The sequence below is a fragment of the Lethenteron reissneri genome, chromosome 45 (genome assembly GCF_015708825.2).
Source record: "Lethenteron reissneri isolate LAM-NWPU_2019-01 chromosome 45, ASM1570882v1, whole genome shotgun sequence".
Taxonomy (NCBI): Eukaryota; Metazoa; Chordata; class Hyperoartia; order Petromyzontiformes; family Petromyzontidae; genus Lethenteron; species Lethenteron reissneri.
In genome coordinates, this window is record NC_083823.1 from 8,054,133 (window position 1) to 8,313,978 (window position 259,846).

At 53.2% G+C, this 259,846-nt stretch overlaps 7 protein-coding genes and 1 long non-coding RNA gene across 23 annotated transcripts in view; all 8 read right to left on the reverse strand.

Annotated features, from left to right (window-relative positions):
- Positions 1-2,710: 2,710 nt before the first annotated feature.
- Positions 2,711-45,241, reverse strand: ARHGEF7 (Rho guanine nucleotide exchange factor 7). Of its 12 annotated transcripts, none has more exons than XM_061570502.1 (20): positions 44,536-45,241; positions 27,495-27,610; positions 23,513-23,714; positions 22,303-22,382; positions 22,105-22,199; positions 21,822-21,917; positions 21,526-21,648; positions 21,061-21,199; positions 18,823-18,882; positions 17,789-17,935; positions 14,459-14,545; positions 14,032-14,110; positions 13,430-13,566; positions 12,438-12,683; positions 11,531-11,618; positions 10,365-10,457; positions 8,805-8,918; positions 7,294-7,393; positions 6,825-6,879; positions 2,711-6,307 (listed from the first exon to the last, which is right to left on the reverse strand). In XM_061570502.1, the coding sequence occupies exons 1-20, from the start codon at positions 44,678-44,680 to the stop codon at positions 6,185-6,187; spliced, it is 2,325 nt and encodes a 774-aa protein (XP_061426486.1). In that variant the 5' UTR covers positions 44,681-45,241; the 3' UTR covers positions 2,711-6,184. The 12 variants fall into 12 exon arrangements, 10 of the variants coding, with proteins under 10 accessions (XP_061426486.1, XP_061426487.1, XP_061426485.1 ...); XM_061570503.1 differs by having other exon boundaries at positions 27,576-27,613; XM_061570501.1 differs by having other exon boundaries at positions 27,495-27,613.
- Positions 45,242-52,376: 7,135 nt separating this feature from the next.
- Positions 52,377-60,893, reverse strand: LOC133353995 (RNA-binding motif protein, X chromosome-like). 2 transcript variants are annotated; one of them, XM_061570557.1, is made up of 9 exons: positions 60,683-60,893; positions 57,544-57,667; positions 57,111-57,217; positions 56,484-56,586; positions 55,911-56,036; positions 55,583-55,691; positions 54,854-54,976; positions 54,456-54,556; positions 52,377-53,388 (listed from the first exon to the last, which is right to left on the reverse strand). In XM_061570557.1, exons 2-9 carry the CDS (start codon positions 57,647-57,649, stop codon positions 52,886-52,888), a joined length of 1,278 nt encoding a protein of 425 aa, XP_061426541.1. In that variant the 5' UTR covers positions 57,650-57,667; positions 60,683-60,893; the 3' UTR covers positions 52,377-52,885. The 2 variants fall into 2 exon arrangements, with proteins under 2 accessions (XP_061426541.1, XP_061426540.1); XM_061570556.1 differs by having other exon boundaries at positions 54,803-54,976.
- Positions 60,894-66,850: 5,957 nt separating this feature from the next.
- Positions 66,851-110,913, reverse strand: LOC133353880 (E3 SUMO-protein ligase RanBP2-like). Its single transcript, XM_061570368.1, is given in 43 exon segments — positions 66,851-69,059; positions 69,399-69,757; positions 69,885-70,041; positions 70,665-70,781; positions 71,511-71,695; positions 72,375-72,470; positions 72,583-72,687; positions 72,820-72,891; positions 73,966-74,218; positions 74,220-74,246; positions 74,476-74,531; positions 74,650-74,754; positions 74,873-75,073; positions 75,917-75,994; positions 76,498-76,582; positions 77,179-77,291; positions 78,253-78,318; positions 78,457-78,657; positions 83,201-83,846; positions 83,848-84,007; positions 84,477-84,685; positions 85,245-87,956; positions 87,958-88,105; positions 88,107-89,770; positions 90,189-90,274; positions 91,004-91,157; positions 92,004-92,087; positions 92,190-92,387; positions 93,090-93,254; positions 94,325-94,462; positions 94,623-94,784; positions 95,166-95,289; positions 96,882-97,057; positions 97,705-97,889; positions 98,537-98,749; positions 99,082-99,169; positions 99,577-99,760; positions 100,964-101,091; positions 101,355-101,579; positions 102,066-102,221; positions 102,604-102,715; positions 105,082-105,149; positions 110,733-110,913. Coding segments are annotated over 43 exon segments (10,851 nt in total). The 5' UTR covers positions 110,805-110,913; the 3' UTR covers positions 66,851-68,741.
- Positions 110,914-112,923: 2,010 nt separating this feature from the next.
- On the reverse strand, positions 112,924-122,488 carry PCID2 (PCI domain containing 2). The gene is given in 15 exon segments (XM_061570336.1): positions 112,924-113,517; positions 113,747-113,870; positions 113,976-114,101; positions 114,977-115,050; positions 116,013-116,113; positions 116,763-116,847; positions 116,849-116,905; positions 117,335-117,410; positions 117,540-117,643; positions 119,184-119,238; positions 119,771-119,810; positions 120,568-120,635; positions 121,047-121,120; positions 121,500-121,589; positions 122,376-122,488. Coding segments are annotated over 15 exon segments (1,200 nt in total). The 5' UTR covers positions 122,412-122,488; the 3' UTR covers positions 112,924-113,427.
- A 14,264-nt stretch (positions 122,489-136,752) lies between these two features.
- Positions 136,753-141,141, reverse strand: LOC133353919 (uncharacterized). The gene is made up of 3 exons (XR_009756493.1): positions 140,863-141,141; positions 139,917-140,042; positions 136,753-137,882 (listed from the first exon to the last, which is right to left on the reverse strand). It is a non-coding gene; the product is annotated as an uncharacterized LOC133353919 (long non-coding RNA).
- Positions 141,142-144,139: 2,998 nt separating this feature from the next.
- LOC133353923 (C-X-C motif chemokine 9-like) lies at positions 144,140-150,345 on the reverse strand. The gene is made up of 5 exons (XM_061570431.1): positions 150,225-150,345; positions 149,038-149,137; positions 147,758-147,881; positions 146,408-146,491; positions 144,140-145,487 (listed from the first exon to the last, which is right to left on the reverse strand). The coding sequence occupies exons 2-5, from the start codon at positions 149,096-149,098 to the stop codon at positions 145,373-145,375; spliced, it is 384 nt and encodes a 127-aa protein (XP_061426415.1). The 5' UTR covers positions 149,099-149,137; positions 150,225-150,345; the 3' UTR covers positions 144,140-145,372.
- Positions 150,346-152,760: 2,415 nt separating this feature from the next.
- Positions 152,761-162,487, reverse strand: ZNHIT1 (zinc finger HIT-type containing 1). The gene is made up of 5 exons (XM_061570359.1): positions 162,332-162,487; positions 157,487-157,660; positions 155,239-155,321; positions 154,892-155,061; positions 152,761-154,143 (listed from the first exon to the last, which is right to left on the reverse strand). The coding sequence occupies exons 1-5, from the start codon at positions 162,354-162,356 to the stop codon at positions 154,122-154,124; spliced, it is 474 nt and encodes a 157-aa protein (XP_061426343.1). The 5' UTR covers positions 162,357-162,487; the 3' UTR covers positions 152,761-154,121.
- A 40,755-nt stretch (positions 162,488-203,242) lies between these two features.
- LOC133353782 (neuroligin-4, X-linked-like) overlaps positions 203,243-259,846 on the reverse strand; it is a 198,707-nt gene continuing 142,103 nt past the window's right edge. For 2 of the 4 annotated variants that reach the window (XM_061570181.1, XM_061570179.1), the window contains 3 exons: positions 239,091-239,276; positions 217,229-218,018; positions 203,243-208,177 (listed from right to left, as the gene is read on the reverse strand). In XM_061570181.1, the coding sequence (XP_061426165.1) occupies positions 207,277-208,177; positions 217,229-218,018; positions 239,091-239,276 (1,877 nt within the window). In that variant the 3' untranslated portion in view covers positions 203,243-207,276. Of the gene's footprint in view, positions 208,178-217,228; positions 218,019-239,063; positions 239,277-259,846 lie in introns of all 4 variants that reach the window. The other 2 variants (XM_061570180.1, XM_061570178.1) reach the window with 1 other exon arrangement.

The following is a 259,846-nucleotide window of genomic DNA, read 5'->3' on the forward strand; positions in this document are numbered from 1 at the left end:
ACTCACACCCTAACCCTAGCCCCCATCCCCCTCACTCACCCCTAGCCCCCACCCCCCTCACTCACCCCTAACCCTAGCCCCCATCCCCTCACTCACCCCTAGCCCCCACCCCCCTCACTCACCCCTAGCCCTAGCCCCACCCCCCTCACTCACCCCGAGCCCCCACCCCCTCACTCACCCCTAACCCCCACCCCCCTCACTCACCCCTAACCCTAGCCCCCACCCCCCTCGCTCACCCTAGCCCCCACCCCCCTCACTCACCCCCGAGCCCCCACCCCACTCACTCACCCCTAACCCTAGCCCCCACCCCCTCACTCACCCCTAGCCCCCACCCCCTCACTCACCCCTAACCCTAGCCCCCATCCCCCTCACTCACCCCCTAGCCCCCACCCCCCTCACTCACCCCTAACCCTAGCCCCCCTCACTCACCCCTACCCTAGCCCCCATCCCCCTCACTCACCCCTAGCCCCCACCCCCTCACTCCCTAACCCTAGCCCCCACCCTCCTCACCCCTAGCCCCCATCCCCCTCACTCACCCTTAGCCCCCACCCCCCTCACTCACCCCTAACCCCCCCACCCCCCTCACTCACCCCTAACCCTAGCCCCCATCCCCCTCACTCACCCCTAGCCCCCACCCCTCTCACTCACCCCTAGCCCTAGCCCCCACCCCCCTCACTCACCCCTAGCCCCCACCCCCCTCACTCACCCCTAACCCTAGCCCCCATCCCCCTCACTCACCCCTAGCCCCCCACCCCCCTCACTCACCCCTAACCCTAGCCCCCACCCCTCACTCACCCCTACCCTAGCCCCCACCCTTCTCACTCACCCCTAACCCTGGCCCCCACCCCCTCACTCACCCCTAACCCTAGCCCCCACCCTCTCACTCACCCCCTAACCCTAGCCCCCACCCCCCCTCACTCACCCATAACCCTAGCCCCCACCCCCCTCGCTCACCCCTAGCCCCCACCCCCCTCACTCACCCCGAGCCCCCACCCCACTCACTCACCCCTAACCCTAGCCCCCATCCCCTCACTCACCCCTAGCCCCCACCCCCCTCACTCACCCCTAACCCTAGCCCCCATCCCCGTCACTCACCCCTAGCCCCCACCCCCCTCACTCACCCCTAGCCCTAGCCCCCACCCCCTCCTCACCCGAGCCCCCACCCCCCTCACTCACCCCTAACCCCCACCCCCCTCACTCACCCCTAACCCTAGCCCCCACCCCCCTCGCTCACCCCTAGCCCCCACCCCCCTCACTCACCCCGAGCCCCCACCCCACTCACTCACCCCTAACCCTAGCCCCCATCCCCCCTCACTCACCCCTAGCCCCCACCCCCTCACTCACCCCTAACCCTAGCCCCCATCCCCCTCACTCACCCCTAGCCCCCACCCCCCTCACTCACCCCTAACCCTAGCCCCCCTCACTCACCCCTAACCCTAGCCCCCATCCCCCTCACTCACCCCTAGCCCCACCCCCCTCACTCACCCCTAACCCTAGCCCCCACCCCTCACTCACCCCTAGCCCCCATCCCCCTCACTCACCCTTAGCCCCCACCCCCCTCACTCACCCCTAACCCCCACCCCCCTCACTCACCCCTAACCCTAGCCCCCATCCCCCTCACTCACCCCTAGCCCCCACCCCTCTCACTCACCCCTAGCCCTAGCCCCCACCCCCCCTCACTCACCCCTAGCCCCCACCCCCCTCACTCACCCCTAACCCTAGCCCCCATCCCCTCACTCACCCCTAGCCCCCACCCCCCTCACTCACCCCTAACCCTAGCCCCCACCCCTCACTCACCCCTAACCCTAGCCCCCACCCTTCTCACTCACCCCTAACCCTGGCCCCCACCCCCTCACTCACCCCTAACCCTAGCCCCCACCCTCTCACTCACCCCTAACCCTAGCCCCCACCCCCCTCACTCACCCATAACCCTAGCCCCCACCCCCCTCGCTCACCCCTAGCCCCCACCCCCCTCACTCACCCCTAACCCTAGCCCCCACCCCCCTCACTCACCCCTAGCCCCCACCCCCTCACTCACCCCTAGCCCCCACCCCCCTCACTCACCCCTAACCCTAGCCCCCATCCCCCTCACTCACCCCTAGCCCCCACCCCCCTCACTCACCCCTAACCCTAGCCCCCACCCCTCACTCACCCCTAACCCTAGCCCCCACCCTTCCTCACCTTCCACCCCTCACTCCCCTACCCTGGCCCCCACCCCCTCACTCACCCCTAACCCTAGCCCCCACCCCCCTCACTCACCCCTAGCCCCTACCCCCTCACTCACCCCTAGCCCCCACCCCCCTCACTCACCCCTAGCCCCCCACCCCCTCACTCACCCTTAGCCCCCACCCCCCTCACTCACCCCTAACCCCCACCCCCTCACTCACCCCTAGCCCCCACCCCCCTCACTCACCCCTAGCCCCCACCCCCCTCACTCACCCCTAGCCCCCACCCCCTCACTCACCCCTAGCCCCCACCCCCCTCACTCACCCCTAACCCAGCCATCATTCCTCTCATCGACACTCCGCTGACCACGATCTTTGTCGTTTTCCCCCCTCGCCCCCTCGCCCCTCGCTCGCAGTTTGTGTTCGTCCCGCGCGCCTGGCGCTCCTCATTCCACTTCGTTCCCCGCGTCCAAAGCAAAAAGACGGGGATCAAGGCAGTGCCGCCCGAATCCCATGAAGAAAAAAAACAACGGGAATCCGACGACTCACCTCGTTCGACTTTAATTTATAGCATTGAGATTAAGCATCGGCAGTAGGGAGATACATTAAAACATTGATACTGATAAAATTCATTACAAACTTGGACATGTACATAAAAAACACGAGATGCTCAGCGGATGCGGGGCCTATTTACAACGCGACGGGTTCCCTCGCTGTTAAAGTGACGATTCCGAACGGTCTCCGCACGGCGTACATGTTTAACTGCATTTCAGACTTTGTTCAAACTCTGACCTTGCTTCATAAAACATACAAAAATACACCAACGGGTGCCTTTATACATGCAAGCAAAGCGTTAAAAACACAAGACCCAGAGGAATATACAAATTCTGGAAGGGCGACTTGTCGTGACAGCTTCTGAGTCGCGATGACAATGACGAGGTGAATCAACAAGCGGACACCATCAAATCTGTAAACGATGAGACAATCCCATCACGGGAGAGTAACGACGGTGCGGGTCCCCAGGTGTCCCCCATCAGTGCATCACTGCTGCTCTCAGCTGGTCACATTTACTCGAATTTATTTCGATGGTGGCCTAACGGGCCGTCCATAAATGACATCACGCGATTTTGGACGATTTTTGACCCCCCCCCCCCCCTTCGTCACAAAAAGTCAGACCCCCCCCTCAAATATGACGTCACAAAGCTCTGCCCCCCCCCCCCCCCCCCAAAATATATAAAACATGCTTCAAATCGCTTCAAACTATTGTCATTGTAGTGCGTATTTAATGTGGCGCTGCACTCTGATGTTGTAGGAGAAAACATTTATTAAAAAGTCTATTTAATTAAGTAGAACGTGTTGTCTATATTTATTTAAAGTTGCGCATTTTGATGTGACGCCACAGTTCTTAACCCCCCCCTCCCTCGTCACACATCGTCACAAATGTCTCACCCCCCCCCCCCCCGTGCATGACGTTATTTATGTACGGCCCCTAAGACAAGAGTACCACAGCGCAGTTCTTCAAGAACTGATGTTTCTTTTAGCGTAATGCACAAAGTCTGTGCATTTTCATCACTTTCGCGCGATTGTTTTAAAACCACAGCTTCGGCCCTCATCACCGCAAAGCACCCATGTCACCCCACCACAACCTGGGGGCCTCAGTGGCACGGCAAAGTGGTTGGGGCAGTGGCCCAGTCGCATTAAACACACAACTGGAAGTTCCCACTTCTCATGTAAAGCAGCACAATGAGGGTGGAGGGGGGGGCTTACCCAGGGTGTTTGATGCAACCAGCCCCAGCGCCTCTCAACATCCCTGCAAGGACATCTCTAATCCCACACCAGAATGTCTCCAAAAAAGCAAAGCAAGGCAACCGAATTGCCTGGAAGGTGCTACTCGGAACGAATTTTGTGAATCAAGCCAGGTGAATGCTCCACTGGCTGACGTGTTGGTCACCTTGCATCGTGAAAGTCATGATGAATCAGGGGCGATTTTAAAGCGATTATTGCCGGGGAAACGTTACCGGCAATGATTGCCATACCATTGTAGAAAAATAAGTTGCCGGAATCTGATTGCCGTTACAACTTAGAATCAGATTCGGGGTCACACGACTATCCAAGGTTGCGTACTCTTTGCACAAACCATTGCTTCATCACAGTTCTATGCCAAGGCAAAACCAACACAAATGTCTGACTGCCTAAAGAAAAACACCAGCACCAATGTCCAGGCAGCTCGTACTAGGCTCACACGAGTATTCAGTGGAGTGTGCCACCAGGAAAGTGATCAAATGGCAAGCAGCCCTGCAGCATCCAGCATGATACCAGAGTGCAAGTTGATGGAAAGATTTCCCTGGCGCAGATTATTTTAATCACTGTGCCTGCACTTTCATTCTTCATTCCCAGGGGATATTTATCCCCTCTCCATCCCCCCCAAATAAAAGAATGTCCAATGCCATAGTGCAGCCTGGGTAGTACTTGAAAGATAGACTGCTTGGGAATATTTAGGTGTCGTAGAGTTGCCGTTGGCCGCGAGATGGCCTGGAGATGAAAAGATGGAAGTACAGCAATGGATTCTTGATATCTGTGCAGAGCTTTGAGTGTCAACCCCTCCCCCCTGTGTGCGGTGATTTTTTTCTCTGGGCTCCAGTTTCCTCCCACAAGAAGCAAAACTCTCATTACCAACAGGCAGCCACGAGTGTGAAGGCTGCGTATTAGCATGTGCTTGTGCGTGGCGACAGACCGATTGTGGGAGCTGCCTCCACAACCATCATAGAGTTCAGAACACGTCATGTAGCAAGCCACCTTCACAACAGTGGCAAGAAAGCCACAAGAACGCACACTAGGCCACAAAGTTCAGCTCGAAATTGATCTTCCAGCACCAAATGCCGATGTAACGCGAATTTAGCATTGTGGAGTTTGCAAGACAAAGCAAAAGTGATGTAATCTCTGTAAAACGCAGAAACATTGTGCTGGAAGTGATAGGTTTCTCCTGCAGTGACTTGTTGTGGTGACGACCTCAGTGGGACACAAGTGAATTTGCCACAGCAGCAGAATCCGATGTGATGCTGACAAAGAAGACGGCCTTAAAAACCCCCATGTCAGACAGCACCACACTTCAAACGTCAAACTCCTGTGACCGAATACAAACAAATGAATCATCTCAATTGAAATTGACGTTATCCATGCTCTTGCTTCTCACACACAACCACCGCCCCGTCCAAAGGTATCCTGTAAAACGACATCTTAAAACACTCCTCCTCTTGATAAAATGTCAGTCTGGTACAATTATCCGAGACACACACCACACGGTACTCTCCGAGTGGCTTGAGGCCCTTTGGATATATTTCCTGAACACTAATTGGCAATCTTTACGATTCCTTAACGATACTTGCATCGCAAAGCACACTCGTACTTCTGGCTCTGTGCACAACCCATCGGCCATAACTTACACCAACATAATAAGTACAAAAATGCAGTAACATTATGTAATCGGAGGTAACAACACTGGTGAAATGATCGTCAATTCCTGACACCAAAGACAACAAATTAAATGTAACACTTGCTAATAAAAAAAGTGAAAGGCTTCTGCAGTTTTCTCAGGCTGCACCGTGGTGTAGCGTGCAGTGCTGTTGGGCGTCCATGGGGGGAGCTCCTCTCATGCAAGACACCCCATCATGAACACTCGCCAAATGAAACGACCCATGCAGTGGCTTATCCACGCGGGGGGGGGGGGGGCAGGGGTGGCGGTGGTGGGGGAGTGCCTGGGGTAAACGAGGGGGGGGCCTGTCTTCACCTGCGATCGCGGCTAACGCCTCCCTGGCGGAGGGTAGCTCGACTTCGGGTGGTCTGGCACCACGGAGCCCGACGCCACAACACCACCCATGGCTTACGTCCCCTCGCGCGTCTCCAGGACGAGCGGCGAGGCGCTCCCCGGGAACACGCCGCCGCTTTCCGTAAACATGACCGTGGTGGAGTTGGCGCACACAAGTGCATATGTACAAGTCTCTGGTCCCAGGTCTACTCCGCTAAAGGTTCGTTTCGTCCCACGACGCGTCATTCGGGACCTTGAGGCACCGCTTGAGGATCTTTTCCAACTCCTTCCGGGACTTGGCCTCTTCTTCCAGGCCATGTCTCAACCGCCGAGTCTCCTGGGAGAGGGGCAGCAGCCAGAGGAAAATCCGTGTGGATTAAATGCACATCTCAATAACCACGGTGAATGTGGCCAAAATAGACAATGGGGTTAAGCCCGAGTTGAGATCAAGTTTGGAGCCAGATTAACCGGTTAAAGTTTGGGATTTGTATTATGATTTTAACTATGATTGTTTACCCAAGAAAGCCGCACTGAGTCTCATTGACTTTTTACCGATTTTCTTTTCAAGAGTGGCTGCTGATTGCTATTTATATTCCCAATTGGAATTTGTGGGCATATTTCTTCATTTAGCAAATTTGGACCATGAAGTCAGCACACAACAGCCTACTATTTCGAATGACATCACAGTATCTTTAATGTAGATCACAAAGAAGCAGGCGGCGCACATTTTTATGGTTGATACACCGACGGTATGAATCAGGGCAGCTGCTGGATTTGAACTGTGAAAGTCTGCAACGAGTGGTGAAGGCGAAAAAGCGCTGGGTCGCGTCACCGTGTGGTGCACGAAGTGGTACCTGTCTCAGCTCTTGTATTTGGTCCTTCAGGGCATACACAGTGTCGACCAGGCTCCTGCAGGTGACAGGGAACACACGTGATTAAAAGCAGGCTCCTCTCTAAGAGGCGATGGACTTCAGGTGAGGCCCCACACATGTTGTGTCAGGGGCTGTGACTGGAAGGTAACATGTGGTTGGGGGTTGACTCAGCTGATCGTCCCTCAAGAGTCAATTAAATGATTACCGCATTGTAGGAAGATCAACAGTGGATATCCTATGGGAAGACTCACGCCAGAGGAATGTGGAATTTTCGCCATTAAGATAAGGCCTATAAACAGGACATGAGCAGGAAATCCCATTGTCTTGACAGGAAAGGAGTTGATAATTTGAATATTTCCGAGTCTCGGGATCCCACTGAGAGCGTGAGGACCAACTGTTTCTGCCTCTGCTTCTCTTCGCCCTCAGTGTTTGGTGGAGCAGCGCCACTCACTTCTCCTCCGTGACCGTCTGCCCATTGCTCTTCCTCTCCTCGACAATCATCTTCTCTTCTTCAGGGAGCAGCACTTGGGGGGCCACGTCCTTGTTACAAACTGAGGGCAGCAAGAAGACACTCGCTCAAAGCACTGGGCAGTCACCAAGGCGTCTGGACTTGCCAGCAGAGCTGACCACAGCCAGATAGCAACAACCACTCAAGGACAGAAACTGTATAAGTTACATTAACGTTCATCAAAGCATCGATTAAAAGTCAAAGCATAGCTTAAAGCATAAGTTTCCAGGAGAATTGCTCTTTTAATTTTCAGTTATCCTTAAATTGGCATATGAGCCCCGGGTGTATGGAACATGCGAATGTGCGATCACGTATGTGTGTATTTAACATCACACAAAGGTCTGCATGCATGGAGAAAGGCTCTCAGCCTTATACAGACCACCATCTCAAAAGAACTGACCTGTGGCCATGTTGTTTATACCACAAATTTCAAGAGTTGAGGAATATATGGCCATCCCAATGGAGGCAGCTGTGAGAAGAATAGAGAACTGTAGACTGACCATTGGAACCTCATTTGCCAGTAAAAAATATGATAATTGTTTTTTTTACCCTTCTATCATATTTTTTACTGGCAAATGAGGTTCCAATGGTGTAAATGCATTGTCTTTGAGTTGTGCGCCTTTTGGCGTCATCTGGTCCAACCCATGTGAGACTAGGCTCTAAGGAAAGCTGTCTCGGGTGTGGACCAATCAACTTCAAGGACAGTGCACATTATCAGAGTTATGTTTTTTGTTTGCATTATGACTGCAGGTATTGTGGTCTATGCAAACATGACTCCTTGGAAGAAAAAAGGTGTCAGTTTTGTTGCCAGATAGAAGGGTAAAAAAACAATTATCAACTGTAGACTGGTTTCATCCTCAATAAGACTCAGAAGGACAGTCAGCACTGTTCACAGAAGTGACAAAATGGCCACACACTCGGTTCTTTCTAGCAGGTGGTCTCAGATAAGGCTGAGCGTTTTTGGACATGAAAGCACATCTCTTGTGTGTTATTAAATCTCTTTGTTGCCAGCCTGCATTGATGTGTCTGTTGTGATGGGTTTTCTCATCATTTACATATGTGAACGGGTGTGTGCACGTGGGTGTGTGCACGTGTGTGTGTGCACGTGTGTGTGTGCACGTGTGTGTGTGCACGTGTGTGTGTGCACGTGTGTGTGTCCACGTGTGTGTCCACGTGTGTGTGTGTACGTGTGTGTGCACGTGTGTGTGTGCGTGCATGTGTGTGTGCACGTGTGTGTGTGTGTGCGTGTGTGTGTGCACGTGTGTGTGTGTGTGCACGTGTGTGTGTGTGTGTGCACGTGTGTGTGTGTGCACGTGTGTGTGTGTGCACGTGTGGGTGTGTGCACGTGTGTGTGCACGTGTGTGTGTGCACGTGTGTGTGTGTGCACGTGTGTGTGTGCACGTGTGTGTGTGTGCACGTGTGTGTGTGTGCATGAAGCTAAGCAGAGGCAATACGGAGGTCAGCAGAGTCCCAGCGAGACAGGCTGGCGTGCCTGGCCATCCCCTCTGGCCCTGCCAGCTCACAGTCAGACAGAACGTGGTTGTGCATCAGGTCAGTCGCCTGCCAGGCTGCCGGGAGGAGCCGCGGTTACCCGGGACGGGAGGTCCGCGGCAGCGAGTCAAGAAACACATGGGGAAGGGAGTGCGAGGGGTTCATACGTTGAGAGACACGTGGAATGCAAGACAAGCAAACACAGGAAGGTCAAGAGTGGGAGCGAGAGGGGATTGACAGGAGACAAAGGGGTCGGTGGGATGTCACGCGGGGCGGTGACGGGGACGTGAAGGAGGCTGATTGAAAAACACAAAATTAATACAACGTGATGCACCACACGTGCAATGTTCATGCGAAACGAGACAGATTAAGACAGAGCGGCCACGAAAAAATGCGCGACAGGGAAGGGCAGGTGTGGCTAAACGTATTGGGGTTCGTGCTCAAAGTAAAATGAAACAAAATGCAGGGAAGACAAAAAAAAAGATCAAGAAAATGACCACAGACAGGACAGAGACAAAAGAGACACGTTAGTCCACAGGCACCCGCTGAGCCTCCTTCACTGACGCACCGACCTCTAAGCTGTCAAGACAAACGCCGAGCCCCAGAACATCGACCCCAGTCCTCAGGTAACCGACGCGCGGCCATCACGTACACCAAGCCACATTGTACGTATGTATGCTGAACTTCTTTCGCACCGTACGTAGCCAACCATGCTAATCGGAGGTGTGAACATGGAAACTCTGACTCATCTTTGTTCTACAGCATGGGACACAGCCGAGCAAAAAAGACAATTACATAAATCCCACATCATTTTGAATGTACCGATTAACGACATGACTGAGAATCTGGGAGATCATAGCTGATATGCGAAGCTGAAAGGAGAGGTCCCTGAGGTCGGTACGTTGGCAAACACCATGGGGGAGTTTAACAACCACACTCATTTAAGAATCTCAAAGTGGCACGACAGATTCAAAAGCAGACTGAATGGCCCAATGAGAGATCTTGATGCGTGAACAGGAGCCGTGCTGTGTATGAGCCTTGTGTGTGCGATATGAGCAATGCCCTGTGTGTCATGTGTGCTGTGTGTGGGCTATGTGTGTTCGCTGTGTGTGTTCGCTGTGTGCGTGCACTGTGTGTGTGAACTGTGTGTGTGAACTGTGTGTGTGAACTGTGTGCGTGCGCTGTGTGTGGGCTATGTGTGTTCGCTGTGTGTGTGAGCTGTGTGTGTGTGCGCTGTGTGTGTTTGCTGGGTGTGTGAACTGTGTGCGTGCACTGTGTGCGTGCGCTGTGTGCGGGTGCTGTGTGCGGGTGCTGTGTGCGTGCGCTGTGTGTGGGCTGTGTGTGTGCGCTGTGTGTACGCTGTGTGTGTTCGCTGTGTGTGGGCTATGTGTGTTCGCTGTGTGTGTGAACTGTGTGTGTGAGCTGTGTGTGTGCACTGTGTGCATGCGCTGTGTGCGAGCTATGTGTGTGCGCTGTGTGTGAGCTATGTGTGTGCGCTGTGCATGTTGTGGCTTGGGACCCACTGGAGTTGAGTGTCTGCCGGGTCTTGCCGCTGGTACAGTACGCCTCGATCACCTTCAGAATCTGCGTATCTTCCTCAAGTGCAGCTGCGGAACCTGCACACAGAACACACAGCATTACCACTTGAGCAGTGGATTTATAAAGATCAAGCACAAGATGTTGCCACTGGCCAAAGCCACTGATGCCACCGCACCTCATTGCCAAGGCTTTCTACCACTCTGTCAGATCCCGTAGCTGCTGCACAGTCGACACGCGACCTCCAAGATCTACCGTCACAGTATCCCACCGACTGCTTCTTGGGCTTCCCCTCGATCTCCGGACTTGTGGAGACCCCTCCAATCCTGCACAGCAACAGGTGCCACCCAGCGCAGCAGTTTCTTTCTCCTCGTCAAAGCTACAACACTTACCAGCCACCTTCTTCTCTTCCAGACTTCTGCATTACCAGAATCCGTCTCGGACACAGCAGCTCAAAACGCCAACAGCCTCTCTCTTCAAGCTGCCTAGGGTCCAAGCTCTCTCTGGTCTGCACAGTTATCCAACAAACACTCCCACCTCAAATTCCCTTCGTTTACACCACAGATTCATCTCTCTTATCTTGCAAAATGGTCTCCGTGGCCCATCAACACATGCCCTGCAAAAGCAATGTGCCTTCTGACGAAATTTTCACAAAGCCCCGCATTGCGGATGTTACTACAGTAAAGCAGTAACATTTGTGAATGTAGTCTGTCTTGCTTTGTAGACAGATCTGCATCAATTCACCTCCCTGGTAATTTCAAGAATTGTTGATATTTCACGTCTCGATTCGATACAATATACTTATTTCTCCAATATTGTACGGAATGTAGCGACAGCCAATGGGTGGAGGGGTCATGTGAATCCGTTTTTAACGTATCTCAAAAACCGCAGTTGAGTAATTTACATGTAAATATTTTAGCATCAGGGTATTTGGCCAATACCAGTTACATTGTGCGTTTCTTTAGCTATGGGAGGAAACCTGAGAACATGGACGGCACCCATGCAGAAGAGGGGGAGAACATACCTTGCCGGGAATCTAACGCAGGCCCTTAGGGTTAGGGTAGAGTAAGACTGAACTTGGGAGCGAGAGCAAGGGTGGAGCGAGGGTAGGAGCGAGGGTGGAGTGAGAGTGGAGCGTGTGGGACTTGCGTACTCTTCCTCACAAAGTCCTCGTCTGACGGTTTCCGTGTCTTGCGAGATGGCAGCAGCTTCTTCATGGTTTTCGGGCTCCTGCTCAGCTCCTGCAGGTGTTTGACAAAGGTACAGGATTGTATGACGGCATTGTTTTGCACGGTGTGTGTGTGTGCTTTGAGTTGTGCGCCTTTTGGCGTCATCTGGTCTAACACCATGTGAGACTAGGCTCTAAGGAAAGCTGTCTCGGGTGTGGACCAATCAATTTCAAGGACAGTGCATACATTATCAGAGTTATGTTTTTTGTTTGCATTCCGACTGCAGGTATTGTGGTCAATGCAAACATGACTCCTTGTAAAAAAGGTGTCAGTTTTGTTGCCAGATAAAAGGGTAAAAAAACAATTTTTACATCTTACAATTTAAACTTACGGAACATCTAATGCAAACTGCGTCTCCAGATGCAGTATACATTACTTAAATAACAGATATTTTTTCATAATGTCAGCAAGTTTGTTTTAAAATAAACAATTCTAGGGAAACGTTTACCATAGATTTTTCTCACAATCTGACCCTGTTGAGGTTCCGATTTGTTAGAATATAATTGATTGATTTACACTATTTACCCAGGAAAGCCTCACTGAGTCTCTTGACTCTTTTCCTGGAGGGTCCTGCCAAGTTTTCACAGTCGGGGGCGATGTCACTGCTGTGTGTGATCCCAATTGATTAATTTCCAAGACAATTTTCAGCACTGGGATGTTTGACCAATACCAGTTACCTTCATGTGGAAGGAAATTGGTGAACCCGGAGGAAGCCCACGCAGATCAAGGGAAGGACATACAAACTCCACATAGAAAAACGACCAAGTCAGGAATCGAACTCGGACACTTTTTTTGCCGCGAAGCGCGTGTGCTACCGCCGTGCCGCCCCACCTCCTTGTAAATGAGCGCGGCGGACGGGCGGAGCGGCGGTGCCGGGCGAAGGCAGCTCAGGCTCCAGGGCTTGGCCGTCTTGGGCGGCTCCAGGAGCCCCCAGGTCTGCAGGTGGACGTGGTGTGCGCCGTGACTCCCGTGGCTGCCCGCAAGTGGTAGCGTGCGGTAGCCCGGGTTCACCGGCAGCGGCTTGGAAGCCCCGTCAGCGTGCTTCCCTGTCGCGCTGGCTAAGACGGGCGCCGGGAGCTGAAAGGACACATTAGCTTTCGACAGATTCTTATATATTTTTTTGTCTCTCCATATAAACCATTATAATTCAGTGCCAATAGTGCAACCGGCATCATGTCACACACACTCTTGTACGAGGCCGTTTGTCACACGACAGTAAAAAGCAATGAACCACCTTTAAGTGGTCTCTTCAAGTGCCGAGTGTCTGCTGCTGCTGTGGTACTGTGTCCAGTACAACGCTTTGAGATCCTTGATGAAAAGCGCTATATACGTGGAATTATTAGAGTGACTTTTTGGATGATGTAGCTACCGAGAGTAACGTTTGTCGCATGATAGTAAAAACTATTTTTTAAACCTCAGAGCTGGAATTTTGCCACATTTAAGTGCAGAACCAAATTTTTTCGTGTCTTTTTGTTGTGAAACCGTGAGCAAACGGCTCAGCAGTAGCGCCTTTGCCGCCATGCAACAACCATAAAATAATGGTGCCGTTTTGCTTCACAGCGGTCATTAAAGATACTGTGATGCCATTCAAAGAAGGGTATGTTATCGTGCCTGCATCACGGTGCAAGGTTGCCATATTTAAAAATTACTTGCAAACTACTTCAGTTCAGTAAAAAACAGATATTCGACCGTCGCACGCTACTGCGAAAACCAAGTCTGACTCAACAAGTGGCATAATATGAAACATATTAATAATACTAATAGCTTTGTCTTAGACAGACAGGGTGGGTTTCCCCCAGGCATGTGTGGCCATGGTACCGCACCGAGTGCGACTGTGTGGACTTGAGGATGCTGGCGCCGCCATGCGGAGTGGTGCGGCTCTGCCGGTGGAGGTGCTCGAGCCAGGCCTGCACCTCTTGTGGGCCCTGGCACCAGACCAGCATGCGGTCCATCGTGTTCCCTGTGGGCGGCGTGCACGGCAGCGACTCGCACACAACCGCGTCGGCAGCGCACGTGCGACTGTGCATGATGAACCGCTTGCGTTATTTCAAGCGTGATATTTTGATTTAACAGCGCAGAGGTGTGTGTGTGCGTACAGCACTGCATGTACAAAAGCCCTCAACTTTATCCAGGCCACGTGTTAAAAGGACCTGAATGTGTGGCCATATTTATCATCGAGTTGGGAAGACACATCTGCCGCAGTAGTGCGTGGCAAACGCTTGAGGGAAGAATACTGAACACGCAGCCCAACCCGGAAAACCACACATGAATAATAAGCAACTGCGAAAACGTATATATCTTAAAACGCATGAGAATTGGTGTTAATTCATTAATCAATGCATCGTTCCGTGCCTAACAGTTCCCGTATGGGAGACGATGCTCGTATGATTCTCTCTATGTTATTGACAGGTGTCGAGCAGTTTACCGTTAATTTCAAATGCGTTGCGGTAGACATCCCCGTCCTCCATCTTGGTGAAGGACATGCCACTGAGCGGGAACTTTCCCTGCAAACCAAGAGCGCGGAATCTGACTCACGACACGTGGCAACGATAACCCTCACCCGCGTGGGTGAAGAGCATCAGACCTCAAGACTTTAGGTGGTGGTATTGACAAGGCCAGGCGGCGGAAAGGATGAGGGAAGGAGCAGGACGGATCAAAGGTTACACGAAGGAGAATAGAAAACATGGAAATCATGGGGGAAGCAGAGGGGAGGTGAGAAGTAGAGGGTAGAGGCAGAGGAGGAAGGAGGAGGAATTGGGAGGGGAGGTGACATGGAGAAGGGGTGCAGGTAGGGAATAAGGGAGGAGGGGTATGAGGGAGAGGAGGGGGGGGGAGCGGGACGTGGAGGTTACCTGGAAGATGAAGCCGCTCATGCGTGGACTCGCCGACAGCAGCACCAGCACACTCGGGAAGAGCAGCAGGAAGCGCTCCGTCCGGTCCTGCTCAGCAGCATCCCAGCGCACAATTAGCGTCAACATTTTCTGGCGTTTATCTCCAGGGTGTTGAGTGACACTTAAATAGCAAACACGTGATGATGCGTGTACTCACATTACATCGTTTACATGTGCAGTGCGTGTTTATACAATGGACGTCGCACTCGGGCAAACACACAAACAAGTACACGGAGTGAAATGGTGCACACCGCGGGTTCTTACTGAGTGTGCTCGAGCTGTAGCGGCTGCAGATGTAGTGCGCAGTGAGGCTACACTAGAGAGTTCAACAAAGTGAGACTTCCAGCGCGTGTGGGTGGGTGGGTGGAAGATCGTTCCAAGTGAAGCGGCTGTCTGAGCGAGAGTGTGCCTGTTCAAAGTTTTACTGAAGGGGCAGTCACATTTTGATGGTTTTGGGACAGAAGAGCAGAGTTACTGTTGGAGTATTGCATCATTTAGAATGTGCAGGCCAGGTATCACTGGGATGAACATATTGCAAACAGAGATAGCAGTGAGACATTTTGTGGTTCATAACTCTCTCTGTTTTTTAGATAAAACTAGCGGTAAGTACCCGGCGTTGCTCGGGCAAAAAAGGAAGATACACACATGGACTTACACACAGACATTGACCCACACACATAGAAACACATCAACTTAGACGCACACACACATATATATGGTTAAATCCAGGAAACGATCGTTAGCAGGCCAACCTAAATGTTTCTAACCGGTGAAGATGTTCCATTAGGGGGGTGCACGTTTCGCAAGCGTAGAGAAGGGAGGGAATTACCGTGCTCGAGAAGACCTGGAGCTTCATGGAGCGAAAGACCAGGTAGCTTCCACACAGCGTAACACAGCCGATGAAAAGATAATGGCGCTCGACTGATTTGGAGTGAGACCTCTGCTGTTAAACCGGAGCCGGTCATGAGCACATTGGCCAGGTATGGGAATCTCGGCAATCTCTCCACAACTACCGCATCACCAATTGTGAGTTGTGGGGGTGGATTGTTCGATGGTACAAAATACCCAGGCAGGTGCTTAGTTTTGGTGGGGCTGATAGTAAGGCTCCACCTCTTAGTGGCAAGCTCCAGGTTCAACCGCAGTGAGCAGCAATCACCAGAGCATCGGCATACATAACATGGTTGAGCAATAGGGAGGCATCCCTTGACCACACCCGGGCATCGATCAGCCTCCCATTGTATCTGTACCATATGGTAATTCCTCGGGAACAGCCATTGAAGGCTTCACGAACTACGTGGTCAAAAGATGTTAAATAATGTGGAGCCAGAGGACATCCCTGTTACACCCTAAGGTGTAGAGGGAATGGCTCTGACTGACGGCCATGTAGTTTTACGCGGGGCCGCTCACCATCATGAAGGTCCTTAAGGATCATGAGCAAAGTTTGAGGGACTCCGAAAGCATGAAGAACAACCCAGAGGCCAGGCCTACTGATGGTATCATAGGCCTTGAGCAGGTCAATAAAGCGCATACATTCACTCACTCACATGCACACATGAAGCTACAGACACGCAAAGAAATGGACTTACACTGACTGACATGGAGCCATGCACACAAAGCGACTATCACAGACAGCCATGGACTGACACACACAGACATCGACTCACACACACAAACACATGGACTTACACACACATACATAGACTGACACACATTGCCCTACACACACATAGACATATGGACTGTGACACACAGACATCTACTTTAGATACACACACATGGATTAACAAACACACATCGACACACATAGACACACAAACGCACATTGACTTACACACTCAGATGGAGCCATGCACACACATCGACTCACACACACGCATTGACGTACACACATCGAGTGAAACACAGACGTATGAACTAACACACACATGTGGACTAACACACACACAGCGACAGATACGCACACAAATGGACTGACACACACACACAAACACTTGTACGTACACACACACGGGGCGTTGTCCATTTGAAAAAGACAGACACACACATGGACCCACACACATAGAAACCCATCGACTTACACGCACACAAACACATGGACTCACACACACAGACATCGACTTTAGGCACACGCATCTAGTTTCTGCACACGAACATTATAACAGTAATAGAGTATTAGGCAACTTATGAGTTGAATAATAGTAAACAATGAAGCAGAGTTGTTATGTGCACACAAACATTATCATTGTAATGTTTGTAAACGTATTTGTTTAATAATAGTAAACAATAAACCTGAGTTTTTAGCGAAAGATTGAATAAAAGTGTACTTTACATTGGCGTGGTGACGCCTCGTCCTGTGCAGAGCCCGCGGCCTCGCCTAGATTGGCAAGCCGGAGGTGAGACATTGCCAGGCTGCGAGCTGGGCCGCTACCCCCGCCCCCCGCCACCATCCCCCCGCCGTCGCCATAATAATACTATGTAACCACTTTAATAATATAAAATTTATATCTAAGGACTTTATATGAGTAACTGCACGCATTGGGGGGGGGGGGGGGGGGGAAGAGGACATCACACTGTGAAGATAAATCGGCAGCGTGATGTGTATATCTATTCCATGTTAAACACGTAAAATAAAATGTCTCCCGTGAGCTGGAGCGAACGCGCATGACTTGGCAGGGTCCGCCCCCCCCCCCCACGCAATTGGCGTCACTTGGTACGGTCGATGTCGCGCAATAAGTAAATAATGAATAATAGAAACGGCACAAATGTGTTAATTAAACTACTTGAAAGTTTACGGACGGGAAAACGGAATAGCCTAAACCCACCACGGGGCTTAGGGCGTGCCGCCTGGAAAATTATTTCAGTCTTAAACCCCACCGAGAGCCAAATCCCCCGCAAGCGCGAGCGTGCGGAGACTTTTATATATAAGATAAGCATGTATAGTTGTAAACGGCACACATGCTGCACACGGTTAGCCTAAACACCGTGTAAGCAGCTCGATGACCATCATTGTGGCTTTGTGTATGCATCATCGCAATCATCAGCTGTGATTAGTCCATTTCTGGAAGAAAGGCCTCTCATCCCGCCGCCACCTCTTGCGATTTTACCATGATTTCACAATTCACCGAGCACATGTGCGCGAGACAATTTCACGCAAAGCAAATTTCTTGATTTCGTGCGATGCTCAGCGTTTATCGCTTCAATTGTGGCCCCCTCCGCTCCACACCCTGCTGCCGAAACACGGGTCACTCTCGCGAGTGCACAACTTCCTGCCATGACGGCGGCAATGCCCACCTCGCTGCCAGTCGCCTGCACCACGGCCTGGCTCATGTACACGATGCTGCCCAGCGCCTTCATGTCCTCGCCCTCCCAGCCGCGGATCGGCTCCGTCATCATCTGTAGCTCCAGCTCCTTGCGTTTCCTCATCTCGCGGCACTGCGTCTGCGAGCAGCACAGCAGACGAGGTCGTCACGGTGGTCTGGGTCACCTGCAGCGCGTGTGTGTCATGGGACCTAAGTGAACTCAAGATTTAATGAGCCATCGTGAGAGATCGCATCACCAAGTAGTGATCGTTCGTAATTGATTTTTGGGGGTTGGACGCGTAAGGATGTGCCCAAATCTGTATCATGACTTCCTAGATATTCCTGATCATGCGTGACACTGACTTAAGCGAAATGGCACGTATATATATGCTAAGTTTGGTTGTGAGAATTGTTCTACAACTTACCGGTGAGCTGAAACATTAGTAATTGGCACGTTTAACGCTTGTACACCATACAACAATTCATTTGTTTGGCTGCAATGAGTTGTGGAGGGGTTCTAATTACATAGATATGGCAAGATCATTATGTGGCCTAACCTAAAATGCAACTACGAATTATAATACTATCTATGGGACCTTTTAATAACTGCTTAATCATAGTTGCATTGTCTTTGTACTGTTCCACCTTTTGATATTCTCTGGTCTACCACTGGTGAGACATGGCCATAAAAAAGGCTGTCTCTGGATTAGGCCAATCAGTTTCAAGGACAATGCATATATTATCAGAGCATGTTTGTTTGCATGTTTTGCCACAATTATGTGTGGTTAATGCTGACTTGATGTCTTGAAAACGGTATCTATTTGGTGTTTGAGCATCTTAACACCTCCTACTTTATTGCCAGAAAGGGTAAAAGCTAGAATTATAACACTGGCTGCGAAAACCTACGAGTTGAGTAGTGTTGACGTGACCCATTGAGACGCTGCGAGTGACCCATGCGACCGATGAGCGAATGTCACAGTTGCTCTGGGGCCGAGTTTCCGCTTAGCGTGGGGGTCGGCTTCTCACCGCCAGGGTCTTGAATGCCGTCATGCCCCCGTGGATGTCGTTTCTGTCCGGGTGAATGTCCTGTAAACAGAGCCGCCACATTAGCGACGAGCTACCTTGGTGCCTGCTCGCGTCATGTACATTAACAACGACGGTCACGTTTGGTGCGCCGTGCAAAACACCACAAGCAGTCCCGGACCAAAAGAGCATTGTGCCCCTCTTGTCTTCAGGCTACCATCAAAATACATGTCCTGAAGAACTGCTTGCTGCCTGTCAATGAGTCACAGTTTTTTTTGCATAATTCACAAAGGCTTAGTACTGTTTGCACGTTTGTGCGGGGTGTTTGAAACATGCGGTTATTATTTTGTTAGGATGGGATTTCTTCGTCATTTACAGACTTGATCACGCCCTTGTCGGCTGAGAGGATGACTATGTCATCTCTCTATTTTTAGTTGAGACAGCTCAAAGCACTCATCCTTACTGATGTTGATAATAGGTGTCTTAGCGTTTATGAGGATTGCAGCGATTTCCGATCTTGCCACATCTGCAGGAATGTGTCCCAAACCCTTAAGGGCTATGTCAATCTGGGCAATGATATCATCAACTGGGATGTGTTTAGGGGTGACTGCGAAATTCAACCCTTTAGCTGATTGATAACAATCTTGTCACCATCTAACTTTTTAACATGTGGATCTGGCTTCTTCTTGGACAGGAGTATGAACTTGACAGAAAAAAATGTCTATATCTGATTGGGAACATGTAGATAACATGACTGCCTCGTCAGCCGCCTCAATATCAGCTAAATGCACAGAAAACCTGATTGCCAAGTTCACGAATTATTCCTTGGTTCATTCGGTTTGTTTGTTTTCTCATTCATTTGTACCTGATGATGGTTGCTTGTGTTGCAATAGAAACGTCGTATTGTATTATTATTTTATTTTATTTATTTCTACGTGACTTTACCGAAAGAACCAGAGAATAAGTATTGGATGTTTAAATCGAAAAGAGACCAGATGGCTCAATGGGACACTGTCTACAGGAAAGCCACCCATACGGATGCCTACCTAAAACCTGACTCCCACAAAATCCATCCCAGAATAATTCCCTCATCAAAACTCTACACCACAGAGCTCTATGTATTTGTGACCATCACCACCTAGCCAGTGAACTGGAACACGTACACCAAGCCCTCCAGATGAATGGATATTCAGACTACACAATCCGTAAAGCTACCATCACCCCAACCGTTGGGAAAGAACCATCTGAGGAACCAATCAAAACCATCTCACCTTGCCATACATAGCAGGGGTCACCAAAAATATATCTACGATCATGTGCAAACACAACATCCAGGTTCGATTCAACACAGTACATAAAATTTGTGATCTGATCCCATCTGTAAAAGATGTGATCCCTGACATGCAATACCCCGGCGTCTACAAACTAAGCTGTGTCTGCGGCAGTAGTTACGTTGGGGAAACAAAGCGACATGTCTCGGACTGTGTTCGTGAACACAACGCAGATCTGAAACACGGTAGGACCAATATCTCTGCCGTGGCTGATCATTGTTTTAACGCTGTGGGCTCACACGAAATTGATTTTTCCAAGAGGAAGGTACTCTGCAAGCCCACTGGCTATCAGCAAAGATTCGTTCATGAAGCCATCCAGATATATAAACACAGACACAATTTCAACCGAGAAGATGGGTACAAATTGAGCAATCATTGGAAGGACGTTATTAACCAGGTTAAGTAATAACTGGCTGTGATGTTTAGTAGTTATTTTCGACTCTCTGGTGTTACATTAACAGGTTAAATGCCTTTACATTAACAGGTTAAATGTCTCACTAACACAGCCACCGTTGCTCGTTTTCCTTGATGTGGCGGTGGCTCTACGATCTTACATTGACATGCTAATCTCTCACAATGCAAGGGCCACCCCCGCAGCTTCGTCGTGGTGGACGTTGCCCAGCCCTCTCCGATCTTACATTTACAAGCAAATTTCATCACTATCCCCGCCCACTTCGCTTATGACCCTTGGGCTACACCCATCTCAAACCTTATAACATCCTGCCTCAGCAGCTCTCTTGCTATTTTTTCACACGATGACGATTGCTTGCGTTGCGATCGAAACGTCGTGATATTTTTTATAATGTTTTCTATCTACGTGGCTTTACCGAAAGACCCAAAGAATAAACACTTAATCTAAAATCGTTGATATTCACTGGCCATATAAAATCATCATCATCATCATCACCACCTCCATGTGCCTTTCCAACTCCTTCAGCAGGGTCGGGTACTTGTCGAGACGCATGAAGGGCTTGCTCAAGCTGGTGGTGAGCATGAGCAGGCCAGGGCTACTCACACCTTTGCTCTCCATGAACTCTCCCAGCATCTCACTGTCACATACGGACACGGACATGCACCGCAGCAGTCAGTGTGGGCCATCAGGAACGTGAGTGTTCAATATGGGTGTTCAATATGGGTTAGGGATAGGGGCTGAGTTAGGGATGGGGGATGGATTACGGATAGGGCCTAAGGTTACGGCTGGAATAGTGATAGAGGTTGGGATAGTGATAGGGACTGGAATAGGGATAAGAGCTGAGTTAGTGATAGAGGCTGGGATAGTGATAGGAGCTGGATATGGATAGGAGCTGAGTTAGGGACAGGGGGCTGGGATAGGGACAGGATTCTGTGATAGGGACTGGGTTGATGGCAGGTCCACCTGTGCTCCTGGAGGGTGCGCACGGCCCAGGGGTGGTTGCAGCAGTACGCCAGGTAGAGGCCATGCATCTGATTCATTAGGGACATGAAGCAGCCGCCCACTGTCTGCTGGGACTCTGGCAACCTGTGGAGATACATACACGAGGAGATACACACACAGATCTACACCCACTAAGGTACACCAAACGGAATTCATTTGGCAACATCAGACGCAACTTAATGGCTCCTCCAAACTCGACTCACAAAGCTACAAACCAAGCCCACTGCTTTTAAATGCCACATGTAAGAAAGACTCACTTTGTACAGTCCTCAAGGGCCTGCACCAGGCCCTGCTGGAAGGCGCACACGTCCTCCAGGTTTCCCATCAGCGTGGACACATCCGTGGCAGAGAGCCTGCACCCGGCACGCGAGGGCCGCTCGATCAGGTTAAAGGTCCTCACGTGGCCTAAACGGACTGTTAGGCAAGGCACTGTGAGTGAGCACCTATGAAGGATGGCACAGAGCACGTCTGCATCTGTCACCCTCCCACGCTCACACGCTCTCGCACGCAGGGCACGCTCAGCAACAAGGTGCGAGTTACTTGTCGGAGTTGTGCAGCGGCCTCAAGAAGTTGCCGAGGAGGTGCTGCAGCTCTCGGCAGTACTCGCGCTCCGTCTCCACGATATTCTGCAGCACCTGTGGAATGGGGGCACGCGCTCCACTCAACTGTTGTTGTATCTCTGCGGACCTTCAGCCCTGGCTGCTGGATTAAAGTGTCCAGGAGGGACGAGAGACATACCACATTGTAGTAGCCCTTGTTGGAGATCGGGCTGTCCACGCTCTTGCCAGTACTTTTCGATTTGGGCGACGTAGGTCTTTCTGAAAGTCAAGTTTTCGAGGAAATGTTTTAGCCATGTCGGTCTCCTTTAATGAGCTCGGAGATTATATAAATCCACTGAGATACACGAAATTCCGCTGCCTCTTTTGCAAGGGTGACCTTGGTTACACCTACCAACCGTACATGCGCTCATACTGGATCAATGCCGCTGAAGTTATGCACTCCCAGGAAGTTGTGGGGCGAATGGGTCTTTGAAAGGATATTTTCATTTATTATATGTAGAGACAGACACATGAAAGAGTCGCATTGTGCGCTCTTTTGTAACAAAGAGACAAAATGTAACAATATTTTAATAAAAAGGAAAAGTAACAAGGTAAATTACACCTGCAAATTATAGTCTTTTTTAAGTATGCCAGAGATATAATGTGATTTCTGAAAAGAAAGGCGACTCCATCAGATAAGGAGAGGGAATTGGGAAGATTGCAGGAAATGTCAAAGTATAAACGATTTAGCTTAAGGCAGCCAGAAAACATTAAATCAAACGTGGTGTTTTGCTTTCAAATTTTATCATTTTTTACTTTTCTACTAAACGTGACAAATATATGAATCAGGTAAATGAGCTCTTGTGTCTATTACTAAATGCAACCAGACAAACATCCAACGCAGAGTCCTGCTGAAAACGTCTTGAGACTCAGTGAGGACTTCCTGGTTAAATTACTTAATTTTGTGTAAAAAAATGTGAGTTTGTAATGCACGAGAACAAGGCAGCACCATTTGTGGCCAAGGATCTCAGACATCCTTAGGCTTATTCCTCTGATCAAACTCACGCGAGTATATCAATCTCCCAGCAGTGCAGAATCCAAGTTATTTCCGATTCAAATGAGCACTGAGGTGGTGTTCTATCTCTCGTTAATAGTACTGAGCCAGTGGTTAAATTTAACATTTCTATGGTGGGGGGGAATTGCATCTATAGAACAACCACTGTTTATCTGTCCCAGAAGGATGATGACGATAGGCCGAGTCAACCCCCCAACCAGGATTTGAACTCGACCGCGAGCTGCCCACTCTACGGCCGAGCCACCGGGCAGACGGTGCGTGCGAAATCAGCGCCACCACTCAGGGCACACGAGGACTCGGCCCCCGCACGCAACGTGCGGACGGCGCCGCTCACCGTTGCCCTTGAGCTCACGCACGTAGTTGCTGGGGAACCAGCCGGTGCGGCCGGCGAGCGTGCCCTCCCACCAGCCCCCGTCCTCGGGACGCGTCACCGTGATGATGTCGCCCTTGCTGAACGACAGTTCATCCTCGTTGTTGCGTTGGAAGTCGAAGCGCGCACGCACCACCGCCGTGTGCCCGCCGCTCTCCGTCATGTCCTGTCGGGGCCCGGCCCGGCAGTGCCGCGGAGTTACAATCAAACGCGGCAGCGCGGCAATCACCGCAGCAGCAATAACCGGGCTGCGCACACTCACAAGGGGTGGTGGCATGGCCGAGTGGTAGCGTGTTCGCCGCTCGTTGCAGAGGTTTGCGGTTCAAAGCTGGAAGGCCGCTCCGATTGATGCTCAAAGGCAAAGTGATTCGCTCGCTCAAATGAGCACGTATTCATCAGCTCAGGATGGATGAGCCTTCTGGGGTGCAGCCCCAAAAAATCTGGAACACCACCCGGCCTGCCACCGTACATTTGAAATGCACAGAGTCTCTCAATTCAGTGGTCTGTGCAAGACGTACCTGTTCAGACTCGCCTTCTCATAAAATAAAAAAATTAAGAAGGGGAAAAAACAATACTGTTTCGACATCATGGGACCACCTTTGCCAGTACCAAAATATGATAATAGGTTTCCCCCTTTTTTCTGGCAACAAAACAGCTGTGTTAAGATGTTAAAACACCAAACTGAAACCTTTTACAAGGAACCATGTCTGCATTAATCACAATACTTGTGGTCAGAATGCAAACAAAAAGGCATCTCTCTGGTCTAACACCGTTTTGAGACTAGACTCAAAAGAAAGCTGTCCCTGGTGTGGACCAATCAGTTTCAAAGACAATGCATATATTATCAGAGTACGTTTTTTGTTTGCATCCTGACCACAAGTATTGTGGTTAATGCAGACATGATTCCTTGTAAACGGTTTCAGTTTAGTGTTTTAACATCTTAACACCTGTTTTGTTGCCAGAAAAAAGGGGAAAACCTATTCTCAATACTGCTTCTTTACTTATTATGTATTCGCTACTTATTTTTATCATGCTATTCGTAATGTTGCACTGATGCACTACTTTATTGAGGGCGATGTTGGCACGCAAAATTAAGATTGACTGATCTCCTTGGTTCAGCCCTGAGCCAGTCATGGATATTCCTCATTCCTATGGCAGGGACAAGTCTATCCATAGGCAAACCACTGTTGACTTCCTCAAAAAGTATTTTATTCTTATTTTATCCACCCCCGGGAGGGATGATGAGCTGAGTCAACCCGTGACCAGTGTTTGAACTCACAACCTTCTGATTGATAATTGTTTTTTTACCCTTCTATCTGGCAACAAAACTGACACCTTTTTTACAAGGAGTCATGTTTGCATAGACCACAATACCTGCAGTCATAATGCCAACAAAAAACATAACTCTGATAATGTATGCACTGTCCTTGAAGTTGATTGGTCCACACCCGAGACAGCTTTCCTTAGAGCCTAGTCTCACATGGGTTGGACCAGATGACGCCAAAAGGCGCACAACTCAAAGACAATGCACCATCAGAGTATGAGAGCTCGGGGTAAAGCATTTACACCATTGGAACCTCATTTGCCAGTAAAAAATATGATAATTGGTTTTTTACCCTTCTATCTGGCAACAAAACTGACACCTTTTTTTCTGATTGCGAGCTGCTCAACTTTAGCACGGAGCCACCGGGCCGGCTAATCTTGTGGGTGTATTACTTGCAAACTGCTACGCACCATCCGCTTCACAGTGGACGTTCAGGATTCCACGATGTCGTTTGAAGAGTAGTAGGCCACTGTGCGTCGGTGTCACGGTTCAAACTTGAAAATTACTAGCAAATGACTTAAGTGGAAAACGCATGGAAATTGACACCCCCCCAAACCTTGAAAAACTTAGCAGTACCCTCATTCAGTCTCAAAACTCAAGTGAGGCTTTGCTAGATAAACAAGCGTAGAAATAATAATGATGAAAATAAGTCTACTCCCCTCCACGCACTCCCCCCCCCAAAGCAATCTCCTCCATGCATTATCTAATCCAGCAAGCAAGGATTTATATCGAAGCCCATCATCAACCTTTGCTGTTGCTTCTAGATGATGAATAAAACCCAAATGTTGAACGTTATTGTACGTTATCGAAATATCTTGGGGTCTGCAGCGTCAGTGATGTACGAGCATCATACATTCAAAAACTCACCACCAGTGGGGGTGGTAGGGCGGTTCAGAATGAAGAGGGATAGAGCTGGCACTGGCTGAGATCAAATCCGAGCAGCCGGCCATGAGAAAGCTGGATACTCAAGTGCGGAGAGTTAAGAGTCTCAGCCCGGCCACAATATGAGTAATGGTGGTTAACAAGAAGTAGCGTGATTGTGTTGCAGGTCACACCTGCAGAGTGATGGTGGTGTTGTGGTTCCCACTGAGAGAGTGGTGGTGTTGTGGTTGTCACTGAGAGAGTGGTGGTGTTGTGGTTGTCACTGAGAGAATGGTGGTGTTGTGGTTGTCACTGAGAGAGTGGTAGTGTTGTGGTTAAATTTCGATTTAAAGCTTTCGTGACTGCAGGGATTCATCTTCTTGGTTCTTTCGGTAAAGTCACGTAGAAGGGAAGTAATAAAATAATAAAAATAAAACATAATAAAACAATTCTCACGACGTTTCGGCCACAACGCAAGCAGCCGTCCTCAGGCGAAGAAGCTTGGTGGTTCTTCATTCTTCGCCTGAGGACGGCTGCTTGCGTTGTGGCCGAAACGTCGTGAGAATTGTTTTATTATGTTTTATTTTTATTATTTTATTACTTCCCTTCTACGTGACTTTACCGAAAGAACCAAGAAGAGTGTTGTGGTTGTCACTGAGAGAGTGGTAGTGCTGTGGTTGTCACTGAGTGGTGGTGCTGTGGTTGTTACTGAGAGAGTGGTGGTGTTGTGGTTGTCACTGAGAGAGTGGTGGTGCTGTGGTTGACACTGAGTGGTGGTGTTGTGGTTGTCACTGAGAGAGTGGTGGTGTTGTGGTTGTCACTGAGAGAGTGGTGGTGCTGTGGTTGACACCGAGTGGTGGTGTTGTGGTTGTCACTGAGAGAGTGGTGGTGTTGTGGTTGACACTGAGAGAGTGGTGGTGTTGTGGTTCCCACTGAGAGAGTGGTGGTGTTGTGGTTGTCACTGAGTGGTGGTGCTGTGGTTGACACTGAGTGGTGGTGCTGTGGTTGACACTGAGTGGTGGTGCTGTGGTTGTCACTGAGAGTGGTGGTGTTGTGGTTGACACTGAGTGGTGGTGCTGTGGTTGTCACTGAGAGTGGTGGTGCTGTGGTTGACACTGAGTGGTGGTGTTGTCGTTGTCACTGAGAGAGTGGTGGTGTTGTGGTTCCCACTGAGAGAGTGGTGGTGCTGTGGTTGTAACTGAGAGAGTGGTGGTGCTGTGGTTGACACTGAGAGAGTGGTGGTGCTGTGGTTGATACTGAGAGAGTGGTGGTGCTGTGGTTCCCACTGAGAGAGTGGTGGTGTTGTGGTTGTAACTGAGAGAGTGGTGGTGCTGTGGTTGACACTGAGAGAGTGGTGGTGCTGTGGTTGACACTGAGAGAGTGGTGGTGTTGTGGTTGTCACTGAGAGAGTGGTGGTGCTGTGGTTGACACTGAGTGGTGGTGCTGTGGTTGTCACTGAGAGTGGTGGTGTTGTGGTTGACACTGAGTGAGTGGTGGTGCTGTGGTTGACACTGAGTGAGTGGTGGTGTTGTGGTTCCCACTGAGAGAGTGGTGGTGCTGTGGTTGACACTGAGTGGTGGTGCTGTGGTTGACACTGAAGGGTGGTGCTGTGGTTGACACTGAGTGAGTGGTGGTGTTGTGGTTGACACTGAGTGAGTGGTGGTGCTGTGGTTGACACTGAGTGGTGGTGCTGTGGTTGACACTGAGTGGTGGTGCTGTGGTTGGCACTGAGAGAGTGGCGGTGCTGTGGTTGACACTGACCAAATGTTGGTGGTGAGACAAGGGTGCGGTGGTGGCGGGCGTCTGGGTTGTGGCAGCTGCTGCGTCTCGGCGTGCGCTCACCCTTCGCACGGCCCAGCTCGCCCTCGCCGCTGCTCCTGCTGGAGGACAGAGCATGGCAACGATCACAGCCCCGCACTTCCCACAGACGTCGGCATCGCGAGGAAACGACTAGGCGGCACGGCGCACAAGGGAGAGTCCACTCCGCAGCGGACGCTCCACTGCGCAGGCGGCGCTCGGCTTGTAGCTTCTCCCGAGGAAAGAAAATATTCAGGTGCCACACTTCCCTTTATGATGCAAAACTGTCGATCTAAAAATGGAACATTGCTGAATGAGGAAGTTGTCGGCAAAGCCAAGGGGCGCTGGCACGCAGTGCGCACTCAGGCTTTGCCAGGTGTGGCCACACGGGCACGCCTGGCTTCGCTCACCAAACGAGCAGCTCACATCACTCGCAAGTACACAGACTCACCATTCTGGGAATAGTTGTCATCATTCTTAACTATTGTGCTTATTTACGGCGTGCTAAGTCTCATGATTCTTTTTCGCGAGGGTCCTGCCAAGTGATGACGATTGCCATTCCCAATCGAGTAATTTGCATGCAAGTTTTCAAATTTCAGCAGGTTGTGCCGTGACTCCGGGATCTTTAATATCCGTGAAGCAGTTGGCCGGGGGGGGGGGGAGTGCTTTACAGTAAATACCACCACTACTAACCTGGACGGCCTGCCATGCGAACCGCGAAGCTCTGCAGCAAGCGGCAAACGCGCGCCCGCTCAGCCATGTCACCCCCCAATACAAGTGAATATGAATCTTGAAAGTGAAATGTGTAAATGACACTCAGCAGCCAAACAACTGTTTACATGGCACGCCGAGACACAACGAGAGTGATTCTGTGGCTTTCCTGTGCACGAGAAAAGAAAGTGGCAAAAGAAGATAGATACCTCCCTGCTACCCCAGACTGGATCTCAGCTACACTGGGATGAGACACGAGGTGAAGGTCTGGGTGGGAGCCACACGGGGTGACACGGTGAGGGCAGCAACGTCAACGCAGCTCTCAGCTCCCACTTCTCGCAATCGCAGAGGCGAAGCCGCTCGCAAGTAACGTGGTTGGCACCGGGCACTGACCCCAAGCGTCCTGAATGCCTGTCCACTCTAATCGTAGCCCGGAACGACAACCCCAGCATCCACACTACAACTGGCCCTATACCCACAAGCACCAACACAACTGAACCCCAACCACGTGTCTCTGTACCCACACACCAACACAACCGGGACCAAACCACGAGTCCCTACCCACACACACACCAACACAACCGGGACCAAACCACGAGTCCCTACACCCACACACACCAACACAACCGAACCCCAACCACGAGTCCCTACACCCACACACACCAACACAACCGAAACCCAACCACGTCCCTACCCACACACCAACACAACCGAGACCCAACCACGAGTCCCTACACCCACACACACCAACACAACCGAGACCTAACCACGAGTCCCTACACCCACACACACCAACACAACCGAGACCCAACCACGAGTCCCTATACCCACACACACTAACACAACCGAGACCCAACCACGTCCCTACTCACATACACACACCAACACAACCGAGACCCAACCACGAGTCCCTACACCCACACACACCAACACAACCGAGACCCAACCACGGGTCCCTACCCACACACACACCAACACAACCGAACCCCAACCACGAGTCCCTACACCCACACACACCAACACAACCGAACCCCAACCACGAGTCCCTACACCCACACACACCAACACAACCGAGACCCAACCACGTCCCTACCCACACACACACACCAACACAACCAAACCCAAAGCACGTGTCCCTACATCCACACACCATAACTCGAGTAGAACAGCACCCATAGCACCCACAATACCTACCTCAAATAACAAATTCCCCCGGCTAGAGAAGGTGGAAAGAAATTTCCAGGTTGCGTCACATTTTTACTTCCTTAATAACGTTGGTTTAAAATCGTGTTCGTCATGAACTAAATTTTCACACTTGCAAACCACCAATGACAACAAAATGGTTCCAGGTGTGGACACGCTCTGGAGCTGTTTAAAACGAGAACGGCTTTAAAAAATGAACTCTACCGTGGGGTTTTCTGGCCGGACACTGGCGCTGTCACGATGACACCCGAAGTAAACGCGGCGACAAGACACGGGGGAACGAGGCGGCGACCTCTTGGGCCAGCGTCCTCCCAAACGATCGGCACCACCGCGTCCCTCCGGCCGTCGCCACCGACTGGTACCTGGGCTGGGTTCCGAGCCCACAGCCAAGAGAGACGCGCGGGGAGAAGGGGGCCATACCAAGTGACTTGTGCGACTTTAGTTTAGCGCTCCTCGTCTGCCGCCCGTCATCCATGCTTGCGAGGGTGTGGAGCGAGTGAGTGAGCGAGCGAGCGAGCACGGGCGTGGTGGGGATGTAACCCGCTCGACCGGCTCTAGCACGAACTCAGGATAGTTATGCCCCATTAGGTGTAATGGAGCTTGGCTCCCTGCCAGGCAGACCTGGGCTTGAGCCAGATCCATAGGGTTAGGTGAGCGCCCGCGACGCGCGTGCACGCTCAGCGAGGGGGCCCTCACGCCATTCATTAAGCCCGGGTGTGACGCAACTGCCACTTGCAGCATCATCACAGGACCACGACCGAGCGTCAGAGAGGACGAGGGCCAGGCTGCCTCGGCACCTGCATGCACATCGTCGGTACCGGAGCGTGACGCACGGCGAAATCCCTGCACGAGGGGAAGCCACACTGAGGCCACAGCAGCACCGGCTTACCGAGGCAATAACATGAGTGAAATAGGCATCGCCCCCACCTGCTCCACGACTCGAACGGGCGAGGACGACGAGCGGGGATTGACACTGTTACACGACGCACCTCAAACTGCACGTGGCCAATTAAACAAGGGCTGGACGCACGCCGCGACCCCCTGACACGCAGCACCAATTAAGCCCTGGAAGCGTACCCAGAGAACCATGGCGATTTCACATTCAATCTTGGCTCGCAAATATTACATTTCAGGAGTTAACGCGGATCGAATCCTTGGCACTGCACCCATCGAACGCTGCACACGAAACGCATTCTGCTGCACGAATTACACACGTTGCATTCTTCCGTGATGAACATTACACAAATTACCATCGTCTCACAAGAGCACAGTGTGCTTGCCCGAGCTCACCACCCGACCTGCACAAAACAGGCACTGTGAAGCCGATGGACGAGTGCCAAGTCCGCTGGCCGATCCGGAGATGCAGGCAACAGGGGCGGCGGGAGCTGCAGCGCTCACGCTGCCCGGGCAGGCGACAGGCGGCCGGGAATGCGGACAAAGCTGCTGCTGCTATGCAGGAAGCGCCGTGTGCAGAGCGAGCAAGCGGCGGGCAGAGCGTTCCCGAGACGCGGCATAGAAATAAACGCGACAGCGAGCGAGCACTGTGTACGGAAAACAATGATTACGCATTCCGGTCACGGCACGGGGTGTGTGTGTGTGCGCGCGCGCGCTGTCGATACAGCCTCGGATAACCCACTTCTTCTCGGGTGCTCCTGCACCGCTCGTGGTGACGTGTAGGGGATGCCGGGTTTTCGCACGCGAGCGCTATTCTCTCTGGAAGCCTGCGCAGTATCTGCCGCTAAATAAATGCCGGACCAAACCAATGCACGAATTGGCAACTTGAATTGAAACGGCGTCCAGCATTCACGACCACAGTCCAGGTGGATGCATGCAGCAGACCCTGCATCACATTTAAATGAACCCAGGAGACGATGCCTGTGAGGTCCGGTGCCACGGAAGAGAATTAGCATGCTCCGCTCACCGCGGTGGGGGCAGCCAAACGGAAGCGCGTGACATTTCAACACAAGAGCCGCTCACCCAGCCTCCCTGCTTGCTCGCTCACAACCCAGCACTCCTCTGTCCACGTCTCTGTGCCTGTGGGGCAGCAAGTCAGGCTCAACGCACTCAGGCCTGCTCTGTGTCCACGCGTGTACAACCGAGGTGGCACCTGAACCGCTTAATGTCGGCACACATATTACCGCCACCTAAGGGGGCACTGCATTGTTAGCGATGACCAATGATATCACCGAGTCGCCTGACCGCCTAGGAGGGTTGATCGGAGTCGACATCATACGCCCCAGCGGAGAAGGCAGCCTCCTCCAGGCGATAAGTCAGCGAGAGACGAATACTGCCGTAATTGTCACCTTCCTTCCATGCGGACGCTGCTGCACAACGTGATAGTCCGTAATAAATAGAGCGCCTGTGATGGATCACATTAATATCGCACTCGCTAAGACACATTGTGCAAATGTGATAATGTGTGAAATCGTAGGCAGGGGATTTCATCCTTTCAAATTATGGTAAATACTGTATAACCCTGCTTAGACAAAGAGTAATGCTCTTTCAAACATGTTCATGACTTGTACAGTCACCTCAGTCCAGAACATAAAAAATGTCCATTCAGACCCTGCCTCAACCCCCAATTCTAAACCTAGACTCAAGTCTAACACAAGAGAAAGCGGCCAAAACAATCCGAAATATACGACTCCAAGAAAGAGCCAGCTAACACACCGTGGACTGCTGTGATTGACATAACGATCACCAGGGTGTGATTCTATTAAATTATAAAATGACAGCGGGAGGGTGGCGGCGCAGTCATAGCACTTTCGCCTCACAAACAAGAAGGCCCTCGGTTCGATTCCCGACTCGGGCGCCTTTCTGCACGACATTTTTATGCCTCCCCCCTGTTCTGCATGGGGTTTCCGTCCGGGTTCGCTTAATTTCCAACCGCAGCGGAAAAAAACATGCAATAGATTTTAATAATGCTTAAAAATTACACTGCAGATTACTCATTGGCATTACACACACTGCAACAATGCTCCCAACTTGGAAGGACCCTCCTGAAGAAGTCTTGAGATCCAGCGAGGCTTTCCTGGGTAAACAAGTGCGATAATAAGGCTGATGGTAAAACAGCTGCACAAGACTGGCCTAAGGGCTTTCCATCACCACATCTGCCCACATTGCCCGTCACCCCCCGGCACCTACTGTGACTGTGCTAATACCGCGCTGCATAGCAAAGCTTTTAGATGTAACAATCCACTGTTGTATACGACCACCTCCTGGACCACCTGGTATTCCCAGGGAGTCTATCTACGAATTAACCAGGCTCATTATTCCTTGGCTTCTGAGATCTCATGAGTTTAGGGGCATGCAAGTGTGTGTCTTGACTGCAGATGTGAAAACACCCTCGGCCGTGGAAAGTCCCAATGCAAAAGCATGCCACTACCACCATCAGTCTGTGTCGCCGCACACATGGCCATAGCGGCCTGATCTCAGTGGTACTATACTGTGGAGGCTGGTGGCTGTTCGGCAGCTGGCCTGTTGCTAATCAGGAGAAGCGTGCCTTTGCTGGGAAGCAACTACCACCTGCAAGAGTGTCCGTGTGTCCGTGTGTGTGAAACGGCGACTGCTCAAAAATGGTTAGCGACCCGAGTTCGATTCCCGGCCACGGCCAACATCAGTTAAGGATATCTGAACCGGTTTTGAGCCTCCGCTGAGACATCGAAGCCGTAAACGAGTACCTGGTTGCATATATAAACATCACTGGTGAGAAAACGGCAACCGCAAGCAGAGCGCGTTGGGAAATTCAGTGTGCGCCTCTGGCATTTGGTGAAGCAACAGCAACCCCATTCATCGAATCTAAAATACAATCAGTAGTCACACAGTGATGATGTCATGTCAGGGACGTGCTTCGCTCCGAAGCCTTGGCAGCCGAATGTAGCAGCGCGCACGAGCCAAGCACACGAGTCTGTATGTACGATGAACTTCTTTCGCACCGTACATAGCCAACCGGGCAAATCGGAGGTGTGATTCGTGTGTGCACGGAGGCATCGCTGTGAGTATACTGCCTGGGTGCACACGCGCGTGTGTGTGTACGCGAGGAGGGAGTGCGCTGCTCACCATCTCACCTCTGGCAGTTACCACTGCTTCCAGTTACCATCTGCGTTACCAAGAACATACACGTTGTTATTATCACCATGTGAGAAACCACAGCTGTCTTCCTTTGCAAGGGATTACTTATACATTTTAAGCCTAAACACACTGTGAAATACTGCACATCCCCATAAAGCATCCGAACGTCATGGATTTGCACTGACCGCAAGAACCCCGCACCTCCGATTATCACGGTTGGCTACGTACGGTGTGAAAGAAGTCCAACATACATACAGTACATACATCCCCCACTCATCACGGTTGGAAAACTAAAAAATGTAAAGAGGAAAAGTTATTTACAGTGAATGGCATCATGAACAGGTAGGTACACAGAACAAGTATTTTCGTGCTCTGGTCCTCGTCAATACCTAACGATCCCCTCTCATCTCTCGCTACTCCCCTCCACGCATTCTGCTACCTCTCATCTGACTCTACTCCCCTCCACACACCCTCCTACCTAAACAACAGCCGCCATTCGCGAAGTGGCGGTGATGTCACCATTGCGCTGATGCCAGGCTTGATGCACTTTGAGACCACATGAATTGTAGAAAACCTTCTGACAGGAGGTGACAGGTCAGACCTAGTAGTTACAGGTTAACTGGCTGAGATGACTGGCATATGCACCACCTGTTCTCCCCACTGTGTCAACTTGCTGTGTTTTATCCGCCCGATACCCTGTGCATTGTTGTGTCAATCCTCCGCTCTCCGCTATTGATGGAGGGCGAGTGTTGGAGGGCGAGTGTCTCCAACTGGCCAGCAGAGTCCTTCACGAGCATCCTTCCAATCTGACACTGCTGTTAACAGTATTTGGCAAGTTAAATAACATGCTCCTGTTCCACATAAACACATTTCCTCTATAGCCCATACCCCGTCTGCTTGGGAATTCGGTGGCTGGGTATTTGAGCTACATGACCTGGCCAACGCAGCCTCACTTGCTGGAGGAGCTCACTGAGGGGACTATGTCTATTTCTTTCGAGGATCTGTGAGCTTCTCACACAATCCAGCCTGATTACTCGAGGGACAGACAGTAGGCAGCCAGCATCTGTATCAGCTTTCTGTTGAATATGGCACATTAGAAATCTTAGACTGATTAATTGAATGTTTCAAACTGGCTCAGATGTTCCTATAAATGGGTCCACGTTTCACAAGCGTGGAGAAGGGACGACACACCTGGCCGAGAAGATGCAGAGCTTTGTATGGAGTGAAAGGCCAGGTAGCTTCCCCACAGCGTTGCACAGCTAATGAAAGCATAATGCTGCTCAACTGATTCGCAATGAAACCTCCGATGGTAAACCGGCTGGTCATATGCACACTGCCCAACTATGGAAAATTCTCCACTCTCTCCACAACTGCCCCATAACTCATGGGGAGTTTAAGGGGGTATAATATTTGATGACATAAAATACCCAGGCAATTGTCTTTGTTTTGGTGGGGCTGCTGATAAAGCTTCATCTCTTAGTAGCATGCTCCAGGTTCAGCACTAGACTCTTCAGAGTGAACACGTCAGCAGTATACATAACATGGTTGACCAAAAGCAAGCAATCCCTTCACTGCACCCGAGCATAAATTGGCCTCCCATTGTATCTGTACCAGACGAATATTCCTCGGATACAGCCAAAGACAGTTATTCAAACTATGTAAAAAATAATTAAGTGTAGGGACCAAATGACATCTCTGTTGCACTTATCCAAGGTGAACAGGAAATGACTCCAGGCCATTGCAGCTTTGTCAAGGCCTAGCTACCAGCATGAGGGTCATTCATGATTGTGAGCAGAGGGTCAGGGATCATTAAAGCATGAATAATAACCCAGGCTAGGCGTATTAATGGCATTATGGGCATTGACCAGTTGAATGAAGCAGATAAATAGGCACAGTTGATAATTCCTTACATCTCTGATGTAGCAGATTGAGAGAATATGGCATATGCGCAAAACTGCCCCGGTCTGTAGACAAGTTGGGGATTCGCAAGCCTCTCCTCAGTGTGCCGCCTAGCACGGTGATGTTGAATAATCCGTTCCAGGACCTTTCTTGGCACACATTTAGGAGGGAGATGCTCCGGTAGTTGTTACAATCAGTGGAGCCCCCCTTCCTAAATAGGGGACCCTCTCCCCTTTCATCTCACTATACTCCCCTGCAAGTACTCTCCACTCCAGACACCCATGATTTTATTTTGAAGCCTTTAATCTTTGGCCAGTGGCAGGTCGCTCATTCTTCTTCCCCCAGCAGTCCGTGCAATTGACTCTCTGCCCATGTCCAGGCTCAAGACCTTCCTAGTTCAGAATCACAATCAATGTATTTATTCTGCAGGAGGAATCCGATGAGCTAGAAAGCTCTTTTCCACCCATGTCAGAACATTACAACAAGCAAAACACAAACACGATAGGCGTGCAAAGTATAGGAAAGGTCAACAAATAACTTAAAAATATACAAATACTGTAAAACTAAACAATTTTTTATCTTACCAGGTAAAGCCCACTTAGTCATCCACTTCTCTCTTAGAAGTCTCCTCCGCCTATGGCTGGGCTGCCTTCCCCTCAATAATAAATACACCCGCTGTATATGCGCAGTGCCTTGAGATGGGGCCTCGCTTTCATTCATCCGCCATCTAAATCCAATAATACTGCATCCCATCAGATACCCACGTCCCTCTTCTTCCCACGGCTGGCAATGCCAGTCATATAACCGTACAATGGGGCAGGGAGGGCAGGGGAAGGGCAGGGGGGGCATGTCGGTGCAGGCATTGCCTTCAGGTGCCCGCAAAGGAAGGTTGGCAGAGCATTCTCGGAATTGCACGTAACCCAACGCACGCACCCTCCCAGCCCTCTCCCCTCACTCTTCTCCACGCACTATCCCAGCCTCTCCACTCACACCCTCCCAGCCTCTCCCCTCACTCCCCTCCACGCACCCTCCCAGCCCTCTCCCCTCACTCCCCTCCACGCACCCTCCCAGCCCTCTCCCCTCACTCCCCTCCACGCACCCTCCCAGCCCTCTCCCCTCACTCTACTCCACACACTCTCCCAGCCCTCTCCCTACACTCCCCTCCCAGCCCACTCCTCTCACTCCCCTCCACGCACCCTCCCAGCCCTCTCCCCTCACTCCCCTCCACGCACCCTCCCAGCCCTCTCCCCTCACTCCCCTCCACGCACTCTCCCAGCCCTCTCCCCTCACTCCCCTCCACGCACCCTCCCAGCCCTCTCCCCTCACTCCCCTCCACGCACCCTCCCAGCCCTCTCCTCTCACTCCCCTCCACGCACTCTCCCAGCCCTCTCCTCTCACTCCCCTCCACGCACTCTCCCAGCCCTCTCCTCTCACTCCCCTCCACGCACTCTCCCAGCCCTCTCCTCTCACTCCCCTCCACGCACCCTCCCAGCCCTCTCCCCTCACTCCCCTCCACGCACCCTCCCAGCCCTCTCCCCTCACTCCCCTCCACGCACCCTCCCAGCCCTCTCCCCTCACTCCCCTCCACGCACCCTCCCAGCCCTCTCCCCTCACTCCCCTCCACGCACCCTCCCAGCCCTCTCCCCTCACTCCACTCCACGCACCCTCCCAGCCCTCTCCCCTCACTCCCCTCCACGCACTCTCCCAGCCCTCTCCCCTCATTCCCCTCCACGCACCCTCCCAGCCCTCTCCCCTCACTCTACTCCACGCACTCTCCCAGCCCTCTCCTCTCACTCTCCTCCACGCACTCTCCCAGCCCTCTCCCCTCACTCCCCTCCACGCACTCTCCCAGCCCTCTCCCCTCACTCTACTCCACGCACTCTCCCAGCCCTCTCCCCTCACTCCCCTCCACGCACCCTCCCAGCCCTCTCCCCTCACTCCCCTCCACGCACTCTCCCAGCCCTCTCCTCTCACTCTACTCCACGCACTCTCCCAGCCCTCTCCCCTCACTCCCCTCCACGCACTCTCTCAGCCCTCTCCTCTCACTCCCCTCCACGCACTCTCCCCTCATTCCCCTCAAAGCACCCTCCCAGCCCACTCCCCTCACTCCCCTCCACGCACTCTCCCAGCCCTCTCCTCTCACTCCCCTCCACGCACTCTCTCAGCCCTCTCCTCTCACTCCCCTCCACGCACTCTCCCCTCACTCTCCTCCAAGCACCCTCCCAGCCCACTCCCCTCACTCTACTCCACGCACTCTCCCAGCCCACTCCCCTCACTCTACTCCACGCACTCTCCCAGCCCTCTCCTCTCACTCCCCTCCACGCACTCTCCCCTCACTCCCCTCCACGCACCCTCCCAGCCCTCTCCACTCACTCCCTTCAACGCACTCTCCCAGCCCACTCCCCTCACTCTACTCCACGCACTCTCCCAGCCCTCTCCACTCACTCCCCTCCACGCACCCTCCCAGCCCTCTCCACTCACTTTACTCCACGCACCCTCCCAGCCCTCTCCACTCACTCCCCTCCACGCACTCTCCCAGCCCACTCCCCTCACTCTACTCCACGCACTCTCCCAGCCCTCTCCTCTCACTCCCCTCCACGCACCCTCCCAGCCCTCTCCACTCACTTTACTCCACGCACCCTCCCAGCCCTCTCCCCTCACTCTACTCCACGCACCCTCCCAGCCCTCTCCCCTCACTCTACTCCACGCACTCTCCCAGCCCACTCCCCTCACTCCCCTCCACGCACCCTCCCAGCCCTCTCCCCTCACTCTACTCCACGCACTCTCCCAGCCCACTCCCCTCACTCCCCTCCACGCACCCTCCCAGCCCTCTCCCCTCACTCTACTCCACGCACTCTCCCAGCCCTCTCCCCTCACTACACTCCACGCACCCTCCCAGCCCTCTCCCCTCACTCCACTCCACGCACCCTCCCAGCCCTCTCCCCTCACTCCACTCCACGCACTCTCCCCTCACTCCCCTCCACGCACCCTCCCAGCCCTCTCCCCTCACTCCCCTCCACGCACTCTCCCAGCCCTCTCCCCTCACTCCACTCCACGCACTCTCCCCTCACTCTCCCTCACCCTCCACGCACCTCCCCCCCTCCTCTCACTCTACTCCACGCACTCCCAGCCCTCTCCCCTCACTCCCCTCCACGCACTCTCCCAGCCCTCTCCCCTCACTCCCCTCCACGCACCCTCCCAGCCCTCTCCCTCACTCCCTCCACGCACTCTCCCCCCCCCTCCCCTCACTCCCCTCCACGCACTCTCCCACCCTCTCCTCTCCTCCCCTCCACGCACTCCTCCGCCCACTCCCCTCACTCCCCTCCACGCACTCTCCCAGCCCTCTCCTCTCACTCCCCTTTACGCACTCTCCCAGCCCTCTCCTCTCCTCCCCTCCCAGCCCTCTCTCCCTCACTCCCCTCCCCGCACCCTCCACGCACCCTCCCAGCCCTCTCCCCTCACTCTACTCCACGCACCCTCCCACCCTCTCCCCTCACTCTACTCCACGCACTCTCCCCCCACTCCCCTCACTCCCCTCCACGCACCCTCCCAGCCCTCTCCCCTCACTCTACTCCACGCACTCTCCCAGCCCTCTCCCCTCACTACACTCCACGCACCCTCCCAGCCCTCTCCCCTCACTCCACTCCACGCACCCTCCCAGCCCTCTCCCCTCACTCCCCTCCACGCACTCTCCCAGCCCTCTCCCCTCACTCCACTCCACGCCCTCTCCCCTCACTCCCCTCCACGCACCCTCCCAGCCCTCTCCCCTCACTCTACTCCACGCACTCCCAGCCCTCTCCCCTCACTCCCCTCCACGCACTCTCCCAGCCCTCTCCCCTCACTCCCCTCCACGCACCCTCCCAGCCCTCTCCCCTCACTCCCCTCCACACACCCTCCCAGCCCTCTCCCCTCACTCCCCTCCACGCACCCTCCCAGCCCTCTCCCCTCACTCCCCTCCACGCACCCTCCCAGCCCTCTCCCCTCACTCCCCTCCACACACCCTCCCAGCCCCTCTCCCTCACTCCCCTCCACGCACCCTCCCAGCCCTCTCCCCTCACGCCCCTCCACGCACCTCCCAGCCTCTCCCCTCACTCCCCTCCACGCACCTCCCAGCCCTCTCCCCTCACCTCACTCCCCTCCACGCACCCTCCCAGCCCTCTCCCCCTCACTCCCCTCCACGCACTCTCCCAGCCCTCTCCCCTCACTCCCCTCCACGCACCCTCCCAGCCCTCTCCCCTCACTCCCCTCCACGCACCCTCCCAGCCCTCTCCCCTCACATCCCCTCCACGCACCCTCCCAGCCCTCTCCCCTCACTCCCCTCCACGCACCCTCCCAGCCCTCTCCCCTCACTCTACTCCACGCACCCTCCCAGGCCCTCTCCCCTCACTCTACTCCACGCACCCTCCCAGCCCTCTCCCCTCACTCCCCTCCACGCACCCTCCCAGCCCTCTCCCCTCACTCCCCTCCACGCACCCTCCCAGCACTCTCCCCTCACTCCCCTCCACGCATTCTCCCAGCCCTCTCCCCTCACTCCCCTCCACGCACCCTCCCAGCCCTCTCCCCTCACTCCCCTCCACGCACTCTCCCAGCCCTCTCCCCTCACCTCACTCCCCTCCACGCACCCTCCCAGCCCTCTCCCCTCACTCTACTCCACGCACTCTCCCAGCCCTCTCCCTCACCTCACTCCCCTCCACGCACTCTCCACCCGTTCCCCCGATCACCCTTCGCTCAGTGGGAGGTCGCACGTTCTCCTCTGCTCCCTTCCCCAAGCCATCCGTGCTGTCGGCTCCCCTTCATCCTGTTCAAGCCCAGGATCAAGACCCGCCACGTTCCCGTCTGCCTGCGATCGCATCTACAGCAAAGTCTATAGAACCAACACGGGAGCGGTGCCGCCGATACACGCGGGATTTTCAGTTTCAGTTTCATGTATTAGGTAGAGAGCCCTGTGAGCCATTCGGCTCTTGAATCGCGTGCAACCGCAACAAACAAAAAACAAAAACATGAACAATAAAACATCTTGAAGTGACTAAAAAAACTATTAAATCACGACGTTTCGGAGGCAACACAAGCTCCAGTCTTCTGTGTTGCCTCCGAAACGTCGTGATTTAATTTGTTTTCTTTTAACCTACAAGACTTTACCGAACAAACCACGAAAGCTTCAAATCTAGAAAGACTAAAAACCCCCCAACGCTGTGCGTGGAGTGAATCTACTACCGACGCCCGCCTCTGTGCCGCATGAAGCAGCGACTTCCACACGGGACACAGACGAGAGTGAAGAGGGTGGTGATGGTGGTGGTGATGATGATGATGGTGGTGGTGACGGTGGTGATGGTGGTGACGGTGGTGATGATGGTGATGATGGTGGTGATGATGGTGATGGTGATGATGATGGTGGTGATGATGATGGTGGTGGTGATGATGGTGGTGGTGGTGATGATGATGGTGATGATGATGGTGGTGATGATGATGATGATGGTGGTGATGATGATGGTGATGATGATGGTGGTGGTGGTGATGGTGGTGATGATGATGGTGGTGATGATGATGATGGTGGTGATGATGATGATGATGGTGGTGTGGTGATGAGGTGGTGGTGATGTGGTGATGATGGTGGTGATGATGGTGGTGATGGTGATGATGGTGATGGTGATGATGATGATGGTGGTGGTGATGATGATGATGGTTGTGATGGTGATGAGTGGTGGTGATGGTGGTGATGATGATGATGGTGTTATGGTATGTGGTGGTGATGATGGTGTGATGATGGGTGGTGATGATGATGGTGATGATGGGTGATGATGAGGATGGTGGTGTGATGATGATGATGATGTGGTGATGGTGATGATGGTGGTGATGGTGGTGATGATGGTGGTGGGATGATGGTGAGATGGTGATGATGATGATGAGGTGTGATGATGGTGGTGATGATGAGGTGTATGTGGTGATGATGTGGTGGTGTGTGGTGATGATGGTGGTGGGTGATGATGGGGGAATGATGATGAGATGATGGTGTGGTGATGATGTGGTGATGATGATTATGATGGTGTGATGATGAGGGATGATGATGGTGATGATGATGGTGATGATGATGGTGATGATGATGGTGATGATGATGGTGATGATGATGGTGATGTGATGGTGATGATGGTGATGATGGTGATGATGATGGTGGTGGTGATGGTGATGATGGTGATGATGGTGATGATGATGATGATGGTGGTGATGATGATGGTGGTGATGATGATGGTGATGATGATGGTGATGATGATGGTGATGATGATGATGGTGGTGATGATGATGGTGGTGATGATGATGGTGATGATGATGGTGATGATGATGATGGTGGTGATGATGATGGTGGTGATGATGATGGTGATGATGATGGTGATGATGATGATGGTGATGATGATGGTGATGATGATGATGATGGTGGTGATGATGATGGTGGTGATGATGATGGTGATGATGATGGTGATGATGATGGTGATGATGGTGGTGGTGGTGGTAATCTTGCTCGGGTCGTGATGGCGATGACAGCACGATGGTGAGAGAAGAGAGAGGGGGGGGAGGGTTGTTGTTGTTGTTGGGAATGAAGTCGCTCACCCGGACCCGGCGAGAGGCGATTCCGTGGCCCGGTTTTGTTATTTCTATTGTCTCCCCTCTCCACCTCGTCCCCTCTCCACCTCGTCTCCCCCTGTTGTCTCCCCTCTACACCTCGTCTCGTCTCCACCTGCCACCTCTTCTACACTCGCCACCGTTCCTCTTGTCACCTTCTCCCCTCCTCCTCCTCCTCACTTCTCCCCCTCCTCAATGCCCGACCTCGTTGTCACCTCTTCTTTCCCCTGCCCACCTCTCTACACGTCACCTCTTCGCTGTTCTCTCCCATCGTTTCGTCTCCTCGTCACCGCGTATCTCCTCCCCTTCCTCTTCTCTCTCCTGTTCCCTCCCCTCGTCTCTTCCCACCAACCCTCGTCTCTTCCTATCGAATGTCCTCACCTCATCTCTCTGCTCGTCACCTCGTAACTGCTCCCCTCGTCTCTCCTCACCCACCTCACCCACCTCCCCTCTCCTCACCCACCCACCTCGTCTCTCCTCTCCTCACCCACCTCCCCTCGTCTCTCCTCACCCACCTCCCCTCACCTCGTCTCTCCTCACCTCCCCTCGTCTCCCCTCACCCACCTCTCCTCACCCACCTCCCCTCGTCTCCCCTCACCCACCTCCCCTCACCCACCTCCCCTCGTCTCCCCTCACCCACCTCCCCTCACCCACCTCCCCTCGTCTCCCCTCACCCACCTCCCCTCGTCTCCCCTCACCCACCTCCCCTCACCCACCTCCCCTCACCTCACCTCCCCTCGTCTCCCCTCCCCTCACCTCCCCTCGTCTCTCCTCACCCACCTCCCCTCGTCTCTCCTCACCCACCTCCCCTCACCCACCTCCCCTCGTCTCCCCTCACCCACCTCCCCTCGTCTCCCCTCACCCACCTCCCCTCACCTCGTCTCCCCTCACCCACCTCCCCTCACCCACCTCCCCTCGTCTCCCCTCCCCTCACCTCCCCTCGTCTCTCCTCACCCACCTCCCCTCACCCACCTCCCCTCGTCTCCCCTCCCCTCACCCACCTCCCCTCACCCACCTCCCCTCGTCTCCCCTCACCTCACCCACCTCCCCTCACCTCACCTCCCCTCACCCACCTCCCCTCACCTCCCCTCGTCTCCCCTCACCCACCTCCCCTCGTCTCCCCTCACCCACCTCCCCTCACCCACCTCCCCTCACCCACCTCCCCTCGTCTCCCCTCCCCTCACCCACCTCCCCTCGTCTCCCCTCCCCTCACCCACCTCCCCTCGTCTCCCCTCCCCTCACCCACCTCCCCTCGTCTCCCCTCCCCTCACCCACCTCCCCTCGTCTCCCCTCACCCACCTCCCCTCGTCTCCCCTCACCCACCTCCCCTCACCCACCTCCCCTCACCCACCTCCCCTCACCCACCTCCCCTCGTCTCCCCTCACCCACCTCCCCTCACCCACCTCCCCTCACCTCCCCTCGTCTCCCCTCACCCACCTCCCCTCACCCACCTCCCCTCACCCACCTCGCCTCACCCTCCTGGCCTCACCCACCTCCCCTCACCCACCTCCCCTCACCCACCTCCCCTCACCTCCCCTCGTCTCCCCTCACCCACCTCCCCTCGTCTCCCCTCACCCACCTCCCCTCACCCACCTCCCCTCGTCTCCCCTCACCCACCTCCCCTCGTCTCCCCTCACCCACCTCCCCTCACCCACCTCCCCTCACCCACCTCCCCTCACCTCCCCTCGTCCCTCCCCTCACCCACCTCCCCTCACCCACCTCCCCTCACCTCACCTCGTCTCCCCTCACCCACCTCACCTCGTCTTTCCTCACCCACCTCCCCTCACCTCACCTCCCCTCGTCTCTCCTCATCCACCTCCCCTCACCCACCTCACCTCGTCTCTCATCCACCTCCCCTCACCCACCTCCCCTCGTCTCCCCTCACCCACCTCCCCCACCCACCTCACCTCGTCTCCCCTCACCCACCTCCCCTCGTCTCCCCTCACCCACCTCCCCTCACCCACCCCCTCACCCACCTCCCCTCGTCTCCCCTCACCCACCTCCCCTCACCCACCTCCCCTCACCCACCTCCCCTCGTCTCCCCTCACCCACCTCCCCTCACCCACCTCCCCTCACCCACCTCCCCTCGTCTCTCCTCACCCACCTCCCCTCACCCACCTCACCTCGTCTCTCCTCACCCACCTCCCCTCGTCTCTCCTCACCCACCTCCCCTCACCCACCTCACCTCGTCTCTCCTCACCCACCTCCCCTCACCCACCTCCCCTCGTCTCTCCTCATCCACCTCCCCTCACCCACCTCACCTCGTCTCTCCTCACCCACCTCCCCTCACCCACCTCACCTCGTCTCTCATCCACCTCCCCTCACCCACCTCCCCTCGTCTCCCCTCACCCACCTCCCCTCACCCACCTCACCTCGTCTCCCCTCACCCACCTCCCCTCGTCTCCCCTCACCCACCTCCCCTCACCCACCTCCCCTCGTCTCCCCTCACCCACCTCCCCTCACCTCACCTCGTCTCCCCTCACCCACCTCCCCTCACCCACCTCACCTCGTCTCTCTCTCTTCCCCGGCAGTCGCCGTTGTTCGCGAGCTCTGGACGCCAGTCTGATTCCGTTTCGCTGTCGACAGATTCGCGCCTCCTGGCGCCTCCTGGCGCCCACGCGCGCTCGGCTCCGATTTCGCGTCCTCCACATTCACATTCCAGCGCCATGTGATGGCCGCTTATCCTGTCGCCTAGCAACCAGTCACCCATCACCTAGCAACCAGTCACCCATCACCTAGCAACCAATCACGTAGTAACCAGTCACCCATCACCTAGCAACCAGCCACCCATCACATAGCAACCAGCAACCCATCACATAGTAACCAGCCACCCATCACATAGCAACCAGCAACCTATCACGTAGCAACCAGCAACCCATCACATAGCAACCAGCAACCCATCACCTAGCAACCAACAACCCATCACTTAGCAACCAGTTACTCATCACCTAGCAACCAGTCACCCATCACCTAGCAACCAGTTACCCATCACATAGTAACTAGTCACCCATCACCTAGCAACCCATCACGTAGTAATCAGCAACCCATCACCTAGCAACGAGTTACCCATCACCTAGCAACCAGTTACTCATCACCTAGCAACCAGTCACCCATCACTTAGCAACCAGTCACCCATCACGTAGTAACCAGTCACCCATCACATAGCAACCAGTTACCACACCTTGCAACTGTTACCCTAGCAACCCGTCACACTTATCACATGGTAACCATTGCCCCATCACCCAGCCACTCATCATGCAATAAATCACACAGCAAATAGCGACTGCATCACACAGTAGCCAATTATCAGGCACCTAACACCTCAATAGTGGTCACCAAGCAAGTTACCCCATCACCAAGCAGCCATTCACACCGTCAGGTCAGGTCATGCGCCGCAAGAAGAGTCGATTCTAAAGCAATCTCCAGCGTGAGTGCAGATCGGATCTATAGCAGAGGTCGCAGCCGGGTACTCGATACCCGTACCCGGCTGGGTACGGGTACCCATATGCGACCTTGGTGCGGCCGGGTACGGGTAGACCATGAGTCACTGGTGAGTAACCGTTTGTCACTCATTTCCCAACGTCTCTTCTCACAATTCAAGTTCCTAGAATCAACCCACCCGTGCCTGCAACATGGCTTTATCCCAGAGGTCGCAATCAGGTACCCAATACCCGTACCCAGCCGGGTACGGGTAGGGTACGGCCGGGTACGGGTACCCATTTGCGACCCTGATGCGGCCGAGTACGGTTAAGGAATCAAAAGCCGTTTGCTACCTCTGATCTATAGGGCTGCAGTTAGTGCTGATCAGGTCTATAGGGATCCAGCGTTAGTGTGGATCTGGTCTATAGGGCTTGAGTTTGGCTCTCCACTGCATCCCTGGGTAGCACCTCTCTTCCAGAGACAAGCTGAAATTACAACCCCCTCGGCAATCCGTGGCTGTGACGAAGATTTCCCACACACGACAGCAGGTGACCCCGTGTCCGTTGAGCATGCCCAAACGTCTCGCAAGTTCAATTGTACAAGGACAACAACGACAACATTTGATATTTACAACCGTTTATTTGCACAAAGACATGTTCTCAATCAATGTGGATTCATGGAGGACACGGGTATAACGTTTAACTTTTCGAGCAAAGTCGCTAGTTGACTCTCTGCGAGGAGCACAGTTGTGAAGGAGTCTGCCACTCCGCCCTGTTCATGCGTCCTTCCGGAAAAGGAAAATTCCACCAGTTGATCCCGGGGCTGTGGTCCTTCAACTCTCCAAACATCCTGCAGCAGAAAACACAACCACTCACATGACCAATGAATGACATGTTCATTCTTACCAGACACTAGGCATGGGGCAATTAACTTCTCCCTGGTGAGTGCATGCATTAAAAGATTTGGCAACTCAATTTTATTCAAATGCTCATTCACAGTATTTACATCAAAATAAATAAATGTTTACATGCACAGTATACTACGGTATCTTGGGTTTAAGAATGTATTTAAATTGATGAACTGATGCAATGCTACATCCCTCCAACACGTGACACATTTATAAAATCTAGATTCTACAGTGCTACACATTTGATGCGTATGATTTAGTTTGTTCTGCCCCCGCACCTCCGATTAGCACGGTTGGATACGTACGGTGCTAAAGACATTAAACATACATATGTAGTGTTGCATATGCAACATTAACCAGGCAAAAATGGCAAAAGGTTGAGCTTCAAACTCTATGCACTGCAGTTTGACACCAAATTACCTGCGTAGAGGCCAACCCTGCTTGTCAGCATCCATTGTGTTGCCCAAATTACATTTAATTCAAAGGAATCATTTTCGGCATTTCAACCTGCAAAAGAACATCCAATTAACACTCCACGGCACGTCAAAGACAAGCAAGGCAAACCAATTACTATAGTGTGCCACTCCAAATCTGGCCAATGTTGTCCGTTTGACCAAGTTACTTGTTGACATCGTTTGAGGTTACGGTTAACTTATCTACAGCCACGGGCAATCCACTGCTTGATGTTTCCATTTACAAACAAAATCTGCCGTTTCATATAGACAAACCACGATTTTGTTATTACGAAACGCCCACATGTTACGATCACCTTCATGTCAATTCCCTCGATATGGTTTACAATTGAGCACAAACTCCAGATGCGATACCGATGTTTTTTCGACGTCGCGCCGTTTACGCTGGGGCTCCTCAAGAGCGCTTTGCAATCATGCTACATCTCAGCACATTTGAAAGGGGCACCTCCCCCCATGGGCAAGCAGGTTCCTGTCCAGCACAAAAGTGACTGAAGACACCTGGCCTGCAATTGGGCATGAGTTTTCAAGTCGGGTAGCAATGCTTGACAACGTATAATCCAAATTGAGCAATAGATTCTAGATTTGAAGCTTTCGTGACTGCAACGGAATCATACTCTTAGGTTTTTTCGGTAAAGTCACGTAGGTAAAAAATAAATGATAAAAATAATAATAGAAATAAAATAATAAATGTATTATTAGAAATAAGAAATAAAATGTATCATTTTATTTCTATTATTAGTCCTATTTTTATTTATTTTAAATAATAAAAGGAATAAAAGAATACATTTATTATTTTATTTCAATTTTATTTTTACTTGAGCAATAGAGTTTGGACCCAGTTTCCCCCATGTAGTCTTATGCGCTGTTGTTGAGAAATGCTGTCCACCATTATGAACTAAAACAAAAAACGCTGGAATTTATCAAACATTTCCTTAAAGACATTCATAATGAATGTATTAACCAGTTAACCCATTTAAAAAAAACCGCAAGCAACCCCACACGACTATAAACACGATCAAACATTTGTATTCCACTATATAAAGTGAATGCTAAAATCTAGATTCAATTTCACGCTTGACGCTCCTCACACACACGGAACAAAATGCATGTGTGTTCATTTTAAAATCTATTTCAGCCCAGTCTTCGATAAGCTCTTGTATTCCTTACTTGGATATGTTGAAAGTTCAGTTATCTTTTGAATGCACGTTTCATTTTATCCATAACATACTGTCCTCTAAAATTGTCTTCTTAATTCAAATCCTTTTGATACATCTTTACATTGTACCTCATTTTAGAACGTTAATTTGCACTTCCATTGTTCACATTTGTTCTGACGTTTGAATTTCTGTTATGCCGTCCCTCGTCTTTACCCAGGTCTCCATTGCAAACAAGACGTTTCATCTCTTCATCATTGTATTATCGCCTTCGTTGCAGCCATGTCACCTGTCACCTAAAAAAATTGTAATCTGAACAACCAATACTTGAAGAAACTGTCCATCAACTTTAAGGCAACCCACAATTTGTGGCTTAGGATAGCAAACCTACACCCAGCGAGACCGATAGCCTCTCGAGCAACAAAACGCTACCAGCAAATTACGCCACGTGCCACAACGTGGTAGTAGTTAGTACTGGTTCAGTTGATTCGTTTGACTTCCCTACTGTGGCACTGTATGAAGCCTGCTCCACAGCTCCCTTCTGTGCTTCAGCTTAACTTATCCCAGTTGAGTTAGCGATACTTAAGGTAGCAGTAATGTATTTCTCCTGTATAAGGTTATCGTAGATGCAGGTGACACCGACATTCAGGAATGGAACACTCAGAACTAGTCTTCTGATTTTCTGTGGTCAGGGGCACAATCTATTAAATCTGGTCAACTTTCTTCAGAATATTATTCAACATCAGTCATTCAGACAAACACAAGATTGAATCACAGACCACGAGTAGTTTCTTTGGAAGAATTCTAACTTGTATCACATTCTGTTCCACATCTTCATATGCAACACACTAATCTGTACCACAGCATCACTACTTGCAAGCGACATATATTAGGCACTCAACCTATGAAATTCCACCCATCTATTGCTTAGTCGTTCTTTGCAACAGACACGCAGACACTTACTTTAGAGGGCTCAAGCCACGTCCGCGCAACCTTTGTTCGTTCTTGTCGTGTCAGTCGAGTCCAGCGTTTGCAGCTTTTCAAAGCGCCGGTTAGGTTGACTTGTGCGGCCAGGTAAGACGCGGGGGGCTACGCTCAACATGGGCCTCTTCTGCTCTGAAAATCAATGCCACTTTCCCGACTTCACCACATCGACGCTGGCGCCACATTGAAGACGGTCCACTATTAGCATACCTCAAGATGGTCGAGGTTTCACTCCGGACGACAGCATAGGTATTGTGAGCGTTGAGTCGATCAGCCGTGTTGTTTGTAGCCGAGATGCCGATGTACACACGGCAGTAGATCTAAGCGTTGTTTGTATTGTCAACATTGATGGTTGTTCTCACAAGGTGTTTGGCAGCTCAACATCTTCTCGTGACAAGGTGTAAAAAAATATATTTTAGTTGCAGCCATTCTCATTCTTTGAGGGACTCTTTATCCTATCGTCTGCAGCTTATGTAAGAATACAGTGGTCAACAATATCGGGTGTTAAAATGAGAAGCAAGCAGAGCTGCAAGTAGTGCTGTTGCTACCAATGTTCTGCTTAATGGAAAATTAACAATCAAGTCAATTGTTAAATATGCAATAGAAATGTGTGATGCATCATATAATTGAAATTACTTTTATTTCATCCTGGAGACATCCCATGAAGATTACTTATTGAGAGCCGGCAATGAGGGCCGCCAATTTCAACTGTGCCTCACAGCAGTGCGCCACAACAAGTGTGCCCAAGTCCCAGGTGTCATGTCAATTAAAGAGATTGAGAAGCACTGTGGGTTTACAGCACTCCCACTGAGATACATCCCCGCACAAATGGCATAGGGTGAAGAGTTTTTTTTTTAATTCTGCATGAGAAGTTGATCCCAGAAGAATCTAATCCCGATTTCGTCAACAATTCAGTTTTGGGAAATTATTTAATTTTTGGGATTAAATAGAGTAGACTCCAACCCAAGACCATTCCAAACCTGGGAATAAAAAGTGTGTCCTCTTCCCTTTTGGAACTTGGAAGACCGTCAAGATTCCACAACTGATGCAGCGCTGGCGTAGAAATCCGTGTGCGCGAGAGGGGGACAACTAGTGCCGAGTGAGAGAAGGGCATTATGGACATTTGGAGCTCATCTCAAAATGAAATGCTCACGACAAAAGGCCAAGCAGCCAGCCTTCCCATACTACAACCTGTAGTTCAAGGAGAATGTATTGATGTGAATTGGTATGACAATAGTCGTTGTGTGAATTATTTATTGGTTAGGCTTTTTTAAGTTGTGTGAATTGCTATTATTCGTTGGTTAGTTTTCAATGCAGTTGTATGATTTGTGATTATTTATTGATTTTAATATTTTTAGTTTTAGACTGGATTAATTAGAAAGGTGCTAGCAGCAAGAGCTTGGCTGTATCGATAATACAGCACAGGGACCTTATTCATGTGCAGCCCTCATCAGGATCGATTCGACTTTTTGGACCAATCATACACCTGCCGGAGCCAATTGCCATCACGATGACAGAGGGTGCCGTTTCCCGGCACATTCGTCAATTAGACAGGCCTACAAGCCATCAGCGATATCGTTGGTACGTAGCACATTGGCACGTGCGCATTGCAGCACGCATCAGGTGCCTATGGGCAACTATGCGAGTAGACTGACAAGAGACAACCATTTCCTTGGAACCCTTGCGCACACACACGTGCGATATTTTGCTCTTACTCGACATGACTTAAGTGCACTCTTGATTTGCATTCATATTGCAGCCAGGTGGCTCTGATGAAGAGTGGGTGGCTCCCAATGTGAAGGCTTGCGAGTTCCTGGTTGCAGATTGACTTTGCCCTTAATCTCTCCAGGGTCAAATCAGTATTACTTTATTGGGAAGACAAGAGTGGTTGTCCGCTAAGGATAGAATGCCCCGTCATAGGAACGTGGAATTTCCACCACTAGTTCTGCAGGGCTGTCAACAGGTGAGCAACATCTCAATTCTCATTTAACGGGAACTCACCGCCGCTTCACTGCAGAGCACATTTTGTGTTCCATTTCATATTATTCAACACAAGGATCTCTAAGTTTGCAGTGAAGCCAGGCAGCGCTTTCAGATGCTGACCGCTTGTCTTAAAGGTGTCCAACTTGCAGCCTGCTGCACCAAGCACCACACTAGTAAATCTTCGTGCGGCGATATCTTTGGAAAATGTGGAAAAGGCTCAACATTCAGTTGTGTTTTTTTCATGAATTCCATTCGTATAAATCACAAGGTGCGCAATTAGAGCCTCCTTCCAGGTTGTCGTTTCCCCATTTCAAAGGATGTTCAGAATTCCAACTCGGTGGTTTTGATTCGCTCAAGAATGTGTTTGTAATGAGCGTTTTCACACTTCATTTCTTTTTTTTGAATATTGAGAACTGTATTAATAATCAAATGCCGTTAAATAAAATGTTTGCGAGAATGTGACATTCATCCAAATACCTAGTTTTGATTAAGATTTTAATTTGGGAATCTTGTCTTGAAAATTACAATTGAGAAATTAACTTGAACATGCTTAGTGGTGTCAGTGTACGGCTGTGATGAGCAGGACTTGCCTACATGCCATTCAAGAAAAATGTAAGTGTATAAAAAACCGTTAAGGTGTGCAGGTTTTCTCTTGCCAGCAATTGCTTATGTCAACGACGTGCTTTATAAGGGAGGCGTTTTGTGAACGGTTGTTGTCAGGAGCTTCGAGTTGCGAGGATCACGGTCCCCTTTCCCATCGAGCCCCCTGTTCACGCGACGCTTCATGTCACGTTATCTTCACCGTGCGCGAGGAGCCCCGACTACATCGTTATTGAAATTCCTTTCATTCAGATGCCCAAAAAATACAAGCTGCCCTGCAGAGATTTCACACGTTTGATTTTCCGCAACACAAATTAGACTCTTCAGCATCTTTGTAATGATCGACTATCCTGTTACACATCAATCAATCAATCACGGGTTCTTCTGTTATCATCAGATTCAGGTAATTGAGATGTCGAGGCAGTCTATTTTCGGGTTTCAGCGTTTAGTTTGCACACCTCATTTTTGGAGTTACAATCACTCCAGGGAACTGCTTAGAAGACTGAACTCCCTTCACAGTGAACCAATGCAAACCCTGCAAGACTGTCCGGCATTGAATCGGCTGTTACAACCTTGGCGTGTTGGTGCCGCTGCTTCAGGAATCATGTTGGCCGTTCGGTGGAGCTGTCAATTTCACGTTGTGTATTTCATGCTAACTTTGCAGGTGGTCCAGCTCCGTTGTGGGGCGCTTATATCCCGGTACCATGGTACAGACTGCAGCATCCGACTGGGCCCATTTCAAGGATTTTTCAGCACAATTTCAGATTGTTGGGTTGTGAAAGGGACTTGGCGCTTCCAGACTGTCATGATTCACTTTTCACGATAATCACAGCTTAGCTTTATGCATATTTATTGAGCTTTAAAAAGAAACCAACAAAATACAAATTCTCAATGAAGCAGTTTCGAACAACGATCGTCACAAATGTCTAGATTGGGAGTGTGCCTGCTCCAATCTTAAAAAAATAACAAAATAACAAAGTCTGTCATTAGCAATATGAATAAAAGATGTCCATTTGACATCTCCCAAAGTCAACTCTATCTTATTAATATGCCAAATGTTTCACAGGAGGAAACGCTGCAAAATAGGATTTTTTTCCTTTTTTTCAAAAACAGTAAGTACACAAATTTAAAAGGGACAAACCAAACGGAGGAGAATGCAGTCTAAACATCGAGGGGGCTCTGCAAACTCTGAAAAGTGTAGGATCAGTAGGGACGGCACAAATAGCGGATGGTTGCCAAAACGTTCAGACGTTGGTGTTCACACGAGTGCCGCCAGCGGGTGGGATACTAACACGACACCTGACAGCGAGCGCCAACTCCTCGCTAAAATCGTAATCAGTATCGGTTGCGGCCCTCCCCACGGTGTTCGGAGACGCGAGGGGGCCCTCGGCTGGAGCCGGAATAAATGTCACGGGGGGGCGCGCCCGCGTACACGTCGCGCGGCGGGGGGCCGCGGGCCGATCCACCGTACGCGTCGCGGGGCGCTCCACGGTACGCGGATGAGGCGCCGTAAGAATCTCTGGGTGGCGGGACGCCGCCACCGCCGCCAAACGAATCGCGTGGGGGGCCGCGGGAAGAGCTTCCGTACGAGTCGCGGGGGGCATAGCTTCTTTCCATGGGGGGGGGCGGGGGAGGGGGCGGGGGTCCTCGCTCGGCGCGCCCCATCCTATCTCCGCTACGACCCAGGCCGTATCCGTCGCTGGTGGCGCGCCCTCCCGGGTATTCGCGGGTGCTCCCGGGCGCATAGGGGTCACGCGAACTAGGGCCGTAATCGTCGTATCGGCCGCCCCCTCCACTGCCGCCCCCGTAAGAGGGAGGCGGGCCTCCCCGCGAGCTTCCTGTGGGGTCAACCGTCAGGTCACAGCAATGATTCACTTGCACTGCACGGGCGCTTGCTCTCGCGCCGCTCACCGAAACATTAAAGCATCACTTCAGAATTCAGCTTGACATCAGCACAGATCCCAGGCGGTCATCACTCTTCCAATTTGTTGTTTGCTGGAAATTGTAAGGTATACAAGGAGATACTTGGGATAAAGTGAATCGGGTTGGCTTCATTGACATTTTTTTCAGAGGTCATCTCATTATAGCCGAGCATGGCTCTTTCATTCATTAGGTGGTTTCCAAATTCCATTTCCATTGTGCGTATTTTTCTTTGCTGCAGCATTTTCAATTTTTTTTCTCCACAATTAAAACTGTGTTTATCGCACACAGCTCATAGATTACTCTTAATTGCCAGAATCATCCACTTATGTTCTCTTGACTAAAAGCAGAGGGTTGCTCCCCACATCTCCATCTTCGCAAGTTTCATCGGCATTTTTGGTCACAACACGTTAAGAAAACTTCAACACAGGTACGTTCATTCAGAGGTATTTTTGGTTTGTTGCATTTTTTCACTACAACCCCAATGTCTGTAAAGTGTTGGAATGTTTTTTTACAGACTCAATATTCACTTTATATACTAGGACAGCCATTGCATGTAAACCAGCATGTTCACACCTGGCAATTAGCTTGGACGTTCGTGGCACTATTTTCTTTGAGTGATATGATGAACCCGTCGGCACTTTGCACGTTGAACATTTGTTTCAATTGTTGATACGTGGGCTTGTGAGACTGCCTGGTCGGTCAAATCAGTGGTTTTGGATGGCTGCCTTTAAGCTCACAAGGCCCGAAAGTCTTTCCATTGTTGTTTAATTCACCCAGATGAATTGCAGGGTTTTGCTGGGGTAATTTCATTTTCAAGTTTTTACTTGTCAGCTTCAAATTAATTTGCAAGGCCCAACCCACAGTTTCGAGGTATCGAATATTTCACATTGTCTTCAATTATCTTCACAAGAGTTTCAGGTTTCGTTCAACAGTTCGACACGTCAGCATAAACGCAACCCGGCCGTCGCTGCACAAGGCTTACCGTAACCCGCATAGCCGTCGCGGTAGGAGCCAGCGCCTGGCCGCTCGCCAGGATATTCGCGCATGTGGTCTCGGCCACCGCTGCCGTAGATGTCTCGCTCCCTGGGATGGCTAGAGCACACAATGTCACCACACCACGGCATAACGGTACAAGTGAGTGTGGACTAGTCTTTCATAGAACAATTCAGCAAGTGCATTGCTACACTGTGGCCCACACAGCATCTTGTACTGTACACAATGATGCCGGTGAGTAGTTTGTGTTGTGCAATGGCACCGATCAGCGATGCGAGCGGTGATATGCACTTCACAGCAGTCGCAATAAGGCGGCTCCTTAATTCTCAATTTAACCTGGATGCAGGCCCTGGCGAGCGGGAAGTGCGGAGGGAGCCGGGGTCGTACCCGTACGCGCGCGAGCTGGGCCCGTGGTAGTCGTCGCGGCCTGGGGGCGGACGGTACTCCTTGGGCGGGGGCGGGGGGTAGTCGCGCCCATCACGCGAGCCCCCGTAGTCTCGGCGCGCGTAGCTGCGCACACACATGGACCCCGCTTAGACACGGGTGGAAGCAGCGGCAACTGCCAACGAGTGATCTCTACTTTGCTTTCGTGTTGTGAATGGCCGATTTTAGCGCACACATCATAATGAATAAAGATTACAATAAAATTCCAGTCCTGAGTGCATCTATGCAGAAGATGGCGACTTATAATGGCCGCCACCAACTGACAAAATTTTAACGATCCGGATGGTTCTAATGTTCGTGCGTGCCAAACGGTTCAATCATTATGAAAAGTTTACTGGATTGCATTATTTATTGTGTAACTTTAGGATTCATAAACGATTCCTGTAATCGATTCACGACCCTACTTCAATTCACAAACGTGATGTCAAGGGTCGTTGGATCACTTCCAAACCCATTGGACTCGAAGGTAACCAGGAGATGGCAGTAAAGCATGTGGGCTTGTGAAGCTGTCGATGATGAACATTGAGTTATCCTCTGGCCTGCAGCTTTCTTCAGGGTATTCCTCCAACATGCACAATATGCCATTAAAAAGCGGTCAGCAAGATCTTCGGTTTTTATTTTCACAAGGAAAGATTCCTCCCCTGCAAGTGTGGTGTGGACGCGTGCACCCACCTGTCTTTGCTGCTGTAGTATTCATCCCTGGGCACGTAGTCATCTCGCCGCGGCATCATCTCTCTGCGCGGAGGCCCACCGTAGCCATCCATGTCGCGTGGGCCTGGCCCTGAAACGAGTCGTGGCCCCGTCTGATTACGTATGTACGCAAAACTTATTTCGTGCCGGACGTAGCCAAGCGCGCTAATTGGGAGGTGCGAATTAAACTGCCCCCATTCGTCACCAGCCATAGCACATCGTCACACGGTGCCAACATCTCTTTACTTCCATTACAAATCGCCACCGCCGTGCTCACACACGCGCACGGACGAAGGCAGCAGGGTGTTACCTCTGAAGCCTCCGCGGCCGCCACCACGGGGAGGTCCACCAGCCATGGTCATCGGCCGTTTGGCAGGAGGCCCGTCCCCCCGATCCAGGGGTCCACGCTTCATGGGGGGCCCTCTGGAGGAGCCACCTGCACGAGGCAAGCGCAATTGCGTTAGGGGCGGTGGGCACCGTGAAAGTTGATTTTAAATATATTTTGTTTAATTAGGTCACAACTCGAGAAACCGGGATAGTCTCATTTGCAAGAGTGACCTGGGTCACTGAAATAACAAAAGCAATAACATGAATCAAAATGCAGAAATTAAGCGGACAAAAATCCAATAATAAATAACTGCATTACAGAAGAAATCAAAAACAGTACACAAACATGAGTGAACATGAAATGAAAATCCTGTAATTAAAGTTGGTTCGGAGAAATAACTTTTTTTTAACCATTCTTGTTCACATTAGATTCAGTTGCAGAAACATGGAAATGGATTTGGAGCGATTCCTGTACTTGAGTGCGACAGAAAGTACTGCTTAGTGCACGGTTAGTGGTCGGAACACCACGAACTGGGCATGGGCAGGACACTCGTACCTCTGGGGGGCCCGCGGGAGAAGCCGTAGCGTCCTCCGCCTGGGAAGCTCTCAAACGATGGCTTGGTGGCCTGGTCCACCCGCATCGCACGCCCTTCCAGCACCTGCAGCCACACCCATACCACCTTTACTGCATCAACAACCTCAGGGAACCAAGCTTAAGAGATTCGAGATATTTGGTTAAAAGCACAACTCAAAAAGCTGACAGAGGGGCAAGCCACTGCTCACACATTTGGCATCGTTTTTTCTCTCCAAATTGGACTAAATGTGCGCGAGTGCTGCCCGCAAGTACCGAGCATAATGTTGATACGGTTGTTTAGAGTCCGACTGAGGCAAATTGGTTCAGTGGTTAGAGAATGGCCTGCAATAAGCAGGTTGTAAATACAAATTATGGTTGTAAGTTGACTCAACCCATCATCTGGGAAGGATTGATAAAATAAATACCGCTTTGTGGGAAGTCAATAGTGGTTTTCAAATGGAGGGATCTCTGCCGTAGGAATTTTCCACCACTGCCTCAAAGATGCAAACAGGAGACTAGCACCCCCTCAATGCTCATCAAAGCAGGAACTTGCTTAACTCGTTTAACTGAAGCGAGGGGTGATGATATCGTTCCCTTGTGTTCCCCTACCTTTCCATTGGCGTCTCTCTCAGCTTCCTTGGCATCTTCCGGGTTGGCGAAGGTGACGAATGCAAACCCCCGAGACAAATTCGTCTCGCGGTCCTTCATCAGCAGAACTGAGCGAAAGACAACGGGAGCAGAGATACCAAGGTTCACCCTCGGTTGTGTATACACCCTGAATGTGTTGTCACAAAAGTGAAGTTTGCTGCAACAAAGTTATTTTGTAAGTGAATCAACTTTTTATACAGATTAATTGTTTAATATAACAGTAAATGTAAAAATAATTGATAAGGGTCCATTAGGGATGGGTCTTTGCATGATCACCCAGGCGAGTCTTCAAAATTATATTCCAGTGGAGAATGTAGGCACCACAAGCAAAAGTTTAATTCAATATAATTATGAAACGACTTAAAAGTGTTATTCGTGCTGGGTGTAATACTACCGTCTGCAACTCTTCCATATTTGGAGAAGGTCGCTTCCAAAGCCTTCTCGGTGGTGTCAATGTTCAGGCCTCCAACAAAGAGTTTTCCTGGATCTGCCTCCCCCATTCCTGGTTTTTAGAAGGCCTACAGATGAGCAGCACACAGCAGGGACGCAGGGAAGTGTTACTCAAGTGTGCGTTCACAACACTGAACAAAAGTACTTTGCTCAAATATTTCACCTGGCTAATATCTTGTTGCGGCGCATCTAATTTTCAGGGGTGTCCAGGGTGTTGATTGACACATACTAAACACGTAACCATATAACCACTTGACAGGATAACGATAAGAGTGGTAACCACCACGCGTAACTACATAACCATTCAACGGGATAATGACTTAGGGTGGTGACCACAATGGTTCGCTACGTAACCACTCAACGGGATAACGATATACTTGGACCATGTCAGCTAAATCCCTGGCTGGTCCACGATGCCGTGCGTGAAGCCCAAAGACAGAAGACTTAGCCGGCGGATTCCATTCCAAGAAACGAACAGCCAAGATCGCTCTTGGGACTCGGCCGGCGTGGCCAGGCTCCACCCTTGGCCACGCACCCTTCCAGATCCTTCTCAGAGACTCTGGGCCCACATCACGTGTCCCTCTCACCTCCTCTTTGGCCCTTATTGCTACCTCATCCGGTCACGTGCCTTCTCGGGTTCACCCAGACTACCATGTCCTCACCCGACCTCTCTCTCGCTTGTACCCAAACTATGCCCCCGAGAGGCCCTTCCATTCCGTACTCATCCCGGTGCTTGAGACTCCACACCTCCAGCACCGCCTTTCTCTCGGTACTGGCACTATACCAGAGACACTAATACACGCCACTACAAATGTAATGCATACACAGTAAGGTATTTATACAATGAACATGACTCCAAGTTGCACAAATGCATATGGTGCACATTGCCAGTACATACCGAACGAATTCAAGCTGTAGCAGTTATAGATGTAGTGCGCGTGAGAGATTTAAATACGTTAGACTGGGGGCACATTTGAGTCTCTGGAAGATGATTCCACCCGTGTCTCAGCGAGTGTGCCTGTTCAGATTTATACTATACGGAGACTTAAATTGTTATTATTTGGGGAATGGACACATTTATTTAACAAAGGCTTTCGAGACCAATATCATCCATAGTTTTTTTCGGTTAGATCACATAAATATAAATGTGTTGTTAAAACCACCACCAAACGACACAGCCAATTAGTAAAGTAGTAAGGTTTGTCATGTAAATAGACCATGCCAATTCGTTACTAGTACAGCACACTGGTGGTGTTCGAGAGCAAATCCACAACATTTACCATCTGAGTACTCGGAATGTAAATGTTGTAGATTTGCTCTCTTATGGACAAATTTATTGTTGGCTTAAAATGTTAGTCATCGAGTTAAGCAAGAGCGGTTAATCCCATATCTTGCGCTAAAGGGTCCCTGTTCTCGGGGTCAAGGATAACCCAAGACTTCTCCCCAGGAGCGTCAAGGTCTTGTAACACGCAGCTCTCTGCGGCCAGGTTCACATTCAGCATGGAGCCCAGCACGGTCAATCTGAAATTCATCAGATCACCGGGCTCATAACTACATTAACGACTCCAATGAAGATTACGAGACGATTTGTAATCATAACGACATTCATGACCTACAGGACCTGGTGGCTCGGCAGTAGAGTGAATAGTAGCTCGCAATCGGAAGGTTGCGAGTTGAAATCCGGGTTGGGGGTAAACTCATCCCATCATCCCACCGGGGTCAATAATATAAGTTCCACTTTGTAGGCAAGAAATGACGGACTTGCCCCCTTCATAGGAAATTATCACTACTACCACTGTTTCAGGGCTGTAAATAGAAAATTATCCATCAATTCTCATTGGAGAAGAAAATAATTGACTTTTTGACGAAAAATACAATAATTATAGCGCTAATAATGACCCAAATTCAGTGTTCAAGGTGATAACTCAAGACACCAGGATACAGTCCACGTTAGTCCAATGTACACTCTTGCGTGACCAGGCTTACCATAGCATATCCCGTAACGAAAGTTCGAACTTTTAAAAATAGTTTGCAGAAAAAACAGTTACAAAACCTAAGATTAAAGAAACCTTTGACCACGATAATGGCCCTTACCCTAACGATAACGCAAGAATGACCCCATGTTTCACAAAGTCGGCAATTCGGGAAGCACATGCCACCATCCCCATCCCTGCGCTCGCTAACGAGGTAATGAGGAACTAGGCGGTAATGTGTTAACGAGACGCGTGAGGTGGTCACTAAGTTGACAAGGGATAACTAGTTGTATAAGGTTAACGAGGACGTAACGAGATTGAGTAACGACGTAACAATGGTGAGGTAAAGGGGCAACGCCATTAAGGAGCGACGTTGTAGGCTTGTAGCGAGTAACGCGACGGGAGCGAAAATTTAACGAGGTAACGTGATGAGCGAGGTAACGAGATTAATGAGCGATGAGGCAACGAGGTAACGTGATTATTGAGCGAGGTAACGAGATGACTGAGCGAGGCAACGTGATGAGCGAGGTACCGTGATGACTGAGCGAGGTGGTAACGAAGTAACGAGGTGACTGAGCGAGGTGGTAACGTAATTACTGAGCAAGGTAACGTGATGAGTGAGGTAACGAGTGACGGGTTAACTGAGCGAGGTAACGAGATGACGGAGCGAGGTGGTAACGAAGTAACGTGATGATTGAGCGAGGAGGTAACGAAGTAACGAGACGACTGAGCGAGGTGGTAACGAAGTAACGAGATATCTGAGCGAGGAGGTAACGAAGTAACGAGACGACTAAGCGAGGAGGTAACGAAGTAACATGATATCCGAGCGAGGAGGTAACGAGGTTGGGGGTGGTGACGTTGCACTTGCGAAGACGAGGTTGATGGGGGGGGGGGGTAACGCGGGCGCCTCGCGACGTATGGACGCGACACGAACCCAACCCGAGACCACACACCCCGTGACGAGGTGGGGAGCCCCTCTTTCTATCTTTCTGACGAGGTAGTGAGCCTCTCTCTCTCTCTCCGTGACGAGGAGATGGAGGAGGCCGCCCGCTCCTTCCGACACCCAACAACAAAATGGCGCCGCGCTGAGTCGGCCTCCTCCGCCCTCACCTCGAGCAGCAGCAGCCCGAGGGCGACGCAGCGGCACCGCTTCGCTTCTGGCTGACGGAGGAGTGGCGGTGGCCGACGACGAAGACGACGACGAGGTGGTGGTGTGGCGGCAAGTTGACGAGGCGAGAAGAGACGACGAGAGACGCGCGCACCCTCTTGGCCCTTTCGTCGCCTCGCGGTGTGAGGGGGTTGGGTGGAGGCGGGAAAAACGCGCAATGGATTGTGGGGAGCGATGACGACATCCAGAATCGATCCAAGCGTCGAAATTCATTAAACTCGATTCCGATTCCAAACGATTATTGGATCCCGTGCTGTCACGAAAACTTCAAATCTAAGATATATTTTGACACCTGATGATGATTGCTTGTGTTGCAATCGAAACGTCGTGATTTAATTTAGTTATTTCATTTTTTTATTTTTATCATTGTCTTTTATTTTTTATTTTCACCTACGTGACTTTACCAAAAGAACCAAGGAGTCTAGATTGATTATTGGCTTCCTCTTGTTGCTCGGGGAGCGACCGATTCGCTCTCCATGGTGCCAGCTCGTCAGCGATGTTGCTGCTGTTTAAATACGGGGGCATCGAGGCATTTGGTTGGGGCGAGTCTCACCATATGACAACCCTTGTTGACTTCCCAAAATAATACTTATTTTAGCCACCTCCAGAGAGAGGGATGATACTTGTGTAGTGACTGTGCTTGCCACTGTGCCGGGGCTTGCGAAGCCACGGCCGGTAATGTGTTGCCATTACGGGCAGCCCGGGTTACGGGATGTAGTACCACCAGCCCGAGCGGGGCTTGGGTGAGCGCTGGGGCATTATAGGCTGGTTGACCTGCTGTCACGTGACCGGATAATATTGGAGGGGGGCCACCGGTGGACGGGGGCTGCGGGGTGGTCACGTGGCCCAAAGGAGCTCTCGGGAACCTTCGAGAAGGAGCCCGAGAGACCTGGAAGGTGGGCGGGGCGAAGGGCGGAGCCAGCCCCAGCCCGGGGGCATATAACGAGGGCCTCGTGAGGAGCTCGGGGTTTTGCGTGTTGCTGGTGTTACTGAGATCCACGTCGGGGAGAAGAAGCCTCGAGCCACGCGGTCCTGGACCCAGCTTGTGGTCCGGAGCGGGATAGCGAACCGTGTCTAGTTCTGCCGTAGCGTGGCTAGATGGGCATTCGAGACCCGAATGTAGATCGTGTTGCGTGTTAATGTGTAATAAATAGTGTTGCTACCAAGATAACGTCTGCGACTCAGTTGAGCTCACTACACTTGAGTTTAATTTGAAAATGTTTTAGTGATTTATCTTCCCGGTCCACTCCCCCCCATCCGTCGTACAGGCACTCCACTCACCCTCCCCTCCCCTCCCCCCGCATCACGAGGAAAAAATTAACCCGTAAAAACAAAGTTTTTCACTATAAATCCTTTATATGCGTGGCATCGGTTTTATTTTATTATTCATTTCTGTTTTTCTTGAGTAAGAGTTTCATTTTAATCACATTGGTATTTTTAATTAAATATGAAATTTTACTTTTTTCCTAAAAAGTGGAAAATTTTGGAAAAAAAATTTCACGAAAATAAATTGTCACGCACAACGAGTCTGTGTGCAAAATGTCAGCTCGATTGGATCACGGGAAGTGGGTTAAAAAACGACCGAAAGATTTGCACGGTCGTAAGCGCGCAAGCAAGCAAGTGAACTTAATATAAAGGATTAAAAAATATGTTTATCTATCGGCTTATCTCAGCTAATCCCCTGCGCAACCGCCCGCGACCCCACACGGCCTGCCGCATGCCCCCCCCCCCCACCGAATCCTTGGCTCCTCCCCCCTAGTACCCTATATAAATAACCAGTGGCTCTAAATAGCTCGCTTTATAGGCGACAGAAATGTTGCTGGAGCAGTCACACCTGATGACGGAGGCTTGTGTTGCTTCCGAAACGTCGTGATTTAATTTAGTTTTCATTCTTATTTTGTTTTCACCTACGTGACTTTACCGAAAAAACCAGAGTATGGATCCTTGCAGTCACGAAAACTTCAAATCTAGAATTCTTTATTGTTTGTTGTTGTTATAACGTTCCCACGCTCCCCTACTGGACATTTGTGAAAAATTAGATTTATAGCTCATTGGATTCCTCCTGCAGTATCTTATATTTATATAACGCCTTTATCCAATGCGCTTTACAATGTTTAGGAGTGGCACAATGAGGGTAGCTAAAGGTGATATGGTAAATAGGGATAAAATATGGGGAGGGATGTTAGTGGGTACGGGAATTACGGGGGTGCCTAGGGGATGGATGGAATCATGGGCCAGGGCACTGGCGGAGCCAGGGGGGGGGGGGGTGGCACGTGCCCCCCCAATGATCCGATCGAAATCCCTAATTTCGATCGGATCATTGGGGTTTATTAGTAATACATCAGAATTTTGCGACCCCTACTGCCACTGTGTAGCATATGATTATGTGCCGGGGACTCTATGAGAAGATAGGATAATAGTCTGATTCCATAATTGGCAATGAGTAACGGCAAAGCAGTTATAAGTGACTCAGAATTGTGCGCAGTTGCGTACACAGTACACGACTTCTCTGAAGGCATCAACACCTGCAGCGAGCGCGATGCCGATCACACAACGCGGTTCGAATTCGACCTTCGATCGATGGCTGCGCCATCGCCGGACACGCGTCGAATAAAAATCAAGGGACAAGTCCTCACTTACTAACAACTATCATTTTTCATTGCTGGAGGGGTTGCCCCCTACCTGAAAATCCTGGCTCCGCCATTGGGCCAGCGAGAAGAGGTGGGGGTCTTGAGGGAGGAGTGGAAACTCGACAGGGAGGGTGCTTGCCTAATTAATATAAATATTCTGATTCGGAACTCACAATCAGGACGCGAACTCCCGAACTTTGCGAGCCGGTCGCTCTACCGCCGGAACGCCGGCTGCTGTTGGCAGTGGTGCAGAAGCTGTCACTGCAGTCGAACCTTCAGTTGCATAATAGGCTTATTCATGGATTATAGGTAGACTATATCCGAGGTTTTTGGGTTAGATCACGTAAATGTGTCGTTAAACCCGCCACCATCCGACAAGAGCCAATTAGTAATGTTTGTCACGTAAACAACACGTGCCAATTCGTTACTCGTGACAAACCCTACTAATTGTATCTGTCGGGTGGTGGCGGGTTCAACGACACATTTATAGAATGCATATTTGGTCGCAAAAGTGTGGGGGCCGACATCCACCCCACCTCCCTCGCTAGGCAGGTGGGGAGCGATGTACGCCCCTTCTGCTCCCTCCTCCACCACGTCTGTCGGCTCCCGCCGGGCCCCCGACGACCAAGTGATCGGGCATACCGCGCCAGCGCCCTCTCCAAGGGACATTGCTGTCTCTCTCCGCCCCCTCTCTCTATTTAAGGCCTCGACACAGAGGCGTGGTTTCTCGGTGTGCCTGTTTGTTCTCTCTCTATGTATCTCTGTGATATCTATCTTAATTTGGAGCTTTCGTGACTGCAGGAATTACTCTTTGGTTCTTTCGGTAAAGTCACGTATAAAGATAAAATAATAAATTAAATAATAGCATACGACGTTTCGATTGCAACACAAGCAATCATCACCGACGCACACCACAGCTAACGCTAACGGAGCACGCAGCGGCACACTCGCGCCCACACCTGCGAGCGATAATCTTGACTTGCGCTCGTGCTGCGGCTCCGCGTTCACCCTCGCAGCGCGTTTCCCACCGCAGCCGCTCCACACGTAAATCAAGACACCACACCGATGCTCTGTGCTAACTTTTATTCGCGGCGCAAACCCTGCACTGCCCGGAGGGGAATATTCTGCGAGCAAAGCCTAGCCTACTGCTACCCAAGTCCCTAAATACTCACACGCGCTATCACGTACCTCGCGGCTGTACTCACAGACGCTGTGAGCGTCGGAGGGACGAAGATGAAAGAGAACTTTACCTTAATTCTAGATTTGAAGCTTTCGTGACTGCAAGGATTCATATTCTTAGGTTTTTTCGGTAAAGTCACGTAGGTAAAACATCAAAATTAATTAAAAATAAAGATCACGACGTTGTGTTGCCTCCGAAACGTCGTGATCTTTATTTTAATTAATTTTGATGTTTTACCTACGTGACTTTACCGAAAAAACCTAAGAATAAGAACTTTATCTATCGCTGCCTCGTAGCGGCACTCGCTGGCATCGCACGGATGCTGCGAGCGGCTCGAGAAGGCAGGACGGCAGGGAGTGGGTCTTGGCGGCCAAGAGGTTGAAGACGAGATCTGATCTGAACGGTTTCAGGCTCCCCTTTTTATGCCCCCTGACTTCAAAACTCCAGGGTTACGTTATCCCGCGTGGCCAATCGTGCGCCTACCTGATTCTCGCTCGTTTACCTTCCCTGACATGGAGCGTTGCGACGGTTACTTCTTCGACCTATTGTCTATCTACCCGTACTCATTAATTTATGACTCACTCTGTTTAATCTGGAAGGACGTCCGGCTGGCAAATACATACCCTGCTCGTGTGTATTCGGTCTGGGGCCGGGGGAGGTCGTGGCGCTGCGATCCCCTAACCTCATGATCTGCTCTGCTCGCTTAATATTTCACCCCAGCCCCCTCCCCGATGTTGTGCACGACTCATTGCGGCTGTCTTCTTGGTTCTTTCGGTAAAGTCACGTAGAAGGGAAGGAATAAAATAATAAAAATAAAACATAGTAAAATAATTCTCACGACGTTTCAGCCACAACGCAAGCAGCCGTCTTCAGGTGAAGACTGGCCCGATGAACCTTTGTGCGCCCATACAATTTTAAGCCAACTCAGGGGCACCGCAATGTGACCTGTCCTGCGAAGGTCGGCCAATCTCCTGGCACCTGGAAACCGCAGGACTTTTCTCCGAGAGACCCTTCAGATGAAAACCCGCTGTGCCAGGCGATCCCCCGCAAGGACACTCCGTGTGCGCGCTGCGGGTGTGTGCTCAGTGTGGGGGCCAGGGGGAGTTGGTCTGCGGCCGTGGCACCACGAAAGCTTAAGTGTTAAACGGGGAGACTATAATTGGCAGCAGAATGCGTACATATTGTTACATGAACAAATGTGAAAATATATTTCACCTCGAAAATTTCTTGACGCGAGACATGTCGTCTGCGTGTCCAGGATGTCAAGCGACATGCGAAGAGAACGCACGTGACGCCGCGCGTGCACACAACTCACTCATCTGTTAAGTCGTCATTAGCGAATGTCCTTCTCAAGTCTGCAAAACTTGGAAAAATTGGTTTTGGCTCAAATCAAATTCCCAAATTTGACATCCGCAGCCTTGGTCATTCCACTGCTGGATGAAGGTCTCCCGCCACGATGTTAATATTTTCTTTCAGGTGTGCGTGCATTCGATTGCTCTTGTGTTGCAAACGAAGTTGCACTTTGTGTGTATGTGACGTGTTCTATTAGCCTTGTGTTTTTTATTTGGACCTCGTTGATGATGCACGACCTTGCCAATTAGAACTTGACCGTGTAGTTTTGCATTATTTTCATGTTTTTAGTTGCTGCTGTAACCAGTGTTGTAGGGGTAATTAGGCCCCTCTCTTCAAGTGACCACATACTGCCCAGTGGGTTTTACCCGAGTCAAACTAAAACCCAACACCTTAAACCTCTCACGATCTCGCAATGCAAAAATCCACCCAGCTCCTTCACACGAGCCGATTGCATTGCTCCGTCTCCACGGCAGGCATCCAAATGCAGTGAAATCTCGCTACAAGGCGAGGGAGAATGAGTTATACTCACTTGTAATGAAAATAGTTTGCATGGACAAGAACCATGAAAGACAAAACTCCCCATTTTATCTTTCTCCGTGGCTGCTGGCAGAGGGCCTCCCTATTCCGTGTGGGTAGTTGGGTTTATTTCACCATACTTCGCTCTGCCGGCGAGTGCGGATTGAAGGGATGGAGCACAGACATTGGGAGCATCGAATAGACATGTTATATGTGAATGTTATGGCTACGTTCTCTCCAGGATCTTCGCAGGTAATCCCGAGTCCTCCCCACCACCCAAGGTATCCCAGGACCTCCACAGAACTGTGGCATTGCCACCTCCTCTCTCAGACCAGGGAGTCTGAACAAAGAATGCAGGCACCAGGACCCCCTCTCCAACCTCACGCCCCCCCCCCCCCCCCCCACATGCTGCTCGACCGTATCCCACGTGGGCTGAACACTCCTCCACATCCACACAAACTAGCAATATCGGCTTTATTCCTTACTAAATATCAAAACACTCAACAGCCAAATGCGCAGACGTACGAACGCTCTGCTCAAAGCCGCCAAACCTGCTAGCATTGGACACACTGGAGTTCCGTGTCAACTAGAACGCAGCGAGAGGTAGAGTCTGTGAATAAAGATAAACCGTGCGTGCATGGTAATTTCGGTGCACGCGCGACACCAACTTCACTGCCAAATTCAAACAGATCAGTGTCCTCTCAACCCCCATAACCCAAAGCCTCATGGGGGGGGGGGGGGGGGGCACACATATTTTACATTGTCATTTACGTCATATTACATTACGCAAGTGTAAATTTAACAGCATCAAAGGCTCTAACGTGGTTTACGCTATCTAGCAGGCGTAGCAGCTTCAATGGAGGGTGCCACCGTATTGAAGGGTGCGATGGGGTGCGCGTTTGTTCCTCCACCGAGCGCTGCTCGGTGCGTTTCCACTTGGGCGCAGCACCACAGGGTGCTCACTGCCAGGCACGTGCCTTCAACTCATCCCAGCTTGCGCAAATCTCGACACAGCGGCCGAGCCTGCACGGGCAGCGCAATCTTTGGGGAGTGACAAGTGACGACTTTCACTCCTCTGTTTAGGTCATGCATCCGTGACCAATGGATGTCCGGGCATTCACATGCAGCCACAGCTGAAGGAACGCGATATTTTTGTCCACGGATATCCAGAGGCACGGACCACATGGAGGGGTCGACGTCGAGCTAGGATCACGCACGCACTCCTCACAGAGACAAACTCCGCACGGCCGACACCCCTCGTGATTTCAGGCCCAATGCTGGCGCTGCCGGCACAACAGGCGATGGACCCGGGCACGCTCGCCCTACCAAGTCGCCCCCGCAGCGTCATGGCCGCTAGAGCAGCTCCAAGTCTCTCGCCATCGCCACCACCACAAGCACAGGGGGCACCTACTCTCTCCATTACCTCTGGCACAATTGAGAAAAACCAAGGCTTTCACATAAACATATCGAAACGCCAAAAAACGAGCACACCGAAAATCAATGATGTTCATCAACGCATGGTTGTGCTTCCATGGATTCCACTAATTACTACAAAGGGCGCAATTCACCACTGATGTGTGTAGCCGAGCCGATGAAGTAAATTGCACACAAAGCGCTCAGGAGCTCACAACCAGTTCCCATCTTTCCACAATGAACATGCCAGAAACACAAACTTCATTTTTGATTTACAAAATATTAAATTTCAATTTTAATCAACGCTACAAATCGAGCTAAAGACTTTGGGACAACAGGAATTGCAGGGCAGACAAGGGAAGCGTGACAGCAGTGCACCCTGCTCGTGTTAATGAGGAGCTTCCTCAAGGTTTCTACTTGTGATCACTTCTGAACTTTAGAAAATTTACTCGGGAGCTTGTTTAATGTCCCACTGCACACAGAACTGTGTGACTCAGCTGCTCAAAGAACGGCTCTCAGGGTCATGGTCACCTCGGAGGTTAGCTGGCTCTGCTCAAATATTGATCGCCAGCGAAAAAAACTAGGTAATTCACAGTGGTGGATTTAACTTCATAGCGTTTATGCACAACCCTATTCTCTGCATCCTTTTTATTCCCGAAATATTGTAGCCAACTAACACGATATAACTTGGTGCGCTGATAACACGTTTGCCTTCAGTGAGACATCTGCCGCTACACGAGCAGCAGGAAATACGAGGCGCAGCGATCTCGCTTGTTCCATTACGGTGGTGGGTGGTGGGGGTGCAGCCCGCGACATTTGCAGGAAACTTATTTTAAATAAGAGGTTCTACAGAGGAGAGCGAGACAGCAAGTTCACGCGCTGTCAACCGGGTGTCACGCGACGAGACCCTCAGGGGTCACGCGCGACCTCCCCGCTGTCCGTGACGACGATCTTCTTGGTGGTGTTGCCCGACTCAGAGCCGAGCTCCTCCATGGCGCGCACGATGCTCATGCCGGACCGCACGGCGCCGAAAGCCACGTGCTTGTGATTGAGGTGCGGGGTGGCACGCAGCGTGACAAAGAACTGTGACGTGTTGGTGTTGCGGCCCGAGTTGGCCATGGAAAGGATGCCGGCGCGCGAGTGCAGAATCCTGAAGCTCTCGTCCTCGAACGGCTTCTCGTAGATGGAGCGGCCGCCGGTGCCGTTGTGGTTCGTGAAGTCTCCACCCTGCCGGCAGAAAAAGGCGCAGGGGGATGGGTTCGTGGCCGAAAACATTTTGTACGGAGGGTTCTCGCGGCCACGCTTAAATTCTGGCGAGCGATTTGAGGGTGTTTTCGATAAAATTTGATTACTTTCATGAGACATCCTGTAACTGGGCGAGGTATTTAACATTTCGCCACGGTGGCACCTAAAGTTGGCATATGGATACCTACCCCCTCCCATGGGAATGTGGAATTTCCACCACTGGCTCAGGGCCATAAAACAGGAGATGAGCACCTTCATCATCAGCCATTTGAGCAGGAAATCACATTTGTCACACAAACCCACATCTCCCAGCATGCTCACCTGGCACACAAAACCGGGGATGACCCTGTGGATGGTGGAGTTGCGGTATCCGAAGCCGTGCTCGTGCGTGCACAGCGCTCGGAAGTTCTCGGCAGTGCGCGGCACGACGTTGGCGAAGAGCTCGATGGAGATCCGTCCCAGCGGCTCCTCGTCGGCCGCCACGTCGAGGAACACCGTGGGGTTGGTCTCACTGGAGACCTCCAGGGGGGCGTCTTCCGTTGTAGCGCCGGGGGGGGCGTCCGCCGCTTGGCTCTGAGCCTTCAGCCGCTCCTGGCAATCGTGCACCGTCACCAGGAAGATTCTCGCTTGCTCCGGAGTCTTGAACCTGCAGGCAAACTGCTCCATCCTCCCGGTGCCCTCTGTGTCACACGTGGCACGGAGGGGAACGCGTCGTCGGCCTGTCAGCGGAATGGCCGCAGGCGGTGCGCGTCACTGTCGCGCGCGTCACTGCAAGGGGGCGGGGGGCACGCGCGCGCTGCTCCGTACCGGAGTAGTCGTTGGCGATCCACACGAAGGCATTGTTGGAGGCCTGCATGGGCGTCAGCTGCAGCTCGGCCGTGATGGCGTGGTTGACGCACACCTTGTACACCTGCTCGCGCCGCATCAGCACCCGGAAGCCGCCCCGAGCTTCGTGGTGCAGCACCTGGCGTCATATTGCAGCGCTTGGTGAGTTGTCCTCACCGCACGCACCCACCCACACCCCTCTGCTTTTTATTTATTTCTTCGACCATTATTTCCATTACGCTATCAGCACCACGTGACAATAGAACCCATCAGGTCTTTTGCAGAGCGCACGGCCCTTCGTGAAGGAATCCTGGAAGCAGATACCGCATAGCTACCTCCGAGATCCCTTCACGCAATCAATTCTGCACAGTAGGAGAAGGGGGTGGCACTTTACCAACCACTCTGCCACTGAAAGTAATGTTCATTGCACGACAGTCAAACTAATATTTTTTATTATCAGGTGAAATTAAGTGCAGCACTAATGTAATGCGATTTGTTTTCATTCACTCATTGGTGACCAGGCTGAGACCACCAACTCATGACACATGGGAAGCCAGATTAAAAATCACAGGTGGCCGCCAGGAGTCGGACACGGGCTCTCGCACCTTTCCCAGATCAGAGCACTGACTACACCCGACACACCACATCCAGGATGCCATCTCACTATGGCTGCGACTACTGAATCAAGTGCCACCTGCTCCAGTCGACCAGCGACTCCGGAGATCGTTCAGCGAGGGGAGACGGCAAAGTGCCCGAGCCAACCTTGATGTCGCCCACGCCACGTTCCTTCCACGTGGAGGCATCGCGGTCCCAGCGGAAGAGCTTGGCACGCTCCTTGTAGAGGATCGTCTCCTCCTCCTCGCCCGACCGCACCTCCACCTACGAGCGAGCACACACGTCGGTGGCGCCCAGAGGGCACGGCCACCACACCGCTCTGAAGCAACTCGCGTCACATGCTTGGGGGCCGTCGCCATACCGTGAACACCGCGATGATTCGTGCGGGTACAGGGGACCACGATAGCCGTATCAGCCGTTTTGATAATATCGTTTTATCTTACATCCTGACAAAAAGGTTTGTGAAGTAACATGCACAGCGATAACATTTCTAAATTAATGTGTATATAATCTAGGGGTGGGATTCTTCTTAGCACAGGTGTCGCTTTACATACAAGCACAGTCAACATGTAAGGAAGCATATACACACAACGTAACGGAGAACTAGCCCTTCTTTGTCGTCAGTTTCGTTGTTTATTGTATAACTGACGGCACGTGCGTTATTAACATGATCGGTTGTAAAGCTGCAAGGATTCCAAGAAACCCATCACAACAGAAACACCTGTGTGTTGTTGAATATAGTCAAGAACACACAGGTGTGTGTGTGCAGCGCTGCACGTACAAAAACTCTCGGCCTCATCCACACGGCCACATTTTTCCACCTCCGAGTCGGTGGCGTAAAGAACGTGGCCACACAAGTTCAGCTTCCCTTGAGCTTGTAGTTTGCACAAGGCCAACAGACATTTTGTACGTACGACGCGGCACGTTGAATCTAACGGGCACCGATCCCACCCCCCCTCCGCCCACGGGTGGCGATCGCCCCAGCGCACACACCTCAGGCAGCGAGACGAGTGGCTCAAAGTGGATGTCATCGCTGGACTCGCGAGCGTCGTCCTCCTCTTGCTCCTCCTCGCCCCCCTCGTCCGCGTCTTCTTCTTCCTTCCTCCCATCGCGCTTCTTCTGGATCCCCGCGGCCCCGAACACGGACGCTCCGGCGCCCGCCCACGAGAAGTTTGCGTCTGCGGTGATACAAAGCCCCGCGTCGATCGCCGCTGCGGCCGCTTTAGACCCCAACGACTCGTCGAGTAACGCGATTCTCACACCCAAGATGACTTGCGTCACGTCACGTGCCCAATAACCTATTGTCGAACGTCACTTGTGTTGCGTTGATGCCAATGGCTCAAAACTGTAAAATGGGAACAAGCCAAAAGTTATTTTCTATTCCAATGAGCATTGAGGCAGTGTGCTCATCCTCCTGTTTGCAGCCCTGAGCCAGTATTAGAAATACTACGTTCTTATGGTGGGGGCGAGTCTATCCATTGTTGAGACCTCCCAACAAAATGGCACTTGCTTGATCGACCCCGGGAAGGATGACAAGAGGACAACAGCCGACCAGGGTTTGAACTGGCAACCTTCCGATTGTGAGCAGCTCGCTCTAAGAGACGGGGGAAAAATACAAACTATGGACACCAAGAGCAGGCTAAAGCTCCATCCGTGTCCGTGACGTCGCACAAGTAAACACAGCCTTGAAATGAAAGCATCAGCCTTCAATGAAGCGAGTGTGTGTGTTGGTGGCAGCATATGGGCAACGTGTCATTACACTGGCGTGCCCCATTGGGCCAAATCATTTGGCTGCCTTTCTGTATCCCCCCCCCCCACATGCAAGTGCCCAGCAGCACAGACGCAACGTCGGTTTACCTTTCTTATCGGAGAGAAAGTCCGAGCTCTTGGAAGCGAGGTCGGAAAAGCTGATCTCACTTCCCCTGGGGCACTCGAAGAGCAAGCGCGCTTCACCTGGGCACGGGGGGCGCACACACGTCTCATCAGCCACCCTGGACTCGCTCGCAGCCTACGATTGTGACGGCGCATGAGCGTCCGCTTCCCCCCACCCCTGCCTGCCGCTCACCTGTGGTTGTGCTGAACGGGGTCTCCGCACTCACCGCGCTCGCCACGCTCGCCGTGCTCGCCGCGCTCGTCTGCGTGGCGAGGGAAGCAAACGACTGCAGGGTTTCTATTGGGAAAACGAGTGCTTGTTAGCGTCGCCGTGATATCACGATTCAACAACATGTTGATTTTCACGACATGATGATTATCGCGATGTCAATAATCCCGCGAGTGCAATGCACGGGTGCAGTGGAGTCACCTCCAGAACTGTGCACGAAGGCTTCAGTCGCGGCCTGCGAGGCCAGAGAGGCAAACGAGGACGACGGCGTGTCTGTGGAGAACACACGGCAGAGGGTCGCGCACGGCGTGGAACACGACTCGAGGCAGCATGGCTCGCACATCTTGGGAATGAATTCAAGGTTACTTTACCTCGTCGCAGGGCATGTGCGGCTCTCACCTCCCACACCGATGAACAACAAAGGTATCGCACGGTGCGACTGGGGCACCAATCTCAAACCATGGGCCGCATGGTAACACCACTGTCCGCTTCCAACTTTGGCTGGCAGCCATGTCAGACATTCACCCGGAGGGTTTTCCCAAAGCCGTCTAAGCTCACTCGCCAACCTCGACACAAACTCCCTACCACACGAAATTATAAATGTAACACCTCACAAGCAGCGCCAGGGAATGACACTACTCTTTCTGGTTCATAACCAAGAGCGCCAACGCAACCCAAACAATGGACCGTATAGTAAAACCACTAAGTCTACGCTCCTTCGATGGAGGACTAACAAAACTAAACGAACTCGCTCCTTAAGCCCCCTTGTGGCAAGCACACATTGCCATTGAGCTCCTGCACATACAGTAGACTCTCGATGATCCGCACGTGGTTTTACCGATTTGCGGATTAATTGGTCACCTGAGATTTTGACACAACTTCATAACTCATGGATTTTCCCTGAAGCCCAATATGAAAACAGTTACACAATGTTATTCTTGGAAATGTTTATTACAAGCCACGTGCTGAAACCGAACAAATATGTGCTCTGGTTCATTCAAAATCCACGTGATCGCCCCTACAGTACAGTTGTTGCGTATCTTGTGGGCGGAGTTTAATTAATTTTGATTGGCGTGGTTCTGCTATCCACTTAGTGGGCAGTCTTCTGCGCGGAAGCAGGACCGTTATCATTGGCGAGCGATCCGAGTAAAATGGTTATATTTTTGGATTATCCGCAATTTGAATTATCTGCGGCCATCTTCCCCGTCATTAAACGCAGATAATCGAGTCGACTGTATTACTATCATGTAGAATCAAGAGTGGAGGTTTGGCATGAACTGCATTAATCAAGGCTTGAGAATACTAGGAGCGGAGATGCGGATGGCGACGCCAGACGGTTGCACTCACCAACTGTGGAGATGGGCGGGAGTGCCCAGGAGTTTCCGCTCCCCGCGCCGTCACGCATGTGGGCGCCCCACCGCAACGTGGAAAACTTGAGCGCCCCCGACGTTGCCTCCATCTCCTCCGACTGGGTTCCCGCGTCCGGGGTGTCGGCTGCGCGTGGCGACGAGGGGCGGGGAGACGCCCTGTCTGGTTCCTGTGTCGTGGCAAACATTTCCGGAGCGACGGGAGCGGGGGAGGCTCCGCCTGGAACGGGGGACGGCCGAGGGGCGGTCCACGGTGGTGACCTACAAGGACGGAAACCACGGAAGAGCAAACTCACCGAGCTGGCCACGCCACCACCACACGTGTACCAACCACATCTACTAACCACAGTGACGTCTTGAAGGCGGCCACCATTTGGGCGACATAGTATTTGATACATTTCCTTGTCCGTTGAGAAAGTCGCGCACATGATACTTTGATGTTGCTGCAACTTAATTTGACTTAACCAGGGAAGGCCTCAAAAGGGCTCACCTCTTCACAACGCTCCACCTTCATCTCTCCCACGCCAGGCATCTGCGCTGCGGGTCCTGCAGACGAGACGCTGTCAAATCAAACCCCCGTCCGCTAAACCCACAATGACACACTGACATACATGGGCGTGTGGCCGTGCCGTGCCTCACATGCCGTGCCGCATAGCCTACTCACCCTGCGGCTGATCCTGCTGCTGCTGTTGCTGCTCCTGGCATCTGCTATCCTCCTTGTACAGCTTCCCGCGCAGCCGATTCACAGCCTCTTCGTAGTCGTCTGTATCTGGGGAGGCGGCACAACCCAACGATAGCATGAGCGAGACTCTCGCTGGTCAGTGCCGCAACCGGAATGGCGCTACGGCCTGGCCGTGAAACTCGTGCGCGCTGGCCGTTGCCCCTACCCTCTCCAGAGTCGCTGGTGTATCCGGGCAGGTTCTTGAAGCAGAAGAAGGTGGCTGGGAGCTGCAGGTTCTGCGCCAGGACTCGCTGCTCCTCCGTGGGGCTCAGCTGACCGGCAAAGACGACCTCCTCATCCGCAACCGCCGCCGTGCGGGGGCGGCTCTCCTGCACCAGCGAAGCAGCATCCCCCTTCACGTCCGCTGCTGGAGAGCGTCGGCAAGCAGCGGCACAAACAACAGGTCACACTGTGCCCCTCCTGGCACGGCGTCAGAGCCAGCTGGAGCCGGCAACCTGGGGGGGGCAAGAGCTACAGGAGCTGGGGTCACGGTACAATCCTGCAAGACGCATCTCTCCACCCGCCGCAAGGCTGCAAGCCATTTGCACCACTGCCGTCGTGGTGAATATTTTGTTCCAAATCCTGCAGTGAGCCTGAATGGAGTTTACTTTTCCACATGATGGCCAAAGGACCAATTGAATTGAGTGAACAATAATACAAGTTTTTTTGGGTGGTAACCCAAAAAAAAAACCTGTATTATGGATCATATTGGTCATGAAAGCCTAAGTGTTAAACTGAATTTGGTGAAAAGGACTGAAAAGATAATTAATTTAAAAAGTTTAGCTTTCTCGTTTAAACAGTGGGCGGCGGGTGCGCACAGTGCTAAAATGTGTGGCCTCATAACAACACGTGCCTGGGTTTGATTCCTTTTGCTTATGTTTCATCCTTTACACCGGAGGGATCACGCTTTTTCCACGCACTGCTTGAAAATGTTCACATTACAATCTCCCCCTGTTCTGCATGGGTTTCCTCCAGCTTCTCTAGTTTCGAAGCAGAACTATAAACACACAAGTTAAGTGGTATTGGCAAAATTCCCCAATCCTGAAAAAATACCTGCAAATCACTGAACTCGGATTACATACAGCAACATTGCCCCCTACTGTATGAATTGGGAAGACCCTCTTGAATACGAGTTTTGAGGCTAAAAGTGAGGCTTTCCTATGTAATCACAATGACTAATGATAATAAATCACGCAATAGCTAGCAGTACCGGCGGGAGGGGTGGGGAGGAGGCCAGGCCGTGAAGCCTGCACGGTCATCTTCACATCCACGGGTGCCCCCACAGCAGCTGATGGGAAACAAATGCAGGGTCAGCAATTGCACCATCGTCTTCTGCAGCAGTGGCCTCACTACTGTGGCCACAGTAAATACGTTGCCCAAGGTGGGGGGGTAGATCGCCTTGACACAATGGAATCGACTCCACAAGTCCGCAGAATGTGGAGAGACCAACCAAGGAGCAGATGGTGGGAGGCTGTCAGGGCAGATATATGGGTCTCTATGCGAGTCTATAGGTCTCTATGAGACTCTGTAGGTCTCTGGGTATCAAAGCGCAGATTGTGGAGGACTGTCAGATGTTGGAGGTGGCTGCGTGTCGACTGCGCAGAAGTTTCAGGATCTGGTGGAGGGTAGGCAGCATTGGCAGCGAGGTGCGGTGGTGGCTTCAACGGCTTGGGCCGTGACAATAGAGTCTTAATCCCAAGTACTGGGGCCTCTCCCAGTCTATCTCCCAAGTCAAATAAGCGTCCCGCCGAGGGGGAGATGGTGGTGGTCGGGAGCAACGTGGCCACGTACCCCGGTGAGGCGGCGTGGCTGAGCGTGCGCCGGGGTCAGCTTCCGCTGGAGTCGAGGCTTCAGGGCGGCTCGCCGATTCCGCCTCCTGCGCACAGCACCGCCACATCGCACGATGTCACATGCAAAAGAAAAAGGTGCAGCGCTATACCCATATAAACTGCAGGGTGGACGGAAAAAGTGGGGGGGGGGGGGGGGGGGATTTGATGAACCTAGCCCAGTGGTTGAACTGCTGTGCCGGGAGATAGAGGCGAACCGGCAACCACTGGATTGCAAGTCCAGTGCGCTGCTAACCGTAACACCACTGTGACAGCTCCCTGATGCCACGTGTACCATATGCAATTCACCTCTTACAAAATTCACGCAAGCGCTCGCATTGTGCCGCCTGTGCTCAAACGCTAATTGCATATTTTACCACATCTCATTGACAAACTCCAGCTCAGATGGCCATCCCTTCACCTGCTCTTGGGACAGAAAAAAAAAATTGGTGAGGATTGTGGGTAGCAGGCTGGGGGAAGTAAGGTGGTAGGTGCGGGCACATACCGCCCGCCTCAATTCTCTCGCTTTCTGCACCACGTTCTGTGCCCCGACTGGGATTGCTGACAGTTATGAATCGCGACCGGTGGACAGCGGCATCGACGATGACAAAATCAGCTTCCTTGCAAGACGGCGTCGCCTCCTCACCTGTGCCGGCCGCTGCTCTTGCTCGGGAACGTTGGCGGCTGCCTCGACGACGACAACGCCGTGGCCACCGCAGGTGGTGGCGCGTGGAGCCTCCACACGTGGCCTCCTGTGCTCTGTGAGAGATACCGCCGCCGCCGCCGCACCATCCCAGCGAATTCAGAAATTAGAGCGGCGCAAACATGACAGCTGCAACTCACCGCCCATTGCCACGCGTACCAGGGTCTGACGCCTACGTGACTTTACCGAAAGAACCAAAGAGTATGAAACTATAAACTATTTTTATTTTACCAGGTAAAACCCACTGAGCTATGTTGTTTTTTCAGAAGCCACCTGGCCACAAATGATCACTTATTTAAGTGGCTTATCACGTGGAAATTCATAGTAGCACGCGACCAAGGAGAAAAAATGCAAACTCCAATTATACAGGCGCCAGGGTCGTGATCGAACTAATGACCTCCAGTATACCAGGCGAGGTAGCGAGCATCTCGCCACCGTGGCTCCCACCCCCGGCAACAGGACTGCCTCACTGGATATCCATCGTCTACAAATGCAACAACTTTTATTTCACTCCCAACAATAACTCTGCTCTCTTTGGTCTCAAAATCATCAAAATGTGACTGCCCCTATCATAAAATCCTTAACAGGTGCCCTCTCGCTCACGCAGCTGCGTCACTTGGAATGATCTCCCACGCACATGCAAAACGCGCCACCAGTATCATCTGGTTCATCTCTCTAGTTTAGCCTCGCCGCACAGTACATCTGCAACCGCTACAGCCCACTCAATAAGAACCCGCGGTGCGCACCATTTCACTCTGTGTACTTGTTCATGCATTTGACCATGTGGTTTTCACAGTATAAAGCGCTCGCCTCATAAGTTTTAGATTTAATATGCGTACACACTTCATCACGCGCTTGTTACGTTTGTGCCAATCAGCAACCTGGACTCAATTTCAAACAAAATGTTCAACCTGTAGCGATTTTCCATTTAAAAATGTTGAACTTTTGTCAAATAAACCACCGTGCACACGGAGGAAGTTACAGCTCCTCGGGAGGACATGACAGGTGCTCGCTTACCAGAGTCCCTCTCCAGGTAGAGCTTCCCCTTCAGGTTCCTGACGGCAGTGGCGAAATCCTCATCTTCTGCAACGCACAAACCACCTCGTTACGAGCCGGCATCAGCGCCACCCACATAAAGCGGCAGCACCGCCACCACCATTGGCGGCAGTAAGATTATTATTGTTTTAACGTGTGCGAGGTGCGCACGCGCGGTGCATGTACCCTCGTCGGAGTCGCTGGTGTAGCCGGGCTCGTTTTTGTAGCAGAAGAACGTCGCGGGCAGCAGCAGCAACTCCGCCAAGACTCTCTGCTCCTCCTTGGGGCTGAGCTCCCACACCACCTCCACCTCGCCTCCCTCATCCTCATCCTCCTCTTCCACCTTGGGTTGCCGAGTTTGCTCTTCCTCACCGCTGCTTGTCGTGGCTACAAGGGAGACAAACGTTAAGAACCCAGCGCATCCCAGACAATGGGCGCCGGGCGTTGACTTGCGTGGTCCACTGCAATATTGTGGCCGAAGCTACCTGGATTCGGTGTCGTCCATGAGCCAGACAACAATGCCCACAAGTTGAATGGGGAAGCAGTTTTACAATTTAAACAGATTTCATGAATTATATCCCTGGGTCGTGCATCCGACATTGGGACATAAGCAGATATCATGGGTATTTAAAAAGCCAACGTCCAATATTCCGGCTCAAGAGCACGCAAGGCAAGCATCCCGACCCACGCCCCTACTCTCTCTGCTGTGTGCCAACTCGCGCAGCCCCGCTACTCACCCATGCACCACGCAGCCCACCTCATTCCCACCAACTTATTTACCCAGGTGAGAACCCACTGACATTAATCGTGTGCGTTTGCAAGGTAAGGCTACCTAAACAGGTGCCGACATTAAAAAACAGGATCAGTTTTTTAAGCAATTTTCAAGTTTGCCGATTCTGGCCGGTGTTGGAATGCAAGTGATGAGATACACATGGGAACAGTGCCGCATGTGCATCTGGGTCCATTAACTCAGACCTCGGTTGTTAGTTACATAAAGATATACATTTCAAGTTGCATGTCTGAATGCATGTGGCTTCTGCCAAGGTCATTTTGCAGTCATCGCTCTGCAGGTGTGGTCACGGAAGAGCTTCTCTCCTCTATGGATACCCCCTCACTCATAGTAATACAAATAGTACGCAATATACTAAACCACTGTTTTATTATGTTTTATTTTTATTATTTTATTACTTCCCTTCTACGTGACTTTACCGAAAGAACCAAGAAGATAAACCACTGTAGTTTGCAAACGTAGGAAGGGCAAAACTAAACACTCTCCCAAAGCCCTCTTGTGGCTAGCAGACCGCAACACTGGCATACAACTCCTGAACGTATTTGCTGTGATACGCAAAGAAAGAAGAGTTCTCCTCGGTGTCATTGCTGGTTTTGACACTGCTAATCAATCCATCCTCCCCATCGGCTACGCCTTGAGACATTACTGGAAGGCGCCTTACAAATAAATGTAAATTACGTAGGCCTGTCGGGCACTTTTCCTGCCGGGTTCTGCTCTCGTCATAGATGGAAGGTCCAATAGATATAACTGCTCGACCCGAGCTCGAAGTGTTCTGATGCTTGCATTGTCTTTGTGCTGGGCGCCTTTTGGCGTTCTCTGGTCTGACACTGGTGAGACTAGGCCATAAAAAAGGCCGTCTCTGGTGTAGGCCAATCCGTTTCAAAGACTATGCATATATTATCAGAGCATGTTTGTTTGCATGTTCACAAGTATGTGTGGTTAATGCAGACTTGATCCCTTACAAAAGGTTTATATTTGGTGTTTGAACATCTTAACACCTGTTTAATTGCCAGAAAGGGTAAAACATATTCTTGTTTTTTCATAATTCTGCACTTCCGTTTGCACACAGGGGCCGTGCTGCCTCGACATCCCCTGTGCTGTGCCATGTCTCATACCTATGAAGTCTTAAACATTAAACATATCTCCCTATTCCCAGTGGTTCCCCCCCCCCATGACACACATGTCCTCCTCTTGTTTATGGCATTTTCAGATACAGTGGTCTTTAGATGCTACATAACATCCACATTTAATACTTTGCTGCCTTCAGCTACGCGATGTACAACACACACATTCTATGTACACACCAAATTGGAGTTAAAATTTGTGCAAATTCACACATTCAAGATATAACCTCATTGCATCTGCGCTGCACATCCCGCACACTAGTTCGCTACAGCCGCTGTCCCGGGGAATGCTCAATTGTACGCCACAATTTCCAAAAAGCATCTCGTTTATTTTCTGAAGCGATGCAATCACCACAAGTTGTACAGACTCTCAGAAACAGGTTACATGGCCACTGACCCACTGACTATGCAGGCCTATACAAAATTGTGATTTCGCCCCCCCCAACCCCCCGAGTTAATAATCCGGAGCGGCGACTCCAACCAGCGCGCGGAGGGTGCAAGCGGACACCGCTCGCGGCCCGTGTGCGAGGGGGCAGTCGCTCGCACCGCAAACGCAGCCCTCGTGAAAGCGCGCACGCTGCTGGTTCACAAACACTTCTTGCCGAGTTAAACATGGCGGGAGGCGGCGGCGGATGTGGGGAGGGGGTTAGGTGCTGTGCGCTTCACGCTTCGTCCTGCGGCGGCGGTGTTAGTGTGTCGCACACACAAAACGCCCACGTTTTCTCTCAGCCGGAGCGGCCGGTGCAGCCCGTGCAGCCGGTGCAGCGTCTCTCAGGCTCGGCCCCTTCGCCAGCACTCCCCGTTGCCGGCACCGAACGACGGTCGCCGCGCTACCGTGGTGTGACCCCTGGCGGCTGGACGGAGGCGTGGAGCCATGGCACCGGTGAAATTTCCGGTGCCTCGCTTCCATGGCCAGTGGCAGCTGTGCGCCAGCTCAATTTGGGCTCGGTTCTCACAGCCTGATATGGCCGAACCGATCCCGGACACGGGGAACTCAGAACCAGTCACGATGTCACAGAGTCAACGGGGAAGCGAGATGCACCTGCACTGCAATTGACCCTGCCAAGTTGAACTCTCTGGCCATTTTAGTGGTTAGATACACAGCAAACATTTAGTTTTCAGTTGAAGGTATAACCAATATGTATAGTAAACACTGTTAAAAATAATTTTGTTAAAATCGTTCCCTCGGCATACAACATTTGGTCGTGGAAGTCGAGGTAAAGGGGAGTGGGGGCTGAGCCCATTAAGCCTCATGGCTCACGGGTGGTTTGGGGGCTCATAGGCCCGAGTCCTGGTGCCGTCCCTGGGCTGACACGGCCCAACTAACAAAACGGAAGCCTCCTCTTGCACCTCTACCCTGTTGACCCCCGGAGGGCCGGGCATTAAACTAAGAGAGATGTGAACTTCAAGGGTGATGCAAACGTGAGGATTTTACAAATCGGACACATGTGAAAAACCAAAGCCAAAAATCCCCAAAATTATAGAGGGCATGCAATCATGCGTCTGGCGGGAAGAAGGGCAGCTGTTAGCGCAGAAACTGCAGTGAAATTTTAGTTCCTCGCAGAGAAAGGGGGCCAGAGGCCGTAGGTTAAACCAGCAGGCAAGCCGCGTGGTGGTGGCACACGTTGCTGTTAGAGGGCACGCCATGCAGTGTGGGCGCAACCACTCTACCTGCAGCGCTAGCCAGGGGAAACGGCGTGGTCCAGAAGGCCGCAGGATTAGCTTTGAAAAGGCTAAAGTCAACACCTACACATGGAGAAGGGGAGTTGCGGCCAACCGTCAGTGTGCGTGTGAAAAAACAAAAACAAGGAGGTTTGTGTGGCATGAGAGGGCAGAGCCCTTCAGGTGAACGACACTGCACCCCCTCAAATTTGTTCATGGCCCAAACATCTGGAATTTCATTGCTTAAAAAAAAAAATCGCTAAAAACGTGTCCTTGGTTACTCTCTGATATCAAATTAAAATTTGATGCAAAACTGTTGATTGTTTATAATTTCACTTTCAATTGCATTGGACTCGTATATCCTTATTTGTTTACATATTAGTGCAAAAGTAATCCTGTAACTGTTTAATGTTCCTGTAACTTAATTGTAATTTTATAATGGTCATTAAAACAGGGGAGTTTTTCTATTTAACATTGATTTACATTTTTGAAACAGTCTAAATGTCACTGCACTTCATTCTATTTATTTGGCTTCTGATTTTTTGCCACCCAGGCGACTCTTGCAAAGGAAACTCATCCTGGTCTCTTGAGTTCTCACTTGGTTAAACAAAATAAACTTGAACCCCGACCATACACCTGGGGTTCCACTCTGCAGGAGTCTACCGCCCCAAGCAACCAAGGCTCAGGGAGGCGCACGGCTGTGGGAGTCTCTGGATGCGAGGTCGGAGGAGAGGTGCCGAGTAGGATGCGCACCTCACGACTTTCGACCACTGGATGATGAAAACACGCCCGAGTGAAACGCTCCCCTGTGCCAGTATGGCAGGGCGAGCACAACGAGCATGAATTCGATCTCATTGCCCCACACACAAGGCTAAGCTTGTAAACGCGAGTAAACACTGCCCATGTAAATAAACACCACACTTGTAAACAGCACCCATGTAAACAGTACCTAGAAAACAGCATCCCTGTAAACAACACAGCAGTTGAACGTTGCCTGAAATTTTCACCCTGCGTTTTGCATAATTTATGTTTGTATGCATAGACATCAAATGGCTGTAAACAATCAAAATGTATAGGTCGCCCAATTACGCAAGCTGAGGTGAAATGATAGGCACGTGCCTATACTTTCCCCAGGTGACAATGAAAACTACAGACACTTGCTTTACACATCTGTCCAAGTCTCCTGCTAACAAAGTAGCAGCCGCATACTCCAACGACGCACGGCGGGGACCAGCGGGGGCTCCGACACGGCGTCACGGCTTGACGCGGCGCATGACGCGAACGAGCACGAAGCACGCAAGCGCGAACACCCAGTGCATTTCAACGAGCATTCCGAAATCCGCGAGCCAGTTACCTTGCTGTGGGAGGTGAAACGCAAAGCAGCTGCCACTGCCGGTCGCGGTGGTCGGGGAGGCCCCTCGGAGGCCTTTGCTGACAATCTTGGTAGCCAGCGAGGACTGAGCGCCATCGCTCCCCGCATCGCTACCGTCGCCGCCGCCGGGAGGTGCGAAGGAAAACGGTGAAGCCGTGAAGTCAAAACTTGACGCTGCGGTCGGCTCCTTCGACGAACGCTGAGGCTCGAAGCTGAAAGTCGCCTTACCTGCAGAATTCAGGAAACTGAAAGGCGAACTACCAGGTGCGTCGTTGGCCATGCCGGAGGAGCCAAAAGTGAATTTCGTGGCCAGAGTAGGCCCTGGTTTATTGGTGCTGAAGTCAAACCCAGCGATGGGTTTTCCTGCGTCACCACCGGCTGGCTTGTCGGACGTAAACAGGCTCTGCAGCGCTTCCAAGCCGAACGAGAACTTGGCGGGAGAGATCACCGACTTGGCCGGGCTGGGCGTCGACTCCGAGCCGCCGCCCATTTCCGGGCGGGGTGGCGACGACGGCTCATCGACCTCGGTGATGGCGTCCCCCTCGTTGTCCTCGGCGGGCCCTGTTCCCTTGTCGGGTTCCGCCGACTCGGAGACGGAGAGCACGCGCGTGGGGGTCGGCGGCGCAAACTTGCACCGGCGGGACAAGCTGCCTCGTCTCCTGCGCCTCCTGTATGTCCAGCACCGCCTGGCGGAACACCACGGCCGTCTCCAGCTGCTTGAATCTCAGCGCCAGGTGCTCCATCCGCGGCTCGCCGTCCGACGAGTCCAGGGCGTTCCACACCCACGCCCTGCAGAACGCGCACCCGCACGAGTACTCACAACGGAACTACCTATACGACAAAGACCCCCCCCCCCACCACACTACCGCCCGTATTGCCCGAACAGACTGTTGGGGCAATTGATGTTGGCGAGGGCCTATGAAGGCTGGCATGGTGCACGAGGGGGTAAATGGCCAGCACCACACCCAGCCGCCTGAGGGTTGTGCTGGCGATGTTATCCACAACACACCAGGTACTAATTTGAGGCCAAGTCCATCTAGGGGAGGCCCAGGACCGGTTCAATTAATTGTGATTGGTGCTGGTCGCCGGGTTAGTAGCACAGCCGCTCCAGACGGCCATATTACTGCTACCCCATAACCACCACTGCACACACCACTACACACGCTGGCGAGAGCTTGTGGGAACAATGTGTGGATGAGGCGTGGGCGGCGACAGCCGTGCGGACGAGGTGCAGATGACGACAAGTCAGCGGCCGTACCTGTCGGAGCCGCGCATGGGCTCGAGCCGCGTGTCGGCCGTGAGCCAGTGGTTGGCGCAGATCTTGAGCACCTGCTCGCGCCGCATGAGCAGCCGCCCGCGACCGTCCTCCAGCCGCTGCAGCAGCTTCACATCGCCCACCCCACGCTCCTTCCACTGCGCCGCCTCGCGGTCGTAGCGGTACAACTTGGCCCGGTGGACAAAGACCTCCTGGGGAGGCGGGCACCGACGGTCGAACGTTAGAGATCGGGCGGCCGAGACTAGTCCCAAGTAGCTCCGAGCGACGATGACGACCAATGCAAAGCGAAGCCAACGCGACGTTCTTACATACGGATTTGTTATCACTGCTCACAAATTAATTCCGATCGCGTTGTCGGCATCGTGTGGTCACTGAGTTGAAATACGCAGCCGAATTTCAGAGAAGTGCAACTCGTTTGTGTTGAGAGCAGCCTATGGAAGTGTATGTCACAGAGCTACCACTGACCCTCTTAAAAGTGACCCCTGGTCCACAAACAGTAGGGGGTGGCACTTTTCCACCCACTCTGCACGTCAGAGTAATATATAACACGCGAGGATAAACCGACATACACATTTTTTAGCACAATTAACTTCTGCAGAACCATATTTTAACGATGGATCTTTTTGCGCGCATTCATTGGTGACCGGATTGAGACCAGCACTTCGTTTAATCGTTAGCGGTGCCGGCTCGGCAGCACGAGAGCCACACAAGAGCCACACGAGAATTAAGGAATGTCCTGTGTGCCCTCACCTGCTCCTCCTCCTCTCCCGTGCGCACGTCTATCAGCGCGGGCAAGGGCACGATGGGCTCGAAGTGCAGGTTATCCTCTTCCTTGCTCTCCTCCTCCTCTTCCTCGTTCTCCTCGTTGGTGGAGTTCCGGTGCTGGTGGGCCCCCGGCGACTTGCCGGGGCTCACGATGGGCTGGAAGCTGAAGTTGAAGCCGGCGGCCGTCTCCCCGAAGCGGAAGGGCAGCTTGTCCGACGCGGAGTGGTCGTGTTTGTCGGGCGCCTGCGGCGGTGGCGGCGATCGGAGCAGGGAGGTGCCCGCAGAGGTGTCGCAAGTGGATGCTCCCTCGCGCAGGTCATAGTCGTCCCACTCGAGCGTGGGGACAACGCACTCCGACAGAGAGCCCGGCCGCAGGGCCGCTGGCGTGCCCCCGGTCGGGGTGGACGTCACCACGGCGTGGCCGTCGCTTGCCGCCTGCTTGGATTTGTTGTCCAAGGCGGAGAACTGCTCCTTGAAGCCCTTGAGCTCAAACTTCATCTTCTCCGCTTTCTGGATCAGTTCCGCGGCCTTGCCCGTCTGCAGAAGCTTGTGCGGTGTCTGCAGAGGCATGTCCAACAGGCCCCGCTGACACTCCTCGAACTTCGCCTTGAACTCGACGCCGACGTCAGGAGTCTTGAACTTTACGGCGAGCTGCTCGACCTTGGGCTCCCCCTCCGAGAAATCGTTGGCCACCCACACCCAAGCGCGGTCGGAGCCCTTCATGGGATTGAGGCTCATGGAAGTGGTGATGCAGTGGTTGGCGCACACCTTCAGCACCTGCTCGCGTCGCATCAGTATGCGAGTTCTGCCCGTCTGCTTGTTCCGCAGGATTTTAATGTCTCCAACGCCCCTCTCTTTCCACTGAGACACGGTCGTGTCGAAGCGAAACAGCTTGGCTCGCTGAGAGTAGCACACTTCCTCCTCCTCCTCTCCTGTGACGAGGTCCACCTTGTCGGGCATTTGCACCACGGGCTCAAAATGAATCTCGTCGTCTTCCTCCGTCTTGTACATTTCGTTAGAGTCCTCCTGTCCTGACGTATCGGCATCGGCAGTCACGCCAAACAGCGCCTTCCCAATGCTGGGAAAGTTGGAAAAACTCGACTGATTCTTTCCAAACTCCAGGGGCTGGGCCGTCGCCAGATCAGCAAAAGAAGTGCCGGAAAAGCCCTGGAATCCGTCCGCGCTCATCGGCTTAAAATCTGAAAGAATGGCACCAGAGAAGCCTTGCCCTCCGACAGGGCCACTTGAGTTGGGAACCTCCGCTCTCTCGTGATCTTCTGCAAGAATCTTGAGCAGGAGCGATGCGGACCCTGGTTGGCAAGGCCCTTTCCTCTCTTTCCCCTCCTGCGTGGCAAATTTAAAAGCGCTCGCCTGGCCAGCCACAGGAGCCAACGAACCAAAGCTGAAGCCCGATTCATCAGACTTGGCAGTCAAGGTGCCGAACGTGAAACCAGACATTGACGATCCAAACCCGGAGCTGGGTTGTCCGAACCCGGTTAAAGGTGCTGGAGGTTTCTCTGTTGGTTGAGTGCCTGGTTTTCTCGTCTGGCAGGCAGCGCACGCGGCAAGCTCAGGCTTGTTACGAACTGCGCAAGTGTCACAGTCCCACTCGCCCTCTTTCTTGGAAAACTGAGAACCAAATCCCGTCAGGTTCCTGACGGCAGGGGCTTGGCTGCTCTCTGCCACACGTGGAATACTTGTGGTGGCGTCCGGTTTTCTCGTCTGGCAGGCAGCGCACGCGGCAAGGTGAGGCTTGTTACGAACTGCGCAAGTATCACAGTCCCACTCGCCCTCTTTCTTGGAAAACTGCAAACCAAATCCCGTCAGGTTCCCAAAGGCAGGGGCTTGGCTGCTATCTGCCACACGTGGAATACTTGTGGTGGCGTCCGGTTTTCTCGTCTGGCAGGCAGCGCACGCGGCAAGGTGAGGCTTGTTACGAACTGCGCAAGTATCACAGTCCCACTCGCCCTCTTTCTTGGAAAACTGCGAACCAAATCCCGTCAGGTTCCCAAAGGCAGGGGCTTGGCTGCTATCTGCCACACGTGGAATACTTGTGGTGGCGTCCGGTTTTCTCGTCTGGCAGGCAGCGCACGCGGCAAGCTCAGGTTTGTTACGAACTGCGCAAGTTTCACAGTCCCACTCGCCCTCTTTCTTGGAAAACTGCGAACCAAATCCTGTCAGGTTCCTGACGGCAGAGGCTTGGCTGCTCTCTGCCAAACGTGGAATACTTGTGGTGGCGTCCGGTTTTCTCGTCTGGCAGGCAGCGCACGTGGCAAGCTCAGGTTTGTTACGAACTGCGCATGTTTCACAGTCCCACTCGCCCTCTTTCTTGGAAAACTGGGAACCAAATCCTAGCAGCTTCGGGAAAGCAGGAGCTTGGTGGCAGCTCTCCACCGAAGAGGGAGTGGTTGTGGAGGCCTGGGTAAAACTAAATGACCCTGGCTGAATGGTCTTGGCCGTGCTGCTGGCAGCGCTGTTTCCAGTTGCGATACCAAAGCTGAATCCGGTGGCTGCATCGGAGCCCATCCCAAAAGCAAAGCTGGTCGCTGCTTGCATAAAGCCGGAACCTTGCTTGTCGCTCTCTGTCGGTAAACCAAATTGAAAAGCCGTCACCCCGGTGAGCGACGGGAGGCCTTCGGTGAACGTATTGCTCTCTGGAGGGGCTCCGGGATTGGGGGTCTGACAGGCAACACACGACAGTGGCGCTGCTGTCATTCCGAACGACACAGATCTCACAATCCCACTGTCCTTCTTTCTTTGCGAACTGTGCACCGAACCCCTTGCCGGAAACTGCAGGCGACGCCACGGCAGGTGTTTTGTTATCTTGAGTGGACTTGAAAGGCCAGGCTTGATGAAGCAAATCGAAAATCGGGAGCAGAGCCAAGTGCCAAAGACCCAGGACACTCGACAGCGTTTCTTGCGGAGATAGTGCTGAATTTGAAGTCGGGAAAGGAGGCGCTGCTCCCAGAGCCAGAAGGTGCAAACGCTGCAGGCTTCTGCCCCGGCCTGTCCCCTCCTCCAGGCTTTGCGCTGAGGCAGGCGATGCACGCATCAGCATCGGGCTTGTTCCTCACCACGCACACCGAGCAGTCCCACTCGCCCTCCTTTTTCTCAAACTTCGCGCCGAACCCCACCGGGATCATCTTGAAGACAGGAGCTTGACTTCCGGCTCGAGCTGATTTAGAAGAGCTTTGTTTAGAAGGGCCTTTCACGAGAGCCAGAGGTTTATCGCCTTCGTCACCGTCACTCACAACATTTTTCAGCAGCTGCTGTGCCTCCTCAAATTTGGTTTTAAAAACGACCGCCTCCTCCGCCGTTTTAAACTTGATCGCGAGCTGCTCGTGCCTTGGTACTTCGTCGGCAAAATCGAGTGCGTGCCAAACCCAGGACTTGTCGGAGCCGGCGTTGCGGTTCAGGGTCATCTCGGCCGTGATGTAGTGGTTCGCACAGATCTTCAGGACCTGCTCACGCCGCATCAGCACCCGCAGCTTCCCTGACACGTGGTGACAGAGAATCTTAAAATTGCCAACTCCGCGCTCTTTCCACTCTTTGCTGTCGGCGTCGAATCGGAATAGTTTTGCGCGGTTGCAGTACAGCTCCTCCTCGTCCTCTTCTCCCGTTTTCACTTCCACCTTGTCCGGCAGAGGAACAACGGGCTCAAAGTGTGGCCCATCTTCCTCCCCAAGGACGCTGTCCACCTCACCGTCGCTGCCATCATCCCCCCTTGCCGGAGTGGACTGCTGGAAGAGCGGCCTTCCCCGGTCCTTGAAGGAAAAGGTGTTTGTTGTGCCGCCCGTGGTCTGGCCAAACCCGACTTCCTTGTCCAAACTCTGTGCAGCGAGGTCGGCGAAAGACATCCCAGACAGCGCTTTCACATCGAAGTACGGAGCGGTGTCCTGAGACAAACTCGGAGGGGGCCCGGCCTGGGAGGACGAGGGAGGAAAGGGCTTGCCGTGTGACGAGGCGTTTTGTGGCAGTTGTTCCATCTTGATGGGCGTACCCGTGGTCAGTGAACCAGCCGGACCCTGCCTTCCCACCGGCGAAGAGAACGTATAATCGCCATCATCCGACCGGAAATTGTTGCTGAACTGGAAGGCGGGCTGCTGCTGCTGCTGCTGCTGCATCAACTGCCCGGGCGGCTGGCCCTGCAGACTGGGGCTCGCCACAGCTCTGGGTGCGTCCGGCACGCGGTTGGCCGGGGGCATGGTGAAAAATCCTGGCTCGGGCAGCGCCGGGTTGCTGGTGGCTGGGGGCTCATAGAACTGATTACCATAGGGGGACAGCACGCTGCCGGACACTGCCGAGTCGTAGCCGTAAGCAGAGCCGTGCGGGTAGCCAGAGCCACTGAACACGTCCTGGGGGTAGATGCGTGGGGCCGAGGAGGGTGCGGGGGGCGTGCTCGCAGGGGGCTGCTGGTACGAGTAGACGTGCGGGGGGGGCTGTGGCTGCTGCTGCGGCGGCTGCTGTTGCTGCGGTGTGAGGCGCGGGATCCCGCTGTACATGTTGGGGTGCTGCCAGGGAAACAAACACAGGGACAATGAGACAATTACGATGCACCTGCCGAGCACTTAAAATTACAAACCCGACATGAAGCACCTCCCCCCCACTCCCCCCAGGATACAATGGCCTGTAATGAACTGCATCAGACTGCATGGCAGACATAGCTAGCTCCACCTCCACTGATGAACAATTAAAAGAATATCCCAGAGCACAGAATGCAGTCACCAGTCTCAATGCACGGACCACACAGCTATGCCACTGTCCGCTTCCATCTTTCTCTGGCAGCAAGCAGCATTTGAGATATTCACCACAAAGCTTCTCCTGAAACCGTCCACTGGCTTACTCACCAACCTCAACACGAACACACAGATGCTGCCAATCAACTCTGACACCACACGAATAAGTTGAAGAAAAAAAGCTGGTGGGTACCTTGGCAGGCGTGGTGGTCCGTAGCAGGTACTGTGTGTTGTAGCCGGGAGACTGGTTGTAAAAAGCCGACGTTCCTCCTGTCGACACTGGGGAGAGACACACGCAAGCAGGCGTGCGTGTGAACGGGGGGAGTGGTAGCGTAGCGCTGCGGGACGAACCCGGCCACCCGAGTTCGATTCATGCCCACGGCCAATGCCAGTGACTATTATCCGAGTCGATCATGGGCCTCCCCTTAGTGGACTCAGCCTCAAATGAGTACATAGTGCGGTGTGTAAACATCGCCACTGGGTAGACGAAGGAGGTCGAGCGTGGTGCTGGCCACCTAACCCGTTGTGTGTCGTGCCCGCCTTCATCGGTGCTTGCCAACAGCACTTGCTCCTACAGTCTGTTAAGGCTATATGGGGGACCTTTGTCTTTTTCTCGTCAGTGCATCCCATTCAGACGTGGCGGTTTCACTCACAGCTGAGTGAATATTATCAGCGCATGGGAGACACCGATGAGTGAATTTGCCACCACGAGCATAATTGACCCAGTCGCTTGCACGAGCAAGGAAACCCATGAGGGAAAGAACACAAAATCCAGGTTGGGAATAAAACCCAGGTCCTTCTTGTTGTAAAGCACCATTGTCACCTACCACTGTGCCACCCTTATGCCCGATGATTTGTATTAAGGGACAAACCCCTTTGCAATATATGGCATTCAAACACCCAGGTGGGATATCAAGACATGTGGCGCTAAGCTGCATGTGAAGGCAATGCCAGACTGCGGGTGCTGGGGTCAGGCTGGATGAGGTGTGTGCGATTAATGAGCTGTACCCGTGAGAGGCACGCCCTGCTGGAAGGAGGCGGGCGCCTGATACGAGTCGGCGAGCGTCTCAGCCGGGTAGCCACCCTCCATGACCATGTGCATGCGAGACTGCACGCCACCCGCGCCCTCAGGCGTCCCCATTTGCAGGCCGCGCATCACATTCTGTCAACGAGCACACACACACACACGTTGGCATACGCATGCAACAACATTTGCCACGGCGTTTTAGCAAAGCTAGGTGCACTTTGAGGTCACGTGACAGACGCTTGTTTGGCTTGACTGGCAGATCGACCACCTGTGGCTCCCTATGCAAGTCTGTATGCTGAACTACTTTCACACTGTACGAAGCCAACCGTGCTAAACAGAGGGCCAGGGGAAGGTCAATAAACGTCTGCGCCAACTTGCTACGTTTTAGCCGCCCGGCACTCTGCTCGTCATTTTGAGCGTTGTTGCTGGAGGGCAACTGCCTCCAACTGCCCAATAGCGTCCTTCATGAGCCTCCTACACAGATGCCAATATCGCCACCGCTGGTACCAGTTATTTTCAAGTCGCAATAATCTGCAAGTCCAATCAGCTCCACATCCTTCCGTACTACATCAGTCCATCTTTCCTCTCACCCGTACTGTGCTAATTTAGACTACTCTATCCAGCCAAACTGAAGTTGTGCAGGCATGCAGTGGCTAGGCATGCAGGCTACATGACCCAGCCAACGCAGCCTCACCTGCCGGAGAAGCTAATGGATGATGGGGACCGTATCCAGACCTTGAAGAATGTGCGAACGCCTCACACAATCCAGACTGGTTAAACCCAGGATGGATCATAGGCAGGCCATTGTGCGGAAGTCAACAATGGTTGTCCCATGGAGACCCCCCCCCCCCACCATAGTAATGTAGAAATTCCACCACTGGCTCTATGGAGCTGTAGTAAACAGGAGACGAGCATCACCTAAATCATAATCTGAGCAGGAATCCACTATGACTCTGTGACGGCTGCACTTGGCTCACTCGCCTGCAACCCCTGCACTTGGTGGCACAGTGTCTCCAGGAGGTGCGTCTGCTGCTGGGCCCAACGAGGGGAGGTCCGCGGGGAGCCCTGCACACAGACAACGCCACACACGACGACGACTCAGCGCCAAACCTCACCGTCTCGCCACCGACCGCGCAACGTATCGCACGCGTGGGGGGTGGTGCCTACCAGAATGCTCTTGAGTGGAGAGGTGAGGGTGGTGGCCTTGGCGGGCGAGGCCGATGACCGCATAGAGGCGGCGACGCTGCTGTTGCCGAGGTCGCCACCATTGGTGAGGTCTCCGTTCAGTTCGACACGGGACTGCTCCAGCCGTGCTCGCAGCGCATCCAGAAGATCGCGCACGGAGCTCACGCTCACCCCGGCCTGCTGTGGTGTCGGCCGCACAAAGACAAATTTCCCCCGAAAGCCTTTAACAAACTGTTGGGGTAAGTGGCATTTGCCAACACCTAGGAAGGCCAGCACGGCATACAAGAGGGGTGGATGTTCAGCACCACGCCCGACCGCCTTCATCTCCCCAGCTGCTATTTACTCACCGCACCAGGTACTCAATTATAAAGCCGAGTCGACTGAGGGGAGGGATCAGGACCAACTCTGATATAAGTCATCAACGTTGCCTGTGAGCGGGAATCAAACTCGGGTCGCCGGGTTTTTAGTGCAGTGCACGAACCACTACGCCACTGCTCTCCATACCCACACACACGTGGATATGCAGAACATGTGGGGACCCACAAGTCACAGACAGCCACTGCTCCCCTCCAGATGACACTGCCACAACCTCATCTCTGCCAGTGGTTCCAACCCAAGCAGTCAACCACACTCAGCTCAAGACTAGACATGTAGCAAAGCATTCATTTATCAATTAAGATCACTTTTGACTTCAAGACGATACATGTATCGGCACCGTGCAAGAATTTATTTTGCATACAATTCGTGCAATTATACGCAAATTAGATCAATACACTGAGGTTAATGGAGAACACTGTGCAAACGAGACAGACGAAGGAATGTATTAACCAATTCATTCTGGCCACGAGGCTGTTTGTCGTGTGGCGTGTGGCGTGCGGGCACCTCGCCGTCCTCCGCAGGGGCGTCCCAGTCGTGCTCGGGCAGCATGCGCATGATCCTGAGCAGGTATCCCTCGGCCTTTCGGAGCTGCGCCCGGCACTCCTCTCCCTCCGGGCCATCCGTCTCCTCTCCACCGGGGTCTGCGTCCTCCGCCAGGCTCTGGAAAAGCTACACCGAGCAGCAAGACAACATCATTGGTCACATAATTCACATCAACATCATTCACAACGGTGTTGCGGTGGATTTTGTTGCTCAGAGGTTCTTAACTCCCTGCTCCTGAAATCAGAGTTGCAGGTAACATGTTGTACGGCATGTACACTGAATACAGGGAGTGGCTTTAAAAGTTGTATATTCTCCTGTAGAGGAAGATGCCACTGGTTCTTCATGTTCTGCAGATGTAGATGCCACCACTGCCATCTGAACGGGAAACTGGAAATACAGACAAGTTTGTTCGTATCTCCGAAAGTTCCTAAGTCGAATTATCGTAAGTAGGCGTCCCTGTATTCACAAAGGTAAAAAAAACGATGGTACATCGCATTCAAGGTCGGTCTCCTGACCTGTAAAGCCCTACACGCCCAGGGACCCTCCACTGCAAACTTCTGGGGCCCCCCTCCCTTTGCTTACACGGCTCCTCCCCTGTGGAAACAAGCTGGCTAAGCTGGATAAATCGGATTTTCCGTGGAGCAAATAATCAGTGAATTGAAACGGCGCAAGAAGTTCAGAAGACATATCATAGCCACACCCAACATTTGACACTGTTTATTTAAAATTGCTTTCACATTTAATGTGTGCTTCTATGAAATCTAATTCTTTCTCCATAATATTTTTAATCCTAGGAGAATATTAAAAAAAAATAATTATCTTACTTAAAAGAGCAGATTACTTGTAGTGGTCCGAGCACAGGATTATGAGAAGCTTATGAAAACTACCGTTCTTGTTTTTGCGCAGAGCAACGGGGGTCTCTACTCATTGAAATACAAATGAATGCATGCATCATCATGCTATTGTATTAGTTTTCTAATCGTATTCACCAGCATTGTTTTTATGCATGGTATTTATCGTGTGCTATTGTTAATCCAGGTTGCAAATGGGACTGCTCTCAACGAGCTCTTAGCTCCATAATACAGGTTTTTGGGTTAGATTGTGTAAATTTACTGAGCTCTTAGCTGGTTACAAAATAAGCATCATCCATTTCAATACAAGGGGCAAGCGTGCGACCAATGGGTGTGGCAGCGTACCAGGGCACAGTTCCAGAAGGCCAGCGGGGTCCCCACGGCCTCGAACCTCATCACCGCATCGTCGTATTCTTCTCGCACAAGCGACAGCGTCCCGAGCGCCAGCTTTGCCGATGCGATGAACGCGTCAGCCTCTTGCGGCTGCCGAGCGACACGTTCACACGAGTACGGTCGTCAGGAGGGCAGAGCCCACAAGACCAAAAGAAACGCTCGACAAATTTCACCACGGTCCCCGAACCCCACAGCAACTCCCGCGAGAGGATGGCGTTGCCTGCGACGACGGGGACGACGCGGCGCATACCTGGATGTCACGGCTGTGGAAGTGCCAGAAGAGCGGCTCGATGGGCTCGGGGATGTCCTTGTGCTTGCGCGCCAGCTGCAGCAAGGGGAGCACCCTCTCCCAGTAGTAGGCGCCGCGCGCCACGTAGTCGCGCCGGGCCGCCTTGCTCCTCTGCGCGCTGCCCTGCATGCAAGCGGTGCGACGATGCGCGTGTGCGCGGCGCGAGCGGCTTTAAAGCAACCGCTTTCGTTACAAGACGACGCAAACCAGTACAAGAAACATCATGCAGACGCACGGATTACGCAACGCTTTCCAATAGGCGCTTGTACTCAACGGCAGCTTGCTACTAGTGCATACCCGCATTCCTCTCCCAATGACGTCAAAACACGTGACCTGCGACGTCACGCACCGTGCGACGTCACCCCGTTGTGCGACCTCTGAAGGCAACGTCGCCTTGCCAATGAAAAACGTCCAGGGTACAAACGCACGTTGGAAAGCGTACAAAATAATTTCCCTCGCTCGTTCCTTTCTTGGCTGCAAAAGCTGCAGTGGTGCGGCCGTCACCTTGCGCACGAGGGTGTCGGCCCAGTGGACGAGCAGCGCCGGCTGCAGCCCGTGCCGCTCGTGTGCGCGCAGCACCGGCAGCTCCTGCTGGACCCTCAACCTCAGCTTGGCCAGCGTGCCCGGCCTGCACACAGACACACCGCCACCACCGTCATGGTCGCAACACCGTGCTGTTGTGTCTGGAAGACTTTGCAGTTTTTTCCTAGATTTTTCTGTTTGCGCAGTCACTTTAAGATGTTTTCTTGTTCATGTTTTTGTTTGTTGCGGTTGCACCCGATTCAAGAGCCGAATGGCTCACAGGGCTATACCTAAAATACATGAAACTGAAACTGTTTGACCGCACTTCCATGCCCTGCCCCTATCAACATTTGTATCCATTTTCTTTTGAGTAATTTGCTCTTTCAAAGTTGTCAATTGTCGCCGAAATATTTTACTGTAATCATTACACTGCGTTGATTTTTATTTCACTACCGCTGAGACAGGGCGAAAGATTGGTCAATGGGTGAGCAATGGTGATGGGCTGGGAGACCATAATCACGCAGCGAATACATCATGGCTCATAATTACCGTATTTTCCCGCATATAACCCGCGGGGTGTACCACTTCTTACAAACAAAACAAGACCCTGCGGGGTATATGGAGGTGCGGGCTATCCCAAAAATATTTTACACGTGTGACATGTCATAACTCGTTAAATGTTTTCATGGTAGGACTATCCCCTATGCAACACTTACTACTTTTGACTAAAGCACTGCTGAATAAACCACTCACACTAAAATTGCACGTGGAATCACGTTTTAAATTATTGGAATTGTTTGTACAATGAAACGACAATGTTTGAAGTGGGCGCACTTTGTTTATCAGCGACGGGAGAGATGGGGGGAGAGAGAGAGGTGAGGGTTGGGGGGCGAGGCAGCTGGGGGGAGAGAGAGGTGGGGGTTGGGGGGTGGGGGAGCTGGGGGGAGAGAGAGGTGGTTGGGGTTGGGGGTGAGGCAATGGCGTTACCGTAGTACCGCTATTGTCTGCGCAGTGCGCAATCTACCAGCGCTAAAACTGTACTTATGTACCAGTTATGTGTTACTTATTTATTGGATATTTACTTTTGTTAGTTACTTACTGTTTAAAGTTCACTCGTTTCCGGTTAGTTTGTTTTCTTTGTGCACGCTATGATTATAATGTTAACAATTGATAATGGAATGTATTAAAAATGTAAACTTCGTATTAATGATGGAATTAAGCTGCGGTAACGACGTTAAAGATATGAATGCATGCGGGGTATATGGAGGTGCGGGCTATCTGAAATTTGTTTTACACAAAACGCTATTTTTGCGGGGTATATGCGTCTGCGGGTTATATGCGTATGCGGGCTATATGCGGGAAAATACGGTATTAAATTATTGGACTACTTTTTTTTCCTTTATGAATATATGATGGAAAAACAGGACATCATTCCAGATGTACATCCAAATAAAGTTGTTAGCAATGGGCAATGCAGCAAAATCCACTGCTGTTCTATACTGCCAAATCTACGCTCCCAGCCTTCCCCACCGGCGCTGACCAGCGCTGTGAAGCATGGTAAAAGATGACACTCTCGCAATGGATTGCCATTGGGGCTGTACAAATGTTTGACAAACTAGCGCTCGTGCGTGACGTGTCCCCGTGGGAAAGCGTCACGCACAAGCGGGAGAGTGCACGAAGGAGTGCATGGCCACTCACTGCGCCTGTCTGTTGAGCAGGCTGTGCACCGCTTGCCACCACTGCCTCTGCCGATCGCTGATGAGAAGGCGACACAGTGGCAGTGGGCTCAGTCGCGGCTCGTCGGCTCGGCGCAGATTTTCTATCTTCTCCCCGAGCTGGGCGTTCGCTGCAAACGTCACGCCCAGCAAGAACACCTGCCGGGCACAGCAAACAAATGCTGTGGCACTGTTGTTGTATGCGAACCGCAGCCCAAAATCTTGGCGGATCTAACAGTTACAAATACTGCACGAGCAAATGCCGGCACAGAGCGAGCCTAGCGGTGGCACGCTTTCCTGTGTGACAATTAGGCATACAACTATTCACCCACAGGCGATTCACCTCTCTCGTAGAGCGGTGTAACCCTTCGTGTCAGAGAAAAGCACTTGGGCGTGGATCCCGCAGAACTACCTCGGAGATTCCTTCAAATGACCCCGAGTCCACGAACAGTAGCGGGGCAGCACTTTCCAAACCTCCTTGCAAATGAGAACACATTTCACCTTCCGGTAGTCGTGACAATATTTTAATTCTCGGAGCTGAACTTCAGTCCAATTAAATTGCAGTAATAAATTAAATTATGGGGTTTTTGTGTGCAGCCATTGGGGATCAGGCTGAGGAAGATCAACTCGCTAACCCAATTTAATCACAGGTGGCTTGCCCGCATTTCCAAACCCAATCTCAGCAGTGCCAGCTTACCGCTCTGGACCTCCGAACCACTCGGCCGCTCTCTCGTTGGCCTCGATTAAAAAAAAAAATCAACAAACTGACGCGTCGTCAAAACGACGAGCGGCAACGCCACCGTCACCTCCATATCCAAAAGAGCCGTGGTCTCCCCAGAGTCCGACTCCAGCCGCTCCGTCTCCAGCCTCATCTTGGGGAAGAGCGGCGACAGCCACTTGAGGTGGTCGGGCCGTGGGTCGGACGAGTCGTACCACATCAGGGACAGCCACACCAGCTGCTGCAGGTCCCCGCCATGCTCCGCCACCGCACCTGGCACCGGGAGCGCGACACGGAATGCCAGAAAATGCTTGAAAGGAGGGTGATTCCCGGTCCAACATCGGTCATCACTTTTCACCCACTTCCAACTCGGAGGGAGGATTACTGGGCCAAGTTAACATTCAACGCACACACACACACAACTCCCTTACCTAATCCAAGGTGTTTATTTGGGACCAAAACCCTCAAAACTAACACGGATCTCATTTGTTCTGTTTATTCAAGAAACACCTCAAATCCCATCGCTTCAAAACATGTCTCCTCAGTTCTAAATCACGATAGGATGCTAAACTGTCAATGTGTTTTCATAAATTCACTTGCAATTGGATTTCACATATATCCACGTCTGTTTATACATCAGTATAATAACACTCTCTATCTGTTCAATTTTTCTGCAAACTTAATTGTAATCGTGCTATGATCAACATAAAATGATCTGCCCAAGCCGACTTGCACTACAGAGAATGTATCATTGAAAGTTAATGTATGTTTTTGTAATATTCGCAGATTATTTATGTATTTGTTCTTCCATTTGTCACTTCGGTGACCCAGCTCACTCTTGCAAACAAGATTCTATCCTGGTCTCGAGCTCTAAGCACGAGACTTCAAATCTACGGGACCAAGGCCATCAGCGGCAGTACCCGTGTCATAGTCGAGCAGCCGGTGCATGTCGGGGACATGCGTGCGCAGCTGCTGGGGGATATCGTCCGACGCCAGCAGCGAGCAGGGTGGCGGCTGGCCCGCGTACACGGCCTTCACGAGGGCATCCTGCCCAGCGGGGCCAGCCAGCGACTCCGCCACCTGGACCAGGTAGTCCTCCGGCTTGCCCTCACACAGCGTCACCAGCATGTGGCCTGCGGGGCGGGCGTGGGGCAAACGGACACAAGCGCGGCGTATGCATACGTGTGCGCGTGGCATGTACAAGCGCACCCGAGCATAAGACTGCTATAGTACTTGAACTCGCACACGTGTACACGTCGCGGCGCCACTGTGGAAGTTAAGGGCATCAAGTAAAAGAACGTTCCATTCGTGTGTGCCCGAGTTGCCATTTATAACTCTGGCACACACGCTACAACAGTTAAAAGCATCGGAGTCAGCATGAAATAAACTATTTACATCATAATTAAGCTCATTTCACCACAATCACCACCATCACCGCCACGCTTAACCAGCGGGTTACACATACCTGCCTGGCTCAGCCGATCGCACGAGAGGCTGTCCATGTCCTGCCCAGTCACCACCCTGCTTTTGGACTTCAGCTCGATACGGTCAACCTGCCGCAGCACACGGCAACACGCAGCGTCTCAGCCAAGCCACAAACTCACTGCAGCGCGGGCCTAAAAGCCACACACTCAAATCCCTGAGGACTCACTCGACTTCGCGAGTCCTCATTCAACCTGCACAACCATGTCGTAGTTTGACGAGATTTTGGTTTTACATTAAGTCTTAAGGTCTTATATAGTTGGTTTCATTAATATGGAAGTGTTTTTCAGGTTAGCTGATTGTCTTGAAATAATAATTAATAATATAGAAGCTTTAAAAGGTTTACAACGCGATGTTTTGTTACTCTGTTTTAAGCAAAGCTTTGTGAAGAGTCTCGGGTTGCGGTAGCTTTTGAGACACTGCACAAGTTGATGCCGTGTCACGTTGTACCCCGTCACATGATACAAGTGGCACTTGCCTGGTAGGACAGCATGTAGCACAGGGCAGCCTGGTCCACCACTGCCCTCCAGTTTGCCAGCCGGTCCCGTGCCATCTGCAGCAGCAGGGTGCCAGCGTGCAGGTACAGCTGTCCCTTGAGCTCAGCCAGCACGGGACTCCAATCGCCCTCCTCCACCAGGGCGGTGCCGAGCTCCTCATCAAACCTGTGGATAGAGATGCCCGACGGGCAACAGTGAGGGCGACAACGTCGCAGCTTCCTTCAAGCGACCACAGAGACCGCTTTCGGCATTCACGACGGCACGTGGGCCCCAGTTGCTCGCGGTGACTCGGCAAAGGTTCTTGAAACAACCGGCTTGTCGGGCACGCCAATCCAGCGTGGTAATCATTCCTCTCTCCTTTAATAAAATGAAAAATGGTTCCAGCCATTGTACAAACGGGAGTTTTTCTAAACTGCAAATCGCCAATAAAACCATGTTGCAGAAGGGATCCGAAGCTTGAGTAAGCTTATAACTTCCACCACCCAGTGACTCATATCAATTAGCACGTTGACATTTCAATCTTGACTTAAAGTTTTCATGACTGCAGGAATTCATATTATTTGGGTCTTTCGGTAAAGCCACGTGGACAGAAAAAATAATAAAAATATCACGATGTTTCGATCGCAACACAAGCAATCGTCATCAATGGAAGAACATTTTTTTTCACCTGCTGACGATTGATTGTATTGCGATCGAAACGTCGTGATATTTTTATTCTTTTTTTCCATCTACGTGGCTTTACCGAAAGACACAAATAATACGTTGACATTCATCACCCGTAGATTTTTGTTAGAGGTTGACAATTATCGGCTGTACACGATTCACCATCAACATCATGCGTCGTTGTTTCTTTTCAGTTGAAAGGAGCCTCTACTTCACGGCGTAGGACAAACATTTTTCAAGGAAAAGTGCTGCGACTATGTGACAGACAGAATCCAAAAGCAGCTCAAAATAAGGTGTTGGCATCTTAGCACACGTCTCTTAATTGGACGCTCAGAACTGGTTGCAAGACAGGATAAGCAATTTAGAAGTCTGGAAGAAAAGGTGAATATTGTAGACAGGAAATAACGGCTGTGCTGGATGGGATGTGTGCAGTGCAGAATGGGGTAGCTCCAATTGCCAGGAAAGACACTGGAGTGGTCTCTGAGAATTCGGCGACCAAGGCTTAAGTTCTAAGAATAGATGGTGGGATACTGCGAGGGAAAATCTTGGATGTCACATCTCTATAGCGCAGTGGATCTGACGGAGGGTAGAACGGGTTGACGAGTTGTGGTGGCATCAACGGCTTTTGTCAACAATGCCATCTTGATTTGTTCTGTACAGATTCACAGTAACCGAGGTGTACGCAATCCCACGTTTTCGGCGCACCTTCTGAGAGCGTCGACTGCCTCTGCGATGTCTCTTGTCCCCAGGGACAGCCGCACCACGTGATGCAGCGCAAGTAGCAACCGCAGCCTCACCTCCTCACGCTCCTCTGCCCTCCCTCGCACAACTCCCTGCCAGGTCGCAGAGGCAAACAGGCGCCACTCATGAGCGGGACCGGACGTGTCGCTGCTCACAATTACAGCCTGCACGAGGAAACGGGCCCACTTGCACAACTCTTTGACAAGCCGAGCTCTGCATCCATAAATGATAATTAACCACACACGATTGAAGCCACTGTTTTAAGGACACGGATTTGGTCTAAAATCGGGTCTGGTCAAGGTATCTTCTTAACCGATGTAGTGTGGAATGACCCACACGTCCCACATGTTGGCACCTGCAGCGAGGAGACGACGCATTGCTGCCAGGTGAGGGCATGGCGCAGGCCGGGAGACGCATCCACGGAGCGCACGTGCTGCAGCACTAGCGAGTGCCGTCCCGAGTCGAGCAGCAGTTGGGTCAGGTGGACGTTGAGCGCTGGCTCGTGGGGCCGCAGGCGCAGCTCATCCCGCACCAGCGCCTCCAGCTCCTCAGGCTCCCCGCCCATGCGTAGCAGCTTCTCCTGCAAAAGGACCACAGTCACCGCGGCACCCCCACACAGGAAGCCCAGCACCGCACCACCGACAAACAACACGCCAACCCCATTCGCCAGACGGCCAATCCAACGACACCTTCACAGGCCTAACAAGGATCTTGACAGAGGTGCGTTCCAAAAGTGGAGAATTGGTGAGGTGGTCAGGAGGTGGCAGTACACAAATGGATTATTGAATCTATCTGTTCCTAAGTTTGAGAATTATGTCCTTGCAAACGTGGGTTTTCTCCGGGGTACTCTTGTTTCATGCCACATACTAAACACTAATTTGTGAAATTGATCAATCAGCCCAATGCAGAACGTTCCTGAAACTGTCTGAAAAAGATTCAGTTCAGGACTTGCAAGTTGAATTATATTTTTTGTTACAAATGTTTCTGCAGTGCAACAACTTGTGCGAAACACAAGTCCCCCTTGGCAGGTGAAGTGCCGTGGTGAAGGTGTCACGGCCGGCCGCACCTTGAGCGAGAACACGGCGGGGTTCCCGGGGAAGACTTTTGCAGCGCGCTCCACCCAGTACTTAGCGCTGCCATCCTGTAGGGCGCGGCCTTCGCTCAGCAGCTCCGCCACTTTCAGCACCAGCTCCTTCTGGGCTCCGTTCAGCTCCAGTGAACGCTGCGTGCCGAGCGACGGGAAGCCAAGCGCCTCGTTAGCACGGCGCACCTCGCTCGGAGGCGGTGCCCCCGCAGTTGGGGGGGGGTTGGTGGGGGGGCCAGCACCACAAGCGCCGCAGACCGCGTCATCCACAACACAACTCGTGGAAATACACAAACCGTTTAAAACGCAGTCGTAATATCAGCACAGGGTCAAAAGCGCTGGCGAATGACGCTAATGCTATGCTTTAGCTGTAAATCATTAAAGCACGAACTTAGGAAGGGGGGGGGGGGCATGACAAGATTAATTACCTCACAGCAGTTGAGGATAATTGCATTCAAATTACTGCAAAGGACCATTCTATAATTAACCCCCATTACTGTACTAATTACTAACAAATTACCTTGAAGCATCCGGCAGCTTTAACTTTGTCTCCCTCGGCTTCGTAAATCTGCCCTAGGAACTTGTGTGCTTTCGGATCTTTCTCGTTGATGGTTAAGTAGTCGGACACATGCCTGAAAAGGAAAATAAAACATTTCAGTCTGAATGTAAACCACAATGTAAATACAATTTTCAATGAAACAGCCAAAACGTGGGGCAAGCCCTCACAGCATAACAGATGCCTTATGCTGTGCCCTGGATTATTCAAATTGAGGCCAACTCTATTTTGGGACAAAGTGCCACTCTGCTGCCACTGTAAATGTGGTTCTGGCGCCGTACGTCTGGGATATTTGACATTTGCAGCAGCTGCAGTCAGCTCAGTTGCCAGTGCTTGGCATGGTGCCAGGACAAGCAATTACGAAAGAGTTGCAGCACTGCAATGTTTATGTAAACACACGCATATTCCAAGCGAATGTATTTAGAGGCAACCCATAATACTGCCTTAGCTACGTTTATAGTGCACTGGAGATGTGCTTTATATTCCTATTATCACATGAATAATTATCATGGGTGTGACTTTTTATGCAATCAATGAGCAGAAGGTAGTGCATCTGAACTGTATTATGACCAACTTATTCCCGTGTTGCATTCAAATGTCTTTGACAACATTTTCCGGAATGAGCCCTACATCTCGGAAGCTAAACAGGCTTGGCATATGAGAATAGGTTTTCCCCTTTTTTCTTGCAACAAAACAGGTGTTAAGATGTTAAAACACCCAAGTGAAACCTTTTACAAGGAATCATGCCTGCATTAACCACAATACTTATGATCAGAATGTAAGCAAAAATCGTCCTCTGATAATATATGCATTGTCTTTGAGACTAATTGGTCCACACCAGAGACAGCTTTCTTTTTAGCCTAGTCTCAAATGGTGTTAGACCAGAGGACGCCAAAAGGCGTACTACGTACGTAATATACCTTTTGGTGTCCTCTGGTCTAACACCGTTGGAGACTACTTCGTACGTAGCATGCCTTTTGGCGTCCTCTGGTCTAACACCGTTTGAGACTAGGCTCAAAAGAAAGCTGTCTCTGGTGTGGACCAATCAGTTAAGGACAATGCATATACTGTCAGAGCATGTTTTTTTTTGCATTCTGATCACAAGTATTGTGGTTAATGCAGACATGATTCCTTGTAAAAGGTTTCAGTTTGGTGTTTAAACATCTTAACACAGCTGTTTTGTTGCCAGAAAAAAAAGGGAAAACCTATTCTCATATTTTGCTACTGTCAAAGGGGGTCCCATGATGAGGCTTGGCATAGTTAGTGCTTGGAACAGCAACCACCAAGGCAGAATACCAAAAATATATAAACCAGGTGTTTTCGGATATTGCAGTGCTACGTTTTCAGGCAGCAGATGACCGCAATATAAACGTTTGTACAGTGGTACCCCGGAGATCGAACTGAATTCGTTCCAGAAGGCCATTCGAACACCGATTTGTTCGAAACACCGAATACATTTTCCCCATAAAAATTCATGTAAATGACATTAATTGGTTCCAGACACAAGAAATATCTCATTATAAAGCATTTTACACGAAGTTGACAGTAATTACATGCATAAAATCATACAAAAAAACAAGAAACATAATAAATAAATGGAATAAATTAAATAAATTAACATTGAACTTCACCTGTATTAAGGAGAGTTGATGGCTTTCAGTATCGTGCAGATCGTCGATTTCGACATACCATACCGTTTAGAAATCTCGGTCACACGGACACTTCTCTCTGCCTTGCAATGATCTCTTTTCTTAATTCTATCCTGGTTCTCACAACTTTCCTTTTTGGCTTATAACTACCACTAACCTTCTTAGGAGACATTGTGTATGGATGAACATCAAAAAACACTAAAATAAAGGAAATTAACGAAAAAGTTAAGGAACGATGTTTTGCGGGTCTGCACTGGGTGAGAGCTACGTGTTAACCGAGCCTCTCACACGGTAAAACCTTTGTCCGGGCAAGCGTCATGCACGCTGGCCATACGCGTCTCAGCCGTACAGCTCCTTTCAAGTCGCGATTTCCCGATCGACCTCCGAATTTCGTTCGGTTTCCGGAACAAAAAATGTTCGGAAATATCGTTCGAACACCGATTTGTTCGAGTTCTGGTGCGTTCGATCTCCGAGGTTCTACTGTACTATAATATGCTTCCACACTTACTCCCCCGCCTTCACCAACCCACCAATGACCAGCAATGGTGAAATATGGGAAAATAGTCCCCATGACCCGCCCGGCATGGGGAAGCCTTCACGCAGCAATTGATCAATAAAAGGGCTGTACATGTTGCACTGTATACCTATGCTCAACAATGGGCCTGCAAAGCAGACCGTGGAACACACCACGCGTACTCTGCTCAGTTAGGCTGCGGTTACAGCAGCGGTAGCGACAGCTCAGACCCGCCCGGTTAGAGGTCACGTGAACAAACCCCCACGAGTGGTTCCTCACCTCCTGGCCACCTCAAAGTCCTTGGCTTCATAGTACAGCTTTCCAAACAGGAGGCCCTTCAGCTTTTTCTGAAAAAAGAATTCACAGGTCAGTGGTACACTTCGTCAACTGACCAACTTCTCTCAATAGTTTGGATGATAAAGCAACGAAATGCGACTATTTCAAACACACTCAATCACAGTAACAACCGGATTACAGATCGACCATGAACTGGATCTCCAGTATCCCTGTTGTCTCCCAGTTCTCCCGTTCCAGATATGTTCCTCTTTGCAAACCTCCCATTTCAGGTATACAGAATACTCAGGTCTCCCGTGTCTAGTCTTGTCTTAAATCTTCGGTGTCTAAGATCTCGAGTCCCCGATATCTTATACCTGCACCCCATGTATCAATGGGTCCCCAGGTCTCTCTGGTCAGCCTCTCTCCTGTAGCTCTCCGGCCTGCCAGGTGTCCACGAGACCCAGGTGTACATATATTACACGCCACTCATCTCCTCCTATCTTTCCCTAGTCTCCATATCTCCCGCTTCCACCGTTTCTCAGTCTCCCATGCCTCAAATTCCCCAGGTCTCTCGTGGCTCCCATATCTTAAGTATTTCATTCATCCTTCCCGTGTCCCCACGTCTCAGGCCTCTCGTCTATCCATGGATGCCAGATCTCCTTTCTGTCCGTTTTTCTCTCTGGGCCTCCCCGCGTCCCCCCACCTCATCCAATCCCCCCCCCCCCCCCACCAGGTCTCCTCGTGTCCCACCCTCTCCGCAGGTCGCCCCGTAATTCCCCCCTCCACGTCTCCCAATGTCCCACCATTCCGCCCCCGGGTCTCTCCGTGTCAACCAAGGTCTCGCTGGGTCTTCCTGTCCCCCCCGCTCGGCACCTGGGTCTCCCCGTGTCCCCCCCACCCCCCCCCCCCCCCCCCCCCCCCCCCAGGTTTCCCCGTGTCTCCCCCTTCGGCCACCGGGTCTCTCCATGTCAACCCAGGGTCTCCCGGGGTGTGATACGGGGTATCTCCGTGTCAACCCAGAGTATCTCCGTGTCAACCCAGGGTCTCCCCGTGTCACACCCCGGGGTCTCCCCGTGTCACACCCCGGGGTCTCCCCGTGTCACACCCCGGGGTCTCCCCCGTGTCACACCCCGGGGTCTCCCCGTGTCACACCCCGGGGTCTCCCCGTGTCACACCCCGGGGTCTCCCCGTGTCACACCCCGGGTCTCCCCGTGTCACACCCCGGGGTCTCCCCGTGTCACACCCCGGGGTCTCCCCGTGTCACACCCCGGGGTCTCCCCGTGTCACACCCCCGGGGTCTCCCCGTGTCACACCCCGGGTCTCCCCGTGTCACAACCCCGGGGTCTCCCCGTGTCACACCCCGGGGTCTCCCCGTGTCACACCCCGGGTCTCCCCGTTGTCACACCCCGGGGTCTCCCCGTGTCACACCCCGGGGTCCCCGCGTGTCACACCCCGGGGTCTCCCCGTGTCACACCCCGGGGTCTCCCCGTGTCACACCCCGGGGTCTCCCCGTGTCACACCCCGGGGTCTCCCCGTGTCACACCCCGGGGTCTCCCCGTGGCACACCCCGGGGTCTCCCCCGTGTCACACACCCGGGGTCTCCCCGTGTCACACCCCGGGGTCTCCCCGTGTCACACCCCGGGGTCTCCCCGTGTCACACCCCGGGGTCTCCCCCGTGTCACACCCCGGGTCTCCCCCGTGTCACACCCCGGGGTCCCCCGGGTCACCACCCCGGGGTCTCCCCGTGTCACACCTCCGGGGTCTCCCCGTGTCACACCCCGGGGGTCTCCCCCCGTGTCACACCCCCGGGGTCTCCCCGTGGCACACCCCGGGTCTCCCCGTGTCACCACCCCGGGGTCTCCCGTGTCAGCACCACCGGGTCTCCCCGTGTCACACCCCGGGGTCTCCCCGTGTCACACCCCGGGGTCTCCCCGTGTCACACCCCGGGGTCTCCCCGTGTCACACCCCGGGGTCTCCCCGTGTCACACCCCGGGGTCTCCCCGTGTCACACCCCGGGGTCTCCCGTGTCACACCCCGGGGTCTCCCCGTGTCACACCCCGGGGTCTCCCCGTGTCACACCCCGGGGTCTCCCCGTGTCACACCCCGGGGTCTCCCCGTGTCACACCCCGGGGTCTCCCCGTGTCACACCCCGGGGTCTCCCGTGTCACACCCCGGGGTCTCCCCGTGTCACACCCCGGGGTCTCCCCGTGTCACACCCCGGGGTCTCCCCGTGTCACACCCCGGGGTCTCCCCGTGTCACACCCCGGGGTCTCCCCGTGTCACACCCCGGGGTCTCCCCGTGTCACACCCCGGGGTCTCCCCGTGTCACACCCCGGGGTCTCCCCGTGTCACACCCCGGGGTCTCCCCGTGTCACACCCCGGGGTCTCACACCCGGGGTCTCCCCGTGTCACACCCGGGGTCTCCCCGTGTCACACCCCGGGGTCTCCCCGTGTCACACCCCGGGGTCTCCCGTGTCACACCCCGGGGTCTCCCCGTGTCACACCCCGGGGTCTCCCCCGTGTCACACCCCGGGGTCTCCCCGTGTCACACCCCGGGGTCTCCCCGTGTCACAACCCCGGGGTCTCCCCGTGTCACACCCCGGGGTCTCCCCGTGTCACACCCCGGGGTCTCCCCCGTGTCACACCCCGGGGTCTCCCCGTGTCACACCCCGGGGTCTCCCCGTGTCACACCCCGGGGTCTCCCCGTGTCACACCCCGGGGTCTCCCCGTGTCACACCCCGGGGTCTCCCCGTGTCACACCCCGGGGTCTCCCCGTGTCACACCCCGGGGTCTCCCCGTGTCACACACCCCGGGTCTCCCCGTGTCACACCCCGGGGTCTCCCCGTGTCACACCCCGGGGTCTCCCCGTGTCACACCCGGGGTCTCCCCGTGTCACACCCCGGGGTCTCCCCGTGTCACACCCGGGGTCTCCCCGTGTCACACCCCGGGGTCTCCCGTGTCACACCCCGGGGTCTCCCGTGTCACACCCCGGGGTCTCCCCGTGTCACACCCCGGGGTCTCCCGTGTCACACCCCGGGGTCTCCCCGTGTCACACCCCGGGGTCTCCCCGTGTCACACCCCGGGGTCTCCCCGTGTCACACCCGGGGTCTCCCCGTGTCACACCCCGGGGTCTCCCCGTGTCACACCCCGGGGTCTCCCCGTGTCACACCCCGGGGTCTCCCCGTGTCACACCCCGGGGTCTCCCCGTGTCACACCCCGGGGTCTCCCCGTGTCACACCCCGGGGTCTCCCCGTGTCACACCCCGGGGTCTCCCCGTGTCACACCCCGGGGTCTCCCCGTGTCACACCCCGGGGTCTCCCCGTGTCACACCCCGGGGTCTCCCCGTGTCACACCCCGGGGTCTCCCCGTGTCACACCCCGGGGTCTCCCCGTGTCACACCCCGGGGTCTCCCCGTGTCACACCCCGGGGTCTCCCCGTTGTCACACCCCGGGGTCTCCCCGTGTCACACCCCGGGGTCTCCCCGTGTCACACCCCGGGGTCTCCCCGTGTCACACCCCGGGGTCTCCCCGTGTCACACCCCGGGGTCTCCCCGTGTCACACCCCGGGGTCTCCCCGTGTCACACCCCGGGGTCTCCCCGTGTCACACCCCGGGGTCTCCCCGTGTCACACCCCGGGGTCTCCCCGTGTCACACCCCGGGTCTCCCCGTGTCACACCCCGGGGTCTCCCGTGTCACACCCCGGGGTCTCCCCGTGTCACACCCCGGGGTCTCCCCGTGTCACACCCCGGGGTCTCCCCGTGTCACACCCCGGGGTCTCCCCGTGTCACACCCCGGGGTCTCCCCGTGTCACACCCCGGGGTCTCCCCGTGTCACACCCCGGGGTCTCCCGTGTCACACCCCGGGGTCTCCCCGTGTCACACCCCGGGGTCTCCCCGTGTCACACCCCGGGGTCTCCCCGTGTCACACCCCGGGGTCTCCCCGTGTCACACCCCCGGGGTCTACCCGTGTCACACCCCGGGGTCTCCCCGTGTCACACCCCGGGGTCTCCCCGTGTCACACCCCGGGTCTCCCCGTGTCACACCCCGGGGTCTCCCCGTGTCACACCCCGGGGTCTCCCCGTGTCACACCCCGGGGTCTCCCCGTGTCACACCCCGGGGTCTCCCCGTGTCACACCCCGGGTCTCCCCGTGTCACACCCCGGGGTCTCCCCGTGTCACACCCCGGGGTCTCCCCGTGTCACACCCCGGGGTCTCCCCGTGTCACACCCCGGGGTCTCCCCGTGTCACACCCCGGGGTCTCCCCGTGTCACACCCCGGGGTCTCCCCGTGTCACACCCCGGGGTCTCCCCGTGTCACACCCCGGGGTCTCCCCGTGTCACACCCCGGGGTCTCCCCGTGTCACACCCCGGGGTCTCCCCGTGTCACACCCCGGGGTCTCCCCGTGTCACACCCCGGGGTCTCCCCGTGTCACACCCCGGGGTCTCCCCGTGTCACACCCCGGGGTCTCCCCGTGTCACACCCCGGGGTCTCCCCGTGTCACACCCCGGGGTCTCCCCGTGTCACACCCCGGGGTCTCCCCGTGTCACACCCCGGGGTCTCCCCGTGTCACACCCCGGGGTCTCCCCGTGTCACACCCCGGGGTCTCCCCGTATCACACCCCGGGGTCTCCCCGTATCACACCCCGGGGTCTCCCCGTATCACACCCCGGGGTCTCCCCGTATCACACCCCGGGGTCTCCCCGTATCACACCCCGGGGTCTCCCCGTATCACACCCCGGGGTCTCCCCGTATCACACCCCGGGGTCTCCCCGTATCACACCCCGGGGTCTCCCCGTATCACACCACGGGGTCTCCCCGTATCACACCACGGGGTCTCCCCGTATCACACCACGGGGTCTCCCCGTGTCACACCCCGGGGTCTCCCCGTGTCACACCCCGGGGTCTCCCCGTGTCACACCCGGGGTCTCTCCCGTGTCACACCCCGGGTCTCCCCGTATCACACCCCAGGGGTCTCCCCGTATCACACCCCAGGGTCTCCCCGTATCACACCCCAGGGTCTCCCCGTATCACACCCCAGGGTCTCCCCGTATCACACCCCAGGGTCTCCCCGTATCACACCCCAGGGTCTCCCCGTATCACACCCCAGGGTCTCCCCGTATCACACCCCAGGGTCTCCCCGTATCACACCCCAGGTCTCCCCGTATCACACCCCAGGGTCTCCCCGTATCACACCCCAGGGTCTCCCCGTATCACACCCCGGGGTCTCCCCGCATCACACCCCGGGGTCTCCCCGTGCCCCCCTCCCGGCACCACTGATTGCATTCCCTAGCGCGCACAGGCGCCGCACTATTGGACTCCACGAGCAGCGCATGGCCTCGCACCCGCGCCCCATTGGCCGACCGGAATTCGTTTCGACCAATCAGAGTGCGCGGCGGCCAATGCGGGCTACAAATTCGAATGGTGCGAGGCCTGGGGCCTAAAGTGAGGCGGCGCGGAGCCCCCGCGTCTCCCCACCGCGCTCCAGGGTCCCCTCGCCCCCCTCCATCACCCCCCTCGTACCCCCCTTCGTATCCCCTCGCTCGCCTTCACCTCACCAGGTCCTCTACCCCCCTCCACATCGTCCCCCACCCCACCCCGGCACTAGTCGAGGCCTGAGGCCTAGGCCGGCGCCGCCGCCGCAAACCCACAAGTCCCCACCTCTCGCGGGGAGTGCGCGCTCCGCTCCAGGCTGGACACGCATCGCTCCACCTCCCTGCGGCTGCGGATCATGGCCCCCTCGGCTGAGCGGATGGAGCGCGAAGCGAGGGGTCTCCTGGGCACACGAAGACGCGCGATGGACGCGCGGCGAGACTCTGCGGCTGATCCGCTCGGCGGGAGCCGTGACGTCACCGCTCTCGCGAGCTTGCGCGGAAGTCTCGCGAGAGTTCGCGCTTTTATGGACAGTGTCGGTTGGAGGGGCCACGTGGTGGAGTGGTGACCGGCTGTGGTTATCGAGGCCGTTGACTGAACCGGCTGCTGGTGGTGGTGGACGTTCTCGCCGTTCCTATGGTGTTCAAGTTCATTTATTAGTCTTAGTTCTTTCGGTAAAGTCACGTAGGTAAAATTTTTTATTAAATTAATAAAAATAAAATAATAAAAATCACGACGTTTCGGAGGCAACACAGGTCTCCGTCATCAGGTGGGACCGTCACAGCCAGATTTGATTCTTTACCGAAAGAACTAAGAGTATGAATCCTTGCAGTCACGAAAGCTTCAAATCTAGAATTCATTTATTAGGTATAGCCCTGTGAGCCATTAGGCTCTTGAATCGGGTGCAACCGCAACAAACAAAAACATGAACAAGAAAACATCTTAAAGTGAATATGTGACTAAGTGCAAACAGAAATTCCAAGAAAAGACAGCAAAATATTGCAGAAAAAAACACCGTACACCAACGCTGTGTGCAAACATGCCAGTGGCATGCAAGTCAAACAACAACCACAACTTAGATTAAGGCCATCAGTCTTACTCCGTACTACAACAAACAAACATGGCCAAACCAGTAAACTTTTCGAAATCACCCAAATAAAGCAATGAAACAGTGATCATAGGAACTGACGGAATCCGTCTGTAGGACGACCATTAAGTTCGCCTACTCGCAAAGCGGTGCTTGTGATGCATTGACCGCTGAGGGTTGATGAGCGGAGTCGGCTCCCCAAAGCAGGATTTTTGAAATTCGCGACCTCTCCGCGGTGAACCGCTTCGCTGTCGTCTGCCCAGTCGAGGGGGCACGTGGTCCGTCCCAGTTTCAGTAAAAGGCGAATTCATAACATTGGCGAAACGTCGAGTTGGCCGCGTTAGATGCGTCGCTGTCTCCCCGCGCGTTGCGAGTTCTGTGGTGCCTTGCGTGCGCCTTTCGTGAGCGCCGCGGGTGTACAACTAAGTCGTCTCTGTTCGTGAACCTAAGCGTAAATCCTGTGCCCTCTGACAGATATCCTTTTACACTCCAGAATAGAGGGGGAGGGGGGGTCTCGCGTAAATATAAATGTGTCGTTCAACCCGCCACAGCCAATTAGTAAGGTTTGTCATGAAAACCAAACATGCCAATTCGTTGCGAGTTCAGAACCCCGGTGTTGGAGAGCAAACCCATAACATTTGCAATTCGAGTACGACGTTTCGCCAGTAACTACTACTCGCATCATGAGTTGTAATTAACGACACATATTTACGCGATTTAACCCATGAAACCCTCTATTTTGGATATTGACCGCGAAAGCCTCCGTGTTGTACCCTTCTCGTCGCCTCGGCAGATTGAGCGTGGCACACAAGCTGCGTGCTCCCCTTCACGAAGTGCTGGATCTTCCCCCGTCCCATCCTCCCGCCCGCCCGCCCGCCCGCCGAGTTTAAATCGAGCATTCAGAGAATAATTCGACACTGGGACAAGCAGCGCACAACCTAATAAAAGACTTGAGCAAAATGTTTTGATGAACAATACAGTTGAAACTGCAGTGATGTGAAAGCACAATCTCAACATTCGTTTTCTCATACTGCCTTGTAACAAAGTACTGTACTTTACAATGATGGGCTGACTTTTTGGACAGTGGCTCTTCAGAACTCAAGGAGAGCAGGGTGGTAGTGGGGCAGCTGTGTTGTAGTGTCACTCGTGTGGGCTGTCGTGTGTGTGTGGTGTCGTGCACGTAGCAGTCCTTAGACCAAAGACCAAAACATGATATTTATTGAAAATCCAACAATCAACCGCGACTACACGTAAAGCAATGAAAGTTAACATTGAACATTATTAAACCACAATAGTTGAACTATGAGGGGTAGGGCAGGAGTTATCACACTGCACTCCGGCTAACAGCAGCGAGTGATATTAGAACGTCCTGAGCTCCCTGTCACAAACCCTGGACTGATCAGCATGGTGAAGTATGCTCAAATAACACCCGTGACCCAACATGGCATTGCGAGGCGCTCATTCAGCAGTGGAATGACGAAGGGGGGTTTATATTGGCATGCCAACTGACATGAACACGTAGCTCTTGACTACTTAAAATATCTGAAAAAATATAATAACGTTGGCTTCATTAGTTCTCGTTGGAAACTGACACTCGGATAAAAAAATACTAAACCAGTTATTGTCATTGGGGTACTGGGTGCGCTCCAGAGCTGTCTGCAAGGATGATGGAAAACAACACTGACCAGGCCCTGACCATGTCAATGCCACGGGCTTTGTGACCCAGCCTCGTCAATTTCCACATTCGTGGTTGTGCTGTCGACTCGGGATCAAATCCTCTTGACCATCCGGCAGCATCGACATCATGAATCACGGCTCGGACTCTTGTCTTGATGCGTCGAGACTGCCGCTGGTCATGGGCCCCCTCACAGTCCTCACTGGTGCGCGAACAGGATGTTAGCTGAGCGAGGACAGCGCCGGGAAGGGGTTCTGCTTGCTGACCACCAGCTTTTGGTGCTGGTGCGAGATGTAGCCCTTGATGTGGCCCTGCAACCACGCAGCATGTACAAGCACAGATCCGTAAGCACAAACGTTCAACTTAATCTATGTGAACAGAGACTATACTCATCCCGGACGAGGAAGGCAGCTGGTGTGTTTTTAAACCCATTGCAATCAGTGGCATCTTAAATCAAGGTGCGAGAAAGGAGGGGGCGGGTGGGAGTGAAGAGACGGGGAGGGAGAAGGTGGGGACGGAGAAGGTGGGGAAGGAGCTCACGTTGTAGATGAGGTTGGCCAGGATGCATTGCACCTCATCCAGGTCCACATCATCCACCTTCATGAACCGAAGCGCCACCAGGAAGGCATCGAGCGGCAGCTGGTGGGTTCTCAGCAGTTGGTACCTGCGGTTCACACAGGCGCGTGTGCAAGGAGGTCACCCTCAATTCATGGGCACCGCCGCTGTAAACTTTGCAGAATGTGCCAACCCATGCTGTGCTGACACGCACACTTTCTTGCTCAAGTTGCGGTAGGTGATGATCTTGAGTTTCTCCAGGATGAGGAAGATTCCGCAGCGAATGAAGAAGGCTTCGTGCCGAGTCAGCGCCTCGTTCAGCAGCAAAAGGTTTCCCTCGCTGTCATGAGGGCATGGGACAGACACGCGGTACATCCATAAACACGACCAATGCATACATTTGCAGTCCAACTGAGTCATTTGTCAGCATTGGGATTTTGGAAGGAAACTCAAAAACCCAGAGGAGACCCATGCAGAACAGGGGGAGAACAGAAACTCCACACAGGTATTAATTCTAGATTTGAAGCTTTCGTGACTGCAAAGATTCATACTCTTAGGTTTTCTCGGTAAAGTCACGTAGGAAAAAAATAATAAAATATAAATTATTAATAAAAATAAAATAATAAATCACGACGTTTCGGAGGCAACACAAGTCTCCGTCATCAGGTGGGACCGTCACAGCTCGATTTACTGTATCAGAGTTGGGAATCAAACCCAGGAATTTCTTGTTTTGAGGCACAAGCATTATTCACTGCGCCACCCTGCCATCCAGCATCTGGTTATCGGAAGTAAATAAATAATTGTCCCGTGTTTATGTGGACGCCTGTTCATTAGCTGCTCCTCGCTCATGACTGTGCCCACGTGGACCGCAATGATGCCAACACAAAAACAATTGTTACTTGAATAATAAAATAAAAAATAGATGACACATTCTACATCTTCACAACCCATTCTATACAGTTAAACTATATGTTTGTACAGCCTAGTTTACGTTTGTTCTGCATGAACCGAGTATGTTATGCATGAACCGAGTTTTTCTATTTAATATTTCAAATTTACTGCAATATACACCCATCATTAGACAGGCAAACAAAGTAGTATATTGGGACAAAATCTTCCCCAGACATACGTGCGCATTTGCGCGCGTGCACCACTCGATCACCCCACGCCGCCCCTCAGTGTGTTGCCGTGACCTCACGTGCAACATGGGCTCACCTGACGGCCTTGGTAACGTCTGCAAACTGCATGAGGTCGTACTTCTTGAGCAGTCGCAACGTAGGCATGTGTCCCTGCACAGCACACAGCCCGGCGGCCACACGGCAGGATAAACCACGGCAACCACTTTCCTCGCAATGATGTTGCTGCTGAACGTGTCGAGTTTACTCCGTTCGAAGACGACCGCGGCCAGCCGCTCCGACAGAAGCCAAGACCCATTAAAGCCGCAGGCAATGAGGCACCGCAATGCGGCACATGACGTCACAAGATGAGGTCACATGACGACATCATCGCGGAGCCCGCGTGTATCGTGTGACTGGCTTTGGTCACAATGGATTATGAGTAATATAATGAGCCAATAATGTGTGTGTGTGTGTGTCCCGCGCGTTACGTCACTCCATATGAGCCCCCCCCCCCCCTCATTAATAATCATGAGCGGGTGACGTGACTCCACATGCCCCACCCCTCCCCAATGACCATGAGGGGGGTGACGTCACTCCACATGCCGCACCCCTCCCCAATAACCATTAGCGGGTGACGTCACTCTACATGGAGCAACCCCTCCCCCTCATTAATAATCATTATCTGAACAGTTTTAATATTTCAGATTTACTGCAATATACACCCATCATTGGACAGGCAAACAAGTTAGTATGTTATTATTACTATGATTGATTACCCAGTAAAGCCGCCTCACCGAGTCTCAATACTTTTTTTCAGGAGGGTCCTGCTGTGTGTAATCCCAAACGATGAATTTGCAGGTATTTTTTCAGCATTAAGATGTTTAGGCAATAGAGTATGTCTTTTTAAGTTATGGGAGGAAACTGAAGAACCTATAGGAAACCCATGTGGACAGAGGGAAAACATACAAATTCTCCGCAGAAAAGTACCCAAGTTGGGAATCCAACCTAGGCTTTCTTGCTGTGGGGCACAATTGCGCCACAAGAGGCACTGGGCCCCATATGCTCACTGTGCCTGGCAGCCCGACTGGTCAGTCCGCTCCTGAAATCGGTGTAAGCAGAAATGTTCTCATTACCAGCAGCATCTTGACAGGCAGCAGGTAGATGAGGATCATGCGCTTGTTCTTCTGACTGCTACGGTGGCAGTGGCTGAAAGCGAAGCTCAGATATTCTTCCGCTGAAGGTCACAGCACAGGACACAGCACGTCACTCCACATCTCCGCATCACGTGTGAGTTGCAGCCAACATCTCTGCCTTCTATGGGACTCGTGCTACATTGTGCAAGGAGCAGTTTCTCTAACATGTTTTTGCTTTGTTTATCTCGGAAAGCCTCACCGAGTCTCAAGACTCTTTTTAAGGAGGGTCTTGCCAAGGTTTTGCAAAAGGAGGCGATGTTGCTGCCATGCCAATTGAGTAATTTGCAAGCAATGTTTCAGTATTGGGATGTTTGGCCAACACCAGTTACATTATATTCTTGTTTCTTTCGGTAAAGTCACGTAGAAGGGGGGGGGGGAATATATATAAAACAATAAAAAATTCTCACGACGTTACACTGTATGGTTTATTTTCTTTAGCCAACACGGCAGGGGGGCCTTCTTATTGAGACGCAACCAGGGCGTCATTTCGGCCAAGTTAGTCCGGGTCTGTGATCCCGACAAACCAAATTTAACGCAATTGTTTCTTCATTGATGATCAGGCTCCACTTGAGAACCCAATGTAATCACAGGTGGATGCCAGGTTTATGGACACAGGATCACAGCTTTCCCAGATCAGTGCACTGAGCGCACCTGGCACACCACCCCTTCACGCTCAGGCAAGCGGAGCACCTTGCTTGAAGTCGCTGTCGAACATGGCCTTGCGGCCCACGTAGTACTTGAAGGTGACGCGCTGGGCCTTGGTGTATTCGTCTTTGCAGCGGAGAGCTGTCGATGGCGCGGATCAGCGGCTTGCACAGGTGCAGCTTGTTGATCTTAAGGGCAGGGCGGAGAAAGAGGCTTCGCTTCGAAGTCGGCAAGTAGCGATTCATCAAGTCATCTTTTACTATGCACTCTCCTGCGATACATTAATTAAATCATACGTGCGAAAGTGTGTTAATTTCATATTCGTATGTGTTGTATGTAATGTGCATGTGAACCTCTCCAGCCCACTAAAGGTGCTTCCATGACAATGAATAACACGTTTTTTTTTAATTGAAACCTAACTCCCGGATCGTGACAATTCACCGAATCGCAAAGGGGCAATCCTTAAACGCCAACTTATACAGGGACCGTGCTGCAATAATGGAGAAGCAATGAGCCAGCTTTTGCTCGAGTCATGACAGACAACACCTAAGACACAATGCCATTTCGGACTTAAGCTTAACCGGAGGTTTGTATGATATCCCAAGATACCGTCTTACCTTAAAATAGATCTTAAACAGCTGGTTGACCAGGAACAGCATCCCCCACTTCTTGGAGTCGTCAATCCCTGCACGACTGCACACACACACACCCACACAAGCCTCGTGGCGCGCATCCAAGACTCAGAACTCAGAACGCAATACGACGCACAAGAAGCGCGCACACTCTGCCGCCCGGGCGTGCGTGCGCGAGAGGCGGACGCACTTGTCGCTTGCGCAGACGCGGAAGCAGCTCATGAGGGTGTCGGCTGCCTTCTCCAGCGTGTCCCCCAATTTTCCCCGCCCTTTCCGTGCCAGCTGCAGGTCGGCCTACGCGCACGTTCCCAACACGTACAGACGCCTGTCGGGACTCAACATCGACAGCTCGGTTGCATACCAAGGCACGCAACGTTTGACGCATACGCACATCAAGTCCCTTTTGTTAATCCGCTGCTGGTTGAAGGCTTCCCCAAGCTGTAGAGGTCATGTGAGTTGTTTTGACCATACTCCACCAGGCTGGGCAATGTGGGTTGAAGGTGGTTAGCAGAGACATTTAGGCACATGACAGTACAAGAATGCTTTTTGCTGCACTACGCTCTGCTGACAAAATAATGGAGTCATCAGTGAAAACTGATTACGACGCTGAAGATACGTGTATTGAATCACGTGTTTGTGAATCGATTCCTAAGTCAAATGAGCATTGAGGCCGTGCTCAGCTTTCGTTTAAAGTACAAGAATGCTTTTTGCTGCACTACGCTCTGCTGACAAAATAATGGAGTCATCAGTGAAAACTGATTACGACGCTGAAGATACGTGTATTGAATCACGTGTTTGTGAATCGATTCCTAAGTCAAATGAGCATTGAGGCCGTGCTCAGCTTTCGTTTAAAGCCGTGAGCCTGTGGTGATAATTCTACATTCCCATGGCAGGGGTGAGTCTATCCACATGTAGTGAGTCCAACTGAGTCGCAGACATTGTCCTGGGAGCAACACTATTTATTACACCGACTCAACATTACACAACCTACACTTGGGTGTTGAATGCCCATCCAGCCACGCTACGGCAGAACTAGACACGGTTCGCTATCCCGGCCCGGACCACGAGCTGGGTCCAGGACCGCGTGGCTAGAGGCTTCTTCAACCCGACGTGGATCTTCGTCACCAGCAACCCGAAGAACGCCGAGCCCCTCACGGGGTCCCCGTTATATCGGCCTGGGCTGGCTCCGCCCCTCGCCCCGCCCACCTTCTAGATCTCTCGAGCTCTTTCCCGAAGGCTCCCGAGAGCTCTTCTATACCACGTGACCACCCAGCGGCCCCCGTCCACCAGTGGCCCCCCTCCAAAATCATCCGGTCACGTGTCAGCAGGTCAACCAGCGTATCATGCCCCAAGCGTACCCTGGCTGGCTGACACTCCCTCTCCCCTGCACCGCACACTGCTCACGGTGCCTCCGCTGCTGACCAGCGCTCACCCAAGCCCCGCTAGGGCTGGTACTACGCCCAGTAAGCGGGCTACACATAATGCCAACACATTATTCACTGTGGCTTCGTAAGCCCGGCACCACACAGTGACATTCACAGTCACTACACACAGGACAACCACTGTTGACTTACCAAGCCGAATGAATGATTAGAATTAATGTAAATATTATGCTACCTACATTTAGGTCACTTAAGTGAATACAACTGTACAATATGAAATGGGAAACAATAGACGAGACAACAGGGTTTTTTTAATTAAACTGTGATCCCGAATGGTGAAAGCTCATTGAGTTGACAGGGGGGTTGAACCATGACTTGCCTCCTGCACACAGGACATTAAGGAGAAAAATGTCACTACGTCGCCCATCAAGTGGGTGCAACGTCAAACTCACGCTGTTGGCAAAGATCCTGAGGTCCAGTGTGACCGAATTCATGATGGGCAGGGCCCTGGACAAACAGAGACAATGGGAGGATGGAGTAAGGTTATCCACTTTGAGAAACTCAACAGATAAGCAGAAAATACATCTCCTGCCTATATCTGTCTCTCCACCAATCACACCTCACAGCCTTCTGGGAGTGCAGAATTTCACCAACATTCAGTGTAAGTAAACTCTTGACTGGCTCTGACAGTCTTATTAGGGGTCAGCCTTGCTTGAGCCTATGTAGGTGAACTGCCAGATGTTATAGGCAAGGACCATCTCTTTAAGATATTGGGTCCTAGATTGATGCAAGATACATATGACAAAATAATGAGCATGGTCATGCAGAATATATTATTTGAAAGCTGCAAGACAACTGGTGGACCCACGAACCACCTGTATGTGCTACAGCCAGAGCTGTGCGGAGTCGCTATAAGAACAATAATTCACGGGATCCGTCACACGACAGTGGCTCTTCAATGGATTTTAAATAGCGTTGAATCCCTGGGATGGCAGCCACGGTCATGAGTGTGCGCTGAGTGTGCAGTTGTGGCGCATACCAATTTTCTTCTTTGTCGGCTTGGAAGGCTTTGATGAAAGATGTACGACTTCATTAAGGCCATTTCCAGAGGAAGTTAATAAAACTACAAACATTGCAGTTCTAAGCTTTCTGGATGAATGCATGTGTGCGTGTGGTTTATTCGGTTAAATTAACATGCATGATTCATAATGGGGAGTACAGGTGTAGAGGAGTAGTGGGTGACGTCACGTGACGCTAGTGCTCGGAGAGTGACGTAGCAGGACGTGACGTCAGGCGGACCTTGGGGGATGGCGACGTCATGTCCCCCAGGGGGGATTTAAGGGGGGACCCGGGACGTAACCGGGGTTGATCGGGGAGTAGGAGTTGGGACTCGGGGTAGGGGATCCTCACACGAGGCTAAGGGAGGCTACTACGCCTGACCGGCAGGGAGGAGATCCGAGTTAGCCAGGGTTGTAGGATTTCCAGTACCCTGTCCCCTGGGGAGTTATAGGCTAGGGTGTGCGAGTTAGGCGTAAGCCCTTAATAAACTCGGCGTGAGCCCCTAACAAGACTTGCCTCCAAGTCGTCAGTTGCGCTGTAACACAGGTGCCATCAGGGCTGAATAATTACCAGGTCGCCGGTAGACCAGGACATTCGCACATGACCAGTAGCCACAGCCATATTTAGAGGTATACTCAATGTGGTGTGCCGGGTGCCAACATATTTTACGGGTCACCCACCCAGACTGACCCAGTTGAAATTAAGCCCTTGATGCAATAAACCGTGGCGACAGACCGTCTTGGAGCGGTGTTCCTGGACAATAGTTTGATGAAGGATATTGCACGACCACCGTTTGGTACTTGTAGGCCTCCACGTATTCGTGGTTCCCCACGGCGTACGTGCACCTGGGTAGAGAAGCGGACACACGCCTTCAGGGAAGTACCAACCATTCTTCGGCAATAGGCACATTACACACAAACTGAAAAGCCCGCAAAGAGGCATTGACGGGCGTATGCTTGGAATTACGTGAGAGACAGAGAGAGGGATACGTGGCTTGGAGAACATAAGCAGGTTAGAGATATGTCATGCTAACTTTGAAATAAAAGTCAACTGGAGCATGACACGTCACGAGAATGGATGGCCTGATGGTCAAGACTAATGAGTGGCAGCCAAAGACGAGGGGACTGCACCTCGGAGATGAAAGTGGATTCATCTTTCGCAGGAACATGAGATACAGTGATAGATTTTGAAGGCCTTTATCCACCAGTGTATTGATCATGGTTGCTTACGATGATGACACATGCATGAACATTTACCGTAGGTGAGCAGCCAGCATCTCATCGTAAGGTGGCTCCAGTAACTCCTGGCATTTCTGCTCCGGGTTCTGCACCTGACAGACAAATACAAAGAACCCCCCGTATAGCCTTAGAGTGTTAGGGCAAGTGCTGTTAGCGAGCGCCTATGAAGGCCGGCACGGCACATGAGAGGGTGGGTGGCCAGCACCACACCTGACAGATGGACACACACAAAACGTAATCCTACAGACAGCAGCACACCAAGACACATGACAGACAAATATGGGAAGGAGGTGTATTGTCCGCTTATTTTGTTCTGTGAAAATATCTCATTTGCAAGGGTGACATGGGGACGGGGCGACGGGGTATTTATCTGTCAGTAGGGAGTAATGATTGGTGCTGTGTGTATAATCCCAACTGAGTAGAACTCGGGTGTCGTATCGTGAACATTCATGTCTCGGCAACCTTACTGACCTGCAAACGAGGGTTGCCCACGTGGGAGTTCCGCAGGGACACCAGCTCGGCACAAAGGGCGCCTTCCCGGTTGTCGAGGCCATCAGACATCTGTGTGGGAACATGGGACTCGGGTTCACGGTCCAACTCACAGCCATGCCCAGCAGTGGATCACAACATTTATAGTGACTCTGGGGACACACACACACACCACACTGTCAACCCTCAACACGTGCCGTGAAGATTTGAGAGACTTGTCAAGTATATTGTGTCTGCAATAGTTGCACGGTAACGCTTCCCCCAGGGCCTGGCGGACCAACGTTTGAGAAGCAGTGCTCTGGAGTGGGACTGGAGCCGTGCAGGAAGAGACCCTACCTTGATAATTGGTTTTTTACCCTTTTATCTGGCAACAAAACTGACACCTTTTTTACAAGGAGTCATGTTTGCATAGATCACAATACCTACAGTCATAATGCAAACAAGAAACATAACTCTGATAATGTATGCACTGTCCTTGAAGTTGATTGGTCCACACCCGTGACAGCTTTCCTTAGAGCCTAGTCTCACATGGTGTTGGACCAGATGACGCCAGATAAGGCGTCATCTGGTATAGCCCTGTGAGCCATGCGCCTCTTGAGTCGGGTGCAACCGCAACAAACAAAATATGAACACAGAACATCTTAAAGCGACGACGCCCAACAGAAACATCCTGGAATAAACCAGCAAACATAAAAAAGTATTAAAACGCTGCGTGCAAAAATCAGTGGTGCAAGCCAACAACAACAACCATAAGGCAATTTAGATTAAGCTGCTGCATGTACTGAACAAGCGGCCCTGCCTGTTGCAAGCACCGAGCCAGTGGCCCTGCCTGTTGCAAGCACTGAGCAAGGGCCCTACCTGCTGTAGGTACTGGACGAGGGATCCGTGCGCCATGGAGACGGAGGCGCCGCTCGACTTTTGAGTGAACTGGAAGCTGAAACGTTGAACCCGGAACACGTGGCGCTCCCGGAAGTGACGTCTCCGCGAAGGATGTCGAAGCGATTCGTGAAAATTAACGATTCTCTCGATTCCCAATCAGATGTGGAATCGTTGTTGTTGCAGTAACGATTAGCGACTCTCTCGATTCCCAATTACTGAAGATGTGGAATCGTTGTTGTTGCAGTAACGATTAACGACTCTCTCGATTCCCAATCAGATGTTGAATCGTTATTGTTGCAGTAACGATTAACGACTCTCGATTCCCAATGAGATGTGGAATCGTTATTGTTGCAGATAAATTCGCTGGTAAATTTTAATCAACTTGTGAATATTGACCAGATTTATTTTGTTTTGTGACCACTTGCTTGCACAACCCGAAACTTACAACAACAACCGGCACCTTCAACGTTGTCATAGGGCAAGGCTTAACTCGCTGGTTGAGTTGAACCAAGGGTATTATTGTTTCATAGCTGTCAACCCATACGCTTTAGGGACCGTCCATAAATGACGTCACGCACATAGGGGGGGGGTCAGACATTTGTGACGATGTGTGCCGAGGGGGGGCGGGGGTTTGAGAAATGTGACGTCACATCAAAATGCGCAACTTTAAATAAATATAGACGACACGTTCTACTTAATTAAATAGACTTTTTAATAAATGTTTTCTTCTACAACATCAGAGTGCAGCGCCACATTAAATACGCACTACGATTTGAAGCATGTTTTATATTTTTTTTGGGGGGGGGGGGCAGGGCTTTGTGACGTCATATTTCCGGGGGGGGTCTGACTTTTTGTGACGCTTATGACGAAAGGGGGGGGGGGGTCAAAAATCGTCCAAAATCGCGTGACGTCATTTATGGACGGCACTGATAAGGGGCTGACAGCTACTTCGTTGTGTTCAGAGCTTGAGTGAGAGAGAGACGACTGTAGCAGAGAAATTACAAAGTGGAGCGTGCAGAGAGAGAGACCTGCGTTGACCTGCAGTGCTGGTGAGCACGTGGGTGGGTGGGTGATTGTGTAAACGAAGTGAGGCATTGTGTGAATGAGTTGTTGTTGCAAACCTGTCAACCCCTTATCAGTGCCCTACCCTATTACAGACAAATTCAGACCTTATCGGAAACGGATGTCCGCCGTTTCGACCTGAAAACTCAACTTCCCTCGAGATTAGAAGTTGTCGTGACTGCAGAGATTCATACTCCTTGGTTCTTTCGGTAAAGTCACGTGGGTATAAAAAAAAATTACGACGTTTCTGGCGCAACACAAGTACCCGTCACCAGGTGGGACCAACCACAGCAAGAAGCAATGGTTCTGGTTGTCCCACCTTGTGTTGCGGTGTGTAGTCAACATCGCCGCTGGGGAGACGAATGAGGTCGGGCGTGGTGCTGGCCACCCCTACACCTCCTCGTGTACCGTGCCCGATATTAATAGGTGCTCGCTAACAGCACTTGGGGGCCGTCCATAAATGACGTCACGCGATTTTGGACGATTTTGACCCCCCCCCCTCGTCACAAGGCGTCACAAAAAGTCAGACCCCCCCCCCTCAAATATGACGTCACAAAGCTCTGCCACCCCCTCTCCCCCCCAAAAATAAAACATGCTTAAAATCGCTTTAAACTATTGTCATTGTAGTGCGTATTTAATGTGGCGCTGCACTCTGATGTTGTAGGATAAAACATTTATTAAAAAGTCTATTTAATTAAGTAGAACGTGTTGTCTATATTTATTTAAAGTTGCGCATTTTGATGTGAGGTCACATTTCTCCCCCCCCCCCCCCCCCGTCGTCACACATCGTCACAAATATCTGACCCCCTAGGTGCGTGACGTCATTTATGGACGGCCCCTTACCTCGCTGATTGGCCCTGCGGTAAGCGCACGGGAACGAGTCAAGCCCGTGGCCGCGCGGGTAAATGTGTCTCGTAGCGCCCTCCCATTGCCCGTGCAAGTCACATGCGCACAGAGGATGAATCGTCACACTATCATGGGGCAAAGTGTGAGTTTGTGTGTTACTCTATCCGGATGTTTCTTTTTTTAAAGCCCAGAACCTATGACAACAATTATTGGTGAAAGTTCGTCATCAGTGATCTCTGTAATACGGTGATTTCTGTACTTTTGATAGTTTGATCATGGTAAAATCAGGACGCGCCACGGCTTGAAGAAATCGATGGTCAAGCAGACGAATGGAATCTAGATTTGATCTCGATTTGAATGGAGTGGAAGCCAAGGAACGGGACGCGTGTCAGAGGAGGTCTACTCAGGAGACGGATCGACTGATGGCCTTAATCTAAGTTGTCTTGTGGTTGTTGTTGTTTGACTTGCATCCCACTGGGATTTTTGCACACAGCGTTGGTGTACGGTGCTTTTTCTGCAATATTTTGCTGTTTTTTCTTGGATTTTCTGTTTGCACTCAGTCACATATTCACTTTTAGATGTTTTTTGTTAATGTTTTAGTTTTTTGTTTGTTGTGGTTGCACCCGATTCAAGAGCCGAATGGCTCACAGGGCTACACCTAATACATGAACTTGAACTTGAACTCGTTGGATTGCGCTGTGTGGCTTGTGGGGGAAGCTTTAGTCCAGCAGTAGACTGACCATGGCTGATGAAAGTGCACTCTCGCGAGGTGATTCTGTGGTGCCACAGCGACGGGGCCGCTCTGCCGAGCCAGGGAGCCGCCCGGCTTCCCCCACCGCACTGCCCCCAATCACCCGCCCCACATAAGCACACACCCGCACGCATCCCCCCCCCCCCCCCATAGAGCTGGAAGGGAAGGTTACCTGATCGACCGGTTTTTATCCGAGAGACCCTTATCGGGATTAATTCTCACGGTTTCCGGCGATCAGGGAATTGGATGACCTCCCCCGTGCTACGTGGTACCGCGGCGCTGCTGCCGGCCTTAATATGGTGTGGTCGCGGCGTGGGGCATTCGGCCACCGCGGTTGAGGCGCATTTCCCCCCACACACACCCCCACGAGTCGACGGGGCAAGCAGGGGAGGCACGGGACAGCATGAATAGCGGGGTCACAGGGGCTGTTGCGCATAGTCATGGAGGGTTGGGATAATTGCGCTTGAGCGCGCAAGCCCCATTGGTAGGAAGGGTAAGGGAGTAATTAGGATTTACGCCTTGCACGCAGCACACTGATTAGCATATCAACAGCGCCTGGGGACTGCCGTGCGCGGGCTTGGGGTGCACGAGCCCATTGTTCAGCGCAGCATCCCCTTTGGGAGGTAGGGAGGATAAATAGAGGAGCGCAGAGGGGAAATCGCTCTCTTACTCCAGCGCCAGGCGACCAGACGCAGCTCGAGCCAGCGACCCGGACGTCCGTGCGACGCACCGAGGCACGCGGTTAACAGAAGGATCAGCGGACCGCCGTGGACACTTAACAGTGAGTAAGAAGGGGAATTAGAATCATAGCCGATAAATAGGGAATAGGTACAGGTTTAGTGGAATAGGCCAGCCTCGTCGACTCACTGATTCAACATCAATTCGCAGGTGGCATATAATAAATCATTAATAGCGAAGCGTGGTCTCGCGTGATCTTGTCGTGCAGTGTGAGCGTGTGGGTGCGCTGTGTGCACAGTGGTTCGCCACGTGAGTGAGCGCTGCGCGGAGCTGAGCGCGCGGGTTGCGTGTGGGAACGCGTGTGGTACTGTGTGTGCGTAAGCTCGCGGCGTGCGTAATCGGCGTACCCCAGGTGCGCGATTGTAACGTGAGCGGCCAGCGCGGCGCAGAGAGGCGCAAGAGTGGGTGTCGCGTGTGTTCACTCCGTGTGTGATACAGGTGCGCGATCATAACTTGCGTAGTTGGTGTGGAGTTGGAGTGCACGGAGCGGCGTGTGTGTGTGTGCATACGTTCGTTACATGTCGGACACGGATGCGCATTGGTAACGTGCCGCACAGGGCTATACTGCGAGCACGGCGTTTGATTGACGATGATGTGCGCACGTATGCTCGCAGCGTGGGAGCGCGGCGCGAGGCTGTAACCGTAGTGGCGTCGCATTCGAATGCCGGCAAAACCGTAGCGAGTAATAGGGAGGTGGGGTAACTTAAACGGAATAGGGGATGCAGGCGGGAGGGACCCCGGGGGCCAACGGCCCCCACAAATTGGTGTCAGAAGCGGTACGGACCCCCGCGTTACCTCACGCTAAAATAAGACTAATATTTACCGGCCGGGGGGCCCCTTCGTGGAAGGCATTCGCCCGCAATCTCTTAGGGGCCAAGGAAATTAATGGATGGACGGACGCGCAGGCAGTACGTCAACTTAATATGAATCTTGATGGGCGGGCAGCCGATTTTGTAGAAGCGTTACCCGCGAGCGCACAGACACAGCTAGAGGAGCTGATGCGCCGACTCGATCAGCGTTTTGGCACGCGTGACGAGGAGGAAGCAAAATCGGCCTTAGAGGCGCGCCGGCGCCAACCTGGCGAAGATCTACGTGATTACGCCGAGGATGTGCGTGAGTTAACAAAGATCGCACGCCCGGGGTACGCAACTGATGTTATTGAGGAACTGGCCGCCGAGAAAATCCAGCGGTACCTGTCTCGCACGGCGTGGTGGCAGCCAGACATGAGCTGCCCACGTCTTCCGTTTAACACCCTTGTCGAGCGCGCACGTAAGTGTGAAAGAATTCACAGCGAACGCGCGCAGCTCCGGGGGCTGGGACGAGAGCGCGCCATTGCGAGCCTGCTCTCGGAAGACGAGGAGGAGGGACAGGAGCTCGCGAGGACGGTAAGGGGCCGGGAAAGAGAGCCACAGAGACCCAACGAGACGACCCCGGGGTGGGTAGCCGGGTTACAGGCCGGCATGGGAGATATGATAACCCAAGTAGGTGAAAGGGTAACCCAGGTACGCGAGGAAGCAAATAAAAATATGACCAAACTGCAATCCTCCGTTGAGACCATCCGATCCGAAATGGGGGACCTACGCGCCACGGTGGGAGGGTTATCTGGGAGGGTAGCCCGACTAGAGGCGGAGGGTGGACAGCGGCGTAATGGGGGGGGAGGGAGCGGACAGGGGACCCGCTACGGAACCGCCCCCCCTCCCCGGGCATGTTATATGTGCGATCGCCGAGGGCATCTAGTGAGGGACTGTCCTGAAATCACCCGAGCGAGACAGACGCGGGGGGTTAAACTCCAACGCCCCCTAGAGAGCGGACCAACTAGGGGTGCAATCGACGCGGTCCCGATACAAATGGACGATAATGAGAATAATGGCGAGCGAGTGATCTCCACACAGGTTCCAGCAACAACGCCCACAGAAACGGTGACTCCTGGCGACTGGCTGCGGGAGCTGGTGGCGGGGATCACGGGGGCCACGTCGCTGGTGGAAGGGGAGGTTAACGGAGTGCGTACCCGAATCCTGCTGGACACGGGGGCGGTGGCCTCGCTCGTGAGCGCAGCGCACTGCAGCGCGATCGGGGTCGACGTGCGTCACCTGCAGGCACCGGACCGCGCGCTGCACACTGCGAGCGGAGCCGGAATGGGGCTGCTGGGGAGAGCCACCCTAGAGGTCCGCATAGGCAGTCAGGTGTGCACCCAGGAGTTCTACGTGTCGAGTGCGTTGTGTCACGAGTGTATCGCAGGTACCGACCTCTTAGAACGGCTGGGACTCAACGTGCAACCCCGCCAGCGATGCGCCACCATGGAGAGCAACGGCGAGCGGATACCGTTCCTGGGACGAGAACCGACGCGCCGCCGCTTTGCACCTGTGGCCGCTATCCTGACGACGGCAGTCACCATCGGCCCGCTCACCGAGATGCTGGTGCCGGTGGCAACATCCCCCACCGACCCCGCGCTCCGACCATCAGGGGAGGTAATGCTAACTCCTCACCCGGAGTTGGCAAAACGGTATGGGGTTGTGGGATCCGCCACGTTGGTAAACGCAGATGGGGACCGATTGTTTATGCGGATGTTTAACCCCCACAATACCCCCGCGATACTGCGACGGCGCACCCCGATAGCCACAGTACACCCCCTGCACGCACGCCACTCTAACGACTCGGTGTTCGCACTCTGGGCTGAGGACCCCGGTCGTCCTGAGGGTGAGCAGGACCTGGCCTGGCGAGTCGGCCCGACTCCCCGAGCCGAGGTCGTTCCCCTGCTCGACGCGTTACATGTACCATGGGCGGACTTACCTAAGGGAGAGGCCGATCGGCTGCGCGAGTTACTGCGGGAGTATGCCGACGTGTTCAGCGAACACGACTCGGACGTGGGTCGGACCGACCTTGTTAAGCATCAAATTGACACCGGTGCAGCCCGACCCATCAAACTCCCTGCGTACCGAGTGGGCGCACCCGAACGCGCCCAAATCAAAGAGGCAGTTGGGGACATGCTTCGCGATAACATAATTCAGCCCTCGGCGAGCCCCTGGTCAGCCCCGGTGGTACTAGTAACGAAAAAGGATGGGTCAACCCGATTCTGCGTCGATTACCGTAAACTAAACGCAGTCACGCTCGGCGATGCCTTCCCCATACCTCGCATCGACGACACCTTCGACAGTCTCGCAGGAGCGCGGTATTTTTCCACCCTCGATCTGGCGTCCGGTTACTGGCAGGTGGAGATGACGGAGGAGGATCGGCCAAAAACAGCATTCACCACCCCGATGGGCCTGTTTGAGTTTCGAGTGTTGCCGTTCGGACTCACTAACGCGCCCGCGACGTTCCAGCGGTTGATGGAGTTGGTGATGCGGGGCTTGCAGTGGGAACAGTGCCTGATTTACTTGGACGATGTGATAGTGTTCAGTAGATCTTTGTCTGAGCATTGGTCCAGGCTTCGAGAGGTGTTCCAGCGGCTGCGAGCGGCTCATCTCAAGCTCAAGCCACGTAAGTGTTACATCGCACAACGCGAGGTGGGGTACCTCGGGCATCGCGTCAGCGAGGCAGGCGTGCGCACCGATCCGGAGAAGGTACGCGCCGTAGTGGAGTGGCCACGGCCAAGGAATCTGACGGAGATCAGATCATTTTTGGGGCTCGCCACCTATTATCGTCGATTTGTAAAGGGATTCAGCGAGATTGCACGCCCCCTCACCCAACTCACCTCCCCTAAGCACCCCTACCAGTGGACGGGGGCCTGCCAGACGGCCTTCACCACTCTCAAAGACCACCTCACCCACGCCCCCACCCTCGCTTTCCCCGATTTTACCACCGATTTTATTTTGGACACCGACGCCTGCAGCAGCGGGCTGGGCGCGGTGTTGTCACAGGTACAGGATGGGGCGGAACGAGTCATCGCGTACGCCAGCCGGACCTTGAGTGGGGCCGAGCTGAACTATTGCGTGACCCGCCAAGAGTTGTACGCCGTGATTTTCGCATGCAAACAGTTCCGACCGTATTTGTACGGCAGGAGATGTCGCGTACGCACTGACCATTATGCTCTGCAGTTTCTTCTTACATTCAAGGAGCCGCGGGGGCAGATGGCCCGGTGGTTGGCGCAGTTGCAGGAGTACAACCTGCAAATCGAGTATCGGGCTGGCCGGACGCATGCAAACGCGGACGCCTTATCGAGGCGACCCACGGTGTACGCCGAGACGAGGGCGGAGGAGGCCTGCCCGTGTTTCACGGGGGGACGCTGCCGGCAGGCAACGGACCCCCGAGAGGCCGCGGCCACTGACCCCCCCCCAGCGAGGGAGAGTGCAGTGTGCGCCACAGAAACCCTCACAGGTGGCACTGAGGATCCCGTCGACCGCCCGGCAAGCGCGGGACCCGCGGCTCGGGACCCGATCGGACGGATCCAGGAGGACGTCGGCTGCGCCTTCCCGGGCCTAAACGACGAGCAGCTGAGACAGACCCAGCAGCGAGATCCGGATCTGGCGGCAGTGGAGGCGGCACTGCGGGAGGAAAAGAGCGCCCTACCAGGACCCTGGAGCGGTTTGTATGCCCGGTTGTGTGTGCGGAACGGAGTGGTACGGGAGTTAACCGAGGCCGGCCAGCCGGGGGGCATCTGTGTTCCTGCCCAGGTGCGACCCCAGCTGCTACGGCTGGTGCATGACCACCCACTCGGGGGCCATGATGGGGAACGGCGCACCCGGGAGACCCTGCGTCGCCAGTATCTCTGGCCCAAATTGGCACAAGATGTGGCCGCCTGGGTGCAGGGCTGCCGGGCCTGTCAGCAGTGTGGGCAAAAGCCGGCGAGGTACCAGGTACCCCTGAGGCCGTTCCGAGTCAGTCGGACGAATCAGTTGGTCGGAATCGACCTGCAGGGGCCCTTTCCACGATCCCACCGGGGCAACCGATATATTCTCGTAGCGGTGGAATACTTCACCCGCTACCCCGTGGCGGTGGCTATCCCAGATAAAACAGCCCTTGTAGTGGCCCGGGCCTTCGTGGAAAACTATGTACTTAAGTGCGGGATCCCCGAACGAGTCATTACCGACCAGGGTAGTGAATTCGAGGCCGAATTATTTCAGGCGCTGTGCCGAGAGTTCGGGATCCAGAAGGACCGAACCACGGCGTATCACCCCCAGGCGAACGGGATGGTAGAGAGGATGAACCAGACTCTGGCCGGGAAGCTTAAACGCATGGCGGCCGCGAATCAACAGGACTGGGACGAACACCTTCCCTATGCCCTGTTCGCCTACACCACCGCCGTTCACACCTCTACAGGACAGACCCCGTTCCTAATGATGTTTGGTCGCGAGTCTCGCCTGCCCGCAGATCTGCTGTTCGGTGTTCCTCCGCCGCAACGGGAGGAAGGGAGCCACCCCGTGGAGCACTTGCTGGAGACCCTGCGAGGGGCCAGGGGCCGAGCCTGCCCGCACGGAGAGGCCGCGCACCAGCGGCAAGAGCAGGGCGCCCGACCCCGTATGGAGCCCCCCTTCTACACTGCGGGCTCCGAGGTGTGGCTGTACACTCCCCGCGTCGGTGCCGGACAGGTGGGGAAGCTGACCACCTACTGGCGAGGACCCTGGATTGTGAGACGGCAGATCTCACCATGGACGGTGCTGATTCAGGGAGGAGAGAGGGGCCGGGAGATGGTGGTCAACATCCGCCGACTGAAGCCGTGGCGAGCAGCCCCCGAGGGGGGGAGCCCCGCCGTCCAAGTACCCCGAAACCCCGGGGTCCCCCCACCCCCCGTGCCCGGGGGCCTCGCGCAGTACATGGGCCCCACGGAGCCCCGGGCTCCGAGGGGCCCCGGGCGGGGCCGGGGGCGACGAGGACGGCGACCCTTAAACCCCACCGCCTCTGAGTTTGTTCCCCAGCCCGCAGGTGCCAGAGGCCGAGGGGAGCCGTTGGAATGGAGGAGGAGACCCCCGCCGGAGCCCCAGGAGACGGAGCCGCCACCCCCGAGGCCAACCACAAGGGCCGGGCGAATCCCGCGGACCCCGCGGCGATACCTCGTGGGGGCAACCCAGGCGAGGTGCTCAAGTCAACCCGGGACGGGGACTGGCACCCCGGGGGGCTATGTGGTGCCACAGCGACGGGGCCGCTCTGCCGAGCCAGGGAGCCGCCCGGCTTCCCCCACCGCACTGCCCCCAATCACCCGCCCCACATAAGCACACACCCGCACGCATCCCCCCCCCCCTCCCATAGAGCTGGAAGGGAAGGTTACCTGATCGACCGGTTTTTATCCGAGAGACCCTTATCGGGATTAATTCTCACGGTTTCCGGCGATCAGGGAATTGGATGACCTCCCCCGTGCTACGTGGTACCGCGGCGCTGCTGCCGGCCTTAATATGGTGTGGTCGCGGCGTGGGGCATTCGGCCACCGCGGTTGAGGCGCATTTCCCCCCACACACACCCCCACGAGTCGACGGGGCAAGCAGGGGAGGCACGGGACAGCATGAATAGCGGGGTCACAGGGGCTGTTGCGCATAGTCATGGAGGGTTGGGATAATTGCGCTTGAGCGCGCAAGCCCCATTGGTAGGAAGGGTAAGGGAGTAATTAGGATTTACGCCTTGCACGCAGCACACTGATTAGCATATCAACAGCGCCTGGGGACTGCCGTGCGCGGGCTTGGGGTGCACGAGCCCATTGTTCAGCGCAGCATCCCCTTTGGGAGGTAGGGAGGATAAATAGAGGAGCGCAGAGGGGAAATCGCTCTCTTACTCCAGCGCCAGGCGACCAGACGCAGCTCGAGCCAGCGACCCGGACGTCCGTGCGACGCACCGAGGCACGCGGTTAACAGAAGGATCAGCGGACCGCCGTGGACACTTAACAGTGAGTAAGAAGGGGAATTAGAATCATAGCCGATAAATAGGGAATAGGTACAGGTTTAGTGGAATAGGCCAGCCTCGTCGACTCACTGATTCAACATCAATTCGCAGGTGGCATATAATAAATCATTAATAGCGAAGCGTGGTCTCGCGTGATCTTGTCGTGCAGTGTGAGCGTGTGGGTGCGCTGTGTGCACAGTGGTTCGCCACGTGAGTGAGCGCTGCGCGGAGCTGAGCGCGCGGGTTGCGTGTGGGAACGCGTGTGGTACTGTGTGTGCGTAAGCTCGCGGCGTGCGTAATCGGCGTACCCCAGGTGCGCGATTGTAACGTGAGCGGCCAGCGCGGCGCAGAGAGGCGCAAGAGTGGGTGTCGCGTGTGTTCACTCCGTGTGTGATACAGGTGCGCGATCATAACTTGCGTAGTTGGTGTGGAGTTGGAGTGCACGGAGCGGCGTGTGTGTGTGTGCATACGTTCGTTACATGTCGGACACGGATGCGCATTGGTAACGTGCCGCACAGGGCTATACTGCGAGCACGGCGTTTGATTGACGATGATGTGCGCACGTATGCTCGCAGCGTGGGATCGCGGCGCGAGGCTGTAACCGTAGTGGCGTCGCATTCGAATGCCGGCAAAACCGTAGCGAGTAATAGGGAGGTGGGGTAACTTAAACGGAATAGGGGATGCAGGCGGGAGGGACCCCGGGGGCCAACGGCCCCCACAATTCCCCGCTGAAATTAACATTGAGGTGGTGCTAATCTGCTTCGGGGAATTCCACATTCCTATAGCGGAGCGAGTCCCCGTGGTATGGTATGCAGCATGTTTTATGATTACACACACTACGCATACTGCACACACACACGCACGGCACATAGTCTCACACACTATGTAGCATGCGCCACCCACTACACTGAAATAAACACAACAGCACGTGCCCTGCACTCAACACAAAGCCGCACCAACACGCACACCGCAGTGCCTGCACACAGCACAAACACAGTTAATGCAACACTGTCGACTTTTTAATTTGACTAACAATCTCACTTTGTTGATGAACTGTGAAACACCTCATCGGTAACATGTATAACGTGATTATAACATAATCTATTTTAATTTATAGGAATATATTACCCCCCCGCCCCCCCCCCCTCACTGGGTCCTTCTCAGCTTCCCCTATTTAAGATCCAAAATAGAAAGGCATCTTCACGCTTCTGGCAAAACGCGTGATGATGCTGGATTGTCATCACCGGAGAAACGTGGTCCTGAATTGTAAGGTATGGAGTTGCTCTCCAGTTCACCGGTGTACTGGAGTCGTAATATATTGACAGCTTCTTGTTCACGTGATAAACATTTACCAATTGGCTGTTGGGTGGAGGTGTGTGTACGACACGTTTACATTCATGCAACCCAATCCCAAAAAAAGTAGCATGAACTATTCGGGATTCTTCGGGGCCAATGCTCGGAGGCTAAAACGTATTTAATGGTTCTGATCGTTAATATCAGTGACTTACTACCGCTCCAACTTGAATTCTCACACCCACTCAGGCAACCTCCATTCAATGGGGCAACAGTTTAACTTGAGAGAGAGAGAATGAGGAGGAAGTTAACACGAGGACACACAGCCGAGTTGTTATTCAGTAGGGCACGACAGATCGGGGTTTGTTTCACAATCCTCCGGCATCGAGTGACGAAGACTGGCTTTGTCATCAATGACCTTGCGCTTCCTGCGAATTACATCCTCCTAATTCTAGATTTGAAGCTTTCGTGACTGCAACGATTCATACTCTTAGGTTTTTTTCGGTAAAGTCACGTAGGTAAAACATTTAAATTAATAAAATTAAAATTAAATTAAAATCACGACGTTTCGGAGGCAACACAAGCCTCCGTCTTCAGGTGGAACCGTCACAGCCCGATTGCTGTTTCAAGTAAGAGAAATTCTGGTTGAGGGTGGGAGGAGCCAAGGCAGGCACCTGGATATTATTATTGTGAGGTTCGGTGCGGCTGAAGCACGCTGCTCGGAATGAGCCTTTGTTGTGTAGACTGGTTTACCAACGTGACTTTACCGAAAAAACCTAAGAATATACATCCTCCTAGTCAGACGCTCACATCAAGATTGACAACTCTGTATCAAATTTCCGCGTGTGTTGTTGGGGTCCCACATGGATCTCTACTCGGCCCTTTGATGTTCTCCGCTTACATCTAACCCGTTGACAACTCCGACACTAAATACCGCATACATTTTGAAGACGCCCTACTTTACATTGTGCGAGTTCTGGTTTGCGGGTTTTTCAAATATAGGCGACTACGCAAAAAAATTAACATTTCATTAAAACGTGCGCGTTTTAAAAACCCCACTATCCGTACTAACATCTCGCAGCGGACCTCAGTCCAGAGGGTCTGGCATTTTGAACAAAAATCGACGTGACCCATCACCCCTTTGCCTGTAAAGCGCTGGAACGCGCGCCAACTCTGCCCACACAACTATGCGTGGGCGGAATAAAACAGGGAGCAGCGGCTTCGATGGGGAGCTGTAGTGTTCAAGCTTGTTTCAACGGGCGAGACCCGACGAGACCAGGATAGCCTTCTTGGCAAGGGTAACATGGGTGACCGAAAATGACTAAAGTAAGAACATAGCACAGCCTACAAGAATCGTAGCAAACACAGCCATGCGCAGCACAATGCTTTGACATTAAACTCTGTGGCTTTGTGGGTGCGCAAGCCCGAACACGTGAAAGTGATGTGTGAATGGTCTGTATGAGCAACACTTTGCTCAATATCCTCTTACCTGGTTTGAAACTTTATTAAAAGTAGCATTCTATTGATTGTCCCCAGCAAATAGCCTCATTTTGTAAGAAGACACAAACCTTTGGAAGTTGCAGAATGGCAATGTAGCAAGACGCTACCTTATCACTCTTATAACGCTACTATCACGGTTACCGATTTCTGTGAATTTCACTCATTGATTCATCTACGCACGTTGAGGGCTCGGCCTTCTAGACTTAGTGTTTTATGTCATCCACGCTGTGTTCAGCTACAATAGTGCAGGTCACAACACACTCACTCACTCACCACACTGCGGGTCACACCAACACACTTACTCACTCACCACACTGCAGGTCACACCAACACACTCACTCCCCACACTGCGGGTCACACCAACACACCCACTCATCACACTGCAGGTCACAACAACACACTCACTCACCACACTGCAGGTCACACCAACACACTCACCACACTGCGGGTCACAACAACACACTCACTCACCACACTGCAGGTCACAACACACTCACTCACCCACTCACCACACTGCAGGTCACTACACAATCACCACACTGCAGGTCACAACAACACACTCACTCACCACACTGCAGGACACAACAACAACACTCACTCACCACACTGCAGGTCACAACAACACACTCACCCACTCACCACACTGCAGGTCACAATAACACACTCACCACACTGCAGGTCACAACAACATACTCACCCACCACACTGCAGGTCACACCAACACACCCACTCACCACACTGCAGGTCACAACAACTCACCCACTCACCACACTGCAGGTCACAACAACTCACCCACTCACCACACTGCAGGTCACAACAACACACTCACCCACTCACCACACTGCAGGTCACAACAACTCACCCACTCACCACACTGCAGGTCACAACAACACACTCACCCACTCACCACACTGCAGGTCACAACAACACACTCACTCACCACACTGCAGGTCACAACAACACACCCACCCACTCACCACACTGCAGGTCACAACAACACACTCACTCACCACACTGCAGGTCACAACAACTCACCCACTCACCACACTGCAGGTCACAACAACACACTCACCCACTCACCACACTGCAGGTCACAACAACACACTCACCACACTGCAGGTCACAACAACTCACTCACCCACTCACCACACTGCAGGTCACAACAACACACCCACTCACCACACTGCAGGTCACAACAACTCACCCACTCACCACACTGCAGGTCACAACAACACACTCACTCACCCACTCACCACACTGCAGGTGACACCAACACACTCACCCACTCACCACACTGCAGGTCACACCAACACTCACTCACTCGCCACACTGCAGGTCACAACAACTCACCCACTCACCACACTGCAGGTCACAACAACACACTCACCCACTCACCACACTGCAGGTCACAACAACTCACCCACCCACTCACCACACTGCAGGTCACAACAACTCACTCACCCACTCACCACACTGCAGGTCACAACAACACACTCACCCACTCACCACACTGCAGGTCACAACAACACACTCACCCACTCACCACACTGCAGGTCACAACAACACACTCACTCACCATACTGCAGGTCACAACAACACACTCACCCACTCACCACACTGCAGGTCACAACAACACACTCACTCACCACACTGCAGGTCACAACAACACACTCACCCACTCACCACACTGCAGGTCACAACAACACACTCACCCACTCACCACACTGCAGGTCACAACAACACACTCACTCACCACACTGCAGGTCACAACAACACACTCACCCACTCACCACACTGCAGGTCACAACAACACACTCACCCACTCACCACACTGCAGGTCACAACACTTCTCTTTCTGGCTTCTATCCCTTCCACCGCTCGACTTTTGGAATGCTCTCCCATTATCGCTTATCCCCAAGCCCCTAATATCTTTGCTTAATTTAAGAAACATTAACTCATATCTGTCACACCTTTGAGAATGCTGGTTGTTCCTGGCCTCTTTACGTTTCGGTCTACGCTCAGCAACAATGTTTATTAAGAACGACAAAGGTCCCTCCTGTAGCTTCAACAGACTATTTTGATAAGTGCTGTTAGCGAGCACCTATGAAGGCCGGCATGGCACACAAGGGGGTGAAGGGCCAGCATCACGTCCGGCCGCATTTGTCTCCCCAGTGGTGATGTTTACTACACACCGCACTAGGTACTCATTTTTGAGACTGAGTCGACCTAGGGGAGGCCCAGGACTGGCTCAAATAATTGCCACTAGTGTTGGCCGTCAGCGGGAATCAAACTCGGCCCGCCGGGTTTGTAGCGCAGCGCGCTGACCACGGCACCACCGCTCCCCTCTAGCAGGGAGCAATACAAGGCGGGGCACCCTTTGTTGGACGCCACGGAAACTCCCTGCTGAGCCGCTCTGGAGGCGTTCACAAAGGGCCATCGCTGCTCCCAATGCAGGCAGCAAGCCAAAGTCCATGCGAGCGGTGTTGTGCCTTGAAAAACAAAGCGAGCGAGTGGGCTCAGTGGGATCAAGGGGTTGATCCTCAATGATATGCGCCAAAACAAGTATCCAGTGTTCAACAAAGCAAATGAGTAAATACATGAATATATATATATACTTTTTACATTTTTATTAAGTTTTCCCATGACCGTTTTGGATCAGTATTTTCCGATGGCATTTTTAAAATGAAATTAAGCTTGGACGAGTATCGACTTTTCTGGCAGTGATCAGCAAGCCGTGGCCTGCTAAACAAATGTTGCTGGGATACCTTTTATTGTGGGCAAGCACTTTCAAAGGTTGCAGTGTTTGCCTCAAGCACTCGACATTTGCTTCCAACGAAATGGTCATTGTGACTTCAAACAGAAACAAGTGGAAGTGCAGCAACATCAACGGTGAATCTTCTTGGTTCTTTCGGTAAAGTCACGTAGAAGGGAAATAATAAAAATAGAAGAAAAAATGAAGACGCTGTCTTTCCGACAGACCTGTTCTTCACCTGAGGACGGCTGCTTGCGTTGTGGCCGAAACGTCGTGAGAATTATTTTATTATGTTTTATTTTTATTATTTTATTATTTCCCTTCTATGTGACTTTACCGAAAGAACCAAGAAGATGAATCCCTGCAGTCACGAAAGCTTTAAATCGAAATATAAACGGTGAATCCGAAGCCCTGCAAATGATTCGCCTAAGCCACTGCTGGAAAAGGGCCTCCACTCGACCGAACTCAGAATGGTATTTGGCCTACTCTTCCACATTGACCGCACGTGTTGGAAGAGATCGGGAGTTACCTACACCCCCCTCCCCGCTGCCACATGACACCTTCACTTTAAGATGTTTTATTGTTCATGTTTTTGTTTTTTGTTTGTTGCGGTTGCACCCGATTCAAGAGCCGAATGGCTCACAGGGCTATACCTAATAAATGAACTTGAACTTGAACCTGCTGATCGCCTGTGGTGAACTCATTTATACTGCTGGGTGAACAGAGGCAGTAGGGAGGTGGATTTGAGAAAGTTACATTATTGTTTCAACTAACACGCTGGAAGACGAAATCAAATGGGCGACCTCTGGATCAGCGAGTGCTGCTGTCGCACCACCGCAGCTCCCACCAGATATAGAGGAACTGAAATCTCAGAACACAAAGCTGCTTTTTCAAGCGAGTATTCTTAGTAAAGCTGGCTATAAATAAATAACTGCATGGCTCACCGCCAAACGTTAAGCCCTCTCCTGGGTAACCGAGAACGTGGCCTCACAGAGTGCACATAGTTCGGTCGAGTGGTTGAGGCAAACACTGCTGTGGGTTTCACACCTGATGATGATTAGCTTGTGTTGCAATCGAAACGTTGTGAGAATTTTATTGTTTTAATTTTTATTGTTTTATTGTTTTATTTTTTTATTATTATATTGTTTTATTTTTTATTCTTTTATTGTTTTACTTTTTATTATTATTGTATTATTTCCCTTCTTCGTGACTTTACCGAAAGAACCAATAATATGAATCCCTGCAGTCACGAAAGCTTTAAATCGAAATTTACTTTTTGGAGCTCGGTCGAACTTAAACACGTGTTCTCGAAGCCCACGCAATGAGGCCACACGGTGCATCCTTGAAGCACAACCACCGCAGTGTCAATCCCCAAGCTGCCCTAAGAACAACACTTTCTCAGTTATCACGGGAAATGTCTTCAACATTTATAAATGACTCGTTTTAACTACCTGGCTTTGCCCGAGAGGGTGGGGGGGGGGGTGACGTCAGCAGGCACACTGCGTGACGCTACCGCATGCGGGTGACATCACAGATGTGACGTCACCGCTCACTTGCCGTGCAAAATATATCCATTATTGCGCCCCCCCCCCCCCCCCCAAATACAAAAGTCTATTTTTATACTTTTTGCATTGTGTACAGTCTGGAAGCTACCCACATGGCAAATTTCAAGTTAGTTGCATTTTGGGAAGTATGCTAAACATTTCAAACAGACACACATATTCACTACATTCCCCTTTTATATATATAGAAGAAGATAACAGTAAAATACCTGGTGTTGCCCGGGTACTTGCGGATATCTTTTTTGTGAATGTGGAGTGGCTCAATCGCTGTGTTCAGAAGGAGGGGGTCAGTGGCGTTTACAGCAACTGTGAAGATTTTGCCTTGCCATTGGGGCCTGTATAAGTGTAATACAACGTGCCACAATGGGGCACGTGATTGTATCATCATTAACAGTTTGATAATTAACAGCAGTAATATCTTCAGCAGTAGCCTAAGCAGTAGAATCATTATGATTATCAGCAGTATCATCTCTTAAATTAATATATTTAGAATGTTTTTTCAAACGTACATCTGTGCATATAATACCGCGCGTGTGTTAGCATACTCACCCACGAACTCACAAACTCTCACACTTACGCAGACAACCTGTTCGTGCACTCTCTCACCCGAACAATCACGCATCCACTCACTCACGCAATCACACACACACACTTATGCATTTAAATCAGTGTGTAAGCATTGAAAGTAATTTAAACGTTCATGTTTTTTAAAAATGTAGATTGCAACACAAGCAATCATAATCATCAGGTACAAATGAATGAGAAAAAAACCCTCTTTTTCGTACCTGATGACGATTGCTTGTGTTGCAATCGATACGTCGTATAATATTATTTAATTAATTGTCTTTCTACGTGACTTTACCGAAAGGACCAAAAAGCAATTCCTGCAGTCACAAAAGCTCCAAATCAAGTTTCAACCACCTCTACGGGGAGGATTTAAGTGAGTTTTCTCTCTCTCTGTGTCTATGTGTTGTCTCTCTCTGCTGGTGTGTCTGTCTATGTGTCTCCGTGTCTGTGTTTTGTCTCCCAAATTTAGTACTCTTTGGAAGAACGTCATCAACCATGTGGGGTGTTGACTGTTGTGTTAGCCGACTCTGTGTTGTATTGCATTATATTTCTAAGTTCACTAGGTTTTTTTCTCTCATTCATTCGTACCTGATGATGATTGCTTGTGTTGCAATCGAAGCGTCAGTGTTCTATTATTTAATTAATTTCCTTTCTACGTGACTTTACCGAAAGAACCAAAAAGTTACAGAAGGTAATCTTGTTTTTGGAAGCGTGGATGATACCGTGCTATTTGTAACGCCGTGGAAAGACGACGCGCCTGCTCACGGAGGTTGACCGTTCACTGGAATCACCAACGGGTTTTTTGGATTATGTAATCAACGGCAAATTATTAGCTTAACTTCAAGAGGGGGTCATTGTGTAGGCTGTTAGATGTGCAGGGCCAGGTTAATATGTGCTGGGTGTGGGATGGTGACGTCACTGGGAGCGTGTGGGGTACCGTTTGGGGGGCTCTGTCCCCCCCACTCTCTAAAATGTCGGCTCGCCATGTAGCTAAGGTTTCCTGGCAACCCTGCCAAGTTTAGTGGCGATAGCGTTAACGGTGTGGATTTGTGTTAATTTTTTTATAATAAAATAAGCCACAGTGGTGGCTGAACTCACCTGGAGATAAGTGTCCTCAAATGCGTGAGCCTTGGCTCTGCGGCAGAGATGTTCGTGTCGCCGGCGACCAATATGGCATTTCACGTGGCAGCAGAATAACGTTCCATTCAAACATGTCAGGCATCAACAAATTATATGAAAAGACTCTCCCACGGACTCTGCTCCGCATTTCTGCCTGAAGCGCTGGAGATGCGTCATGAATTCCAACGGAATTTCCTTTGCCAGATGCAGTTTTTCCCCCATTCACACGCAATTGGCAAAACATATAAGCTTTTAATAATAATTAAACACTATTATTAATGTGATGTCCACTGAAGGAATGCTGGGTTTTCCCCAAATGAATGTGGCTCGCACCACACAAAGCCCCGTGTATGCTCCCTCCCTCCCTCCTCCTCCCTCGGCCATGCCCCGCAAGGCCCTATGGGAAGGCGGCTGAAAAGAGGGCATCCCGCCGCAATGGGGCATTTTTGACGACCCCACGATCTCACGGGGTCAATGAGATGCAAACTTGAAATTATCAGGTTAAACTTCTCTGCTGAGCGCACGTTAATTGCACAGTGTGAAACACATATTATTCTAACATAACCCATGCCATGATTAATAAGATGCAAAGGTGTGCTCACGAACGGCAAGAATGCATGACTCTCAATCATATTTGTCACGCGCTATATATGCCAACCACAGTGTGTGTGCAATGCTCTCAGCCTTTTGTATGTGGGCACGTGACACGCAAACGAGCCGTATGGATGGATCTAAGACTTGCCTTCCGGCTCTCTGAGCAACGTACCTTTGCCCGATGTAACTTCTGTGTGCTTCCATCCTGCACATATTCAACTGTTTCGATGGGTTTCGTTAATTTATTTTTACAATTAACGTTGGATTGTAATAACGCATGCCTACATCCTACACGAAACTTAAAAATCTACATTCATCCTGACCACCACCACACCTAGAGAGTAGAGCGAAGGACAGGGTTGGGGACAGAGTGGAGGGACTGAGGCCACGGAACCTCACGGCTCATTCAGCATGGGAACTCAGAGGGTGTGAGCATATGTTTTTGTATGAAGGTGTGCGCGTGTGTGTGTGTGGCACGAGAGGATATGGAGCTGAGTGGACTTGCCAATGACTGGTACCAGCGGTGTCAAGATCGGCCTCTGTGGAGGAGGCTCGTGAAGGACGCTGCTCCTGGGCAGCTGGAGACGGTCGCCCTCCAGCAACAACGGAGAGCAGAGGAGCGACGGGCGAATTAAACACAGCAAGTTCGCACAGTAAGGGGCATAAGTGGTGCATCTGCCAGTCATCTCAGTCAGTCAACTCATGGCACCTGGACCAGTCCCGTGACCTTCCAGCGGGTGTTCGATACTTCACGTGGCTTTAAAGTGCACTTAGCCTGGCACAAGCGCCGTGGTGACGTCACCGCTACTTAGTGGCGTTGTTCTGTATGAGGGTGTGAGGGTAGCAGTAGTGGAGCAGTTAGTGCGCAGCGCTACGAACTTGGTGACCCGCGTTCGATTCCCGCTCACGGCCAACACCTTTGACGACTATCTGAATCAGTCTTGGGCCACCCCTAGGTCGAATCCGCCTCAATTGAATACCTCGTGCGATGTGTAAAAACATTACCACTCGGGAGACAAAGGTGGCCGGGCGTCGTGCTGTCCACCCACCCCCTCGTGTGCCGTGTTGGCCTTCATTGGTGCTCGCTAACAGCACTTGCCCCAACAGTCTGTTAAGCCTATACGGGGGATATTTGTTTTTGTGTAGTGATGTTAAATAGATCACTACGGCGCGTAGCACCAAGTTTCAAGTTTTCAAGTTTCAAGTTTAATTTATTAGGTATAGCCCTGTGAGCCATGCGGCTCTTGAGTCGGGTGCAACCGCAACAAACAAAATATGAACACAGAACATCTTAAAGCGACGACGCGTAACAGAAGCATCCTGGAATAAACCAGCAGATATTGCCAAAAAAACGTATTAAAACGCTGTGTGCAAAAATCGCAATGTGGTACAAGCCAACAACAAGTGCCGTTGAAACAGGCGCAGAGGCTAACACACCGTCCAGTACCATTCAGGGGACAACTTGGGGCATGGTGCTGGGTGCGAGCAGGAGGGATCCTGGTGAGTCCCGCCGACAGAGTTTTGGGGGTTGCAGCCTCCACCAGCGCCGCAGCGCCACTGGAAGAGTTTAGTGGGGGGGGGGGGGCTGGTGGTAGGGGCCATGTGAGGACGAGTCACCCCGGCACCGGGTTAAGCACGTGATGGGCCGGGGTGAGTGATCTGGGCCAAAGGTGAACGAGGGGGCACGAGAACGTCTGGAGAGTTTCTAGAAGAGGCGTGGTTAAGGGCGGAGCCAGAGAGGGAACAGGTGCGGTGTAGCCTGGAACCGTCGGGAATGTTCTGGACGGAGGGCGCGGCCGAGGGTGGCGCCAGGCCCCGCCGAGAGATAAAAGGGAAGCCCCGATCACAGATCCGGGCTGTCTGCAGGTGAAGTGGAACCCAAGTGCTGTGTCTACGTCTTCGTCCCCGTCTTCGACATGGTGGGTCAGGCAGCACGTTGGCTGCTCTGACCCGATAATAATTATCCCGTATGCAAGATAAGTAGGTGTATTGTGGTCCTATGCGTAACAGGAGTGAGAATATGTGTATTTAATCCCGTGTGTAACGGTGTTGCATAAAGTGTAGAATTAACGTTGTTGCCTCCTAAAGTCTCTGAAGGGCTCTCTACATTTGTATGATACCACTTGTGTGGGAGCACTGGAAAAACTCAGGCAACGTGAATATTTTGGCAAGACTTAATATTTTATTTTTATTAAAATGGTTTCGGTATAAACAATGAGTTTAACAAGCAGAGTGATAAAGACAGACTGGCAAACGCGCATACGGAAATAGAGAGATCAGCCAGCCAGACAGGTAACAGAGAGATACGCGGATAACGCCAACAGATAGCACACACACACATTGGACAAAACGAATTCCTTCCCGCACATCAGCGTCATGAATACAATTCTCTGTTCGCCAAATAGTCTATTTACAACTACCCAGGGGCAGATTCAGCAGTCCGTTATTATTAAATATAACAATCCAGTTGTCATGATACAAATACAGTTCACACAAAATGTTCATGGACAGGCAACGAGCGGGGAATATCCCCAGGAGTGGTTACTCGCAAAACACAGTTAATGGGCGCTGTGGAGAGATTACGCATGCACGAGGCTGGTGCAACCAATGAGATGCGATGTCAAATTCACAGACGTGTTTCCTTTAGCTTTACAGAGCCCAGGGGAAGCACATGCGTATCAACTGGCATGTGCAGGCATTCTAAAGGTGCCACAATCAGGCACAATAATCTATGGAACCCATAATAAACTATGAGACCTACAGGAATCGCATGGGTCCCACAGTAATCCCATTGAACCCTCACGACTCCAATGGGACCCACAGGATACCAATGACAGACACCGCAGTTGCCTACGACAATGCACGGAGGCTGCCCGTCACACGGTGACCGAGACTGACACTGCGTTTGCCTGAACGCGGCCGTCTCCACGCCGGCGCATTTACCGAGACATCTTCCCGCTGTACCACGGGAGCTTTGGCAGAACCCTCCTGAAAAGGGTGTCTCGAGATTCGTGGAAGTTTTCAAGGTAAAAAAAAAACGCTTAACGACTGATACAATAAAATATAATTATCAGTGGAGTGGTGTTAGCAACACGTTTTCAGGTGTTCTAGAATAGATCCTCTGCTGTGTCATAACCGTCACAGCTGTAGCTATTTGACCTTAAAAAAAGACTCTGCAAATGCGGACGAGCTGCGGCGCGTGCACGAGGCTTGGCCGGGCCGGGGCCACGTCAGCCACCAACGCGGGACCGGCCGCGTGGCCGCGAGCACGTGCGCCGCTGCAGCTCCGGCCGGCGGTGCTCGTTCACCCACGGGCGCCCAGCATCTGCAGCCATCGAACAGGGACGGCGGTAGCGGCCGCTTGCCGCTCCCCCTCGACAGGCTCCTATGTCCGTCGTTTGTTTCCACGCTGAAGCCTCTCCGCTCTCCGTTGCTGCCGCTTCTTCTTCAGGGCCCGCGTGCACGTCTTCAGCTGCTGCCGCCCGGGTTTTCTGTTGTTGCTGAAAAACAATTGGGCGAGCGGGTCAGACGCTCGTCACGTGAGAGCGGGGGGCGCGGCAGTTCGTTGGGGTGCGGGCATCGCGGGGTGGACGTGTGGACACCACCCTACGTCACGTGCTGCGCAATATGCCGAATTTGTGCCCGAGGCCTTTTTCAACAGTTTTATTTGTTACGAATTGGCAACCGTGTGCGAATTTAACAACACACCCGGGTGTGCAAGAATTGGACGCGCAAAAATTCTCGGCCTTTATCCAGACCACCAGTTCAAAAGAACTGAACTCGGGGCAGCAATGTTGTCATTCTGACCACTGACTCAAAGATTTGAGAAAACGTGGCCGTCCCAACGGAGGTAGCAGCTAGACAAGTAGACGACTGTATACCAGTTTCATACCCATTAGGACTCATCAGTACGGTACTTTATTTTCTGTTGTGATGGAATTCTTTTCACCATTTACAGATTTTAATGGCTGTGGATGGTCAATCTCTCTGCATGTTGGGCTACTCGATTGGACTAACTCTGGATCCCCTTTGCACCCTGTGAAGCCGATTTGTATTCTAAATTATCGTCGATTCGAAGTGCATCGAAGTGCAACTGACTTTTAAGCGTCTATCTAAACCCTGTTTGCATTTATGACTAATTTCATATTTGGTTTAATCCTGCATTCCGATTCTTATTTATTCCGAATGTGCCGTGCGATTTCACCTTAGTGTCTAGTTTGTGTCCTTCAGGTTTGTGTTACCAATACTTTGTTTTACCCACAAGCGTTTTGAAATAAAATCCAGAACAATCTTGTGAACAGGGCCACGTTACATGTTTTATCTTGATCACCTACTGGGCGATTTCCCTGAAATAACGCGGCTCGGATTACTCAACGCGTGCAGCGCAGTGGCAGCAGCGCACGCGGCACGGAGCCCTCACCGCGGCAATGTGCAGCTGACGAGTTCCACCACCCACGTGGCAGTGGGGTCCAGGCACACGGTGATCCCGGATCTCGTCGTCACGCTGAGACAAAACGCAGAGACAATTGTCAGTGGCACTGTGCGCGTGGGCGGAGCGGTGGCGCAATGTGTGGGTGCGTCGAGCCACGAACCCACTGACCCGAGTCCGATTCCAGGCCGTGGCTAAGATGAGTGACGGGTAATATCGGAACCAGCCGTGGGCCTCCTCTAGGTCGACCCAGCCTTAAAATAATAACTTGCACGATATGTAAACGGTGCGCTCGGGAGACAAAGGGAGTTGGGCGTGGCGATGCCCGCATCACCAGCATCTTGTCCTCACGTTCGTCATGCCGGCCTTCACATGTGCTACTCGCTACTATTACTTGCCCCAACAGCCTGTGAAAGGCTATACGGGAGATTTTTGTCTGTGTGGGTATCCTAAAGAGGGCTGGATCACGAGGCAGCCCAGGATGCCCATCAGGAATTCTAGTCCGAGACACAGAACCCGGCAATGATGCAATCGAAAACAAGCCTGACATGGGTTTTGCAAACTCTGAATGTGCTTTGACAACAGGCTGTGGATATGTAGATCCCATTGCACTGCCGTGTTGACAAAGCACGCGTGACTACAGTAAACTCTCGATTATCCGCGCTAATGACGGTGAGAACGGCCGCAGATAATTCAAAATCTCGGATAATCCAAATATATACATTCATCTATGCCGAAACCGCTATTATAAGTATAAATTGTGTTTAAGTTAAGAAAATAGAGTTTGTTAATGAACAAAAAAAATTGTAGTCGAGAATGTCTTGATCCTGTTTTATTACAAAAGTCCATACAAAAAGACACTCACTTAGAACGAATATTAACGATCTACGCGCATGCTCAGTGATAACGGTTTCCTGTCCCCGCGCAGAAGACTCAGCGCACGAAGTGGATGACAGCAGAGCCACGCCAATCATCATCAATCAAACTCCGCCCATTGTTGTGAAGAGATGCACCTACTGTACTGTAGAGCCCACCACGTGGATTTCGGATGAACTCGAGCAACATATGTATTTGTTTGGTTTAAGCACTTGACTTGTAGTAAAAATTTACAAGAATAACAATGTATCACTGTTTTTAGATTATTATTATTTTGGGCTTGAGAGAAAACCCATGAGTTATTAATGTCAAAATCCCAGGTACGCTGTTAATCCACAAATCAGATAAACCTCACGTGGATAATCTTGAGTGTACTGTGCATGTGTGTGAGAGTACATTTGTAGGTGTGATAGCTCGTGTGTGTTCGTGTACGGACACGTGATATGTACTTGTGCAATTACTCACATGATTTCGTAATGGTTACAGCTGTGGGACTTCCTAAACACGTCCATCTTTGCCATCCTCTTGATGGGAATCCTGGCCCTGCTTGTATTGACGCATTGGCATCTGCCATCCTGTCTGCCCAGCACTGCAGCACACGCGCACACACTCCCAATTATCACCACGATACGGAGCACATATTCGGCCAAAGTCTAGGTTCTGCTGCTGTCACATATGGGATGGAGAACCCAGTTCCTATCTCACTGCTGCACCGGAGTGAATCCAATGCAAAAACCGCAGTCAGAGTAACTGATTACTCTTAGGTTCTTTCGGTAAAGTCACGTAGGTAAAAAAATAATAATAAAAGAAAATAAATCAGTTAAATCACGACGTTTCGGAGGCAACACAAGCTTCCTTCATCAGGTGTAAAAAGGCACAACACTACTATTTTCCATGAATGATTTAATAGATGTATTTTAATATTTTTTTTTTTACCTACGTGACTTTACCGAAAAAACTTAAGAGTATGAATCCTTGCAGCCACGAAAGCTTCAAATCTAGAATTAGGGTGACTGATTATTCAGCACTCACCAATTCGCTCCAGTCACTCACTGGGGGTCAGTCAACTCCTTATTACTCCTCTATCGCTACTCTCATGATTACTGTTTTCTGTGAACTCTACTTGTTGATTCCTCCACCCATGTTGAGGGCGCGTTCTACAATATAGAACCACAGAGCTCGGGCAATAATTGGCACAGCTTCCGACTGCCTCACCCCGTGTGCGTCATTTGCCGCAGCCTCTGTGTGTAAACTGTGCGAGTTACAAGTTCTATTGCTTTCGATTTAAAGCTTTCGTGACTGCAGGGATTCATATTCTTGGTCCTTTCGGTAAAGTCGCGTAGAAGGGAAATAATGAAATAATAAAAAGTAAACAATAAAATGCTCACGACGTTTCGATTGCTGTGGTTTTCACACCTGATGATGATTGCTTGTGTTGCAATCGAAACGTCGTGAGAATTGTATTGTTTAATTGTTATTATTTTATTATTTCCCTTCTACGTGACTTTACCGAAAGAACCAAGAATACGTTCTACAGCGTTTTGAGGTTTCAAATCGCATGGATGACGCTGTTATACGCATAAACAAAACAAATAATACTAATTGGCGAGAACCACCCCATTGGTTAATCAGCAGCAGCAGCAACAGCAGCGACGCGTCGCTCGGCCTGGCACTGCGAAATCGGCCCTGCCGGGGCGAGCGCAGCGACGTGTACCCGTGGCTGCTTACACGAGAGAGGTCATCACCTGAGAGGTCAGAGATGGCACCAACGATGCAGACTGCCAGCAGGAGCTTGAAGACGCACATTTCCGCTCAGGACCGATCTCCTTGCAGCAGTGGGAACACCTGCGAGATGACAAGATGCAAAGTCGAGTGAGTGTGAAGTTAATCCAAGGGGGGGCGAGTGGGGGGGGGGGGTGTGTGCGCCATGCCTCGCCCTCGTCTTTGGAAAGCCCCTTCTGATCAGTCGTCAACGTCAGGTGCGCGGGCGTGCCCACATTCTGTTCACGCGACGCAAACCGCAGTTACGACACGCATGGAACTCGGCCGTGTTGTTGCACAGGTATTCGAAATAATTAATGACAATAATTAACGAGTGTTTCTAGAGAGCGGTGTCATCCGCGCAAAGCTGCATCTCACATCGCTGCACGATCCGCGACTCACGGAGGCGCGCGCATTAGGTGCAGGTGCTTTCGACCAGTTAGTCCATAATAGAGTTTTTTTTTGGGTGAGATCGCGTAAATATATAAATGTGTCGTTAAAACCCGCCACCACCCGACACAGACAACTAGTAAGGGTTGTCACGTAAACAGAACGTGGCCAATTCGTCACTGGTACAGCACGCCGGTGTGTTGGGGAGCCAAGCCACAACATTTACAATCTGAGTATGACGTTTCGCCAGTAATTACAACTAGCTTCATCTGTTTACGTGACAACCCTTACTAGTTGGCTGTGTCGGGTGGTGGCGGGTTTTAACGACACATTTATATATTTACGCGATCAAACCCCCCCAAAAAAACCTCAATTATGGATGACATTCTTTCGTGAGCTAGCCTTCCACGTGTTAAAGCAACCAATTGGTGCCCATACGCTTGCGAGGAAACCGGAGCAGCGGGACAAAACGCACGTGTGGAATTCGGTTCACAGGCTACGGCATACCCACGGGGGAAGGGAGTTTCACAACATCATCTGCGCGGTGATCCATCAACCCTTGGCCACTGCCTCCACATGGCTGGATCACAGGCAGCCCACGTGCCCGCGCAACCGGCGCCGACTTCGTGTCCGCAGCGCGTTACCCTCGTCGCTTCAATATCGAGCGCGCAGCACAAACACAACGTGACGACGCTTCGTGCGTTTCGCGGACATTTCTACATAATTCCAGCTGAATATTTTTTTTTCTGAAATGGAAGCAATCGAGACTCGCGAAAAATACCTCGATGGCAACACCGTATTCAGCCGCCTTCGTTGAAGCAGAACCCACGAGTGCAGTGCTCGATGTCAAAGTTCTCTGCTGCTGCTTGCTGCTGCTTGTTGCTGCTGCTGCTTGCCGCTGCGTACGGGGCTTATAAGGGGCCCTCTTGCGGAACGCGTCACCAGACCTGGGGACTTTCCCTGCGTGGGTTGCGGCAATCGGAAGTCATTTACGGCGAACTCGTGTCGAGTTACCCTTTTTGGCACTTCGTGCATTGTGGAATGGATGATAATAAAAAAGGCACGATTTCCACGGAGAAAGCTCGCCCTGGCTGACTGCGGGTTGAAAGCGATTAAATGCGTGCGACGAGTTAATGAGGTCGCTTGCTTGAGTAGCAATTCGTGTACAGACTTGTCAACCGCACCTGTAAATGTGAACACATCACCGTGACATTCCCATCCATCCACTGCCCGTGGTATTGCCGGAAACAATATTTAAGGCCCTCCATGAACGCACTCACCCCTGCCTCCCTCTCTCCCTTCATCTCACTCGATCCCTCTCCACGCACTCTCCTACCTCTCCCCATTCATCTCACTCTACTCCCATCCACGCACTCTACTAACCTCTCGACTCTCATCACTGTGAACCAGTCGAAGAACATTCGCTCAGTCGATGGTCACTCGTCTCTAACCTCGTTGTATGGAATTCCTATCCGTCCCGCCGTCTGTGCTGTCGGCTCCCTGCGCCTGTTCAAAAGTCCAGGCTCAAGACCTTACCCTTCTCCTCTGCCCACGACTGTTTCTCTCTCTTTATTTTTGAAGTAAATGCGCGCCATCCTTCTCCTGGATGCTCATGTCACGCCGTTTTGCACTTCACACGAAGCTGCACATTTGGGCGCCGTTGATGTCAAGCCACGTGAGCAATTATTAATTTCAGTTAAACATTTCGGTATTTACTCAGTAGCGAGATAAGCTGAATTCATTTGATGTTTCCATAATCAGATTCTCCTATCTTGGCGCTAAATTGTGTTCCTATAATTTTGTCTCACACTCCATTAAATCACAGCTGCTGTACAACTGGGACAGACTCCTCACACCTTAAAATTAGAGAAAATGAATTGACAGCGTGCAATAAAGCACAGCAAGAGCCATCATTTGTGCACTGTGCACCATGAATGGTGATGCTCCAGAGCAATGTAATTTATGAGTGCGGGAAATTCTCACCGAGAATCGCGTCTTTTTTTAAAGAACGTCTCTCTGCAGTGAGATGCTCAGCAAAATCCATTGTAAGTAATCTTTTGCGCGTGCGAAAGAAATCGGATTATGCGGAGATAACCGAACGCACACAAGCGCGTAACACCTAAATGACTGTTCAGACGAGTTCACGAACCCACTTGCTGTACTGCCACCTCGCAGCTCAGTGGCTTTGAGACTTTCACAAGCCGACGAGATCCATGAACATTCGAGTCACTGTCGGGAAATTGGAAGCTCGAAGCGGGCACCTCGAAGACAGGTCTGTGCCACTAGGCCCTCTCTGAACCAAAAGGACACATGGACCTAAAGAGAGGGGACTTCATATTTAAAATGAGTGTGCCAGTTTTCAAGTACTTGCTAAGCACCCCTAGGGCATGCGTTGTAGGCCTGATTTGCCTACTGGCCTTGCCTTAGTAGTGTACGACTTAATCACTGCCACACCGCTCGAACCTCGAAGTGCCGTTTATTGGATTAAATGCATATTGACGCGCTTCTAAGTATTCGACTCGGCACTCTTGGTTGTCGAACTTTGCGACTGATGCCACGCCAAAGCCAAATAGAAACACGAGCACATTGCTGATGGTTACGACGTGCATTACGTGTCCATGGCCTTAAAAAAATATCCCTCAAATCGGTTACAAATCAACGCCTTTTTTAAGCCACTTTCAGGGGTTTGTGCCACTGATCCGCATCCTTCCATGTGATTCTGATTATTCTTTATTTGACAAAGCTAATCCCAACTCACAACTTCCAATGCATCTTGCCAAGTTTGAACAATGGGGGAAGGGGGGTGGGGATTCCAATTTTGTAATTTGCAGGCAATTGTTTCAAACGTATAAAACATTTATAAACCAATCAAATGCACAGGCATCAGGGACGGCGCTAGAGGGGTGCATGGGTAAGCCTTGCACCACGAAATGAACGTTTTGGCGGTAATCCAGTGCACGGTATAAAAAAAAGCGTGGATTTTTTCGCAATCATTATTTTCCCGCGATTCAAAACCTTGCGGGGGTGGTGGCGTTTCAAAATCAGTTCTTGTGATGTCGAAGCAGTCAAAAGACGAATGTCAGTTCAAATATTGATTCAGACTGTTTTATGAGGAGCGGTGTGTTAAGCTGCACTGGTGTATACTGCCAATACACCGAATGCCCCTTTGGCCACCGACATTCACTCTCCTTCGTGGTGAATCACTGCTCTGGTGGCCTCCACACGACGGATCTCTTGGCAACCCAACCACAAGCAGCTGGCCCCGGGCCTGGTCTACGTACCAACACGCTGTACGCCAACACATTCCAGACGGGCGATATTTTTGAAAGTTTTATTTTTTCAACTACAGAAAAGGAATTGCAGGAGTTTCCATTTAAAAGAAACAAAAAACATATTGGTCAGTGTTTAGCAGAAATGCCTAAATTCGAAAAAGAATGGACAAAGGCTTCGCTATATGTAAGCAAACCCACGGGTAAGGCACAGAGTATACATATTTATACCAAGCGCAAAGCAGCTTTACATATGCATCCCTGAAACGAACAGCAGCTGGAAGATTGATAAAACTCAAAGAGTTTCATTGCTCAACATCACATTTCAGCTCCATCTCCTCACAGACCAATGACGTGCCCATAATGCAACAGTACAGCTGAAGGCGACAACCACAGTACGCGCTGCCCTCCGTGTAGCAAGATTTCAAGTTTAACGCAGGATTACAAAAACCTACATGGATAAGCTCACATAACGGCCGGCCAGGCACACGGACGAAGCGTTTTGTGTTGTCGTGGCATCGCTGTGGGGACTTGAGCGGGGGATTGGGAGCTCACAGTGCTGCTCAGCACGCACTCAAGGAGGGAGAGAGCGTGAACACCCAACCCCACAAGGGCATTTTCAATCGCACCGCCCGTCGTAAGCTCACGGTGCATAGAGCGCGGCGCCACAATCCGGCCTAAAGGCACGAATGACTCCGCAGGCACAAACAAAACCCTGCGGTGAAGGATGGCATGGAGGAGGCCAACCGAAGTCCTCCCCACACCACGCAGGCTTGCCGAGGGCAGCCTTTGCATGCCGCGTCTCGCTCAGTGAATGCGTGCGCCGCACACTCGGACAACTGGCGAAGTGAACAACTATGGGGATGTGCAGACTACTTCAAGTATCGGGCGATAACGTACGGCGCGGGATCGCTGCGGCCACGGCCGCTTAGCAAACATCAGCGCTGTGCCGTCAGCCAGTGCATGCAGCTATGGACACCGCATCCTACGAGACGTAGGCTCCTCTCGACGGTTACATTCTACAGTATCGTCATGCTGTGTGTTGCGCATCGGCTACAGGTGCTGTATATTTGGTACGAGCGAAATGCAGAGAAGCGCTTCTCAGGAAACACCGTGGGGCCCAGGCGTGCATGCCAAGAGGCTCGCGGTGCCTCCTCTCGGGACGGGAGCCCTTCCATTAATCCCTGGCCCCCCTTTACTTCAGTCACCCGTGGTGCAGAACTGACCGGGTGACGGTGGGTAAGGGTAAGAGGAGGCGCACCCGTAGCCAACACTGGGATTGTTATCAGCACAGGGGATTGTGTGGAGGGGCTCGTGAGGGGGGGGGGGTAGAGCGTCCACGTCACGCATCTGCAGCAGCCGTCATACGGGCCTGCAGTGGCCACTCTCCGTGTTGGTGGCTGCCATCTTTAGACCGTCCACTTCAGACACCTGCGTGGGCAAAGAATGGCCGTGGGGTCAACATGCGGCTCCACACCGAGGACAAATATCTACCCTGAACAGTCACCTCCTGATTTCAGGCATTTGATTCTCAAGGAATGACAATATTCCAATGCTTTCAATTAATCAAAAAGCCATTTAAGACAAAAAAAAGATAGGCCAAGTTGTACAAACAGCAGATAATAATAGTGAGGTACAGAAAGTGCCAAAAGAATGTCACATTAATTTTTATAAAAATGTTTCGTCTTTTTTGCAGTTTGAATTCCACTTGAACTGTCATGAGACAACGTATCCATTAAGATCTCTGGCAGAGCAGTGCATCACCCCCTTGTTAGATAATGACATAAGCAAGATAATATTGCAGAACTACTTCTGGTATCCATTTAAACGACCTCCCATCCAGACCAGGGACATTGCTTTTTTGCAAGTGTCCTGTACAACAAATGTTTTGTCACATGGCAATCTAATATATGTTTTGAAATATCAGGGCTGCAATTTTTGGCAAATAAATGAAAAACCAAATTTAATGTTTTTTTTTTTTATAATCATCGGTAATCGGGCTGAGATTTCAACTCACTACACTTGAGGACCCAGTTTAATCATTGGCGGGTGAATTCTGAATTCGAACTCGGGGTCTCAGCGGCACCAGCTCAGCGCTACCACCGAGCCTGCCCGGCAAACCACACAAGCACCGTATTCGCGATCATGTTCACTTCTGACGGCAGCGCAGGGTAGTCACCTGGTGTCACGGTGGGTGCCAAGGCACTTGATGCAGCAATAGCGAGCGCCGCACGTCACGCATGTGTACGGCGACGGGAACCCGCATACCACGCAGAAGTGGCGCTGAGGCAGCTTCGACGCGGGCACGCACGATGTCAGGTAGTTGGGCTCTGTGCTCACGCTCAAGTTCTGAGAAAGGGCGAGGGGCGGGGGGGGAGCAGTCACGCGCGTCACCCCCTGGAGGTTTTGGGGGGGTTCGACGTGCGAGCGCCGATGAAAAATGGCGAACAAAGATGTTGCAGCTGATCAGGAGAGCACTTTCCGCCATACTGGGGGGCTGGAAAGGGGGCGGACGTGCGAGCTCACCTCTTCCTCCAGCAGCGTCTGGAAGGTTTTGCGGAAGCGCTGTTTGAAGTGCTCTCCTCTGGTCTTCTTTTTCTTCTTGTTGGCTGCGGCAGATGGAAGGTGTCTACATCGTGGCGCCGAGGTCACACGGTACGTTTTGCTCATGGATTAACATTTTATAGAATTCCAATTTGTGTGGGAATTGCATCGGTTAAAAAAATCCACCTTAAGAAAGCATCAACGTACACATTTGTCATTCAAAAATAGTGTTTTGAAAACCGACATTTCCGGACACTAAACAAGACTGTGTAGCAGCCACACTCGACTAAGCAGACCGCATGTGGCCCTGCTTTTTAAATAACAAGTCGGAGCACAACATTACATGCCACATTTACCTTACAATGCATGGCTTACTCAGTGCCTGCAACATTCCTCATAAATAAACCAGTTTTTACAAGTGTTGAACTTAAGATGCCTATGGTTTTTATAGACGCACATGTTTCCTTCAATATTTATGCATTTTTGAGAGCACAATGCACGCAATAATTAATCTCCCGAGATGCACGTTTATTTGCGTGTGCGCTCAAGTCACTTCACATCTTTATTTACATCTCTACGGACAGTGCTGGAAAATTGGTGGCGGCGCATTGCTAGCTTTAGAATAGAATTCAGGCTTTTCATCTCATTATACACGAGTCATCACGTTACATGTGACGATGTTAAAGCACCACAAGAATAAAAATCTCAAACCCAGTGCTCGTCATAACACATTAGGGGCCGGTGAATGTTACGTGTGTTCTCCACTTCCTCGTGTAGACTACAGCTCCCGGTCTTCTTGTCACAAAGCAAAACAAGACCCCCTGTGTAGGCAGTGTGCACCATATAAGGCTCGCACTGTGGTGTGACAATAGCCATGTTCCTTCCTTGTCGCTTCCAAAGTGCTGGTCTTTACACAACGTTGCAGGTGAGTGGACCTGGGCTGAGCCTCCCTAACATCAATGGCAGCTATGGCACGCAAAGCAAATGTATTACCCATTACGAGTAACCCTCCAGCTATTATCACGATTTCATTTGTTGTCATTTATCTGACAGTGTTTGTGTGTGTTACCTATTATATGCATGCCTTATGAAGCGTGCTATTACATTCAGTTAAAGCTACATGGCCTTTAGCACGTTAAACAAATTCGACACATTTTTTGGTGATGCTGCTGCTGCTGTGCACAAGCACAATTAACAAACAAAATACTCAACACATTCGACGCAAAAAATGTGGCCTTCAAATGAAAAAGGTATATAATAGGCGACGTTTTGGGAAATGGCCCTACTTCATCGCACATAAAGAGGCCAGAGACACAGCGTGCGTAAAGGTTCGAGATGGCACTTTATGCCGTGGGACCTGATAAGAATAACAATAACAAAAAATGTTTACCGATGAACAGTTTAAAATTGGCATATGAAGTTAACTATGAGTAGCGATTGAATGAAAAAAAGTATGGATCAACGATTACTCTTTTCGAAAGAGCTTTCAGCCGAGGTAGCAGCAGCCCTGATAGCCCTCTCCTAATGCCGGGTCAGGCCTTACAGGAGGCCCATCACAAATTCTGATACCGTTTGTCACCGACACTACCCAAGTAATGAATAAAACCCATGTTGCAGTGAATCAATCAGCTATTGAGTGTGCAGACCCACGGACCAGAGGATGCTAGGCACCGGGATATGAAGAAGGAAAATTGGACGGGGGGGGTCCTTGCACCATGGCGCATGCCAACCGTGCCAGGCTACTTCCGAGGTTACCGTGTGTGTGTGGTAATAATGATGATTTTTTAAATATGGTGCCCATTATTCTGGATCGTCTCAGAGCACGTTAGCGACTTACAGGAAATTTAATCTCAAACTTTTGGCAGGGCACCCCCAGTGGCAGCTGTCCCTGTGTGGTACAAGGCGCCTCAGCACCTGAGCTGCAAGTCGGCATTAGTCTGCCAGTAGGGAGCGATGATTGCTATGTGTAATCCTAACTGAGTAGTTTGCGGGTATTTTTTTTATTTTGATCATTTGGACCATGATTGCAGGAACGCGTTTCGAATTGCATTAGGCGGATCCTTAACACTGATGGTGAAGTAGTTTGCGCATTGCATTTTACGATGAATTACAACTGCAATATGAACCACGGTGGCCTTCCACATTCAAACCGCGAAGCTTGTCACTGCTCACGGTGTGCGAGCGTGTGTGTGTGCTGAGGTCAGCGAGGTCGCTGCTGCTGCTGCTGTACTTGTTGGCGTGTCATCGCTGAACTGTGGCAGGCGTTTGGTGCTCACAGCCGGCAGGCTCGCCTGCGGATCCTCCTGAAAGTTATCCTTCTCCAACGCCTCCAGCTGCCGGTTGATGCGCCGTTGCCGCGTCGCCTGGTCCAGTACCCGCCGCTGGTTGGCCTCCTGCTGTCGCCCTGCAGTGCCCACACGCATGGGAGGGGTCAGTCGCCAAGGCAGCCCAGCGCAAACCCTTACAACCAGAAGACAGTCCTGTATTGAAAGGTAGTCATTCATCCCATCAATTGCCTGCCCTCGTCACTGCTGATACACCGGCCAGGTGTCTTGGTAGGGGTACTCACTCTTTACACCACCGTGCGCCACCTGCCGATAAGACTGAGCAGTCTCCGATTTATACTGCTGGGTGGATGGAGGCGGGGGGGGGGATTGATAAACTTGCACCATTATTTCAACTGCTGCACAGGGAGATCGAATTTCAAGTTCAGTGTGCAAACCATTACACCATGGCAACGTCCCCTAGTTACGATAATCGAGGCTTAATGCGAGCCGGTTCAGTTATCCAAAACATATTTCCACGCTTGGCACACCACATCCAGGATACCTCTCGTGATGGTTACTTGTCATGCCTACTCCAGGCGACCGGCGAAATTAAGTTGTGCATATTAGCCATTGTCACACATGAGAGTCTGTTAGAGTTTATGGCCAGCAAAGTTATATATATAAAAAAAATGAGAATGAGTACATTTGTCAAAAGGATGGAATCTAGTAAACTTTGACATGGAGGAGCCCAAATGGTGAAGGGACGAGATTGACTTGATTCTCACGGACAAACCCTGGATTCCGGGAGGTCTGTCGCAACTCCGATTAGCACAGATGGCTGCGTATGGTGCGAAAGAAGTTGAACATACGCACACACAAATTCCAGAGACGGTTCTCACCTCAACACAATCACCACAGACTTGCGCGTCAAAAGTTGCATTTCAATGTAGCCCAAGAGGGACAAAAAGCTAATTGTTGGGTAAAATGAAAGCAGAAATCTAGGTCTCATTACCCATACCACAGTGCAATTAACACAAGTCAGGGTGGCTAGCACAGTTGTAACAATCGCGCCTCACACAGCAAGATGCCCCTGGGTTTCTCCTGTTCGTGCGTGGATTTCCTCCAGGATCTCCGGCTTACCTCCCACAGCGAACAAAAAACCTAAACTGGGATTGACCAAACATTCGAATTCTGAAAAATGGTATCATACGCAGCAGCAGCATCATACCCCGGACTTCGACACATTTTTACGGGACCCTCATGAAAAAATAGTCTTGAGACTCCGTGAAGATTTGCTGAGGAAGCAAGCGAAATAACCTCACTTCTAAATGCTGCACCATGTAATAGTCGAGGTCTGCTTTTGCAAGGAGCATGACAGTCCCAATGAGAAGCTAAGACTATAAAGATTCCATCCATTGAGTAGGTACCCAACAATCTGTCAAAACTTGACACCTCCACCCCCCCCTGTACGCACGCGGACTTTTCACCACCCCCACCACCTGCGTACGTACGCCTGACGTCCCCCCCCCCCCCCACGAATCCTATAGAACGGACGATATTTCATCCACGCATACACGATCAAAGATTAATAATATTAACGTGAAATTTCGATTTAAAGCTTTCGTGACTGCAGGGATTCATCTTCTTGGTTCTTTCGGTAAAGTCACGTAGAAGGGAAGTAATAAAATAATAAAAATAAAACATAATAAAATAAAATTTTATTAAAATTATTTTTTCTTATTATGTTTTATTTTTATTATTTTATTACTTCCCTTCTACGTGACTTTACCGAAAGAACCAAGAAGATGAATATTAACGTGCTTAAGCAAACAGATAGGCCACCGCCGGCTGCATTATTATTATCGAGGCTTCACCACCCCCCCCCCCCCCCCCAGTTTCCTATTGTCAGCAGACCCCCCCCCCCATACGCACGCAAACGCATTTGGGTTAACCCCCCCCACTCCCCCCTCCATGCCTACGTACTAAATGGATGGCCCCAAATAGGCTTCGTTACATGATGCACACAAAGCCCCACACAGTACGAACCCTCACCAAAGCCACATACACAGCACAGACTGCAGAAAGACAAAGATCCCCCGTGTAGCCTTAACAGACTGTTGGGGCAAGTGCTGTTTGCGAGCACCTATCGAGACCGGCACGGCGCACGAATGTGTCGGTGGCCAGCACCATGCCCGGCCGCCTTTGTCTCTGATTTGAGGCCGAGTCGACCTAGGGGGTGCCCAGGACCGGTTAAAATATTTGTCACCGGTGTTCGCCGTGAACGGGAACCGAACCCCGCTCCCCATGCACAGATACAGTACACACAGTAAGATACAGTACACCCCCACAGATACAGTACACACAGTAAGATACAGTACACCCAGTAAGATACAGTACACCCCCACAGATACAGCACACATGTTAAGATACAGTACACCCCCACAGACACAGTACACACAGTAAGACACAGTACACACAGTAAGACACAGTACACACAGTAAGATACAGTACACCCCCACAGATACAGTACACACAGTAAGATACAGTACACCCCCACAGATACAGTACACACAGTAAGATACAGTACACACAGTAAGATACAGTACACCCCCACAGACTATAGTACAGCAAGCACAGTATAAATAGTGTATACCACACAGGCACAGTACACACACAGTACACGCTCACACAGTACACGCTCACACACAGTACACGCTCACACACAGTACACGCTCACACACAGTACACGCTCACACACAGTACAGACAGTACACCCTCACACACAGTACACGCTCACACACAGTACACGCTCACACACAGTACACACACAATACACACACAGTACACCCTCACACACAGTACACACTCACACACAGTACATGCTCACACAGTACACGCTCACACACAGTACACACTCACACACAGTACAGACAGTACACCCTCACACACAGTACACCCTCACACACAGTACACACTCACACACAGTACACGCTCACACACAGTACACACTCACACACAGTACAGACAGTACACCCTCACACACAGTACACACACAGTACACACTCACACACAGTGCACGCTCACACACAGTACACACACACAGTACACACACACAGTACACGCACAGTAGAGGCTAGACACACTACACACACAGTACACACACACAGTACACGCTTACACACAGTACACACACACTACACACACAGTACACCCTCACAGTACACACACAGTACACCCTCACACACAGTACACACACAGTACACACACACAGTACACCGTCACACACAGTACACACACACAGTACACCTTCACACACAGTACACACACAGTACACACACACAGTACACTCACACACAGTACACACACACACAGTACATGCACAGTACACACACACACAGTACACCCTCACACACAGTACACACAGTACACCCTCACACACAGTACGCACACACAGAGAGAGGCCCCCTCACGCACAGTACACACACACAGTACACACACTACACACACAGTACACACACACAGTACACACACACAGTACACACACACAGTACACACACATACAGTACACACACACAGTACACACACAGTACACCCTCACACACAGTACACACACACAGTACACACACACACACAGAGGCCCCCTCACGCACAGTACACACACACAGTACACACACAGTACACACACACAGTACACACACACAGTACACACACTGTACACACACACAGTACCCACACCCAGTACACACACAGTAAATTCACACAGCACTCACACAGTACTCACACAGTACTCACACAGTACACACACACAGTACACACACACAGTACACCCCTGGCACACAGCAGCGAGGGTAGACGAACACATTCACACACACAGAGAGCCCCCCTCACGCACAGTACACACACACACACACAGTACACACACAGTACACACACACAATACACACACACAGTACACCCACACACACAGTACACACACAGTACACCCACACAGTACACCCACAGTAAACACACACACAGTAAACACACACAGTACACACACACAGTACACACGCACTGTACATCCTCACACACAGTACACACACACACACAGTACACCCTCACACACAGTATACACACACAGTACACCCTCACACAGTACACACACTGTACACCCTCACACACAGTACACCGTCACACACAGTACACACACACACTATACACACAGTACACACACAGTACACCCACACAGTACACACATACACACTACACACACACAGTACACACACAGTACACACACAGTACACACACACAGGTACACACACAGTACACACACAGTACACACACCTACACACACAGTACACACACACAGTACACACACACAGTACACACACACAGTACACACACACGGTACACACACAGTACACACACACAGTACACACACACTACACACACACAGTACACACACACAGTACACACACACTGTACACACACACTGTACACACACACAGAGAGAGGCCCCCTCACGCACAGTACACACACACAGTACACACACACAGTACACACACACACACACAGTACACACACACTGTACACACACACACAGAGAGAGGCCCCTCACGCACCCTACAGCCGCATGTTACTCTACTGGACTCCATTCATTGCGGCTCGTGCCGCGGGGCTCAGTGAAGCGGCGTGGGGAGAGTTCGGGGCACGACGAGGAGGAGGAGGAGGAGTGAATCTGCGTGAGGGGTGAGCGGTGAGCGAGTGAGAGGAGAACGAGGGTGAGCGAGCGAGCGAGTGAGGGACGAAGTGAGGACGGCTGCTCTCACCAGATTCGCGCCGCTTGTCCACCATGACGCCTCCTCTTCCCCCTCTCGAGGCCTCCTCCTCCTCCTTGTCTCCCCCCTCGCCTCCACCGCCTCTAGGTGGCGCTGGCGGACAGCGGCGCCGATCAACGCAGTCGACACAGGGCACGAAGTTGGTGAACCCCGCCCGGTGAACCTTGACCCAACCTGGGATGACCTTCGCTCGGGGTAATTACATCATCCGGAATGACATTTGACCCCTAACCCTTGACCCACCTAAGGTGACCGTGACCCCAGCTGGGATGATCTCCTGGAACTCAACTCTCAACTAATTTCAGATTTGAAGCTTTCGTGACTGCAAGGATTCATACTCTGAGGTTTTGTGGGTAAAGGCACGTAGGTGAAAAATAAAATGTAAATTAATGAAAGTAAAATAAAAATCACGACGTTTCGGAGGCAACACAAGCTTCCGTCTTCAGGTGGAACCGTCACAGCACGATAGCTGTATCAAGTAAAGAGAAATTCCAAGAGACCCGACCTTGTGAAAGCGATGGGTATTACCTTGTTATCGTGGCATCTCTTGAGGAAGGCCAGCGTCTCGAGAAGCTGTGACTTCTTGTCTCGTTGTCTGTTAAACACTCTAACAGATAGGTTAAATTCCTCCCCGTAGAGGGTATTTATTCTAGATTTGAAGCTTTCGTGACTGCAAGGATTCATACTCTTAGGTTTTTTTCGGTAAAATCACGTAGGTAAAAAATACAATTAAAATTAATAAAAGTAAAATTAAAATCACGACGTTTCGGAGGCAACACAAGCTTCCGTCTTCAGGTGGAACCGTCACAGCACGATTAATGTATCCGAAGCGTCGTAATTTTTATTTTACTTTTATTAATATTAATTTCATTTTTTACCTACGTGACTTTACCGAAAAAACCTCAGAGTATCAACTCTCAACCTCACACCTTCGTCTGCTCTGACCGTGACTTGTCCCCGCTACGCCGACTCCAGCTCTTGGCTGACCTCAAACCCACGCTGAGCACAACCCTCGGCCAAACGCACACGATGCCCTTGCCTGGTCATACGTATACACTTCCCATGTTCACGGTGTATTCATTTGTTAGGCTTATTGACCGAAGAAAGCTTCCCTTTTTCAGGATGTTATTTTTCAAGTAGGGGGGTGGGGTGGGGTGGGGGTGCATGTTACTGCGTGTGATTACAGTTAAGTAATTTGCAGGTGATTTTCCAACATTGGGATGTTTGGCCAAAATACCATGGGGTGAAGTGGTGGTGCAGCGGTTAACATGCCACGCTCCGAGCCAGGCATTCTGTGCTCGATTCCAAGCCACGGCTAACATCAGTGGCGAGTGATATTTGAACCAGCCCTGGGCCTCGCCACTTCACCAGTGTGTCTGGCACAATGTCAGGAGGCCTTCATCCAGCAGTGGATTGTCAAGAGCTGGACATTGCAGTATTATCTACAGTGAAACCTTGGATTGCGAGTAACTTGGTCTGCGGGTGTTTTGCAAGACGAGCAATTTTTTTTAAAATTAATAATAATTTGATAAACGAGCGATGTCTTGCAATACGAGCAGTACGTACAGTATACGCTTTGTCTGCCGAGCGTCACGTGATCGCAACTGAGCCAATGGTTCGGCTCTCTCTTTCGCTGCGGGATTGTGGGTAATCATCTCCCATGCTCGGTCTCAGTCGGCGTGCCTCACTCGTATAGTCAACATCTGTGCGAGCGTATACTGTTTACTATAGTGTTGTGATCACGAGTGTGTGCGTAAAGCATTTTTTTAAAATTTGTGTCTAAGTGTAGTGACTGTTCTTTAGTAACTGTACTGCAAGTGAAAGTCGTCCTGCACAATAACCCTCCTCCTCTCCTCTCTCTCATATCCCACGATTACATTTAATTAATACATTTGATTACTTTATATTAAATTTAAATAAAAATATTAAAAGGTACATCATTTTGTATTAATCATTTTATATGAATATTTTTGGGTTGTGGAACGAATCATCTGAGTTTACATTATTTCTTATGGGGAAATTCGCTTTGATATACGAGTGATTTGGATTACGAGCACGTTTACAGAACGAATTATGCTCGCAATCCAAGGTTTCACTGTATTTAGTTATTTTCATTCAAATCACCGGATGATGTACACTTCTGGCTGGGTTGGGGGTATTGTCAATCCGTGTGGCCACGTGGTCACTGCGGCTTTGGAATGTTTCCCTACTCCAGAGGTCAGTCTTGTACAGAGTATTGCAAAGCAGAACGCTCCGTGACCACGTGCTGGGCAGAGCCGAACGAGAGCTAAAGCCGGCTCAGACTGGAACTTTGTGAGTCTGCGAGTCTGGCTGAGGTTAAGGGCCTGCATGCCCATGGCCACTTTGATTGAAGTATGTGTTTGGACAGCCGAGCCCTCGGGAGACAATTGCTTGCATGTTTTTTTGCTGCACGGATCAACGAAAGTATAATTCGATATAACTTTCCCAATGTGTGACTTAAACTGCACATGACAACTTGAGAAAAAAAAACACACACACAGAAGGGCCCAATTACATTTCCCCATGTCCAGAAGCTCAGCAGGGACATTTCAGCTTTGATTAATCCAAACTACGATATTATGCGAAGCAACAAACAGTGACCGCAATATGCTTTATACGCATAGGCATGAGGGGTGGAGAGTTGGGGGCGCAAGATATAATCACCTGTGGGGTATCTGTACACAACCCAGAGACACATGGCCAGTTGTCTGTTTGGCACCACAAACGGCCACCTGGCGAAACGGTGGCAGCTGCACGTGGGGACTCTAATCGGGGTTGTAAAGACCGCGTTATTTTCAGCCGCGAGGGATGAAAGCATTTAAATTTCAGATTAAATCATTTGAATCTCAGCAACATTAAACCTCGTCTGCATGAAACAACATTTGTTTTATCTGCACACATTGCTTGGCAATATTTTACAACCCATAAACATATATATGGCCTACAAAGTGTAATTACAGCGCATGTGATGTTGCAGCCAGTGCGGGCAGAGTCGTGGGGGGCATTGAGCCGCGTAGCTGCTGAGTGTGTGTGTGCTGGTGGAGCCCCATTAATTCATTGCACCGGGGGCCATGCCAATCACGCTACTACTCCACAAGGTAGCCAAAAAGTAGCTGCGTGGCTATCTTGTGGAGGGACAGATATATGGAGAGGCATTGAATGCTTATTTACTTTGTTTCGAATATTCCTCCACAACCACGATTGTGATAAAACATTTTTGCTAGGGTTACGGTCAGTGAAAGCGATAGTACTGGTGTTAGTTCGTCAGTTGAAGGATTAGTTGGTTAAAGTTAGGGTGAAAACAGTGCTTGGGTGGCTAGGCGGTTCAGATTTAAGTTAATACTGGTGCTCGTTTGATCGGTGATAGGAGTTATAACAGTTGCGGTTTTTGGACAGCTGACCCCTTGGGAGGCAATTGCTAGTATCTGCATAGTAAGTTTGTTCGAGTTGTCACCAATGCTTGGTCAACTTGCGTGCTCTGGCACTGGATTGCGACCTAACGGTCTTTCCAGCTACAGTTCTTATCCAATGTCTGTTTCTTGTTCTCACATCGAGCTAGCACGACCCAGTGCATCGATACCTTCAACATTTAACGTGCTGAGTCACTCAGGCTAAGGCACCGTGGCTTGCACGACAACAGCAGCCACTCAAATTCTGGAATATGCTGCTTTGACTTGATCAGTCTCTGCCGTGCACCAGCGGATATAAACATAGATACGCAGACAATGTCTCTCCACATTAAACAAATATAAAAGCATTCTTTACACAACCCATTGGCGCCACGGATTTCAGCAGCATTGATTGAAGTACGAACAAACGTTGTACCAGCAGATGGTATCACATCGTAACACGCGGACGGCAGAGCTACAACGCCACCACCACCACCCCACGGCGAGCCAGCGGTCAGGCGATGACCTGTGGATGGAGATATAATGATGCACGGGAGGGCCGTGGAATGTCTAGACGGTCCCCGTAAAATATATTTTTTCTGTGACCAGACGCGCACGCCACCGATGTTGGGACGCCGGGATTGACGGAGGTGTCTGGCAGCCGGCGGTGGCACGAGGCCGACCTCGCCGCATCCCCACGGAAGGCTCGTTCTTTAACCCGTACCCTTGTAGAGTGGAGGCAACTAGAAACACAAACTGACATGGCCACGGACAGGAGGTGGTGCAGCACGCTCGCCAATCAAACGCGAGCCCTCGCCCTAATACTGCCCAACGAGCCAACCAGCCACTGATAACCTATCAGCGACAAGTACTAGCCATGCCAACCAGCCCCTAGTGCTATCCCTACTCCTACCTCGAATGAACTAGCCAACCAGTCGCTCGTACTAGCCCTAACACGAACCTACCAGCCACCAGCACGAGCCGTAACCCTAATGGGCATGTCTGCCAGTAGGAAGCGATGATTAGTATGTGCAATCCCAATTGAGTTATTTGCAGGTGATTTTCGAATGTGGATGCCGGCACATGAAGGTCTACTCTTGTGAATGACGTTAGGGGAACTTTAACGTCAGCTGTGAAGCAGACAGTGAATATTATCGCGACGGTTAATACCACAGCAGGAATAATCAGGGTGGCCGCTGGAATCGAACCGTGAACCTCTGCATGTGTTCTTGTGTTCCACTGCCCACGCGGTCCGTTACGTTTTGACAGTGACATACCGGATGAAGGGCAAGGACAGCGACTTATCCAGAAGACCTGGCAAATGCGACTGGCATGTCCAGTCCGTAAGAAAATGCAACACAAGGGATAAAGAATAAAAAAAAATGCTTCCCTACAAAACGTAAATTAAAAAAGGAGAAAAATCACAAAAAGCATTCTGCTGTCTCAAGTCGGCAATTTGTGGAGCCGAGATTTAAAATCCTCACTGCAGCCTTTGTGAGGCTGACACGTAAATTGAATGGGCTAATGGAAAGCCCAGTGCATGGTTGCTTTAACAAGATGCTTCAGTTTTCCGATTATGCCAATTTATCTGAAAGGTCATGCATTGCCTGTCAAGTCCATGAAAGGGCTTTGACTGCAGTTGCGCGGTGGGGGCCTGATGCAGCGTGATGTGTTTCCCCCAGAAAAGTACATCCCATTGGCAAACGATGAATGGGAAATGCATTTTCAGCTGCCAGTGTTCATCTAAAGCTTCCAATCTGGGGTGGTCTCAGATAAGCGACTCGTCGAGACAGGGACAGGGGTTTCATACCTACGCACATCTTGCGCAGTCACGTCCAGTCCGGTACGCCTGGAGAGCCACGCGCGCATACGAAACCCTTACACGCGCGGCCACCCCTAGCCTGAACTGTTGGACTAAACGCCGTTATCGAGCACCTGTGAAGGGCGCACACAGCAAGAGGAGATCGTGGGGATAGCACCGTCCGTCACCCACCTTTGTCTCCCCAATGCTTATGACGTTGATCTGAGTTGATATCGAGTGCCACGAGTGCGCATGGCGAGACATTGAACATGGGTCAATGATATGTTGCATGTTGTTACTGAGCGTCATACCATCCTCCATACACACGCACAAAGAGTCTCCTTATGCCCTCAACAGACTGTTGGGGCAAGTGCTGTTCGTGAGCACCTATGAAGGCTGGCACGGTGCACGAGAGGCGTGAATGGCCAGCACGACACCTGGCCGCCTTTGTCTCCCTCGTAACGATGTTTACACATCACACTAGATACGCATTTGAGGTTGAATCGACCTAGGGGAGGTCCAGGACCGGTTCAAATATTCATCACTGATGTTGGCCACGGGCAGGAATCGAACTCAGACGTCTGGATTCACAGCATAGAACGCCAACCGCTGCGCCACCGCTCCACGTGCTCACAAAATGCACGCACACTCGCACGCGTGTCGTCCGTACGAGTCCAGGCATGAACGCAAGTGACTTCACCTGCACGAGGGTGAAGATAAAAGGATTTATGTCGTAATGTGCCTTTATAATTTTTTCATCTTGTCAGCCTCCACTGGTACAATACACATCTTTTAAAATTGCCCGTGACGTTTTGTCAGCCCAGCCTGTGTGCCTGCTCCACTCGTGTTATAGTTAAAAGCCTCGTATTTCTCTGTCGCATTCCGGCTGATGGCTTTGAAGGCAATGCTAAAAATAATGGCTTCCAGTTTTAACACTGTGCTATGTGGACGATCCCTCAACTGCCCTCTGCGTACACCATCCAAAAATTACAGAAAAGAAAATAAAGTTATTTTTAGATAATATTTCACCTTTAAATTATCCTTAGTTTTACAGTTTCACTTTGAATCCAGACAGAAAACTGCAGAAAAGTGTCCCCCTATGTTAGACGCATGGTTAGGGTCTCTCACAATCCGCGATGATAAAAACCTACCCGGCTACGTCCTTGTATGTTCGCTCCATTGGCGCTCACCCAGTCCGCTACATCTCCCTTCTCTGATGGCTTTGAACGAGACAGAGAACCGACGCCTCTACAACTCTCCCTCACAGTTCCCCAACTCCTGCATTCAGGTTAAATTGCTGAATTAATGAAGAGAGGCTGATTCCTGGACAGATACGCCGTTATTCTTGCGTGGCATTTATGCAGCCCCGAAAATGGTTAACCTCAAGTCCGTGCTCTCGAGATACTCCTGTAAATTAGCATGATGTATAATCCCGCATAATTATGCTTCTTCTCGCCATACGAATCTCGCACCTGCGCATTTCAAAATGAATTGTGATGTCTGCGGCTTTTAAAGTACAATCGTATTGAGCGGGAACGATTACAATCTTTCCGGTACTGTCAATATTCTCAAAATTGTATAATAATGAAAAAAATATACATTCGCCGATTCGTTTTTGCAAGGAATTATTTTTGTCAGTGACGAGCGTCTCTTTGGATGATGAAAGGAGACCCGTGGGATCAGAGGCATTCACAAGTGGATGGGACAGGTGGTCAAACCGTGGCGGATGAGGAAGGGCAGTTCTTGGATGTTATTCCCCGCACAGAGCGCTCCTTTGTACTCCTTGACGGGCCCTGTCCTCCTCCTCCACGTTTTAAAACGATTGAAGATGGGCACGGGAGACCGAGGCGATGTTTGAGCCGCGGGCCAGGCGGGTGTGGCACCGCTCTACGTGGCCACTCACAACCTGGGCACTCCAACTAGCCCCGACCCTGAACGCCAGACGCTCACCTCTGCGATGCATTTGCATGCCTGGGAAAGAGTCGAGCGTGGCGGTGCCGATGGTATGCCCGCTGGCAGGGTTTTGTAAGGTCAGTCTCCGCAGAATTGCAAATTCATCCACGATGATTCCTCGTGGGGGGAAGCCAACGTCCTGCCCTCACTGTCATAAAATATTTGTGAATTCGTAACTCCTCTCGGGGGGCAGCCTACAGCCTCGCATCTGCCAATTTGGGTAAAAAAAGAATAACTCCCGACGGAGTTTGCGACGACGCGAGTCGGGACTGCGTGTTACGGAATCCTCAAGCTCTGTGAGAAATCGGCGCCGAGCGGCACGAAGCCGGACGGGCTCCGGGCACCGCCTGCGGCTCGCGTGTCGAGCGTCTCGCGGCACCAGCAGCTCGTACCCGCCGACGAAAATACATCTCAATCCTTGATTGATTGACAACCGGGGCCGAGTCGCGTGCGACGCGTGTTGCACGGGGGGGGGGGGGGTCCAGTTCTATGGCAATACTTAGCGCGAGTGGCAGCCAATATCGACGCCAATGCAACTGAGACGGAGTGCTGTTTCACGTCAGTTCTCTCATTGGGAAAACAAAGATCTATAAATAAAACAATATTCATGTGGCGTGAATGCAGTGCAATTATTCCGCCTGGTGGGTTTCCATTGAAGTGACAAATCTCAACGAATAAAATATTCAGTGTTAGCATCGCTTAAACGTGTTTATTTAGAAAAAGGCAGCGTTTGTTTAGCTATTTGACTTTGCTGATGTGAAACAGTGAGCGGGTATATGCTGTGCATAGAACAACCTCGAAGGAATGAGATTGTTATCTGGCTGGTTGTCATTGTGAGTATATGGACCTTATAAAAAGAATTGGACACGTAGGCTTTCGCGACCAATATCATTCATAATCAAGGTTTTGGGTGAGATCGCGTAAGTATAAATGTGTCATAACCCGCCACCATCCGACGCCAATGCGACTAAGAGAGTCGGAATGAGAGTAGCAATTAAATTGGCACGTTTCGCTTATGTGACAAACCTAACAAAAATAACACTGGTCAACACACTTTTTCTGGCATAAGGTATTCCAACGGTTTTAAGGTAATTTTGGGGTGCTGATTCCAAATCTGGCATCAGTTTTTGTCTATCACATCAGGTTTTTGAGATATGAAATATTGCATTTTCAATAAAAACTGCAGAAGAAAAATATTAAATAAATGTGGATATCTACATAAAATGATATTATAAACACACTATCCTAAAAATACAGCACCATATTTTAACACTAAAGCAGTCACTGACTCGCAACAACTTGCAATCATAAGTGACAGAGTTAATTTCGGGTAAAATCAATGAAAATGGGGAATGCCGATAGCATAAAAATGATGTGATAGAGCAAATCTGAGATCAGATTTGGAATCAGCACCCTGAAATTAGTCTAAAACAGCTGCAAAAGTCCAGGCCAGAAAAAATGTTTTTTTGTTGTTGACCAGTGTAATAATTCGTATAAGCACGTGGGAAGCCCATTGAACCGCAACATCAAGAGGGACTTGGGTCAGAAGCAAATCGAGCGAGAGAGAGCAGTCGACTTAAGATCGCACACAGCAGCGAGCGTCGCCCTCTACTGGATGAACAATTGGCCGCTTGTAGGCCACGCGTTGAATCACTTTGTGCCAACACGGAGACAGCTGCCACTGGGGGTGCCCCTTCCTGCATGCATTGAGATGAATACGCCGATGCAAAGCGCCGTGAGACGCCACATCGTGAAGGGGGATGGGGTCGAGCAAAATAAATCATCATTATCATTCCTGTTACAATATGGCGCTTGCAATGACCAGGACAACAGCACACAGGGACAACGCGTTTAGCAGCACAGAGAGCGCCGTCAACTAAACACAACAGTGAGCAAGAAGGCAATTAAAGAGGGCACGGTTTAACGCATACAGATGAAAACATCCACAGAGCGGGGAGAGACGAGATGGAGACCGAGGGTAGAGATTGAGGTATTTGGTGGACGGATGACAATGGAGGTGACTAGGGAAGAGGGACAGAACAGAGGCTCGTAGAGAGCCAAGATCCATGCAGTCTACCCCACACACACACTGGGCCCTCTGGCTTAGAAGGCGGAGAGCACACATGCTAAATAATCGGAAGGTTGCGACTTTAAACCCCGCTAAGATCCTGGTCAACTCCACCCATCATCCCTCTGGCAGAAGAAAAAAAAAGAAACGGTTATAACTTTGTCAATGGCAGTCGTTCTTAGGAGACTCACTCACGTCATGGCAATGTGAAATCTCCACCACCGAGTCGGAGCCGTAAACGGAGAGCTGAGCGGGGTGACGAGTGGGGCTCTCGACCACCCCCCCCCCCCGCTATACATTCAGGGGGCCTCGGGAGTGCGAAACCGCCCTTGGGCCACGAGATTAACGGCACCCCCCCGAACGGCCTGACCGCGTAGCCTCCTCCCCTCCCCCCTACTCAACGTGCAGGCGTTTAACTCGCGTTACGACCCTAATGGAGGAGATATTCAATCGGAAACGCAGCGCCCTTTATTTTGTTCGCAATATAATGCCCCCTCCACCCCCCGCGAAACGGGGAGGCGCGCGGCGCCGACTCCAGATGTCCGCGCGTGGTTCATCCCGAGCGCGCGGAGCTCCGCGCAGCCCAACGCTCGGCCAAGGCTTTAACGCGGGTCTCATAAATAGATTAGCTCTTGACTTTGACAAACGGCATTAATTTTATGCTCAAATAGAAATGAATGCGAGTGCACCTACAGCGGCCTCATTCCAGATCGCATGTTCGGTGAATGCATTATTCAGCAAAAACCTAATGAGTTCTGATGCAGTCCTCGGCAGTTAATGAATTTTGACTGTGTACACTTATGCAGACGCCAGTGACACGAGTTTAATTAAACATTCGAAAACAAGTGGCTGTTAAGTAAAAAAAAAGAAATTATATTCTCAACAGAAGTTAACTTCATGAAGGATCATTTCACAATGAAATACGTTCAATGGTACACATTTAAACATTGTTACGTTTAAATTGGTCTCATGCGAAGGTTATAAAGTGGCGTCCTGGAGAAGGAATGCTATTTTCTATTTACACGGCGAATTCCCGTTTGCATCTACCGTTAATCCAACTTCTGTCTGCGGATTTCATTTTTTATTTACAACTGCCAACAATCTTCGCTGCAGGTTTAATAGAGTTTTTTTTTACTGGAATAAAAAAAAAAGTCCATCCAAATTCTGCTCCAGCATGTGCCCGGGCTTCTCAGGGAAACGTTGACGTCTCATTGAGCCAGGGGAAGGCACTTCGGCGGCAATGCCGAACGGACTCGGCGGGACGCTCACCTCCACCCTCCCACTTATGGTCTCTTGGCGACCTTAACAGCCCAACCGCAGAGCTTCTCACAATGAGAAGAACCCTGATCGGGGAAGGGCCACTCAAGGTCAAGAGGTCACTTATGCAGACGCCAGTGAAATACGTTTAATGAAACATTAGCCGCTTAGCGCCCAGAGGTATTACGACCAATGCTCGTGCATTGCTTCTTGTCTTCTGCTCGGTCCCATCGTCGAAAGGTTGACAGCCGGCCTTCGAGGTCCACTTTTACGGAATCCCACCGTCTGGCTTGAGGTTTTCTCCCTTGGTTGCTGACCTCTGGGTAGCCGCTCCAGAACCCGTCTCAACGACCTACCCCTTCTCCGCACGTAAACGGCTTCGTGTGGACGAGGCGAACGCACGACTCGGCAATTTGTGTTTCCTAAACCTGCGATCGCAAATCTGTCAGTAGGCGGCCGCGCGTTCGGAGGGGTGGGAGGGAGGGAGCATCGCGGTGATTACGATTTTAAAGAAGCTTAAGTAGTAGGTTTGAAAGATGCACTGGTTAATAATGTAACAGCCCAATGTTGTTTCACCTAGGACCGCAATTAGTGGCTGGAAATATATTTAATCCTCTAATACAAAAATGTCGTGTTTACAAGGCGCGGGAACGATGCCTTTGTTACCAGGGCTGTTTAAATTCCCAGGATGAGCCCTGGCACCGACGGCGCGGAGTAATTACCGCCGGATGCGAGGGACGATCGAGGCGGTGCGCAACATTTGCTCTCGCAGTCGGGCGAGAAGCGCCGCACTTGCACAGGAACGTCAATTCGCTGCTCGCATTGAGAACACAACTCGGACCGTTAATCCGGCAAACCGTTTAAGGATCGAGTACCGGCTCCGAAAGTCACGATCCTCTACTCGTTTCCAGCGGAATTATTGTGGGATCGAAGTGCGCGTACCCACACTTTACCCCATCACGTGCAACTGACCGATACACTCACTGTGCTGTACCTATTTATGCTGTTGGTGTACAGAGGCAATGGGGATTTCAGCAACGTGCACCGTTGTTTTACTTTCCGAGCCGGGAGATGGGGTCGAACCGGCGCCCTCTGGATTGCGAGTTCAGTGGTTGCGCTCTCGGTTACAGCACGGCACAGTTTAACGAGTGATTGGAGCGGGTCAAGTTAAACATAGAAACACAGGCGACTCATTCCCCCCATGAGTTTACAAACACCGCATGCCAAGCAATGCTCCCGTCGCTCCAGCATCATCATCATCACCGCCACCACCACGTGCTCTCGGGTCTGGCGGGGGCGACACGCGGAGGATAACGGTCGGGGCGACAGATCACGTGCCGACGCGCGCTCACGAGCTACTTGTGCTGTTGTCAGCGTGCTGACATTTTACTGGAAAACAAATCGGCAGTCAATCTCCACCATCGTGTAGCTGTGGCTAGGCTTTTTTTTACGCGCGCCATCAATATAGGCATGGCCAAGCTAAGCCACAAACACATGACCAGACTGACTTTTTTTCATAATAATAATGAAGATGCCATTTTATTTTTAAATCACACGAAGACTTAACGAGCTTCAAGACTCTTTCCTTGCATATGACCGAGGCGGGGGGCGGGATAACACTCAGAGTTCTGTACAGATGGATTCAAGATTTCAATGCCATCTTGCAGCTGGCTCTCCCAGGCACTCAAATCAATGTACGTTTGTTTTTACCACTGGCACTTGTTATGCCTAACCTTGCATAGTTTGATTATTTACTTAACTAAAACACTTTTAAATATACATTTTATACTTGAAATTGTATGATTTATTACCTTTTAAAAAATGTATTAATTTGTTATTATGAACTTATTTTTCTCTGATGCGTTATGTCTGTCACAAAAACGGTGTGCGTTTTTATTGATGAAACCCGACTTACGATCTTCTTAGCTCACGGGGTACTTCTAAATAAACTGAACTGTACGAGCCAGGCACAAAACCTACTTAGCTTCCCGGCGCTGACGAGTCACGTGCCTTGCTACAATGTTTTATTTTCAAGGCAGGTGGGTGTATTAATTCCCAGCGCAAATTCTGTAGGGTGGGGGCCGCTATTTGTCTACGCAATGCAAGCTCGAACAATCACAACATGACTATAAAAAAGGAATAAAACATGTGCAATCTGCGTTTGGTCGGTTTAGAATTCACGATGGTGCGTCCCGTGCAGAATGCTCGCCGCCCGCACACCTCGGCCGAGAACGCGACGTTCACAGCGGCAGCTCTTATTGGGACGATCGCGCAGCCGATTACAGACCCGCAACAGCTCGCGGTAAACCTGGGACCTCCCCTCTGTACCGAGGGCAGAAGAAGGCCTCTCAAACGCCTCTGGAGGACTATCACAGATTAGAACACACGGGCAGTCGTCTTCTGTCACTGCAGGAGGCCTTTACAGTGACAGGAGTGGCTGCGCGTGGTGCTTAAAATGAGAAGCACGGCGTTGTTGCCAGGGAGGAAATATCACCCTCGAGTGCCCGATTAGTGTGGCTAAGACGCGCGCCGTGATGGATAAATATCGCTCGTGGGCCGTTTTAACGTGGTAGGTCTTCGTGCGTCCACGGATCGTGTGGAGTGAAGTCGCGGGTCGCAGTTGGCCCACGGGCCTTGGAGGGTGCAGCTGCTGCAGAGTTGTGCAGCGTTACCTAGGGCGTGCAGAGTGCATCACGCAGCCGGGCTTGCTCAAGGAGATAAACGCATTCGTGTCCGGGGTTGTGAAACTCATATGAGATCATTTGATGGTCTGAAGAGAAAACGACTCGGCAGAGTGGTCAAGCAGATGTCTAGAGTAGTCGTCAGTCGTACCCATTTTTGGCAATATTCAAAATTATTAATATCCAAGATACAAGGGCACGCAAAGACAGAGATCCCCATATAGCCCCGAGCAGTCTGTTGGGCAAGTGCTGTTAGCGAGCACTTTTTAAGACCGGTACAGCGCATGAGGGGTTGGGAGGTCCAGGACCGGCTCAGATATTCGTCACCGATGTTGGCTGTGAGCCGGAATCGAACTTGGTTCGTCGGGTCGGTAGCGCAGCGCGCCAACGAATGCACCACTGCTCCCCACACACAAGGACACACGGACACGACAGCACACGCACTGCATGGAAGGATTCGGAATTGTTGGTGCAACAATCCAGGAATGCGCCGTTTGGCGTCATCTGGTCCAACCCATGTGAGACTAGGCTCTAAGGAAAGCTGTCTCGGGTGTGGACCAATCAACTTCAAGGACAGTGTACATTATCAGAGTTGTGTTTTTTGTTTGTATTATGACTGCAGGTATTGTGGTCTATGTAAACATGACTCCTTGTAAAAAAAGGTGTCAGTTTTGTTGCCAGATAGAAGGGTTAAAAAAACAATTATCATATTTTTACTGGCAAATGAGGTTCCAATGGTGAATGCAAGCATCGTTTGACAGAGTCCCTCCCGCGTGGGCTCACCACGGGGATACACACAGGCCCGTACGCATACGCGCAGAGCGGCTTCGGCAGCGACTCTGCGCCACTCGATGGGCCCACGCTGCCCGGGCCCACACATGGCCATCTGGGAGAGCCGGGCCGAGGGCCCCTCTTGGACGAGCTGCCCGCGACGAGACGACCCACGACATCGAAACGGTTAAAGGAGAGGAAAGTTCCCACCGAGAAGAGGCTTTCTCCACCTGTAGACATTTAAATCTGCACGCGTTGCTGCAGCCAAATCCAGAGACCTTTATCTGCTGCCTGTCCAAGCGTCAGTTCGCTCGGGTTAACTTCTTAGGACGTGTTCGGAATGCACACGCCGTCCTCTTCTGTAGCGATACAAGGACTAATCCCCTTCCCCCTCACCCCTCCTCATCCTCTTTCCTTGAGATCTCTCCTGACCTATAACGGTCGAGATATTCAGTTTAAATCCCGACCACTATAATGAATGTTTAGATGAGGCCCGTGTCAGAGCCACGCAGCAAGGGAACCATCTGAATTCAACCTAATGAACAGATCTTGTCTCGGTGACAGTGACTCCCAGGGGCAGTCAGGAAGGAGCTTGTTGCTAGCCACAGAATGAAACTCAAAGCTTCGTTTTAAGTCGGACGCAGGATTGATGTGGAGTTCACAAGTGCGGCTCAACACAGGGTCCATCTCAAGCTCTTGATGCCATCATCTGAAACTCTTCTGTGACGCCTGTCCCATTTCAGAAAACCTCGACTTAAACACAACCGTGGCCAATCGGAAGGAGTTTATGTTAAGAGGAAATTGTGCCATCAGTGAATGACCAGAAGGAAGAGATTCGTTTGAGTGAATCTTTGATTGAAAAGCGGAGGAGCGAGTGGTGGAGGGCAATTAGAGCCCAGCAGGAAACTGAATTTACGTTGTTTGGATTAATAGCGCAATGCACTAACCCACAGCGCCATCAATCCCCTACGGAGCCAAACCGCGGGATATTTGTGCACGTTCTTTGTTTATCTTTAACCTTTCGGGTTTATCTAAATGTGAACAGTGTTGCTCCAAAGGAAATTAGTTGTATGGATTAGCTTAATTACTTTCAGAGTTAAGCCAATTCATGTCCGTTGGGCCCTGCATTTGGCGCAGATAATGCCGCCTCTGCTGCCATGCAGAGAGCGGAGGAGGATGTCCTCAAGGAAGGAGCCTCCCGCGTAAAAACCGTGGGCGATTGTTTTGTTGCTTTTTGTAGCCCCTTGTCAATCCTCTGTGGGATAAAGGGCTGACCACGTTGTGCCGGGCACGGGTTTTATTTGACCATACTTCACCACGCTGGTTAGCTAGGGATGGTAAAGGGGCGACCCAGAGCCAGTGCTGTGGACGTTATCGCTATATCTGAGAAATAAACCCAGGTCTAATTGAATTGGCATTGTTAAAAAAAAACAATTATTTTGCCAATTAACATTTATGATCGTCATGGGTTCCGCATTGAGACGTTTGGCCAATTCCATGAATCAGTGTTTTGAAAATCAGAATCAGAATGTTTATTTATACTGGAGGAATCCGATGAGCTTTCAAGCTTAGTTTCACAGATGTCTGGTAGGACCGGGTAAGAACATTGCTTCATGTGGGAGGGAACTAGAGAACCAGAAAAACACTCGTGATGGATTTGAGAGGGTGCCATTCAGCATTGCCATTTGCTGGTCACCTCACAACCCCAGGGAACCCAACATCGATCACCAGTGACGCTACCTTTTGACAAATATAAATTTAATACATATGTAGTAAGTATATATGGAGGCTTGACGACAGGATCGGAGGCACACTTATTTATTACACCAACACAGTTATTACAGGTCACTTGGCTACAGGGATTTCTCGACAGCTAACCCCTCTAGCCTATACCAACTCCTCCACTACGGGACTAGGGGAGGCTATCTGTCCCAGCTTGGTTAAGCTGGGATCCCGGCTCCCTGAGTCACCAGACCAGCTTCGTCTGGGCTCTCGGGGCCACGCCACCGGCTTGCCCTGGTCGGCCCTTAGAAGGACAGCGAGCCAGGGGAGCTCCGGGGCCTATACTAGCAGGTCTTCGTTCTTCTCTGGTTAAAGCTGAGTCCCGACTCCCGAGCCTTTCGGCTCATCACCTTTTATAGGACTTGCCCCCAAGGGGGGCCCGTGGGGGATGTACATGCGGACGTCGGTGCGAGCGCCACCCCTGTGTACGGCCGTAACCCCGCCCTTTGTGTTTGTTGGCCATCCGTGGCCATGCATAATCACACGACACCTTTCGTAGCCATGCGCAATTACACCTCTACATCACCCCCCCCTGTACAGCTCGCAGCCGTCCCTGGCTGCAAAAAAAATCAGAATAAAGGTGTATCCCTCACAAACCCCCGTGTGTGTGCCTCGCGTAAATTATTTCTAACAAGAACAAGAGAACCTAAACAGAACAACAAGAGGAAGAGAGAGAGAGAGAGAGAAAAAAAAATATCCCGACGCGCCCTCCCTGAATGAGCACCCCAGAACCAACAGATATATACACACCGGAGACCACCCCTCCCCATAGTCCGCAGGGCCCCCCAACGGCCGACCTCACAACACCCTCCCCATAGTCCGCAAGGCCCCCCAACGGCCGACCTCACAAAAGTCTGCGCGTTTTGGCGCGCGTTCTTGCGGCGGGCCCGTCACAAGGGCCCGTCCTGGCGCGCTCAGTGACGGTCGTTGACGGTCCGGGTGCAAGAGAGTCAGGCGTTGCTGTCGAGTGACCCCCGACCCCTCCGGGAGGGGTTGGTGGGCGTGGGCCCGTCACTCCTGTTTCACCTGGGGACGGAACAGTTGGCGTCAGGTTAGGCGAGTGCAGCGACGACGGGGAGTCGGCGACACCCTCACACGTTTGGCCATGCGTGTGTGTGTGTGAACCACGGGGCGGCGCGACGAATGGTTTTAACCTTGAGGGGTGCACATACCACCGGCGTCTCCCCCATTTTACGCGAACACATTGCGGCCGCAAAACCTGCACGACCTCCACTGGCCCCCGCCACGGCCGTACCAACTTTGACGAGGTTGCCAGCGGCACCTGAGGACAGTGCAACCACTCCCTGTCCCCTGGTTCCCATCTGACCACCTGCACCCGCCCCAACCGAAGCCTCTCGTTCGCCTTCTGGCGGAGTTCTGAATTTTGCACGGCCGCTTCCCGCGCCTCAGACAATTTGGCGATGTTAAATTTAACGTGTTCGGACAAGTTAGACTTCGCCTGGGGCGCCGAGAGCTTCAGCTGGGTCGCCACAGGGGGGTCAATTTCGCGCCCATACATTAAAAAGAAAGGGGAAAATCCGGTGGCCGCATGGGGAGCCATTCTGTAGGCCTGCAACACACCGGCTATACGTAGGTCCCAATCCGTCTGGGAAACCGACACCTGCTGGGACAGCATGGACGTGATGGTCCGATGCAGCCGTTCCACCATCCCGTCAGTTTGTGGGTGATACGGAGAGGTCCGAACCTTCTCCGTACCCAAGAGGTCGCACACCTCACGTAGGAGTTTACCAGAAAAATTCCTACCCTGGTCAGTAAGCAGCCGTTCCGGAGCACCCTTGTCGAGGACATAGCCCTGGACAAAGGCCTCCGCGATGGCTGCTGCCGACTGGTTCGCCAGGGGCCAGGCCATAGGCCATCTCGTGAAGTATTCAACCCCCGTTAGTAAATACCTATTGCCCCTGGGCGTAGCGGGAAATGGGCCAAGTATGTCCAGAGCGACGAGCTCGTTAACCCGGGAAACTTTTATGGACTGCAGCGGAGGGTTGGACCCCCTCGCAGGCGGCTTCCTCTGCGCGCATTGCGTGCATGACCCCAAGAGATCCCCCACGTCCTTTTCCATGCCCGGCCAGAAGAAATCCAGCTGGAGCGTGGCAAAGGTCTTGTGAACCCCCAAGTGCAGAAGCCGCTCATGAACAGCCCATACCACCTTACCCCTTAAAGCAGCAGGCACCACAAGCCGCTGGCGCCGGGTTTTTCCATCCCAGTGCATTAAAAGACCCTGGAACAACCCCCACGAGTCAACGTTTTCCACCCCCTGGCCAACCCCCCCGGCGCGACGGCGCAGAGCGAGGAGGGAGGTGTCCTCCATTTGGAGGCGTCCCCATTCCGCGACCGACAACCCCAGCAACGAATCCCTCCCTTCTTGCTCGATAGGACCCGAAACCGAAGGCGCATCGGCAGCGGCCACGAGGACCGAATCGGTGGTGACGTTCGGAGGCCTACAACGGCCCGAACCCAAGAGGCACGCGCACTCCGAAGTGGGTGGCAATCGCGACAGGGCGTCAGCGTTCGTGTGGCGGAGACCCTTACGATATGTGGTGACAAAGTCATAGTCCTGGAGAATCTCCAACCATCGAGACAACTGGCCCGATGGTTGTTGAACCCGCAGGGCGTATTGTAGGGCCGCATGATCTGTACGGACGGTGAATCGCCGACCGTACAGATACGGGCGGTACTGCTGAATGAAATAAACAATCGCCAATAATTCCCGACGGGTAACGCAGTACCGCTGTTCGGCTGGAGACAGTACCCGACTACCGTAAGCCACCACATGCTCTACGCCCCCAATGAGCTGGGACAGCACGCCCCCGATGCCCGTGTTACTAGCATCTGTATCGAGCAAGAAGGGTTGTGAAAAATCCGGGTAATTCAACGGCGGAGCCCCCACCAAAGCATTTCTGAGGGCGCGAAAAGCAGCCTCCTCCTCCGGCCCCCAATGAAACCTGACTCCCTTGGACGTCAAGGCATGCAATGGTTTCGCAATCGTAGCGAAGTCAGCCACAAATCGCCGATAATACGACGCGAACCCAATGAAACTCCTGACCTCTCCCACAGAGGTGGGAGTCGGCCAGGCGCTGACGCATTCCGTTTTGGCGGGATCAGTGGATATCCCCGAGCGCCCAACAATGTGACCCAAATATCGCACCGATTCGCGGAGTAAATGGCACTTCTGTGGTTTAAATTTCAAATTGGCAGCCCGCATTTTGAGAAAAACAGCACGCAACCTCTGGAGGTGTTCCTCGAAGGATTTGCTAAAGACGATGACATCGTCTAAGTAAATCAAACACGAATCCCATTGCAAACCTGCCAAGACCAATTCCATTAACCGCTGAAAAGTTGCCGGCGCAGAATGTAAACCCATCGGCAAGCGGTTAAATTGGAAGAGACCTTGCGGTGTACGAAAAGCAGTCTTAGGTTTCGATTCGTCATCCAGAGGAAGCTGCCAGAATCCAGATAGCAAATCGAGGGTGGAAAAGAATCGCGCACCGGCCAAGGCGTCGAGCGACTCATCCATCCGAGGAAGCGGGTACGCATCTGCCACAGAGATTTTGTTTAGACGGCGAAAGTCGACACAAAATCTCAGTGAGCCGTCGTGTTTTTTCACCAAAACGATCGGCGCGCCCCACGGGCTGTTGGAAGGGGAAATGATATCGGCGGCTAGCATGTCATCAACAGCCGATTTGACATGATCCTTTTCGGCGGGACTCAACCGAAAGGGATTTTGGCGGATTGGCGCGCTGTCACCCGTGTCAATATGGTGTCGCAGCAATTTAGTACAACCAATATCAAATTTGTGTTGACTAAAAACGTCAGCAAATTCGCTCAGGAGAACTCGCAGCTGTGCGCGCTGCGAGTCGGACAGGTCCACTGAACCCGCGCAAAGCGCATCCAGCCATCCGTCATCACAGTCCGAATGCGGTCGCGACGGAGGATCGGTGGATACGTGACCCACAAGTGGTTCCTCATAGGGCACCGGCGTTGCGTGGGCAAGCACGGTCCCTTGAGGAACCACGGCCGTTCGCGATCCCACATTAAGGACTGCAATGAAGGGGTCCCCATCCCCTCGCACCATAGTCTGAGCCGCGAGCAAATCGGGTCCATTGACCCCGGCCCGAGATGGACCCAACAAGACCCCCCGATCCGCAACCCCTTCATCAAACGGCCGACGCAACCTAAGAGGGACGAGCATCTGGGCCCCCGGAGGCACGCGCACAGTTTTTGTGACGAGCGCCTGCACGGTGGCAAACGCCCGACGCTCCGTGGCGGGGGAAGACAGAAATGTAACGCGTCGGCCCGATGGGAGCTCAATGCACCCTTGGTCAATAAGGATGCGGATGGGCATTTTGGCCAGAAAATCCGTCCCCAACAGGCACGGAACCGCGAGTGAGGAGGAAACCAAAACAGGCCCGGATAATTTAATGTCCCCAATGCAGATAGTGGCGCGGATTTGGCCAATAATGCCCAGAGAGCCCCCGTTAGCGGCATAGCACGGCACGTCAACAGGGAGCAAGGGACGACTTTGAACGGGAAGGATGTTATAAATAAAATCAGATATAATGGTCGCCGATGCCCCTGTGTCAATTAAAATCCGCACCTCTACCCCATCAATGTGACCGACCACGACCGATGATCCCGCCGACGCAGCAACGACACGATGGGCGAGCTCCGACCACTGACCCGGTTGGAGCGCTCGCCGCATTACCGAACAATCGCGCGCGACGGACGGGGAATTTGGAGCCCTGTTTAGTTGAGCGCGTGAGTGTGTGTCGGATGTGTGTGTGGGCCAAACGTGTGAGGTGCCGCGACTCGCCGTGTTTCTCTGCTGGAGCTTAGGAGGAGACGGCGTGGCGTCCTGGCGAGGTGTCGCCCCGCGCTGACGGGGAGCCCGGCATCCTGACGCAACGTGGCCTTGCAGGCCACAGTTGTAGCAGCGTGTGAGCGCCCCCGATGTCCTGGGCTGCTCCTGGCGACTCGGTCCATTCCGAGCCTGCGGTGCCGCCGATCTCCATTCTCCTCGCCGCTCCACCCCGCAGACCTCCTCCGATGGGAGGGCGGTGGTCGCCATGGCATGGCCGGCCGCCCCCTTTGCCGCCTTGCGGCGCAGGGACCGCAAGCCCCCGTGGATGTGGCGCGCGACCAGCAGGGACGACATCTCCGCGTCGTCCTGAGCCAGGACGTTGACGTCCAGCTCGTCAGCGAGTAGCAGCAGCTTCTCAGCCACCATGGCATCCACTCCTTCCTCGTCCATCCTTGGGAAAGCAGCCTTCGCCAGAGCCAGGAGAGCCGTCCGGAAGGCCAGGGGTGACTCGTTGGCGCCCCGACTCCGATCGTGGAACAGCTGCCTGCAGTCTGAAGGCGGCCCATAGACGGCTGACAGCAGCTGCAACGCCAGGTGTAGAGTGGCGCGCTTTTCCTTCGGCGCCGAGGTGAGGGTAGCCAGGGCGTCGTTGTCCAGCATCGCTGGCAGCGCGCGTAGAGCCTCGGCGTCCGACCAGTTCGCCATCTCTTGATGAGCGATGAACCGCCTCTTGAAGCCGCCCCAGTCTCCGTCAGCGCCGACAAATTCTTAAGAGGCGGCAGACGCTGTTGTAAGGCGGCGTCCGTGGCCGCAGAACGCTCTCCGTCGCTCCCCGCCGATGATACAGTGTGGGCGGGCCGTGCACATGGCATCGCCGGTCGCTCCGATGTTGACGCGCCAGCCAGCGTTGATGATGTCACGGCTTGTGCTTGGCGCTCAGCAGACACGTGACGCGGGCCGGCCCCGCCCTCCGCTCGTACTGTAGAGATTACGGGAAATTTGACCACGAGCCGCGTCGGGGTGGCGGGAATTGTCGCCCCGCGCCGGCTGCCGTCGTCGACCCGCGCTGCTCCTCCAGCCCCCAGCCGCGTGATCTCCTCCAACGCGGCGGCCGCGGCGTAGAGCAGGTCCGTCAGGCGGGAGTGGGCCAGCCGGAGTCCTTCGGCCGACGCATCCCCCTCCTCCTGTCGTAGCGGCGCGGGCGTACTCGGCCCCGGCTGCTCCGATTCGACCCTGGCCATCTCTGGTGGTGATTCGGCCGCGGCGTCTTCCATCTCCGACTCCCTGGTACGTGTCGTCCCTCGTGTGTCCATCGTTGGACGTTTACTTCTGACCCCAGATGTAGTAAGTATATATGGAGGCTTGACGACAGGAGCGGAGGCACACTTATTTATTACACCAACACAGTTATTACAGGTCACTTGGCTACAGGGATTTCTCGACAGCTAACCCCTCTAGCCTATACCAACTCCTCCACTACGGGACTAGGGGAGGCTATCTGTCCCAGCTTGGTTAAGCTGGGATCCCGGCTCCCTGAGTCACCAGACCAGCTTCGTCTGGGCTCTCGGGGCCACGCCACCGGCTTGCCCTGGTCGGCCCTTAGAAGGACAGCGAGCCAGGGGAGCTCCGGGGCCTATACTAGCAGGTCTTCGTTCTTCTCTGGTTAAAGCTGAGTCCCGACTCCCGAGCCTTTCGGCTCATCACCTTTTATAGGACTTGCCCCCAAGGGGGGCCCGTGGGGGATGTACATGCGGACGTCGGTGCGAGCGCCACCCCTGTGTACGGCCGTAACCCCGCCCTTTGTGTTTGTTGGCCATCCGTGGCCATGCATAATCACACGACACCTTTCGTAGCCATGCGCAATTACACCTCTACACATATTCTGCAGTTAGGCTCACGTTTTAGACAATAAACATTCTTCAGAGCATAAGAGATACCGGACTGATCGATAGCAGGAGAGTACATCTGTATTGACATAGAATTGGTCACGTAGCAGCATAGCACTAACTGCTAGCAGGAAAGGGGATCTGCAGCTTACAGCAGCCCTGACAGCAGGTCACGTGACAGACCTGAGAGGGCTCTAGGGGAAAGGTCACGGAAGGGTCACATCGAGAACCCGCTAGAAGGTTCCAGAAGGGGGCGTGGCCAGGACGGAACCAGGCCACGTTGACAGTATAAGAGGGGTCCTGGGAGGGGACCTCGGGGCTGTCGTGTGGAGTGGGATCCCCGTCGTTGCTGTTGAAGATCGTCACCATCATCGCTGTCGTCTCGCCGCATTCGTCGCGGTCCTGGTCACTTGACATTGCGCTGCTAGACGTTAGTTGGCTGTCTTAGTTTCAGTGCCGTCAGTGGTGTCAGACGACCAGTGTTGTGTGTAGGCTAGTAACCAGTGTAGAGTTGCGCATAAGCGAGAGACAGAAGAGTGTGCAACAGTGTAGGGTGTGTATTGTACAAAGTGTGCTCGGTGTAAATAAAATAACTGCCTCCCAAGAACTTACGTCTCCAAGTCAGTCACACTGCGCTACGTCAGTCTCAGAGCGAGGGTCACCACACACGTGTTGGGACAAAAAAAACGCGGTGAACAGACCACTTTTGGCTATTGCGCACTTAGAGCGAGAGGGCAGTGGCAGTGCGCGTGCGAACAGGGTCCGCGCGTGCCACGGGAAATCGCTCCTTCACGCGACTCCGCCGCATTATTTCTCCACGCGAAGAGTAATAATGCTCTCAGGCAGCCGTTTACAACCCCTGAACGTTTCAAAAAAACCTGTCATTTGTCGAGGCTCAGTCGCTGGAATTAAATTATTTGCTCTTAAATTTGCACTTAAATTGCAATCGTAAATTACGTCTGAAAATAATTTCAGCGATCACGGAGAGGGACCGGTGATGTAAATTACGCCGTAAATTGCCGCTGTAAACAGTGGTGGGGGGATTTTTGTGGAGTGCATGAGAAAAATAAGCATCATTCCGTGCGATTTGCAAAGTACATTTCGCACGCTCATGATAGGGTGCATTTAAATGCTGGGGAGAGGTTTAAATTAAAACACTGGTCGGGAGGAAAAATGGCTTTGGCAGATGTAGAAAAAAGAAAATATAATTCCCATTTATATGGTGCGCCTGCCTTTACGAGCAGAGTGCCGTTTGCATGGCTGTGGATGAAGGTTCTGCCAAAACGACCTATAATTTGAGATTTGTGTCATGGAAATTGAAAATACACAAAGCCAAACACATTCCTTTATATCCGCCCACAAATGTAACAAAAAAGAACGTAACATTTAAAATGTATCAAATTACAGGTACAACTGCACCGTTTCGTGAAACAATTCATATTTCAATCAGGATGTTGTTTTAGATGTGAAAGGTGGAGATAAATCGGGCAAGCTTTAAACAGCGTTGTGGAGTTCGTATCCAGACCAGGGTTAACGTACATACATACAAGCAGCAAACTCGAGTCCAGTTTCTACTGCCGCAGTCTCATCATCAAGTTGTGCTGCAACCTGCTCAACAAATGCAGCTCGGTTGTCACGTGTGATAGCCAAATCATGCCAGAATACAGTCTGCTGATGAGACTCGAAATTTAAACCAGCCCAGGGTTTTTGTTTGTATCCCTCCTTGCTCAAACAAATGGTGCTGAAAAACAATTGGTGCAGAAGGCCCATCAGCTAATGGACCTAAATTATCTTGTTGTTGTTGTTGTGGTGGCTGTGGTGGTACATCAAAGGCCTGTCTCTCACTTTAGGGCATAATTCAATGCCTGTCACTGAATTCTGGGCCACTTTTAAACGTGTTCTTGAGCACCACAGTTGAACAGAAGCAGAGGTCCCCACGGCAATGAGCGGGTGGTGGCGGGTTTAACGACACATTCATATCTACGCGATCTAACCTCAAAAAGCCTCTATTATGAAGGGGAGAATAGTGTTGCTGGCTGTTGACAGTTAATATATTTTTTTTAATAAACTATCATGGGACCTGTTGTATATGTTGTGTTTTGAAAAAAATTAAATGTAAAAAGTATAATATGTAATTTTAGGAAATTACGCAAAGACGCGAAATTATGCAAATGTATGTAAATATGTAAATTAGGCTCGGCCTTGTTGTCTAGGGGTGTATTACCGAGCGTGATAATACAAAAAAATATTTATTTTATTTATCATGCAAATGTATGAAATTATGCAAGTGTATGCAATTATGCAAATGAGGCTCGTCTTCGTAGTCTCGGGGCGTATTACCAATCGTGATAATACAATGATTCTAGCTTTAACTTTTACTGATTATGTTTTAGTGTAATTATGTCTGGTCTCGGGATTCAGATCTCGCAGCAGAATACAGTTCTTATAAGTAAGGTTATTATGGAAGGAACCACTCAGACTTCTGTGTTAAGCAACTTTAATATCTAAAAACACTCTAATATGCGAACACAATTATGATCGGAATTGCCACCATAGTACTCCTGTAGATGTCCTACTCATCGATCCATACAATTAACCCTCAATGGTTACGTTTGTTAAAACTGAGCAACAGAACAATAGGCTAACTCGTCAGAGTAGCTGTGATGCCGCCGCCACGAGGCCGTTCAGCAGGCGCCCCATCTACGACCTCGCCACCACCAAGCGACGGAGCCAACCCCGCGTCCCCCTCACCTCACCTCACATAAACACACCCGCACGCATTTCCCCCCCCCCCCATAGAGCTCCGAGGGGAGGTCACCTGGCCGACCGGTTTTTATCCGAGAAGCCCTTATCGGGATTAACTTTCACGGTTTCCGGTGACCAGGGAATTGGACGACCTCCCCCGACGCTACTTCGCACCGCGGCGCTGCGACCGGCCTTAAGATTGTATGGTCGCGGCGAGGGGCATTCGGCCACCGCGGTTGAAACGCATCCCCATACACACCCCCACGTGTCGACGAGACAGGCAGAGGAGGGACGGGGCTCGAGTGCGTAGGTGCCATTGTTGGGGAAATTAAAGGGTAAAGCTGGAATTGCAAATAATCAAAGAGGCGACTCGGGCGCATAGTGCGCAATTGATGGGGCAAGTGGTGGAGACATGCGGAGGCTCCGCGCTTAACTTCCACAGCAGGCCTTTGTGATGGACGCCGCCGCATAATTTGCATAACCAAGGCACCCTGCATAAGAAAGGATTGATTAGCATATGCCGCACACATGGCAGGGGAGGGAGCGAAGAGTATGTGGAAGGGGGGGGGGGCCTGAGTACGGGAATTAGGATAAAAGGGAGCGTAGCAAGGTAGAGCGATCTCACTTCACTTCAAGAGGCCCGCGTTCAAGACGGCTCCCAGCTCTGCCCTCCGGACGTCCGCGTGACGTGTCCAGACGAGCATAGAGGAAAAGCCACAGGACGCCGAATACGTTGAACCGTGAGTAGCAAGGTGAAAGGGTATCGTAAGCCGATAAATAGGGAATAGGTCCAGGGGTAGTAGGATAGGCCAGCCTCGTCGATACGTACTGATTTAACAACAAGTCCCAGGTAGCAGACAATAAATCATTAATAGCTGATTGTGGCCTCGTGTGATCTCGTTGAGAGGTGTGTCGCGTGTGGAGCTGTGTGTGGGTGTGGAGAGGGTGTCGCGTGTGGAGCCGTGTGTGGGTTACAGGTGCGCGATTAGGAAAGGGAGGTATCGTGGTAGCGTGAAGGGGGGCATAATACTACTCGGTAACTAACCATGCCTACTACGCGGACCCGCGGTGGAGGGGAATCCTCGAGCGACGGCTCCCACACCATGGGTGAGGAACCCAGCAGCGGTTTGTGGGGGCCAGCGACCCCCACATAGCATCACCATGCATGACGATAGGGAAAGTCCTTAAAATTGACAATATTCATACGGAACCGTGCTAAAGAAACATGTGCCCAATGGCAAAAGTAGACATCAATGAATCCATTGGTAAGGTTATGCAATTAAAGAAATGTCCTGAAACAACAGTGTACGTGCGGGTGTGGAGGTTTGGCTAACAGATGCTTTTCAATTGGCTAATGGGACGTCAATTAATTCGCGGACAACATTCTGTGATCAAAAGAAATATCTCCAGACAATAGTATTCGTATGAGTGTGTCATCAACTAATTAATTGGTAAGGTTAAGCGATAAAAGAAAATAAGTGACTACAATATTTCTAAACGACCGTATTCATGCAACTCAAGGGACAGAACAATGCTTTTCACGATCAGCTAATAGTTAACACACCACCTTGGGACGGCAACCCATTTCGAAAAAAACAACGTATTGGAACAATCTTATTCGTACCGATATGCGTGTTGTGTGTGTGTGTGGGGGGGAGGGCACTCACCACGAAGTCCAATAAAATTATATCGGGCAGTCTGGTTTGAGTTGAACTGTGATTCTGACGAATCAGTGGCTTCCGCCGTGCAGCGTTCCTTGTGTAAAGTAGGAGCCGACACCAGATTGCAGGGGTCTCGTCCTTTATTCCTTTCCTTCCATCCACACCTGTCCCCAGCCGTCCCAATCTCGTTCCCGCCAAAGGCCCCTTCTTCCCGCCCGTTCTCTCCTTATATCTCTTCGATCACCCCTCCCACTAACCCATCTATTGGTGGGAATCCTTCCCCTGACACCCCTACATCCCCCCCCCCCCCCCCCGGAGAAAAAATAACCGTCCTCGGTTCTGCCTCCCCCATGGACCATTAAAATCTCCCCATGCCTCCCACCACTGACAGTGACGACAGCCCTTACCCCCCCCCCCACAACCATACAATGCAACATAACACAACGAAATCAATTGTGCGGCCTGCCCAGGTCTCCAGCCAGCATCCCGTAACAGCCCGGACATCCACAGGCAGCAGATGACCGTGGCGGCCCCCTCCTTCGAAGGCCCTCTCGTCGCGGTCCCTGGTTCGGTGGTGCCGGTGTCGCCTTGCCTGGCGCCGCTGTCTCTCCGGCCCCCGCTCGTGCCGCCGCTCCGTCAGGCCTCACATGGGGTGCTGTAGGTGACAAGAGAACACAGGGCACCGAACCCCCTGCCGGTCGGCGCGTGGTGGTCGGCGACCTTGGCCTGGGTAGGGATGATGATGATGTTGGCAGTGATGTTGGTGGTGATGTTGGTGAAGATGACGGTGGAGAGATGTATGGCTTAAGGCGGGTGGGGTGTACAAACCATCGTCGCTTACCCAGTTGGACCTGGATGCACTGCGGTCGGAGTGCTTTAATGACCTCGACCGGCCCTTTCCAGGGTCGGTGCAGCTTTGGTGAGAGGCCAACCGGCACCTGAGGACAGTGTAGCCATGCCTGGTCCCCGACTTTGAAGGGCTTGGCTGTCACTGTCCTCTCCCGTATCCGTACATTACTCTCTTGGCTCGTGGCCGATGCGGCCTCGGCTGCTTGGCGGGCCTCTCTCAAATAAATGAGGGAGGTCTATAGTGCCTTCGGCCATGCGTCGGCTCTTGCGGGAATGTCCGTCAGCTGCACCTCAATAGGCGGAACGGGATCCCGTCCGTACATCAGGAAAAACGATGAGAACCCCGTCGCCGCGTGTGGGGCCACCCTGTACGCCGCTAAGACAGATGGAATGTGGAGGTCCCAGTCGGAATGGTTTTCGTCCACCACTTGGGACAGCATGGCCGCTATGGTGCGGTTAAGCCGCTCTACCATCCCATCGGTCTGGGGATGATACGGAGATGTTCGGACATTTTTAGTGCCCAGGATAGAGCAGACGTCCTTCAATAGCTGTGAGGAGAAATTCCTGCCCTGATCCGTGAGCAACCGCTCCGGTGCCCCCTTATCAAGGACATAGCCTCCCACGAAGGCATCGGCGATGGTCTGTGCCGTTTGGTCCGGGAGGGCCCACGCCATCGGCCACCTCGTGCAGTTCTCGACTCCGACCAACAGGTATTTATTTCCCCGTGGCGTGACCGGCAGTGGTCCCAGGATGTCCAACGCAACCAATTCGTTGACCCTGGTCACCGTGATGGGCTGTAGGGGCGCCCGGCTTACCCGGGGTGGCGGCTTTCGCCGCGCACATTCGACACAGGTAGCGACCCATCGATGCACGTCAGCGGTCATACCTGGCCAAAAGTACCGACTCTGTAATGTGTACAGTGTCTTCCGCCCCGCCAGGTGCAGCAGCTGGCGGCCGTGTACGTCCATAACCAATTGTTGACGCAGCGACTCCGGAACTACCAGGCATCGTCGGCGCCCTGTCGGGTCCTATCGCATGAGGAGGTCCTCCCATACGATGTACTCCTCCCCCCCTGCCTCTGCTGAGGCGCGTAGCGTTCGCAGTGGGGCTTCCTCCAGCTGTAGCCGTCGCCAATCGTCCAAGGTCAGCCCCAGGTCGTGGTCGGTCAGCTGGACCTCACCCTGTGCGTCCTCCGCCGTGCGTACGGGAGTGATGACTGTCCCCTCCGGCCTCGCCTCCTTGCAGCGTGCCCCGCCTGTGGTGCATGCACAAGGGCCCTGGGGCGCCAGTCGGGACAATGCGTCTGCGTTGGCATGTCTGGTCCCTTTGCGATGCACTACTTGGTACCTGTACTCCTGCAGGCGCTCTATCCATCTGGCCAGCTGGCCCGAAGGCTGGTCGATGCGGAGCGAATACTGCAAGGCCGCGTGGTCAGTGCGGACCGTAAATTTGCGACCATACAGGTAGGGTCGAAATTGCTGCACGAAGTGAACGACTGCCAGGAGTTCCCTACGTGTGACGCAGTAGCGCTGCTCCGCTGATGAAAGCACGCGACTACCATAGGCGATAACCACCTCGCGACCCTGCTGGACTTGCGACAAAACACTGCCGATGCCCACATCGCTGGCGTCCGTGTCCAGGATAAAGGGGAGGCCAAAATCCTGGAAAGGCCAATGGTGGTGCATCTGTCAGACGTGAGCGCAGCTGCTGGAATGCCTCTTCCTCCAGAGGGCCCCAATAAAACCTCTGGTTCTTCGCCGTCAACACGTGCAAGGGCTTGGCAATGGTTGCGAAGTTGGGTACGAACCGGCGGTAATAAGAAACGAAACCCACAAACCGGCGTACCTCTGGAACCGTTGTGGGAACAGCCCAGGCCCTCACGCAGGCCGTCTTTTCTGGGTCTGTAGCCACTCCAGACTCACTGACGACGTGGCCCAAGTAGCGTACCGACGACTGCATAAGGTGGCACTTCGACGGCTTGAACTTCAAGTTCGCGTTCCGGAACCGCAGGAATACTTGACGTAATCGGTCAATGTGTTCCTCGAATGATCGGCTGAAGACAATGACGTCATCCAGGTAGATGAGGCACGTTTCCCATTGGAGGCCTGCTAAGGCCAACTCCATTATGCGTTGGAACGTCGCCGGCGCAGTCTGGAGGCCCATAGGCAGGCAGTTGAACTCGAACAGGCCCTGTGGTGTCCGGAACGCTGTTTTAGGCCGGGAGTCCGCGTCTAGTGGGACCTGCCAGAACCCGGACAATAAATCCAGCGTACTGAAAAATTTTGCTCCCGCCAGTGCATCCAATGAGTCGTCAATACGTGGTAGGGGATATGCGTCGGCCAGCGTGACGGCATTGAGGCGTCGGAAGTCCACACAGAATCTCAGTGACCCATCTGACTTCTTGACTAGGACCACCGGTGCTCCCCAGGGACTCGAGGATGGAGAAATTATGTCGGCCCGCAGCATCTCCTGCACCGCTTGTTGAATGTGCCCTTTTTCCATTGGGCTCATTCTATATGTGTTTTGGCGCAGGGGTGCGGCATCTCCCGTGTTAATGTGGTGCTGCGACAGATTTGTGCGCCCTAGGTCGAACGGTCCCCGGCTGAACACGTCCGAGAACTCATGCAATAATGAGTGCAGCTGCTGTTTCTGGTCGGGCGGCAATCCCGGCTCAGGCCCCGCCAGCTGGTCCATCCACGATTCGGCCCCTCTGTCCTCGGACTGGCTGATGCTGCCTACAAGCTCGGGCTTTGTCCCTGGGGCTCCTAGTGACAAGGGACTAACGTGGGCCAGAACTGTTCCCTCCTGCACCGTCGCTGTTCTATCGGAGGTGTTCAGCACCTGAATGAACAGATGCTGGTTCCTCTGTACAATAGTTTCGGCTCCCACCAGCGCATGGCGATCCATGGCAGCTGACGCCGGAGACACCAGGATGGGTGAGTCTGGTCGGGCTGTCACGAGGGGAGACCGATATTGCAGCGGAATCAGCATCTGGGCTGCCGGGGGAATGGAGACAGACTTACTGACCAGAGCCTGCACGTAGGGTACACCCCGGCTGGCCCCCTCCGCCTTTAGGAAATGGAGATGCGTTCCCTGGACTTCCACCCGCCCATTGGCCAGATCGATTTTCATTGGCATCCGCCTCAGAAAGTCCGTCCCCAACAGGCAGGGTACGGGCAACGTTGCGGAGACAAGGATGGGTCCTGCTACCGAAAGCTGCCCAATCTGTATCGGGGCTTCAACCTGGCCCAGGAAGCCCATGCTGCCTCCATTTGCTGCAATGAACGTTGTCTTGACGGGGACTAAAGGTCGGATTTTATCCGGCAGCATCTCGTGCATGGTGCTCGAGATGATCGTGGCTGATGCCCCCGTATCCACCAAGATACGTGCCGACACTCCCGCGATTTCACCGACCAGGACTGAGTTTCCTGACGTGGCCGCTACCACCCGCCTTGCCAGCTTCCTCCATTGTGTGGCTGAGTCCGGCCACTGACCAGGCGGCGTCTCGTTATCCTGTGGTGCATGGTGAAATGATGGGGGATGGATGTGAATGGACTGAAGATGGGGTTCCTCCCTTTGGAGTGCGTCGCAGCAGGGTGAACGCGCCCTTGTTACATAGTGTGGGCTTACCCCTGGGTTGCGGGCTGGGCTCTCTATGTGGTGCAAATTGCCCCCCTTTGGTGACGTAGGATGGGCCCCCCTTGTGGTGTGGGGGCCCCCCCCATTGTAGGGGGCAGTGGGGACTGGGGGGTGGGCCTTCCCGTGAGCCCCTCCCTTCTCCCCTCCCTTCCCTTTGTCACGGGGACGTGGTCCCCCTGGTTCCGTCTCGCTCTGCCGCAAAGCGGTGGCGAGGCGGCCCGTGGAACTGCTCCAGGGCGCAATGTCAATCTTGTGGGCTGCCTCCGCCCCCGGGCCGTTGCCCCTGGCAACTCGCCGGCGTCGCAGGCAACTGGTGACGTCACGCCCGCCGGCGACGTCACGCCCGCCCGCGACGTCACGCCCGCCCGCGACGTCACGCCCGCCCGCGAAACCACGCCCGCCCGCGACGTCACGCCCGCCCGCGACGTCACGCCCGGCCGCGAAACCACGCCCGCCCGCGACGTCACCTCCGCCCGCGACGTCACGCCCGCCCGCGACGTCACGCCCGCCCGCGAAACCACGCCCGCCCGCGACGTCACGCCCGCCCGCGACGTCACGCCCGGCCGCGAAACCACGCCCGCCCGCGACGTCACCTCCGCCCGCGACGTCACGTCCGCCCGCGACGTCACCTCCGCCCGCGACGTCACGTCCGCCCGCGACGTCACGTCCGCCCGCGACGTCACCTCCGCCCGCAACGTCCCTCCCGGCCTCGGCGCGACTCCCGACGCGGTCTCCGGCCCCGGCGCGACTCCCGACGCGGTCTCCGGCCTCGGCGCGATCCCCGACATGGTCCACGGCCCCGGCGCAATTCCCGGCGCGATCCGCGACACCACTTTTGGCCGCGACGTCACTCCCGGATGCAACGTCACGTCCGTTCGCGACGCCACTCTGGGTCGCGACACCACTTCTGGTCGCGACGCAATCCCAGGCCCCGGCGCTATCCCCGGCGCGATCCCCTTCCCCCGACCCGGACAATGGGGACCGGGGAACGACACCGACGGCGCCCACCCCGAGGAGACTCCCGGTAAGTTCGCGGCGTCGGAATTATAATTGCTCGGCCCGACCGAGAGGCCGGGCGGGACGGCGTCACTCGCCTGGATCCTGTCGGCGTTCGGCCCCGGCGGGTTCCAGGTGACGTTGGCGGCCTCCGGCTCTGTGCGGCACCCCCTCGCCACATGCCCCTCTCGACCACAACGGTGGCAGACCCACGGGGCGTTCCGTCGGGGGGGCTCGGCGCGATGTTGTAGAGGCGGCTGCCAGCGACGTGGCGGTTGGTCGCGCCCCTGGTCCCTCTGCTCCGCCAGTCCCCGGATCGCCGCGTACACCTCCCGCAGCGATGGCTCCATCTCAGACGTCGGGGGTCCGTCCCCAGCTGCCTTACAGGCAGCCTGTGGCGACGGTGCAGGTTCGGCGGTTGGTGTCGCTGGACCCAGTAGCGCCGCGGCAACGGCTCGGCTGTTCCCCCCCGCCGCGCCAGCCACCGGGCCCACGGGTGGCGCCCGGCCCATGACCTGCTCGTGGGCTTGGATGGTCCGGGCAGCCCACAGCGAGGTGCGTTCCCCCGGCGTCACCACGGGCATTACAACGCCGGCGCGGCAAGCGTAGGCGATGAGGTGCTCGACCACGAGGTCCTCGAGCGCTTCTTCAGCCAGGCGAGGGAAAGCTCTTCTCGCCAACACGAGCAGTGCACCCCTGTAGGCTAAAGGGGATTCTTTAGCCCCTCGCTGGCGATCCTGGAACCGTTTAAAGGCTCCTTCCGCCGGGCAATAGATCTCCCCCAAAGCCTCGTAGGCCGCCTGTAGCGTGGTCTTGCTGTGCGAGGGAAGGGAGGTGTAAGAGGCGAGTGCTTCCTTGCCCAGAACGGATGGCAGCGCTCGTAGTGCCTCTTCGTCTGTCCACTCGAGAGCGTGGAAGGCAGCCTCGAATCGGCGGACAAACTCCTCCCAGTCTTCTTCCTCAGCCACGAACTTGTCGACGGGCCCCAGCCGACGCGGCCGTCCGGCCACCTGCTCTCCGTGTTGGGTGGTTAGCCCTGGGGGTTTTGGCGGGACCGGTGGCGGCTGGCGTGATGAGGTTGGTTGCGGCTCTTGCCCGGCCGGCTGGTCGGCCTCCGGGTCCCGTGGCCTCTCCTCCCATAGTACGCGTGGGGGTGGGGGTCCCGGTGCTGGCGGGCCCCCCATAGGGAGCCTCTGTAGGAGCTCCTGGAGTGCCCTCTCCACGCGGGCCATGCGGTCCTCCATGGGGTCCTCCAGGCGATCCGGGCCCCCTGCTGCTGCTTCTGATAGCAGGCCCCCTTGTTGCCCGGGATGGGAAGGATCCCCGGCCCCTGCTTCCTCTTCCCTTGGCTCTTTCCCGCGGGGATTTTTCTTTGTAGCCATGAGATCCCACCGCTGCCACCAGATGTAAAGTAGGAGCCGACACCAGATTGCAGGGGTCTCGTCCTTTATTTCTTTCCTTCCATCCACACCTGTCCCCAGCCGTCCCAATCTCGTTCCCGCCAAAGGCCCCTTCTTCCCACCCATTCTCTCCTTACATCTCTTCGATCACCCCTCCCACTAACCCATCTATTGGTGGGAATCCTTCCCCTGACACCCCTACACTTGTAACGCCAATACCTCAGGTCCCCAGCCGGGACGCTGGGTCGGCGTATGTACGTGTGTTGAACACACGGCGCTATCGGCTGCGCCGTCAGTCTCTCTCCACCGCTGGGAGTGGTTGCCGAGTCGGCACGCCGCTCACGCTGACGGCGGTGCCGGTGCTGGCAGGGATGATGGCTCCGGCTCCGTCTGCGTCGATGGTCCCGTCGCCAGATAGCGCTCGCCGCTCGTCCGCTGGCTGCAGCGCGTCACCCCCCTTGGCACCAGACACTGTTGATCCTTGTCGACTGTGGAACGGCTTGGAGAGACAGCGCCCATCGTCTTTCCTCCAGTCCACGAGAGTCCTCCGGCAGTTGTCTGTACGACTCGTACGCTGCTCAGTGGACACATGACAGATCAGGTTATATCGTTCCGTGTCAGTCTCTGATTCGACCCTCAACTATCCTTCGCCTGTGGGTTGGCGATTTCCTGGGCACTCTCACGAATAGTGGTTGCTCCAGGTTTCTCTCTTTGATCAGAGCACAATCGGAACGATCGTCACACTATGATCGTCTGTGTCGGCTGTACACAGCGACCTCGCCACCGAAGATAGTGGTTCCCACTTCACAGCACTCTTCCTCACGTTTTGCATTGTGACGCTGCGAGTACAAGCCTTGGCTTGTAATCTTTCCCAATAACGCATATAAAAATGAGGTTAACAAAAACTCCCCGAGATGCGTAGCTTCTGCCGATGCAGAGCTCCCTATCAATTGCCGGTCACGAGGGGGGCAATCCCCGGAGTCTGCCACTCGCAGAACTCCCTTGAGCTCGACCTTTGCTGAAGTGTGCTCGGGGCTCCCGAGTGAGCACGCTCGTGCTTAGTCGTTAGCCGCTGCGGTGATGGTGCTGTGAGTAGCGGCCTGGGTTTGTGCGACCACCCTTGGTGCTCCCCACCCTTCCTGCAGGAGGACTACTTCTGTGATCTGCTCGTCGCTGCTCCTCACTCACTCTGCAAAACTCTCTCAACTCTCAACTCTTATAGCTTAGTACCATGCAACTCATCGCAAGTCCTTGGCTCTGCAAGTGACTCAAAACATCAGGAGAAATGTAGAATACATCTTTCAGCGATACTCCGTCTGTTAGCGCCGAACTCAACACTTAGAAACACATCGCCCCTCTCCTCTGCAAGACTCGACACCCATGGTTGATTTCGAGGACCATATCCTGGAGCTTGCTGTTGCAAGACTCATTTGGATGGTTCGGCTTCTTCGTTATATCGCCTCGGCTCGTCTTCTCTCAGCGACTCCGCACACAGCGTTTTCGCACTCAGCGACTCCGCACACAGCGTCTTCGCATCTCCACCGCTGCCCTCACCTACGCTCCCTCAGACCCGCTCACCCGTCTGTCCCGGGCGGGGGGTTCAGCCAACACCCGCCCGGCGACGGCGTGAGGGTTGAGGTCCAGTTGACGGCCGGAGCGGCAGCGGCGAGATGTCTTCACTCTTGGTTCCCGGGAACAACTCCCCTCGCTCACGCACACTCCCGCTTATATCCCCCTGCTCATCCCGAGTCATCACGTGCTTCCACTTAAGCTGCCGCCAGCCCGGCGCCAGTTGGCCCGTTAATCTCTTATCTTCACCCCCCATCTCCCGTCTCCTATGCACCAACCTCCGGTCACAGCGTATCACCTGTTCGACCTGAGTTGCACCCGCTTCTCCCCTTAACTACTGTCGGTTTGCCAGTGCAAACCTAATGTTGCAACGTGCACACCTGTTGCCCTCCGTTGCACCCACTTAACTGTGCGCACCGCGTATTTCTTTCCTCTACATATATAAGGAAATCTATTACATTAAAAGTAGGCAATATCCCTTTTAATATATGTTTAACAACATACAGTGAGGGAAAAAAGTATTTGATTCCCTGCTGATTTTGTACGTTTGCCCACTGACAAAGAAATGATCAGTCTATAATTTTAATGGTAGGCTTATTTGAACAGTGAGAGACAGAATAACAACAACAAAATCCAGAAAACGCATGTCAAAAATGTTATAAATTGATTTGCATTTTAATGAGGGAAATAAGTATTTGACCCCTCTGCAAAACATGACTTAGTACTTGGTGGCAAAACCCTTGTTGGCAATCACAGAGGTCAGACGTTTCTTGTAGTTGGCCACCATGTTTGCACACATCTCAGGAGGGATTTTGTCCCACTCCTCTTTGCAGATCTTCTGCAAGTCATTAAGGTTTCGAGGCTGACGTTTGGCAACTCGAACCATCAGCTCCCTCCACATATTTTCTATCGGATTAAGGTCTGGAGACTGGCTAGGCCACTCCAGGAACTTAATGTGCTTCTTCTTGAGCCACTCCTTTGTTGCCTTGGCCGTGTGTTTTGGGTCATTGTCATGCTGGAATACCCATCCACGACCCATTTTCAATGCCCTGGCTGAGGGAAGAAGGTTCTCACCCAAGATTTGACGGTACATGGCCTCGTCCATCGTTCCTTTGATGCGGTGAAGTTGTCCTGTCCCCTTAGCAGAAAAACACCCCCAAAGCATAATGTTTCCACCTCAATGTTTGACGATGGGGATGGTGTTCTTGGGGTCATAGGCAGCATTCCTCCTCCTCCAACCACGGCGAGTTGAGTTGATGCCAAAGAGCTCCATTTTGGTCTCATCTGACCACAACACTTTCACTCAATTGTCCTCTGAATCATTCAGATGTTCATTGGCAAATTTCAGACGGGCATGTATATGTGCTTTCTTGAGCAGGGGGACCTTGCGGGCGTTGCAGGATTTCAGTCCTTCACGGCGTAGTGTGTTACCAACTGTTTTCTTGGTGACTATGGTCCCAGCTGCCTTGAGATCATTGACAAGATCCTCCCATGTAGTTCTGGGCTGATTCCTCACCGTTCTCATGATCATTGCAACTCCACGAGGTGAGATTTTGCATGGAGTCCCAGGCCAAGGGAGAACAGTCTCTCACTGTTCAAATAAACCTACCATTAAAATTATAGACTGATCATTTCTTTGTCAGTGGGCAAACGTACAAAATCAGCAGGAGATCAAATACTTTTTTTCCTCACTGTACTACTGATCTGACACTGGTGAGACTAGGCCATAAAGAACGCTGTCTCTGGTGTAGGCCAATCAACTTCAAAGACAATGCATATTATCAGAGCATGTTTGTTTGTTTGCATGTTCAACACAAGTATGAGTGGTTAATGCAAACTTGATTCCTTGTAGAAAGGGTACAATCTATCTCTGGGCAGTGTTATTTCGGAATTGCTTTTGCCTAAAAAGTATATAAAATGGCTATTATTCCCCACAAACTTTGCTTTTGTGACCAGGACAGTGATATTTTGAAATGTACCTATTTTCAATGAGAAATTGGGATAATTTATTTATTTTCGTTCACATAAAATCAGAAAAAACAACATATGAATCAAAATGAATATGCATTTATACTAAATTTATACAAAAATGACTACAAAAAATTTAGAAGTTTTGTAGTTTTCCGATATTTACGATTTTACTGTAAATCACTTTCACGAATCAGCCCCCAAATGTAGTCTCTCATCATGTTCTCGTTCTACTGTCCTTGCTAGCGTCGTTCAAAGTCTAGTATATCCTGGTGGAAGCGCTCACCTTGCTCCTCTGAGTACGCTCCCATGTTCTCCTTGAATTTATCAAGATGAACATCAAGGATTGAACAACGTTGGAAAACCTTCCAATGTGTCGAGCGGCATGAAGAAAGGAGGAGGGAACGTTGTTGCGTCATGACACCGTCCAGCGGTTGAACGCGGCGAGTATGGGGCAGAGGTCGCAAACGGGTTTTGATTCCTTACCCGTACCCGGCCGCACCAGGGTCGCAAACGGGTACCCGTACCCATACCCTACCCGATACCCGGCTACCGGTACCTGGCCGGGTATCGGGTAGGGTACGGGTACCCGATTACGACCTCTGGGATGAAGCCATGTTGCAGGCGTGGGTGGGTTGATTCTAGGAACTTGAATTTTGAGAAGAAACAAGACGTTGGGAAATAAGTGACAAACGGTTACTCACCAGTGACTCACGGCCTACCCGTACCCGGCCGCACCAGGGTCGCAAACGGGTAGCCGGGTATTGGGTAGGGTACGGGTATCGGGTACCCGATTGTGACCTCTGGTATGGGGGGGGAGGGCCGTCAAAAGCTGTTGGCGTCGCTTCTCGCTGGCTGCCCTGCGTTCAGGGCCCTCGGGGGCGCCTTGTAATCAGTGGCCGTGATCAAACTTAACACACGCAAATGACAAAACAGCCAAACTATCATGTCCCCACGACTTAAATAGTTAATGGCATTGGCAGCAGGACACCGCGGTTTCTCTCAATTACAATCGGCAAAACGGCAACGGATGGAACGCGCGGCACAAGCCTAGTGCCGCAGGCGGGCATGGCCACTGCCGTTTGGGTCCGAGGCACAAGCCTCCGCCGACTCTCCCTTTGGTGTCTGCACGGCTTTCGTGAGATGTGAGGCAAAGTGATATTGCATATTCGCTAATTCACAGATCTCTCTCTCCCTCCCTCGCTCTCTGCACAGTGAGGATGCACGCCGCATATCAATGTCGGGAGCCCATGGGGCAGACACGCAAGCGGGAGGATTAGCAGAGGAACTCCCATCAGCTTGCCCCCGTGGGCTGATGGTAAGGGGTTGGGAGGTTGAGGCAAGAGTGATGGTGATGGGAGGATGATGTCAGAATGTTGTTAGGGAGAAGGGTGATTGGTGGTAGCGTAATGGATGATGGTAATGTGATGCGAGGACGACAGTGATGGCAGGGAAGGTCGTGTGCGATGGCGGTGCAAGTGCCATGGTCGGTAATGCGATGGATGTTGGTAGTGTCATGGGTGACGGTGGAGCGACGTGGAGGTTGACGATGAGGCGAGGGTCATGGTCGTGTAACGGGAGACGGTGTGAGGCGACGAGGAGCGCGATCGGCTGTAGCAGCTTCCTCCTCCTCCTCGTCCCGGCCCCTTGCGTCGCTCGCTCCGTGGGATCGACGCCCGGGAACGGCGCGACCTCCCGCTCCCCGCGTCGTCCATCAACCCCCCCCCCCCGCCACCTTCCTCCCTCCCGGCACGCGGAGCGCTGAGCACGGCTCGAACGCCCGCCTGTCCACCCGCCTGTCCACCCGCCTGTCCACCCGCCTGTCCGTCCGCCTGTCCGCCCGCGCGCCCCACCAGCATCGCTCCGCCCCAGGCAGCTGTTACGGTGCCGTGGCGGCTTGGCAGGACAAGTACGAAGACTGTGCTTGCCCATGAATTCACGGTCACTTTAGTTATTCATGCACCGTGCGGTGAGAAGGCTCCACTTGCTCAGCCATTGCCACGATTATCTTGCCCTTCTCACTCACCGCGCTCCCCGAATCACACCAAGGGGACACGTTTCTGTTATCTGTGTTTGTCCACGGATAAGAAGAGTGGTTCCCCAAATTAGGTGACGAATTCTTCCTCCTGTCCATGCTCAACCGTAGATGAGTCACAAGGGAATGGCCTCTGGGAAGCGCTAAATTCATCTCATTGTCCGTGTTTGTCCGTGGATAAGAGGAGGCCCCACAGAAGCAGATATTTGCACGGATAAACACAGATAACAGATAAACACAGATAATAGATAAACAGATAATAGATAAACACAGATAATAGATAAACACAGATAATAGATACACACAAATAGATACACACAGATAATAGATACACACAGATAATAGATACACACAGATAATAGATAAACACAGATAATAGATAAACACAGATAATAGATACACACAGATAATAGATACACACAGATAATAGATACACACAGATAATAGATAAACACAGATAATAGATAAACACAGTTAATAGATAAATACAGATAAGATGATTCCCTACAAGCGCCTCCCAAACGCCCACATCAACAGCAGTAGCCCAAACCCCCTAGGGACAAACCAAACGAGGAACACGGTCACTCTTTAAACACCTTGATTCATTAAAAGATAAACAAAGCATATTCTACTGTCTATACAATGTCTTGCAGAAAACAACAATGTCATACTTTTTTGTTTGTTTTAAGGACGTAAAGAACATCGTCACACCACCCCCGACAGACACGGACGTGACGTCACAACGGAGATGACCTCTCGCCCGGGGGGGCGTGGTCTGTATGCGCGCAGTGGCAGTGACGTCGTCGTCACCGCACCTCGCCACGTGTCACGCGCGCGCTGGAATGGCGGGAGTTTCCATGGTGGCATTATGGTACTCGCAGTAAAAACGTTTTGATTTAGCCATGTTTGTTTGTTGTAGTACAGAGTTAGCCTGATAACTTTAATCTACATTGTCTTATGGTTATTGTTTGACTTGCATACCACTGGGATTTTTGCACACAGCGTTGTGATATACAGTGTTTTTTCTGGAAGACTTTGCTGTTTTTTCCAGGAATTTTATGTTGCGTGTAGTCACTTTAAGATGTTTCTTGTTCATGTTTTTGTTTTGTTACGGTTGCACCCGAGTCAAGAGCCGCATGGTTCACAGGGTTATACCTAATAATTGAAACTGAAAAGTTTGGAGGTCACCGGTTTCATTTCGCCTGCCGGTTGGAACGGCCGCTCCAATTGATCAGATTCACCGTCGCCGCGGTCGATTGATCGGCAGATCGCGTGCGGGGTGGGGTAAAGCGTGGGTTCTCCGAGCTCTTCCGACACGTCTGTACCGGCGAGGAAGAGTGGAGCAAACACCCTCCAGAGTTCGCTCTGGCTGAGGCCCTTCAACCAGCAATGAAGTGCAGAGCAGCACCTTGACCTCTAGCCACGGAACCGACAGGATGAGCGCACGCCACATTCATTTTAGGCCCCGATTCTCGGTGCGGGTCTCCACCCCATGCGTGCGTGAATGAGGTTCATTTGGAGCCCTAATGCGGCTGCTGCTGCTGCTCGTTCACAGCGGGAAAAAACGAAATGACATAAAATCCAATATTCAAAATGTTGTTTTATTTGGGCGTCTAACTTAACAATGGTTTACTGAACTATTCAAAATCTAAACGCCTATGATAACACATATATGACAAATATGCATTTCCTGTTATCGTTTACAATATATTGGGAGAAAAAAAGTTCAGCATAAAACATTTCATTCCAACACAACAGTGCTTCTGCTCCCCCAGTGAGTGGCAGCACAACCCCAGCGCCTCCTCCACCTCTGGCTCAGCAGCGGGGAGAGTGGCGGTGGCGGTGCTGTGAGCACCAAGAGGCTGACACGTCAAGCACAACGTGGTTTCCTGCTGCTCAACGGAGCACCGGGATGGTGCTCATCTCCCGTTTACAGCCCTGTAAGGGGCAAGTGGTGGAAATTCCACATTCCTGTGGTGGGGTCGAGACCTTCAATAACACAACCGTTTTCGACTTCCCCACAGAAATGGTACTAATTTTATAGTCCCCGATGGGAGAGATGATGGGCGTTACCCCACCCCCCCAAACCAGGATTTGAACTCGCAACTTTCTCATCGCGAGCCGCTCGCTCTACCGCTGAGCCATCTGGTGGGATTTTTTTTTAAACAGGGAGGCCAACAATAAATGAAATGAGGCGCTGGCAAAAAACAACACAGGTTTGGTTAAGGGCAAGGTTATGGTAATTGGGTGGGGGCTGGTACCCGTGGCTGCTTGGCTCGTGAGATAGGGGTAAGCGGTAGGACCAGTGATTGGCTGTTGAGCTGCACCCCAAAACCTGCTCACCTCTCCTCCCGACTGCAACGTGTGGCCTTTTTTTGGTTGCTGCCCACGTTTAATTTCAGGTGCTCACGGCACCAGCGTCGCCCTCGTGTGGGCTAGGGGCGCCCGGGAGCGGCGAGGAGGCTCACGTCCGGCCCAAGCTCGGTACTGCCCTCGAACCCGGACGTGCAAGGAGGCCACGGCTTCGTTGGCGTGGGGGGTGGGGAGGACAAACATCGTGCGGCAGCTCAACGACGTCAAACAAGAGCCGAGGCGCCAATCGCCGTTTGAAGAAACGGTCGAGTTTGAACCCTGTTGACTTCGCGATAAACTAAGCTTATCATTTAACCCGAGGGGTGCCACTCCACGGACCGCGTGTGATAATTTACGACGCGGCGCTTCTATGCGATTGGCCTTTCCGTTTGCCAAATTACCGCGGCGCAGATGTGGCAACGATCAATTTGCCTCAGCGGTGTGTGCGGCCCAGCGTGGCGTCTCACGCCCCCCCCCCCCCGCTCCGCTCTCTAGCTCCTGGTCGTCACGACCCGCATAGGCGTGGCCGTCAAAGGGATCAGTGCTTCGATAAGCACTCCTTAAATATAATAAATAAATAACCCGACCGTGGGCTCTGTGCGGTGTCGGGTTTGTGTTGGATTCTGCAGGGAAGCGGCCCTAAGCTGCGTGCGAGGCGTCACCAAGTCTCCACGGGGAGAGCCATCGCTTTCTCGGCCACGACGCCCTCTGCCCTCTGCCCCCTGGAGTCCCTCCACAACTGCCCGGCCCCCACCACGCCTCGGGGCCCCACCGCTGCTTTCCGTGTTCCCCGCTGCCCCTCCGCTTGCCTCACCACTCCCCCAGCCCTTTCCTTCACGAGCGTGGCTCGTCGGGTTTTTTGTGCGCCACTCCAGGACCTCTGCCACTCCTTGCCAGGCCGTTTGTCAGCGCCACGGGCCGGGGGCAAAAATCAATGCATTCCCGTTTTTGTTCACCGAGCGAAACGTGAGACACACGTCGCTGGAAATGCTGAAAACTGACAACGGCGTTTTGATCCGCCGTGCGTGGGAGGACAATGATAGTCTTGTGGTGACGAGCCTCATTGTGGCTACGGTTCTCACAAGAGGCTGATCGCGATAATAGTTTAACTACAAAATTGCACCGCTAATGTGTGGCGTATGCGCTAAACGATTCGCGCTCCGGCGGGGGCGGTAGACCGCCCCGTGACCTCGCTTCCTCAAAATCCTCATCTCTAATTTAAACCCCGACCGGAAATACGCAGCTGAGCCCCCCCCACCCCCCGCTCTTCCGAATGCCGGGAACAACAGCGCCAGTTCTTTTGGCAGTCGATTGCACAAGGAGCAGGGTGGCGTGTGTGGGCCCCAGTGCATGTGGCCGCGGTGGCCTGACGCGAGCTGCAATGTGGAATCACTGCACCGTGCTTGTGTGGGAGTGAGGAGCGTTGTGGTTGCGATGGGCAGGGTGGTGAGGGGTCTCCCAGACTCCCAGGGACACCGCGGGAGCACGGAGAGCACTGGCCGGGCCCACGGGGAATGGAGGCCCCCCGTCTCCCCTTCTGTGGTTTGGGTTCTGACTGCAAGGGGCCGAGGCTCAGAGTTGGGGCGGTAGCGGCCCCGATGAGTGGAGTGGGTGGCAGGGAAACGACAGCACGAGAGATGGGAAGACGAAGAGGCAAGGAACGGGAGATGGTGTGATGAGCAGGCAAGGGGATTGGGGAGAAGGGGAAAGAAATATAGAGGGGAAAATGGAGACGTGGGTAGAGGCAACAGAGAGAGATATTCATGCAGATGAAAGGATGGAATTGCATGGAAATATTGAGAATGGGAGATGGGATTAATTGGATATGGGGAGATGGAACTAAGGGGCATCAGCTGTTTTTTGTAGACAGAACTGACAGCCCTCAAAAAGACAAGTTCAATCAATGAAAAGTTATAATCAAGCGTTAAAAAGTGCCCGTAATATTTGATTATCTTTCCCTTGGACTGTACACTGGTTTCCCACAATGCGTCACTAGAAAATGCACACACAGTGCACCGACTGCAACGTCGGCATAGCGAGAGCAGAAGCGGTGTGACGGGGGACGGAAGGTGGGTGATGGGTCGAGAATGGCTGGCGGCTGAACGTGCGGTGCTCTGCGTCGCCCCGCATTGCCTCACGTCGCCCCGCGGAGGCTCGTCCGGGAGGTCGGCAGAGTGAGGCCGTGGCGTCGCGTGCGCGTCCTCGAGCCTCAGCGTCGCTGAGCGGCCACCGCGGCTACGTGTCCCGACCAGACGGGGGGATGTGAGGACCGTTGCGCGCCTGCGCTCTCCTCAAAGCGACACGCGAGAGGTGGCAGGAGCCGTGCGGAGCTTCGAGCGGTGCCCCCCCTCCCTTGCTCCGCGGTACAAAACCGGCCGGTGGCAGCGGTGCCACGTCTGTACAGCGGGTCCGTGCGTCCTCGTAAAAATCCTCAAAGTGCGCCAGAACATAACCGTCGGTTTATATAGCGCGGTACACATGAGCGAGCAGAGAAAAACCCTCCGGGAGCGCGGGGACCAGCAAGGCCCACGCGGAGCCCACGCAGGGCCCACGTGGGCAAGTGGCTGTCGTGCCCGATGCGCGAGCGCTGGTCACGACCTCGTGGCACCGCCACTCGCGGTGCGCGCGCCAGAGGCCACCGATTGTAGGGTTTGTGTGAAGCGTGCGTCGGGGTTCGCTTCTGTGCTTTTGTCACCACGGTCGTCGTCCGGAGCGATCTTCACTTCGTGGCTGCGCTTCTGTTAGAGCGAGCGAGCAAGTGGGGTGACCTGGTCTTCACATGCCTGGATGGACGACCGTGCGCTACAGTTCATCACCCTGGTCAGCAGCCACTGAGAAGTCTGATTTGCAGCGTGTACCTCCTCCTCACCACCTCTTCACCGCCTTCTTACCACACTCTGTTTGGTGTTTAAGGTACAGTTTCATCATAAGCCTCTTTCTCGTTTCGGGAAGAGTGAATACAAACTAAATGCGTGTGCGCACACACGCACGCGCGCACATATAAAGAACCGAACTTGATCCACATCGTGTCCAGGTATCGTGAGCAGGGCCTCAAGTGGAGCCAGCCGACGGCCGATTGGTAGAGCGCCATGAATACCGCGCGCCGTGCAGTCCGCGGCCTGTCCTCACATTTTGCCCGGCACCCGCCGGCCGGCGCAAACCAGACACGAGTATAAAATCTACTTTGCTGGGGGGGTTTGCCGGCGGACCTTCGAACGAACTCACGCTTCCCGGGGGAGTGGGGAGGGGGCGGGGGGGGCACAGGTGGGCGAGCAGTGCCCGCGGAGGCTGGGGCTACACGCGCGTGGTGGAGTGTGAGTGCGGTAGCGTGCCGCTGTTGAGCCCCGCGAAGCTGTTGAAGGTGTGCATGGGCTGCATGTTGGGCATGGCTATGGAGCCGGGGATCATGGTGATGGTGTTGGGCGTCATGAGCGGGACGTCGTCGGGGGAGCGCCGCATGGCGAGCGCGTAGTCCGGGGGGCAGGGCGCGCCCACGGAGCCCCGCAGGCCGTCGTGACCGAAGGCGAACTCGCACTCGTGGCCCTGCTCGGCACGCTTCATCTGCAGCGACATGATCTCCTCCTCCTGGGTGTGCGCCACCTCGCCCGTGTTGCCCGCCGTGCCCACGCTGCGCTCGGGGCTCTGCCGGCGGTAGGCGCCGTGCCGGCTCTTGTCCTTGCGGTAGTAGAGCGCGGCGAAGGCCAGCACGTTGAGGAAGAGCAGCGAGGCGCCCACGGCGATGGTGACGCTCAGCTCCGTCGAGTAGTCCCGCTGCTCCTCCACGAGCGCGTCCGAGTCTTCCGGCGTCCTCGGATTCTGCCATTCGCCCTTGGGGGGCCGCCCCCCCAACGGGTCAGAGGCCGAGAACGGCCGCTTGGTCGCCGCCCAGCCCTTGTTGCCGGGGGACCTCCGTGGAGGGCCCGCCGCTGCCGACGGCGCCGTGGCGTCGTAGGGCGGCGCCTTGGTGGTAGTGCTCGTGTACTGGAACACGTCGTGCAGGTTGTGCAGGTGCGGCACCAGTTCGAGCCAGAAGGCCACCTTGGTGGCGCGGTAGTGCTCGCGCATGCGCGGCTTGAGGCCGATGTGCAGGTAGTGCTGGTCACGGGGGTTGTACTTGGACCAGGCCACTTCCTCGAAGCGGTTCGGCTTCGTGTGGATGAACTTGGTGTCCTGCGGCACTGGCTGATTGGGGTCCCTGCGCAACGAGAGGGAGGAGCAGCAGACAGGGCATTAGAACCGAGGGGCACGCGGCCACACATCGACCATGGACGCAGGGCACCATTTCAGACGGGTCGATGACCCGGAAAATATATCCGCATCCAGCAACCACGTCAGCTACCCCGATTGTTACAACTCTGGCTACCAGTTCCGTTGCCTGCTCAAGTCTACGGGCTCCCCGACACGAGTTGAGTGAAAACTCTAACCCTGCTTGGGCATCTCTCGCAGCCAAATCACCGTTGAACGCATTCGACCTTGTCAAATCACAGAAGCTAAGCGGCGGTCGAGCACGATTCGTGCTTGGACGGGCGACCTCTTGGGATTTACAGGTGTTGTAGGCGAGGGGATGTGAGGTGGTCCACACGTGGATGTGCCGAGTGTCACGCTCTCGGACGCGGTGGTTATCTCTGGGCACGCTGGTTAACTCCCGCATGCCAAATGTTCATTAGTAGAGTTGGACAAACATCCAAAAACATTGGGATGGTTTGTGATGTTTTTGAACTCTGAGGCTTTGCGCAATAAATAAATGGCATTATCCACTCCTATATTTAAAACCTACTCCTTCCTATTGAGTTTGAATGGAGTATTGGAGTCACTGCTCAGTATTTAAGAGTATTTCGCTGCTATTAAAAAAATGACGTGAAAAACCGCTTTATTGGGCTATCATTTCTGGCCAGGTCGCTTCTGAAAAATATATGGACATAGCACTGTGGACCTTACCGGATAAAATAAAACGTCAGTTTTAATTCGTAGTTATGATATGGCATTTCTTGTAAACTATACCACGTAACACAGTGTCTGGCTGGAAATTAAGTGCTTATTAATGATTTAAAACAATCTATGCTGCAACCATCCATCCAGCACCTGCACACGAGCCAAAGTCATGCCTCCTCTCTGCGGCGAACGAACATCTCAGGCGCGGCACATCCTTCGGTCGCCACTCTCGTAGCTGGGGCACACGGTGGAGCGGCAGCCAAACGAGCGGCAGCTTCGTGACCACCAGCGACTTTTACTCCTCAACAGGGGCACCCACCCATCCGCTTTCAACGACGTGTTGCGGCGCGTGCGGTCCCAGCTGATGCGGGGGCCATGGGGCTCTGTCTCTGATGGCTCCTCGCTCGGCCGAACGTTTCAATCAGGGAAATGCGGCGCGTCTTTGCGGTGGCCTCGCTCAGGATTTACTGCGCCGCTCTGCCTCCCTCCCTTGCACGACTTAGGCTCCGCATCTCTTTTAATTATTAATTCACTCAACCCTTGGCTCCAACCTTTACGCCACATTTGAATGGGAGAGATTTATAGGGGACTCTAGCACGGCGCAGAAAGAAAAAAAACACCCAGGCTCCGTCACTTAAAATGCAGCTCCTGCCCCAGTGGACGAGCGGAAATCATTCTGTCTCAAGCCTCCTGCGTCCCTGTGTCCCTGTTCGCCATACCCACCATGTCTCTGTACGCTCATGCCTCTGTCTCCCCATGCCAGCTGTGTCTTTGTGTCCCCATCTCTCTGCACCCCCATCACATCCGCACTCTCTCGTGTCTCTGACCCCTGAATCTCGCTCCCCTAACCCTAGGCCCTAAGCCCTCCCACATTCCCGTGCCTTCATGCCAAGTGAGGTGCCCACCGGTCTGAACTCCGTGGCGTGTGCCAACACCACCAGGAGCGGCAGCAACGTGGGCAAATCACAGTGGTTAGCGGTTTGTCCAGAAAATATATCCACACCCGGCACACCACATCCACGGTACTTCTATTGGTCATGTGCCACTCATTCCAGTTTAACAGCAACTCGGAGGATATTGAGTGAGAAGCGAATGTAACTGGTAAATTCTTCGCTTGATAGAAAATAATTCATAGCCCTCACCTGTGACCGAATCACCTGGGATGCACCCCACCTCATCAGATTTCAGAAGCTAAGCAGCTTTGAGCCTGGACAGTGCTTAGATGGGCGACCACCATGCGCAGAAAAACAGCGCTGCATAATCCATAATTGTACTTTACGACGATCTCACACCAACGATCATTGCATTCACCAACTCGCACTGGCCAGCGTGACGAAGTATGGTCAAATAGCTGTCATGAACCGTATGGCATTGGGTAGGCCATCAGCAGATTGACAATAGGGGCCATGTCTTCTGAAGGGACACTCGCAAGAGGAGCTGCGAACGTGATAGAGACGCCGTGAATAGCAATGCATCGCAGATTTTCACAAATTGAAAATGCAATAGACTCCCTGCAGGCTATTTACTCTTACTAATGGTTATAGCAAATTATAAAAAAAATACGCACTGTATTTGCAATCGAAATAAGGGGGGCGAGGATTACGTAAGAAATGATGGCGAAGGCAGCGCTTTCATAACTCTCTGATACTTTTTGGCTTAATGACGATGGAGCAATTATCATCGCGAGCAAAGTCCATTTCCCGTGGCAGGTTGAATAAATAATCATCATTAGGGCGACGTTATTGAGACAAATAGTGCCAGGGTTTACTCAGGAACCCCGCAACACGCGCCGTGTCCTCGTAAATTATAAACGGGCGCCACGGCGACGTTCAAGAGTCACAGCCGACAGACTCCTGCTCACGGAGCCACCGCCAGAGCGCGGCTCCATCCATCATGGGCAGACCCAGCGCTCACGCCCCGCAGAGCCCAGTGTGCTGGGCAACACCTCGTACTCGTCAGTGTGGTGAAGTATCTATCGTGTGCCACTCGGTGAGGCCGCACTGCTGCCGTCCCGGTGAGGACAGCGCAACAGGATGTGCCCTTGTGTGGACAGGGCCACTCTGGGTTTACTGGAGGCCAAGGGGTGGGGGCCCTCTGTTGTGTGAGGCACCGAGAAAAGTTGCCTCCTTTTTGCCCAGGCCACGCTCGTCATGGAGACGAGGCTCTGGCTCCTCCGCAACGGCGACCACGGCTGAAAACAATCTTCCACGCATCCAATCACCTTCCTCTTGACAGCGGCGTGACGCTGAACGAATATTTATGCCACGCGGACCCCCGTAGCCCGTAGCCCCGGAGATTGCACTACAAAAACCCAGCCCCATTTGGCATTCGCTGCCGTCCATCCACTGTTTTGAGATTTCGTTCGGACGGTCGGGGATGTGGAGAACTTTTCACAAATGTTAATTGCATGTTGAATAGTTCACAGGTAGAGAAGACACGGGTCCATCACGAGAGATGGGGAGAGGCTACAAATTACCATCGTTCATCTGCAATTCCGTTGATGAAGCACGCGAGAGCGACTGCCTGCGGTTCCACTCCCAGCCAATCCACCCACGGCACCACGGAACCCCACGCACAGCGCACCAATTAACCTCGCATTGAGGAGCGCAAGCGCTCGCCGTGGTCGGGAACATTTCCGAGGTGGTGGGGCTTCGTCTCAGCCGAAAGGCTCGAAGGGAAGTGAGGCCAGGCTTCCTGGGGGTGAGCGGGGGTGAGGGGTGGTGAGTGGTGGTGAGGTGTGACACACACCGTGCGTCACAGCCCGTGCGTCACAGCCCGTGGGTCATGCCTCCTAATTGCTGCCACTGCCGTGCATGCTCGGTGGGCTGTGTTCTACCACAGGAGGCATCTGGGCGCTCTGTAACCGAACGTTGCGCGACGTTATGAGACACGCGGTGCGGAACCGATTCCCAACGTTACAGAGACACAGAGGAGCGCAGCTCAAACTGTCTCGCGACAACGACGGAGCGTGCGTTGGCACCCCCGTGGGAGAGATGGGGACCTGTTCCACAATCGCTCCGTGGTGGCATCGTCGTCACGGGAGGGGAATGTAATCCTGAGCCGATGCTCTTCACCTGTGACCTCGTCACAGAGCCAGCAAGCGCTCGGATAGCCGTGTGCAGCAGAGTCGTGACACTCGTGCCTTGTAGCCAAGAAGCGCCCGGGTTCGATTCCTGACTCGTGCGCCTTTCTGCACGATGTGTGGATGCTCTCCCCCCATTCTGCATGGGTTTTCTGGGGTTTCTCCGGTTTCTCGGGTTTCCTCTCACAGCTTAAACGAAAACCATAGAATGTAACTGCAAATTTGCCAAAAAAACCATCCCAATGCTGAAAAAATATCTGTACATTACTCAATTGGGATTTCAGATAGCAGCAACTGACTGCGAAAACTTGGCAAGGCCCTCCCAACAAAGATCCCCTGAGGCTCAGTGAGGCTCTCCTGGGTAAACAAAACAACGAAATGGGTGGTCCTGCCCGGTGCAGGCGGTACACCCAACACCATGATTGGTGGATTGCCAAGAGGATAGGAGTTGCCCGAAGCTCTGATCACTGACACACACAGTCCGTGTTGTGATAGATTCCACACAAGCAACGATTTACTTTCCCAGCAATTTGGTAAATGATGGGGTCGCGATTCGACGTATGAATGACATTGCAATCTCATCTGTATCCTTTTACATCTTTACATTGCATTTGTACAGTTCTTTCAGCTGGTTAATTCGACTAAATGTAACTTCAGCACGCCACGCATATATATTCTCATGCAATTTGTGAAATTTGTAAATAATCGATTCTCGCGCGCACCGTCCTATGAGTGTATCGCGAGAATAAATCTCAGTTGATGAATCGAGGCATCAATGCAAGCCTAATGGATGGCCATGCGTCATCGGCTAACGACCGTCGCAACCTCTCCAGCCACCACCAGCCCACGTGGCTCAGAGCGAGCGGCTCGCAATTGGATGGTCTTGAGTTCGGCTCCTGCTTCGGGGTTGACTCAGCTCATCATCATTATCCCTACGCGGTTGATCAAATACAAGCAACCGCGTTGTGGAGAAGTCAACAGTTGTTTCCCTCTGGATATACTGGTCCCCGTCATTGGATTGTTGAATTTTCACCACTGGCTCAGGGCTGTAAGCAGTGGATGAGTACCAATGCATCGACGCTCATTTGAGTAGGAATCACTCGGACTTGGGAGGGCTGCGATGTAACAATCCGGACATCAGCTCTGGGGGATCAACGCCTCCACTGTGGTTCACGCACCACAAGCATCCACGGTTCCGTTTCACTCACAGTGTGTTTACTCACCACACGACAGCTGACAGCAACACACCCACCCACTCACCTACCCGCTCACTTACCCACTCACCCACCCACTAACCTACCTACCCACTCACTCACATACTCACTCACCTACCCACTCACTCACCTACCCACTAACTCACCTACCCACTCACCCATCCACTCACCCACTCACTCACTCATCAACCTACCCACCTAACCACTCACCTACCCACTCATATACCTACCCACCCACTCACCACTCACCCACCCATTGACCCACTTACCACACTGCAGGTCACCTCACTTCTCTCTCTCTGCTTTCCTCCCTCGCATCGCCCCACTTAGGAATTCCCTCCCATCGTCTCATTTTTCCAAGCTCTGTAAACAGCCTCACTCAATTCAACAAACGTGTTGCACTCTTATCTGTTACAGCTTTCAAAATTGCAGTCGGTTGCTGTCCGCTTGGCGTTTGTTTTGCCTTTGGGCCTGTTGCTCAGCAATCGCGTTTAACGCGAGAATGCGCACAGCAGTGAGGGTGGTCCCAGAATAGAGAGCGTCAGGCCGGGCGCGGTGGTCGGGCGAGCCCCGGGTACCGGCGCGAGGGCGATAGCGTCCCCAAGTGACATTTGAGCCACAATGGCACGCGTCGCTGACATTTCCACCGTTCTACCGGATTATTGCCGCTCATGCCGCAGACATGTGGCGCTACATGCGGGCGTCATGGTGAGCCGCCATCACCGCAGAGCGATCGTCTCCGCTCGGCAGCGCAGCACGCTCGGCAAGGGCCTTGGTGCGAGGAATACAATCGCCGGCCCTCACTCTCTAGTTTTAGGCCGGGGAGCCCAGGTCCCTCCGGTACACCGGCCCCAGTGTAGTTGCCCTGCCTGCACACTCGATGGCTACGCCACTGCCACCACCCCTCCCCTCTCATCACATGAGTCAACCATGGGTCCTTACCACGAGGCCACCACGTGGGAGCTACCGAAAGTGAAACATCTCGGACCGCGGTCCCAGAAGTGATGCTGCTTAGGCTCCCCTTTGACCACATCACCCAAAATGTGTCTGATTTATACCGGGCTCAGAAGCTAAGCAGAATTGAACCTGGTTCGTACTTGGATCAGTGGCTGGCAGGAAATACCAGGTGTTGTAGGCTGCGAGGTGGCCAGGAGCACAGCGATGCATCCCTGAATCTTTGTGGGCAGGAGCTTTAAGCGTTGCCCGCTCGTATGACATGGGGTTTCTCCGTGTGCTCGGGCTTCCTTCTACATGCCAAACTAATGCACTTTATTTACCAAGAAGAGACTCGACGAGGCTCTCCTAGGTGAATAAAGTTCATTAGTTTTGTTACTTGGTGTTGAGAGGGCTCGGCTCAACCATTACAGCCACAAACACCTCCACCGCCGACTTTCATCTGCAGAGAGCGAGAGCCTCATTCGCCTCCCTTCTCCGCGTGTTATTTTCGTGCCACGACAAAGCCATCCGTCGCCTATAGGCCATGCCATTCAGTGTAACCTTTGTGTTCAATAGGACACGTTGGGGGTGGGGGGGAGTGGCAGGGCACAAAAGCCACGGTCGCTGCATCGCAGGTACTGGGAAGCGGCATGTCCATTCGGTGGTGCGCCACTGGGCTAACGATAAGACTCATCATGCGTGCCGTCGTCCGCCAAACAAACGCCCCGAAATACTAATCCCATCACCCTATTTGCTGATAGCAGAGCCTTTAAACTTTTTTTCCATGAGAGTTTTAACTTCGGGAATTACTCGATTTTCTTTTTAAATAATTTCGTCTGGCGCCGCAGCTGCGATCTGTTAAGGGCCATCCCTCGGAAGGGTACAAATGCCGCAGCGCTGATGCTGTTAAACGTCTCGGCGACGCTCGGCATGTCAGCGCAAGAAGGAAGGTCCACCTGTGGCTGCGGGAGGCAAGGGGCCACTCGCCGGTCGGAGTGGGCTGCCCCTACACCGCGCCGTGGAAACCCAGGACAGGTTACGACACTCACCTTCGTTTTGCCCCATATCAGGGGCGGTGAATCTGCCCCTATCCACAGTCTTCTTTGCAGCCCCTAATTTATCCACAACACTCCTATCATCTTTTTTCAGGGATAAGAATCGCATGGAGAATGAATCCCGTTATCCGCGTTCTTCCAGGGATAACAGAAGCACCCGACAGTGGTCGCGAAGTTCAATCCATCTGCCATCAACATTCGTGGCTCAGAAGAATTACCCATAACTGGTACAAAATTAACTGTATCACGGCATCTGGACCCCCCGGCCCACGGGCTCCGGTGCAGTTGCTCCGCCTGCGCTCTCAATAACCACAGCCAGATCCGTCCCTAGGGTATGGCGAAATGGAGCGGCCACCCCGGGCCCTTTGGACGGGTCCGACTACAGCAATGGCAGAAGCCGCGGCGCGGGGAGGGGGTGGCCGCGGCTATCACTCCACGGGGAGGGGACGGCTTTCGCATGAGCACTCGCGCGCCCACGGGCGGCCGAATCGGGTGAGCGGCCTCCAGCCGACCGCGCTCCCGGGGCCGCGGCGAGGCCCTCTCTGCTCGGCACCGCCGCGCCGCTCGGTAAGCGAGCGGCTCGACGGAAGTTTGACAAACGACCGGCGATCCTGCAGCTCCCGGGCAATAAATCTCCGCCTTCACGGCCCGCGTCTCGCCGTGGCCGGCGGTGATTTACAACCACGGCCGCTGGCGGTGGTCACGTGAGCCGGGAGAGAGAGAGGCCTCCTCTCTTGTGGATGGCAGAGACGATGGCGCAGCGCATTGCGGCTCCATGCCACAATTAACGCATCGGGTTGTGCATCGTGCGCATGGTACGGGTTAGTGCATCAGGCGGCAGTGCATCACTGCATATCTGATTAGCACGGTTGGCTATGTACAGTGCGAAATAAGTTCAACATACATACAAAGGGCTTGGGTTCTAATCTCGACTTGGGTGCCTTTAAGTGTGGAGTTTGTACATTGTCACTATGTTCTGCATGGGTTTTGGGATCTGCATGACATAAATGCAAGTAAATTAATTCTTCCGCATTCTCGAGTTTCCTCCCATAACTAAAAACGCACACAATGTAACGAGTATCGGCCAAAACATCCCAATGATGAAAAAAATCCATCTGAAAATTACTCAACTGGAATCACACATTAACAACATTGCCCCTACAACATTGAGACTCGGTGAGGTTTTTCTGGATAAACAACAAAAGTAATAATAATAATATTGCAATGAGTTGGCAAATGGTACATGGAATGTGTCACACTATCCCCAGAGTCCCCTCTTTAAATTAGCTCTGCCCTGTCACCTTTAGAAAAAACACCACGGATTACATTTCCATAATGTAACAAAACAGCTTCTCTGCTTTGGTGTTCTGGCTGCCAGACGCTTCGTTCTCGGAGAGGGGTAGCGGGTGGGTAGTTGAACTCCCCCCCCCCCTCCCTGAGCCCCCTTGCCTACCCAGCACGGGCGGCGGGACGAGGGCCCCAGTAGTGGCAGCAGGAGGGCTGGGCAGTGGCCGAGCGTGGGCCCTGGCTTGTGGGTAATGGGACGGAAACCCCAGGGCATGGCCCGTGCCACCCAGCTACGCCGCACGAGGACACGGAGCCAAAGCGGCGATTTCGTCACGAGGTCTAGTGCGGATTTGACAAGGGGTAATATGTTGTCAACGTGACGAGCGGACTGCATCGCACGAGGCTCCGGGACGAGGGAACTTCGTTTTTTAAATTGAGGGGCGATCCCAGGCGCGTGCAGCGCATCCTGTAACCAGTTCACTACGAGCGAGACTCGGCGGAATTGTCTCGTGATACGAATAACACTGCAGACCGCGTCTGAAAAGCACAGCACGTTCGCGGTAGCATTTGTGCTATAAGAACGGCGTAAATACCAAGTGTACTTAATTAGAATGAACGAGCATGATTATGAATTAAATGATGAGAGGTGGGTGCCTATTTCATGACATCGAACGGGAGGCGGGCGACCTTCACTCAACACGGGAGGGGGGGGGGGGGCGAAGGGGGAGGGGCTTCCTCACCCAGTCTTTGCGAAGTTGGTCCAGTAGGTCATGACGACGGCGCTCAGCATCACGTCGTTCTTGGAGAAGTTGCACGGGAAAAGCTCCGTGGGGCCCACCATGGGCACGCCGAACACGTATGGGATCTCGTCGCCGTGCGCCGCGTCCGCCCACGCGGGCTTCATCTCGCTCTGGCAGTGGTGGTAGAAGGCGTAGAAGTAGGTGGGCGAGCCGTACTGCGCGTGCAGGTCGGCCGTGGCGACGGCGGGCGCGACCCACTGGTGGTCGGTGAAGAGGGCCACCAGCGTCTTGCGGCGCGTCTCCGCGTTGTCGCGGTCCGCCCAGTCGGTGTACATGAACTTGATGGTGGCGCGCAGCTCGTCCTTGCCCTCTGGATAGCCGTAGAGGTTGTCCACGAAGTTGGAGACCACGTAGTCGAAGTCATTGGCCGCGACGCCGTCCTCGCCGTCCACGATGTCCTCCACGAACTTGAAGCCCTCGCCCTGGTTGATGCCGAGCATCACGTCATAGTTGAGGAACTCGCCCTGCTCCATGAGGATCTGCGGGTCGTCGGGGATGACGTCGCCATCAATGACGGGCCCGAAAGCCACGTGGTAGCGCACGGGCGTGATCTCCTGCGCCACCAGCTCGTGGAAGGAGCGCGAGCGGAGGCACTCCACCAGGTCGTGCGTGTCCAGCCGGTTGCACGTGACCTTCTCGGCCAGCATGCGCGTGTACTTGATGGGTTGGTAGTTGAAGGCCCAGGACGAGAGCGCCGTGCCGCTCTGGGTCACCGCTCGCTGGAAGAGTCCTGCGGATGCAGAGAGGCGAGCGGGGTATGGGTGGAACCGCACGCTTATGCAGTCGCGGCAGCAGACTGGTCGCGAGAACCGGGCGAGAACCGGGAGGCCGGCGGTCGGTTGCGTGCAACACCTCGAGTGAACGTCTCCGCCTCCCCCCCCCCCGACTCGATGCCAATTCAGCAGCTGTGGCGGGGATGAAGTTCTCGAGTTGTTTACGCAACCGACCCCCGGGTCTCGCAGACAAACGGGCGCATGCGCAGGCCGCGTGACACAGCAGGCCACACAAGGAAGGACAATTACAATTTATATTCACATTTTCAAATCGCAATGCTCGTTAAAGCACGTAAGGTACATTTAGATTTATTTATTTCACAATTGGGATATAGACGTTGCTACAATGTTAAGTCTTACAGACCCACGGGTTGTTTTGTGCGGTGTTCCATTGCTAAAGTTCACAAAGTGATACAGAATTTAAGACGGGAAATTGCAATGGTAGCAAGAGCGGCCTTGGCACGAGGAGGCATGACACGCGGCTGTCTTACTCCTGCCACTGCTCAGGCACCTCGTCTCAAGCCTGTAATGTAAGCGGATCGATACCCCCAGTGACATCGGTCAAAGGGCAAATCACAAAAACCGTTAACATCACCAACTCGACATTTGCATCGGTGCTGGGACAATGGCTACAGAATCACTCAACAAAATCTATTCCTGCCCACGGTGGCCTGAGGGCATAGGGCCCAACGACGCAAACCGTGGGAGTGTCAGTCAGAGTGGGGCGTGGGAGTGATGGTCAGAGTGGGGCGTGGGAGTGATGGTCAGAGTGGGGCGTGGGAGTGACGGTCAGAGTGGGGCGTGGGAGTGTCGGTCGGAGTGGGGCGTGGGAGTGTCAGTCAGAGTGGGGCGTGGGAGTGTCAGTCAGAGTGGGGCGTGGGAGTGTCGGTCGGAGTGAGGCGTGGGAGTGTCAGTCAGAGTGGGGCGTGGGAGTGACGGTCGGAGTGGGGCGTGGGAGTGACGGTCGGAGTGGGGCGTGGGAGTGACGGTCAGAGTGGGGCGTGGGAGTGGGGTGTGGGAGTGTCGGTCGGAGTGGGGTGTGGGAGTGGGGCGTGGGAGTGACGGTCAGAGTGGGGGATGGGAGTGATGGTCAGAGTGGGGCGTGGGAGTGACGGTCGGAGTGGGGCATGGGAGTGACGGTCGGAGTGGGGCGTGGGAGTGTCGGTCGGAGTGGGGCATGGGAGTGATGGTCAGAGTGGGGCGTGGGAGTTTCGGTCAGAGTGGGGCATGGGAGTGTCAGTCAGAGTGGGGCATGGGAGTGACGGTCAGAGTGGGGCGTGGGAGTTTCGGTCAGAGTGGGGCGTGGGAGTGACGGTCGGAGTGGGAAATGGGAGTGACGATCAGGGTGGGGCGTGGGAGTGTTGGTCAGAGTGGGGGGTGGGAGTGACGGTCGGAGTGGGGCGTGGGAGTGTTGGTCAGAGTGGGGGGTGGGAGTTACGATCAAGGTGGGGCGTGGGAGTGTTGGTCAGAGTGGGGCGTGGGAGTGTCGGTCAGAGTGGGGCGTGGGAGTGTTGGTCAGAGTGGGGCGTGGGAGTGTCGGTCAGAGTGGGGCGTGGGAGTGACGGTCAGAGTGGGGCGTGGGAGTGACGGTCAGAGTGGGGCGTGGGAGTGACGGTCAGAGTGGGGCGTGGGAGTGACGGTCAGAGTGGGGCATGGGAGTGTCAGTCAGAGTGGGGCATGGGAGTGTCAGTCAGAGTGGGGCGTGGGATTGACGGTCAGAGTGGGGCGTGGGAGTGACGGTCAGAGTGGGGCGTGGGAGTTTCGGTCGGAGTGGGGCATGGGAGTGACGGTCAGAGTGGGGCGTGGGAGTGACGGTCAGAGTGGGGCGTGGGAGTGACGGTCAGGGTGGGGCGTGGGAGTGACGGTCAGAGTGGGGCGTGGGAGTGATGGTCAGAGTGGGGCGTGGGAGTGACGGTCAGAGTGGGGCGTGGGAGTGTCGGTCAGAGTGGGGCGTGGGAGTGTCGGTCAGAGTGGGGCGTGGGAGTGTCGGTCAGAGTGGGGCGTGGGAGTGACGGTCAGAGTGGGGCGTAGGAGTTTCGGTCAGAGTGGGGCGTGGGAGTGACGGTGAGAGTGGGGCGTGGGAGTGACGGTCAGAGTGGGGCGTGGGAGTGACGGTCGGAGTGGGGCGTGGGAGTGACGATCAGGGTGGGGCGTGGGAGTGTCGGTCAGAGTGGGGCGTGGGAGTGACGGTCAGAGTGGGGCGTGGGAGTGACGGTCGGAGTGGGGCGTGGGAGTGTCGGTCAGAGTGGGGCGTGAGAGTGTCGGTCAGAGTGGGGCGTGGGAGTGACGGTCAGAGTGGGGCGTGGGAGTGACGGTCAGAGTGGGGCGTGGGAGTGTTTTGGTCAGAGTCGAGTGTGGAAATTTCGGTCGGAGCTCGCCTACGTGAGGCAAAATTGACACGCGGTATGGGAGTCGTCGCAAGAAGATAGGTGGGGAAGACCTTCCACAGGTTCTTCCTGTCTCGTGATGACCAACATGTCATAACGTTTACCCTATGTACCCAGGAAACTACACTGAGTCTTGCAGTGGGATGTGTGGTCAACACCAATTATGTTGTTTTAAGCTATGGGAAAACAACTGGGGAACCCATGAATAAACCCACGCAGAACTGGGAGAGAACATACAAACCCCAAGTCAGGAATCGAACCCAGGTCCTTCTTGCTGTGGGGCAGGAGTGTAACCACTGTGGGACCACCCGGCAGCCGTCAAAGACCAGCAGCTACTCTGCCTACCTGGGCCACCTGCTTACGCACAACAGCCGCTCCATGGCACCTCTATGCGTTCACCCACCTGCCCTCCCTTGCGTTTACACGACAGTACAGAACAACCGTTTCAGAAAATAACGGCGTTTCGCTTGCAGTCCATGGCTGGTTTCCAGCCAGTCTGTTCAAATGGAGCCATCAAGCACCACAGCAGATTGCTGGTTGATCCTCTGCAGGAATTTTGCAAAAAAGTTCACAGTACAACGTTGCAATGAATGATTCATTTGGTTATTGTGCATGAAACAATACCACGCGGCCTTAGAGCTTTATCAATATTGTTGTGAAGTTAATAGAGAAGCTGCTGGAGAAATTTGGGCACCAAATTAATGAACATTATCAAGCCCTTTGCAAACATAATTGGCTGCCACTTAATACAGGCATGGCAATTATTTATTGAAATTATCCTTTTAACTCGGCAGTTTTCTTTTTCGTAACTTACTAATAAAAACAGTAATTACCATCATTGTTTGTAATACACTAATTAAAAATTAAAGATTTTTTTCCTCAATTCTTCATTTTGATAAATGTTTCAGTGCACGGCACGAGGCGGGCGATGTCTTTTAAAACGCGATTACACTCTCCCCACTCGGCGTTCCAGACGCTCGCTCGGTAAAGCACGTGACCGGCACGGCTGGCGAGCGGTCGCGGGCCCATAGCACCCACCCCGGTAGCCACGGGCACGGGGCTGCTGGGAGCGCAGACCGACAAAGTGCCGCACCGTCTGCGTACTCGCCGACAATCTGCGTACCCACCCTGGTTATAGAGTTGTACTCGTGTTTAAAGTGCCTAATCCTGAGCTTTATCCCAAAAAAAGTGCTTGTAATCCACCCAAAACGGTTTAACGTGTGGTAATCCTCCCTCTACAAAGAGGTGCGCAAATGCGGCGGGGGGATCGCGCGTCTCGCGGTGCTGCGCGGGATGGATCGGCTGGGTCTCGTCGTGGCGGCTGGGTCAGGCCCTCCTCGCTTGACGCTACAAAACCCGCGCGCTTCGGAGCCATCCGACACGGCACGGCGACACGGAGCGCGCGTCTCTCTGCAGTGAAAACGGCGGCGGCTGTGCGCGCGAGACGGCGCGACGTTGAATGATGGCGTGCCCAGGGAGCTGTTTGCGCTCCACCAAAGGGCCCGCAGTGCATTTGGGGCAGGATGGTTTGGTGGGCGCGCCGGTGCATCGAGAGGAAGGGGTCTCGTTGGGCGATCAATACGTATGTTTGACAAATATCCTTGTCTGTTTATATCCTAGTGTAATCATCACCCTAATTCCATTTTAATGTTTATTTAACCTAATTGTACTATGAGCAGTTTAGAATGTCATTTATCTTGTCGACTTTCACGACGGGAAATTAGATTTATTGAATATTTTGTTATGCTTGCGCAGTATTTTCGATTTTTTTCCCCTGTAACGCGGTTGTTCTTGATCTGATTTCTATTTGCTTCATTACTGTACTTGGTGTTGTAACTTTGTTCGTTTCGGTGACCCATGTCGGACACTCTAGCAAATGAAACTCTATCCTGGTCTCTGCGAGCGATCATCTGGCGACACAGAACGAACTCGAGTATGGAGCCGGATGTTGCTGAGCTAGATGCGTCGACGGGGTTCCGTTTTAATCCCACGTGACCCCCGTGCATGGCTCTCGCTGGACATGCGGCGGCACGGCGCGACTCTTCTGCCCCCGTGACCCCTGCACCGGGTTGGTGCCGCCCTCCAGGCTGCGGGCAGCCTCGTCGGCGGCGCACGATGTGCCGACCCCCCCCCCCCCCCCCCGTGACCTCTCCGACGAAACAATGCGAATTTCATTTGCTCGCAGCCGCGGTGGCGCGCGCAAGGGTAGATGTGACACGCGGCCCTGCTACGCATCTGTGACGGTGCAATCGAGTTGCATGTTCCCTTCCTGGGATGATGCATTTTTCGCAACTGACGCAGGACACATATAGCCCACGATATGGATTTCTTAAATACACCTTTATCCACTGCAATTTCTCATTTTGAATTCTGTTTCGTGACACACGTCGTGGAATAATGCATTTCCAAGTTAATATATTTCTTTGCAGAAGCCGGCCTAAGGGTGGTTGTTAAACAGCAGACGCGGTGATATTATTTGCCGATCGACACCCGCAAGGGAACTGCACGGTACGCGCGGTCCCGTGGCTAGGCGGTGACGCACGGAGCCGGCGTTGCCGCCACGGCGAGGTGGCTTCAATTACGGCGCTCGCCGCGTCCGATTAATGCTGAAAAATCACTCCCCCCTCCGCTCTGCGGCAATCAGCCGCGCGGGCCCGCGGCGGAGAGGGCCTTCGCGGGGGCATCGTTAGCCGAGCCGCTCCGAATGTCAAATTGTGTTTCCGGGATATGAATCACGAGTTCTAAATAACGGCGGCGGCGGTGTGGTCCACGCTTGCGTGAGAGAGGGCAGGCGAACGCCATCGGCCCCTGGCTGATTCATGGCCACGTCTCATCACTTTCGTCCGTGATATTTAAATATGGTGTTAAAGCCCCCTCAAATTTAAACGAGAATTTTTTGATAAGGTTCTCCAGCACATATTTTCAAAACGTTAAATCTAAGCGACTCGGCTCGTCCCTACTGCTCCCGAGGGAAGGGACCGCCTCGGGAGAGTGACAACGCCAGAAGCCACGGCCTGGACTCAGGGCCAGATTAAAGCACGGGGCTTCAGGGGCTGCAAGCCCAGGGGCCTCCGCCAGCTGGAGGGCCTCCAGGGATTAAGTGAAAAGTAATTTAACTTGTGAATGCTGAATATTATTTGTTGTTAGCCTTGTATAAATAAATTGCATTTTTCTTTAACTTTCTTTTCCTTTTGAAAATATTACTGGGGGCCTCAACAATACCTGTAGCCCCAGGGCCTACAAAAATATTATTCCGACTCTGCCTGGAGGCTGCACTCCTGACAGCTTCCTCCACCAAGCCCCTTTTGGTCGGTGGTCTGAGAGTTTTTTTTTTAACGTGCGTGGTCAGGGCCCCCTCGACGAGCCACGTGCGCGTTGTCACCGGTGACGCAACTGCGGCCCCGGACTATGACGTTGCCGAGAAGAGGCCCTCTCGCTGCACATCCTCCGTGACCTTCCGTCGACCTCATCCCGAGTTCGCTGATTTTTTTTGTCGTCTTGTTTTTATGAAAGTGAGAGCCTGGATTCTATGGGCGCACGGATTCTGGAAGCGTTGGTATTTCTAAAAGATGTCATTCCTCACGCGGCACACCCCACGCACACGCAAGGGAGCGCCACGTGTCTGGCACGTTAAATTAGATGCAACTCGGCACCGTATCACGGAAAAATTTGATTCGAAATTAAATCTGAGTATTGAAATTAGACGACATGCATTTGTGCCCCGCCATTAATCAAAACTCCCGGAGCTGAGTGGATGGCGCGGACTCGGAGCGGCCTCGGAGCGGCGCGGCTCCGAACGCGAGGCACGCACGGCCGCCAATCTCCTGTTGATTGGAGTGAAAACAAGCGCACTGCAGAGGGCACGTGCGGAAGCGGCAGTAGCAAGCGCCAAGCTCGGCAGCCTCCTCCATAAACATCTCCACCCGAGCCGCCGCCACCGCTTTTCGCTACGAGCGCGATGTTTTCCACAAAAATTGAATAAAAATCTCCTCGTTAACCTTCAGAGGAGGCCCTGATAAATTAATTTCCCTTATACTAATCGTAATAAATCAAAATTACGGCTCTTAAATTAGGGCTCGGCTTAATGTTAATTTATTACATTACAAGTTAGTTAGAAAAATGGACACTGACATCTCAAAGGCCGTTACCATTTCGACCAATCAGTCACGGCAACGTGCCCCCCGGGATCTGTGCAGGCGAGGCACGGAGGCACGCACGGAGGGCAGAGCCCTCCCCGCCGCGATGTTTATTAACTGCCACCTGTATTATTAATTTATTGACCCACGTCTATCTGTCAGTCCATGAATTATTCATTCATCCATCCTTTACTCATTCCATCCATCCATCGATCTGTGTCCATCGGTCCATCTATCTGCCCATTAATTAATCCCTCCCCCCACCCTACACCCGTGCCCTCCCTCCCTCTCTGCGCCAGTCACGGCTTCGCTAACCCGAGTACGAAGCTCGGATCCCCGTGTCTCGTCCCTGTGTCTGATCCCTTTGATCCCCTGTCTCATCCCTGTCCCTGATCCCTTTGATCCCCTGTGCTTGATCCTCTGGTCTTATTATTTGTGTCAGATCCCCTCTGATCCAGGGGGCACGGCCGCACTGTTGAAGTTGGGGGCTGCCCTCCTAGGGAATGGTTCCGAGTGTCAGATGTGGTGCTCACAAACTCCATTCAACATTCGTTTAGCTAAACGGGGCGACTGCTGCAACGATATTAACTCCACGCAGCTCCCGGCTTCTACTGGCTCAGCCCCGAGCCGTGTCCTTCAAGGCCCCGCCATCCGCGAAACCCGGGAACTGTGTCACCTGGCTCAAGGGAGACACGTCAACAAATGCAGAATCACACCTCCGTAATTTGCATCCCAATAATGTCGTGGGTGTCTCTTAGCCACAGCGAAAATGTCTGCTTGTTTTCCAAAACCCAACTCTAACCTACACGACACCCACAGTGGCTGACCCCCTGCCCTGACCCCCTTGTGTCTGACCCCTCTTCATGCCCCCTGCGATGTCACGGCTGCTCTGCCTTGGCTGCTTTCGTTGTTCACGTTGGAGGGATTGGCCGCCGCTCGCTCGCTCGCTCCGTCGGCCTCTCGCTGCGTCGTCACTCTCCTCCTGCCGCTGCTCGGCGCAATCGCAAACGGCTTTCACGGCGCCAGCGCAAGCCGCCCCACAAATGCATTCTAGTCCAACGGTAAATAAAGCCCCTAATTAACAATTAACGAATTGCACAACATTACCACTTTAAATCAGGCACGGGCTGTTAAATTAACAAAACAAATGACACCATTAGCATGTGGCCAGGATTTCCACCGCACTGCTCGACACCAAGTTGTGTGATTTTGGGCTTGGCCAGGAATGTTATCGCGCAAGCACAGACACCCGGGTTTAGTTAGGAAATGAATTAGAAATCGTGAACGTTATTAAAATGTAAAATCCTACAGAACAATGAACAACAACAAAAAGTCGAACGCCAACAGGTTCGGAGCGTGCAAACGCGCAATCACGGGAATCCGACATCCATCGTGTCTAACAAAGCAAGCCAGGTATTGAGGAGGCGGAGGCTGAATGACAGTCCATCGTGTCTCACGAAGCAAGCCAGGTATTGAGGAGGCGGAGGCTGAATGGCAGTGGCCACGTCCACCAGTGGCGTCGCTATCGAGCGCGCAGGCGGTGCAACTGCACCACGACCGGCGGGCTAATGGGAGCCAGGCGCCGGGCTACGAAGAGGTGGGAGGAGGTGGTGGTGGTGGGGGGAGAAGTTTATGAAGGGGAGGCCCCATTACACTCCTTGCTCTTGAGCGCCGTGTGGCGGAGCGACGGAGCGAAGCGCAGCGCCGGGGGGGGGGGGGCAAGGGGGCCGCTGCTCTCGCGCCACGATGCGACGCCTGGACGGTGGCGATCGTCGCAAGGCGCGAGGCCGCGTACTCAGACCCTCGTCAGCCCCCCCCCTTCTGCTGAGCCAGGCCCTCCTCACGCCGTGCGGCTCAGGAAGGGGGGGTCGTTTGACCATACTTCACCACGCTGGTCAGTGCGTGTTCGTGGAGGTGGGTGGTGGGGGGGCGGACACAGGGGAAGCGAGGTCACGTGCTTTACCGCGGTGCCTTCGGCTGCTCACGAGGGGCACGGCGGAGCGAGTCCAGAGCGACTCGGAGACTCCAGATGTCCCACGCCGATGCCCGGCTCGCGATGGGACGCAGCTGCAGGCGCCGATCACCGCAGCCGAGCCCAGCTGAGCACCCCGGGCAGAGCGGCGATGCAAATTTGAGCATTGACCAAGCGGGGGCAGAACAAGATGTTGATCGAAGGAGCCGAGTCTTCTCCGCGCCGTCTGATTGGGCCGCGCTAATGGGATCCGTAATGGGCTAATCAATGACGCCCACGTGCGCGGGAAATTGCGGCGGCGCACACCTGGGCCACTCGATGCGACACAAAGGGGACTAATGCGGCCAATCAGAAGCAGCCTCGCTCGATATACGGGCGACGCGCAACGCCTCTTCGCGTTTCGAAGCCACTTTGCCCACTTGTCAAGGCGGCCTGGCCAGAGCGCGCCCAACGCTTCGCTCCATCTTCCTCCGACGTCGCGTTGGGAGCGCAGTTGGGCTGGGGCCGCGCAGTGACGAACCGCTTGCAAGGGCTTCGGGCCACCAAAGCCACCGACATCGGCGCCAATTCTTGCCGTTCGACGCGCGGTCTTGACCTTGCGGAGTTATCTCCGCGCAACGAACCGACGCGTCGTTCGTTGAGCCCGTCCCAGCTTTGGCTTGGCTCGCGATATCCGATGCGAGGAGCGGGAACGAGATTCCTGGTGACCCAGTGCCAGGCGACTCGACACGGACACGCAAAGCCCTGGCCGAGAGCCATCCTCAAGCCACCAACAAACGGACGGCGTCGAACGAGGCGAACGAGCGGCACGGGCAGTGTCTGCCAGGTGTTTCACAGACGCGAGCATCGGCAAAATCGTCAAATGAGTTTTGCATTAAAGCGGCGCACGAGTAACACGTGCAGTTGTTGAGTGAAACTCGAGGGATTTACATTTATATTGCGGCATTGGCGAGTGTTTATACACATTGTGTGGCCGTTTTTGAGCTGTTCTGTTGACTTGCAAACCGGGCGAGGGGCTTTGCCGAGCCTCATGTTTACAAAAACTTAACGAGTGACCCTGGTAGTGGGCAAATAATTCCACGCGCTGCTGTGCCGTGGCCGTTTGCTCCCGTGAGAATTAAACCGTTTTGGCATTCGTGGTGCCTGTGTGCGCACTGCTACAGAGCCCCCGTATAGCCTTGTCGGACCGTTGGGGCAAGTGCTATTAGCGAGCACCTATGAGACCAGAATGTCACACGAGGGGAGGGTGGCCAGCACCACGCCTGGCCGCCTTTGTCCCCCCAAATTTGATGTTTACCGATTGCACCAGGAACTCATTTAAGTCTAAGTCGACGTAGGGGAGGCACAAGGCTACCTCAGATAATCGCCACTGGTGTTGGCCTTGAGCGAAAATCGAACCCGGGTAGCCGGGTTCGTAGCGCAGGGCGCTAACCGCTACGCCACCACTCCCCCCCCCCCCGACACACCCCTCACACACACACACGCCTCCCACACACACCTCCCACACAAAGATCCCCCATATAGCCTTAACAGACTGTAGGGGCAAGTGCTGTTAGCGAGCACCTATGAAGGTCGGAACGGTACACGAGGGGGTGGGTGGCCAGCACCACGCCCGACCGCCTTTGTCTCCCTAGTGGCAATGTTTACACACTGCACCAGGTACTCATTTGAGGCTGAGTCGACCTAGGGGAGGCCCGGGACCGGTTCAGATAATCGTCACTGGTGTTGGCCGTGAGCGGGAATCTAACCCGTGTCGCCAGTTTCATAGCGCAGCGCGCTAACCGCTACACTACCGCTCCCCACACACTCCTCCCACACACACACACCTCCCACACACACACCTCCCACACGCACACCTCCACCACACACACACATCTCCCACAAACCTCACACACACACACGCCACACACACACACCACACACACACCACACACACACACCTCCCACACACACACTCCCCACACACACACCTCCACCACATACACACATCTCCCACAAACCTCACACAAACACGCCACACACACACACCACACACACACCACACACACCTCCCACGCACATACCACACACACATCTCCCACAAACCTCACACACACACGCCCCCCACACACACTTCCACCACACACACACACCTCGCACACACACACCTCCCACACACACCTCCCACACACACCTCCACCACACACATACCTCTACCACACACACACACCTCCCACACACACACCTCCCACACACACACACATCTCCCACAAACCTCACACACGCCCCCCCACACACACCTCGCACACACACACACACACGCGCGTGTGCAAACAAGCGTCCCCTTTTCGCGGGCGCCTATCGAGGAGGACGAGGGCCGTGCTATTTGGACCAGAATGGGCGAAAGGGGTCATTATTTGATCTTTGTAATGGCACGGTTAGAGCTCTGTGAAGAGCAAATCTTAGAGGACGAGCGCGAGTGACCTCAATCCCTCGCCCCACGCTGCGCGCGCGTGCACGTGGACTCAGGGCAATAACAACACCAACGACGATATAGCGCATGGCCTCATATTGTGTGCGTTTGTTTTTGCAGCTTCTCTTGGGCCGTACACAGGTAAGCCGACCCACGAGCCTGCAGTGAGCCGCTGTCATAGACAACAAACTGCTATGCGACTGTGATGCCCCAAATGAACGCAGTTTTTCCTTAAACGGACGAGCCGATGGGCACTCCAAGAGACAGACCCCCCCCGCCCTCCGTTTCACTTAACCGACTCATGGGGCAAGTGCTATTAGCGAGCACCTTTACGAGGGCCGGGATGGCACACGGAGGAGGGGGGGGCGTGTGGCCAGAATCAACCTGTCCACCTTTGTCTCCCCAGTGCTGGTCTTTGCACACCACACCAGCGCGTTAACTAATGCGCCACCGCTCCTCGCATCCTGAATAATGAGTGGTGAAAATCACTTAAAAAAAATGTATCAGCGGTCGCTGACCTGGTCGCGGAGTTAAGGTTAGTCCCTCTGAGGACTGCCCTAGAGCCGAGTCACACTCGTGTTCGTGTTCAGATGATGACAGTCTTACCGGCACGGACTGCACGATGATAATTGTCAACTCTCTGTGTCCCTTCTATTCACTCGCTCACTCACCCACAACCATCCCCACGACTGAGCCCATAACGGACATCGCGCCTGCTTCATTCAGCACACGCCCGTCAAGAAATACGTCGTCGTATTTTCCATTCACAACTCGCCCCGCATCACAGATATAACCATTCTACATCCATGTCCTTGTGAAGAACGCCCGTTGGCTGAAACGTCGCCTTTTTTCAGGCCGCGGTGCCACTGCGCAATGTGTGGAGGTTTGTGTCATCCTGCGTGTTCACGAGGGTGTGTTCATTGCCTGGTAAGCCACCTGACCTGCCTACCCTCCCGCATGTCAAACGCGTCGACTTCTGTCACAACGCGCGCCACGTGATGCTGTGATTTCCACGGAAACGCGTCGTGCCCTTTAAGCGGCAAGCACAGCTGCCCGGCCCCGCGGTGCCAATCATTCTCTCACGATGTCTACTCGCTTCATTGCCGCGTTCCATTTTTGTTTGCTTGTGTTTTTGTTGTTGTTGTTGTTGTCAATGTGGTGACCCCCCCCCCCCCCGCCAGGTCACCAAGATGCTTATCGTTGTGTCTCGAGAGCCCTCTCACCCCCGCCCTCAGCCCCAACTCCGCATCCGAGGAGGACTCCGTGTGCTTGGGGGGGGGGGGGGGGGGCGTCATCCAACGCCGCGAGGCCGCCCCCCCCCCCGAGCGCGCGCCGGGACGAAGGCGCGGTGACGACCGGGAAGGGAGAAATATAAACAACGTCGATGAGGAGAAGCCTTCCACGCGGCGAGCATCGACTGTTGTGATCCGGCGCATTGATCCGCCGTGCCTCGGCAGGAAGCCTGTTTATCTTATTGAGCCCTCGCTCGGAAGAATGCGCCGGTTTATAGCCGCTCGTCCAATTTTATTTTCTGCACGGAACGGCTCGATGTCGCGGAGCCGCGAGGATCAGCTGGAAGTTTTGATTGCCTTACAGGGAAAGGCGGTTCGCGGACATCAGCGCAGTGACACGATTATTATCGGCGCCGGCGATCGCGCGTTGATTATTTCAGCGGAACTTTGTCGCCCTGGCCGTGTTCTGGTGGCGCCGGGACTCGGACGCGGCCACACGCGAGCCGCGGGCGGGCGCCGACACGGGAATAAAACGAGAGCGCGCCATGCGATCTTTGCGACTGAGAGATAAAGAGAGACGCGCTCGTGGACACAGTCTGCCAAAGAGGGGCGTGGGCACGCAGAAGCGGCCAAGTGCGACGCACAGCAGCAGCTATCCGCATCACTCCGAGCGCTGTGTGCCCTCGGTAACGAGATACAACGGGAGGCAAATTATGAAATCTGCTTGTAACGGCATGAAAATAGTGTTAGCACCTCGAGCAATTAATGTACCGCTTCGCTCGGAGAATCCCAACGTGGTGGCCAACGATTATACCATGTTTAGCTATCCTCTATCCATTATTGGGTTCAAAGCCTTTGCGGCCATGCGGTGCCACGGTCCATCTCACGCCTGCACATCTGCCACGTTCGTAGCTTCGTGTCCAATGTGCTCGTCCTCTTGGAAGTGTTTCTCTTCTTCGGCCATCATTCCACGACCAGTATCGTCCACTGGCCATCGACCCTCCTAGTGATTTGCCCATGCGATACCAGTCAATGTCTCTAATTTGTGTTTGTTCTCTGATCCATGAGTTCGCTTTAATGTCTATCAATGTAATGCCCAACTTGGATATCAGCATTGCCTCTTGCCCGGTACTCCTCCCACCTCTAAATTTCCAAATGTCCAGCTTTGATGGCAGGTGGTAGAGGAGCTGGCTTGTTGCTTTTCGTTATCAAATTCATCATCTGCACCGTCGTGTCTGCTGTACACGAACTGCAGTCATCTGCACACATCAGCTGGACAAGACCCCCAGGGTCTTCGCAGACGCCTCCATCGCCGGACAATTCAACCGAGCGAAGTAAGCACAGACCGGCGCGATGCAGAGGTCACTTGAACTCTGACACGGAGGGCAAAGATAATCCGCAGGCCTAGACCGATGTTAAATCTTGACTTAAAGCTTTCGTGACTGCATGATTTCATATTCTTTGGGTCTTTCGGTAAAGTCACATAGATAGGTTCAAAGAAAATAACAAATTAACTACGACGTTTCGATCGCGACACAAGCGCTCGTTATCCTCTCCGTGATGACGAACGCTTGTGTTGCGATCGAAACGTCGTAGTTTTTTGTAATTTTCTTTGAACCTATCTACGTGACTTTACCGAAAGACCCAAAGGATAGGCTGATATTGTCAAACATCGAGTTCAGGGGGAATTCGGACTGGAATTCAGATTGGTGCTAAGCGATAAATGCAAATGCCAAGAGTAGACGTTTGAAGAAATGGATATCACCACTTTCGGAAATGGGGATGATTAACTAAGACTTATTACTTGTCTTGCCTCACGGCAGATGTGGAGCGTACGTTCACAGGAAGTTCCTGTTTTTTATGCTAATTTTGGTCACGTGACCAGGAAGTTACGATTTTAGATTTCCACTGTACCACGCGGGCGTCGGCCATTACACAGATAAGTCAAGATGGCGGCACGCATTACATCTCAGTGAGACCACAGCCGCACTTGTCCATTGTGGGAGCTTAAGAAGCATTGTCTGTAAGTTGTTTATATTCCTATAATATTGGCAATGCTGTTGTAATGTTGGAATGACCGTTATAGTGATGTAAATGCCTTTATGGTGCCGTTAAGTTGTTGTCGTAAATACGAGGCCTAGTTAGTAACGAAGCCTGCGACTTTCCTTATTGTGGATGTTACTTGTGATTTAGTAGGTCGAGTCAGACTTGTGCCTATGTTGCGATTCCTGAGAGTAAAGATGACGAAGTATCTCATCCACAGTTTAGTGTTATGTATAATGCTGTACATTTGGGGTGCAGTGGGATGAATACACGATGTGCCTGTATGCAACGCACCGGCTTGTGCTTTGTCGAGTTGTTCAGTGGTAATGTAGGGGCCTGGTCCGTCCAGGATCTATTGTTATCTAAGACAATGTTCTGATGCTGTGGTGTTCATTGTGTTGGTGTTTCCGGATTATAACAGATGCTGTATCTGTGTTTTCTCACCAGTTTTACCTTGTTACAATCAATAAATGACGATTGGAGTTGGACGTTCATCCTGGCTCCGAGGGTTTATTGAACGCAAGGTTATCTACTCGACTAGCGGTACAACGCAGCGCACATCGAGGCCGAGATATTACTAAACTACGGTATATATGTTTTTTTATTTTACCAGGTAAGGCTCCACTGAGCTATGTAGCTCTTTTTCAGAAGTGACTTGGCCACAAATGATAGCCCGACGAAGTGGCGTATCGTGTGGAAAGTTACAAGTATTCTGAACGCGTGTTGAGAGAATTCCACGCGACCACGGGGAGAACATGCAAACTCCAAATATACAGCAGGCGTCAGGGTTGGGATCGAACCCATGAACCTCCTGTATACCAGGCGAGATAGTTAACATCTCGCCACCATGCAACGGACATCCCTGAAAGTGTGGGACATTAGAAGAGAGGACGAGTGAGCTGAAGGCGCGAGACGGGATGGGGTCACAGATGGTGCAGTGGGCAATCGGCGGCGGGACGGGAAAGGTGACTTTAAAGCCCCCCCCCCACCCAGAATATGCGCACGCATTTATAGCGATGCCCAGCCAACTCGAGCGAGAGGAAGATACATGCCGGGGGGTTCTCGGCTGGGCGTGAGTTCGGGGACAGAAAAGAGAAATCCGAATAAAATTAATCGTGAGTGATTCTTGGGTCTTTCGGTCGGAAAATTGCGATCTGAGCAAATCTGCGTCATTCTGTATGTATGGTGAACTTCTTTTCGCACCGTGCGTAAAGCCGACCGAGCTAATCGGAGGTCAGCACAGTTGGATTACAAACTTTAGACAAAAAGTAATTCTAAAGAAATTAGTTTTCAATTTAGCTATGAAAGTGCATAGCTCCCAGTGGCTTCTTAATATCGAAAGGAAGAGCGTTCCAGACGGCCACAGAAGCGCATCTGAAAGTGCGAGATGCGGTGGCCGTCTTTGTTCGATGCTTATCACAAAAGGCCGCGGCGAGGTCGACCGGGAGTTTGCGTGATGGTTTACGCTCCTTCATTGTGGTTCATTTGTGGCGAGCACTCTGTGTGTAATGAGTGCGACCTTATAATGTATTCGTTCGGTAGCCGATAGGCAATGCGGCTCAACTAGCACTGAACGGACACGGCCGGATCTTGCCGTACCCGTCAATGCAGGTGCCAAAGAATTCTGTCCACGCTGCAGCTTGGTAATGGTTTGTTTCTTTTCCTACTCGTCCCGTAGAGTAGCGAGCTGCAAGAATCGAGTCTTGTCAAAGCAATCCTCGGCCACTCAATGCAGCCAAACAAATCACAACGTCACCGTCGCGTGTGTACGAACTTTAACAACGCGCCAAGTGTTACCGCTTCAGCTCAATCCTCGTAACCAAGTTTAGCGATTCGGTGGAGGGCCCCTAATGATACAGATTTGGCGCCGGTCGTTACGTGGCCTTTACACACGAAAAAAAATCTATCACGAATCATAATATTGGCTGCGACGATGTAAGCGCTGGTGAGAAGACAATGTTCGTATTTTGGTCACGTGATGTTCAGCCTGCGAGTCTGCGGAATGCTTCTTACAGCACAGATCGACAGAGAGAACGAGCGGTGATAACGACGGGAATGGATTGATGACATCAAGGAATGGGGCCTTCTCAAAACACAGGAATTCCCCAGGAGAACGGAGCAAGGACGAGATGGGAATCCATGGCGGTCAAACCTCCGACTAAGAGACGGAACGATTGATCACTTCATTGATTGCCCAACACACACGCGCGTGTGCGTGGCTGCGCATGCGCACGGACGCACGCGCGCGCATGCACAAGAGGCACCGGGGCTTTGAGAGAGAAACTTTGAAGGAGAATTTTAACGCAATGGTTATTTTAAATCCTGCCATTACACGCTAATTGCCACAGAAACACCATTGGTGTATTAACAGGGCTTGTTTTTCTCTTCTCTAATAGGAGTGATTGTGTCTAATTTTGATATCTAATTTTAAATGCTTTATCCATGCCTAATTCACACGCACGCACACACACACTCTCTCTTTCTCTCGAGACGGTGGTGCGGATTTTAATTTGCAACACGATTGATGGTCTTGCTGTCAGTTGTTTCAGCGGCGGGATATGAATTCCCAATCTGTAGAAGCAGATGCTCATTATAGACCCAATGTTGTCGGTCATTATGACAGCATGTCCTCTTTTCCTCTGCCGTACACAGACTGACGACGCCCCCATGCCACGTTCCCACGGACACTGGAAGCGTGCTGGCTCGGCGTGACCCGGGTGGGATTGACCCAGCGGCGTCCCACGGGAGCCTTGCCACGCCAGGACGGGACAAGCCGGAGCACGTGCGGTTCGCTCTGCGAGGGCTGCGCACCGCGGTTAGTGGCCAGAGCCGCATTATCTTACCCGGGACACGCTCGGGCCCAGTCGCGGCACCGTGGGGTCAATGGGAATGGGAGAATATTTACCGTAAATTGCGTCCCTTGCTTCGGTCAAAAGATACAAACTACAGCCTGGCACCGGAACGACTGGGACGAGGAGCGCGGGGGCGGTAACGGGGACCGTGGAGCCCCACGGCTCTCGACGCGTCGGGTCCGGGGCCACACCTTGCTGGGCTGCCCCACACGGCCTGGGCCGGCTTCACGGTAATTGTGGTAACGCGGCACCGGTCGCTTGCTCCAGGCCGCCTCGTCAACGCGTTGCCCGCGGGCAGGTGGCCGTACACGGGAGGCCACCTGCCTCCTCCCACCGAACGCGAAGCCGCCTGTCAGCTCGTTACAGACAGAGCGCCCACTCGGCTGATTATCCCCATCGTCACTCAACGCTGGGCCGCCTTCGCGCGACGAGACGCCCCGTGAAGCCACGGGCCGGCCGACGCCGCCGCCGCCGCCGCCACAGCCGCCGCCTCGGTCGCTGCCATCGACCACTGCGGCCGCGTTTACAGGCACTGGCTTCGACGCGCCAACGAGAACCAACAAAGCGCTTCTCGAGATCTTTGTTGCGACGAGGCGGTGGCAAGGAAGGCGCGCATCGTCGTTTCGTCGGGAACATTTGCAGGCGAGCCGCGACGTCCACGAACCATCAAGCGTCAGCCCCTTCCAGATTGCAGCGATGTTGAACACAATGGAGAGCCGGCGATTGGACGCGCACGGGGAAATGCGATTCGTGAGCTGTACTCGGGATCGTAGAGAGACGCTCGGGGAGAGGAGATTGGCTGGCGCGTCGAGATGCCAGGAATTTCTGCACTCGCAATCTGAAGGGTGGGGGGGGGGGGCTGGCTGCTTTGCGTGCGAGCTTCTAAACCGGGCGTTGTATTCGCCGGGCGGGCAGCGTCGCGCTCGGAGCTCACTTGGCAGTTTCATTATCCAAAGGCAAACAAATGCAGGCTGCCAGCTGCTTCCCGTCAGTGGTGCTGCGCTCAGCAGACTGGGTCCCTGGGTACGCGGCCGGCGGGGGGGGGCAGGGCACGCGTGGCGTAGACAGCGGCACACCTGCGAGTTAAGGGCGTCGCGGTGGTTCTGCGCGCACATTGGGAATTGTGATGCCGTAAGAGAAAAGAGAAAAGAGCAAAAATTCCAATCGTGGCCAAAACGTCACGGGCGCCGTGCATTTTGTCTGCACGGGACGACCGTCGCCTTTGGCGGGGTTGGTTGTACTGTACGCCAGGGTGCAACGGGAGAGTCCGGCGATCGCGCGAAGGCATCCCAACATGTCCGTTCTGAGCTAACGAGCGAAAGGCTCGCTCGGGCGCTAACGAACGGACGGTCGACTCAGCAAACCCGAGCCCCGAGCTCCTAGTTGCCTTGGGGGTGGGAAACAGCATGGACAGAGTATTCTCAACAAAAGCAAACAACAGCAAAAACAACAACAACAACAAACAATGCATGCTTGGAAGGAGGGGACGGTGAGCATGCAAAGGGTGCACTCAGAGACGTGTCGGAGAGCAACCAGAGGGGCTGCCAATTAAGACCACTGCACGGACACACGGCAGGGCCTCTGGGGAGAAAGCACCCCCCGGGGGAGGGGTGATGGGGGGGGGGGGCGCCGGTCAGTGCTTTGACAATTTTGGATCATGCATGCACAAGCATTTCATGGACACTTTGGTGCTTCATGCGCAGTCTCAGAGGACGGGAGAGGACGACTGAACCAGACAATGGATACGCTCTGCGTGATGCGCACATACGTACACGCATCTATATGCGACCGACGCCAAAATGGGAATTCGATTAACGCGTATTGTATGCGCGTATGTGCGCAATACATCTCTTTTCTGCGCAGCGTACGCACGTGTGAAGCATTGCAGTGTTTAAGACATTCCGGATTGTTGTTTTTGTTGTTGCGAAATTGTGCAACCGCCAATCGGGTCTGAATTGCGTTCCCTCGGAGATTTTCTGAAAAATGTCTCGTGATCGCCCAGATTGAAATTCCCATCCAAAGTAACTGGTTCATGAGCAGAGAAAGGAGAGCGCTTTATGGGCAAAGTGGCAGAGGAGGAGGCAGAGGAGGAGAAGGCAGAGGAGGACATAGACGAAGGAGTAAGAAAGAGGAGAGGAAGAAGGGGTGATGGGGATGAAGTGAGGTTGGATGGGAAGATCAGGAGACGCTGCCTGACATCGTATACTATGCTCTACCCAGCATGCTCTGCTCTCCCATAATTTTCTGCCCTACCCAGCATGTCGTGCGCTGCTCCCCGCGCCTGCTCCACTCCTGCTTCCACGCAGAGCCAAAGGTCACAGGGTGGCTCGTCATCTAAGCACTGCGGCGACTCCTGCCCAACGATATCCACGGGGAAGAGATACGACGGAACGCCCTTATTTTACTGCGGGCTCGGTGTTTATTTTCTACCGTGTACGTGCTCGTGATTGCGTGTCTCTCCCTCTGTTTCCTACAAGTACATTACCATCTCGTGGCACCCGCCTGGCCACGTCCTCAACGCCCACTGGCGAGGATTTGGCGCAATTATCAGTTCAGCATGTGATGCTTGTTTTGACATTGACGATTGGTGGCGTTTCGCGTCCACCGAGGTTGTTATTCGATCGATGACTCGACGCGCTTTGGTGTTATTTTTGCTCTCGGGCTCGACGTCTCTCGTCAGCGCCGTCTGGGCGCCGTCGTTTTGCAGCACTGCCACCATCGGGACGCTGTCAGTGGAGTTTCTCATCTGTGCTGAGTTTAGCTTGGGGATTTTATTTTCATTTATTCTGACCCGATTCTAATCTTGTCGGAAGTTTAATGCTGATGCGACTCTGTGTGGGCCTAAGCCTCCAGGCTTTGTGGAAGTTCAGCGTTTTGGGCCGCGGTTTGCATTAATAATGCCGTGTGGAAGTTAGTAATCGATCGTCGTTCGGGGCTCAGGCCGGCGGGAGCGTTCAAGGGTTGGAGCGCCACGGGGACTGCGCGCGGTGTGACGCCCGTCACGTGATCGATGACCATCGTGGCGTCCGTGCGGCAGGGAGACGCTGCGCCAACATCATCGCGTAGCGACGGGCACATTCATGGGAAATGTTAATTGGAAAATGCCTAATTTGCAAAATGTTTAATCAACATTCACGTATCGAATTGCAATGAATGTTTCAACGTGACAAATGTTCCGTGCTGTCAAGTGACAGGGGTATAAGCTATAATTAAATTTGAGGCTGCCTTTTCCGAAATGCAATTTCGCGTCATTGAAGATGAAAATGCCAAATGCAAAACAAAACAAAAAATCTCATTTGAATGGCAACTTTCCCGATGCCCCTTTCTGTCAATCCAGCCACAGACCGGTGTTTTTTTTTCACAGTGGGGCCCAAACCACAATGTGATTTTTTTATAGTGGCTGAAAGTCAAACAATAAAAATCTAATCTTAACTTGAACTAGGTTCAAGGCCAAGGGCTCTCTTGGCGTACTCTTCCCATGGGACTCTGGGGGTGATGATTTGTCCTTAATTGACCCCAGACCTGCGTTGCCCACCTACATCCTCGTGCGTTTAATTGAGATTGTATTTTCGTTTCATGTGAACCGCTTGATTCTATTTGACTCCATTCATCGCCTGTAGCCGCGCGCATTTTCAGTTTCCTTGAAATTACTTGAGCTTTCTACGGCATCGTGAGATACTTCCCCTATATTATTATTATTAATGTGACAAAGCGTACCCTGGCCCGCGAATTCCCAGGGGCGAGGGAGAGAGGGCAGAAGGGGGGTCGGGGGGATATGAAAGGAGGGAAGAGACAGAGAGAGAGAGCAAAGGCAGAGAACAGCCGCCCCCTCCGCGAGCATCCACCACGCCACGACAGGTGAGAGAGAGAGGGGGAGCAGTGAGCATGCAGACACCAAAATTGTCAAAATTATCAGCCTGCTGAATACCTTTGGTTGAATTGCTCCAACGGTTACCTTCAGAGTGGTGCGATAGTGTCAGTAGGTTGACACAAGACGCACCAGCGCCCGACCCAAACACAGTGATTCTGAGCGGGTCACCCCCGAAGATGCCTATATTCTCACTGATCCAACGCAGGGCCTGGATTTGATCCAGGAGACCGTAATTTCCTTTAGCTGCCTGATCACCTGTGCTTAGGAACCCTGCAAAGACAAACACACAGACACATGCCCGGTTAGAACACTGGCAGCATCGCTTCGGTCGGTTTTTACTGCTTTCAAAAAACACACACATTCATCTGTGCAAAGCATTTTTTTTACTTGCCCATTCAGAAACCATTCACATTAATATTAAACCGCGCAACCCACAAAGGCAGCCTCCCCGTGTAGCGCGCTGCGGCCACGTGTAGAGGCGGTTTGTTATGAATCACGAGCCACGTTCATCGCCTCCAGCTTTTCGCCAAAAATCAATTAAAAGCACAAATCCCGTGTGCATCGCGATACACGGAGGGCGAACACGAGCGGAGATTACACGCGCACGAAGACAATGATGCTGAGAGACTTTCCGGGCAAGTTCAGTCAGCGGGCACCAATTCAATTTGGAACGGCTCACAATTGCATGGTATTGGCCAGCACTGTGCCTAGCCGCCTTTGTCTCCCCAGTGCTGACGCTTACACATCGCAGCAGGTATGCGTTTAAAGGGCATTTATTCGAAGCCTCGGACCGGTTCTGATACCACTCGCCACGGATGTGAGCCGTGGCTGGGAATCAAACGCAGGTCCCCGGGTTCGTAAGTAAATTGCCGCCGGCCACTGTGTCAAAACTCCCCACAATGAACCTGCACACGCATGACGCACACACGCAGACACACGCAGACACATCGTGAACGTCATGGGAAGGGACCGTGGTGGCTTGGCCCCTACCGTGGGTGGCTCTGACTGCTGATGAGACACTGTGTGTTGAAACCGCTCCAGAGTTTCGCGTGTGCTGAATCAGTGCTGCTGAAATGATGCGCTCTCAGAAGGCCGTGGGACCGATGAATTGCGTGGGGAATTATTTTACTTTTGATGTGGAGATACCAATACGTGAAGGAGAGGTATCGTCTGCGTGTCTACTTAGTGACTCACTGCTAAAGGTTCTGACCTCTCTAGCGGCGTTCGCTAATCCCATTTAGCGAAACACGGCACTCGGTAGCCCCGGGGATTGAGCAACATGCTTTTAAGAAACCGCAAACGGTAAGAATCAGCAAGGCAGACGCATTCCTATCCTTGTTTGACAGTTACCCTCACTTGGGCACCTTTGTGTGGAGTTTGCGTGTTCTTCGCCTTTTCTGCATGGGTTTCGTTCTGGGTTCTCCGGTCTCGTCCCATAGATTAAACAAAATCAATCTAACAATGCGCCTCGTAATGGCCAAAACATCCCAAACCTGAAAGATTTCGTACAAAGTACTCAATTGGGGATCACGCAACAGCGCCAGCAGCAGCAACATCGCCCACCTTATTGCGAACATACTTGGCAGGACCCTCCTGAAAAGGAGCCCTAAGTCTCGGCGAGGGCTTCCCTGGGAAAACCACAGCGGAACGTAGCGCTACATTCAGCGCGGCTGAGCCTGGCAATTGGCGTGAAGACGCGCCCTGTTTGTCACGAATCTACTGCACGGCGGGACCCCCCCCCCCCCGTTGCGGTCCCCGAAACGTCGCCCACTCGGAGCTCACTGCGGAGGCGGCGCTGCCCTTCGTCGGAGGAGCGGCCGTCTCAGAAGAAACGCGATCGAGGTCTCCAACGGCAATCGATGGGCTTCGTTACCGACCCTACGGAGCGCTCGCTCACTCGCTCGCTCGCTCCCTTCGGCGTGCCAGTCAGCAACTTACGCGCGGGCTCTCGTCGATTCTCTATCGCCGGAGCTGAGCCCGACTGAATCAAGAACACACGCCAATTGTGTGCAGCTATCAGCGGCTAGACCAAGGCCATCAGACTTGGCGAGCACGGGGGGGGGGGGGGCGGTGGGGGCTCTTTCCCAAGCCAGAAGGCAGCATTCATCCATCACCCGAATGTCGGGGGCCACGGGTGCAGAGCGGGGCGCGGGCCCCCTTCGCCCTTCCCAGCATCACGCCGACGGTAAAAAAACGCCGTCGTGCGCTTTCCCGGCAGTCGCGACGGCCGCAACTGCGAACCCACGGAGCCGCGCGCCGTCACCCGACCAGCCGAGTTGGATTGGGGGCGGTGGCGGCCGCCGAGAGTCGTTAGGGATGACCGGGGGGGGGGGGCCCCGGGGGGGGAGGTTTCGGGGGGGTCGTCCGGGCGGTGGGACGGCTTGTCTCCGGGACGCTCTCTCCGAGTCGATGGCTCGATGCCGGTGAGCGCTCGGTAGCTTCCAAACGCGTGTGCGTTTTTTGCGGGGCAGTGCACCTTTGAGATTCCCGTTACAAAAGTAGGTCGCTGTGTTCAGCGCTGAGTCAGGGCCCCAATCCCACAATTTTAAATTACGTGCAACTCTCTCTCTCTGTTTCTGTCTCTCTCTCTCTCAAGTTGTCTGTCCAAAATGGCTGGGTCGTGGGCTCAAGCTCTTGAGCCGTGACGAGGAAAGGATATTCGTTTTGGTTTCCACTTGACTTCCTCGGCAGCAACACCACCGCCACCAGCAGGTTAATATCACACCCGGCACGCACACGCACCGTCACTGCACGATAGATCATTGCCGATAGAACATTCACACGTGGCTCTCCACCACTGCGAATCCCCTGGTCCCCTTGCACTAGAGATCAGGAATCTCAAGGGCTCCTATTTGATTAAACCCAGGCCTCGACTCGTCCATCCCTCTCGATGGAACGCGTCTTCCCTCGAATGACCCCTTCCGCCCACCCTGTTATGCCGCACACGCACACACAAGGACAAAGATCTCCCCGGAAACTTGACAAGACTTTTTTTGGGCAAGCGCTGTTAGCGAGCACCTATGAGGGCCAGCACGGCACACGAGGGAGTCAGTGTGGCCAGAACCACGCCCGGTCGCCTCTGTTTCCCTAGTCGTGATGTTTACACACTATGCCGGGTACTAATTTAAGTCTGAGTCGACCTAGGCGAGACCCGTGACCGGTTCCACATATTCATCGCATATTGGCAACGAGTGGGAAGCGGACTCGGGTCGCCAGGTTTGGAGCGCAGTGTGCTAACCACTGCCCCACCGCTCCTCACACGTGTGCGCACTCAAGCACAGGTGTGCGTGCCCCGCACTGCTCCGCTGGCTTACCGCAGGCTACCTGGCCCGCACGTGTTAATTAGTCCGGGGAGCCTTTGCTGCGTGTGGAGAGGGTTACCATTTAGCACATTTGCGGCCGTGCGTCATTACACGCGGTGTTGTTTGAAGGTTGCTGATTGCCGCTAAATGGTGAATTCACTGCGATTCTTTAAAACCGTTCCTCGCGGTGAAGAGCGGAGCAAAGTCCCGCTTCGCAGCGCCGCCAAGACGCGCGTCACATCTTGGCGCCGAGGTCAAGGCCAAGACGTTATCGAGGCCGATGCTACCGACGGCCTCCGCAATTGGCAATCGCCTCCATCTGTCATATACTTGCAACAGTCATCCCCTGTATTTGTTTAATGTTTCTGTAACTTAATTTCATTGTGGTATGATCAGTCTAATCTGACCGAGTTGACTCACGCGACGGTGAATTTATTATTTAACAAATGATTCATGTCTATTCAGTACTTTCAATTTCTCACGCGGCACAGTAGTTTTTTTTGTGTGCCGATTTCTAATTTGCTTCATTAATGCACTTGACTGTTTTTTTTCTTTTACACGTAGGAGGCTTTCACGACCGGTATTATTCATAATAAAGGGGTTTGGGTTAGATCGCATCCAGCATCATCTGGCGATTTGCCCGATGATGCTGGATGTAATTACCAGCGAAACGTCGTACTACTCAAATTGTAAATGTTGTGATTTTACTCTCCAACACACCGGTGGGCTTGAATTATGAACTAATTGGCGCGTTTTGTTTACGTGACGAACCTTACTGGCTGTGTCGGATGACGGAGGGTTACGACGCATTTTTATTTACGCGATCTCATCCAAAAACCTTGGCTATGAATGGTTAATTTAGCATTCGTCGTGTTGGTCAAGCGGGGTCACTCTGGCAGATGCGACTCTATCCATCGTCTCTCTTGAGTTCTCACCTGGTGAACAAATGAACGTGAAACTCCTGCCTCCTGCCAGATCATGCAGCCGCTGTGAGGTCGACAGGCGACCTTCACACTCCCCCTACCCTAACCCCCCCCCCTCCCTCCGTCCCCCAAGGCTTCATTTCTCAACTCGATATTAAACGCTGCCACCCGCTGGGTCTGCGTGTCGCACATTTTGTGACTTGGCCAAAAGGACGAAGCTGGGAGGGTGGCCTACATCAGAGACGTAGCTACTGAGTGCGCAAGCAGTGCAACTGCCCCGGGCCCCACTGGGGTGAAGGGATCCGGGTGCCGAGCTAAGTAGAGAAGGGGGAGGAGGTGGAGGGGGGGGGGGTGATTAGGCAGGACGAGGGCTTCATCTAATTCCTTGTCACTGAGGCCGTGCTGCCAAGCGTGCCCCGACATTGCCCTATTTAGCCGCATTCTGGCAGGGCACTCACCCCACATCGCGCGGGGCGCACCGACGTTGCCACCAACTCTGCCGGCGAGCCCCGAAAGCCGCTCAACCCACGAGTGAAGTCTGTGGCCCGTCGCCGAGGCATTGCGCAATGCGCCGTGGATCCTTGAGAGCAGCGCTTCTCACACTGCGCTCCGCGTGGCCCTCTATATGTGTCTGCCCGTTGCACAACCATAGAGACTGACCAATACATATCAGGTCGGTCGATTTCAAGGCTAATTGACATTTTACGGTGCGTTTAAGAGACGTTTTAATTTTGAAAACATGTTATTGGCGCGTGATAGTCCTCAACATTTCCATTTAGATGGTTGGCAGTGCGCCCCGAGTCCAGAACGGCTGTGAACGAGCGCTGCGGTGACCGCGGTGGATGCTGCGATGAGGAACCCTCGTCTGCTCAACGGGAAGCTGAGCGCATCCGCGTTGACCTCAAAAATCGTTTCCTGCAAGGCCCCGGGGTCCAGGCGGCGTGGAGTTCGTGCCGCGGCTTCCACCACCTCCGCCCTCGCCTCATCATGATCGGCCACCCCCCCCCCCGCCAGCATCGCTGCATCTGCATGGCCCCAGCAGGCTGCTGCTAATTTGTGAGAATCAACACGGCCTGTCGAATTTAGAATCTTTGTGTTCTTCCAAGTATATTTCCAGCGCGTCTCATTTGCCCGCGTGAGCTAAGTGGATTATTGGCATTTGGGTCCCAAAACAAAGAGGGCCGATTAGACGCGAGTCAGGCTCCCGCTGCACCCGCAGGCGCTCGCCTGTGACAGCCGTCAGGGGTTCGTGCGGAGGAAAGGAACACACACACAAAACACACACAACCCCTTTCAATTCACTCGGCGCACGACAAACTGTTTGCCACGGAAAAAAAGAAATCCGTCGGCACGAAAACGGCAGCAGCGTTCGGTGTGACCTGCGAGCCGCGGCTCAGGCGACGATATAATTGGGCCCCCGGCGGCTTACGAGCAACGCTCAGCAGAGCCGTGCGATCCGATACCGAACGAGCCGGCGTGTGCCCATCGCGCTCGCGCCAACCGTGACGCGGGAACTCGCAGGGCAGGAGGGAGGCAAATCGAAGCGTTCGCTGCTCATTTGCCGCGGAAGACTCGGCCAGGGCGGCCCGAGGCCCGCGACGGACGCCGGATTGGCACCTCGGCGAGGGGCGCGCTCCTCCGGGAGACAGCGGCGCAGAACGACGGACGGAGTCACGAAGACGGCCTTCGGTGCAAACTGCGCAGGAGCCCCGTGACCACGAGAGCGCTGCCACTCGCTGGTTTCGCGTTCGCCGGGGAGGGCTCTGGGCACGGTTCGAGGCCGGCGGGGCACGCAAGCGCTTTCCCAGCATCCTCTGGGTACGTGTGCTGAACTTTTTTCGCACCATACGTAGCCAACCGTGCTGCGGGGGCAGGAACTTGCGAGCGCGTGTCTCGTGTAGAAGCGTCTTGTTTACACACGCGTGGCGAAGGGGACAGCCGCTCCTCGAGTCGCCATCACAACACCGCCGAATGCCCTTTTCGAATGCCCTTTGCAAGGCTGAATAATATCATCGCTGGGCCAGATGATAATTTGAATGAGTTAAGGTCGTTCAAAGGGCAGTAAAGTCATCGCGACCTTCAGTACGGTCCACGTTGAGTGCCGTGGCCACGCTCCCGCGTCCAGCGGAGACCGACACCGATCCATGCCGGCCCGATACTCAGATTCCTACACCGAATCCCAATCCAGTACCGTATCAACTGCAAGGTTGCCCTCGCTATCGACCTTCAAGATCGTTCGAGGACCGACCTCCGCCTTCTCCCTCTCATCTCGCTCTACTCCCCCCTACAGCAACCGAGGCCTTAGTCAAAACCTCCAGCCAACCTCTTCGCACTGGGAGGTCGCACCTTTTCCGTTGCTGGAAAACTCTCCCTCCTTCGCTGGCTCTCAACATGGTTAGCATTTATTTTCAAAGTTAAAACTTAAAACAACCTTCCTCTTCTCCTCTGCCTGTGACTATCTCCAAACGTCTTTCATCGGTACAGAAATCATCGTTGTCAGCACCCTCCTCTCCCCACCTGTCCCCCCCTTTCAAGAACGAGACGTCATCGTCACGGCCCAAGCCGTTGAAGCCACCACCGCACCTCGCTGCCAACGCTGCCTACCCTCCACTAGATCCTGCAACTTCTGCGCAGTCGACAGGCAGCCACCCCCATTATATACCCTGACAGTCCTCCACAATCTGCTCTTTGATAACCAGAGACTTACAGTGTCCCATAGGAACCTATAGACTCGCATAGAGACCCACAGATCTGCCCTGACAGCCCACCACCATCCGCTCTTAAATAACTAAAGACCTACAGTCCCATGGGGACCTATAGACTCACACAGAGACCCATAGACCTGTTCTCGACAGTCTCCCACCTTCAACTCTTAGATACCTAGAGACCTACAGCGTCACATCGGGACCTTTAGATTCACAGAGGCCCATACATCTGCCCTGTCAGTCTCTCGCTGTCTGGCCTTAGGTCTTCTTTTCCCTCTTGCCCCACGAAGTCGTGGGGACCGTCTGGGCAATCGCCCCGCAGCCCTCCACAGTTTTTTTTTTATCTGAAAGAACACTCCGTCTCACCTCCCTTCGTGGTCGCAATGAGGGCCTCACTCTCCCAGTGGCGGTGTGAGATGCAGTGCATTTAGATGGCGCTCTGGAAGTACACGTCGTATTCTGATCCAACACTTCGCACCAGGATCTCCGTGAACCACGCCAGGCAAAAATCTAAGTAAGGAGATGAAAGCTCATCGAGTAGCGGTCTACAAAGGGCAACTTGGCGAGGTGGAACACAAACCAGACAAACACCCCCAGACGGAGTCATTACCGTAGAGATATTGCTCTCCAGCCACCCAGAAAATTGCTGTAATTTAGGAACAAAAGTATGCTTGCCTGAAAAGACCGCTGTGGAAATATGTAAAGTAGGAGAAATTGCGGTGTTGGGTTTGGCAGTGCCTGGTGAGTTTTGTTTACCGGCGTCGTGGTTTGGGCCTAGAGATCACCCAGGGGGTCGCCTCGCTCCAGCCCCCCAGTGCCCCCCCCCCTCTCCAGGGCGACGTGGGGGCCCTCGGGGGCACGAGAACGCGGCGGGAGCCATCTCCCTGCCCCCCGTCTCTGCCTTCACCCCCACCCATTTATTATTTCCTGCCTCTTCCACGTGATTAGCCACTTCGCTATCATTTGTGGTCAGCACGCTTTAGTTTAGCCTCCCCCCTGCTCCCCACCTTGCCCCCCTCCTTCCCTGCTTCCCTCCCCCTGCTCCCCCCCTTGCCCCCCTCCCTCCCTGCTTCCCTCCCCCTGCTCCCCACCTTGCCCCCCTCCCTCCCTGCTTCCCTCCCCCTGCTCCCCACCTTGCCCCCCTCCCTCCCTGCTTCCCTCCCCCTGCTCCCCACCTTGCCCCCCTCCCTCCCTGCTTCCCTCCCCCTGCTCCCCACCTTGCCCCCCTCCCTCCCTGCTTCCCTCCCCCCTGCTCCCCACCTTGCCCCCCTCCCTCCCTGCTTCCCTCCCCCTGCTCCCCCCTTGCCCCCCTCCCTCCCTGCTTCCCTCCCCCTGCTCCCCACCTTGCCCCCCTCCCTCCCTGCTTCCCTCCCCCTGCTCCCCCCCTTGCCCCCCTCCTTCCCTGCTTCCCTCCCCCTGCTCCCCACCTTGCCCCCTCCCTCCCTGCTTCCCTCCCCCTGCTCCCCACCTTGCCCCCCTCCCTCCCTGCTTCCCTCCCCCCTGCTCCCCACCTTGCCCCCCTCCCTCCCTGCTTCCCTCCCCCTGCTCCCCCCCTTGCCCCCCTCCCTCCCTGCTTCCCTCCCCCTGCTCCCCACCTTGCCCCCCTCCCTCCCTGCTTCCCTCCCCCTGCTCCCCACCTTGCCCCCCTCCCTCCCTGCTTCCCTCCCCTGCTCCCCCCCTTGCCCCCCTCCCTCCCTGCTTCCCTCCCCCTGCTCCCCCCCTTGCCCCCCTCCCTCCCTGCTTCCCTCCCCCTGCTCCCCACCTTGCCCCCCTCCCTCCCTGCTTCCCTCCCCCCTGCTCCCCACCTTGCCCCCCTCCCTCCCTGCTTCCCTCCCCCTGCTCCCCACCTTGCCCCCCTCCCTCCCTGCTTCCCTCCCCCTGCTCCCCACCTTGCCCCCCTCCCTCCCTGCTTCCCTCCCCCCTGCTCCCCACCTTGCCCCCCTCCCTCCCTGCTTCCCTCCCCCTGCTCCCCACCTTGCCCCCCTCCCTCCCTGCTTCCCTCCCCCTGCTCCCCACCTTGCCCCCCTCCCTCCCTGCTTCCCTCCCCCTGCTCCCCACCTTGCCCCCCTCCCTCCCTGCTTCCCTCCCCCTGCTCCCCACCTTGCCCCCCTCCCTCCCTGCTTCCCTCCCCCTGCTCCCCACCTTGCCCCCCTCCCTGCTTCCCTCCCCCCTGCTCCCCACCTTGCCCCCCTCCCTCCCTGCTTCCCTCCCCCTGCTCCCCACCTTGCCCCCCTCCCTCCCTGCTTCCCTCCCCCTGCTCCCCACCTTGCCCCCCTCCCTCCCTGCTTCCCTCCCCCTGCTCCCACCTTGCCCCCCTCCCTCCCTGCTTCCCTCCCCCTGCTCCCCACCTTGCCCCCCTCCCTCCCTGCTTCCCTCCCCCTGCTCCCCACCTTGCCCCCCTCCCTGCTTCCCTCCCCCCTGCTCCCCACCTTGCCCCCCTCCCTCCCTGCTTCCCTCCCCCTGCTCCCCACCTTGCCCCCCTCCCTCCCTGCTTCCCTCCCCCTGCTCCCCACCTTGCCCCCCTCCCTCCCTGCTTCCCTCCCCCTGCTCCCCACCTTGCCCCCCTCCCTCCCTGCTTCCCTCCCCTCTGCTCCCACTTTGCCCCCCTCCCCCCTGCTCCCCACCTTGCCCCCCTCCCCCTGCTTCCCTCCCCCTGCTCCCCACCTTGCCCCCCTCTGCTCCCCACCTTGCCCCCCTCCCTCCCTGCTTCCCTCCCCGCACTTTGTCCCTGCCTCCCTGCCCTCCCGAATGTCTCTCACTGCCTCCACTCCCTCTCACTGCCTCCCCTCCTGCCCTGGCTTCTTGAACTCCGGACTGGCCTCCCCCCTTGCTTCCCCTTAACTCCACGTCCTGCCTCCACGTCTTACCTCACACATCTCCCTTCTCCTCCGAACCTCACTGCCTCCTCTCCCTCCCTCCCCGCCCTCCTCCCTGCCCTTCCCTCGAGCCGCGTGCGAATCCCGTTTCGGGGTGCGAGCGCGCGGAAGAAGCTGCCTGCGCGGCGAGGGAGACTCTGGGACAAATGAAACCCACCCTGACCCCCCCCCCCCACTTCCCTTCCTCCCACACCTCTCCGTGGCGACCCGCTCGCTCGCTCGGCTCCGATCACCGGCGAGCTGCGCGAGCCGCTCGGCCGGGCATCGACTCCGCAGGGCCTCCCTCCGTCCCCGTGGCAACCGCAGAGGCAAGCGCCCACGCACCGTCGATGGGCGTCAGATACAAAGTTCGCGGCGTGTATGTTGTGGGGCCTCGTGGCTTTATGGTGGAGGGGGGGGGGGGGTGGAAGAAGCGACGTATCGGCGTGGCTTTGCCGGTTGTTTCTCTCAGGGGGGGTGGTTGGGGAGGGGGGGGGTTGAGTGTGGGAAGAATCCCAGAGCTCCCGGAGAAACTCCCACGCGAGCGAGGAGACTACGTGGAGCCCGGCCGCACGCGGACGGGCTCCAGCAGACCACACGCGGTGCTGCCCTCTCTGGGCCAGCGCTCGGGCCCGATGGATTCGGGAGACACAACGCGACCGACCGAGCCGCGTGCCCGCGAGCCCCGCCCGGGTCACCGGCGCGCGAAGCCGCGTGCCCGCGAGCCCCGCCCGGGTCACCGGCGCGCGAAGCCGCGTGCCCGCGAGCCCCGCCCGGGTCACCGGCGCGCGAAGCCGCGTGCCCGCGAGCCCCGCCCGGGTCACCGGCGCGCGAAGCCGCGTGCCCGCGAGCCCCGCCAGGGTCACCGGCGCGCGAAGCCGCGTGCCCGCGAGCCCCGCCCGGGTCACCGGCGCGCGAAGCCGCGTGCCCGCGAGCCCCGCCAGGGTCACCGGCGCGCGAAGCCGCGTGCCCGCGAGCCCCGCCCGGGTCACCGGCGCGCGAAGCCGCGTGCCCGCGAGCCCCGCCCGGGTCACCGGCGCGTGAAGCCGTGTGCCCGCGAGCCCCGCCCGGGTCACCGGCGCGCGAAGCCGCGTGCCCGCGAGCCCCGCCAGGGTCACCGGCGCGCGAAGCCGCGTGCCCGCGAGCCCCGCCAGGGTCACCGGCGCGCGAAGCCGCGTGCCATTCCCCCCTCGAAGATCGCGGGTTTTTGACGCGCGCAGAAAGGTTTCAATAAACGGAGGGTTTCGACTTTGGCAATTCTGTAAATTGCGATCCTGATTTGAATAGGGGGGGGGGGGGGGGGCGAGACCCCGTTTAGCGGCGGGGTCCTTGGCCAGCTCCGAGGCTCCACGTCAGTGATTACCGCGGACCTCGGCAAACAACAAAAATCGATCGTTTAAACCACGAACGCCGTTCCCGCCGTGCGCGCGTGCATTCTGGGAGAGCTCTGCGCCACAGTTCGGTGGCGTGCAAGCAACATCGACAAACACACGGCTCCTGTATCGTAGCGACATGTCCAGGGCTGTTTCACACAGGTTTGAAGAGTTTGTATCTGTTACGTTGTATTTTAACAATGCCTAACATGTGGTGTCCAAGGATACCTCTGCAATATTGAGTGATATCTGACGGTATTAAGTTGTATCTACCGTGTGGTAATTAATAGGCACGGGTAAAGCTCAAGCTCACTCTCGCGATGGTGGCGAGTGTGAGAAACATCGATGATTGAAGCATTACACCAAGTGACAGCCAAACGTGACACGAATGTTACATTGAGGCTTAGGGTGGGGGGCCATGCACAGCTGCACAAAGCGGACAGAAAACAATGGGGGGACAATAGCGGAGAGGGGAGGGGCGATGACTGAGACGGAGGAAGAATGCGAATGTCACCGCGGGCACGAAACGAGGTTGCTGAGAGAGATTGCTTTCTCTACCGATGAAAGAGACATTTGCAAATTGCCATCGGCGGAGGAGCAGAGGAAGGTTTATTTAAGCCGCTGACTTGAAACATAATGTGAGAGTCAACCATGTTGACAGCTAAGGGGAGAGACGCATTTATATTTACTCGATCTAACACCCCCCTCCCCCCATAAAACAACCTCTTATGGATAATATTGGCCAAGTTTTAAACCGAGGGAGAAGGGAGGACACGTGGGGAGAGGAGGGTGTTGACAACGATGATTTTTGTACCGATGAAAGACGTTTGGAAATAGTCACGGGCAGAGGAGAAGAGGAAGGTTGTTTTAAGTTTTAGCTTTGAAAATAAATGCGAACCATGTTGAGAGCCAGCGAGGGAGGGAGAGATTTCCAGCAACGGAAAAGGTGCGACCTCCCAGTGCGACGAGGTCGAACGGAGGTTTTAAATGAAGGCCTCGGTTGCTGGAGGGGGGAGTAGAGCGAGATGAGAATGAGAAGACGGGTGTTGGGGGAGGGGGTCCATGGAGGGGATCTTGAAGGTCGCTAGCGAGTGAGTGCCATCTCCACATCTTCCGGAGGGTGAGTGAAACGCGCCTCGTGCGAATGCCACCTTTTTTAATCTTTTATCTTAACGGAATTTAGGTGGCGCCTGAAACCAAGGCGCGATGCAAAGAATTACCGACGGCACGAGGCGTGGAGTGTAATGGTGGAGGTGAGGTGATTGAAATAGATTAGATGGGAGCAATGGGGGAAAACCTGTGATGACGCGTGGAATTCGGTAAAAGAGAACCTGATGACAGGAGATTATGAACGTTTTGAATGAATGGGGGAATGAGTGATAGCCGTGTAATGAGAATCAATGATATAACTTATATCTCCGCCGATGGTCTAAAACATTTAGTGACATCTGACAACATCCACCGACCTCTGGGTGCGTGGATACTCAACGATGTGGGGCGGGCGGGGGGGGCATCAGGCTCAAAGATCTTTGGTTCACCTGGTCGCGGGCTCACCTCACGGGGCTCGCCTCACCGTCCACAGGATCACGATGTCTCCACTCACATGAAACGAAGTTCGCTCACCCTATACAGCCCTCACCCAGCGGCTTATTAACGGGAAAGCTCCGTTCATTCTGCGATCAATAATGCATACTTCTATTAGGCACTGCCACTTGTGCCTTGTAATTGCTGCTGTATGGATCGGGGCAAGGCACTGCGCACACACTCGGCGTAAACACTTTGTCAATCTGTGCACACTGACAAGGGTAACCTAGCATGGCAACTGCTTAGAAGCTGGCGGAACGAATTATTCACAACCTGTTGCCCGTTCCATTTGCACTCGGCTGCACATGGCCAAGCCGGGGGGACACATAAAGATCAAGACTGGAAGGCGCAAGGTCTGTTCGATAAAAGTCAAGGTCAAAGTGATTTCCAGCTCAAGCGAGAATGTTGGCAATGCCCCTGGCCGGTTTGCAGCCCTGCAAAGCCAGTAGGAGAAAAGTCTACATGCTTCTGGCAGGAGGCAAGTCTAGCGTTACTACAACCACTGCTGACTGCCACACACAACGTAGCTGTACTACATGGGGGAGATGGAGGGGCGGGGGATAGGCAGAGTCAACCCCCAACACGGAGTTGACCTCACGACCTTCCAATTGTGAAGATTCGCTGCCTCGCTCGCTCTGCCGCTTGGGCAGCGGCCCGGCCGATGTCAGAGTTTGGTTTCCGTGACGTTCCGAAGGCCGCCGCCTCCTCTCTCTCTCTCTCGCCACTGCTCGGCCGAGGCGCCGCTCTAACGAGCACGCGGTGGGAATTGCCACGCGGCGGATTTGGGAGGGAGGATGGGGGGGGGGGCACGCGCGGGCTGCACGAGCGCAGCATTAATTCCGAGGGCATTGAGTGGATCGTGCGGAACGGTGAAAACAAAACAAACAAACAAAACCCCCCAATAACGGTGAGAGGGCCGCACCGGACGAGGTGATTCGCGCCGGAGATCGGTGGCAGCGCACGCGGGCAGGTCGCTCCGCCAGCGGCTTCGTCGTCCTCGTCTCAATCGCCAAGCGTCGCGCGTAAACCTTAAACAATATTTATCACGATGCCTCGGTGATAAACCCTCTCCAAACTTTGTTTCACAATTCATATAAAACATAAATCCTATAATCATTGAAAAGTTAGAGTGGCTCGCTGAACATAGCTTTGTTAGATTTGTTGTAAACTGAGATTATTGATTGCAATGTTCAAGCTGTAAAAGTTAATTTACTGCACGTAATGGTTTAAGTGCTCGGTTACGATGATTGCAATTAAGCGCGGTCATTCCGTAGACACCGCGCCCCATATTCGGGGCCCAGCGCAGTCGATTGTTGGGGATTCAACGGCAGATACCGCCCACGTGACCCGGGGAGCACCACGAACAACATCGGCACGTGGTTAACCCGCTCGTCACCTGCGCCACTGTGAGATGCTGTGAGCCATCGTGAGCCACTGTGAGAGGCTGTGAGCCACTGTGAGCCACTGTGAGCCACTGTGAGCTACGGCCACGGAATGCGGCACGGGCTAACCGGCTGTCGCAGCGGTGGGGCGAGCGGCTGGCAATGAAAGGGTTGCGAGTTTCCACCTTGGTTTGTAAAATGAGTACCACTTTGTGGAGAAGTCAACAGAGGTCAACGGTGGTTATCCTAAGGAGAGACGAGCCCCCACCAAAGGAATGTGGAATTTCCACCACTGGCTGAGGGCTGTAATCAGGAGATGAGAACCGATGCCTCAGTGCCTGCATTAGGGAGCCTCTCCGCATTCTTGAATGTGGAGACGAATATGTGACAGAAGGACGAAATATCTGCCCCGTGGGTCTCCGTTCCCCACGAATATATATTTTTTATCCGCCGGCCACCACCGCGCGAGTCGAGAAAGCGGAGCAGCGGAGCGAGCGAGGAGGAGGAGGAACGTGTGAATCGACAGCAGTAGCTGCAGGGCTCCCTGAGCCACAAGTGTGCGCCGTTGATAACAGGACCACAATGGCCATGACCTTCTGGCAGAATCCCTCCTTTATTTCAGTTGAGATGAACGCATCTCTCGGCGCTCTATATCCGCCGCGGCACTTGAGATGTTTTTGTTGTTGGGTTGGTCGCCTCGTCATGGGAATGCCTTCGCGTCTCTCGACACGACAATCGGGACGCGCGCACGTCCAGCCACCGGCGCCAGTATCACGGTGACGGGCACGGCGATGGCCACGGGGTGCCAGTATCACGGTGCCGGGCGAGGAGTTTCCGAGCGATTTGCCTGCGAAGGCGAAGCGGACGGCGTCGCGCAAGGGAGCGGCAACGACGGCGATCGAGTCCGCGAACAATTGGCCACTCATCTTCCCGTGGAGTAGCTGCGAGCAGCACGAGACATGGTAGCGCGATTGAAAAGGCTGCCAAAAATATCTAACTGCAAATTACGCTTCATTTTAAGTGACGTTGTTTTTTTTCTTATACCGAGAAAACGTTTCAAATTTTGATACACACGCGTACACGCACGTACACTCACACGCACACGTGCACACAGATACACACGCACGCACACACACACACGTGCACACAGATACACACCACGCACACACATCCACACGTGCACACAGATACACACCACGCACACACACACGTGCACACAGATACACACCACGCACACACACACACGTGCACACAGATACACACCACGCACACACATCCACACGTCCACACAGATACACACCACGCACACACACACACGTGCACACAGATACACACCACGCACACACACACACGTGCACACAGATACACACCACGCACACACACACACGTGCACATAGATACACACCACGCACACACACACACGTGCACACAGATACACACCACGCACACACACACACGTGCACACAGATACACACCACGCACACACACACACGTGCACATAGATACACACCACGCACACACACACGTGCACACAGATACACACCACGCACACACACACACGTGCACACAGATACACACCACGCACACACACACACGTGCACATAGATACACACCACGCACACACACACACGTGCACACAGATACACACCACGCACACACACACACGTGCACACAGATACACACCACGCACACACACACACGTGCACATAGATACACACCACGCACACACACACACGTGCACACAGATACACACCACGCACACACACACACGTGCACATAGATACACACCACGCACACACACACACGTGCACACAGATACACACCACGCACACACACACACGTGCGCACAGATACTGCGGTGCCACGACCGCGGAGCAACTGCCAGTGCCGCGACTCCCCCCTGGCCCCACACTGAGCACCCATCACGCAGCACACACACGCAGCACACAACACGCAGCACACACACGCAGCACACAACACGCAGCACACACACTGAGCACCCAACACGCAGCACACACACTGAGCACCCAACACGCAGCACACACACGCAGCACACAACACGCAGCACAAACACTGAGCACCCAACACGCAGCACACACAACACGCAGCACACACTGAGCACCAAACACGCAGCACACACAACACGCAGCACACAACACGCAGCACACACAACACGCAGCACACACTGAGCACCCAACACACAGCACACACACGCAGCACACACACGCAGCACACAACACGCAGCACACAACACGCAGCACACACACGCAGCACACACACGCAGCACACCACACGCAGCATACACACGCAGCACACACACACAGCACGCACACACAGCACACACACACGCAGCACACCACACGCAGCACACACACGCAGCACACACACACAACACACACACAGCACACACACGCAGCACACACACGCAGCACACAAACGCAGCACCCAACACGCAGCACACACACTGAGCACCCACACGCAGCACACACACGCAGCACACAACACGCAGCACACACACGCAGCACACACACGCAGCACACAACACGCAGCGCACACACTGAGCACCCACACGCAGCACCCACACTGAGCACACACACTGAGCACATACGCAGCACACACACGCAGCACACACACTGAGCACACACACTGAGCACATACGCAGCACACCACACGCAGCATACACACGCAGCACACACACACAGCACGCACACACAGCACACACACACGCAGCACACCACACGCAGCACACACACGCAGCACACACACACAACACACACACAGCACACACACGCAGCACACACACGCAGCACACAAACGCAGCACCCAACACGCAGCACACACACTGAGCACCCACACGCAGCACACACACGCAGCACACAACACGCAGCACACACACGCAGCACACACACGCAGCACACAACACGCAGCGCACACACTGAGCACCCACACGCAGCACCCACACTGAGCACACACACTGAGCACATACGCAGCACACACACGCAGCACACACACTGAGCACACACACTGAGCACATACGCAGCACACCACACGCAGCATACACACGCAGCACACACACACAGCACGCACACACAGCACACACACACGCAGCACACCACACGCAGCACACACACGCAGCACACACACACAACACACACACAGCACACACACGCAGCACACACACGCAGCACACAAACGCAGCACCCAACACGCAGCACACACACTGAGCACCCACACGCAGCACACACACGCAGCACACAACACGCAGCACACACACGCAGCACACACACGCAGCACACAACACGCAGCGCACACACTGAGCACCCACACGCAGCACCCACACTGAGCACACACACTGAGCACATACGCAGCACACACACGCAGCACACACACTGAGCACACACACTGAGCACATACGCAGCACACACACGCAGCACACACACTGAGCACACACGCAGCACACACACTGAGCACCCAACACGCAGCACACACACGGAGTGTCCTGGCCGGGGGTCGCCTGGCACAGCGGGTTTTCATCGGAAGGGTCCTAGGAGGAAAGTCCCACGGTTTCCCGGTGCGAGGAGATTGGCCGACCCCCGCAGGACAGATCGTATTGCGGTGCCCCTGAGTTGGCTTAAAATTGTATGGGCGCGGAAAGAAAATGTTCACTGGGCCAACCACAATAAGTTATTCACGACATTGGGGGGGGGGGGGGGGGACGACAGAGGATTGAATATTAAGCAAGAAGAGCATGAGGCCAGGAGAATCTCAGCGCCACTGCCTCCCCCCCCATCTCGGCCCTCATACCGAATACACGCTCGCAGGCTGTGTGTTGTTCGCCAGCCGGGCGCCCTTCCAGACACCGAGCAACGAGGGACAATGGTTGGCCGGTGCCACCACCGCGGCACTCGACGGAGAGACACGGTAACAGGGGGGCGGTAACCACAGGTGGGCGCACGATTGGTCACGTGGGACAAACGCCATCCCGGCCCTTTGAAGCGAGGGGATTAGGCCATGGAAGAGATGGTCCAGATAAGTGACCGCGCAGGTAAGCGCACGATTGGCTGCGCGGTACGACGTCACCCGAGGGATTAAAAGAGTAGCCCAGGGACGATTTTGGGGTCTCTCGTCTTCAACCTCTGGGCCGCCAAGACCAACTCCCTATCGTCCTGCCTCCTCGAGCCGCTCGCAGCATCCGTGCGATGCCAGCGAGTGCTGCTACGAGGCAGTGATAGGCAAGGGTTTTTTTTCGTCCTCTCACAGCGTCCGTGCGACGCCGTGAGTACAGCTACGAGGTACGTGGTAGGGCGTTTGAGGGACTGGGCACTTAGGCAGCGCTAGGCTAGGTTCTTCTCGCAAAATATTCCCCCAGGCAGTGTGTATTCGCGCCGCAAGTAAAAGTTAGCACAGAGCATCGGTGTGGTGTCTGCGATTTGTGTGTGGAGCGGCTGCGTGGGCGGACCGCTGTGCGCCGCGTTAGCATTGGCTGTGGTGTGCGCGCGCGTTAAGAGATAATCGCCCGCGTTCGTACCCCCCATGCGTTAGCCGTGGTGTGCACGGGTGTGTGGTTTAACTCCGTGCGGCGGTGAGCCAGCAGTACGAGTATGTCCCTCGGAGAGGGCGCTAGCGCGGGGGCCCGATCCCTCGGTCGGCGGGGAGCCGATGGGAGCCGACCGACGCGGTGGAGGAGGGAGCGCATGGGGGGCGTCGCGCCCCACCTGCCTAGCGAGGGCGGTGGGGTGGACGTCGCCCCCCGCAATACACACGCAAGCACGCACGCACATCCACACGTACATACAGATACACGCGCGCAGATGCACGCACACCCACGCGTAAACCAAGCGCCCTTCAAGGGGCGCCACTCGGAAAATAAACGACGCCGTTCATTAGCACGGCCCGCGGTTGATGACGTCTACGTCGGGCGCGTGTCGCGGACAAGCCGCGCTGCGCTCAGACTGCGGCTCCGCGCTGCGCTCAGACTGCGGCTCCGCGCTGCGCTCAGACTGCGGCTCCGCGCTGCGCTCAGACTGCGGCTCCGCGCTGCGCTCAGACTGCGGCTCCGCGCTGCACTCAGACTGCGGCTCCGCGCTGCGCTCAGACTGCGGCTCCGCACAGGTGGCTGTGGCGAGTGGCCGCACCGCGCGTCGCTCAGCGCACGGAGCGGCGACGTTCATCTGGATCCCAGCGAAAGGGTGCGGCGAGCGCCTCGGCACCGACTCGTTCGCTGGTTCAATTACTCCGCGTGTCAGCGCCACCGACGGGCTCGTGGAGCCCGCCGTCTCCATTGCTCCGAGGGTTACGCCGATTGCACGGGGTCAGAGGTCTATCAGACTTGCACGTCAAGAGCTTAAGTAATGACGGCAATGAAGGCGCGTCTCGTCGCGAAGGGGATCGCGCGAATGGTGCGCGCTCCCACCTCGAGATGTCAAGGGCCGCGATTGCGCGAGCAGTGCCCATCGCACCGTCACCGATCACAACTGTTCCCCATCACACCGTCACACATCACACCATCACACCGTCACACATCACACCATCACACCGTCACACATCACACCATCACCCCGTCACACGTCACACCATCACACCGTCACACATCACACCATCACACCGTCACACATCATAACATTATGCATCACACGTTAAACCATCACCCATCACACCGTCCTCCATTATTACCGTCACACGTCACATGTTACGTCACACGTCACATGTTACATGTCACACACCATCACAGGTCACACCGTCACACGTCGTCACACACCGTCACACGTCACACGCCACACATGTTACACGTTACACACCGTCACACGTCACACGCCACACATGTTACACGTTACACACCGTCACACGTCACACCGTCACACGTCACACGTCACACCGCCACACATGCACCAATGAGCTCAATGGACTCGAACGCAAGTCGATGAGCAGCACTTTTGTCAATCCACTGCTGGATGACCCCTCTTGGCCATACTTCACCACACTGGTCAGTGCGGGTTGGTGAAGTCGGGAACCACAGACATTGGAGCACAGTGCAGGCAGCAAGGCCCGTGTGTGTGTGAGCGTGTGTGTGTGTGAGCGTGTGGGTGTGAACGCGTGTGTGTGTGAGCGTGTGGGTGTGAACGTGTGTGCATGTGTGTGTGTGAGCGCGTGTGTGTGAACGTGTGTGTGTGAACGTGTGTGTGTGAGCGTGTGTGTGTGTGAGCGTGTGAGTGTGTGTGAACGTGTGTGTGTGTGAACGTGTGTGTGTGAACGTGTGTGTGTGAACGTGTGTGTGTGAACGTGTGTGTGTGAGCGTGTGTGTGTGTGAGCGTGTGGGTGTGAACGCGTGTGTGTGAACGTGTGTGTGTGAGCGTGTGTGTGTGTGAGCGTGTGGGTGTGAACGTGTGTGTGTGAGCGTGTGTGTGTGAACGTGTGTGTGTGTGAGCGTGTGGGTGTGAACGCGTGTGTGTGTGAGCGTGTGGGTGTGAACGTGTGTGCATGTGTGTGTGTGAGCGCGTGTGTGTGAACGTGTGTGTGTGAACGTGTGTGTGTGAGCGTGTGTGTGTGAGCGTGTGAGTGTGTGAAGTGTGTGTGTGAACGTGTGTGTGTGAACGTGTGTGTGTGAACGTGTGTGTGTGAACGTGTGTGTGAGTGTGTGTGAGCGTGTGTGTGTGTGAGCGTGTGGGTGTGAACGTGTGTGAACGTGTGTGTGTGAGCGTGTGTGTGTGTGAGCGTGT

Bases quoted from the DNA above. Each gene is read 5' to 3' on its own strand.
- ZNHIT1 (XM_061570359.1), bottom strand. From the start codon at position 162,356: ATGGTGGACAAGCGGCGCGAATCTG. The intron at 157,661-162,331 runs GTGAGAGCAGCC...TGGGCACTGCAG, and splicing joins GGACAAGCGGCGCGAATCTG to GGCGACAGCAGGAGGCCAAC. The intron at 154,144-154,891 runs GTGACTACCCTG...TTGCCCACGCAG, and splicing joins GGCACCCACCGTGACACCAG to GTGTCTGAAGTGGACGGTCT.
- LOC133353995 (XM_061570556.1), bottom strand. From the start codon at position 57,649: ATGGGGGAGGCAGATCCAGGAAAACTCTTTGTTGGAGGCCTGAACATT. The intron at 57,218-57,543 runs GTAGTATTACAC...TCTTTCGCTCAG, and splicing joins ATATGGAAGAGTTGCAGACG to TTCTGCTGATGAAGGACCGC. The intron at 56,587-57,110 runs GTAGGGGAACAC...GTGTGGCTGCAG, and splicing joins AGAGAGACGCCAATGGAAAG to GTGCTGGAAGGGCGTGCGAT.
- LOC133353923 (XM_061570431.1), bottom strand. From the start codon at position 149,098: ATGTGCGTCTTCAAGCTCCTGCTGGCAGTCTGCATCGTTGGTGCCATC. The intron at 147,882-149,037 runs GTGATGACCTCT...CGTGTGCTGCAG, and splicing joins TGCCATCTCTGACCTCTCAG to TGCTGGGCAGACAGGATGGC. The intron at 145,488-146,407 runs GTGAGGGCTCCG...ATTGTTTTTCAG, and splicing joins GTCAGCTGCACATTGCCGCG to CAACAACAGAAAACCCGGGC.
- ARHGEF7 (XM_061570501.1), bottom strand. From the start codon at position 44,680: ATGTGGAGGACGCGAAATCGGAGCCGAGCGCGCGTGGGCGCCAGGAGG. The intron at 12,684-13,429 runs GTGCGGTACCAT...GTGTCCTTTCAG, and splicing joins AGTCCACACAGTCGCACTCG to CTCCCGGCGCCCGTCTTAGC. The intron at 10,458-11,530 runs GTACGCAAGTCC...TTCTGTGTGCAG, and splicing joins CGAGGACTTTGTGAGGAAGA to GTTCCGCAGCTGCACTTGAG.